The 264,182-nt window shown below is 41.6% G+C and overlaps 5 protein-coding genes across 5 annotated transcripts; 2 read left to right on the top strand and 3 right to left on the bottom strand.

Annotated features, from left to right (window-relative positions):
• Positions 1-15,360: 15,360 nt before the first annotated feature.
• tmem276a (transmembrane protein 276a) lies at positions 15,361-22,435 on the top strand (the record flags this gene model as incomplete). The annotated part of the gene is made up of 4 exons (XM_081355482.1): positions 15,361-15,706; positions 16,396-16,509; positions 20,287-20,424; positions 22,185-22,435. 4 exons carry the CDS (start codon positions 15,361-15,363, stop codon positions 22,433-22,435), a joined length of 849 nt encoding a protein of 282 aa, XP_081211608.1.
• Positions 22,436-36,982: 14,547 nt separating this feature from the next.
• fibina (fin bud initiation factor a) lies at positions 36,983-41,001 on the bottom strand. Its single transcript, XM_081355606.1, has one exon. It carries the CDS (start codon positions 40,996-40,998, stop codon positions 40,327-40,329), a length of 672 nt encoding a protein of 223 aa, XP_081211732.1. The 5' UTR covers positions 40,999-41,001; the 3' UTR covers positions 36,983-40,326.
• A 1,256-nt stretch (positions 41,002-42,257) lies between these two features.
• Positions 42,258-69,279, top strand: slc5a12 (solute carrier family 5 member 12; the record flags this gene model as incomplete). Its single annotated transcript, XM_081355886.1, has 15 exons — positions 42,258-42,611; positions 45,127-45,192; positions 45,297-45,348; positions 52,223-52,290; positions 53,927-54,081; positions 54,292-54,432; positions 56,108-56,237; positions 56,426-56,514; positions 56,951-57,063; positions 64,726-64,793; positions 64,886-64,972; positions 66,725-66,912; positions 67,790-67,893; positions 68,688-68,785; positions 68,858-69,279. The coding sequence occupies 15 exons, from the start codon at positions 42,258-42,260 to the stop codon at positions 69,017-69,019; spliced, it is 1,875 nt and encodes a 624-aa protein (XP_081212012.1). The 3' UTR covers positions 69,020-69,279.
• A 12,141-nt stretch (positions 69,280-81,420) lies between these two features.
• On the bottom strand, positions 81,421-187,744 carry ano3 (anoctamin 3). Its single transcript, XM_081356111.1, has 23 exons — positions 187,613-187,744; positions 181,199-181,299; positions 181,069-181,113; positions 180,565-180,699; positions 177,583-177,689; positions 166,265-166,320; positions 166,035-166,156; positions 159,567-159,701; positions 158,575-158,671; positions 142,941-143,001; positions 128,129-128,211; positions 124,032-124,172; positions 121,748-121,912; positions 121,270-121,306; positions 121,010-121,121; positions 108,850-108,907; positions 108,336-108,433; positions 90,001-90,146; positions 89,361-89,513; positions 88,933-89,080; positions 83,053-83,139; positions 82,839-82,944; positions 81,421-82,096 (listed from the first exon to the last, which is right to left on the bottom strand). The coding sequence occupies exons 1-23, from the start codon at positions 187,736-187,738 to the stop codon at positions 81,914-81,916; spliced, it is 2,502 nt and encodes an 833-aa protein (XP_081212237.1). The 5' UTR covers positions 187,739-187,744; the 3' UTR covers positions 81,421-81,913.
• Positions 187,745-188,167: 423 nt separating this feature from the next.
• Positions 188,168-226,514, bottom strand: LOC308684620 (anoctamin-3-like; the record flags this gene model as incomplete). Its single annotated transcript, XM_081355885.1, has 3 exons — positions 188,168-188,322; positions 193,012-193,209; positions 226,463-226,514. The coding sequence occupies 3 exons, from the start codon at positions 226,512-226,514 to the stop codon at positions 188,168-188,170; spliced, it is 405 nt and encodes a 134-aa protein (XP_081212011.1).
• Positions 226,515-264,182: the final 37,668 nt, after the last annotated feature.

Genomic DNA, 264,182 nt, shown 5'->3' with positions numbered 1-264,182 from the left:
ACACACAGAGAGAGAGAAATTGGGGAAGTTTGGAGCTTTCACATTCACTTCCCTAAATGTAAATGTGACAGCCTTAAATGGACACTTGTGTAATGTCATCTCTTTTCTGGAGTTGAGTACTCTGCAAGTATTTTATTTTTGTATTTAAAAAAGAAAACTGACCTTAATTGAGATTCAAATGTTCTTTTTACACAATAAACAATTTAATAAATGAGCTTTAGATTGTGATTTTGTTCTGAGTGATATGAAATGGTATTTTGATTTGGCTAGTGTTGAACTATCTGACCCGAACACAGTGACTCCTGAGTGGGAACCCAAAGGTTTTGTCTGTGTGCTCTCATGTTTTCCCAATAGTGCATTGCAGGGTATTTTCAGGCACCACAGGAAGTCCGTTACATCTACACACACACGCACACACTCTCACACACAGTCACTGTCTCTATTGCACAACAGCCCGAAGTGCTGTATAACTGTCTCACTCTCGAACAGAGGACAATAGCCACAACATCACAACATTAAGCTTGATAAGATTTACATCTATAAGAATACTGGATATTGTTATATTATTAACAGTAATCACTCACAAAAGACTTTCCTTACAATAAAGAAAAGAAAAAGCAATGAAAATGTTGTATGTAAAATGGTCAAATTAAATATGAAAACTTTGGGAGTTTTTTTGTCATAAGACCTATTAGATATGCAGGTCACACTTTATATTAGGTGTCTTTAACTACTGTGCACTTGCAATAAAGAAAATATGTACAGTGTTTATTGTGTTGTTGTTGTATTGCAAAACACTTTTGCTGATACTGAGGTGGATACGGGTAAGGTTCGGGACAGGTTTGGTGGTTTAAGGGTGGGTTAAGGTGCAAGGGAAGGTCAGCATTATAGATGGAATTAAAGAAATTTTAAATTAGAAATTATAAATTTTATTTTACAGGTTTTCTCAGTCGCTTTGGTGCATTTCTCACATCACTATTTACATTTGCACAACAGTTAGTTCAACCTCCACAACATTTAGTCATTTGTGCACATCATAGTAGCAGTTTCTCATTCCTTCCAACAAATTGCAAAGGCTTTTGGACGTGCATCAATTGCTTTCATACAACTCTCTGCTGTTTTATAACATTATCATTTGCTTAAGTCATGTCAGTCAAAATTAACTATACTTGTGAATGCTGAATAGTCATTCCATATAAAACTAATAGTCCTCATTTCATTGCTTGAGTCATTACATACAAAAATGTTGAACTAGTTGTCAAAATCTGTCAAGCAAATTTTACACATTTTTTTAAATCGTTTTTTTTTTTTTCTGAAAATGTCTCCTAAACTGAACAATTTCTCTCAGGTGAATCTCAGCTTTCACTGATGAGGAACGTCTGGATGTGTATGAATGATTACAGTACTATGTATGTTGTATGTTCACTTCCAATATGTTCTGCAATATTGTGTACAGTTGTGCACAGCTCTACCCAAAGGGAGTTTATGTTTGTTGTGAATAAGGGTGTATTTGTTCTTTTGCACAATGCTGTGAACAAATTACTGTAGAATTGCAAAGAGCATATGCAGTAAAAATGTGAAACATACATATTCATGTCTTGTACTCAGTTACCTCACTAAATACAGTAATGTGTAACTTTACTGTGTTTTTCAAATGGCTGTGCAAATAGTATATAGTGCTGTCTTGAACATTTTCAGGTAGTGTCACCAAGATCTGACTTTTTTGCATTGGAAAACGTTTAGAGTAAACTGTCATGAAAACATACAAAGCCATTTGACTATCTTGTTCATAAACAATGGTGTCAGGACTTTTCAACTTGATGACACTGACACTTTCATTGACATGAATCCTTGCTTTTGAGGAATGAGCTATCCATTTTGAGCAAGTGACACGCTTTTGAAGGTTATCAACTAGGTTTTGCAGTTTGTACTAATTGTTTTGAGAACTGCATTAACTGTTGTGCAAATGTAAATAGTGATGTGAGAAATGGACCAAAGCGACTGAGAAAAACTGTAAATACAATGTAAAAACATGTATGTACACAATAAGTGCATTGTATCACACGATTCCAATTTTTAATTGCTTACAATTTATATTGTAACTATGGCTCCTTTTCTCTAAACTCTACACACAAAACCACAAAACATACACATACACAACATGCCAAACATCACGCATCTCTTGCAAAAGCAAACACTTTATACAAAACTATTTCAACTCTAATTAAAACATTTTTTTTGTATAGTAACTCTACACACAAACCATCAAACCATGCAACCATGTGCATATGTATGCACAACAGATGAAGTTTACACAGTTATTGAACTGAACTGAATAAACCCTGAACTGACTTGAACTGAGCAATGACACTATTGGCTTGTTAGAGCTGCTTTACAGCAGAATTTAAATTTGTTGTTATTGTGAAGCTGCTTTGAAACAATCTGTATTGTATAAAGCGATATAGAAATAAAGCCGACAACTTATACTGTATGTATATTCAGTATATATCTGTCCCCACTTAAAACAGTGATTTTGGTCTGTGCCACATCAGAGGTCTTGACTTTCTTGACTGTATCTGATAAATAAAATTCAAATTGTAGGTTTAACAATTTTTTTTTTATTATTATTAATTCAGACGTCCCAAATTTTGGTAATAGGGCTTTAAAAATTGCAAACCTAATTCATAACATGAAAAAAAAAAAGAGAACTCATGTAATCTTTGATGTAACCTCCTGAGGTTGACAATCAATATTCTTTGTTCATAAGTTACCATTACTAACCATTTGTTGAAAAGGGTAACAAATATCTTTATTTGTTATAATAATTACAGGCCTTATTTTGCACCTTATTTGTGGAAAGTGCCTTAGTTGCCACAAATATAAAAGCACAACTCTCTATAATGAAGATACCATACATCAAAAACACACATATCACAGGCATGGGCATGATGAGTGTGTCATACGGGATGACTGTAACAAAGGCAATGAGATGAATGACAGCTGGTTGTCTTGGTCTTTATCTCTGTGAACAAACTTCCTGTAGGTTACAGCCACTACAGCCATGATAACCACACTGCACTCTGACTAGCCACACGTTTAAGCAGGTTTTCTCGCTTTCCCTCATTTTCAGGTCTTTCGCAAAGACACAAGAACACTGTTCATATACTGGAAATCATGTACGATTCTTAGTAATCGTACAGTAGTGCCGGAAACACCTGTAAAAAATTCAACACTTACAATAAAATAAATGTTTAATGTGGATTTTCTTTTTCAGCAAAATGTCATAGGAGAACATTGTTAAGTTACACATTGAACTTTTCATTTCCCAGTTCTTAAGAAAATGATCTACATGGCTGCTTGAAAGTTTGTGAACCCCTTGCAGAATCTGTGTAAATGTGAATAATTTTAACAAAATAAGAAGGATCATTCAAAATGCATGTTATTTTTTATTTAGTACTGCCCTGAATAAGATATTTTACATAAAATATGTTTACATATAGTCCACAAGAGTCTGCTCCTGTCTGCCTCGTCGCAGCTGCTGCTGTTGCGTTGGTTTGCGTCTGTAAGCTTCGTATATCTTTTTGTTTTGAATCATTATTTACTATAATTTCTTGTTGTTTATACTGCTAAATATAACTTACTCAACACAACACGCTAATAATTCGCTAGCCTGTTAGCGTGCCATCCGTGAGCTCTTTATTTATCTCGCTCGCACCTTTTACGAATTCATCAAACAACTTAGGTGAGTAGGATCAGTCAACAAACACGGTGAGTCATGTCATCTTCTCCTTTTATTGTTACTTTCACTTCATGTAACATGTATAGCATAGCCTTCTCTGTCAGCACAGGATTTACATGTGATAAATGCAGGGAGACAGTCAGGCTGACGAAGAAGATTTCAGAACTAGAGATGCGCATCCAAACTTTAATCGAGGTTAATTGTAAGAGTGCAAGGGCTTTAGATACTGCTTTGGATGCGACTAGCTTAGTGAACTCTGTACATGGTTCGGCTGTAGGCCGTGCAGCAGGGCAACTGGGTGACGGTGAGGCGCTGTAGTCGCGGGTCAAAACACTGCTCTTCTGTTCCAATTACAACATCCAACAGGTTCTCCCCACTCAGTGAAACACCCACTGTGAATCCTGTTGAATGTGCCCTATTTATTGGCGATTCTATTACACGGAACTTGACACCAGCCACCATAGTCACATGTTTGCTGGAAGCCAGAGTGCCTGACATCAAAGCAAATTTAAAAGTGCTGGCTAATGCTAATCGTAAATTCTCTAAGATTATTATTCACGTCGGCACTAATGATGTTCGACTCCGCCAGTCGGAGATCACTAAAATTAACATTAAAGAGGTGTGTGAACTCGCAAGTACGATGTCAGGCACTGTAATTTGCTCTGGCCCCCTTCCTGTTCGCAGGAGTGATGAGATAGTCAGTAGATTGTCTTCTTTATTTTACTAACTCAAAATGGCGCTGCCCGGCCGGCGACATGGAGGAGGGCTCCTGCTGCAAATTGTTTGTTTACTCGTACTACTCGTTATGTCTCCGTTTATGTTCCTGTTTTACGTCGGTGTCCAGTGGGCACACTGTGCAAGACATCTGCTGACAGTGACTCGTGCTCTAAACTGTTTACTTTATATATGCGACGTGAGACAGAGGGGAATGGAGCGGATAGCATTGGCGTGGCTAATCCTGTCTGGCCAGTTCATCCAGTGTTTTGCGGATGGGATCATCAACCAGCTAACGTACAGCGGAACCAAGCTGCTGGCACTGCGAGACGGCGGAGTTCTACCATCGGCAGGACTACTCAACGACGTGCCCAGGGAGCTATATCGGCATCACGGCGCAGGTCATCGTCGCGATGGGAAGGCGAGGAAGAGGGGCAAGAGAGGCGGCGTGAGACAGCACACTCGGAGGGCTAGTAAGTTACCGCTGCCTCAGATGCTGCTTTGTAACTCCCGCTCCCTGAGAAATAAGCTGGATGAACTGCGTTTACTGGCCAGGGGTTGCTATGAGTACCGTGAGTCAGGCCTAATGATTTTCACTGAGACTTGGTTTAGTAAAGATGTACCAGACAATTTCGTACAGGTAGACGGGTTTTCTCATGTACGCCTGGACAGAGACGCAAACTCGGGCAAAGTAGGGGGAGGAGGAGTATGTATTTATATCAAAGACAGTTGGTGCTCAAACTTTGCAATAAGAGACACTATATGCAACCCGGACTTGGAGCTACTGTGTGTTACTTTACGTCCACACTACCTGCCAAGAGAATTTAGCAACATTTTTGTGTGCGCCGTCTATGTCCCACCAAGTGTGAATGCCAACAGAGCAGCAAACCAAATTGCTGACTGTGTTCATCGTCACCTACAGAATAAACCTGACGCCCCAATACTGATACTAGGGGATTTTAACCACAGCAGCCTGAACAAGAGTCTACCTGGTTTCTATCAATATGTGAAATGCAACACCAGGAAAAATAACATTCTCGACAAGTGCTATGGTAATGTCAGGGATGCTTATACAGCCAGAGCCAAACCTCCCCTTGCCAACTCTGACCACAAAGCAATTCATCTGCTACCTACATATCGGTCAGTCTTTAAGTCCAGCAAACCAGAAATCCGAACTGTAAAGGTGTGGTTGGATGATAAAATTGAGGAACTGAAAGGATGTTTCCTCTCGACAGACTGGGACGTCTTTCTCAAGGAGGCGGACATTGACAGGGCAACGGAATCCACAACTGCCTATATCTCCTTTTGTGTTGACTCCATCATTCCACAGAAAACTGTTAAGATATATCCGAACAATAAACCTTACATAGCAAAAGATATTAAGGAGTGTATTAAGTGGAAAAATCTGCCTTTAAACTTAACGATACAGATGGAGTCAAAACAGCTCAAAGAGAGCTAAATAAACATATGAGAGCAGCTAGGCTGCAGCACAAGGAGCGGGCAGAACAGAACTTGTCCATGTTCAACTCCAAGAAACTGTGGGACTCAATTAGAGGAATGACAAACATGGAGGCTAAAAGGAAGCCCCTGTGTGCTCAGGATGAGAGTTTAAAAGCAAATGCACTGAACCAATTTTATATGCGTTTTGAATCTGATAACAATAGGGACTGCTGTGATGTTTTAGATAATGTAAACTGTAATGTGAAAGATTTTTATAGATCCACATCCGGTAACTAAGGTTTTTAAATCAATGTACCTGAAAAAAGCGACGGGGCCAGATAATATGTCCACTTTTCTTTTAAAGACATTTGCAGAGGAATTGACTCCGGTATGGCACCAGCTGTTCCAACTTTCTATTGATAAACATGTTGTACCTGAGATCTGGAAAAAGTCCACTATAATTGCAGTTCCAAAAAAGGCATGTCCTCAGGAGGACAACGATTATAGACCTGTTGCATTAACTTCCAATGTCTTCAAGGGTCTGGAACGACTTATGTTAAATGTACTTCGCTCAGAGGTGGAGCCAGTATTAGACAAATATCAGTTTGCACATACAAAGAAACGAAGTACAAGTGATGCCATATCAACTATAATGCACCTTACATTGAAGCACCTTGAAACCCCAGGTGCATATGCTAGACTGCTCCTTATTGATTTTAGCTCTGCTTTTAATACAATTCAGCCACATATTCTCCTAAGAAAATTAGCCCTTCTGAATGTAAATCCATTTTTAATTAGGTGGTACCACTCATTCCTTACTAAGAGGCCACAGCAGGTGAAGTTTAACTCCTCCTTATCAAATACAGAAATATGTAGTACTGGTGCCCCTCAGGGATGTGTCAGTTCACCATTTTTGTTTATTCTGTATACAAATGACTGTGTTAGTTCTGAGCCTAATCAATATGTGGTGAAGTTTTCGGATGATACAGCTGTTCTTAGTCTGCTCACTAAGAACTCTGACTCATCCATTCACAGAGATGCTGTGGACAGGTTTGTGGACTGGTGCGACAATCATTAACTACAGATTAACACCTGTAAGACTGTAGAAATGCTCTTTGATCCCAAATCAATTGGTGACCGAAACCCTGTGACCATACATGGCAATAACATTAATCAACAAAATTCATGCAAGTACCTAGGCATTCACATTGACAGTGACCTGAGCTGGCAGACACATGTAGCCACTGTCTGCGCCAGAATCCATCAGCGCCTCCACTTTTTACGCAGACTGCGGTTGTTTGGTGTCAGTAAAAACATAATGTTAATCTTTTATAGGGCAGCAATAGAGTCTATCTTACGGTATGGTATCACCAGTTGGTTTGGTAATCTGAGTGTCAAACTTAAATCACAGATTCTCAACCTGGTCAGAGTAGCGGGCAGGTTTATGGGTCTAAATGTGTATTAGCAATGTACTTCAAGTATTGAAGCTTTGATCCTCTTGCACTTTGGTCCCTATCTGGTTGCCAGTTATGTACCCTCTCCTTTGTTTGGATGTTTTATGTTTTATGCTGTCTATATGTTTATGTCTGCCTATGCAGCAGTACCCTGTCTCTAAACCAAATTTCTCCCAAGGGAGACGAATAAATGAACTTGACTTGACTTGACTTGACTTCACTCAATGGCTGGCTGTCTAAGTGGTGTCCAAAAAATAATATAGATCTGCTTATTTTTCAACCTTATTAGAATAAAATGAACAAAACCCTAGGTATTTATTTGAAACAGTGACTAAACTAATGAAAAATAAGGCTTCAAGCCAAGAAGTTTCCAAGCAGCACAGCAGTAATGACTTTATGAACTTCTTCACTTATAAGATTGATAATATCAGGGAGAAAAATTATAACTAGGCAACCGTCTACAGTATCGCATCAGAAAGTGCATTGTAGTCTCCCTAAGGGAAAAAATTATTCATTCATTACTATAGGAGAGGAAGAATTTTCTAAACTCATTAAATCATCTAAATCAACAACATGTATGTATGCATGTATCAACGGTCATAGATCCTCTTCTTAATATCATTAATTTATCTTTGTCATTAGGATACATACCAAAAACTTTTAAGCTGGCTATGATTAAACCGCTTGTTAAAAAAACACAACTTGACCCTACAGAATTAGTCAATTACAGGCCGATCTCGAATCTACCTTTTCTGTAAAAGAAAAGGCGGTATCCTCACAACTATGTTCCTTTTTAGAAAGAAATTATAGATGCGAGGATTTTCAGTCAGGATTTAGACCGTACCATAGTACTGAGACTGCTCTCATTAGAGTCACCAATGATTTGCTCTTATCATCCGATCGTGTTTGTATCTCTCTATTAGTGTTACTCGATCTTAGTGCTGCATCTGACACTATCGACCACAACATTCTTTTAAATAGACTCGATAATGATGTTGGCATTAGTGGAATTGCATTAGCTTGGTTTAAATCATACTTATCTGACCGTTATCAGTTTGTAGCAGTAAATGAAGAGATGTCTCATCGATCACAATTTCAGTATGGCGTACCACAAGGCTCAGTAGTAGGACCGCTGCTGTTCACTCTGTACATGCTATTATTGGACAAAAAACTTCCTCACGTAATAATCTAGAATACTGTCTAACACTCGATGGCTGCTCTGTTAAGTTTTCGTCGTCGTTTAGGAACCTGGGTGTGCTCTTTGATACCAATCTTTCATTTGAAAGTCACGTGTCTAGTATCTGTAAAACCGCATTCTTCCATCTTAAAAATATATATAAATTACGTCATATGCTCTCACTGAAAAATGCAGAACAATTAGTTAATGCATTCATGACATCAAGGCTAGATTATTTTAATGCTCTTATGGCTGGTTGCACTGCACGCTTAATAAACAAACTGGTCCAAACTACAACTGGTCCCAAATTCAGCAGCTCGAGTTTTTACCAGAACCAGGAAGTATGACCATATGAGCCTGGTTCTTTAAACTCTTCATTGCGTCCCAATTAAACACTGTATAAATTGTAAAATATTGCTGATCACTTACAAAGCACTAAATGGTTTAGCTCCCCAGTACTTGAGCAAGCTCTTAACGCATTATAGTCCTTCACGTCTATTACGATCTCAAAATTCCGGCCAGTTGATAATTCCTAGAATATCAAAATCGACTGCTGGCGGTAGATCCTTTTCCTATTTAGGACCAAAACTTTGGAACAATCTTCCTAACATTGTCCGGGGAGCAGACACACTCTGTCAGTTCAAAGCTAGATTAAAGACACATCTCTTTGGCCTAGCATACACAACACATTATAGACTTCTATAATTCAATGTTAGGCTGCATAGATTAGGTCAGCCGGAACCGGGAACACTTCCCATGAATCCTGATGTACTTGTTACATCATAAGAAGGATGGCGTCTACGCTAATATTAGTCTCTCTGTTTATCCGAGGTTTACCGCAGTCCGCCGGATCCAGGCCGTATCCAGATCTGATGAAGGACCTGCTGAATAACTATTTTTTTTTGTCTGGTAGACTATATGTAAACATATTTTATGTAAAATATCATATTCAGTTCTAAATGAAAAATAACATGAATTTTGTATGATCCCTCTTATTTTGTTAAAATTATTCACATTTTCACAGATTCTGGAAGGGGTTCATAAACTTTCAAGCAGCACTATATGCACTGGTCCACTATATCATCTTATTTGTGGAAATGAGCTGTCTGACTTTACAAAGGTATGGTGTGCCACAAGGCTCAGTCTTGGGTCCTTTCTTGTTTTCTATGTATATGCTCCCTTTTGGTGATATTATTAGGCAGCATGGCCTTAATTTTCATAGTAAACACACAGCTTTATATGTCCTCCAGATAAAATTGCAGATTTCATTAAGGAGTTTGTAAATTTGAGGACCAAACAATTAAATTATAATCACAATTATAATAATATTTGTCTAGATGACTTTTTGTAATTTGACAGATACATCTCTATTGGCTCTAGAACAACAGTTTCCACCGCAGAAATGTTGTTTAGTTACTGCTTAGACCTAGTTCATGGTCTCATGTTAACGTTACGTTGGTTTTTGTGTTTATTAAAAGACTATTTCTCATTCATTCTGCGTCATACATCTGTTTGGTGGATTTAATACAAGCAACCCCTGACAAAACAGAAGACCAAAAGACAAGATTTATATAGCAAATTAAACAATGGATATCCCGCCTGTACATCTTCTCAGGCTGGAGCAGGGGGATCGCTCCCTCAAGGATCACACAAGGGATTTTCTTGACCAGTCGCACATAACCCATTATCCAGACTCTCGCTGTGTGTTTTCAACCACACCGGGCTTAGCAAGCGGCCGAAAACACGTCTGACCGTGGATGTCCTCAGTGGATCTTCGCCTAATATGTGGAGTGGGTGCTGGTTCAGTATGGATGTCCGTTCACTGTCTGCCCTGTTGAGAAGGACAACACCAGCCAGTGAACTGAAGTCCAGTGAACAGTGAAGTCCAGTTCCAAGTTGTCTCATTCTTTGCTGGATTGGTCCAGTTCCAAATCATCTCGGTCATCACTGGTTAAGCCCAGTTACAAGTCGTCTAATTTATTGCTGGTTAAGCCCAGCTCCAAGTTGCCAAAGTCGTCGCTGGTTAGGCCCAGCTCCAAGTCGTCTTCGTCGTCCAGCACTAAGTCTCCATCATCCAGCATCAAGTCTTCTTCGTCGCCATTGCCTAGCCCAGCCTTCCTCTCCCTCCTCTTCTGCCAAAGCCATCCAGTTCTTCATTCTCGTATCTGTTGTCTCCCTTCACCCCCTTGGCTCCTCCAGTTGTTCTGCCCTGTATGGATCTGCCTTTTCCAGTCATCAGCTCCGCTGATCCCGGTCGCTCCCCGGGGTTAGGTGCCAATATTTAATGAGTTAAATGCAGAGGACAAATTCTGAGTATGGGTTACCATACTTGGACTTCTCATTCATTCTACGACATCACACAACTCTTTGGTGGATTTAATACATGCAACCCCTGACAGTTACAGGAAATTTTCTTATTATTATTATACTGAAAAAGTAGTCCATCTATTCATAATTAGACCTGATTATTACAACGTACTTTTGGGTGCATTCCAATCATCTTCCACTGTTTACTGGTACACTTTCTTAGCATTTTTTCTTGCATGTAAATCCTGTAATGATCTAGCCAATCAATATCTAAGACAACTTTTCTACCTATGACGCCTCCCCCCTGCCCCAGAGGATGAAAAGAGGGAAAAGAGTTTATCTTGTTGAAATCTTTCTTTCTGTCATCTTTGGCACATTTTAAGATATTAGGCACTATTCTTTATAAAGCTGTTTTGAAATTATTTTTATTATGACTAAAAATATATGTAAAAAATAAACTAATTAAATTCCTTCAAAGATCTCATGAACCAATTTACTCTGAAGAATCTATAATTTAACATTAAGACATTTCTCCAAATAACCTATAGACACTAGGAACCCCAAACTGTTCTTGGTGACTTTTACATTTTTTGAATAAAGATGCAAAAAATCACATTTGACAACCCATTATTTTAAGTGCTGTAGTACTCAATGACAGCATTCAGACGTTCTTAAAGTCATACCTAAAACATAAAGGGATCACTACTCAACTGTGGTGATCCAATATGCAGTTTGCAAGTGCTAAACATGGCAAGCAGAGCAGGACTGATGCTCTACCTCCATCATCTGGCAGTGAAGAGTTTCTTGTTTATGTCCACATCTGCTGGTGATGAAGACTCATTTACACCTGGCTAAAAAACAGCTTAGATCAGTATAGACAGGCTTGAATTCCAAGACGGCCTTATCTGTTTTTAGATGAGCAATGCTATCCTGTGATGATGATGATAATAATAATAATAATAACATTAATAATATCGCTTTAAAAACAACATTCTTATGTCAAGAGTTTTTATTTTTTTATTTTTTAGATCTATTCAGTGAGAGTCATACTGCATAAAGTTGCACTAATGGGGGAATTACAGAACAATCCATCCAGGTCGTATAATAATAATAATAATAATAATAATGTGTTTTATTTATAACACACTTTTCATCAGAGATCTCAAAGTGCTACAGGTTAAAAACAAAAAAGATAAGCAGTTCTTTAAAAAAAACATCTAAAGGGGACCAAAAGCTTTGCTAAAAAGAAATGTCTTAAGGCCTTTTTTAAAACAGTCAGTGAATGTATGAAGGAGACCGAGGATTTTTGTGCTATATCTCTCAAAATTTGATACATGGTGGCTACATTTGTCAGCTACAAATATAACTCACTTAGACATGTACAACACAAACACAAATTATGTGAGTTAATGTTAAACACAAAGAGTTCCGTTGTTACAACCTATTCCCCACTTCTGGGGTGAGTTGTAACACAGGCAGGGGATAGATGTGACAATGAGACAATGACAATTTAAAGTAACAAAAAACATTGTAGTGTATTTCTTTAAGAATTTTACATTTAGCACGAAAACAATTGCTGCATGTGTGTGTGTACTATATTCCTATCACATAACAGTTCACTCACTAGCTATTTATCACTCACTCACTAAAACGCTGGATGGAAACGCAGAGATGTGCATGGGTTTGAAGTTAGCATGAATGCAAAGCATCAAACTGAACTAGAAATAGTAGCTACTTTAGACTATGCAATTCAAATAACTGCATCTACAATTCAATGATTGCTATAGGCAAAAACAATCTTGATACAATTTTCTACTTTCCTTCCAGAATGTTTTTTTTTTTTTTTCATAAAATGTACAATGTTGCTCACAGTAACATGCCACTTCTCTCGTGTGCTCAAAAGTAATGCGAGTGTATGATATTGATGGCATCGCCTTTTCTGACTTGTCAAACTGACAGTGTTACAACACTCCCTGGTCTCTGTATATAGGCCTGTGTTTTTATGTATGTATTTGTCTGTTTTATTAAGGAATAAAAACTAAATCTGTTTTATTTTATGTTTAAAAATACATGTTTTTTTTTTTTATATTATTTTAAAATTATTTTTTAATATATATATTTTGGGCCATTCCACCAAATGGGTGACATTTGCTTGTTGTAACTCTTCAAAATTAAACTTTATTTTTTATCTTTTTTTCTGAACACTGAATCTAATACTACACATATTTAACTATTCAAAATATGTATTGGTCAATCTCAGGCAACTTTATTTCATTTTTTACAAGGTTTCTAAGCAGGAGATGGACGCATGTTTTCTCAGTCCTGTTACTGAACCTCATGTGCCGTTTAAAAAGCATGTTTAAAAGCACGTCAATTAATTCCTTTGATTTCCCCACAAGAAAGTGTTTATTTTAAAGAAATTGTTATATGTTCAAAAAATGTATATTTGTAACAAAAAAAAAATCACTATATATTAAGGCAAAGTGTATTTTAATAAAAAACACAAGGCCATTTTTTCATTTTAAAGACCGAAGCCTCAAGTTTATCAATTTTTTTTTTATAATTTAATTTATTAAACAATTGTATAAATCATGTACCAAACAAAACTGATAAAAACAGTGGTTTAACTTAATTTTTTTTTAGAAATGAACACTTGGTAACAGGAATGAACTATTTCATAACAGGAATGAGGAACAGGAAACAGGAATGAGTGTGTGCATGTGTGTGTATGAGAGAGAGTGTACATGACTGTGTGTGCATGAGATTTCTGTGTTGAAGTGATGTAGGCCTACTATGTGCTAGTTGTACTTCACAGCGAAGGAGGTGGAAAGAAAAAGAAGGAGAGAGAGAAGAGAGAGAGAGGGAGAAAGAGGGAAGTTAAGACAAAAAAGGGAGAAAAGAGAGGATTGCGGGTGTCTCTCGTTCCTTCCATTGCAATATACCATTGGTGGGTGTTTCTCCACCTGCATAGTATGAGTTCTCTCCATCTTCTACAAAATATAAGGAAGACAAAGAAAAAACGTTTAAGTCACTTTGTGATGGACTGGTTCCCTGGAAGTTTGGTGTTCACATTGAAAAACTAATGTTTTTGCTTAACTGTAAAACAGAGGACTCGACTCACTCCTGTTACTTTTCATGTAAGTAACAGGACTGAAAGTAACAGGATTGAATTTTTTAGCAAAAAGTTATCAAATACATGACATATGGCCACATAGCATACATGCTAATAGCATGAGGACACTGAGCAAATTCTAGTGACTTAACAAAAGTTCATATTTTTAAAATAAACAAATAAAATCTAAGAAATAATTTAGATAACTGGACAGTATGTTGAGATTGACCTTCTCAGTCATAATTACAATTTTATCAAATATACAGACATTAAAATGAGAGGACTTGCTTATGGTCTTCCCATTGCCTTCAGAAGATCCAGATGATGCAACTTCCTGTTGAAAATGTGTCTTGTGGAGGGGGATGTGTTAGGGCAACAGGACTGAGTGAAAACCCGGGGACACGACTAAAATGTGTGTTTTATCTAAAATATTAGATAAAAGAAAAAAAAATCTGATGAAAAAATAAATAAAATAAATAAAGCATAGACTGGATATAAAGTAACACAACAATCCCCAAAAATTAAGATTTCTAAAGGATTTTAATGATTACATTTCATGGTAAAGTTTAGTGATAGAGAGTGGCGACATGCAAAAAATGCTATGTAGTTTTTATTAATGTTTTTAATTATACATTTTAAATTTGTAGTTAGCTTAATGTGCAGGACATTTTGCTTAATAATAAAATGTATTAGAGTTAATTTTCATGCAATTTTATACATATAATGTCCTGGGGACAGATGTCACCCATTCGGTGGAATGGCTCTTTTATCAAAGATCGATTGAATTTTAATTGGCATATAGGCTACTACTATACTACTACTACTACTACTACTACTACTACTACTACTACTATTACTAATAATAAAATAATTATAATAAAACCTAGGTTTTTAAAAGCAACAAACCAGAGAAGAAAAGCGCGTATTCTTATAGTGACTAAGACAGTAGTCCGGGTGTTTTACAGTATTTATCTTCTGTTTTTCTTTTTGCATTAGGCTACAATATGAGAATTGCTGAGGACAAACTGATTTTCTTTTTTACACAAAAAAAAAACCTTTTAATGTCAAAAATATCCTGCATTTTTATCCATTAAAATTAATTTTCCTTTTGATTTATTTATTTATTTATTTATTTATTTATTTTCGTTTTTTGACGTAACGACAGGCTTTTATAAGATTCGCCCGAATATCCTTTATGGAGACAGCGGCACCACAGCTGTTGTCTGACGAATCCGGAGCGCTTTCATCAGCAGTCTCCAGTGTCGGCATTGGTTCTCCTTCATCCAGACTCCAAACGAGCAGCAGCAGAGGACAGACATGTCTATCTAGAGCTCCAACACCATATGTATCGTCTTGTTATGTCGGGTTTAGGATGATATGGGTTCGGTGCAAAATGTGACAGTTGTCCGCGGGCATCATGAGGATATTAACAGCATCCGGGCTCTTCCTGGCCTTCTGTTCCATCTGGCTCTTGACCATGGCCATCAGCACAGACTACTGGTACGAAACAGATGCTCGGAAACACCGGGACCGATGCAGAAAATACGCCAGCAAGAGAAATGACCCAGGATACATATATATTTCCAACCAAAACCTCCCTCTCCGGATGCGACCGCAAGCGGCTCCTCTGCGGGAATCCCTGCACCCTGCGCCCGCCATGGAGTCACGCTGCAGCCGCCGCTACAACTCGACCACAACCGGGCTGTGGAGGAAATGCCACCGAGAGGGGTTCGATCTGGAGAACGAGGATCTGATTTTTAAAGGTGATGATGCTGATCAGGCCCTGTGTGAGCAGTAACCAGATTCCGAGTTGATTTTGAACAGCTGTAGTGTGTTTGTGTGTTTGTTGAGCATATGTGAATGAGTGTGGAAGAATGTGTGGCGCTATCCAGGGTGCTGATCTCTCACATCAACACTAGACACACGCTCATGTTCACACATTCATCACATTATTACTAAAAAACAGAAACAGATGGAGTCTGTCAGGGCAGTGCATGGGATCCATTTGACAAACACGTGTTATTTTTTAGGTCTCAGAGACCCCAAGCCATTTTAATAAAGGAAAACACTCTTGTTACGTTTGTTTCCCTTTTGAGTTTCCTTTTGATAGCCCCAACAACAAAAGCAGTATTCCAATTCAACTTAATCTAAAAAGAATGTCTTCTTTCATGCATTGATGATAATGATCAAAATGCAAATGATAGTCTTCCAGGGCAGTGAGATGCAGGTTTAGATGTAGACGCCTTAGCAGGACATGAGAGTAAATTGACTTGGTTGACTGATGTTGTTATAAAGGAAATAAAGGATTTGGCACTCAAGTTAACGGCCTGCAAATGTGTGTAGACGTTTTCACTGGCTACTTGTGACTGTTCCAACGTTCAAACACACATGCACTCATCTGTATTAAAGTGATCCTCACTATTATTACTGAAGTTTCTGTGAATTTCTGCAGGTTTGCTTCAACGCTGCACGCCGGTGAAGTATTACTATTCCTCAGCGAATATCCCACGAAATCTGCCAGTGAACATCACCAAGACTATCAGACAAGACGAATGGCACGCTCTCCGTAAGTCAGATCATATCATATTTACTGCAAGGTCTGAGTCTGATATCATCATAATATCATCATAATATCATATATATCTATATATATATCTATATATATATATATATATATATATATATATATATATATGATATAATGAGAATACAAAACCTATAACCTGACTGACATAATATGTGACAGATTGTTCATGTGTTCATGATGTATGTATTTAATATATATATATATAGATGATGTATTTAAACAATAATCTATATATACCACAATAAATACACTAAACTAGTTTTTTACAGTAACACAGACTAGATTACAACTTTGATGTAGCCTGGTCAGAAAGTTGAAATCAGTTTGAAAAGTTTGAAGTCTGAAGGTATAAGTAGGTACTAGTGTTTTAAAGCCATGTAGTCAATCATTTATTTATAAGGCACTTTATACAAAAGCTTTAGCTGCATCACAGTAATAAACCGCCAGATGTTCAAATGTGTAAAAAGTATTTGAACCACTTATATTTTTTAATGGAACCTCTTAGTTATTCTTATATAATACTCAAAAAATAAAAGACAAGGCCTTAAAATTTAAGCATTCAGCAAAATTCTTCTCTGCATATACAGCCCCGAATACAGAAAAGTTGGGACATTTTGTAAAATGCAATAAAATCAAGAATCTGTGATTTGTTAATTCTCTTGAACCTTTATTTACCTGACAAAAATACAAATAAAAGATTTTCACTGACCCACTTAAGTGTATTTTGCAAATATAAACACATTTTGATGGCTGCAAAACAGAGGCAAAATAAAAGTGAAAAGCTTATAAAATATTTGTACGATTTTGTAATAAAATGTCAAAAAATCACTTGCACAGTGTGATATATTTCCTGCAGTTGTATACTTACAATATCCCAAAAGTTCCCAAAGATTTTTAATTTCAGAGAAATTATATATCAGCGTTGCATTTTCGAGATGCCGAGAGCTTTGCGTCCGTGACAAACTTGGACTTGACAGAGACGCCGCTCTTGCCTGTACTTTATTAGAAAGGTGAGCAAATGTACATAAAACGAATCATTGTTACATAGCTCAACATGATGATGTTAGAATATGATCAGTATGTTATTCTAATGTTGATCTAGCTTACTGCTAGTCTCATACAGATAAATAACATTATAACTTTCAACACACTCAAATGCAGTTTAGTATGATAGTGTAGACCATGTGAAACAGCGCTGCGTTACCTCACAAGTTTCATTCGTCTAATAAACTGACCTGTGTGAGTATTATTCAGCACTTGGTAGTTCGGTAGAATCATTCCTTTATATATCAGCGGGACTCGCGTGTGTTGCTGATATCTGTCTCTCATTAGCACTCGCGCCCTGCTTCATACCACAGTCATGTTAAAAAACATCAATGTATTCACTCATCCATAAACATTATTAGATCCTTCGGCATGACGACAAGTTCCATAATTCCGCTTATGCGTCATCAACCTACGCCTTTGTTATTGTAAGAGGTTAGCGACCCCTAGCGGTGAAAAAAATTACATATTGCAGCTTTAAGTTAAACTGTTTTGAAACAGTCCACAATACGTTGGTGAATCAGTAATAAGTGAGGGTATCGTGATTGAGTGTAAAAAGAGCATCTTTAGAGCAGCTTTTCACTTTTGTTTAGCTACTGTCACAACTTTTTTTTTGCAGTGTGTTGCAGCCAACAAAAGAGCATCTGTCTTTACAAGCAGAGATGGGTCATGACTCACCACTTTATGCCAAAAATCATTGAGAGAGAATTGTCAAACAGTTCAAAAATAACATTTCTAAATGCTACTGTGTTAAATATAGCCACATGTGCTCAGGAGTACTTTGGAAAACCGTTGTCACTGAAGATAGCCTGCCCCTGCATCAAGAGATGCCACTTGAATCTCTGTTACATAAGGAGAAGGTTAGGGCGAGTTCTCTGGGCCCGAGCTCATCTCACTGAAAATATGTACCAGGGTCAAAAGAGTCCACATTTCTGCTTGTTTTTGGGAAAAACAGACATATAGTTCTCAGTCCCAAAGACAAAATGTCCCTTCCAGGCTTTCATCAGCGACCGATGTAAATGCAAACATCTGTCCTGGTATGGGGTTCATCATGGGTGACTTGCTTATGTGTGAAGGCGTATAGAGTCAGAGACATAAACTGCCATCAAGATCTTTCCTGGGAAGCAAGAGAGTGCCAGGCCTCATTCTGCACATGCTAAAACAGAGTGGTTTCACTCTGCACCATAGAAGGGATGTGCCTCATCCTTAGTCCATATCTGTCTCTTATTGGAAATGTATGATGGCCCATCATGAAGAGGAGAATCAGACAGTGATGACCACAGACTGTTGAGCAGCGATCTTGTATCAGGAAAAAATGTGAAACTTGTGAAACTGCAACAATTAGTATCCTCAATTCCCAAATGATTAAAACGTGTAATTAAAAGGAAAGGTGAAGTGACACAGTGTTGGAGCCATCAAAATCAAAACTTGTTAAAATACAATTAGGTCGTTCTGTGAAAACTTTAAAAATATTTTCTTTGTAAGAGAATTAACAAATCACAGATTCTTGATTTTATTGCATTTTACAAAATGTCCCAACTTTTATGGATTTGTGGATGTATATGCTTGTTGTATTGTCATCATGTTACAGTCTGCTGAATGTATCCCTTGTGAAAAAGAACACTTTAGTATTTATTTATTTGTATAAAGACTACGTATCATGCACTTTAAAAGAATATACATAAGTGGGAACTGAATGTTTTCAGACACTTAATTGCATGTTAATTGTAATTAAATAAAAATGTATTATAGTTTAAATTAATATTAAATACATTTTTGACCCACTTAAATAGGACTTAAGTACATCTTTATTGGTCATTTCATTATTGCGTATGTTGTCTTTGAAATATGGTTAAACTATACTGTTGAATGTACTGACAAGCAGTTATGTTAAACTAAAATACACTTCTATTAAAACATCATGTATTTAAATATATTTGTAATTACATATTTGCAATGATGAAGTTGGGTTATACTTTATGGTAACACTTTATTTTACAGTGTACTTATACATGTTACATGTAGTTTCTATAGTAATTACTGTACATTGTGCATAATTACATGCAACTAACACTAAACCAAACCTATTCCTATTCCTAACCCATAGTAAGTACATGTTGTTAATTATCACTAATCAGTGCTTAAATGGACAATTACACTGTAACAAGGACAACTTAAAATAAAGTTTAACCCACTTTACTTTAAGTTTCCTTGTTACAGTGTAATTATACATTGATACATCACTGATTAGTGATAATTAACAACATGTACTTACTATAGGGTTAGGGTTAGGAAAAGGGTCTTTAAAATAAAGTGTTTCCTGAAGTTATAATTTAGTACATTTAAATATACAGTGTATTAACTTTCAACACACTACAGATTATAATATTGCACTTTACATGTAAGCCAACACATCAAAATAAGTGTACAACAAACGATTAAATGTATATATATATATATATATTTAATATATATTTAATAATATGACATTATTACAAACTGCACTTAAAGTGTCCTTACGTTTTAAAAGAAATGCAATGAAAGTGGTCTTAAGTGGCCTTTTATTTGATAAATATTATATTATCTGTGAGTGAAAATATACGTATACAATATACAAGATTTGAAGTAGCCTACTGTAAGCGTTTACATTCAATACAATTAAGCATACTTCTTTTTCACTATGAATCCTCAATCTCTCTGTTTTCCCTGCAGATTTGCAGCGGATGACTGCAGGTTTTATCGGTATGGCTGTATCCATCATTTTGTTTGGCTGGATGGTTGGATTGCTGGGCTGCTGGAAGCACAACGAGCTGATGCAGTATGTAGCGGGACTGCTCTTCCTCATGGGAGGTGAGACTCACTCAGGTCTTGTGTAACACTACAGACAACCACTAGGTGGCAGCTTATTACTGAGAGAAGAAGAAATGGCACGTTTGCAATGGCATATTACTCCTAGTAGAAGTGTAGTATGTGCACTGTGTACAGTATGCAGTGTTTCTGTATGCACAGACTATCGTATTCCACAATGCAAAGTGCTCAACTTGACTTTTTCATTTCCATTGTGTTGAATTAACTCTTTACCCACCAGCGTTTTATTTTTAAGTTGCCAGCCAGCAATATTTTTGATTATATTCACAAATCTTTCATGGCCTCCAGAGTATTCTGTTGTAAGAATATGCAAACAGTGAATGTATCAGAAGAAAGAGCAGAGCATCTGCATTTAAACAAACAAATTAACAAAAATAATTTTTTCTATCTTTTATTTCAAAAGGTATTTTATTAACAAAGTTTGGTATGAACAAATGATCTATCCATTCAGCACGAGAGTAGGCCTGTATATACGTAGCCGACTCACCTATGCTTCTGGACAGTGTTTCAGAGACACCCCGTCTCTGTCACAGTTGTGTTCAGCTTGTCTTAGTTATCATGGACTTTTAGTTTGTTTTCATTCACATCATGCGTTCCTTTGTTGGATTTTCCCGCCACTCCTTTGTTTCTATGGTTACTGTTATTAGTTTATTCTGTTCAGGTGCATGTCATTCATTATCATGTTTGAATCACTAAGGTTACGTTTACACGACAACAATATGCTTAAAATGGAGAAGTTTTTTCTTTGAGTTTTCCGCGTACAGACTTTGTCAAAACGATCCCCATTCACACGGAACGACTAAAAACGCTGTATTCTGCTGCCAGGCCAGTAGATGGCGATGAAACACGGTAGACTGAACATGTAATATGCATGTGCATGACGTCATCGTCTTCAGAGATTCACGTTTTTATTGTTAACACGGAGACGGTGTCATGTAAGCTCTTCCCTCATAGTCCTTCAGTGTTCGGTCTACATTACATTTATCCTCATTAAACTTCGTATTTGAACTTTATTCTTCATCTTCGTCTGCCATCCTGCAACCACCCGCTTCTTCTGGGCTGCGTTTAACTCCACTTTTCGACATACACTTATGAACTTCCTAGGCACTTCCCCCCTGGGAAATCTTCGCCGCCATTTTCAAGTGCGTTCTTCATCAAATTAACGAGGGAAGGGCATAAAAAAATCAAACACAGTCCTGGGCTGAGTCCGAAATCGCCCCCTATACCCTCGAATAGGGCGTTATTTAAGGGACAGCCATCTGTAGTGGTGTCCGAAACCATAGTAGATGTTATTGAGTGCACTTATTCAATCCCACAATGCACTGCAATAATGATTGTACAACCGATGTACGCTCAACGACTGTCCGATTTCACTCACTCGTTTTCATTCACTCCTTCAAGTATTAGTGGACAAACATAGGGAATAGTGAATGAGGGTTAAGGGGGCGATTTCGGATTCAGCCCTGGTTTACTCAGATTTTCTTCTTCTCTTGTTTTTCAACCCTGAATTTCTGTACTATTTCAGAAGATTCGTAACAGCGCCCCCACAGTGAAATTACTTGGAATAACTTGTCAATGGCGGGGAAGTGTTTTATCATAAATGCTGAAAAATCTCGTTATTGGCGGGGAAAGAGTAAACTGAAAATAATACGCACAATTTTGCGAGCGTAAACAATCTTTTTGTCAGTTTCATGTTGTTGTTATAAACTCACGGTGTTGTTTTGTGTGATTGTGCATCACAGGCACCTGCTGCATCATTTCCTTGTGCACATGTGTGGCTGGTATTAATTTCGAGCTCTCGCGGTACCCGCGCTACCTGTACGGCCTGCCGGAGGACATCAGTCATGGGTACGGCTGGTCCATGTTCAGCGCGTGGGGCGGTCTGGGTCTGACGCTGCTGGCTGGCTTTCTGTGCACACTAGCGCCCTCTCTGCACACTCCCCAGACCACCACCACCACACACAAACCACGACAGGAGAACGGCATGGTGTGACGCTCGCACACTCCCACCATACACGCAGATACGTTAGCAAACACACATCATACTGATGCAGACAAGTGTCTCTACATATCAGAGAAAAATGGCAAATAAACAGTCACATACACAGCTGATATTGTGCAGAGACACTGCAAAACTTCTATAACAGGAAGGGGAAATAAACAATGATCGAGAATGCAGCTGAGTTAAACTTGCTGGCGTTTGAAGGAAAAAACTGCACTGAAAAAAAAAGAAATCTTTATCAGTATTATCATCTTATTTTCCAGGAAAAAAGAAAAACTATACCTTTCTAAGATATCCCTTGTTAAAAAGAAGTGCACTTAATTGTATTGAATGTGCACTTGTAGTGTACTTCAAATCTTAAAAGTATATTTTTACAATCTGTACTTGCAGGCATAATAATATTAATAAAATAAAAGGCCACTCAAGTGTACTAAAAAAGCACTTTCATGACTGACTGAGTTTCTTTACACACTTTTTTTTAAAAGTGAACTTTGTAGTAATGTCAAAACCATTTGACTTTAAAGTACATTTTAAATCATTATGTCAATAATCTTTTATCATGTTTTAAAGAAGTACACTTATTTTGATGTTGACTAACATACAAAGCACACGCAACGTACATAATTATAATTTTAACTGTTGTGTGCGATTTGATATTACATTTTAAGTTAATATAATGGAAATGTACTAAAGTGCACCTTCATCATTACAAATGTGTAATTACAAATATATTTAAATACATGACATACTAGTTTCAGTATAAATTACATCAAAATGTATTTTAATTTACTATAACTGCTTGTCGATGCATTTGGCAGTGCACTTTAACCAATAGAATTATGAAATTAGATGTAAAGATGTAGGCTACAGAAGATGGTCAAACTAACTGCACTGAATTTACATTTAAACTATAATGCATTTTCATTTAATTATCAATAACATGCAATTAAGTGTCCAAAAAAAAAACATTACATTCTGTTCACACCTAAGTATATTCTTTTGAATATTGAATATTATTTCCATAATAAGTACCCCTATTTAATAGTTTGCTAAAGTGAACTTCTATTTCACAAGGGATAACCCAGGTGTCAAGCACATTTATATTGTTTTTAAGGATATTAGATGTTTTTTCTGGAAAACAAAGCAAAAATACTGATTAGACTAAACACAGACAGACAGACATCTAGCTGATATTTTACTGAAGATTTGCGTCTCCAATGGTGCTCTCTTTCTGTCTTTATCTTTTGCCTGTAATTATGTTCATATCTTTTTTCTGTCTATCTCTATCTGTCTTAATGACTGCGTCTTTTGTTTTTCCCATCTGTTTCTCTCCTCCTTTCCTCCTGTTTATGTCTCTCAATGGATTTAAAAGAGTGGAAATGTCTCAGAGAATGACAGATTAATATTTTCATTTAATAAACTGTTCAGTGTTTTGGCTTTGCCTGCTATGTAGTAAAGAAAACAACCGATCAAGGCACAAATAATAAATACTTTTGTCCTCGGTGTCTTCCTATAAATGTTTTTTTGTTTTTTTTTTTAACTGAAAATGTCGAATAGCACAAGCAAAGTGAATTTTGGAGTCCATATGTGTAAATGAATCCTCTCTTTGTGCACAACCTCATTATCGAGGAGTCTTTTGAAAAGCAGTGTTAAGAGAAATTAGACTGAACATAGTTTGTTTTTAAAATTATGATATGATTTATGATTTTTTTTTCTAATAAAATGATCCTGATTCATCATTCATTGGTTATTATGTGATTCACTTTGTTGTTTTGAATTTATGAAACAATGTTCAGTCATAATGCCCGTGAGTTTTGAACATTGTGTGGGTGGGAATTTTTATTCCAGTATATTTTCTGGCTGGGCACATAAAACACAGTTAATGAGACCACAAATTAAATGATTTCTTTCTGTGGTTGTAATGTTCTGCAGCCTTTGAACTTTTAATGACTGCTTGTAATGGCATTTCATATTTCCATTAATGTTCTTAAACCAGGTGAACATTTTCAAAAGGGCTAAACATAAACATTTAATAAAGAGCAGGACACATTAGAGAATTCTAGGATGAAAATGTACAATAATAAAAAACAAAAAACAAAAAAAAAACAACAGGTACAGTATAGTTGGCAAAACTTTATCACACATTTCATGTTTACAGGATGGCATTTTAGTGACTATTTACAGTTCTTATCTGCATATATCACTAAATGATTATATGTTAAAGTCCCCCTGTGGTGAAAATCCAGTTTTTAATGTTGTTTAAGTGTCTATGTGGTGTTTTTAATGTGCTTTAAGACAAACCATGCACAAATTCATAAGTCGACAGCATTGCTGAGTATTTTCTCCTTAAAACTGCAGTGAACCAAAAACAGTCTCAAAAACACGCTTTGAAATCGCTGGTGTTTCTGACGTCACAAACTACCTTGTAACCAATCAGATCAACGTGTGATCGTCAACCAGTGGATTTCTGAGTGAGTGAGTGAGTGGAGGCGGGGCTCATTTGCATATTTATAAAACCGCCTAAATGAGGCAAGGGTGTAGAGTTACATTCAAGATATTTTAAGGAATGAAGAAAAAAAAAACATTTTCAAAATCATTTAGAAGTCAAATAATCATGAAGTTTGGCGATCTATATCGAACACGAATGGATCTCTACCTGTCGCGATAATATAAAACTCTCTTGATATTAGAGTAACAATTACAGAAGAATATAGTAAAGCATATTTTGTTACCCTTTGGAGCTTGGAAGGGTTCAGTTTGAGCAGATGTTTTATACCATCATCACTGTCCTCATCAGAGCTCATCAGAGCTCATTTCCCAGTGCATTCAGCATCTGGATCATATTTGTGATCTCAAACGTACTCTCAAAACTATCATTCACTAGATCCACCATCAAGTAACAGTGACATTAATATTTGATTGCATTCAGTACTTGCTCTGCAGTAAATCACTGAGCCATCTCAAGTTTTGCTGATGATACTTCCTATCATTTTTGTTTTCTGCCTGTAGTAACTATGAGTGAAACGTCACTTAATCATTGTGTATCAGACATTGCCACCTTGTGGAATAAAGGTGAATTGAATCTATTCAGTCATCAAAGATTCAATTATTGTTGTGGAGAAAATGCATATACTTACAGTTACAAGCCTCGGGTTGTTAGCGAGCTAGTGTTTTGATTGATTGAGGAATACTAAGAATGTTTATGTCTAACTTAAAAAAATGAATGAGGAGGAGTGTAGTGAATGCTGTCCCAGGTCCCTAATGACCCGAGGTGTGTGTTTAAGGGTTAAATGTTCTGATTTGATTGAAATGTCAAGGTGGAGCCAGGGTGCCGGAGGACTGAGGCAGAGCCGGAGGAAAGATGGAGCCTGACAAAGCCAAAGCGGTGGAGGAACCTGGCTCAGTCAAAGTCCCGGAAGTTCATGGCATAGGCGGAGCAACGACTAAAAACCAAATCAGAGCCGGAGGGACGAGGGAGCCTGGTGGAGCCGTAAGGACGAAGGTCCCAGGTGGAGCCGAGGGGGCGAGGGCTCCATTCCATGCCTTAAAACTCCACAAGGATACCGTCCTTGACGTTGATGCCAGCTCATGCACTCAGCTCATGTCAGACTCTCTATTGGGCTCAGGTTAGTTAGTTAGAAATAGGTTAGTTGATCAGGGAAGAAGGAGGCATGAACCGGTGAACGTTTAAACATTTTAATTATAAAAAAACAAACACAAAACGAAAGAGAAGTGGCAGCCCCTCACGGACAACTAGTGCACACACATAAAAACAACATAACATAAATGTCCCAGGCCTGGTCCGTTCACGTCTCGTCACTCCTCCTTTTATTCATCCGGATCTCCTTCCGTGAGACTGGAGGCCGGTGCAGCGCAGGTGACACTCATTAGAAATCTCGCCGTTCCCATGGCTCTCAGCCTCATCCTGCTCACCACATTCAACCACGTAAAAAACAAAGACAACAAATAAAAAAAAAAAACGGTGAGAACTGAGGACTATAAGGGACTTTTTACACGACAACGTTTTCAACTAAAAAAAAAAAAAATAAATTGTGTGTTTTGGCTTTTCATTTACACGACAATGCGTTTTGGTGACCTGAAAACACAAAAATGCATGCAGGCAGACATGGAAAACCAAAACTAAAACACAAACAAACTGAACATAATCCTGACACTTACATTTTGCTGTTGATTTTTTTTTTTTTTTTAACATTCAAATCCCCTTTTTTTTATAGTGTTTTCTTTTTGCAATATTTTAAGGATGTTTTAATGGGACTATTACAATAGTTATCACAGATGGGCTGAGGATGAAGACGAAGTGAGGAAAAGCAGATCTAAAATGCAGCATAGTCTTTATTAAACATAACAAAAGATGATAATCCAACAAGGAGTAATCCAAACAAGAGAAAGGAAATGCAGAGTGTGCACAACACACAAACACAGACAATGTACTAAACAGACGGCAATATATGCTCAGAGGACTAATTATCCCTTATTAATACTGATTTAAAAATAATTAGTAAAGCCCTGGCCACACGTTTTGAATCAGTAATTTCATCTCTCATCCATCCAGATCAAACAGGTTTCATCAAACAACACCAGATGATTTTTCAACATTATGAACCTATGTAAACAAACAAGCAAAAAAAAAGCAAAAAAAAAAAAAAGACAATAATAGTATATCATTGGACACAGAAAAGTCTTTTGATAAAGTTAATTGGATTGGTACTTTATACAACACTTAAAAATGCTGATTTGGGAAACTCATTTATTCACTTGATTAAAATATTATATAATACCTCACTAGTGTCACAGGTGGTAAGCGCACAAAGACGAGTGATTCACAGAAACAATCTTTAATCCACAAAACTCACAGGAAAACAGACAAAATACATCTTCTTAACATTGACGGAGACAGGACAAGGAACTGATCAGAACACAGGGCTTAAATACAAAGGGACTAATGAGTTCATTAAGGAGACGACTGGTGAACGGAATAACTATTCAGACACACTGGGAAACTGGGTCAAGAGACAAGGGAAAACAGAACCGAAACACAGCATACATGTTACAACTATCAATCCGTCATAGCGAATGGCATCATATCATCCCCATTCCAGCTTCAGCGAGGGACGAGTCAAGGATGGCCATTACTCTTCGCTCTATTTATAGAGCCTCGAACTGCTGCAGGAAGACAGAATGATAACACCAATCATAAAATTTCTCTAGATGCTGATGACTTATTACTCTTCATACAAAATCCCAAAACATCACTAACAGAAATAATTCTGCCATATAAGACTACGCCTTAAACTGGACCAAATCAACAATCTTACCATTGAATATGAAGTCATATGACACTAGCATGGACACACTATTCACAATAAATAATATTGCAATATTGCATTAAATATATCCCAGAATCTCTCCAACTTATTTAACCTCAATTTTATTCAACTATTAAAAACAATAGAAGATGATCTAACTCAAAGCAAATTTGATAAGTTTCTAAAATAAGTTTACAAACACGTCAAATCAATCAATCAATCAATCAATCAATCAATCAATCAATCAATCAATCAATCAGTCAATCAATCAATCAATCAATCAATCAATAAAGATCAAGGTGGTCTAGCAGCACCGTAATCCTGGTCTTAGATGACGGTGTGTAGAACTACTCTTATCTTAAGTACAAACACAAATCCCTGAAATGTCAGAAGAGATTGTGTCAACTCTCCCCTGTGAAGGCCTCATCGACACGACAGCCATCGGCACTGATCCTCAACAAACTCGTCTCCATACCCGTGTGACTCCGATCTCCAACCTGATGGAACTGGATAATATTCTGAATGTTCCTAACCAATCTGACTTCTGACCTGTAATGCTGCCTGGATCATAATCATACACTGTTCGCTCGTTGGCCAGAGGAGAACTGGCCCCCGACTGAGCCTGGGTTCTCCCAAGGTGTTTTTTCTCCATTCTGTCTCCTGGTGGAGTTTTGGTTCCTTGCCACTGTCGCCTTGGCTTGTGGCTTTCGTCTTGTTTAGTTGGGGACATTTAATATTCAACAATATTATTGATCTGCCTGCATTGACACCATAGAATGAGAACTGAACTGAGCTGGACGATGACATCACGGTTTTCTCCAGAGCGGCACTATATATATATAAATGAACTAAATTAATAACTTATTTTACAACAAAAATAAGCCATCACTGAACTTACTTAAGCTGGATGGACTATGACACTATTTTCTTTCTAGATCTGCTGGACAGCAGAAACAAACTTTGTTGCATTATTTTCCTGTTATCTCTGTAAAGCTGTTGTTAAAAGCGTTATCTAAATAAAGGTGACTTGACTTGACTTGACAAATATCCAGTTAATTCTGTATAAAATTGTACATCGAACACATCACACAGCACAAGATGCTTAAAATGGTTTTAGTAACTTCTGACAGATGTACTAACTGCAATCTTAATACTCTTACTCTCATGCACTCCAGTAATGCTTATTTTTAGGATTTCTAAAGTTTCTATTTCAGTGCCTGAGGAAACATTAGTCATGAACTTTAGTTTGGGTTCCTGAGATCTTCACTCCTCCAAACCACACTCACCATGACCTCGGGCAGAATATTTGCCTTATCCAAGCTAAGCATTCTTTGGATTCAAACTAAACTAAAAACAGTTCATTCAAAAAATATTGCTTGACTAAGAATAATTTAAATGTGCAGCGGTTTAGCAAAATTGAGCTCTTCTCATCTCACAAAGTTCTTATTGAATCTTTTTTTCTGATTGGCCTATTGAAGGCACATAATTCCAGTGTTCAAATCTTCTTCTTTTTTTTGTTGTCTGTGGGTAAAATGTGGAACATTTTGTTTTAGAAAATCATTTATCAGGTCTTTTATGAGTATGAGTCACTGTTCACGTCTAGAAAGGGTAGATCTGTCTTTTTTACTGTGGTAAAAACATTTGCGTCAGAAACTTAGAAAAAAATTACTGTATTGTTTAGGAAAATTGGAATATCAGGAAAAATAAGGAGATTCATGCTGTGAATGCTTCAGTGTTTTTTCAGGCCAGGATGTGAATATTTGTTTCAGTAAAACTCTTTGGAAGAAGGATTTGCTAACACAGCATCTCGCTGTGTTTGCACAGATGTCTGACATCTCACTTTGTACAAATTGCATGAAACTCTTAGTTCAGTAGATTTCTGGAGCCTTCAACAAATAGGGCACAAAATAAAACCTGAAGTATTTTATTATTTGTCGTTTTTACCAAATGGTGAGTAAAAGGTTGTTGACAGTGACCAATGTGTCAATCTAAATAGTATTTGATTTTTTTTTTTTCTGTTCCTTTTTCACAGAGTTATTACTAAAACAGGTTGTGTGCTCGCTGTGTGCTGTATTTGTCCAATCAGTGTTATTAACTTCATAAATATGCAAACATGAAATTACAAAGATAAGAAAATTAAGAGGGTTTACAAATGTACAGAGTAAATTCACAAAAGCTGACTATTAATTACCATTCCAGGATAATATATGAAATATGGTGTTTGTGTCTTAAATATGGAACAACATGACCCAGGATAATGTTTGCCCAGGGTTAAGAATGACAATTTCAAGTGTGAAGTCAATTTGGATCCCAAAATGAGTCCTCTGATACTAAAAACTCTGAATAAGTCTGAAAGCATGAGTGATTTCTCATTAAAGTGTTTGTTTATTCATTGCCTCCTGTTTCTGATTTGTTCTTTTTTTCACTTTGAAAGTCCAAATACTCATCTAGACTAAACATTGTGTGAATAAAATGTGAGTGGTGCTTGCACTGTGCAAAAGTCACTGCCATGACACTAAGTTATAACATTAACTAAGTTAATGTTATAATAGTATTTGATAGATCATTAAAGGGTTAGTTCACCCAAAAATGAAAATTCTGTCAGTAATTACTCACCCTCATGTTGTTCCAACCGCGTAAGACCTTTGTTCATCTTCGGAACATAAATTAAGATATTTTTGATTAAATCTGAGAGTTGTCTCACTCCTCCATGGGCTTTCAGAGGGACCGAAACTTGCTGGCCCAGAAAAGTTATTAAAGAGATCGTTAATATAGTCCAAGTGACTACAGTGGCTTAATCCTAAGTATATCAAGCGGCGATAATACTTTTTGTGCGCAAAAACAAACAAAAATAACGACTTTATTGCATTATTCATTTCCTTCTCTCTGGGCCTCGTAGTGTTTTTGCGCTGCACGTCTGTGTTGCACGTCATCACGCATCACACACATGACCCGCTTCGGGCAATTGTGAGCCTACGTTGTGACGTGTAACACAGACGCGCTGCGCAAAAACACTACGTGAACCAACTAGAGGCCCAGAGAGAAGGAAATGAATAGTGGAATAAAGTCGTTATTTTTGTTTGTTTTTGCGCACAAAAAGTATTCTCGTTGCTTGATATACTTAAGATTGAGCCACTGGAGTCACTTGGACTATATTAACGATCTCTTTAATAACTTTTCTGGGCCAGCAAGTTTCGGTCCCTCTGAAAGCCTATGGAGGAGTGAGACAACTCTCAGATTTAATCAAAAATATCTTAATTTATGTTCCGAAGATGAACGAAGGTCTTACGCGGTTGGAACAACATGAGGGTGAGTAATTACTGACAGAATTTTCATTTTTGGGTGAACTAACCCTTTAACATAGTGTATGTCATGATCACCAGCTGGAGTGCCCTGGTTGTTCACTAGAGGGCACTCCACCCCGGACTATTGTTATTCCCTCATAGACTACATTTCCCATAACCCATTGCCCTCACTCATTATCGCTGATTACTTCCACCTGTGTGTCATTACCTTGTTTTGCTCACCCTTTATAAGGTCAATTCAGTCATTCTTCGCTGAGTCTTGTTTGTGTCACTGCAATTCTAAACCATAGTGTCCTGGTTCTTTTGTTTTTCTGGCTGTTCCTTGGATTTCCCCGTCTGCTTCTGCCCTGTACTCAGTTAATATCTGGATTGTGTGTTTGTGTATGACCTTTGCCTGTTCTGACTTAAATTGTGGATTACCCTTATAATAAACTATTTTAGCATTTGGATCCTCAGCGTTCGTGTCTCTGTGCAGTACATGGCAGAGTAAAAGTACATTATGTGCACTTTATTTATTATATATATATTATTAATACATAATGATTTAAAATGTTCTTCAAAGTTAAACTTTTAATTTGGCATCATCACAAAGCATCATTTTTTTTTAAATCGCCTTTTAAAGTGTGTTGAAAAACATAGACAGTATACACTCACACTAAAGTGGCCGTTTATTTCATTAATATTACATTATTTTGAATATTTATCTTAATTTTTACTTTTTACTTCTTAAAATATGCTTTTGAAAATTTGAAGTACACTAAAAGAGTACTAGATATTTCTCGGCTTACAGCTTCAAAATATTATTGCATGTACTCTCCAACTGTTTTATTGTCTTCCAGGCAAAACTCATTAGTCAGATCACCTAAAAATAACAGCACACCTCTCCTCAACAAGATACACACTTTGAAGTATCACTCAAGCCCATAGTATATGTTCATGCAGGCGCCACACACTGAAGAATTTCACACAAACTCTCTCCAGTGAGCAGTGCTGCTCATAAAAATGCATTTAACTTCATATAAAATGTTTCATTATCCGTAACCTGGATAATAAAGCTATAGTGGTTGTGGTTTGGAGCTGGTGTGCAGAGCGCCTGGAGGCTGGATCAGGCAGGGCTGGATGGGGAAGGCTTGTGTTTGGATTGGGGTCCCACTTGGGGAAAAGGGACTCAGAGGTGAGACACACAAAGGAAGAAGGCGACCAGGATTAACTCTGTCTCAGCATGCCAAACTTAAGACCACCCTATATTTTTCAGCCCTTCACTAAATACTTCCTCATAGGAAAGTATTATCACTTATCAGATTTCTTTCAAATGTATTTTTATTTTACAGTGTCCTTCTTATACATTACATGTAGTTACTATAGGAATTACTATTGTGCATAATTACACGCAACTGACACTAAAGTTGTTAGTTTTTACAGTGTTAGTTTTTACTATTTTAAAGTGTCCTTGTTACATGTTACATGTACTTACCGTAGTAATAACAGTAAATTATGCATAATTACATGCAACTAACCCTCAACCAAACCCTAATCCTACCCTAACCCTATAGTAAGTACATGTAGTTGCTTAATATTACTCAGTACTTAAATATATAATTACACTGTAACAATGACACCTTAAAATAAAGTGTAACCCCAAACCCTAATCCTAACTAAGTACATGTAGTTAATTGTTATTACTCAGTGTATAATTACACTGTAACAAGCTTTTTTACGTGTTTCTACACCAGACAGTGGGTGTACATGAAAAAAAGTGTTTTATCCCTATCAAAACACACTTTTGCGTTCAGCCCAAAACACTACTCAGATATGTTGTTTATATGACAATGACTGATGGAGTAACTGAAAGAATATAAAACACACTTAACAGTTCAGCTTAGAAATGTTGACATAGTCTATGTTGAGATAGTTTGTGTCAGAGTTGTAAGTCTGTGTGTGTGTGTGTGTGTGTGTGTGTGTGTGTGTGTGTGTGTGTGTGTGTGTCTGTGTGTGTGTGTCTGTGTGTGATAGTAGGTGCGGGGGTGCAGGGGTGCTATGATGAGTACCAGCTGCTGTTTGTTTACCAAGGGCAGATTCCAGGAAGACACACTCACACATATGCCTTAGGAGCTAATGACAGTTACTGCACTCCCCCTAAACCTAACCCGTAGAAAAAACATGATGACATCATTAAATTTATAGTCATACATGATTTGGCTGACTTGTTAGCATTTCAAATATTGAGAACCACATCAAATCACATGGTTTTTCAACATGATTCACCATATTTTTGAGGACATTTTCATTTATTTAGTCTCACAAGTATAGCCAAAACTACACACACACACACACACACACACACACACACACGCACGCACACGCACGCACACACACGTTATTAATTACACACACAAAAGGAGTGAGATAAGGCAAACAAAGGGTGTTGTTAGGGCAACTGATATGTGATAAATTGTAATCCAAGTGCAGATTTATTGTGTGACAAAGTAACAAACTACACCACCAAGAACACAAAATGGCTTTACTGAAAGCTTGACTTGAACATGATTTGACAAAACCTTTCATGAACTTACTAAACTTGTTATAGTAAATATTCAATGCTCGACAACAGACAAGATAAATACGAGGGAATTTATTTATACAAAGACAAATGACTTAAATTAGGAACACTTGGGCTGAATTTAAAATGTATGTGCTGAATTCAATGAAAACTTACTTTTCAAGTGCTTTTTATTGGTATCTCTGTGTTATATAAATAACTTCACGGACATACTACAGCTATAATTTTGGCATCATTCTTTGAATATGTGTTTTTCAATGAAAGGACCCTTTTCACATTTCTGGGGCTCTCAGAAGTGTAAGTCTTCATAGGGAAAACTTCTATAGTGGTGAACAGGAGACGACAGCTAATATACTTTCTGCATTCCCATTTGCTCCAATAGCAAAAGAAAAAAAAATCCATGATAGCATTTCCATGACTTTGTAAAAGAGGAAAAAATATAGAAAGATTAATTACAGCAGTCAGAAGAGAGAATGATGTCAAAGTTGCCATAATTTTCTCAACTGCTGTCCTAGAAACACCCTTGCAGCAGTTAATTTGTCTTCTCTAATTTACTGGCAAAGTAATAACACAAAGTAAAGCAGTTTAAATGTACATTTACATTTTTTTTTAAATTATATGAAAACCTTTCCAAGATTTGCAATGTTGAGAACTGTGTTAACCCGTCATCATAGTCTTTGAAAAGGGTCCACAATATATAGTAGCAACATGGAATGAGAAGCTGTGACATGGTACAGGAACTGGCTGTGGCTGTGCCTAAGTCTGTGCCATCAATGACATGCACTGGATCCATGACATACAATGGTATGGGCTAGACCAGAGGTGGGCAACTCTGACCTTTGAGGTGCCCTAACACTCATTAGCACTCGCACCAGTGGCCTCGCTCCATTCCCACGGCTCTCTGCCCCGACCTGCTTGCCACACTTGAAGACCTTGATTAGCTTGTTCACATGTGTTTGATTAGGGTTGGAGCTAAACTCTGCAGGAAAGTGGATCTCAAGTTGCCATAGAGTGATAGGGAAGGATAAGACTGACAGAGGGTGTGAAAAGGCTCACAAATAGAAACTAAGAAACTAGATAACCATGAAAACTGAAGTTCTTGCAGAGGGCTTGATGACAGTCATTGGGTCTGCAGATTTAGCCTAGAAATGCTTACTGTGAAACAAGAAAGTAACTTTTTCTCTTTCAGAGGTGCAGAAGAGACTAAAAAATAAGGCTCCAGTACAAGTATATTCATAAAACAGTGGACCTGGTGTTGTTCCTGATTGGTGATGGGCACTGGTGGATGGGGCTCACTGCTTGTGGCCCCGTGGAGCACGTGCCTCACATGCCTTGTCGGCAATCCTGTCCTGCCTCTGTGACATGACTGGGGACATGAGAAGTGTCTGTGACCAGGCTCAACCAAGTCAGGAAACCTGGGGCCGGCCGAGAGTTGGTCAGAAACTGGGGCAACTGTGACTTGGTCAATGGGACAAGAACCCTCCTCCCACATGTGCACGGAAAGAGCAGCCGAGATTCCCCAGGATTATCGGCTGTATTGATGTCAGTGAGTGTATACAAGTTACTTTCTTGACCATAGCATCCTCTTAGAGAGATTGAGACACTGGGTGGGGATATTGGACACTGCTTTAGACTGGTTTTTATCTTATTTGTCAGATAGGAGGTTCTACGTGTCCCTGAATAATTGCACATCTTCTTATTCTATCCTGTGAAGTATGGTGTGCCACAGGGGTCGGTCTTGGGACCAATTTTATTTTCATTATATATGCTTCCTTTAGGGCACATTATTCGAAGACATGTTGTCTCTTTCCATTTTTATGCAAATGATACAGAGTTGTACCTGCCCATTAAAGGTGACATATTATGCCCCTTTTCATATCTATGGTGTCCCCAGAATGTGTCTGTAAAATTTCATCTCAAAATACCACCCAGATCATTTTTAACATCTTTTAGACACACCTGGACGTTTCTGAATGGTTAGTGGATACACGGATGTAGTTACATTGATTAATCTCATCGACTTGCATGTCCTTGTCATGTTTAACTTTTACGCAAGTTGACAGTTCCCTGAGGTCTTTATAAGACAGCAATGACATTTTTTGGGTAAAATAGTGTTCTGTGCTCGTCTGTGCAGCAACGACAAAACAGTTTGCATGCTTTGCTCGAACTCTTGCCATTGCATTAAGAACTGGTTACACTGTTGTTGCGTGCGTAAACCAAATAACGGCGCCGCGGGTGGAAACGTGCAGATTAAGAGCCGGTAATATTATAATAATAACCCCTTCCAACGTCAGAAGGGGAGCGAAATTAGATCGGCTTCATTTTTGACATGCCTGCAGAGAAAGGCTCACCAAAACAAAGTTACTGGGTTGCATTTTTCACGTTTTTTTTTAGGGTTGGTAGATGCACAGGGGACCCAATTATAGCACTTAAACATGGAAAAAGTCAGATTTTCATGATATGCCCCCTTTATATCCACTGACCCTGCAATGTTAACTTCATTGAAGGACTGTCTAAACTGGATCCCTAACAATTTTCTTCAATTGAACTCAGACAAAACTGAGATCCTAGTCATTGGCCTCCAGCACATTCTGCCCTTTACTAGTTCCTTTGGCCTGTCAGATCTCAATAAGCCAGTGGCAAATAATCTTGGTGTCTGGTTTGACAGTGATTTATGTTTTGCACAGCACACTACTTGTGCAATCATGTTTTTATCATCTTAGAAACATTTAAAAAACCGGACCCTTTTTAACTTTTAAAGATACTGAGACCATTTTACACGTTTTTATTTCATCACGTTTGGACTAATGCAACAGTCTTTTTACCTGCCTGAATCAAAAATCTATTGATTGGCTCCAGTCTGTTCAGAACTCAGCTGCAAGGCTTTTAACCAGAACCAAGAAACGTGATCATATCACTCCTGTCTCCTGCATTACACTGGCTCCCAGTATGTTTTAGAATTGATTTTAAGATGTTACTGATTACATTTAAGGCTTTACATGGTCTTGCCCCCTGCTATATCACAGACCTACTAGTATCTTACACGCCAGCTCTTACCCTGAGATCCTCAGGCAAAGGGCTTTTGTCTGTTCCAGAGGCTCTGGAACAATCTACCAGAGGAAATCAGAGGAAAGGAGAACTACCAGTCGGCTGAATCAGAGAACTTTTTTAAATCCCTTCTTAAAACATACTTGTATCGTGTGTTGTTTTACCTCTCTTTATGTCTTCACATCCCCGTTTTTATAGCATCAAATAAATAAACAAAACCAAACTTATTTAAAGAACACTTGAACTAACATCAACGTAAGGAAAACTGCCTAAAATAACAGAAACCATCTTTAGAAAAAAATTACTTGAAGTGTAATTTGATTGTTTAGTTTGTCTCACGTTCATAAGAAAGAGTGTACTATACAGGGAATTACAGTGGCCCGCAGTCATTACATGGCACAGCATTGGGAATAGGAAGCACATTCTTACAGAGCTCTGGAGACAAGCTCAGTGTCCGCATAAGCGTAATATATACTTGACGAAAAGCAGTCGGCTATGTCAAATGAGCAGTACATCCAAATAGGCAGTATTCATAAAAGTGTGCAAACATATTCATATACTTTTTTATCACAATTCATAAGTGGCCATCCATTGGACACTTTACCACGGGACTGCGAGAGGAGTCATCATATTTGGAAATGGCAGGGAACAGTAATGTGGCTGACATTTGTAGGTCACATTAAATCATACACACCCATGCTGACTTTGTGGAATGTTCATGATTGAATGACAGTGACATCACACTGACAGTATGCAATACCTAATACAGTTTCTACATCTGGGGAACAATCGATCAACAAAGACAAGAGAAGATGATGAGAACTTTCAATAAAACAAGAGAAAAACTAACATTTCAAATTAAAAGACGGTTAACATGACAAATGAAAACAAGGAAAGACCAACTAAACCACTAAGCCAGGAAAATTATGAACCAATAAAACAAAACATATGTAAAAAATCTATATTTCATTGAAATCTTTCAGCATCTTACTTAAAATAAACATCTTGTTGTTGTTTTTTTGTTTTTGTTTTTTTTTTACAACAAAACCACTGAAACTAGATCCATATGAAATGATACTGAACAGGCACAGATCTGGTAATACTAAAGGCATTCTTTCCTCCAGCAAGAATAAAACCCTGAATATGAGGAAGAAAAAGAAAACAGTCGCAGCCCAGGGGACTGTGGGTAGAAAACATCTATAAGTACTTCATTGTTCTGATTAGAAATTAAAATTCAGCAGCAACACAGTGCTTTTGGTTCAATATTTTGGTTTATACTGCTGTGGTTTGGGTATGTTTTATGCTTCAGCATGGTATTTTGTCATGAGTCATGACTTATGTTCATGGATGGACTACAGTTAAAGGTTCAAACTGTTCACCAGCAAATATCCCTGCATTCTTGTGGAGTTGGAAGTAGAAAAGGTAGATTGTGTTTCTTTGTATATTGCTACAGACTTTGATTATTCTTCCACATGGCAGAAAGAGAAAGAGACTTTCTGTTCTAATGACACAGGAAATACCAAATCTCAACCAGCTTGTTTAACCACCAACCCTCTAACTTCCTCAATCATCCAAAATTGAATGTCAGCCCTCAGCAGTACAGACAGCTGAGAAAGACCAGACTACTGGTCTTTAGAGTACCTAAAAAATGAAACTGCAGTTGTTATCATAAGTCGGATCTGATGTGAAAAAAAAAAGACTTTTGTACAATCAGGTTAATTAAATCTTGTTAAACAATATTTTTGATTTGAATAAAACCAGTTAACGTAGATGTTACACCTCATGAAGCGCATTTTAGGTGTGTGATGACTGATTGGTATCTAACAGTTTAATCATTTATGCAACTAATCAAAAAAAGGCACACACATTTAAAGGTGCTGTATGTAACTTTTCACTCTACTAAAGTATAAAATAATATCATAATAGGTTTGCAGATATTTAGGAAACATGCTGAGTTCACATACTCGTTTCTCTGAAAAACACTTCTACAGCCAGTTATTTTACTTTGAAATGTGCGTTCGGTGTTGGAATGTCTGTTTTTGTTTTGGTCTGTGTGACTCCGCCCACTGCCAGTTCACCCAATAGTATTTCGACACCATGGGATGCCAGTTGGCAGGAAACACAGCGTATTGCAAACAAACTGGGTCAGAGATGGCAGATTCTACCCAACCTACAAAAGCCTCGGTATCCATCTACGAAATCTCTATGAACGAGAGCATATTGAAATGCAGATAAATCAACTCACCAACTTACAATGTGTAAGTCTCCTCGGCTTTCACTATCCACGCTTCCATTACCCTTTAAATAGCACAAATTGAAATTGCGAATTGAAAATACGCCCAATGGAAACACGTCAATTTCGCAAAAACTCCCATTTATCGCAAAAAAAGTTTTTGCGCTCGCATGAGGTGGTTTTCAGTCAATTCGAAAAAGGACTACTTTGCAAAACTGCAATGGAAACAGTTTTTGCGCATATACAGGTCACCTGACGCAGATGACGCGGTATGTTTTGGACAGAAGACGAGACAGAGTTCTTTATGAAATTCATAAAAGACAAACAAATTGCAGGAATACTGGATTGTAAAACTCAAAGAAATACCTCAACCAAGAGCTTGAAGCAGATATGAGGGAGAAACACCACATATGTGCCATTCACAAGTATAAGGGGCTTTCCTTACCATTAATGCTTAACACGCTTACGTCCCCTCCCATTAAAAATAATGACTAGTGCGGTGGCTGGGATATATATAAACCATATAAACCTTCCAACATCCGTTGCCATGATTGGAATGACTGATCGCGAGAGGAAAAAATGACTTTTTAGTTGCATAACATCGGTTAATGGAAACACCGTCATTTCGCAATATTTTTTCATCGACATTTAGAAAAAATCGCAAAAGTTTTGCGCAAATCTGTAATGGAAACATGCCTACTGTCAATTGCGCTCATTCTTGTTGGGTGTCCACAAACTGGCAACCCGCGTCAGCGTCAAGTCTGAGGAGGAGGGGGCGGGATAAACAACAGTCTCCGATATTTTGAATTTGGACTGCAGTTCCTATTTCGACCACTAGCTGTCATCTTACAGACTGCACCTTTAATCTTGTTTGCTTGCATGCCCAGAGACAAAAATTGCAAAATGGAAATATTCAGAAAATATTTTCAGAATTAAGACTTCTATATTTTACATTTACAGACACATCAAACATTTTGGGGAGTTATTGAGGTTGTTGCAAATTCAGAAAATACCTGTTAATACATCTGAATTGCCATTACTTTTTTAAAAAAAGGTTCTAATCAGAACCAAACATAATGTTGTAGAAGTTATAAAAAACCCTTTTTAAGCAGGCTATGACACTGAACTTTTGTATACGTGTTTTAAATCCAGGAATAAAAAGAATGATGAACCCATAATGAAGCATCAATTATATATATATATATATATATTTTTAATATTTAAAGAAACTCTAATCCAAAACGGTTCTCCACTATTGAATTTTACTTTATTTTTAAGAGTGAAGGAACCTTCATTACTTAAAACCACAAAAAGAGTTTCATGCATGGGAAATCTAAGATTTCCAGCATTTAACAGAAATGCAATAACAACCCAGCTTGGACTGTAGTCTGTCCAGAATATCTGTGAGTCTAAACATTCAGGTAGTCATTTTTCAGTCGGCTTAACCTCGATCCATGACTCCGAATGATCAGAGAGATGAGTTCATGTTTATCCTTGAGTCCGGAGGAGATGTCCAGAGTTTCCTGCAGGGTGTCTCTCACATTATACATGGGGTTGATAAAGTTATTGGTGAACTCATTCTCCTCTCTTTGCTCCGTCTCCTGGCTTTGCTTGAATTTTGTCTCCAACTCCAGAAGAGATTTCTCCACGTTTGTAAATGCATCACTGATTTGCACAATCTCCCTCTTCAGGTATTTCCCATAACTGTCCTCGCCGTCCAGGTCGTAGGAAATGCTCTTCCCAAGGCTCTCCAGAACGCGCGCTGCGTCTTCAATCTGTTGTTTAATGATGATAAAATCCTCTCGAATGAGCGAGTCCTGGTCTTCCTCCAGTGGACATGGTCTGCGGTCGATCCATTTGAAAAGCATCTGGCATTTCTCCAGGTCTTCGGTCTCCTCGTAATCACCGTCTGGGACGAAGAAGTGGTGAAAAGTCCCGTTGGACATTTCAGGGAGCAAAGGTCCCGTGTAGACCATGCCGTAGAGCGGCAATAAAAACAGACCAAGTGTAAAGGCTAACATGATAGATAGCTTCTGTCCACTCCGTAGGTCTGACTGACCTGACAGAGACGATGTCCACATCTGGAATTCTTCATATGAGTATGCGCACTAGAGGAGACGCTCATGGCTGTAATCTGAGTCCAACGCGCTTTTACGCGCTCTCAAATTACCTCACTGAGCAAATAAGCACAGTGAAAAAAAAGAGAGAGAGAAAAAAAAGAGAGAGCTTTTAAACTTACTTTTTTACATATATATGTTTATCACTGTAATAACTATAATTGGTTATATTATAATTGATAATTGATTGGTCATAAACAACATTGTAATTTACAGCATAATGATACAGAGTGAAGAGAGAAACTAATAAAAATCAGCATTAATTTATTTGATCCTATGTGGGATAATTAATGGTCAGAAAGTGTCCCACTTTACCTGTTTTCACACACTATTATATTATATTATATTATATTATATTATATTATATTATATTATATTATATTATATTATATTATATTATATTATATTATATTATATTATATTATATGACATGACATGACATGACATGACATTACATTATATATTGGTCTCATTATACTTTTGAATGGATATTGTGTGATGTCCCTCAGTGCAAATGGATGTGAATCTGTTTGAAACTGTTTAACATTATCACATCTGTCAAAATTGGCAGCATTCAGCATTCTTTCTGCTTATGTAAATGCTTTGTCAGCTGTGTGCCAGGATAAAATACACATCAGACCGTTTCACGGATGATAAAGCATTACAAACATCACTCAAGCACATAAGTTAATAAAGAAGTGAGATAATAATGAACCAAATGCTAAGCCAAGTAAAATATAACACATTTTTGACAGTCACCATTACTGTCCTTCATAAACAACTTGATTCATTTGATTAAATAAAACATGACGATAGATAGATGGATGGATGGATGGATGGATGGATGGATGGATGGATGGATGGATGGATGGATGGATGGATGGATGGATGGATGGATGGATGGATGGATGGATAGATAGATAGATAGATAGATAGATAGATAGATAGATAGATAGATAGATAGATAGATAGATAGATAGATAGATAGATAGATAGATAGATAGATAGATAGATAGATAGATAGACACCTGTGGGGAAATTCATGAAGACAAATGTGAGTAATATAATGACTAATAGACCCCTCGACCCATGTCTTCACTCATAAGCATTTTTTAACCTGTTAAAACTCAATGATTAACATGATTAACATGTGAGGTGTCTGAACTAGATATACTGGAGCCTAACTACCAGTTCGATCAGATTCTGTCTCAAACTAAAGAAACATGGAGCACAAAAGTCACTCTGTGGGAACCTTCCAGGTTGGGGACTATGTGGTGTTTGCCCTTCTGTTTGTGGTCTCCTCAAGTATTGGCGTCTTCTTCGCCATCAAAGAGAGGAAAAAACCTTCATCTAAAGATTTTCTGGTTGGGGGCCGTCAGATGACCTGCGGGCCGGTGGCCCTTTCTCTCACCGCCAGCTTCATGTCTGCAGTGACAGTGATTGGGGCCCCATCAGATGTGTACAGATACGGGGCCTCTTATGTCATCTTTGGGGTCGCCTACACATTTGTGGTGTTTTTAACCGCGGAGCTTTTCCTGCCTGTGTTCTACAGATCAGGCATCACCAGTACATACGAGGTATGAATGTGCACTTTAAATTTGCATTTGTCATCAAAGATTACATGTTTCATATCGAGAAAACTCTTACTCTTGAAACGAATAATAATAATAATACACATACACTTAAAAATATTTAGGGCTAAATTTAAGATTTATGTTTTTGAACTGAACATACAATTTCCATCTGCATTACAGTTTTAATATACAAAGTAATAAACTCAACATGATATATTTGTAAATAATAAGTAATAAACTCAACATGATATATTTGTAAATAATAACTGAATATTGTTTGTTACAAAGCTAGTTATATTTTAGCCATGTTCTTACATTTTTGACAGATTTATACTGATTCTAAGCAATTTGAATAAATGCATTCATTAAAAAAAAAAAAAAATTTAAAACAATAAAATCAAATTGATGCAAATAGTTAATAAAATCAAATATGCCATGGTTTTTGACTGCAGAAATCGTACCTTTTTCATTTATGTATGACTGACAAATATGCATCACATTAGGAAGAAACATTTTTGTTCACACCAAAAAAGAAAATTTCTGTCATTATTTACTCACCCTCATGTTGTTCCAAACCCGTAAGACTTTTGTTCATCTTCTGAACACAAATGAAGATCTTTTTGATGAAATCTGAGAGCTTTCTGTCCCTCCATTGACAGCTATGCAACTACCACTTTGACAATTCAAAAAGTTTATAAAGAGATCGTAAAAATAATCCATATGAATTGAGCGGATTAGTCAAATTTTTCTGAAGAGACATGATCGCTTTATATGATGAACAGATTTAATTTAGGCTTTTATTTACACATAAACATTGATCAGCAAACATAAACAGCAGCTCAACCAAACCTCCTTGACACGCAAGAATAACCTCTTGCTGAAGCTCAAACGTGATGCGTAACACGAGAATGAACCTCATTGGTTCTTGCTGAAGCTCAAAAGTGATGCGTAACACGAGAATGAACCTCATTGGTTCTTGCTGATTCCAGTTCATATGCATACGTGGAAGCGAAAACAAATTCTGTATTATGAATTTTTAAGGCCAGACAAGAAATTTGTTGAGGTCAATTTGTAAAGAAAGACACGCCTGCGCACATATATATATTCAAACGCGCACACCTATAGACTAAACACGTAATACGCATCTGCACACCGTCAGCGTTTTCACAGATTCACTATTTTTTTAAGTTTACGTGGAAATTATAAAGTTTTCACAGATTTTCAACGCTTGCACCTTGGAACCTATTTCAAGGTTTGTGTTCTCCAGCCACCAAACACTGTTGTTGTGCGAATGAGCGGCCGGAGAGCGCTAAAGGTTTTCTGTTAGAACGGTGTCGTGTTAGCGCCCCCTAAGTTAATAACTAATGATCTTTGCAATGGAAGTTAATCAATCAAAGCTAACTTTAGCTGGACAATAACTTTATTCTAGAGCTTCTGTAAAGCCAAAACAATCTCTGTTACTTTAATTTCATATTATCACTGTAAAGCTGCTTTGAAACATTCCATAATGAAACATGCTGCATAACACGAGAATTGACCTTATAGGTTTATATGTGATTAAAAGCCTAAATGCAATCTGTTCATCATATAAATAGATTGAGGGCCCTATTTTAACGATCTAAATGCATGGTCTAAAGTTCACTTAGGGCGTGTCTGAATCCACTTTTGCTAGTTTAACGACAGGGAAAAATGGTCGGCGCAGGCGGCGCAAGGACTAAAAAGGTTGTCCCAATTCTCATAATGAGTAATGGGTGTGTTTTGACCCACCTATAGGCACACATTACTAATGCTAACATTAAGGATGTGAAAATGATAATTGCGTCGGACTGAAACTAGCAAAAAACACTTGCGTCCCGCTTGGCGCTGCATTGCTCCGGGTGTAAGATAGGGCCCTGTGTCTTATAAAAGCTTACGTGATTGGAACAACATGAGGCTTTTTGGGTGATCTAACCCTTTAAGTTTATTAATTTATGTTAAAACTGTAATCCAAATGAATAGAAATGTATGCAATTCAACTACATAAATCTTAAATTTAGACCTTTATACTTTTTTGTGTAGTGTGCCTTTTTATCCTACACTGTAATAATATTTTGTCAATAATCTCAAAATGTAAAAAATTTACTATGTTTTGTCAAATTTGTCAAATATTATATTAGTTTTGTCAATCAAACTGATATTGGCTTACACAAATGAAAAATAAATATTTTTTATGGTAACTTTTATGGTACATTTTTACTCTTTATAATACATTAATATTTCATGATCACATTATTGCATAATATATTAATATTACCATATTCAAATTCAGAAATATAGCAAATGTCTACTACAGGACAGAAATTAAGTACTGAGTTGGGATGATCCCTGTCAGGTGTGATGTTGGCCAGATGTTGCTAGGCTTTTGGAGGTCATGACTTTTAGTAATAAATCACAGTCAGCTGTAGTTATGCAAGTTAGGGCCCACCGGCCCAGCATGATACTTATTTGTTCTGATTTGTAATTTGTGTTTTTCTCACAGTATTTGGAATTGCGTTTTGGTAAACTTGTTCGTGTTTCAGCCACTCTAATTTATATAATTCAAACGGTGAGTGTGATTCAATGTTCATACACTTAAAATGCATGTTATGTAGTTTGTTGTTTGGTTTTTGACACATTTTTATGCTGATTGTTCTATTGTTAACTCCTCAGATTCTGTACACTGGTGTGGTAGTTTATGCCCCTGCTTTAGCTCTGAATCAAGGTTAGTCTGCATTCATCACAGATAAATAAAATACCTTGACATGAACCTGACATGAACCTGAGCGGGTTGTTTAAAATGTTTTTTGAGACGCTTTAGAAGAATGGTTTTGTGAATGGATTTCCCATGTGAAAAAGAAGTGTACTTAAGTGTATTGAATGTGCACTTGTAGTGTACTTTAAATCTTATACTTAATCTTATGTATATTTAAATATAATAAAAAATATATATATTAATGAAATACAATTCCACTGAAGTGTACTTAATGAGAGTCAACTTTCATGACAATGTTTCTGAACGCTTTTAAAAAGTTTACTTTGTAACAATGTCAAATTAAAGGTTTTATATTACAGTTTTTCTCAATCGCTTTGGCCCATTTTTCAAAACAGTCTTTTCTTTTCATTCTCTAAACTGTAAGTTCATTTGTCAACTGTTTGCTTGAACATCAGAACTCTATTGCATGTTTGCAAAATGTAGCAACTCACCCAAAACATTTAATTCATGCTTCAAAACCTAGTTAATGTGTCAGTAAATTGCCCAATGCCACCAAAATAAAAAGTGTTTTTGTCATAGTGTGAGCACAGCATTAAGGTTATTACATGTTTTGTTATTACATGAAATGTTATTACATGTTATCACATTTTATAAATGCAAATACAATGTTAAAACACAATCAGTGCATTATATAAAATCTTTAATTCAAATGTTAGTACATAGTAGTTAAGGACACCTAATATCAAGTGGGACCTACTATTTTTTATTTATACAGCACATTCATTTTTGTAGAAATGTGTTACATGTAAACTGGACATTCACAGTTGCTTTTTAATTTGTACATATTATATTCTTCCCCTAACACCACACATTCTTACATATCTTCATATTGCACTTCCATGACAAGAAACTGTGAATTTTCAGTTTACATGCAACACATTTCTACAAAAATAAACTGCTGTCACTGTTTAGGGATTTAGACGTTCCTCCATTTTCAAAAATGGTAGTGATTGTGCTGGGCAAACTCTATATAGCCTACTGTATGCTTCCAAACAGGCTTGTGCAAAATTCAGAATTTCAGAATTGGCCTCCATTCAATTCATGAATTGGAATTTGAATTGAATTTACTCCGCCCCACAGGACGTTGAATTGAATTTGAATTGGAATGACAGGAAGTGGAATTAAATTCATGGCAATTCAAAGAAATTCCACACAGTCACACAACAGAAAGAATGTGTTGAGTCTCGCATGCATTCAGTGTTAGGAAGGTTACTTTGGAAATGTTATTGCTTACTGTTATTAGTTACCCATTATAAATGTGGTTTGGATTACTTTATTTGGATAACTTTATCAATGCAAAGCAATTTCGTTTTAAATTGATTAGTAACATTTTACCTCAGTAATACAACTAAATAGAATTACAATAAATCAGACTTAATTATTTGCTCTGTGACTAGAGCTTTTAACATTCATTGCTGGGGGAAAACATATCCTTTTAATGTAATCTGTACAAGTAGTTCAAACTAATATTTTTTGAAGAGTTCAGATGCAAAAGCCTCTAAGTGCCATCTGATTTTTTTTTTCTAAAATGATCAATTTTATCAAGCTCGTATATTTAAGTTCAGTAATTTCACTTAAATGGCAATGCAAATTACCTATTACTTGTCATTTAAGTGAAATTACTGAATTTAAATATACAAGCTTGATAAAAATGATCATTCTAGAAGAAAATTTCAGATGGCACTTAGGCTTTTGCATCTGAACTCTTCATTTATAATGCAATCATAACTGACATATACTGTAAAGCTTCATTGTTAAACACTTCACTTAAAATATGTATATGTATTTCTTTGAATTTTTATTGAATTGCAATTCTGCTTCCTTTAATTCAAATTCGAATTGTAATTCTAGATCCTGTTTTTGACATCAATTCAAATTCAATTCAAATTCAAGAATTGAATTGGAATTAAGGAGTCATTCTCAATTCAATTCTGAATTGTGCACAAGCCTGCTTCCAAACTTGACTGGTTGATTGGTAAGATTGGGATTCCTATTTCATTACAATGGCAGACCTTTTGCCAGTCCATTTATGGAATATACATGCATGCCCAAGATATTTAGAAAATTCAATTAATCATTTTGCATGTGATGGTTTTTATGATGAAAGAATGTTTAGAAGTTGTGAAGAGTGAAAATGTTTGCTCAGTTTTGATCAACAAGCCATGTGCATTTAGATTGCTTTCATTTAGTCACTAACACCATTGTGTTGAAATACAGACACTAGGGGTCACCCTTGAGAGCCCCAAACACCTCTGAAATATTCAGAAAAGGCCAATGGAATGTCCAGGCCACGTCCACAGACATGCGGGTATATGAGGCGGCCGGCATGCACACACATTTCAGCTTAGTTTTTCGGAGACTAAGCCAGCGTCTCTTTACTCTGCAAGAGAAGCAAATCCATTCCCCTCTGGAATAGAGCATTTGCTGCTGGGTTATCAGCATAAAACAGTGGATAAGTGCAGAGAGCTCCTCTAGGTGCATCAGCAGCGTTCTAAAAGAGGCAATTTCCTTTTCAAAAGAGTGAATTCCTCTAAAAGAGCAGCACGGCAGATCACGTCTTTTTAAAGTTTTCTCTCTCCCTCGGAAGGGTACGATTGCTGTCTGCACTGTTTAGGCCACACCCATACAGAAACAGCTTTCGTGGATGGTTCATGCTTTCCCTGCAAGAGCACGCCCATTGGGACGTTGCGGTTGCGACTCTCGTACTTCTTCAAGAGGCCGAGATTGTCCTCACCAGATTCAGATTCTCACAGATTCTCAAACACTGAGGGCAATCTGGGGGATACAATGAGAGAGATGCCGCCTGGTCACTCCCTGCACGCCTCTCATTACTCATCACACTCCTTCCCCTGTTTGAATTTGGCACCTCACCCTTGAACTAGCTTAATTTCTCATTCAAGGCATGTGAGGAAGGTGGGGTTATGTCTTCTGACGTAGATGACTCTTCTGTGCTGCTACCTTCAGGTGTGACAGTGCAGTCTGAGGCTGAAGTGGAATTGGCAGCCATACTTTCCCGGGCAGGACGATTGGTTCCTGGGGTCGGAGCGTGAAGCAGTAGAGGCAGTGAATGTGGTTTAACCTGCCTCCATGGTTCCAGTGAGGGACAGGCTTGGGAGGCGTGAGGAAGCAGCGCATCCTTGAAACGCAAACTCTTGGCCTGCAGCAAGAGAAGGGGGGCTAGGAGTGAGAAAGCAGAGCGTCGCTCACTGCTAAACCGTGCCCGGTATGGCCCAGAGACTAAGGAAACTGCTCTTTTATGCGGAACAGAAATAAACTCTTTGAAACAAAACTGAAGATTCTCCTCCCGGCCCTCCTCCAGGGGAAGGAGTGGTGTGATCACCACCTCCTGGTTCAGAGCAGCTCCTTCCATCTCTGGGCCACCCACATCATGGCCACTTAGATGGACATTTAGAGGGTTTAGTGGCAACCTGATGGATGGGCTGCGTCACCTTCCTGTGGGGGGCACGACGGGGCGGCCGGGGTGACGTCTCAGTTTACGCAGGGGGATGCCCTCTGTGACGAGCAGACTGGTGGCCAGCCCGCAGCGCCCTGGTGGTGGTGATGATATCACACCAGGGCAGGATAATCTTGATGGCCTCCATCTGCTTTTGGACTGCCGAGACCTGCTGGGCAAAGTCCTTGAAGAGGCCACCTTGCGAAATGGGGGCATCAAGAAAGCGGACTTTGTCGGCATCCTTCATCTCTGGAGGGTTTAGCCAGGGATGGCGTTCCTGGGCCACCAAGGTGGACATTGTCTGGTCGAGGGCCTGTGCCATGACTTGCGCAGTTCCTGCATCAACCCTGGCTCAGAACTACTCTCTTGTAGTTATTTGAGTGCTGGCAATCGCATGCTTTTGAAAGTCCTGTAAGCTGCCAGCAACACTGTGAGACTTAGCAGCTAGGGCTGCCATCGTCTTACAGGCCTTGGACAGGAGACGTGGCCGGTTTCACCGCAATTGCACGCTCCACTTGGGGAATCTCTATGTAACCCCTGGCGGCCACATCATTGAAGCTAGTGAGAGTGGAGGAGGTTGTGAAGCAGAAGAAAAGTGAAGAAAGGCACTGGGGCACAACGTGGCTGTGAACCACTTACCCAGGAACAACTTATCCAACCGCAAGCACTCAGGACAAGGTGGAGGGTTCAGTAAAGGGGACTCTTCCCTTCACGAAGACGGAGAGTCACAACTGTAAAGCTGACATGGTTATGCTCTCGCAGTGACAACATGAACCATCCATGAATGCCATCTCAGCATGCTCGCGGACCAGACATGTGAGACAGCAATCATGGCCGTCAGATGAGGACAGGAAATGACCACAAGGACGAAAAAGCATTTTTGAAAAGACGCTCACCGCCCGTGCTTGCTCTTTTAGTGCCACCATCTTATATACCAGTGGTTTGGCCTGCAATGCATTTTTATAAAACTTAGAGGTGACTGGTACTCCAGAGTGAGACCCCATTTGTCTGTTGACATAATGTCGTAGTGACTTACAGAAATGGAATGCGACATTTATGAGCCAATTACTATTTTTTTTTTTGTAGGCTGGTCATTTTTGACCGGGAACACCACAAGTGTAACTTTGTTCCAGTTTGTACAAAATAAAAGCATTTCAAAACGAACTTCCTGGTTAAACATTAAAGCACTCTAGTGGGATAAACAGTGCAACTTTTTTCCAAATTTTGTTGAATATTGACAAAATCATCCACAATTATTATTTTTTTTCACTCAAAAACTGAGGTGAATAAGCTTAGATCAATGAGGCCTACGATCAAGAAATTCAAAACCTATCCTAATTAAAAGAAAACAAGTTGACAAAAAGCTTGAATCCAATATGTGGTGATATAGCATAACAAGCAGTTTACAAGCAATATTTAAAAGGCTGGTCATTTTTGGCTGCCAACATTAAAGGTTACAGGGTTTTCAGAGTTACAAGAAGAAAAGCACCTCAAATTCTTTCAATTTTTTGTCAATTTCTTTTTAATGTGGAACATGAGAAATTTTGGGAAAAAATCTCTATAAGAACAAGCTTCATAAAGAACACAAAACAGACAAAAAATTCTCTTGAGGTTATTCCCAATAAAGCATAGTTCACTAGGTGCTTAAAGGTCCCATGACATGAAATTTTCACTTTCTGAGGTTTTTTAACATTAATACGAGTTCCCCTAGCCTGTATATGGTCCCCAAGTTTCTAGAAATTTCAATCGGTGTAAATCGAGCTGTTGCTATCTTTCTCTGCCTTTGAGAAAATGGAAGCTCAATCGCGCTGATCTTGAATCTCCTCCTTGTGACGTTATAAGGAGGAATGTTACCTCCCCTGTCTCTGCTTTGCCCGCCCAGGCGCCCAGAGAATATTTTCCGCCCATGAGAAAATGAGCTAGGAAGTAGGAACGCGCGCGCGCAATTTTAGTTTGTCCACGAGAGATATCATGGCTTTTGAGCGAGCGAAGCATAACAATTGCTCAATAATTGGATGCAACGTTACAAATGAACACCGAAGGGTTAATACAGAGCTGGGCTTGCTGAACGTCTGAAACTAAGGTCTGGATCACTCTCTTTGGCTCAGCTACACACCTCGGAACAGTAAGTCAACTAATGATATATAAGTGTGTTGCTTTACTGTTTATGGTTGCCTAGACTGTTACACGTAGAATGTGGCTGTCACATTAGCTATGCAGCTATGCAGTTTATGTGTGTGAATACACACACTCACTGTAACGCGAGTGTTGTACACTTCTTTGTTATTTGGATAACCGTTTTCCTGTTGGTTATACGGCGCGCGCGATATCCGCATTTCAAGATCGCAGAGCTTGATGATGTAATTGTAATAAGATAAATTACAGATGTTAGTTACAGATCTCTCATGAAAAGGCAACAGTAGGTTAGCGTTAGCTACATGATAATAACTGTAAACCATCCGAATAAAGTACCGTATCCAGACATAATATTTTAAACTAACCATTCGGAAATGTCCTGCTGGAGCCGCTGAGTTGTTGCTCTCCATCCGGATCAGATTCTGGGTCAAACTGAAATGCTTGAACGACTGCGTGTCTTCGTGCCATTGCTATATCCAACGTTAACATGCACGGACCGGTACCGTTGCGCAAGATGGTCAAGGCCACACCCACCCTCCACCTTGCGCCGCCTTTCTCCTCCTCATTAACATTTAAAGCTACAGACACCGAAACGGCCTGTTGGAAGGAAGCTCATTCTGGGACTGGCTTGTAGTGGCTATAATTCTGCACTGAGACTGAATTTTTGAAAAGAGATTTCAGATACAGTACTAGGGACCACTAAGGCCTATATTAAAGCCTACAAAAAGTAGCATGTCATGGGACCTTTAATATAAAAGTACTTATGCAGTTCTGGACAGACTTTGCCATTTTGACCAGTAGGTACAGTGGATGCAGTTTAATATCTTTACTGTATGTTTATTGTTACTTTTTATTTTAGTGGTTCTCAACTTTTTTTATTCCAAGCACCCCACCCTCTACCCCCTTGTTCAAAGCCTATCTAAGCTGATATATACCCCTAGTACTTCTGATAGTACTTTACAAACATATTTCAGTTTAATATTGAATATCTCAATTTTATTTGTTTATTTGCTTGTTTATTTGTTTATTTATTTTGCATTTTAATGAAGATCATGTTAACTGAATTGAAATAATCTCAGACTAATTTGGTCATCCCCGGAGGTTTGCTGCTGCCCCCTCGTGGGCCCCTGCCTCCTGGTTGATGATTTATATTAAAGTCAGCTCTATATTTAGGAGTCATTCATGCAGAATATCATATATATAAATATATCATTTTTATTCTTTACCCATCAGTGACAGGATTTGATCTTTGGGGATCCATATTTGCCACTGGCATTGTCTGCACTTTTTACTGCACATTGGTGAGTGTTGAATTAAGATTTGAATTGACTTGACTTGATTATGATTGTAATTATGATTATTATCTTCAATTATAATTGTGATGGTGATGTGATTATGACTGTAATCAATAGCGATTGTGATAACGATTGAGTGTGATTGATATTATATTGGTTATCATTATGATTACTATAATATTTATAGTCTTACAGGACTATGAACAGGACTAAGGACACTTATTATGTTAAGTGAACTATGCTATCTTTGTATGTGAAGCAGCAATCATCATACAAAGCAACAATATCCAGGAGATATTGTCTCAGTCACATATGTAACCCTCATTCCCTGAAGGAGGGAATGAAGACGTTAGATGCTTTTCACTTTAAAATAATGGTCCAGGTCACTAGTTCCTGCAGAGTAACTAGGGAACACTTGAGTAATTATTGATGCATTTTATGACTATATTTAGAGTAAAAATTAAATCTGATTACATCTCAGACACAAGATAATGTTAACTATAGTTATAGTTATTAACGAGGATAATCTCATTAAGTAATGATTTATTACCTAATAAGGAACTATCTCCTTAATTTGAAATTGCTTACTGATTAGTTAAGCTTGTTTCTATATTAGTTTGTTGTAGCTGAAGTGTTAATGTACTACTCAGTAGTCCTGAATTACTTCCTGCATAGTTACTTATTAATGACGGACCATCATTCTAAAGTGTTACCAAAAAATCTGCTATCATGTGTCATTATATTTATTGAGTTGGTTTATGCGTTTTATGTGTCGCGCTTCAGAAATGGTGAAAATGATGTCATTTCTGGTAATCGAGTAATGAACAGTGTGCATCGATGTTCCCTGGTTTTTGTGGTGCATTGTGGGATTTTTCAGGGAATAAATGTTATAGTACACTTGAAGGATTTTGGGATTGAAACAGCCTTAAAAATGGCCGACTACCTGATCAGTGCCCTGACTCCTGAACTAGGGAGCTGCTTGAGACAGAGCTCCAGGAACAGGAATGGGCACCCCTGCTATAGGCTATAGTAACTGCAGAGTTGTTTCACGCTGCAATGCATGTTGGCAACTCACGAACACTTAATATTTCAGCACTATTGTCCAATATTAATTTCTTTGTTCACACAACAGTGTTTGACTTGTTGGGACATTTGTTGGAATCCTGTTGGTCTAACATGGGTTTTTATATATTTTGAAGTAGTTCATATTTCTTAATATTTGTGACTTAAGGTTTTTAAACTGGAAAAAAACGTTTTTTACAGTGTTGTTTTGTCAATGAAAATAAAGTAAAGCGATCACTTTAAATTGTGTGTTTGTTTGGTAGTGGTGAGGACAATAAATCAAGGACAATTGTGTCTTCCGACATGACTATATTGTCTATATAAAATTAAATGTTTAGACAATAAAAATGAAAAGTATCAATTCCTACACTCTGTTAATATATCAGCATCATACCTATAAAGTATAATCTGTTTCATGAGAAAACACGATCTGTTTGAACTAACTTGTGAAATGTTTGACTGTTGAAATATTACTGTATATTTCAACCTTGGAGAAATGTTTAAAGTCTTGTGAATGGGGCATTCAGATGGACTCAAGACAAAAACAGGAGAAACAGTGCCAGTGTGTGTGTGTGTTTAGGGTGGATTGAAGGCTGTGGTCTGGACAGATGCCTTCCAGATGGTGGTGATGGTGGTCGGGTTCCTCACTGTTCTGATCCAGGGAGCGAATAGAGCGGGGGGGATTGAGACTGTTTGGAGCACAGCTCAAACCGGAGGCAGACTGGATGTCTTTGAGTATGTATGTGTTCAGACACTCAATATACTGGTTATACTTAATAAATAAGAACACACTTTATTTAATTTTAGATGTATTATTATTACATGTCATTATTGGAGTAATTATTTATTTATGATTTATACACTGTTTACCAGCATCAGTGAGTACATTTGAATAGTGACACTTTGTAACAAGTTAAAATACGTTTGTGCACATTTTATTCCCAGCTTTGATGTAAATCCTCTAAGGCGACACACGTTCTGGACCCTCACTGTAGGGGGCACCTTCACGTGGTTGGGAATCTATGGGGTAAATCAATCTACGATCCAGAGATGCATCTCTTGCAAAACAGAAAGACACGCACGCTGGTGAGCTCCCATTACATGTAAAAATTTAAAAAAAATTAAAGCTGCAAGCAGCATTTATCGGGGTTCAAGCTATTAAGGCCTTTAAGTTTTATTTAGCAAGCATCTAACCACTGACATAATAGATGGAAAACACCATTTACAGTCAATACAGGCAATTTACCAGGAAATATATGGTTTTAAATCTTTTTAACAGTTATAGCGCCACCTATGACTCCATAAATCCCGATAAAACTCGGCATGCTTCTTCACCATGTTATGACACATATGCTCATCAATTTTGGTGAAGTTCTGAGTTTTCATTTTGGATTTATAGGCTTTTTAGTGTATTTTGCCACACCCCTTTTCTAAATGACCCTGTTACAGCCACCCAAATGCAAAAGTTAAACTTTTTTTGATAATTATTGATCTAGAGAGTCCAGAGAATTGTCCTAGACTGGTCTGGTTTCGATCGGGCAAAAAACCAGGGACTAGTTCGCAAAAGTAAGTTTTGGACAAAATGCGACATAGCAGAAAAATGTTCCTGCCTAAATCGAATTTGACCATTTTGTCCGCCTTGAGCCAGGGATCACAGTGGTGTAAGACACTTGAGTACTATGACAAACTATGACAAACAGCCTAAGAATTATGAGCGATTTTGTACTTTTGGTTGCTGTAGTGACACCTATGGGCCAATCGGGGTCATACTCTGATAGGTTGTCCCCAAATTGAGGCCTACCATCTGGCCAGGTTTCAAGTCTCTAGGCCTTACGGTTTGGTCTGCACAATGCGTTTTACGAATCCTTACAATTACAAGCATTTCATGCTTGAACCCCTAACAAAACGTAATTGACTGAACAGCACCAGAGGGTTAATCAAACTTGTACTTCTACCCAATTACATTTCCAAGGAAAACATTAAAAAAAAAATTCCTTTTTCTTCAGGCATTTTTTTTTTTTTTTTTTTTACAGTCAATTAATTTGTAGTCAACAGGTTTCAGAATATTGGCTTCAGCCTGTCATCTTAAACAGCATCTTACATAACAAGGACATTGAGAACACTGTAAATTAAACAGGATTCTTTCAAAAGTTTGTGCATCAAATATACTTTAACCAGTTAACTTACAATACTTTCATACAATTAAAGTCAACATGAAATGAAAATTCACTGATCAATGTTATAGATCTTATCGTGAACAATTCATCTGCGCACACGTTATGCATACAGATGCAGGACTTCTCCAATCATTTAGTATGCTTAAACCCCGCCCCTGCAAGCTCAGGTTCTTCTGCCTCAAGTTTTGAGAGCCACACCCACATCTCAACATCCAATCAAGAGGCATAGATCCAAGTCCCGATCCAGCAGTTTTTCTTTTTTCCTTGATAATCCGATACACTTAGATGTACATAACAACATGTAAATATCTGTTTCTCCTTTCATTTCATCACGACTTTAAATGTAAAAACTTTTTTTCACTCATGTATGTTTTTGATAGATATTTGGACTTTTAAATGAAGTTTTTTTTTTACCCATTCTTTACCATAAGTGAAATTTCCTTTTTTACTTCTACTTTTTGCATTTCTGATTTTAAAAATATAGACGGCAAGAACAATAAAATTAAATTCAAGATTTCAAGCACCAGCTTTTCATTTATATTTCGAGTTCAGTTAATAAACAAATGGTCTTTCTTTTGTCTTAGGGCTCTGTATCTGAATCTGCTTGGTTTGTGGATCATTTTGTTCTGTGCTGTGATATCTGGTCTAATGATGTACGCTTTCTACTCCCACTGTGACCCCTGGTCAAGTGGATTGGTCTCTGCACCAGACCAGGTGATGATCTCTAAACATTTATTTGAAATAAACTTCGAAAATATAATCACCTGAATTAAACATTAGAACATCCACATGTCAATGGTTTAATATAATTTGTTTAGCAGTATTATTAGTGGCACTCACTAAAGTATTGCTATATTACTATTGCTCATATCGTTAACGTTAGCGTATCCATTTCTTCTCAGCTCATGCCATATTTTGTGATGGAAATTCTCGGGGCTTTTCCAGGACTGCCTGGGTTATTTGTCGCATGTGCGTTCAGTGGAACTCTGAGGTAAAGCTGAGTCATTTTGTCCCTCAATGAGTTTCAGACAATTTAGATGTAAAAGTTCCCAGTAACATGTGCGTTAATGTAGTAATAGCTTAGATTTTAATCAAAAATATTTTTGCTTAAGACCCTGAATACAATGTTTAATTATAAAGATGTTTCTTAGATTTAGAAATACGGTACCACTGATATAGAGACATATGTGAGTGTGCATCATTTTATACACATTTGTTTTAAAGATTGGTTGTATTGTACAGATTTGTTGTATTTTTCATTTCTCGATTTCAAAGACATTTCCATGAATGTTAGTGAGTAAATAATGTCAGAGTATTCATTTTTGTGTGAACTCTGCCGTTAAATGGTTTTAAACATATTTTTCATATAGCTGAGCAATACTTCTGACCTATAAAAGGAGACATCATGTTCTGTTTCTCTTTTTCAGCACAGTAGCTGCCAGTATCAATGCTTTAGCCACGGTTATGTATGAGGACTTTGTGAGCCAGTGTTTTGGAGATCTTTCCAACCGAGCAGCCAACTGGATCAGTAAAGCACTGTGTAAATACACCCAATGTGTTCAATCTTTTTAAGGACTTTAATAGAGGATTCTCATAATGAGAATATTAATTGTGTCTTATGGCATAAGAGCAGATTTATCACTGAAAAGACTTGTCTCAGTGGATCAGTACACCATCATGAGTCACAGCGGAAAAAAACAAAACAAAAAAACAGCCTGAGCTGAAAACGTACTCGGTTACTAACGTAACCTCGGTTCTCTCTAGAAGAGGGAACGAGTACTGCGTTTTATCAAAACGCTACGGGAAAAGTCTCTTTTCACGAAACACTGAAGCAAAAAATTATCCTTTAATTTTCATATATGTAAAACGCGTTGCGGCAGCAGCAGTCAGCTATGGCGAGACGGCTTGCTCGCTCATTGGCTGCTCTGCGGCAACTGCTTAAGCCTATCGAGCGAGGCCTGAGATGACGTCAGGCCAATGAGGGCGCTTCGCGCCCTCCTCGCCACTTCCCGCCGAAACGGGCGTGGCTTACCTCTATAAAAGGAGCTCGAGAAGGCTGATTCACTTGATTTTGATCGCCGAAGCGAACCAGAGTGAACCGTACGCACGGCAGAGAACGCAGTACTCGTTCCCTCTTCTAGAGAGAACCGAGGTTACGTTAGTAACCGAGTACGTTCTCTTACGAGAGTTCTCTCGTACTGCGTTTTATCAAAACGCTACGGGAACCCCTTGCAAAACGCCGTGCGTGCTGGGATAAAAACACTGATCACCGGAAGCTATTTCAGGCACACAGTGCATAATCACCAGATTGACTCACACAGAGTCAGGGAATAAGGGTGGGAGCCTTAATTCCCTATACTGTAGCGTCGTAGAATAGACATGTCCACAGACGCAAGTATAACATCACATAGACAGGGTAGGGAACCTGAACTAATGTGGGAAATGTGGGTCTTACACAGTTCTGCCCAAGATAGTCGGTAGCGCATTGCGCATGGGTTTCAGTGGTCTGACTAGACGGCTGAACAGATTACACCGACAAAAGCTTAGCCTGTAAGGCGGGAACCTCTAGGTTATAAAACCTGATAAATGTAGACGGAGAGGCCCAGCCTGCCGCCGTACATATATCCTGTAGGGAAATCCCGCTGGACCAAGCCCACGAAGAAGCAACGCTTCTCGTAGAGTGCGCTCTAACTCCCTACGGGCATGGAATGCCCTTGGCAGTATAAGCCAGCGCTATGGCGTCAACTATCCATCTGGATAGACTTTGTTTCGAAACAGCCATTCCTTTGGAACGTCCACTGAACGAGACAAAGAGCTGCTCTGTCTGTCTGAAGACAGCAGAGCGGGACATATAAGCTCTTAAAACCCTAACAGGGCAAAGAAAACTCGAGTCCCCTTCCTCACTCGATGCCGGCAGGGCAGCCAGGGAAATAACCTGAGCCCGAAAAGGCGTGTTGAGGGCTTTCGGCACATAGCCGTGCTTAGGTTTGAGTATGACTTTAGAGTCATTAGGACCAAACTCCAAGCACGCCGGGCTCACAGAGAGCGCGTGCAGATCGCCTATGCGCTTCACTGAAGCGAGAGCCATCAAAAACACTGTTTTGAAAGACAAATGTTTGAGGCTAATAGACTGGATAGGCTCAAAAGGGGCACCTTTCATGGCCGCCAGGACCGTAGAAAGGTCCCACATAGGGACTGAAGGAGGTCTGGGTGGATTCAGTCTCCTAGCTCCCCTGAGGAAGCGGATGACTAAATCATTCCTTCCCAGTGACTGACCCAGCGTTGAACCGGAGAACGCTGAAATAGCCGCCACATACACTTTGAGCGTGGAAGGGGATCTGCCCTTATCCAACAGCTCTTGTAGGAAGGAGAGAACCTCCGTTACCTCACATTCGAGGGGTGAAAGGCTCCGAGCTGTACACCAGCCGGAGAAAACCGACCACTTTGAAGCATAGAGTCGCCTGGTCGACGGCGCTCTAGCCTCCGTGATGGTATTCATGACTCCCTCTGCGAGACCAACGGGTATCCGTTGAGCGCCCACACATGAAGGGACCATAGTTCCAGGTGTGGGTGCCAGATCGAGCCCCTGGCCTGCGAGAGGAGATCTCTCCTCAACGGCACTGGCCATGGAGCGATGTCTGCTAACTGCATCAGAACTGGGAACCATGCCTGGTTCTTCCAGAACGGTGCTACAAGCAGCACTGGGCATTTCGTTTTCCTGACCCGTTCCAACACCTGAGGCAGGAGGAAGATGGGGGGAAAAGCGTATAGCAGGCAGCGCGGCCACTTTTGGGACAGCGCGCTGTCAGTCTTTGAAAAGAGTGCGGGGCAGTGAGCATTTTCGCGGGACGCGAATAGGTCCACCTCCGCTTTGCCGAATCTCTCCCACAACAGCCGGACTGTTTGTGGGTGTAGAGACCATTCGCCCGTAGGAACGTTGTTCCTGGACAGTCTGTCCGGGCCCACATTCAGCAGCCCGGGCACATGTACTGCTCTCAGCGAGCGCAGGTTGTGCTGAGCCCATAGCAGGAGGCGTTTCGCCAGCCTGTACAGGGGTATGGAATTCAGACCGCCCTGGCGATTTATGTAGGACACCACTGCCATGTTGTCCGAACGGACTATGACGTGTTGGTCCTTGATGTGGGGACAAAAACGCGTCAGCGCGTTGTGCACTGCCAGCATTTCTAGGCAGTTTATGTGTTGGAGCTTTTCCCGTTCCGACCATAGGCCGAAGGACGGTCTGCCCTCGAGCAGCGCTCCCCATCCCGAGGTGGATGCGTCCGTAGACACCATCCTCACCCTCGAGGAAGTCCCCAGGCTTACACCTGATTGGTACCAGTCGTTCGCCATCCAAGGCACCAGGGCTGTGACACAGTCCTGATCGACCTTGAGGTGTAAATGACCGGACACCCACGCTCTGCGCGGAACCCGCGCTTTCAACCAGAACTGCAGCGGGCGCATGCGGAGCAAGCCCAGCCGGAGAACTGACGATGCTGAGGCCATGAGACCCAGCATCCTTTGAAATTTTCTGAGCGGGGTGAAAGCGCCGCGGCGGAAAGACATCGCCGCGCGCTGAATGTTCAGCACGCGCTGTGGCGACAGCCGCGCTGTCGTAGACTGTGAGTCCAGAACTATACCCAGAAACGGAATCGTTTGGCTGGGGTTCAGTGAACTCTTCGCCCAAATGACCGTGATACCAAGATTCTCGAGGTGATCGAGTAAAATGGCTCTGTGCTCTATGAGCTGAGATCGTGATTGGGCTAGGATCAACCAGTCGTCCAAATAGTTCAGCACTCGCATGCCTCTGAGTCTGAGAGGAGCGAGCGCTGCGTCCATGCATTTCGTAAATGTACGAGGTGCCAGGGACAAGCCGAAAGGCAGGACTGTATACTGGTATGTCTGACCCTCGAAGGCGAATCTCAAGAATCGCCTGTGATGTGACGCTATCTGTATTTGAAAATACGCGTCCTTCAGATCTATCGACATGAACCAGTCTTCTCGGCGAACATGCGCGAGAATTTTGCTGGTTGCGAGCATTTTGAAACGGCGTTTCACTAATACTCTGTTCAGTCGTCTGAGATCCAGAATGGGTCTGATACCGCCGTCCTTTTTGGGGACTAGAAAGTATCTGCTGTATATCCCCTGTTCGCTTTGAACTCGGGGAACAAGCTCTATCGCCCCTTTGCTTATCAGTTTTGATATTTCGGCGGCGAAGTAGGTGTGCTACATTCAGCGGAACCGAAGTTTCGACGCGCGCTGTGAAGCGCGGAGGGCGTCGACAAAACTGTAGCGAGAAGCCTCTCTTTATAATGCCTAAGACCCAGTCCGAAACCCCTGGAAGCGCTGCCCATGCATCTGCATGGTTGGCTAAGGGCCGGATACAGAGCGCGCTCTGTTCGCCGTGCGACAGAGGTGCTATGGGGCTCACAAACATAGGCGTTATGCCTGCGGCATTTGAGGCGGGGGGCGCGCTTAATACAGCGGGCGGAGCGCTCGCCCTTGACCTTACAACAGTGTTTGGCTGAGTGAGGGGGGGCTGCGCGAGTCCCATGGGACTCATGTGTGCGAGTAGATGTGGGCTGTGAGCGGGCACATTTACTGCTTGGGGCGCGCTGCTTGTGTAAGCAGCGCGCGCGCTCACAGGTCTCGTTTTTACAGAGAGCCTGTGATCTGATAGACATAGTGTTCGTGGGCACTGAGTAGTGGGCACTTTTACTATGTGGGGAGCGCAATCAACCTGAGTCGATTTTATTTGCGCGAGCCCTAAGTGCAGGGCTGTGCTTGTGTGTAGGGATGGGCACTGAGAAGTGGGCATCGACACTACATTTATAGCACCATCGGCCGTGGCCGGGACACCAGAAGTACCGTGAGTAAGTGTGGGCGCGGGAGAGCGGGCACAGTTACTGCAATGAGTGCACTGTCTGTCTGAGCAGAGTGAATGCACACAGGTTTCGTCTTTACAGAAACCACAAGGCATGCAGAACATAGTGTTTGTGGGCACTAGGCAGTGGGCACGTTCACTATGTTGTGTGCGTGATCGACCCGAGTCGAATATATGAGCGCGGGCCCTGTGTGAAGGGCTGTGCTAGTGTGTAGGGATGGGCACTAGCAGTGGGCATCTTCTCTACACATATAGCATCATCGGCCGTGCTCGTGGGCAGCAAAAACACGTCTGTAGTTGCCTCTCGGGGAACAAACAGAGTGATTTGCATTCGGCGGCATAAATATTTTCTGCCGGCCGGCCTGGGATTCGAACCTCCGATCCCCCGCGCGCAAGTCTAAGAATCTACCACTGGACCACAGTGAAGATACATTGACAAAGTCAGCGCGAGTATTATCCGCACTGGCGTTTGCTTGTCAGGCATGTACCACGTGCTTGTGGGCAGCAAAAAACACGTCTGCAGTTGCCACTCGGGGAACAAACAGAGTGATTTGCATTCGGCGGCATAAATATTTTCTGCCGGCCGGCCTGGGGTTCGAACCTCCGATCGCCCGCGCGCAAGTCTAAGAATCTACCACTGGACCACAGTGAAGATACATAGACAAAGTCAGCGCGAGTATTATGCACACTGGCGTTTGCTTGCAGGCATATATACCACGTGCTCGTGGCCAGCAAAAAACACGTCTGCAGTTGCCTCTCGGGGAACAAACAGAGTGATTTGCATTCGGCGGCATAAATATTTTCTGCCGGCCAGCCTGGGGTTCGAACCTCCGATCGGCCGCGCGCAAGTCTAAGAATCTACCACTGGACCACAGTGAAGATACATAGACAAAGTCAGCGCGAGTATTATCCACACTGGCGTTTGCTTGCAGGCCTGTACCACGTGCTCGTGGGCAGCAAAAAACACGTCTGCAGTTGCCTCTCGGGGAACAGACAGAGTGATTTGCATTTTCAGAACGCCTGCAAAATGCCAGAATGTGAGAAGAGTGGAAATCGCCCAGATTCAGCGGGGCTGAAAACACTCCATTCTCTTTCGCCAGTGACGCGCGGGAACCGTAGAAACGGTGTTCGGTTGCAGGCAAGCGGGTACTACGCGCTCGCTGGCTGCAAAATGCATCTCTGCAGTCGCCTTCAGGGGACTTACAGAGCAAAGCATTGGCGGCATAAATATATATGCCACCAGACCGGGATCCGAACCCCGGTCTCCCGCGAGGAGAACCTATAATTCCACCACTGAGCCACAGGGGGATACAGGCTTTGAAAGCGGCGTCAACATGTATTCTTCGGCGTTTGCTGGCAGGCAAGCATGTAACAGACTCACTTGCTGCAATAATATTTCCAGTCGCCGAACAGGGAACTGAGAAATGTGAGAGAAAAGAGGTCAGACCGACCAACGGTGGGACTAAGAACACTCTTTTCTCCTTCGCCGGTGAATGACGCGTGCAGAGGCAGGGTAGCTTTTCTTGTAACGTAAAGAAAAACTAATCCCGCCGTCCGCTTCCAGGAAGGGCAGCCTCGGAAAGGATGCCTGGCGAGTCCTCAGAGTCACCGTAGGCAATTGGCTCGGAGCGAGCGCGAGCGCTGCATGAGAAGGCGTCTTGAAAAAGACGCAGCTCTTTTAGGGGTGAGTGTTGCAGCGAACACACACACACACACACACAGAAAACAGAGCAATATAGCAATAAAGGATATAGGCGTCGGAAAGCGCAGCAGGTACGGCTGTAGAAGGCGGCGTTGGCCAGCGGCTTCGAGGGCTCGTCCCGCTGAAGTGCTTGCTTCGAACGACGCTTGCTTCCGTGATCCAGCGATGCGTGCGCTTCGCTGAAGAGATTAAAATCAAGTGAATCAGCCTTCTCGAGCTCCTTTTATAGAGGTAAGCCACGCCCGTTTCGGCGGGAAGTGGCGAGGAGGGCGCGAAGCGCCCTCATTGGCCTGACGTCATCTCAGGCCTCGCTCGATAGGCTTAAGCAGTTGCCGCAGAGCAGCCAATGAGCGAGCAAGCCGTCTCGCCATAGCTGACTGCTGCTGCCGCAACGCGTTTTACATATATGAAAATTAAAGGATAATTTTTTGCTTCAGTGTTTCGTGAAAAGAGACTTTTCCCGTAGCGTTTTGATAAAACGCAGTACGAGAGAACTCTCGTAAGAGAACAGCTCGTTCTGCCACTTTATATGGGCAGAAATGGAAACGCAACAGATCATTGGATCTCCAGATTTGACCAAGAAACGTCTGACGTTTTAACTGGCAGAAGTAGGTCAAACAAAAGGCAGAGTGAACCAAAGCAAAACCCGAGCAGCTGAACACTCGTATGAGCACAACTTTATAAAGTTGGTCTAGAAATCATTGAAGAAGTTAAACACTCAGCACTTGGAACATCAAAGAATGATCATTTCACCATAAATGAGTGATATTTACAGATTTGAATTATCTTGGGGAACATTGTGCTTTAGAATACTTTTAAAAAGAGAACTTTTAATGTAAACTCAATTTGCAATGATGAAGTTGTAATTTAGTACATTTTAAATACATTTTGCAATTCTGCAAGTACTTTAAATGTGCTTTAGTATGTTAGTCAACGCATCAAAATAAGTGTACTACTTTAAAGCACGACAAAAGATTATTAAACATAATGATTTAAAATGTACTTTTTAATTTGACATATTACAATGTTCACTTTTGAGGAGTGTTAGAGTACATGTGTTAAGAAACAGTTATGAAAGTGCACTCTTTTTAAGTACTTAAGTGGCTTTTGTTTAATTAATTTTATATTATATGCAAGTACAGTTTTTTTAAATATACTTTTAAGATTACTGTACACATTTAGTACACATTTACTGTACATTGTAAGTACACATTTAATACAGTTCAGTACACTTCTTTTTCACAAAGGGAAGTTGATGAACCATTTCACATCAAGATCTACTGTAATAAATTGACAAACAGATTAGAAATGCCTAGTGTTCCATTTGATTGTTCAAAACTCGTTGCCATTGATGCATATTCTGTTCTTTAGATATTGCTTCTAATGTATCTTTTTTATTATTCATAAGGTGAAAACTTTTAAAATAACTCTTCTCTGAGTAAATTTCATAAATTATTCATATCCATTGCACAAATGGTGTGCGATGTGCCAAATTTTCATACTTAGGGGTTTGTTCAAATTACTAACCCTAAATATAAGAATTGTAATAGTGATGCTTGACTAAGCAAGAACTACTTAATTTCATTAACTACACTGACTAATTGTCTGCTGATACTCAGGTGTGGTGTTTGGTGTGGCCTGCACTACTATGGCCGTGGGTGCTTCATATATGGGAGGAATTGTGCAGGTATGTGGCTCATGGGATTCTCATTTGGGTTCAGATTATCTATTCCTGCTTAATTTCCTGTCATTGAGTATCTTTTTCCTCTCGTGCCTCAGGCAGCCCTCAGTATCCATGGCATGTGCGGAGGCCCAATGCTGGGCCTGTTTTCTCTTGGAATCCTGTTTCCTGTCACTAACCTTAAGGTTAATCTAAACTTTCATACCAGACTTGTGAAGGAGGGTACGGAAATGTATAATGGTTTGATTTAACTTTTTGTTTTCTCTCAATTTTGGAGTACTAGAGACATCTGAAACAACAGCAAACAAAATGTATAAACGTTTAATTTTTACATTTTTACATTTCATTTACCAATGACATTGAATTTTAAAAGAATGCTTTATTTGTCAACTTTGAACTGTCATTTTAAGTGACATGTTGCTCATACATCAAATGCAATATTTAATGTTTCATAATGGTAAAATCTCCTAATTTTACTTAGTAAAATTTTAAATATCATAGCTGGTAATTGGAGGTTTTAAAAATAAATAAAAAAATACTTCATGTGTATTTATGCAGTATTTTATATTAAAGCTAGGGCTAGAAAATGTTTTTCTATGAAGTCTATATCATTTTTCTATATACAGGGTGGGCCATTTATATGGATACACCGTGGTTGGTGATATTAAAGTCCTGTTTGTGACACATTAGTATATGTGAGGGGGCAAACTCCTCAAGATGGGTGGTGACCATGGTGGCCATTTAGAAGTCGGCCATCTTGGATACAACTTTTGTTTTTTTTCAATAGGAAGAGGGCCATGTGACACATCAAACTTATTGGTAATGTCACAAGAAAAACAATGGTGTGCTTGGTTTCAACGTAACTTTATTCATTCATGAGTTATTTACAAGTTTCTGACCACTTATAAAATGTGTTCAATGTGCTGCCCATTGTGTTGGATTGTCAATGCAACCCTGTTCTCCCATTCTTCACACACTGATAGCAACACCGCAGGAGAAATGCCAGCACAGGCATCCAGTATCCGTAGTTTCAGGTGCTGCACATCTCGTATCTTCACACCATAGACAATTGCCTTCAGATGACCCCAAAGATAAAAGTCTAAGGGGGTCAGATCGGGAGACCTTGGGGGCCATTCAGTGTGTGAAGAGTGGGAGAACAGGGTTGCATTGACAATCCAACACAATGGGCAGCACATTGAACACATTTTATAAGTGGTCAGAAACTTGTAAATAACTCATGAACGAATAAAGTTACGTTGAAACCATGCACACCATTGTTTTTCTTGTGACATTACCAATAAGTTTGATGTGTCACATGGCCCTCTTCCTATTGAAAAAACAAAAGTTGTATCCAAGATGGCCGACTTCTAAATGGCCACCATGGTCACCACCCATCTTGAGGAGTTTGCCCCCTCACATATACTAATGTGCCACAAACAGGACTTTAATATCACCAACCATTCCCATGTTATTACGGTGTATCCATATAAATGGCCCACCCTGTAGAATAATATATAAATCAATACGACAGAAATCTTGTTTTTTTAATTTTCATAAGCTTGAGATAAAATTTGAAAAAAAAAAAAAATTCCCCTATTTATCTGCAGAACCTCCATTTAAATAGAAATTATGAATGAGTATAACAAATGTTACAGAGCCCCTAAAGGGACCTGATGGGAAAAATATATGAGATGGGAGTAAAAGCAAATGTTTTTGCGAAGGAACGCAAAGATTTTCCGAGCAAACTCAAAGTTTCTAAGGGAACGCACAACTTTTGCCAGAGAATGCAAAAGCATTGAAATAATTTTTCGTGTACTTTCATGTAATTTTTACATGCACATTTTCATGCAAAATAAAGCATGAATTACTTTTTAATTTGTGCTTCAGTAAAGTTCATATTGTTCACATCCTTTGTGATTTGTGGTCTTTATCTTTAGGGGGCATTTGGTGGATTGATTGTGGGCATCAGTCTCTCATTCTGGGTTGGTGTGGGGGCTTTCATTTATCCAGCACCCAGCAATAACACACATCCTCTTGAACTCAGCACTGCAGGCTGCAACTTCAGCATCACAGCTGATGGATCCAACCAAACATCACTCACCACGAGCGCTCTCTCCTCTGACAGGTGCAATGTGCTTTTATCATTCTTCTGAAGTTAAAATACCGAAGACCCCACTTTTGTGGAAAGAAATTTGTGTTTGTCAATTTATGCAACAGCAGCATATCTTACATGCTCACAGAAGTGTGTCTGCGTATCTATTTACAGTAAAGGTCCTTGCACACTGAGTCCGAAATTCTCGTCCGAAATTTCCACACGTTAAAAAATAAATACGACCTCACGTTGTCAATCACGCTTACACACTGCTTCCGAAACTTTCGTCCATCAAAAAAATTCGGATCAGGTTTTATTTTCTGCGTTTTTTGCATCCGTAGCAAGCATTTTAATAGGTGTTTTGACAATTCAGAGACACAACACGAATGACGAATACGAAAAAACGCATTCGAAAATTTCGGACTTAGTGTGCAAGGACCTTTAGTCAGTACTTGCTCTGCAGCAGCAGTGTAGCAGATGTAGTCCAGCAAGATCAAATACTTAAACTTTGCCATTTTGAATAAGATGCTAAAACTATTTCAAGAGTTGTCATGATTGAAATGAAGTTCTTATAATATAATATAAAAATCAATTGACAGTCCTATTTTTTTACAGTACAAATGTAAACATGCTGCACTTTCATTATAATATCATATAATCATTTGTTAACAAGTATTCATTACTTCAATGAGCTCATTGTTTCTTCCTTAAATTATCACATTGTGATTTTGACTGATTTTGTAGATGTAAATTTCTGAAATACATTACTTAGACAGTTACCTCTGATGACAGATCACTCTAAACTGTAATGTGGACTGAAACGATGTGCATTGTGAAAAGCACTATACAAATTGTGAATGTGAATTGAATAGAATTAATATGATGTAAATGATCTCTGTCTTGTGTTCAGGTATTGGCTGGCTGATTCATGGTACTCCATGTCCTATCTGTACTATAGTGCAGTGGGCTTTATTGGCACTATAGCAGCAGGCCTACTTATCACACTGCTGACGGGTGAGAGCAACATTTCATTATAGGCGGCTGCATATTATGGGAAAAAAACACCTAACCCTAAAAAAATTCTAACAAAAGGTTTCTCAGCTTTTTTGTAGTATTAGGTGTCCTTAATAACATACTAAAAGTTTACCAAAGTTTGACCACTAGAAAGGTGTAATTTTCAAGATGGCGTCTAAGATGGGGAGGAAGCCTTTAAAATATCCTAACTCCTTCATTATTTGACCTAGCCAAGTAATCTTGGTGTCCAACCCCATGTTTTCTGGGTCTATGAATCCATTGGACTTGACTAAATTGCACTGACATGATTACATACTTATGGAATCCAGGTTTTGTGATATTACTGTAAGGTTTTGTCTTTGTTTGGGGTGAACCGGAGATGTAAACGATTAAGCCTATATCATGTAACTCTTTGGACACATACCTTTTTTTTTTTTTTTGCTAAAACACAGACTTGACATTCAATGTAAAAGTTATTGCACCCAAAAGTAACTTAAATTGGAGTTGTATAACTTTGATCAAAATGCATATTATTTAGGACGCATATTGTGTGAATTAGGACACAGACATAATATTTGTCTTTCTTCCTCCATATTATTTAACTGTGATAAGCCAAGCTGTCCAACAATGTGAGCAATCTTAATTCACCCTGACATTACAACCAGTATGCTTTCTGTATGTATGTACCAGTTTTCTGCACAATAAATGGTCTGGGTGAACTAAGCAAGGGGTTTTATTTTGAGAAATATGATAAATTGTTGTACAGTATATAACTGCAATTCTGGTGTCTTTAGGACCAATGGACCCCAAAAAGTTGAAGCCAGGTATGACTCGATCAATGAAGGACGTGATCTGCTTCTGCTCTGAGAGATTCATACACACAGACAAAGAGGTACAGAGCGTCTTTTAGAATGTGCCTTTGAGTTGTCTGAATGCACACTGAACCTTTCTTTGCTTCTATTAGGATTTGGGAGACTTTGGCAAGGCATGGGAGAAACATCCAGAACAGGAAGGTGTCATAAAAATGGAGACGGTCAAGAGCAGTAGTGATGACCTGCAGGAAAATGCTTATACTAATGCTGCCTTTGACCAAAATGAAACTAGTCAAGTTCAAGTAAAGCTGTAACTTTTTGAGTTCAGTATCATAAATGTAAATACATGGTCAATGAAGTCAAAGAATACATCAGCTATTTAATTTAAAAGATACAATCAAAATTTTATTACAGAAAAGTGTGATCCAAATCTATGTTACATACATGTTTTGTACAATTCTTGTATGCATACTGTTATTTGCGGTACACGTAAACCAGGACATCATAAACAAAGGATCTCATAAACAGCCTTTATATCATAACTATAAAAAAATAAAATAATGTGGTGTCATTCAGAGTTGCATTGAACATTATTCAAGGTGACTGTTAATTTGCCAGTTAGAATGTGGTCCTGGATCAACATCTTAAAACCTGGGGTGCTCATTCCTGTTCCTGGAATCTATCTTCCTGCAAAATTTCCCTCCAATCCTATTCAATTACACCTGAAACAACTAATTATGATCTTCAGGAACACTTGATAATCACAAACAGGTGTGTTGGAGCAAGGTTGGAACTCTATAGAAAGGTCGATCTTCAGGAACAGGAATTGAAAACTCAACTTTAATTTCTCCCTCTAATCCCTACTTCTAACCCTTAACCATACATCTGACCGCCAACCATGATCCTAACCCATGGCCCTACCTCCTATTCTTAAGTAACCATAACCTGTCACATTAATTTTAAACTCTTAACTCAAATCTCTATTTCTAAACTTGACTCTAAACTAACCCTAACCCAAATTTCTGGATTCTAACCTTCGGCCCTAACCACTATTTGAACCTTTCAATCCCAATCCTTACCCCTAACGATTCTCAATCTCCAACTGTAATGCCTGGTACACACTGTATGATGCTGGGCTGTCCCAGACAAAAGATGACCAATCGTGGCGATTTCGTGACTCTGAAATGGTGGTCCTATGTCGTACAGTGAGAGAGGTTCAAAGACGGCCTTTGTCACTGTCTTACGAGGAAAGATAGCCTGCGATGATTTTCTGACAGTGTCAGAATGTCAGTGTCATCTCAAAATGTTTTTGCTACTAGCCAATAAAAATGCAACATAAAGTGGAGTATTGACCAACACGACAAAAACTTAAACTACTTACCACAAGCTCCATTTAGAAAATTGGCTTGCCAAGTTGGCCTCTTTTTCCTAGCCATGTGCATATTCTCCTCTTTTGCTTCCTCCTCTTTTTTTTCAGCGCGCATAAAAAACACATTTGCCAAAGTGCGATTAATCTTGCTCTATTTGTTTAGCACTAGCGCATGCTGATGATGTTTTATTCTTCTATACTATATTGTGTCGTAGCCTACGATTCAATAAGTGTCATCATCGTACAGTATACATACATGTCGTACCCAAGTTTATTAGATCCATGTCGTACAGTGTGATTTGTAATGATCTTACAGGATTGCCGAAATTGCACATTCTGTAGCAGGCATTACATATACTGCCAGTGCTCAAATTAAAGGTGCAGTAAGCGATTTCCGAGAAATGCGGTCGAACAATTTAATCAAAACATTTTTGTGAATATTTGCTAGATGTCTGTTCTGTGTGTGTGCTGGGGAAAAAAAGTGTTTCTATTGGGTAGTGGTCTGCTTTTTTGGGTGTCAATATCAAATATCAATAGTGGTTCTCAGAAATTGCTCACTGCACCTTAAATCTGTTAAATTTCTAAAAACCTAACCAAAACTAACCCTAATATCAGAGAAAAATATTTTTGTCAAGACCCAACCTCAGCTCAACCCCATTCATGCAAGCTCATTCAAAATTAACATAATCCTCACCCATGAATCACATGTGCGCTGTGGAATCTTGTAAACTCCCTTCTCAGACTTTGACATATTGCATAAATCCAAAAGAATCTAATTGTCGATATGCCAAAATATGAACACATTCATGAATCTGTAAATTTGAGTCAGAATGGCTTTGCGAACAATTTACTCAAAAAATTATTTTGCTCATGCTTCATAATGAGGCCCATTGGCTCTACACAGAGCCTAGTCTCTCTGCCATTTGAATATCATACATATGCATTATGTAAATTGAACAGAACTCTGAAATGGAATTTTGAATTTAAATGTAAGCAGTGAAATTTTACAGCAAAATAGCATCCATCTTTTTAATAGTCACAATTGCATTGCTTTGAATTAGACTAATGATTGATGTTGCAGGAAGTCATTCTTAGAATTGAAAGCAGTGAGTATGTGTAAGATCTGTTAAGCACTGACTATGATGTTATAATACATGCTGTTACTCATTACTTCTAAACATTTTTATTGTTTCATGTGCTTTTGACAGGCATTTTCAATGACGACATGTTATACACTACCAAGCGTGTTAGATAAACCCTGAATAACATTTGCTGCCCAATAGCCTGTAAAAATGTTAATGAGAACGCCACAAACCCATTAACAGCTGATCATTCATGATGATGAACCACTACAACATGTACAGATCTTAGATCAGTCTTCTCTGGTGTAAGCAGATATAGGCCATGCACACTTCACAGTAAAAAGTGCACAAAAAATACACAAAGGTTTGTCAAGAGCCCTAGATAGGCTGGGCTCATAAATCAGGTCATGCATAGATTACAGTACACCAAGAGAATGGTGTGTTACATTAAAGACTACTACCTGTTTAAGATCAGCCTCACATTTTCATTTTACTGAGAACTGCTGGTCCTGCTTAGCATCCATAACAAAGCATCAAATCAAAATTTAGTTTTCTAATACAGTGGTTCTCAACTGGTCTTGATTTGACCTAAATGGTGACCCAACACCATGCTAAAATTGGGCTGTCCACATGACTACCAAAGGAGACCAGGGACTATAGTTTTTGGGTTGTGACCCACCAGTTGAGAACAACTGTTCTAATAAACTACACAGTGATCAGTTTTAACATAGATTTTTATTTCAACTGTGATTCCTATTTAGGGTTAACAGGAAATAAATTACACTCCTAAAGTGTTTTCATGAAATTAAACTTTAATTGGACTTTTTCCAGTGTAGTTATGTATCTAAGGCAAAAACACAATTTAAGCTTATTTTCTGAGTTTTTTTAGTGTATACTATCTATACCCATATGGGGACTGTACCCATGCAAATAGAAAGTGCAAAAATATATACCTAAAAAAGCGATACTTGATTCAAGCTAGGAAAATATGATACAGAGTTCTCATCTGCAAACACTCAAAGGGCCTGAGGAGGACATGCAATGACTGTGTTCGAAATGGAATACTAGTGTACTTCTTGAGTACGTACTGCATACTGCATGTGTCTAATATATATTTTTAAGTATGTTAAAAAGAACACATTATGAAATGAGAAATGTTTTGAACAGTAGTATGCTACATAGTGGTCACATGGCCTCATTACATTGCATGTGTAATTTAATTGAACTATGTGACATCTAGTTATTTCTAAAATTGAAATGTTTATTTTGCACTGTTGATCAGAACGTGAGAAAGGATAATCATGGTTCATATCACTTCCAGTGGATTTGTCAAACTAAAATGTAAGGTCAAGTTGAGCGCATTGCATTTTGGGATACAGTATCTCACACACTGCTCTATACTGCACATTTTATCACATGAAGTAAGTCATAATCCATGCATACACAAAATGAACATACTTCACACAGTATACAATACATACTGAAGAAACAGTATGAGTTGTAGGATAGTATGCTATTTCGAACATAGCCATTGCGGTGGGTTTTTAAAAACTGTGAGAATGAGATGCATGCTGGGAGCACTCACTTCATCAGCTTTACAAAACACTCTCTTTCACACACACACACACACACACACACACACACACACACACACACACACACACACACACACACACACACACACACACACACACATAAACACACAATTATAAATGCACATTTAAACGTGCACACACCCAAAGAAAATGAAACAGAAAATAAAACACTTAAATTTACAAAGAAATAAAACAAAAAAGCAAAATGTCAAATAAGAAAAACGTCTCGGTTACGTATGTAACCCTCGTTCCCTGAGTAGGGAACGGAGACGTTACGTCGGATGACGACGAATGGGGTTTCGCTTAGAAATCCTATCATCTTCGAGTATTCAAACACGAGCCAATGGCAAAGAAAATGCCATGGGTCTGCGGAATTTGCATAGCGTAACTCCGCCCCACCCTGGGGGTATATAAGGAAGTCGCTGGCAACATGCAGATATGTCTTCGCTGAGGAGCCGAGACTGAACTCAGGCGTTCCAGCGGTACAGCGGAAGTGGCAGGGAGACGTAACGTCTCCGTTCCCTACTCAGGGAACGAGGGTTACATACGTAACCGAGACGTTCCCTTTCGTTGTCACTCCGAGTTACGTCGGATGACGACGAATGGGGTTCCCGTATAATCACGCCACCTCTCGACTGTCTACCAGTGCCCTGCGTAAGTCTGAGCTCCCTGTCGTGAAACTAGCACGGACGAAGGAGTCCTACTTAACACAGGAATACCAAGGTACACTGGGAAGCATATCCGGTGGAAATATGCAATCATGCCCAACCCGAAGGGGGGGACTTGGAATACACATATGACCCCGAAGGGCTGCATACGGAGTAACACTGGGGTGTCCAGCCGCAGGTGGAATATTTCAACCCCAGGGGTGGCAAGGTGGCTTGCCAAGGGAAAGACACATGCTCAAGGAGGCTTACAGTGGAAATACACATGTGGGGGTCACCGAAGGGAACCATGCACATGGAGGCACCTAGCCAAGCGCGAAAGCTGCTCGTGGCATAACTCTGGCGCTGACGTCGTCAGTGCTGGAGGAGACTCAGGGCTTATGAAGCTCACCTGAGGAGAATATCGCACGTATCCCGTCCGTGGAGAGGAATGGCGAGCAAGCGAAGACACCTGAGCAGAATCTAGTACCGGCTAGTTGAAGCGAGTACATGAGAAGAAACTGGCTCTACTCGGAGATTGTAAAATCTCGCAAACGTGTTAGGTGTCGCCCAGCCTGCAGCTCTGCAGATGTCTGTTAGCGAGGCGCCATGCGCTAGAGCCCAAGAGGAGGCCACACTCCGAGTGGAGTGGGCCGTCACACCAAGGGGGCACGGTCGACCTTGCTGCTGGTATGCCAAAGCAATGGCGTCCACTATCCAGTGAGACAACCTTTGTTTGGAGAGAGCCTTTCCCTTCAGCTTCCCACCATAACAGACAAAGAGCTGGTCTGAGGTCCTGAAACACTGCGTTCTGTCTACGTAAGCACGAAGGGCGCGTACTGGACAGAGCAGTGCCAAGGCTGGGTCTGCCTCCTCCAAGGGCAGCGCTTGCAGGTTCACTACCTGATCTCGAAAGGGTGTGGTAGGAACCTTGGGCACATATCCAAGCCGGGGTCTCAGGATCACGTGAGAGTTAGCCGGCCCGAATTCCAGGCACGCTTCGTCAACCGAAAATGCCTGCAGGTCCCCTACCCTCTTGATGGAGGCCAAAGCAACCAGGAGCGCTGTCTTCATAGACAGGAACTTAAGCTCCACGGATTGCAAAGGCTCAAATGGAGCGCTCTGCAGGGCAGTTAGCACCACTGAGAGGTCCCAAGAGGGTACGAGGGGAGGACGAGAAGGATTTAGTCTCCTCGCTCCCCTCAGGAACCTGATGATCAGGTCATGCTTCCCCAGAGACTTACCTTCAACTGCATCGTGATGTGCGGCAATGGCGGCAACATACACTTTCAGGGTGGAGGGAGACAGCCTTCGCTCCAGCCCTTCTTGCAGGAAGGAAAGCACGACACTGATCGGGCATTTCGTGGGTTCTTGCTGTTTGGAAGAACACCAGTTGACGAAGAGGTTCCACTTCAACGCATAGGCATGTCTCGTGGACGATGCTCTAGCGGAAGTGATGGTAGCCACCACCGCTGGTGGTAGGGTACTCAAACCTACCTCGTCCCGCCCAGAAGCCACACGTGGAGGTTCCAAAGACCGGGACGAGGGTGCCAAAGGGTGCCCCGTCCCTGAGAAAGGAGGTCCTTCCTCAGAGGAATTGGCCAGGGAGGTGCTGTCGCAAGGAGTACGAGTTCTGAGAACCAGGTGTGGCTGGGCCAGAATGGGGCAACCAATATAACCTGCTCCTTGTCCTCCCTGATCTTGCGCAGGGTCCGCGCAAGAAGGCTCACTGGGGGAAACGCATACTTGCGTAGGCCCCTCGGCCAGCTGTGCGCCAGTGCATCCGTGCCGAGCGTGCCCTCGGTCAGGGAATAAAACAGGTCGCAATGGGACGAGTCGTGGGAGGCAAACAGGTCTACCTGTGCGTCGCCGAACTGATCCCAAATCAGCTGAACCGACCGGGGATGGAGTCGCCATTCTCCAGCGAGAGGCTGAACTCGAGACAGCTCGTCGGCCGCCTGGTTCAGGTGTCCCGGGATATAAATGGCTCGAAGCGACCTCAGATGCTTCTGACTCCATATAAGGAGGTGGCGGGCGAGTTGCGACATACGGCGGGAGCGTAGACCACCTTGATGGTTGATGTACGCTACTGTTGCGGTATTGTCTGATCGGACTAGTACGTGCTGACCCCTGAGCAACGCATGGAAACGGTGCAGGGCGAGACGTACAGCCAGCAACTCGAGGCAATTGACATGCCAAAGGCGCTGGGGTCCTGTCCAGGAGCCTGCGGCAGCATGACCATTGCACATGGCGCCCCAGCCCGTGGTGGAGGCATCTGTTGTGACAACAACATGCCGGGAAACTCGTTCTAAGGGCACTCCGGCCCGTAGAAAGCTGAGGTTCGACCACGGGGTGAAGGACTGACGGCAGGCCGGAGTCACTGGGACCCGGAGCTTGCCGTGTTGCCATGCCCACCTCGGGACTCGATCGCGAAGCCACAGCTGAAGCGGTCTCATATGAAGCAATCCGAGCGGCGTTACTGCGGCTGCGGATGCCATATGCCCCAGGAGCCTCTGAAAAAGTTTCAGTGGGACCGCACTCTTGCCCTCGAACTGGCGAAGACAAGTCAGCAGTGACTGCGCGCGCTCGCTCGTAAGCTGCGCGCACATGGCGACCGAGTCGATTTCCATACCGAGAAAAGAGATCCTCTGCACTGGGCAGAGTTTGCTCTTCTCCCAGTTGACCCGAAGGCCCAGACGAGCTAGGTGCCGGAGCACAAGATCCCTGTGTTCGCAAACCTGGTCTCGAGAGTGAGCTAGGATCAGCCAGTCGTCGAGATAGTTCAGGATGCGAACCCCGTGTTCCCGGAGGGGAACAAGGGCTGCCTCGACGACCTTCGTAAAGACGCGAGGAGACAGGGCTAGCCCGAAAGGGAGAACCGCGTACTGGTATGCCCGCCCCTCGAAAGCAAACCGTAGAAACGGTCTGTGTCGAGGTAAAATGGAGACATGGAAGTAGGCGTCCTTCAGGTCGATCGCTGCAAACCAATCCTGTGGCCGCACACACTCGAAAATGCGTTTGGCCGTGAGCATCTTGAACGGCAGCCTGTGAAGGGAGCGGTTCAGGACGCGCAGGTCCAGGATCGGTCGTAACCCACCCGATTTCTTCGGAACAATGAAGTAAGGGCTGTAGAAGCCGGACCTCATTTCGGCTGGAGGGACAATCTCGATCGCACCCTTCGCCAGTAGGGTGGCGACCTCCGCTCTCATGACAGGGGCATTGCCACCGACCATAGTGAAGCGGACTCCTCTGTAGCGGGGAGGAGATCGCGCGAACTGAATCGCGTAGCCGAGCCTGATGGTTCTCGCGACCCAGCGGGACAGTCTGGGAAGCTCTAGCCAGGCTTCCAGAAAGTGCACCAGCGGGGTCATACGAACCACAGACGTTCCGTCGGGGGTGCAGCGAAGCGGAATGACCGGCCCAGACGTGGGTGGCATAGCGGCCCGGTGCGGGGGCACGGTCATTATCCGCGTCCTGCCAGAGGAGGCCAGGGGAGGACCAGCGTCCCACGGGGGCGTGCTCTGGCAGGGGTCTGGCGACAGAGGGGGATGAGAGGAGCGTGGCCCGTGGGCGGCGCGTGCTCTCATCCGCACACTCCGTGTGCTCAGAGATGGGGTAGTGAGTTCTTTCTTTAACCATTTTAGGGTGCTGCCCGTCGTGGGACGAGCAGCAGGAATGGGAAAACCAAGGATTCTCCCCCGGCCCTCCACCGGGGGAAGGAGCGGCCCTGCAACCGGCTCCTGAACAGAACTCAACACCATCTCTGAGCAGCCCATCTCAGGAGCGCCGTTTAGCCTGGCGTTTAGCGGGGCACGGGGCGGGAGAGGGCTGTGGCGCCTTCCTACGGCCTCCTCGCCGACGCGACCCGGAAGCAGCGGACTGCTGGGGCCGATCGGGAGGGAGGGGAACCGCAGGAGGGCGCCCTCGGCGGCGAGCGGGCTGAGGCACCTGTGCCGACGACTGCGCTGCCGGAGCAGCGGGCCGCCGGGGCAGGACGTGTTTTAAAGCCTCAGTCTGCTTCTGGGCAGTCGAGAACTGCTGGGCAAAGTCCTCGACTGCGCCGCCGAACAGGCCAGCCTGGGATATGGGGGTGTCGAGGAACCGGGTTCGCTCGGCCTCCCGCATATCAGCCAGGTTTAGCCATAAGTGTCTCTCCTGGACCACCGAAGTGGCCATCACCTGACCCAGCGAGCGTGCGGTCACCTTCGTCGCTCGGAGAGCAAGGTCGGTGGCGGCACGCAACTCATCAAAGAGTGCTGGGTCAGACCTCCCCTCGTGCATGTCACGCAACATCTGGGCCTGGTAGACCTGGAGTGTCGCCATGGCATGCAGTGAGGAGGCTGCCAGCCCCGCAGCTCTGTAGGCCTTCGCCACAAGGGTGGAGGAGAACCTACAGGCCTTGGAGGGGTGCTTTGGGTCGCCGCGGGAAGAAGCACTCTGAGGACACAACTGCATCGCAACAGAGCGTTCAACCTGGGGAACCCCAGTGTACCCTTTGGCAGCCGCCTGATCAAGGGGAGGCAAGGCGGAGGCGGTCGCCGAACGATCACGGGAAGACAATGGTGCCTTCCAGGACCTCGTGACCTCCTCATGCACATCCGGGAAAAAAGGCATTGGGGTTGGCTGCCGACGCGGATCAGCAGCCGCACCCAAAAACCAATCGTCCAGCCGCGAACGAACTGGCCCAGGTGGCGGGGACCACTCAAGACCGATCGCCGCGGCTGCCCGGGAAAGCATGGCCGTCATCTCGGGATCAGACTCGGGCAATGCTGGGACACCCGAGGGTGGCAGCACAGCCGAATCCTCACTTCCCGAGGACTCCTGCCCACCTTGTGATGCAGCGATCGACATCGAGTCCTCCTCTGGAGCGCCGAATGAAACTCGCGGCAAGTCAGAGGACTGTACAGCGGTTTCCACGCGGACACTCGCGGGTTGCACGGGAACAGAGGGCAGTGTGGAGCGTGGAATAGTCGGCGCTTTGTTCCACACTGTAACCCTCAGATCACCCTGGCCGCCAGCCGAAGTACCAGCCCTCTCGGGACCAGTAGATCGGGGTGCGGATGAGGGGACTCTCACATTAAGATCATTGAGTCTCGATCTCAACCGTGCGATGGGCATGTTCCCGCAATGGGAACATGACTCATCCACAAACGCTGCCTTAGCGTGCTCAACACCCAGACACACAAGACAGCGATTGTGCCCATCAGAGTCAGACACAAATAGACCGCAACCAGAAGTGCACGGGCGAGGCATCTTTAAAAAGACGTGCCGCGTGCAATGCTCTTTTGTGAAAGGAGATTTCTCCGCAGAGTGTTGAAGCGACCAGGGAGAGAACACACAAACTCTGGCAAATCACTGCACAGATCAGCAGGGAATGTGCACTCGCTGGAACTCGCTGTCACACCAACACCTGGAGAGAGGCTCGTCTCGAAGAGATAAGGAGATGAACTCAGGATTTGGCTGTGGAGTGAAGTAAATCAACTTGGCTCCGAAGCGAAAACATATCTGCATGTTGCCAGCGACTTCGTTATATACCCCCAGGGTGGGGCGGAGTTACGCTATGCAAATTCCGCAGACCCATGGCATTTTCTTTGCCATTGGCTCGTGTTTGAATACTCGAAGATGATAGGATTTCTAAGCGAAACCCCATTCGTCGTCATCCGACGTAACTCGGAGTGACAACGAAAGGGAACTGTCTTACGTGTCTATTGTCCCAGTGTTAAATCATCACATCTGCTTTATGCTCTAACTTTATGAATAATGGATTGATTGATATGAGCTAATGCGGTTAGATTTTGACAGTAGTTGGCTATGTTTGGAGTGGAATATTAGCTTACTGCTTATTTCATGCTACACAGTTTGTGTATATTGCATACTATTTTTTAATAGTATGGGAAACAGTATCCATTATGCAATGATAAATGTTTCAAACAGTAGGCCTAGTATGCTACATAGTTGCTACATAACTCAAGTAATGTCTAGTAACCGAGTAATATTTTGGAAATAATATGCATTTTAATCCATTTTTGGTATTCGAATCAAATAATGAATCAAAAATGATTTAATAATAATCATATTACTTCTAGTTCATTAATCAAACTGGAAAATTAGTGCTGCAGGATGACATAGTTTTGTAGGTCAAAACCTGGAAATGAGTTAGCATTTTAGCACTTCCGATTCCATCATTCTGAAGTCATTGGGGTTTTTGAATGGGTTTTTTGGTTAAATGCCTGAAATAAGGTATTTGGTTGAGATCAAGATATTTTTATTTTATTTTATCACAGAAAATACAACAGTTTTACCCCACTTTTGATTTGAAAGATTTTACTTCAAAAGGCAGTTGCTCTAGTCCACTTTCACAGCGTTGTTGTGTTTATAATCGGATTCTAGCAAACTTTTAACTTAATAGAGACATTTTTTTATTTTATTTTATAAAGACTGAAAGAGTTTAAGAAGCTTAATGGTTGTGACACTGAAGACAAGACATGCAACCATGGAGTGGCTCGTTTATAGCCTACATTTAGCTTTTTACTTCTGGCGATTGTATTAAGACATTAAAATGAATAAAAGCTGTTAATTTGAAAAGATTATCATGATGAACAAAACATGTAAGAATCATAAACTTTTATTGGTCACGTAACTTGTTTTCTGCACTAATTCAAAAGAAAAGAGAAAAAATCCTATTAGCTTTTTGTTGAACCAGGGTGATGCTAACTTCTGGGTTGGCCTACAAAAATAAATCATCACTGTAGCACTCTATGGTACTGTAGGTTATGTCGGAAGCATTGCATTATTGGATACCGCATTTCACTCAACACACTCTGGTTGTATGCTGAACACTTTTGCAATTGTAGTGGGTCATCTATGCATACGGAAAATTCACAGTACATACATGCAGTACTATACTGTAGAGATGCACTTCCGTGAGCTTAGGTCGGTGGGCACATGGGCTGATGGAGCCATAAACACACAAAATACATCACAGCTGAGCCACAAACGCAGGCATCGGAACACAGATACACTCACACATCGAATTCGGCTCACACACGCTACAAAACCTGACATATGGACAAGGACATAGTCTTTTATAAAATAATAAAAAACAAAGAAACAACATGCAATTAAAAAAATAACATGCATGTTATTTATATCACCATTTTGCCAAAGTTGGCCATTTATTTTGCCTAGACAAAATGACATTGTATTGAAAGACAGATCTGCATATCTTTTCAAGGCGATGTACTACATACAAACTGTTCAATTGCATAAACAGACTGATTTTTATTTGGTATTTTTCTTTTTTTTTTTTTACCAGAAACCACTTTTGTAACAAGAATCACAATGTGAGATGCTGGCAAGCAAAGAGAGAGGGCGTTTTCGGTAAATATGTTCGTAAGTAAACGTTGTCACATTGCCTGGCTCCAGGTAGAGATCTGCTTCACAGCGGGATGATAGCTGCCACACACAGAGATGCAGACAAGTAGACAAGCAGAGGACAGGAACTCCAAAAGCCCTTCATCTGCATAGTAAACAATCCAACCGCACGAGTGCTCCATTCAGAACTATGATAGGACACAGATGAAAGAGCAGCGTCTCTGCAGGCCATGCTGGGAAGGATGCGTGTTCAATGAATATTTCCAAAGTTGTTTCCCACCTACACACTTGAGTTTACTGTGTATCAGAGAACGCTGTAATCCATTGATTTAAAAGTTGATGATCCGGCACATGGAGATAGCGAGGGTTTGCAAAAGTGAAACTTCTTCATATGACCTTCACCTTGAAATCTTTCAGCAGTGTACTCTGGAACAGACTTTTTTTTTACCATTGAGAAGGCAGACGGGTCCAGTTGTGCTTTCGGAAATCCAATTTTTTGCATTTCCGCTTGCTCTCAAATGAATCCGACTCTTTCCACACTCTCAAAATGGATCTTACGCAATTATATCCATGAAACATCATCAGAGCTTTCTCCAGTGCCGTGGTTCTCAAACTTTTAAATGTGGCAAACCACCATTTTTTTTTTCTTTTGCCAGGTTGCTGTTTTGCTACTTTTAGCCAATTAACTTAAACTAGCCAACTGTTTGTAAAGTAGCCAATCAGTACAGTTTGAGAACTACTGCTCTAGTGAGTAAACACAATCAGCAGGATGGAAAAACAGGATAATTGAGGTCTCAGGCAGGGGTCATGTGACTGAGAAGAACCTCTTTGGTGCGGAGTACAGCTGCCAACTCCTGGTCCTAAAGGCCCAACCGGAGATCAGGTTTTGATCTCAAACAAACACTGAATCCGCTCCCTGGTTTATCATAGCAATGAAAATCTGAAGTGGGCAGTCCATGCATGGAATCAATAAAGCCAGCCATCCAAGGCAGCAGAACAGTCGTACATGAATGCCTGTGTTCACATTTGTGCTGCAGTTGCGCAAAGACGTTTGTTTACCACTTTCAAGCATTTATGTGCTTTTGTGGGAAGGGTATGTGATTCTCCAGTGGGCATTTATCTGTGTATTTATGGGCAGGCACGGCTAAGGCCACTCATGGTGATAACGTTTGCCATTCTTTTTCCGCTCTTTCTGCAGGTGCTCCAGTTCCGCCTCATACACCATCTCTTGCATTAGATATTTCTCCCTGCGCATGCGATCACACAGGTCTTTGGGCATGTCTGGAATCATGTGGGCTATGAAGGTCTTAATGCCAAACACAAGGTGCTATGGAGAATACAACAGACAATAAAAAATGCATACATATTAAATATATATTTTTGCAGTATTGAGTAGCTAACGACAACTAAATCAGCCTTTCATGTAGGTAATTTGGAGTTTTTTTTGCCTTCTGTTTTATGAATAGTGTATATTTGAACATACTACGCATTTGACTTTTTTTTTCCAACATGAAAACATTTTGGTGGAAAACAGACAAAAGTCTGGCTCTGTGAGATTAGATACTTTTGTAACTAGCTCCTCTTGGCCTACTCTGAGCAGGGCTTAAATTGAGGTGTGCTAATGACCACAACGTGAGGTTTATATGCACAGCTATCATGTACCAGTTGGCCTACATTTACAGTGACCATCCTAAACTTCATTCCCACCCGGGTCACGGCACCACTTTAACTTGTTCCTTGCAGGGCACTCCAAGAACCAGTGATAGTCAGGATGAGAGTTGGGCACGTTAACAAGAATGCTAAAGACCTCAGCCTCTAGTGTTAGTCACCTCCTGAGTCAGGGTTTACCTGCATAGCTCTCTTGTACCAGATGGCTTCCTTTACACTAGTCACTAATGACTATTGCCTTGAATCGTATTGTAACTTTATCAAAGGGCCACTTTAACTTTAAATTAACTACTTAAAATTATGAATATATTGTAGATTTGCAAGCTAAAGTTTCGAAGTAGCTTCCCCAAAACTACATTGCGAATGCTATAAAACTGTGAAAAATGTGAAGTAGCACTGACCTCAAAGACGATGATGAAGGCTAGTCTGGCAGCCAAAACATGCCAGAACTGCAAGGTGAAATCGTAGGGTTCAGGACTCCACGGAGGTGCTCTGTAATCCCGATATCTGTAGAGGGGAATAACAGAACTTGATCTCCATGAAAGTGACAAAAAAAAAATAAAAAAATAAATAATAGCATTTAACAAGGTAAAACTAGCAAGAGTGTTGCAGTACCTGCAGTACTGATTTTGGAAACTTCCGTTTTTAAATTCACCCATGTCAAAAACAGACAAGCTGTTGTTCAAGTATCCTCTTAGACATCTGTGTAGACAGAGAAAACACAAATATATAGCATTAGCAATGCAAAGCTTCATATAAAGATTTTGAATGCAACCTCTTATCTTTAATAATTAAGTTAAATGATATATATGTAATTCCATATATATATATATATATATATATATATATATATATAAATATATATATATATATATATATATATATATATATATATATGGACTTTTGGTTTGCTCACTTTCAGTTTCCTGTTTGATTTGTCTTAGTTCCCTTTCAAAAGCTATACTCAATGCTGCGCGATTTTTTAAGTACTATGGGCAACGCTTTTGTGTGTGACCAGCTGTGAATATATGTGTGCAACACGTCAATGGAATTGACTTTGAACTTAGACTCGGACAGTGCACGTCATTGGAATGCGCACGTATCAGAGGCTATAATTAGATGTGCCACAGGTGTATCGACAAGGTCTTTAGTCATCAGACCATACAGTGATGTGTGTGTGCATCTCAAGCTCTCAAAAACTCTGATAGGAGTTAGTTTTTGCAAGGCAGTGCACAGAAAAATCTTTCTGTTTTTCCTCTAAACTGATGAAAAATAAACAAAAGAAAATGAGCGATTTACAAAACAAATGGTATGTGCCTCAGTGTTCACGTCCTATGGCTGAATCGGACACCCACCAATACTGTTTTGTTCATTTGGGGAGAGAGCATGCTGCCCTTGCCTTTGAGCATTGTGATTGCAAGCATTGTGGAATGTTCACAGTTAAAGTGCTTCATGTTCGCTTTGCTTATTTCAAAGGGGTAGCACCCACCAGGGACGTCACTAGGATTGGAAGACAGGGGGGGCTTAGCCCCCAGGCCAGGGTATTTGAAACTTGCGTTTGCAAAATCTTTGCACTCACATCTTGCCTATTATAGAGATATTATATTTATATTATTGGCAAAGAATAAAGAGTTGTGATTAGCTTGCTAAGTTAACCATTTCTTGTATTTTGCTTGTTCACTCTAGATAGACTACAGTTTTCCATAGCAAACCAAAATATCCCCTTTCCTTTACCTCAAGAAAACGTAGCTAAAGGTAAGCAGGTAATTAAAAACAGCTTACAATTTCACTCTGTATCACGACACTTACCAATCTTCCTTTCACCATTAGCGTGAGTATCGGTGTGTGTGGGCGGGAGGGTGCATAGCGAGTTAAACTTTAGACCAAACTAGAGTAATGCCGAGACGAGATGAATCCTCCAGTTACTTGCAGCGCTCCGGTCTGCAACGCTCTCAAAGCTGCCACAGTTCACACCAATGCAACGAGACGGTGCGGTGCATCATCTTGATAGCACAAAGACTCTTTGTACTTCTGACCAACTTCCGACTTTTCGGCTATTTTTTTGTAGCTGGATATATATCATTTGTTGCGTCTAAATATGAATGAGGATACGGTTATTGATATTGATCGAATTGTTATTGTTGTTCTTATTATCATTTAGGAGGGCTTAGGAACATTTTGGGGTAGCTTCAGCCCCCCTAAAATAGGCCTAACGACGTCCCTGGCACCCACAATGCCATGGTTGGGCTCACGTGTTGATCTGTCTGAGGAGCGAGAGACGGGTCCCTATCGCTCGCTCTCTCTCTAGATCGGGATGTCCTTTATGCCTGACTACCGAAGTGTGTGATGCGGCGCTTCTTCGGCTTGGGCAGAGAACACTGAATCTCGTGAGTTTGCCGCCTCCAAGCGTTCCTCCCGTGATGATAAAAAAGGGGAACTGCTCGGGGTGGACGCTCGTGCAGTGGCCAGATTTCACTAGTCACAGAAAAAAGAGACCCGTAAAACATTTAAAGTTAGCCTCCTTGACGAGTTGACTTGTAAATAAATATATAAACTATATATATATATATATATATACATCTCATATATTTGTGCCCTCGACATCAACACATTCGACTATCGCGGCTGCGAAGGCACGCTGTTAAGCAAGGTTTATACTCGCCACGTCCGCACGAGCGCGAAGGTGCGCGCGTCAAAAATGACGTCATTGCGGTGTGGGCGGTCGTGCGTGTTGGGTGCGCAAGACCCCATTTCGCTTGGCAGTGTGCACGGCTTTTTTTGTAACAGCGTGTGCAGCTCCGCATCCGAAGATGCACGACTTCGAGCCGAATCTGGCCGAGCATGTATGTCTCACCGCACCGGCACCCAGTTTGTGCGGCTTAAATTTGTTGCTTACGTTTACAAAATGAGCTTATAGCAGACAAAAGCCATTTTAATAAAAACAAAGGTCCATGTTTTATAAAATGTCCACAAAACTTAATGAAATGTTTAGTGAAATTAGAAAATATTTAAGAGATCGTTAATTTAGTTGTATAGCCTACATACGTGTTTTTATATCAACATATTTTGTTCTAATGTCACAAGTAGGCTAATAATCTCAGGGTTTAATGGATTTTACACGATGATTCTTTTTGTAGTGTGGTATTGGTGGTGATGTACTAAAATAAACATTGTCACATGTGGAACATTCTTCTTCTGACCGTTGATTCCTGATGGTTAAGAGGACAAGTACTTGAGTCGCCCCCTGTCATTTCACAGAATAGTACAACGGCGAGCGTGTCGAGTATAAACGCCTCGTCCGTTTGGGGAGACTCGCGCTGCGGAGCTAGGCGAAAGTAGCCTATAAACAAGGCTGTATACGATGCTACCTCAGATCGGAGAGACGCTCGCGGGCTATCTCTCCTCTGGAAGCGCATCATCAGAGGCATTTTCAGTAGGTCAGGCATATCAGGCTGATCTTATTAAAGATTTAAACAGCCATTTCATTTTCATCCAGACCGTGTTGGCTTGTCTGATTGATATTTGGGTGTATTTATTGCTGAGGAATTAAATGATAATCATGACTCATCTAATTTGAGAGGTTAGATGCTTGGATTAATACATTGTCTGGCTGTTCTTTGGCTATATTTAATTGTGAGGAATTAAATAGTGAAATAGCCATAAAAAAAAAAAAAAAAGAAAAACAAGATGGACTTTGAGAGCGCCGCCTCCGAGCGCTCCTCCTGTTATGATAAAGTGTGTGAGAGGTTACTCGAGGTGGTGACTCGTACCAGGCTGACCTGCTACAAGAAAGGCTCAAAAGCAGAGTTTGGCGAGTTGCGCTCAGCAGCCTCATAATAGACATGAGACAAAAGTCCTGAGGTTTTTTTTGTTCCCAGGTCTGTGGGGTGTGCCCCTTCGGGATGGGGCATGTTAAACACATAAATTAGCTCCTAACCGACACCCTCATGAAACCACTGTAACATCCCTGCCACGTCTGGTGATAAGGGGGGCAGCGGTTTCCAGCCAAATGTTGGATGTCCTGTTGTTTCCTGTTATCACCCAGGACACAGAACATTTAACATCCCCCAACAGGAAGTATTAAAATTGGTACCCCTTTAAAGAGACTTTGTCAGCGTGAAAGCTACTGCCAGGTATCTCTCTTTGGGTCCTAAAGACAGAAAAAAGGAATTCACTGCCCTCCTCGTTTTAATGGAATGGTTCACTATCGTGAAACAGCACGGCTTTCTGAAGCGGTTGAGGCTTTCATCAAATTGTGCCAAAAAAACGGTTAATTACTCTAAGATTTTAAAACAATGCGCATTAGCGACATCTGGCGGTCAGAGTTGTTTTCTCCGCCATATCTAACAAATCATCACGGAGCAGAGGATATACGGTTTGAAAAAGCAATTGACAAAACAAAGCTTCTGAAGCCCGTGATGTACAAGAGTGGAATCAATCTGGGATCAGTACAGTTCTATCTAATCTGATCTAATGTCATCTAAATTAATTTGTGCTAATGAGACCACAACTCATGTCATGTGTAGCCTGGTCAACGGATTCACATATTGATCAATAATATAAAATATAAAAGTATAATAAATATTTGATGTGAGTTGTTGAAAAAATATTTTGGGTGAGCTGTTTAACCCTTAAGTTCGGTTAGGGGTATTTGAGACCCCAGCTATAATACATGATTAAATGCAATAGAGGTGTGACGTGCATTCAGTTTCTGTTTGGTGTTGAGGTTACAGTTGACTCAGAACTATTCTACTGAATCCCAAATAAGTGTACATACACACACACACACACACACACACACACACACACACACACACACACACACACACACACACACACACACACACACACACACACTCGTTTGCATGTCTGACAGCCCTCAAAGTAACGGGATAATCATTTCCCTTTTATGCATCGGGGGAAGAGACAATTTTTTCAAACCAGCTGACCCGCCTTCCGATACTGCATTTAAAACTATGTTTGAAGCTTCAAACATCATCAATCACATGGTATTGCCATTTCGATACAAGCATCGGTACAGTGTCAGTGTGGGATACAATAGTGCTTTGAAAACTGCATCAGAGTATCAGAGCCCCAGTATTAACTGTCCTATCACTACCCTTCATCATCATCTGGACCTTAACGTTAAATAATACCGGACCTAGAAGTAAGAAAATGGAATATGCTGCAGCTTTTACTGCCCTAGCCAGGGAAGGATTTTCGTTTTTGGATTATTCCATCCATTTTTGCTGACTTGCGCAACGATCTGCCTTTGATGATGGTACCCTGAAATTTTTATTTTGTAAATCGTCATCTAGCCCAGAGCTCATCCTTTCATCACCCTGCACCACGGAAACTACACCAGAGCCCCCCACAGACAGGTCGCTTCCGCCCGCCACAACAAAGGAGCCTGTGAGGTGCAGCGCCAACAGCGCCAACGATAGCCCCAGAGTGGAAGCCCAATCTCCTGGCTCTGCCACCGGCCGCTGACCCCTTCTCCCCACCTCGACCTGCAGTCTTCACCTTGGCTCTTCCCACCCTCGGCTCCACCAGAGACCCTCTGCCTTGTGGCACCACTGGGTTCCCCTTAACCCTCTGGCTCCACCATGGTCAGTTGTCACTCTGTCTGTGCTACAGACTTGCGAGCCTTCCGCTGCGCTCCATCTCTCCACTCCTACGACTTCAGCAGACTCCTTATTTCCCCTGGCTCCGCCTTGGTTCTCCGGTGCTCTGGTTCCTCCTCGGACGTTTGTTGCAGCGGCTCCGCCTAGGTCTTCAGTGCCAGTGGTGTAGCTTGGTCCTATCGGCTCTCCGTCTGCGCCTTAGGCTCCCCTAACTATGGCTCCTCCCGTCGTCAACTCCGCCGTGGGCTAACATCCTGGATGCTTGGTTTAACACTACCTGGCTACTTTTCCCATAATCTCCACCATGGTGCTACCTCCATCTACTCCTCCCTGGTCTCTGCTGCCTGCCCGTCTACCTTCTCCCAGGCCTTCGCCACAAGGCCACCATAAGGGTTAGTTAGCTGAATTAATGAATTTCTAATTTTCAAAATAGTTTCCCAGAAACAAGTTGATGGTGAAGCTGAATAAGCTGAAAAAAAGAATTAAAAATCTAAATTAAGCTTAAAACAAGCAAAATTATCTGCCACTGAGGTTAATTCAAATGGAAACAAGATTATTTTTCTTACCCCATTAGCAGATGCTTTACCTTGTTTTAAGCAAAAAAAACTGTTTTTCGGAAAACAAGCCATAAAATCTTATGACATTTTACTTGTAGTATTTACATATAGTAAATGATTCTTGATCCAAGAATTTTTAGATATTTGGACTGGAAATGAGCCAAAAAAAAAAAGAAGCCTTTTTAAAAAAAGCAATGCACCCATCTTAGTGGCTAACAAAATAAATCTGCTCAGCTTTGCAATACGCATGCCACTGTGTGTTTGTTTTTTTAGCCCTGTAATTGCTGCTTGCAGCTATTTGGAAATTTTCGTACTTCTCGTGCCGGTAACCCTTGTCCACACAGGGCCCATATTTGAATGCATAGACGAAGCGAGGGATGTAATCTGAAGTGATGGCAATGACGAAGGCATTTGTTATGACAGCCACAACTCCAATTCCCTCCAGGATTCCATGCCAGATACCTAATTAAACAAACAAATTAAACAAACAAACAAACGAACAAAATTACCAATCTTTCAAAACACATGTATTGAAATATACCAGGACAGATATATCTGTAAAATTATCTGCTATTAATGTATCAGCTATTAAGCATTAATTTATTCTGTATAATGTAAATACTGGTGCTAACAATCAAAATTGACAACATACTAAATGTAATTATAACAAATGACTCTTGGGTTTCTTGTTTTTAGATTGGAATAAACAGACAACAGGCTAATTGAGGTGAAAAGGACTGACCGATGTCAGTAGCACGGGCGGGCATCGGTCTCCTCCACTGCGTGACAAACTTGTAGGCGTCTAATCGGATCTCAATGATGTTGTTGAGCAGAGCCAGCAGAGGAGCCAGAGGAAACGCCGCCACAAAGATTGTAGTGAAACCAAACTGCAGAACTGTACAGAAAACAGATGAAATAAAGATCCCATCTACGCAACAAGCAAATGATTTGCCGAATTAGAACACTCATTATAATCAAGCATTTACCCTTTTGAGGTTAAGCCAGTCTAAAAATGGCTTCCTTAGGGTAGAAATATACTTTATAAAAATGTGTAAAAAACGACACAATTGCTTGACAAATGCATTGCAGGAATGCGGTCCTGTTGAAAATACTTGGCATTCTAGGTTCTAGTGTGTCCTGTTATCGTAACAAACCTCAGTCCTCAAATGGACAATAGAGTCAACCACCTGTGCCATTAAACCAAATTATTAATTTTACCTAACTTCCTTGGTGTGGCAAGCAGGACGTGGCCGAGAGCAGTGAGCTTCGTTCCCACAGCTCTCGGCATCGTCCTGCTTGCCAAACTTGGCATTATTCTATTTTGCCATTTGAAAATGACACGCGCTAAATCTCACTATAGGTGTTCGTCGAGCAGAACTCACCCATTTCCAGGTACTCGTCCACCAGGCCATGTGCGTTCATTGGCTGCAAGTTCCAGTCTCTATCCCATTGCGGAAGCCCTTCTTTACTATTATTCTGCTCACCTGCTCGTTTCATCTTACGCCGAGACCACCAGTTCTGCAACAGTCTGGTGGATGAAAAAAAAAATATATATATATATACGAAGAATATGAAAAGTGATGAGTAGTTAGGGCCATAGCTAATGGGATTCCAGTAGAAGACAGTGTAATTAATTGTATTTTACATCATAAAAACAATGAATCTACCAATCAATGCGAGTAGAATAAAGCTGAAATGTATTGAATATTGAAATGATCCTGTGTTCCACAAAAAAGACAATATGGGTTTAGAATGAAATAATGAGAATAAATGAGTGAAAAATAACAGAGTTGTGTTTTTTCTGTGAACAGTATTGGTAATCTAAACTAATGTCCCCTCATCATGTTTTCCTGATAGTCTGTTAGAAGTTCACTCTGTTGCCATGGCTCTTTCTGATGAAGCATACATTTTACTCTGTACTGCAGGGTTGGCAAAATCAATCAGCCGTGAACACAGTGGACTTCAACTAAGGACAAACTGTCCAGTGAAGCAAACATTTCCTATTTGGGATAATAATTGAGTAACACAGACCTGTGTTCGTACATTCAATAACAATGCCAGATCTTATGAAATAATGTATGTGTAATGTAAAGAATGATAAATAAAAGCATGAACTTATTATGAAGGAACCTATACTACTGTTTTAGGTTTAGGGGATTAGGGGTTAGAAAAGAATCAATAAAATTAAACTAAATGTCATCTATGCTCCATCAAAGAGGAAACGGGGTTCATCAAGAATTTATTTGCCAAGTAAGACTCCAATTGCAAGCAATTTGACATAAGTACCTTCCAACATCTAGGTGAAATATGTAATCTGTGATGTACACAATATACGATACTGTCTGATTTATTATGTGATAGGTGAGATGCCGGATAGCATTCCGTTGGTCAAATCGACAATACAACATTTAGGTTGTTAGCAAAGTCTTTCATAGTCCCGAGTTGTGTCCCAAATGATGCACTATACGCACCTACAGTATACTTACAATATACTTATGCACAATGTACTTGTCCGAGTAGTGTGTGAATTTCATAAGATTAATTTGTCATTCAACATCGGAGTCTGATAGCCCCTCCTCCTCTGCTACGTACGACAGTTGAATGCATGAAGTGTCCAACATTCCATCCTTAGTTTTTTTCGTTAATTTAGTGCATCATCCGGGTATTTAAAGAGCACTTTTTCTTTTTGGAATTTTCAGTTTGAACACACTACTCACACTATTTATGCTTAAAAACGTCATTGAATAGTGCATAAGTATGTGAATTGGGACCAACCTTCAGCCTCCAACAAGACATTTCAATTGGCTGGCATCTATGCAATTTGTGGGAGCACACATGATATTATAGTACATGATGTACCAGTGGCAATTTTTTGGCGAGCTCTTAAAAGCATGACCTGCTAGAGCACTAACCACATCCATGTACATATCAAATAAATTATTACATCCATAAAATCAAACATTATAAACAATAAATTGCTTCAAAACACATTAAAATACCAGACTCTATTCTTAAGTCATACATTATGTATACTAAGTACACTCTCCTCCAGGCCTGAACAGTTTAGTAGCTTAATGGCCACAGTCACAAATGAATTTCTAGTTCTTTTTGTCCTGCTTGCAGGCACTCTAAAATGACGTCATGATGGCAACGCTTAAAACTCAGTTCGTAGTGGATGGTCAAAAGTACAAAGAATATTGACTCGGTTAATTGCGCAACCTCGGTTCCCTGAGATAATGGGAATGAGTATTGCATCGCTAGACGCTTATGGGGAATTCAAAAACGCAGTGCCACTGCACAGCCATAATAGAGCGGCGATCTGATCGCGCTCATTGGCTGCTCAGTGGGAACTGCACCTATGGCGAAGCAGCTTGTCTGCACGAGCCAATCGCTGCGCGTCCCGCCGGGTGAGCGCAGAGCCTGCCGAAAGGGGCAGGGCGTCTGCCTAAAAAAGCAGCTCATTTCGCCATAGGAATCAGGTTTAATTCGACTGAAGCGACGAACGCCAGTCATCCAGCAATATTCGTCTACGCAATATTCGTTCCCGTTATCTCAGGAAACTGAGGTTACATAAGTAACCAAGTCGTTCCCTTTCGAAACGTTTACTCGTATTGCTCTCTAGACCCTTATGGGGAACCAATCTAACCATGCTGTGCTTTGTGAGCAGAACGACATGTTCTGTGGCCCTAGCCTGGAATGCTCAGGTGAGGGTCACTGTACGGTAGGACTAAGGATGATTGTAAAACCTAGCAAAGGTGGACGGCGAGGGCCAACCAGCCGCCGCACAGATTTCACCAATAGACACACCACTGGACCATGCCCAGGAAGAGGTCACGCCTCTAGTGGAGTGAGATCTGACGCCGATGGGGCATTGAAGGCCCAACTAAGTATAAGCCAACGCGATAGTATCTACTATCCAACGGGATAGTCTCTGCTTCGTGACCGGAAGCCCTTTAGTCCAGCCACCAAAGCATACAAAGAGCTCATCTGACTGTCTCAGTCGGCAGAGCACTGCATGTATACCCTTAAGGCATGAACAGGGCATAGTAAGTGGAGTTGATGCTCGTCTTCTGTATAAAGAAGAGCAGACAGCCTGATCACCTGCGCTCTGAACAGAGTAGAGAGCACTTTGGGCACGTAGCCATGCCTCGGTTTGAGGACGACTTTGGAGTCGTTAGGCCCAAACTCAAGGCAGGAAGCGCTGACAGAGAGCGCTTGCAGGTCACCCACTCGCTTGACCGATGCTAATGCTAGCAGTAATGCGGTCTTAATCGAAAGTGGTCAGAGTTTGGACGACTGCAGCGGTTGATCCAGTCCGCCGATCGCTGTTGGCACTCGTTCTGCTGCTTGGCTTGTTTGACGGCAAAAAGGCTTCTTCCATACATCAACGCAGTGTGTTCATGGATGAAGGAAAATACATCTGATTCCTATGGCGAAATAAGCTGCTTTTATAGGCAATATTTTACTTTCCTCAGAAAGTACAACCTTTGTTGAAACCTTTTACAAATTATGTTTTATTAACAAAGTTCGGGAGGAGCACGTTCAGGTAAATTAAACCTAATTAAACACATGTGGAGCGCATTCAGATAATTAAAGCTAAATAAACACGAGTGGAGCACATTTAGTTAATCTACACAATCAACGATTGTATATATACAGCAGACTTACCTCCGTTCATCAACAGTTTAACAGCATCCCTCCACCAACCCATCTCCTCACTTCTAGTCCTAACTACTCTAACAACAACCAGGGGGAGTACTCTGGGTTCGGGCAAAAAATTCAATGCTCGAAGCCCTCCCCCCCGGAAAGCATACCAAATATGCATAATCTTTACTCCGCTTAATTTGATGTAAGTGTAAACTCGTGAAACAGCAAAAACATTGGGTTGGAAGCTCAACCTATTGTCAATAACCACCCCCAAGTATTTGTGAGTGTCAACAATTTCAATGTCCAAACGTTTGAATGTTGTCATCAGAGGACTGTGTGGGGACTTCCTTTAAATCAATCACCATGTCCTTTTTTTTTATTAACATTGAGCTGAAGAGAAAATCGATCACACCATGACGCAAAGTCCTCCACGACAGGGTCATGCCTCAGATCCTGTTTGTGGAGAAGAGTCATTTGCATACTTTATAATATAACTGTTCTCATACCTACCCCGACAATCACTAGTGTACATGATAAACAAAAGAGGTGAAAGACAACAGCCTTGAGGTGAAGCAGTCGAACACTGAAAGTCAGAATGAACACCAATGACTGTACTAATAGAAAATCCAAAATCCACCCAAAAATATTGAGATCCAAGTTAAAAGGAGAAATAAGTTTCTCTACCAACAAATGGGGCCGTATTGTATTAAATGCCAAAGAAAAAAACAATAAATAGTAGTCTATCATCTATGGCATTTCCAATGTCTGAACAAACAATTTAACAAAGTAAGGTTAGCATCCTCGACATCCCTGCCCTGTCTAAATGCAAACTACAAAGCATCAGGACTATCTTTAGACTGTTGTAAAATTTCTCCCTTAACTACTTTCTCAAAACACTTCATAAATATTGAAGTAAGAGCTATCGGCCTAAAACCACTGAGTTCCCTTGGACCAATAGTCTTAGCTACATGAACTATAATAGATTTAGCTACATGAACTATAATATATATTTTTCCAAATTTCAGGGACTCTTTGTAACTTGAGGGATTGAGAAAGAAAATATGAAGAATATAAAAAAGATATGAAATATCTCACACAACTGTTCAGCACACGTCCATAACACCCTTCCTCCAATATTACCTGGACCGGGACTGTTTATTAGAGTTAACACACTAGAAAATACCTTTAACCCTTTGCACGACATTAAACTGACATTAAAAGCTTGACTGCTTGCAGTCCTTTGTTTTAAAACTTTTATATAGGATTTAAAATCATTATCATCAAACCTTAAATAAAATCAGCAACCTTTTTCGCTGAACTAAACCCAATCAGTTTAATATCCATATCCTCTCTATCTTCTTTACAGCCTGCCATTTCCTTTATACCTTGCCAGGCCGATCTTAAATTATCACCACTTAATTGTTTCTCATTTTTATCCTTATATTTTATTTTGTCCTTATTCAATTTAACTCACTGCTTTTTTTAATTACCTAACTGCATTCAGATTACCCTGTTTAAATGCTGCACGTTTTCTGTGCAGAAGGTAAAAATCACAGTCTTCTTAAAACTGCAATTATTAAAATCCCAGAGAAAAAAAGTTTGGAGCATCTTAGAGAGATCAATCTCAAATTTGATAAAACTTTACAAACAGTGGCAGTTATGCTGTTTGCTTTCAGTTGAATATAAAGAACTGTTATACAAATCTGAAATTCCCTCGGTAGGTAAAAGGGTCTCAACGACACAGACAACAGTTCAATATCTGGGGAGCATATTCTTTCTCTTACTGTGTTGTTTTTGCACTACCTTCGGTTGATGTACAGACAGACTCCCCCACCCTGATTTTCCCTCATTATGTCACTGTCCCAATCTAGGCAAAGTGGCAAACCAAACCCTTGTAACGGCAGTGAGGAATCCAAATCTTGAGGAGTGAGCCATTTCTAAGCCAATGCAAGCATTCTTGTACTCTCGAAGATGGCAAATATTTGCCTGTAGTTCATCGACCTTATTCCTCAGTAATTGGACTTCTGTCAGGACCACTACCGTCAAATTCGATTGACAATTAGCATACTGTTTGGATTGGCAATATGGTTCCGTTCTGGGAGAGAACTCCCTGCGCATCCATGCAGCCTAGCATGGATAAGAGCAGGGAGAGCAGCAATTACCGGGGTAAAGAGAACAGAACCAACATGAATGTTTGCAAATATATTTAATTCAAGATTTTAAAGTACAACATAATTCGAGAATTTATTCTGATTCAAGGAGAATCAGAATGCCAAATCCTGACTGGGCGAGAGGAGGAGCTGGGGATGGAGGAGGGTAATTAGCTCCTGAAAAACGCGATAGCTGCTGATAATACTGAAGGAACTTATATATGTATACGGTGATAGGCGTCGTATTCCTATAGTTAGACGTGGATCAGCTGAGAGTCAGCTGATGCGAGCTTGACTAACGTGACCTGCCAGAACTAACGCTACGCTTGATGTTTGCCAGTAATATAGTTGGAAAAGGGATATGATTTCTTTTAAGTAGATTCTTCACCCACACACATACTCCTCCTTTCCTTCCCTGTGTCACGATTCATGACTGTGTTCAACTGTCTCATCCTATGTTTAGCAGTTCCCTGTTATGTTTACTAGTCTTCCCAGGTGTTTCTTATTTACCACGCCCCCTTGTTATCTTGTTTAGCTTGTTTGCCTTTGTATTTAAACCTCTGTGCTTCAGTTGTTGTTTGTCAGTCGTTGTTTCATGTAGCTGTTTCCTGTTCCTGTTTCCTGTTCCTGTCCTGAGTTTTGTTGTTCTGTTATTTGCCCGGGATTACCTGTTTGTTTTATTAAAGTAAGTGTTGCATGTGGATTCTCTCTCTGCCTTGTTCCTACCTCATCGTAACAGAATGACCGACCAACCATGAATCCAGCAGCACGGATTATGTGTCTCCGTCAAGGAGATCGACCCATCGAGGATAACGTAAGAGACTTTATCGATCTGGCAAATGTAACTTCTATGGAATCTCTGTGCCTCATGATTTTTTTTAGAAGGGGACTATCAGAGCCACTCGGGTCAGCCATGCCACTGCACAATCCCCATTGGACTTAAGGATTTTATATTTACTTGGTGTGGTGATTAGGAAGAGTGTGCAGGTGATGACCTGGGAGGATTATGGGAAATGTATAGTGAGTAGAGGAAACAGGCATGGTGACTGGTGAATGATGATCCTGACAGAAACAAAATATGCTTTATTTTATTCTTCTGTAATTGTTCCTCTAATATCAGTTTTATATTATCGCGACAGGTAGAGATCCATCTGTGTTAGATATAGATCCGAGTTTAGATTCATGCATTTAAGGTTTAACCCTTTCACACCTAAGTTTAAAATATTCTGGCTGACCCCCCAGCGTGAGTTTTTCAAGGTGACCGTTGGGAGCCGCCATGTTAGTTTGCGCCACAGTTCAGAGAATCGTATCTGTTGGATTTACAACACGTGAATACATCCACTTCTCCCGAAATACATGAAAGCAATGGCTCGTTTGCACTGAGCGGTACGGTACGGTACGGTACGGTACGGTACGGTACAGTACGGTACGGTTCGGGACGGTAAACCCTGATCTGGCTTGCGTTTCCACTGCCAACAATACCCTTACTTGATAGGCGTGGTGTAGCCTCTGCCGGAAAGAAGCGATCGACTTCAATTTCGGGCGAAGAAGAAAGTGACATAGTAAACAACAATGGATGACATACAGCAGAACTTGTTTCTTGCTTCTTGACATGTGGCTGTTTGTCACAAGAAGACAAGCACCTACATTAGGCATTTCTCAATAGCAAGTACGCAAAGTTCGGACTTGCCACTCAGGAGAATGACTCATCTCATGATCATCTTCAATGTAATAAAATAAAAAATGACAAAAATCAACCCAGTCTCTTTTTGTTAAATTTCAGTTTTGTCAATATTAGCCATTATAAAAGTATAAGTAAAAGGTACAAGAAGCTAAACAATCAGAAATAAAGCAAACAATTCAGTCAAACATACAAAGTCAGCGCTCTAGTCTAACCTTACAATGGTAAAGTTAAATAGCTTAAATATATAAAGTTATGAAACTTCACTTAGCCCTCAGCCAAAACGATTGGCCAGGGAACAAATGATAGATTCACGAGACCAAATATCGCCTGTTAGATATACACAAGACGAATTATATCTCATGTTTAAGCACTACTGAGACGTCAGAGTCAGCACCAAACGTCAGAACGACTAGCCGAGGAAAGGCTGTTCCAGGCGGGGTACATGAGTGCCGAGCGTCCGGTGATCGCCTGAATCTCACAACCTGGATCAAATTTTCTTAAATCTTTATAAATAAACCACAGATTTGAGCTTTAAACAACTACATTCTCCCCTGACAAACTCTTTAAACTACATTTTGTGACACAATAACAATAGTATTATATTTCAACTGTATATTAAAAAATGGCGCTTCTTATGTTGTCATTCACTTGACTCTGTCAACGTTCTGCAGTGAGTCTAGCTCCACCCTTTAGTACCGTACGGTTCAGCATTTTGGTACCATTCACAACTTTTGACAGTGGAAACGGAAATAATTGTGTACCGTATCATACTGTACCATACCGTACCGCTCAGTGGAAACGAGCCATAAGGGGCCGGTGAACTGGGAGAAGAATAGAGTAAACTTTAAAGTTACTTAGACAATGTGTACCTGATAAGAATAAAACTTGGCTAATTATAATGGAAAGGATTATTGCCGCTTCCATAGACATCAGTGTGTATTTTACAAACTCTAAATGTATTGTTTTATTAGTACTTATGTGCATTTATATGTCTGAAACCTAAAATAAACATTATGTGGTTGAAAGCGCCAGCCAACGCGCGAAAGCACATTTGAATTTAGCAGTTGAACACGTGATGCACTGACCATTCTAATCACACCAGTGATTATACACTGGTGTATAGTTGACTATACACCTTTGTATAGTTATTATGTTGGAATAATTGTAAAAGATTATAGGAAATTTGATGAGAAATACACTTCATTTTAATAAATAGGACAACAATTACACTATTAATGTAAAAATACAAAATAGAATTGTTTTGGTTGTTGTTTTGGTTGCTGACTTTTATGGGAGTTAGCACTGGCTGCAAGTCAATAAAGTCCTAATTATTGGTGATATTAATATACATGTAGATAATACATTGAAAGATGCATTGGGATTGACATTTAAAGACATCCTTAACTCTATTGGAGTTAGACAACACGTGTTAGGACCTACTCACTGTCGTAATCATACTCTAAATCTAATATTATCACATGGAATCAATGTTGATACCATTGAAATTCTGCAGCAGAGTGATGACATCTCAGAACATTATCTAGTGTCGTGTAAACTTAATTTAGCCAAGGCTGCAAAGTCGATTCCGTGTTACAAATATGTTAGATCTATCACTTCTGCCACTAAAGATTGCTTTTTTAATAATCTTCCTGATAATTTTCATCATCTCAGCATCCCAGATAGCTTAGAAGAACTCGATATTGCGACAGAAACTTTCAACTTTAGACACAGTTGCTCTGTTTCGCTTAAAGAAGATTAAAGAAAATAGTCCAACGCCGTGGTACAACGAGCACACTAGGCCCAGGGCTGGACTGGCCATCAGGCATACCTGGCATTTTCCCGGTGGGCCGACGTGCTTTTTGGGCCGATACATCTCATACTCATACATAATTTGTATTATTATTATATATATATATTTTTTTTTTAACGGCCCATAAAATTTGTACATCGACAGCCCATTCGTTTTGTTTTGCTTAATTGGCGGTGCTGGGTTTGTGCCGGTGTAATGCATTGGTCAAAAAAAGTCAGTGTTAGTTTTTTTTTTCTGACAGACCAGCCCATGAAACGTCCCGGGTTACGTATGTAACCCTAGTTCCCCGAAGGGAAGGACGCTGCGTGTAATCGCATTGGGAACGCCTCCAGTGTAGTGCGTCTGAAGCATGAATGAAATCAGTCAATGGAGAGAATGAGTGTCACGGCGAGTGACGTCATCGACCAGGAAACTATAAAGCACCCCAGAATCATAAGCACGCCAGCTTCTGATGTTACTGAAGCAAGCGAACCAAGGGGGTGCCGGGAGTATGGCAGGACACGCAGCGTCCGTCCCTTCGGAGAACTAGGGTTACATACGTAACCCAGGACGTTCCCCTTCAGGGACTACCGCTGCGTGTAATCGCAGTGGGAACGCAATACCCACGTCACCATACGAACAAGTCCCCGTCATGTGTGATTTAGGAGACACAAGCCGACGAGAGAACCTGAGCCCCAGGAGTGGAGCTAAAATCAAGAGAATAAAATCTGACAAAAGTGTGCGGTGAGGACCAGCCTGCCGCATCACAAACGTCTTGAAGAGAAGCCCCTGAAAGAAGAGCTTTAGAGGCAGCCATGCTCCTAGTAGAATGGGCCCGTACAGCCAACGGCGAAGGCTGACCGGCCGAAACGTAAGCAAGTGAGATGGCCTCGACCACCCACTTGCTCATCCTTTGCTTAGATGCCGGGCACCGCTTGTTGGGCGGCCCAAAACAAACGAACAGCTGTTCAGATTTCCTCCACAGGGCAGCTCTGTGGACATAAGCATCTAAGGGCCTAACGGGGCACAGCAAATTAAGTTTCTCCTGGTCTGACGTCAAAAAAGGTGGAGGACAGAAAGCCTGCAGTCCTATAGGACTAACAGAAGTAGTTGGTACCTTAGGAACATAACCTGGTCTCAGATGGAGAAAGGCCTTAGCCATACCAGGAGCAAATTCCATGCACGAGGGAGCCACCGAAAGTGCTTGAATATCTCCTATTCTTTTTAGAGATGAGATAGCGAGAAGAAGGATAGTCTTAAGAGTAAGAAACTTTTCCGAAACTTCCTCAATGGGCTCGAAAGGAGCTAGGGAGAGACCTTCTAGAACAATGGCCAGGTCCCAGGATGGTACCCTCGTGCGTACTGCTGGCCTCAGCCTCAAGGTGCCACAAAGGAAGCGAGATATAAGTGGGTGTCTCCCAAGAGAAACTCCACTCAAAGGAGCGTGGTAAGCAGCCAGGGCCGCCACGTACACCTTCAGTGTGGAGTGGGATAACCTCGTGGAGAGACGGTCCTGCAGGAACTCCAGCACTGTACCAACCGGGCAGTTAACTGGGTCCTGTTGGCGCTCTCCACACCAAGAGGTGAAAAGTTTCCACCTCGCGGCATTTAACTTCCTTGTAGCGGGAGCTCTGGATTGGAGAATGGTCAACGACCTCAGTCGAGAGACCGGATTCTATGAGCTGAACCCCCTCAGAGGCCAAGCCCATAGTCTCCATAGCTCTGGGCGGGGGTGAAGGATCGACCCACTCGCCTGAGAGAGTAGGTCCCTCCTGATCGGAATCTCCAGGGGAGAGCCGTCGAGGAGGGACACTAGGTCCGCAAACCATACTCGGGCCGGCCAGAACGGGGCTATTAGCAGAAGACTGAGCCCGTCCCGGCGAACCCTCTCCAGAACTCCCGGGAGCAGAGCGATCGGGGGAAATGCGTACAGACATGACCTCGGCCACGGCTGTACCATAGCATCCAACCCCAGTGGGGCTGGATGGCTAAGAGAGAACCACAGTGGACAGTGTGATGTCTCTCGGAAAGTAAAAAGGTCGACCTCGGCACGACCGAAATGTTCCCAGAGGAGCTACACCACCTCGGGGTGAAGTCTCCATTCCCCGGGCCTCGGCCCCTGCCTCGACAGGATGTCTGCCCCCTGATTTAAATACCCCGGGAGATAAATAGCTCTCAGCGAAATAATTTTCCCTTGGGACCATAGAAGGATCTGACGTGCCAGTTTGTAAAGCGTTTTTACACGCTTTATGAGTTTTGAACGCAGACCCCCCTGATGGTTGATATAAGAGACCACTGATGTGTTGTCTGTTCGGACAAGAACATGGTGGCCCCTTAGGTCTGGGAGGAAGTGTTTCAGAGCCAGAAACACTGCCAACATCTCTAGACAATTTATGTGCCATAGACGATGAGGGTCCTGCCACAGACCCTGAGCTGGGCGACCACTCATAATCGCCCCCCAACCCGTGAGAGAGGCATCCGTCGTTAGCATTACGCGACGACAAGGAGCTCCCAACACAGGACCTTGGGACAGAAACCAAGGATCTTTCCACATGATCAGGGCGCGATGACACCGTCGCGAACTCATGATCGTGCGGAATGGATTTCCCCTCGGGGAGAATCCCTTGGTTCTGAGCCACCACTGTAGCGGTCTCATGTGCAAGAGGCCAAAAGGTATCACGTTGGACGCAGCTGCCATGAGACGTAACAGTTTCTGGAACTGTTTCACAGTGAATGACTGGCCTAGCTTAACCTGATCTACTGCGGCGAGAATCGAAGCAATACGAGCAGGTGACAATTGTGCCTGCATCGTCGTCGAATCCCTCACTACACCGAGAAAAGTGGTCCTCTGTAATCGAGAAAGCACACTCTTCTTGGCGTTGAGCCTCAACCCCAATCTCTTGATGTGAGCAAGAACGACATCTCGATGCCGAACTGCCTGTTGTTCCGAATGAGCTAGAATTAACCAATCGTCGATATAATTCAGAATGCGGATGCCCTGCAGCCTTAGAGGAGCTATAGCTGCATCCATACACTTCGTGAACGTTCGGGGTGACAGTGCTAGGCCGAACGGAAGAACCCGATATTGGTACGCTTCGCCCCCGAAAGCGAACCTCAGGAACTTCCTGTGTTGAGGGAGGATAGATACATGGAAGTAAGCGTCTTTTAGATCTATCGTGACAAACCAGTCCTCGGATCTGATTTGTGACACGATCTGTTTGAGAGTGAGCATCTTGAATTTGAGCTTCCCTACAGTGCGATTTAAGAGACGCAGATCTAAAATGGGACGCAACCCCCCGTCTTTCTTTGGAACGATGAAGTACCGGCTGTAATATCCTAACTCCCTGCTGGGGGGAGGAACCCGCTCTATAGCTCCTTTTAGCAGCAGAGTTTTTACCTCCTGTTCCAATACCAGAGCCTGCTCGGGGCCCACCACTGTGGGTAGAACCCCTCTGAACCGAGGTGGACGCGTTCTGAACTGAATAGCGTACCCGTTTTCTATTGTACGCAGGACCCACTGAGATATATTGGGAAGAATTTTCCATTCCCCCAGAAACTCTACTAAGGGCACCAGCCTCTCGAGGCTGGCCTCTGGTTGAATATCCCGAGTGACAGACACAGCGCCCTGTAACAGCGCACCGGCAAGGGACAGCTGGTCTGAACACTCCACAGCCCTCATCGGAGGAGGCGAGCGTGAGCGAGCGAGACGCAACACTCTGTTTTTGTTGCACTCTCCTAAAAGAACTACTCGGCGGCTGAGGCTGCCCTCGCCCAGCAGCCCCAGGAATTTTTACTTTGAGGGAATAAATTTCTGAAATGCTGCTGATTGTCTTTTTTCTTCCTGGAACCTTTCAGTAACAGAATGTAAAGCATCACCAAATAAACCCACAGGGGATACAGGGGCATCTAACAGAACAGATTTCTCTTTTTCTTGCATTTTGCTTTGATTTAACCACAAATGCCTCTCTGTGGCCACCAGGGCTGCCATTGAGCGACCGATTGATCTGGCCGTCTGCCTGGTGGCTCGAAGAGCGAAATCAGATGTCTGTCTGCTTTCTTTCTTCTTTTTCATTCGTATGCAAGCATGCAGCTGCCTGCCCCGCCGCCGAATAAGCCTTCCCCACCAACGCTGATGTATTTTTCAAAGGTCTGGTGGGGAGAGCCGGTGCTTTCAGCGATGATGCCGATTCGGGAGAGAGATAGCTCGCGAGTGTCTCTTCCGCCCTCGGCATCGTCACATAACCATTAGATTTAGCTCCCATAATATTTGCCACCTGTGTGTAAATTCTCGCTGACATTGGTTTAACCCAGGTCTTCATCACCTCGGTGTGAAGATCAGGGAAAAAAGGCAAACACCGGCGAGAGGGCTGAGTGCGCGAGAGATGGCCACTCAATGCTGAGCTTCTCAACAGCACGGGAAAGCACATTAACAAAGCTCATCATCGGGCGGAGACTGGAATGACGAGTCTCCAGCCTCCCCTGATCCGAAGCTTTCAACATCCAGCTCCTCAGAACTGGATAGCTGAAGCTCCGGAACAATATGTGCCTCAACCCGGGGAGAAGTAGCGGCGGACCGCGCTTCCACAGCCGGGATAGAGGCACTGGATCTCTCCGGTGAAGGCTGAGATAGGGCGGGTCCTGTCTCACACCCCCCGGTGAGATCCATTTGCGATCCCCACGGGCGCCTCCGCTCTGCCTCAACAGAAGCGGGACCCGAGCCGCGGGGAGCGCGCAGCGAACCGCCCTCCTCGAAGAGCGATCTGCGAGAGCGCAAGGTCCTCATAGGAAGACGCTCACAATGCTCACAATCAGCCCCCTCGAGAGCTGACTGGGCATGCTGCACTCCCAAACAAGCCACACATAGTTGATGCGAATCCCCGCCTGTGATGTATCTAGTACAGGGGGGAACGCATCTCCTATAATGAGGCTCGCTCGTCACTTTGTTTTGGCTCATTTTTGTTTTTTTATTATATAGATATATATATATATATATATATATATATATATATATATATATATATATATATATATATATATATATAGTGAAAACTCCTGCCAGGGACAGACAAACACTAAATAGACAGTTCAAACACACACAGAGCGCTGCTGAAGTAACAGAAGCTGGCATGCTTATGATTCTGGGGTGCTTTATAGTTTCCTGGTCGATGACGTCACTCGCCGTGACGCTCATTCTCTCCATTGACTGATTTCATTCATGCTTCAGACACACTACGTTGGAGGCGTTCCCACTGCGATTACACGCAGCGGTAGTCCCTGAAGGGGAACACATAGATCAGCGGCCCATTGGTTCTTTTCTTGATTGACACTGGGCTGGCCCAATCACAACTTTAAACTAGTGAGCGAGCGTGCAGCAGTGTCAGTGTGTATCTGTCAAAATAGTCAGCGAGATGGAGAAGAAATGCAAGGAATGTGCAAAGAAATAGCGTGAAAAAATAGAACCAGGCCCTTAAAGCAGACGCTTTATGTGTCAAAATATATGTTTTCTGACCTTCATCAGCTCCAGCGGCAGATGATGATAGTGAGGAGGATTAGGAGAGAGATGAGAAATTGTAGAGCCTGCGGTAAGCAGAACTACTTTCAAAACACTTAGGCTATGTCATAAGTGTATATATGAACCCATTACCCAGTTACGCATTATTTTCACATCTGCATAGTTTACGATTACCGCAATTCACTAGAAATTTAATGAGACGCGTTTGTAAACCATGTTTTCCGCCAAAACAAAAGCTCGATGCAGTTTGCGTCAAAATAAAAGATAATGTGCTTATCTCTTTCAAGTATAGAAATTGGTACAAAACTAATTATGAAAGTTTCCTTTATTTTTTAGTGCATTTGTTTTACAAAATATGGCTATTACTGTCATTGGATTAATATTATAACTATTATTATGTAGTAGGTGTAATGTAAATAGACACTGTAACTAAAAGAGGTTTGAATTTTTCTTTGTTTAATTTGCACACTGAATATGGGTTGGAGCTTTTAATTTTGAACTCTCAAAGTACACCAGATTGATGACCCCAACCCCCCCTAGAAGGACCGAGGTCCACCCACCACAGTTTTACCAAAAATCCTGTAAGAAACACTTAAAATCCTGTAAGATGGGTGGTGTTTATGATCATTTAGTGGGCCGGTCTGGGCCAAAATGCCCGGGCCGATTTTTTGTCCCAGTCCAGCCCTGCTCGGGCCCTTAAGACAGCAGCCAGAAAATGGAGCGCAACTGGAAGAAAACAAAACTAGAGGTATTTCGCATTTCATGGAAAGAGAGCTTGATTGTATACAGAGAGGCCTTAAAAGCTGCTAGATCTGCTTATTTTTCAACCCTATTAGAAGAAAATAAACTAAACCCTAGGTACTTATTTGAAACAGTGGCTAAAACGAAAAATAAAGCTTCAAGCCCAGAAGTTTCCAAGCAGCACAGCAGTAATGACTTTATGAACTTCTTAACTTATAAGATTGATAATATCAGGGAGAAAATTATAACTATGCAACCGTCTACTACAGTATCACATCAGGGAGTGCATTGTAGTCCCCATAAGGAAAAATTCAATTCATTCATTGCTATAGGGCAGGAAAAATTTTCTAAATTCGTTAAATCATCTAAATCGACAACATGTATGTTAGACCCTATACTGACTAAGCTACTGAAAGAGATGCTCCCAGAGGTCATAGATCCTCTTCTTAATATCATTCATTCATCTTTGTCATTAGGATACGTACCAAAAACTTTTAAGCTGGCTATGATTAAACCGCTAGTTAAAAAAAATCGCATCTTGATCCTACAGAATTAGTCAATTACAGACTGATCTCGAATCTACCTTTTCTGTCAAAGATACTAGAAAAGGCAATATCTTCACAACTATGTTCCTTCTTAGAAAGAAAGCATATAATTTCAATCAGGATTTAGACCGTACCATAGTACCGAGACAGCTCTCATTAGAGTCACAAATGATTTGCTCTTATCATCTGATCGTGGTTGTATCTCTCTATTAGTGTTACTTGATCTTATTGCTGCATTTGACACTTATCGACCACAACATTCTTTTAAATAGACTCGAAAATTATGTTGGCATTAGTGGAATTGCATTAGCATGGTTTAAATCATACTTATCTGACCATTATCAGTTTGTAGCAGTAAATGAATGTCTTGTCGATCACAAGTTCAGTATGGAGTACCAGGCTCAGTACTAGGACCGTTGCTGTTCACTTTGTACATGCTACCCTTGGGAGATATCATTAGGAAGCATGGCATTAGTTTTCACTGTTATGCTGATGATACGCAGCTCTATATTTCTTCACACCCTGACGAAACTTACCAATTCACAAAATTAACGGAATGCATAGCTGATATTAAAGACTGGATGACTAGCAATTTCCTACTACTTAATTCTGAAAAAACAGAGATTCTAATTATTGGACAAAAAACTTCCTCACGTAATAACCTAGAATACTGTCTAACACTTGATGGCTGCTCTGTCAAGTCTTCGTTGTCGGTTAGGAACCTGGGTGTGCTCTTTGATACCAATCTTTCATTTGAAAGTCATTTGAAAAATATATCTAAATTACGTCATATGTGACCCTGGATCACAAAACCAGTCACAAGTCCCACGGGTATATTTGTGGCAATAGCCAACAATTTTAAAGGCGATTTTCTCAATGTTTTGACTTTTTTGCACCCTCAGATTCCAGATTTTCAAATAGTTGTATATCAGCCAAATATTGTCCTATCCTAACAAACCATGCATCAATGGGAAGCTTATTTATTCAGCTTTCAGATGATGTGTAAATCTCAATTTCAAAAAATTGACCCATGTGTCATGGTTTTGTGGTCCAGGGTCACATATGCTTTCAATGAAAAATGCAGAACAATTAGTTCACGCGTTCATGACATCAAGGCTAGATTATTGTAATGCTATTATGGGTGGTTGCACTGCATGCTTAATAAACAAACTCCAGCTGGTCCAAAACGCAGCAGCTCGAGTTCTTACCAGAACCAGGAAGTATGACCATATTAGCCCGGTTCTGTCAACACTGCATTGGCTCCCTATTAAACATTGTATAAATTTTAAAATATTGCTGATCACTTACAAAGCACTAAATGGTTTATCTCCCCAGTACTTGAGCAAGCTCTTAATGCATTATAGTCCTTCACGTCTATTGCGATCTCAAAATTCCGGCCAGTTGATAATCCCTAGAATATCAAAATCGACTGCTGGTGGTAGATCCTTTTCCTATTTAGCACCAAAACTTTGGAACAATCTTCCTAACTTTGTCCGGGAAGCAGACACACTCTGTCAGTTCAAATCTAGACTAAAAACACATCTCTTTGGCCTAGCATACACATAACGCATTATAGACTTCTATAATTCAATGTTAGGCTGCATAGATTAGGTCAGCCGGAACCGGGAACACTTCCCATGAATCCTGATGGTCTTGTTACATCATAAGAAGAATGGCGTCTACGCTAATATTAGTCTCTCTGTTTATCTGAGGTTTACTGCAGTCCGCCGGATCCAGGCTGTATCCAGATCTGATGAAGGACCTGTGCCTGGACACGATGACAACGCAGTCCTGAAGTGTCAACCAGTCCCGATCCCCTGTGAAGGCCTCCTTCCCTTCCCTTTATCTTAAGTACAGATAAAATGTTGTCGGGATAATTCAGGTTAGCGTGGCTACGCAGACGTGACAAAAAAAATTCTGTATTATACATTTTTAAGGCCAGACAAGTAGTTTATTGAGGGTTGATTTGTAAAGAAGGACTACAAGCCTGCACTAATATATATTGAAACGCGCATACTTTTGGACTGAACACATAATGCGCATGTGCGCGACATCTGCGTTTTCGCGGGTTTGCGTTTTTGAGGTTTGCGCAGAGATAGCGGATAATCGCTTGCACCTTCAAACCTATTTCAGGGAGTGCGTTCTCGAGACACCAGGCACTGTTTTGTGCGGATGGGCGGCCGGAGCGCGTTAAGGATTTTCCTTTTAGAACGGTGTTCTGTTAGCGGTCCCTTAGTTCAATTGAATCAATCAATCAAAACTAACTTTAGCTGGACAATAACTTTATCCTAGAGTTGTTGTAAAGCCTAAACAATCTGTTACGGTAATTTCCTATTATCTATTAGCTGCTTTGAAACAATCCATATTGTTAAAAGCGCTATATAAATGAAGGTGACTTGACTTTGAGATGAGCAAGTTATTTTTCTAGGTTAGGTTTTTTAGAATCTACAAAATAAGCCACTGTAGATACTGTCAAATGCATATAAATAAGCGGCAGCATGAAATTTAGAACACAGAAATATGGAAGGAATTTTTTTTCCCAGTTATTGAAACCATTTAACAATCGTGCCAGGTTTTTTTAATATATTTTTGTTCATGGCCTCCCCATGTGTACCCCACTGTTGCCACTGTGTGTCTGCTTATACTCACGGGTAGCCCAGCTCCATGAAGTTGTTCCAGATCTGTTTCAACACCATGATCACTCCCATTTGTAGGCACAAGTCGATCAAACAACCACTGGGATGACACTAAGGGGGAAAAAGCATAAACATTTTGATCACTCTTGTGAATAATAAGCACATTTTAGCATACTTTTAAAAAATAGTACTGATTACGGGAATAATAAACTTTAAAAGAATAAAAGAAATTTGACAAGAGCACTTTTTAAAACTATACTTAAGTCTGTTCAAGCACACTTCTTTTTCACAAGGGTGGTTTTGATTATACTACATGATTTACACAGACAGTACACTTGTGTTACGAGCAAACACAGTTGTTTTGTTGAGGCAATTATGAGAAATCTGCACTGAATAATAACCATTTTTATTTAAATCTCATGGGAGTTTCATAACTGAGGCAGATATTTGATAGGGGAATGTTGATCATGCTGAAGGGCACTAATAACCAAGTGCGAGAGGACTCATTACAGCCTCATCTCACCCACCTCCTCCATCCTCCACCGGTTAAACAGCTTATTATAATCCCCCGGCCTGCCAGCAAACCTGTGTAATACACACAAACACAATACACGCACATCACAATAACACAAATATAAAATTAGCTTTGAAATTCAATTAGCAACTCTATCGTGGGGGAGGTTTTTGTGTTTGCATGTGTGCCATCGCAAACAGGTAAAACTATCGGACCCACTTTATATTAGGTGTCTGTAATTAGTATGTTCTTACACTAAAAAAAACAGGTTTAGTGGTATGGGTTGTTTTTGTGTGTGTGTGTGTGTGTGTGTGTGTGTGTGAGACATTGTAAAGCACATTGGTCAACTTGTGTTGTTTTAATTGTGCTATATAAATAAAGTTTCTATTGCTATAAGGGTGGGTTAAGGTGTAATGGAAGGGTCAACTGTATTACTGATGCAATTACATTTTAAAATGTAAGTACAACGTAAAAACCTGCATCTATACTGTAAAAAAACATATTTTTTCGAAGAATACTAGTCTTTCTACTTCAAGTTGTCAAGTTATATTCAATATGTCACTTACAGGTTCTTTTTAATTATTTGTAAAATGTACTAGCAATTTCTGAGTAATTTTTTTTCAAAGTAAACCCTACACCATTTTTTTTTCCAGTGTACACAATAAGTGCATTGAATTAAATTATTAATTTAAATGCTAGTACATAGGTAGGTATTTTCCCCGCCATTAGTGCAAATTTCCGGCAATCCATGTTCCCCTTCGTAAGGGAACTCCCGCTGCATCGATACTCGATGCTTTGGGGAAATGCCTTCGGCATGAAGCGTCTGAAGTCAACTATGGAATTATTCAAATCTCGATTGGTGTAGCGTCATTGCGTCACTCGTGACGTCGCATGTGACGGTGATCCTGAAGCTATAAAGGGTCACAGGAACCAGGAAATGTTAGCTTCTGGCTCAGGAACTCAGGAAATCGATGTTGCTTCCCGCCGTCAAGTGCGCCTCGGGACGCATCGACTTCCAGTGAATGTATTACACACAGTGTTCCTATAAAATCTATGACTCTGACACATTCGCTACCTCTCATGAGCCCTGTAGAAAAAATTATTCAGTTAGTTCCTGCCAGAAAATTGCTTCAGGTCACCGAAGAAATAAATACAACACCTGAGGTCAGCCCTGAGAGACTGATCCCCCTATTAGATTATTTTGAAGGGTCTTCAAAACATATCTCAGTGAACCTGAATACAGTTGAGAAAGGATATAGAATCCAGTTCCAGTATAGACCACCTAGATTTAGTGGTGTTACTCACACGCTGGTATCTCCTGACCAGGATCAGGTGATGAAAGATGAAGTCCAGACCCTCTTAGCTAAGGGGGCCATAGAATATGTGCCCCCCCACCAGCGGGAGTCCGGATTCTACAGCCGATACTTCATAGTTCCAAAAAAGGATGGTGGGCTGCGTCCCATTATAGATCTTAGGGTATTGAACAAATCTTTGAGGAGATTCAAGTTCAAAATGCTAACTATACCTATGATCGTTCAACAAATCAGATCCAAGGACTGGTTTGTAAAGATAGATCTTAACCCTCTGGGGTCTGAGGGGTTTTCTGGCCCTGGAGGTGTTCTGACATGCTCTGACATTTGTGCTTATTTCTGTTACTTGTGACATTTTCATGGCTAAAGTCTGATTACACTGTATTTAGCACAAACTCTGCTACAATAATATGTCAGCAGCATGTATGTAAAAGTTTGCAGTTTTGAGATAATGACATTTATGCGTGGTTTGTGAAAATACAAAAAAAAAATTGTCACTGAAATAAGGCCATGAAACCCATACTGATTATTTCTTCACAAGACTTTTGAAAATTGTATCACGTAGCATAGAATATTTGCTTCAAAACTATGTGAAAATCATCCTGACTGCTCATTCAGATAAGACAATATATTGATTTAAAATTTGTAAGATGTGTTTTGTGTAAGAAAGCTTTATGCGAGGAAGCGTGATCACATCATTAATATGTATGGTTTTCACACCTGAGAAAGACAAAGACCCTCCCTAATGGCGCTATTAGGAGCTATCAGGCCCTGTCATTCTGAGCAACCTTGCACAAAGAATGAGGAGATTTAAAAAAGAATGGCTTTTAGATTGTTTGGATTTATTTACAACACAACATAATCCAAAGATACACAACAAATGACAAAAAACACATTATTAAAAACAATGATCCAAAGACAGAGACCTTTGTGCCATTCCTAAAAACATTGTACATACCTTTCATTTCCAAGGTGTTTGATTTCACTTTACCATGTTCATATACAGAGACTCATGTGAATGTTGAAGTCAGCAGGACTCAGTGGCATCTGGTCCCTGAAAAAAAAAAAAAAAGAGTGAACATACTCAAGAGAAAAGAGAGAAAAATATATTGATTATCATATGTTACTTCAAATGTTTTCAGTCGTTATGATGATATGAAATTAGATAATAGTAAAAACATAAAGCCTAATGTTTGGTGCGTTTTGCTTTTCAAACGCGATCGCGCACCAAAATATGATACATTCAAACGCACAGCATGCTCCAAAATATGAAACATTATGGTTACCATATTATACATATCTACGTTTGAGCAGATATCTACAAACACAGTAACAGTAAACACGGGTCTAAATATTATAATATTCACCATATATCTAGCAACAGTTCAACTGCAATGTGAAGTTTATGCAACAATAACTAACTAATAATTAAGAATTTCTTACCTTACATCTTTCTTGTCTTCAAATCACGTTCTTCTTCTTCTGAGGTAAATCCAATGTAAGCTCACGGCGCGTCTTCCAAACTCGACGAAAAGCAGAGACTTGTGAAGTTTTTTCATGCTTTGTTTTTGAGGTAATGAGCGCGTTCACGTTCCATGTGGAGATTTGCAAGTGAATATCTTTAGCGCGCGTGGGCGTGGTCAAATTAAAAATAATGAGCAAGCGTTTGAGATACTGGACATCTTGTTGGTTTTATACAAATTACTTAAACAGAGAATATTTGTTTTTTAGTTTGAATCCGATCATTTAAAAGTACACACTTAAATGTTTATAAAGGTATATAGCTCATAAATGTGTGACAAGTATTCGCTGAGTTTTGTTTTAGTTTCTAGGCGTGCTCAAGAAAAAAAAGTTCACCGTGACGGAGAGGCAGAAAGCACACCCTGTTTATTTTCTTTATTTTACAAAAGCACAATGTTTTGATTTGATTGTAAGTGGACACATACAAAAGTAGAAATATCACAGATTATTTTTTCATATTTCTTTTTTCTGTATGACCATAAATGACAGAGTAATTTAAGTTTATTGTCCTACTATGTGAAGAAAATCCAGCAAAACGCGCCGGCGTGTTTGCCGACCCCAGAGGGTTAAACACAATGAAGAGTATTAGGTTAGGCCAGGCCATCACTGTCAAACACTTTCAAAGAGTTTTGGGCCTTATGGCTGCAGCTTCCACCGTAGTGCCTTTTGGTCTGCTCCATATGAGGGCCTTGCAGTGGTGGCTCAGGACCAAGGGGTTTTCTCCTCTGGGAAACCCCTTTCGCATGATCAGAGTTACGCGCAGATGCCTTCGTTCTCTTGAAATGTGGAAGAAACAATGGTTCCTATCTCAAGGCCCGGTTCTGGGAGCACCATGTCAGAGAAAGACTTTGACTACGGATGCGTCCTGCACGGGCTGGGGTGCGGCTATGGAGGGCCGTTACACCCGAGGTACTTGGAAGGACCATCATCTCTCATGGCATATTAATCGCCTGGAGATGTTGGCTGTATTTTTTGCCCTGAGGCACTTCCTTGTAGACCTCAGAGGCCATCATGTTCTTATTAGGACAGACAATATGTCAGTGGTCTCTTATATCAACTGCCAAGGAGGCTTGAGATCACGCCCTCTTTCTAGACTGGGGCATCAGATTCTTCTTTGGTCCCAGGATAAATTTCTCTCTGTTAGATCCATTTATATTCCTGGGGTTGATAATGTGGGAGCAGACATCCTGTCGAGGCAGGGGCTGAGGCCCGGGGAATGGCGGCTCCACCCTGAAGTGGTTGAGCTCATATATTTGGCCGGGCGGAGGTTGACCTGTTCGCTTCTCATGAGAACTCTCATTGCCCGCTCTGGTACTCTCTCTCACATCCAGCTCCTTTGGGCCTGGATGCCATGGTACAGATGTGGCCGAGGTCATGTCTGTACGCCTTTCCCCCGATCGCTCTGCTCCCTGGGGTTCTAGAAAGGGTCAGGAGGTACGGTGTGAGATTACTCCTTGTAGCTCTGTACTGGCCGGCCCGAATTTGGTTCTCGGACCTTATTAGTCTCTTGGAGATTCCTCCCTGGCAAGTACCTATTAGGAGCGATCTTCTTTCTCAGGCCGGTGGTACAATATTTCATCCACGGCCGGAGTTATGGAGACTATGGGTCTGGCCCCTGAGGGGGACCAACCCATAAATAGGTTGCCCTTTCCACTGAGGTGGTCAGGTCATCCATTCTAGAACCCCACTCTACTAGGAACTAACTATTTAAAGTTAGGGATGGCATTGAACCCAGTTAAAGGAATAGTTCACTTTAAAACCTGTTAAGCTTCACCAGTGCGTCGGCGCACTGAAGCGTTTTTTTTTTATTTAGTTCAAATTTACTATCAGATTTAATGTTATACATTGACAAACTATACATCATTAAAAAGATATAAGACTCAAGTTTCAGTATTTGACCACTATTGTATTCTGAAAAACTTATAGTGACAGTTATGTCTTAATTTGTGTCAGGAGTTATGAAATGAAAAAATGAGTCGATACCTTTAATATGAATTATGACCGTCAGCCGCTTTCATTCATAAAAAACTCCCGTGCTGTCGTCATGACAGCGATACACAAAACAACGTCCCTCAGGGCTTTAGCTCAAAAATGTGCAGATTTGGAGAAATATTGATATATTTTCATAAGTTTTCATCAGATTTCTATAGACAGGAATAATATTTATTGAATTTATGCCCAAATGCGTCGATGTAATCATTATGAGCGCTGGACACTGTGATGTATTGTGTTTTCAATCCATACCAACAGCCTGAGGGCGCTACATTCACAATAATAGTCCATTTATGTAACATGAAGAAGAACCATGATCATGTGACAATCCAGGAAGTCTCGAACACACACAAAGCTATCAGAGATCGTTGTTACATGCAGAAAAAAAGACTTTTTGAAGACAATAAACATTGAAAATGATATTTGGTTTACCTGTGTTCTTCAAATAATGTCAGGTATTTCCATAATAATAGATTATATTTATAATGTATTGCTAATCGATATAGACTTTATCATTGTGCAGAATAATAAAAAATATATATTTTCTGTCTGATTTTTTAATCTGAAGCGAAATTATATCACAGAAGATTATTTAAAACACTCTACTTGCGTTATAAATTAAGTTTGAAGCACAAAAATGGTTTTAATCTCATAAATTGTCGTGTATTGATGGTGTGCTAAGCTAACATGCTAGCTAGCTCTAGGTGCACCTGCCACATATTGCAGTTATCCTTTTATAATTTTTTTCTAAATATGCTTACTAAAATGTTTCATTATTCAAGCAGGGCATTTGATCCAGTTTTTAAATGTTAAGTAAGAACTTTGATAAAAGAAATTAGGGATTGAAACCCTATGAATAGCCAGTCGTTAGTAACTATAATGCAGACAAAAGAAATGCATATTTACAGCCATAACCAGGCTGGAGAGGTGTTAATGTGTGCAGGGGGAGACTGAGACTGAGACTGAATGGGGCTCGTTTGCACCACAAAACAATAGAGACAATATACTGGATAGATGGTTAGAAGATGGCAATAAACATCAGAAGCATCTTTAACGTCAAATCAAAATAAAGTCAACTGACATGGTCTTGAAAAACATGTAACTAAATACAGAGTTTTGGACTTATTATCTTCAGATTTTAAACATAAAATGTTTAGACATGTGGCTTTAGCTGTAGTGCATTTCTAGATTGCTCCAGTGCCAACTTCAATTTTATTTTCATGAGGATGTTTCATAAAAAATAATTTCTAATAACTTTACAAAACTTTGAAGCTATTTATAACAATTTTTTTTCATTATGACAATAATTAATTCTACATTTACAATAAACTGCCAGGTGTCAGCTTTCAAATGAGATCATACTTGTGCTTTTAGTGCAAAGGGTTCATGAACTGTATCTGTTTAAGTTTGGGTATGTCATTTCTGGGGATTTTTCAAAAGTGGCGTTGCAGCTTAACAGGTTAAAATGAAAATTCTGTCATCATATACCCACCCTCATGTTGTTTCAAACCTGTATGAATTTCTTTCTTCTGCTGAACACAAAGGAAGATATTTAGAAGAATTTCAGTAACCAGACAGGGTCCCATTGACTTACATAGTATATTTTTTTCCTTCAGAAACTGCCTGGTTACTGACATTCTTCTAAATATCTTCCTTTCTGTTCAGCAGAAGAAAGAAATTCATACAGGTTTGAAACAACATGAGGGTGAGTATATGATGACAGAATTTTCATTTTAAAGAGAACTATTCCTTTAATTACTGCCTACTAGCTTCGGTACTGGCGTTCCATCCTGTTCTCTAACAGGATCTCCCGTTCATGCTTAGGGCCTCTGTGGTGGCCCTCTGCAAGCCTCTAAGGGTGTGCACGTAGGGACATTCCCACTATAACTCCATGTTCCTGTAGATTGGAGGATGAATCTTGTCATTCAGCCTATTGGCATCAGGCTGATGGGTTATCCCTGGCACCCATCATGTCTGTGGATGAGATATATGAGAATCTATTGAGTCCGCTTCCTGCTCGCCTTACTCCCTGGAAGAGTGGTGGTGCTGCCCCCTCTTACTTGCTAGTGTGGGAGCCACTCTACATTATTTTTGCCCCGGTACTGAGGTGCCTATAGGCAATATCATGATTCTTCAGGTATTCCTCCATCGCATGTGTCGGATGGTCAAGGTCATAGCCTTGGGTTCCTATGTTAGGCCTCAGGCTGGGAGGTGTCAATCCATCTAGTTATGTATCAAGGGTTAGGAGCTATTCCCCTTTATCAATTAGACAGTTGGTTATCTGCAAAAACCTCTCATATCTGAAGTACGAGGTGCGCTTTTGCCTTCACCTCTCATCTAATACTTTCTACTGTCTGGGGTTCTCATCCATGGGGGTCAGCTGAGCCTCCGGCTCCAGACCTCCCCTTCTTACACCAAATCTTATGACAAGATAGGTTGGATCTGCCCTCTACTCATTCCTATCATCCTTGAGTGTGCCAGATGCTTCACACCAGGGCGTATTTCTCTCAGTGTGGCGGCGTGGGCATTCGTTCCCCAAAGCGTTGAGTATCGATGCAGCGGGAGTTCCCTTACGAAAGGGAACGTCTCGGGTTACTATTGTAACCCTCGTTCCCCACTCAGACGCTGCATCCCTCGGCCACACTTTTCGCGCTTCTGAGAACAATTTGCTTTGACCAATCAGAAGCTAACATTTCCTGGTTCCTGTGACCCTTTATAGCTTTTGGATCACCGTCACATGCGATGTCACGAGTGACGCAATGACGCTACACCAATCGAGATTGGAATAATTCCATAGTTGACTTCAGACTCTTCATGCCGAAGGCATTTCCACAAAGCGTTGAGTATCGATGCAACGTCCCTGAGTAGGGAACGAGGGTTACAATAGTAACCCGAGACGTTTTCACTGTTATACAGTAGGGGAAACGCATAATCTTACATAATCTTACGATCAAAATACAGGCGAAAAAGCAGCAAAAGCATGCAATAAAAGTGTTGCTTATGCACATGTAAGCTAATGTCATCATTAAACATTCAACAGCATATAAATCAAAATTGCCTAAAGTTAATGAAAAGTCGACCCAGGTGAGGTACATGACTGTGAAGCTTTGGGGTTGTTGATGGAAGCGATCTACTCCAACTTTGTTTTGATCATCATACTGAATCCGATTAGGACGTAGTCTTTAATATAAAAACAATTTTCTCAGCATTTTGTTCAAAACCATTCTTTTTTTTATAAAACATACCCACATTCAAGTGTTGATACAATTAGAATGCATGAAGATATACTTTTTATGTATTGCATGTTCAGATATAAAATATTCTGGGGGCCATGAATTTTTTGTGAAAATGATCAAAAATGCTGGCGGTGGCAGGCAATTTATTTTATTTTTTTAATGCTGCAGGCGAACTAGTTAAAGACACTTAAATGTGAAGTATGTAATATTGACAGCTAGCGATTGAAATGGGTAATGCAACTGAGACTGCCCTGCTCTCGATAATTGAAGCTCTGAGACTGGAAAGAGCAGCGTCCAAATCCTCAGTTCTCATCCTGCTGGATCTGTCTGCTGCCTTTGACACCGTTAACCACCAGATCCTCCTGTCAATCCTAAAAATGAAGGGCATCTCGGGAACCGCACTACAATGGTTCAAGTGTTACCTCTTAAGCCTCTGTTATACTTTCCACGAGCGCGAGGGCACGAGGGTCCGCGAGGGTGTGCGCGCGGAGGCTCCTTGCGGACAGCCGCGTGCCTCCCATTTTTTCTGACCGCGCGGTCAAAAGGGCGCGCGTTCATTAGGTTAAAACCGCGAAAGAGATGGAAATAACATGGACGCCGAATTTGAAAAAAACGGAAAACGCGTGCATGCTAGAAATAGAACCAATGCTTATTTTTCACGCAAGCGTGTTGGAAGCGTTTCCAGGCAAAATAGAATAGGAAAAGATGTTTATATGTCATTTTGACATGAATACATATTAATAAATGTCATTTTGATGTTTGAAAGTGTCTAGGTTTTGACATAAATGCAAATATAAACTATAAATATAAAAAATATTATCGATTATACTGTCCCGAACGATCTACTGCGCATGCGTTGAACGCGTTCACAGAGCGGACCTCAGCAGAAAGTATAAATACAAGTAGTCCGCGTCCGAGCTGTGCGTAGCTGCCGTGTACGCGTCCAAACTGGAGTATAACAGAGGCTTTAGGTACAGTGAGGAAAATAAGTATTTGAACACCCTGCTATTTTGCAAGTTCTCCCACTTAGAAATCATGGAGGGGTCTGAAATTGTCATCGTAGGTGCATGTCCACTGTGAGAGACATAATCTAAAAAAAAAAATCCAGAAATCACAATGTATGATTTTTTAACTATTTATTTGTATGATACAGCTGCAAATAAGTATTTGAACACCTGAGAAAATTAATGTTAATATTTGGTACAGTAGCCTTTGTTTGCAATTACAGAGGTCAAACATTTCCTGTAGTTTTTCACCAGGTTTGCACACACTGCAGGAGGGATTTTGGCCCACTCCTCCACACAGATCTTCTCTAGATCAGTCAGGTTTCTGGGCTGTCGCTGAGAAACACGGAGTTTGAGCTCCCTCCAAAGATTCTCTATTGGGTTTAGGTCTGGAGACTGGCTAGGCCACGCCAGAACCTTGATATGCTTCTTACAGAGCCACTCCTTGGTTATCCTGGCTGTGTGCTTCGGTCATTGTCGTGTTGGAAGACCCAGCCTCGACCCATCTTCAATGCTCTAACTGAGAGAAGGAGGTTGTTCCACAAAATCTCGCAATACATGGCCCCGGTCATCCTCTCCTTAATACAGTGTCGTCGCCCTGTCCCATGTGCAGAAAAACACCCCCAAAGCATGATGCTACCACCCCCATGCTTCACAGTAGGGATGGTGTTCTTGGGATGGTACTCATCATTCTTCTTCCTCCAAACACGTTTAGTGGAATTATGACCAAAAAGTTCTATTTTGGTCTCATCTGACCACATGACTTTCTCCCATGACTCCTCTGGATCATCCAAATGGTCATTGGCAAACTTAAGACGGGCCATGACATGTGCTGGTTTAAGCAGGGGAACCTTCCGTGCCATGCATGATTTCAAACCATGACGTCTTAGTGTATTACTGACAGTAACCTTGGAAACGGTGGTCCCAGCTCTTTTCAGGTCATTGACCAGCTCCTCTTGTGTAGTTCTGGGCTGATTTCTCACCTTTCTTAGGATCATTGAGACCCCACGAGGTGAGATCTTGCATGGAGCCCCAGTCCGAGGGAGATTGACAGTCATGTTTAGCTTCTTCCATTTTCTAATGATTGCTCCATCAGTGGACCTTTTTTCACCAAGCTGCTTGGCAATTTCCCCGTAGCCCTTTCCAGCCTTGTGGAGGTGTACAATTTTGTCTCTAGTGTCTTTGGACAGCTCTTTGGTCTTAGCCATGTTAGTAGTTGGATTCTTACTGATTGTATGGGGTGGACAGGTGTCTTTATGCAGCTAACGACCTCAAACAGGTGCATCTAATTTAGGATAATAAATGGAGTGGAGGTGGACATTTTAAAGGCAGACTAACAGGTCTTTGAGGGTCAGAATTCTAGCTGATATACAGGTGTTCAAATACTTATTTGCAGCTGTATCATACAAATAAATAGTTAAAAAAATCATATATTGTGATTTCTGGATTTTTTTTTAAGATTATGTCTCTCACAGTGGACATGCACCTACGATGGCAATTTCAGACCCCTCCATGATTTCCAAGTGGGAGAACTTGCAAAATAGCAGGGTGTTCAAATACTTATTTTCCTCACTGTAGGTCCTTCAGGGTGTCGTGGAGGGGTGAGGTGTCTAAGACCCAACATCTAGATACTGGGGTGCCTCAGGGCTCAGTGCTTAGACCACTTCTCTTCTCCATCTACATGACATCACTAGGATCTGTGATTCAGAAACATGGCTTTTCCTATCACTGCTACGCTGATGACACACAACTCTACCTCTCATTCCAGCCAGATGATCCGATGCTGCTCGCATCTCAGCCTGCCTGACAGACATTTCTGGCTGGATGAAGGACCACCACCTTCAACTAAACCTTGTGAAGACAGAGTTGCTTGTGGTCCCGGCCAACCCAGCACTACACCACAACTTCTCCATTCAGCTAGGTTCGTTATCCATAACTCAATCAAGGTCAGCCAGGAACCTTGGAGTTGTGATTGATGATCAATTGAACTTTACAGACCACATTGCTAGAACTGCCCGGTCCTGCAGATGTGCCTTATACAACATTAGGAGGATCAGGCCCTTCCTATCAGAGCATGCTACACAACTCCTTGGCCAAGCACTTGTTCTATCCAGACTGGACTAATGTAATGCTCTCCTGGCAGGTCTTCCAGCTTGCACTGTCAAACCTCTGCAACTGATCTAATATGCTGCAGCTAGAGTGGTATTTAACGAACCGAAGAGAGCACACGTCACTCCTCTCCTCACAAAATTGCACTGGTTGCCATCTCAAAGAGGCACATAATCTCTTTCTCTGACCTTTTTCTGGTCTGTTCCATGCTGGTGGAATGACCTGCCCAACCAGAGCTGTTGAGTCCGTGGCCATTTTCAAGAAATAGCTGAAGACGCATCTTTTTTGGCAACACTTGATCCATTAACACTAACACTTTATCTTCTATTCTATATCTATTATCTTAAAAAAAAAAAAAGTACACGTACTGCGTTAAAATGGGAAGGGTCATAGCACTTGCATATTGTTATTTTAACTGCTTCTATTGTTCTCATTCGTAAGTTGCTTTGGACAAAAGCGTCTGGTAAATGAATAAATGTAAATGTAAATTATAATAAGTTGATTTAAGCTCATTTTAATATGCCCCCTTTCATATAAATTTTTAGATGGATGTCGAGGCTTTTTAGGTTGGGTAGAATCTGCGATCTCTGACCCAGTTTGTGTGGTGGCTTCCATGGTTGCAAAAAGCGGTGTTTTCTGCCAACTGGTAACTTGGGGTGTTGAAATACTTTTGGGTATTTGGCAGTGGGTGAGATCACACAGACCAAAACAAAAACAGATATTCCGACACGGAACACACATTTCAAAGTAGAATAACTGGCTGTAACATTGCTTTTCAGAGGAAAATAAAGAATGTGAACTTAGCATGTTTCCTAAATATCTGCAAACATATTATGGTACATTTATACTTTACTACAGACAAAATAATAAATCCGGCACCTTTAAAATAAAATGGTACAAAAATAACAGATCTCAAGTGATAAAGTCAGGGCAAATGGAGGCAGCAACATCAGGTAAACCAAGAACTGAATAATATGTGAACTAGTTCAAGAGTTGCTTACCTCCCTAAAAAGAAAGCTATGTAGAAGGTGGAGCTGTTGAGATTGACAAACTGGAAGAGAAACATCTTGAGGGCAAAGCTGTTTTCCCATTCCGACTCTGTCCGTGGGTGTTCTATATCACAAGTGAAAGCCATGCGAGAATCATTCGGGAAGTTCTGCACTGCATGTTATAGCCATGAGGAAAGTTTCTCACATGCAGTGTGACGACTGCATGAATTTCACCCTCAATCAATAGTAACCTTGACTGAATCAACACTTACCCAGGTTTGTAAGTAGGTAGGCCACTTTCTCATAGACCTGTTGGGTGAAAGAAGATGGAAACAGTAACATTAGAGACAAGGCTGAAAATATTAACTGAATAAAGTAGCATTTCCATTCCATGTGTTCAGGAGAATAAAATTGTCACATTGGTGCCACATAGAAATGGAAATTAAGTTGTATCCACTCCAACACATTCAGTAACTTTGCAACTTATTCTAACCCTAACCCTACCAGCCCTACCAGTATACTAATATTCTACTAACAATCTAATGAGAGTTAGAAGACATGTAGGTGCAACAATACTTATAGTCAATAGAATGTGTTAAAGTGACCATCAAAATAAAGTGAAACCAAATACTTTTTCCTCATTTTGTGTGGAGCTTTTGCATAAACGGTTAGACAATTTTAGTTTAGGGGGACTTTATTGTTTCTCTCTTGGTGGGAAGAGGCCTTCGGGACAAGAGAAAAAACACTAACCACATTCAGAGACATTATGATCATAAAGTTGATGCAGACTCCAGTGCCTGAGGTGGCGAATTGCCAGTTCTTCTTCACAAACTCCCACTGGAAGGAAGCAAACTTCTCCATGGCAATGAGCCGGAACACCACCACAGCAAACACGGCTGTCAGAACCAGAGAGATCTGGAAGAAAAATGATGAACAAGGTGTCAAACTGAAATATTATAAATAGATGGAAATATATTTGGATAAGTCTAAGAATTGTTTTATAAACTTAGGCATGGTTTTGATATGCATTGTCTTTTAATTCAAGACCACCAGAGGGAGACAGTTATTTATGTGAGCTAACTTTAGCTACATTATTTAAATTTGAAATATTCTTTAGGGCTACAAATAGGGTTGGGAACTGAAAATACTGGAATCAAAATGTTCATGACATTAATTTGCCTGTATAGATGGAGCATCAGCATAAAATATGTAACATATGCATCAGACTACATCCAACTGGCTCCTATAAGAGTCTTTAATCTACAATTACCTTTTAAGTGTAATTATTTTCCCATGATTCCCACTGATGTGGTGGACATTACTTGGCTTTTATGTAATTTTATGTAACAGTTCAACAACAGTTACAGTGTTACAAGTACTAAATAATATAAATAAACTACATGTACTTACTAAATGGTTAAGGTTAGGGTTTGGTTTAGGATAAGTTGCTTGTAATAATGCATAATTTACTGTCATTACTATAGTAAGTACATGTATCGTGTAACTATGTCTTGTTAAAGTGTTATTTTAATAAATTGATATATTTTTCTATAATTATATAATATAATTTATTATTAATTAAATTATTGTATTACATAAGAGGCTGCTGGAAGCATTACATTTAATAAGAACTGTTTTCTAAATGTTGTCCATTCCTTCTTCCTCAAAATTGCTAAAAAGTTGGGTTACTCTTTTTTAGTGCCTACATGTTACAAATATTTACTATAGACATAACAGAAAATTATGCACAATTACAAAGAACTTGCCACAAAACATCTCAGGTTACGTATGTAACCCTAGTTCCCTGAGTAGGAAACGAGACGATGCGTCGATGACGCTTTGGGAACGCCTCTGCGTGATTGCGTCTGAAGCATGTATGTCAACTAGTACAATGACGAAAGTGAGCGTCATGGGCGGATGACGTCACGACGAGGAAAGGATAAAAGCACATCCTGTCTGACCGGCATTAGCTTCGAAGTAGCGGAAGCAAGTCGATCACAGGGATGCAGGAAGTATGGCAGGGCGACGCATCGTCTCGTTCCCTACTCAGGGAACTAGTGTTACATGCGTAACCTGAGACGTTGATTTTCTCCCCTGGGCAGCTCTGTGGGATGTATACATCTCTTAGGGATGTATCCCTGTTTGGGATATAAGAAAGCCTTGACCATCCCGGGTGCAAACTCAAGGCAGGTGGGAGAAACCGGAAGGACCTGAAGGTCTCTGACTCTCTTGAAGGACGAAATAGCAAGAAGAAAAACGGTCTTAAAGGTCAGAAATCTTTCTGAGACCGAATCTAGGGGTTAGAATGGAGCCCCTGACAGCCCTTCCAAAACTATAGCAAGGTCCTAAGCCAGAACCCTAGTGCGAGTTGCAGGCCTCGGCCTCAAGGTGCCACGAAGAAAACGTATGATCAGGGGGTCTCGACCCCATGATGTACTACCTACTGGGGCGTGGAAAGCCGCAATGGCCGCCACGTAGACATTTAAGGTGGAATGACATAAACCTGATGCAAAGCGATCTTGCAGAAACTCGAGTACTGTACTGACTGAACAGTTAACTGTATTCCACTGATGCTGGTGACACCAATAAGTGAAAACTCTCCACTTAAGTGCATATAATTTCCTCGTAGCTGGAGCTCTGGAGCTAAGGATGGTCTCAACAACTTCGGTTGAGAGACCACTCTCTATGAGTTGGGCCCCCTCAGAGGCCAAACCCATAGATTCCAAACCTCTGGCCGGGGCTGAAATATTGTGCCCCCTGCCTGAGACAGAAGGTCTCTCCAGATCAGGATCTCCAAGGGAGGGCCGTCGAGGAGATGAATTAGGCCCGCAAACCAAATTCGACTCGGCCAGCTTGGTGCTACTAGCAGTAGACTTACTCCGTCCAGGTGGACTCTCTCCAGAACTCCTGGGAGCAGAGCCACAGGGGGAAAGGCGTACAGACGTAGCCTCGGCCACGTCTGCACCGTAGCGTCCAGCCCCAGGGGGATATTTCCCCGAGGATATTTAGGGATATTTTGAACACAGAATCTTACCATGAAGAAGATTCCCGAAACAGACACCATGAGTCGGCTGAGTTTGTCTGTGAAGGGCTGGAAGGGCTCTGGTTTCCCTGAGATAGGGTTTACTCTCTCCTTCCGGGAGTATTTGGCTTCAAACTGGGGCCGTAGTTCCTCCTTTTTAACAAACACATCATATTACTCATAAAACATTTGTTTGAAGATCTTTGTACAGCTTTCATGAATGAATCTCATCACACACAGATGTTCAGCATCATCATCTGCTTTGGCTTGGCATGATGGCCAGTGATGATGTCATCCAGAAGTTGTTCACATGAGCTGAATGAGTTAACATGAGTCACTTCAGTGCCTGAACATGAGATACATTTATTAGTACATTCTGCTGTATGGAAGTTAAATATATAAGGGACTGTATACATCAGCAGTTCTCAAACTTTTCAGGCCAATCATCCCGTCTGATCGAATCACACCATCCAAGTATCACCTAGACACCCCCTTACTTTTCAGTGTAATAATGTTGATGTAAGAACATATATATTAAAAACAAAGATATACAGTAATAGGATTAGTTCACTCTATGAAATGAAAATTCTGTCATTATTTACTCTGCCTCGTGTCTTTCCAAACCCATATTGCTTTCTTTCTTACTTGAAACACAAAAGATTATGTTTTGAAAACGGTTCATGTTGCTCTTCAAAAAATGAAATCATATAGTGATCTAGGACAGTTAAGCTCCAAAATAGACAAAAAGCACTATAAAAGTATCACAAAAGTAGTCAAATGAGATTAATGTGCTACATTTAAGTCAAGCCTCCTGAAGTCATTCGATAACTTTATGTGAAGATCAGACCAAAATGTCAAAAAAAAAAAAGAAAAAAAAAAAGCCTTTCAGTTGTAGCTCTTAAATTTTAATTTTGAGTTCTGTGGAAGAACAAAAGTCATACAATTTAGAATGACATGAGAGTGAGAAGGTAAATGACATAAAACATAGGAAATACATTTAAAATGTATTTAAATAAAAGTTGTGTGGCACACACCTGCTGCCCCTTTTCCACCAGCATTGGTTCTGGTGCTAGTTCCCATTCCATTTCCACCGGGTTCCGGACCGGAAAAGTTGGTTCCACACCAGCTCTAAAATCTTAATCTGGTGTGGAACCATGGAACCAATTATCAATTAAAACTAAGATTAAGTTTTTCTAACAACAACAGTTACTGGCTAGCTAGCTGCTGTATTACAGTTTTTTACAATCATTTTGTTACTATTTTCAGAACCTTGATGTCATTTTTCACAACTCTAGACACAAAACTCACAACCAATGATCAAAATGCACATTTTTCAAAACTCTAACCCTTTTCTCAATTGCTTGGATACAATACACATAAAACTTAGATCATTTGTTCATTCAACAAAACTCACCTGTTCAATATGACACAACTTAACATCAAAGTACTGCTATTTCAAAAGGCAATTCACACATTACATTTCAAATGAGTGTCTATTCATTTCCTTACAATGATCTAACTATCAACTGATACAACTGCTCAAAATGATAAGTTACTGTTGCATTACTCTGAATGCATAGCTGTATGGAAACAGACAAACAATCTTCCATGTTTACTGTAAATCATGAAAGTTTCAAGATAACGAGATTCATTGTCATCAATTAGCGTGGAGCATGAACCAATTAGACTACAATATCCATGGATGTAGCCTAATATTTGATCATAATGCTTCATCAGACACTGTGTCTATGGTCCCAAATACTGTACCACCTTTTCAGACTATTTACAGTATTGACAGCACTGTACTGTATAGATCATCACTCCTGTTCTGTTTCTTACAGTACAAGCAAGCAATTTGAGGAACACTGCATTTGATGTTTTACAGTCTTTTCTATTTCATAGCTAATTACAGTATTTTTGCTTTGATTCAAATAACCCTATGTTGTGATTGTACTGTAGTGTTTTGCATCAATATATTACAAACTTTGTTCAATGATTCCACTGTGTCTGTAGTATTCTCTCTACTACTGCAGTACTTTTACAGAGATGTGTTTACTGTACATGTAGTGCCATAATGAAACCTGTATCACCTATTTTGTTCTACAATATTTAATGATTGTATGAACAATGACACAGTGAAACTATCGGTTGCTTGTGTGTGTGTGATCTATAGTTATGTTTTAATGGTATTTCACAGTAAATTTGTTTTTTGAACCAATGATTGTGCAAGTGCAATATTTCTTTAAAGATGTGAATACACAATGCAATGTTTTGAACATTAGACAGCCTGTGTTACAAGTGATAACCGTTTTGAGTTTTGTGTCTAGAGTTTTGAAAAATGACATCAAGGTTCTGAAAATAGTAGCAAAGTGATTGTAAAAAACTGTAACGTCTGCAGTAAAAAGTAGTTATCAAAAGCATAAAAAACAACAACATAAAATTGAAAACAGAAAGCTCAAAAATGAAATAAGTCTAAGGAGAAGAAAAAAAAAAGCTACCACAGCTTCATAACCGGTATCACTTCGGTTCTTAAAATTGCAAGGCTTAGCACCATCTCTGGCACAAGAATCAGCACCATCTTGGTGGAAAAGAGGTTTGTAAAATGCTTCAGGTGCACGAACCAGTTTGAGAACCACCGTTATACAGAAATTAGCAACAACAGAATTCTAGAGGGCAACGAATGCAAACACCACAGCAAGTATCAACCACATCTGATCACTTTGATCTCTGGATTGTTTTGAGGTGTTCCCTCAAACACATTACACGTTCACGCATCACTCAAATTAATTTGCAAAAACAATGCTCAATAAATGAATTCACTGTCACTCTGCACATGCTGATGTGTGATATGTGATTCAAGAAGGGCTGTTCACACTGAGATTTTATCACGGGAAGTGAATATACTTTAACTGTACTACTGGCTATAGTGGGTTTTTGCTGACAGTAAAACAACATAGGCTCATTGGAAAAATGTGCCTTTACCTACATTTTGGCTAAACTCCAAAAACTTATATATAACTATACATATAATTCACTACAGTTTTCATCTGAAATGACATGAGTAGCATCAACAACATTTATTCCTTTTCACACAAATTATGATTTTGGGGCAGATTATTGATCTATTGATTTTGACGTGGTTCCTAAACAAGACTATATTTGTATATTTACATTATAACCACATCCAATATACATGTTTTTTTTTTGTTTTTTTTTTTTGATGTAGTAAGACCACCTGGAGCACTACGAATCCCATGAAATGCTAGTCACAACACTCAATAAAAGAGCTTGAACACTAAAGAAGCAAGCTACAATTGCATGGTTGTTTCAGCAAAAGTGTTTTCTCATGTTTTTTGTTTAACACTATCAGTTTGGTCGTAAGGGTAAGCAGAAGTGTAGAGTTTAGTGTAGGTACTATGTTATTATCAAATGCGATAGAGTATTTACCTTTTAGAGCCACTCACCAGCCATTTCATTTCCAAACTGCTGTGATATGTATAACAACCAGCATAATAAAACATTCCCAGATTCACATTTATCTGTTTCAGATAAAACTGAACACACTTTTAGCGTCACTCACTGGACATTTCACTCTTACACATTTTCACAATGTGCAAGAAGCAACGTAATATCATTTTGAAGAAATGTCGCTATAGGCACATCTTTCCAAATAGCCTAAGTTGCAGCAAAAATAACTTCTCTTCCATCTTGCTGACACTTGACTACAGTATGTCAAAGAAGACGTACACTCCCGTCAGTAGACGCTGAATCACGCCACAGCTCATTTGCATGTTAAAGTTATACCAAACGTTTTGTCAGTACTAATCAGTGTGAACACCCTTAAGACGAAATCCCATTGGGAGCTAAGCATGCACAACAAAACATTATACAGTAGGAGGCACACTCACAGAACACACCATGACAGGGATTTTACACTATAGGAAATACAACAAACAGCACATAGATTGGCCACACACCAGTTATAATTGTTAATGAGCTTAATGGTCATTTTAACAGGTCTCAAATGATTATGATATTTCTAAAGAAATAATAACATAAAGCATCACAATTTCAGCTGTAAGTCTATTTAAACAGGAAGGCAGGCTCACCTCCTCCTCCTCCCAGTCAATTAAATCCCAGTCGTAGGTTAACTCCGCTCTTCTCCTCTTCCAGAACTCAAGGAATACTGTGGCTGTGATGGTACAGGAGGAAGCAATAAGATATGAACATAAAGAGCTTTAGAATACAGGACAGTTCTACTCAAAGACAATAGTCACAGTGTTCAAAGTAAGGTGACTATAGGGCAGGTCCTCTTAGGCCTAAACATACTCAATGTACGTACATGAATATAAGTGCTTCAACTATGCATTTGATGCTTTCATTTCTCCACTCCACAATTGCTGCTGGTTTTGTGTTCATAAAGTATGTCTTTTCCACACACCTTGTTGGTTTCGTTAAGTTGCAACAGAATAACCCCACAACGTGTTATCAGAGATGTATTTATCAGCATTTCACGCCAGCTTTGAATGCTCGTCGAATCAGAATTTTGGGTTAGATCTATTAATTTTTTTTTTTCATCTCACTGGTAGACATTCAAATTCAATCTTGCTTACAGAATGTAATCAGCTAGCTTATTCAGAATCATGAATTTTTCACAGGATCCTAGGAACTGATTTATGCACTAAAAAAGAATTCTAAATAAAACATTAAGTAAAAATAAGATAAGTTCTGTAAGGTTTTCTTGTCAAATGTAAAAAGAGAACAAAACTACTGTTTCTGTGCTCTGAGTTCACGTCGCACATTTCTACCAAAGGACTGTATGACCCAGTCTGGAAGGGAAGAGAAAGACAGAGAGAGACCAAGAAGAGAGTTAATTTTTAAAGTCCAGTCATCATCCTGAAAGCTGTCTTCACATGAACTTTCAGGAATTCGACTTGCAGATCCCTCTGGGTCTCTCTATCAGGAACAATATGGTCCCCATTTTTTAATAATACAATAATAAGACTTTCGTTAGCACTCGCCAATGTAGTAGACTATGTGAAGCGAAGCACCAAATTCAACTTTTTGGTTGCTACCCGTCACATAAAATATAGTGTCACCCTGTATTTACAGATGATGCGTCGCGTATTGCATCACTGTGGGGCACAATTTGTCTCGTATTTCTCATAATTATTGTTTAATAAGGTCTATACAGTGGGAAGAATAACATAGTATCTAATAAAAGCAAATAAATAGCACAAGTAGAAAATCAGAAAATCAATTGCCATCCATTAGCCAAGCAACATCCAGTGAGATAAATGGAAACATTCTAAGCTTTCTTCAGGTATTATCACCCTCCTTGAACTGTTCCTATGCATATATGGATTGCCTTTAATATTTTCATAATTTACAGCATACACTTTTTTTTCTATCTGGTAACTGTGCAAATTTCATGTCCTTCCTTAACGTTATCTGTGGTGATTTATGTGGAGGTCAAAGCATTACATGGTTATGTTAAGAGGTGCGTTGAAGTCCTGACCTCAGAGTCATGATGTCTTTGTTCTCTCAGTTATGTTGTACACTGAAAAAAGTGAAAAGACTGTGTCAGTTATTTAAAGTGCATTTTATATTGGTCTAATTGAAAATAATGGTTTCCAGGTTTAAACCAATTTCATTCAGTTTGTCTAAAAGCAAAAAATAAACATTTTTGTTTAAAGAGTATTTTCGTTTGATGTCAAGGCATATGTGGTGACGAGACAGACCTTGCACACCATGGAATCCGCCTAGCAGTGAAAAAGACGGAGGGTGGTGTATGGTGCTTACACACTGCATATGAAGGCATAGCTGTGTGAAATAAAATAAAGATGGAGCACAATTTTGTCTTTATCAGTTTCCTGCATAATTATTTGTAGCTGTGAGTTGATGCAACCCCTTCACCTTCGGTTTGCCCTCCTTCTGGTTTGACCAGAGGTGTAGAAGTGAACTGCTGGACTTCCGGTATGGCGGAATCTGAGGATTGGTTTGTCACTATAGATCTAAGGAACGCATACTTCCACATATCCATCCTTCCATCTCACAGGAAGTTCCTGAGGTTCGCTTTTGGGGGCGAAGCGTTCCAATATTGGGTTCTTCCATTCAGCCTAGCTCTCTCCCCTTGCACGTTTACCAAATGCATGGATGAAGCTCTAGCTCCGCTGAGGCTTCAGAGGATCAGGGTGCTAAATTATATGGACAACGGGCTTATTATGGCCCAGTCAAAAGGGCTGGCAGTTCGGCATCGAGATTCTTGCCGTTCTTGCCCACATCCAGAGCCTGGGGTTGAGACTCAACACGGAAAAAAGCATGTTGGCACCAGCCCAGAGAACCACGTTCCTGGGAGTGGTGTGGGACTCGGTCACGATGCAGGCACAATTGTCTCCTGCACGGATTGAGTCCACTCTGGCCACGGTGACCAGGATAAAGCTAGGCCAAGCCATCACTGTAAAACATTTTCATAGAGTTTTAGTGTAACGGTCACCAGCTGGAGTGCCCTTGAGAGCCACCAGAGGGCACTCCACATAAGACTATTATCACTCAAAAACTACATTTCCCATAACTCTCTGCCCGGACTCATCATCACTTATCACTGATCACATTCACCTGTACCTCATTCACTGATTGCATTCACCTGTGTCTCATCATCCTGTTAGTCTCCGTCTATTTATACCATGTTCATTCATTCACTCACAGCGAAGTCTTGTTTAAGTGTTACACTGCATTTCTGAGCATTCTCCTGGTTTTCTTGTCTCTTGGTTTTGGATATCTTGCCCTGTTCCCTGGATTACTCTCTTGCCTCTGGTCCCTGCCTGTTTTGTTTGTTTGTTTGTTTCTTTGTTTTGACTGCCCGACTGTGTATGACTCTTGCCTGTACTTTGGATTACGCCTCTGGATTGCCCCATACAATAAAGCTGCGTTTGGATCTAAACCTCTGTGTCTCGGAGCAGATCGTGACAGAAGACTTCGCCACACCCAGATCCAGCATGATCTTCCCAGCATGAGCCGGGAGTTCGCTGGACAGATTGCGGCCTTGGCCCTGGATAGCCTCGATCTGTTCCAGTACACCTGGGGGTTTGTTCCTCTCGCTGCCTCTTGCTCTCAGGGTGACGAGGCAATTAAGTTGTGTTACCGGCTGGGGGCTAAGGAGGTCGACCTGAGGAAGCTCCCCGATCTCTCCGGTCTGGATTGGAGAGAGGCACTCTCCAGATGTCTGGAGAGCTTCCTTCCGTGGCACGCCATGTCACCGTCTGCACTTCACGCCAGTTCAGCCGAGCCTGCACTTCACGCCAGTCCAGCCGAGCCTGCACTTCACGCCAGTCCAGCCGAGCCTGCAATTCACGCCAGTCCAGCCGAGCCCGCACTTCACGCCAAATCTGCCGAAGCCAAGGTAGTATGCGCCCCTGAGACTGAGAGCGTCATGCCTCTTCATCGCTGGTCCTGTCCAGCTCAAAGCCCTCTTCATCGCTGGTCCTAACCAGCTCAGAGTCCTCTTCGCCGCTGGTCCTACCCAGCTCAAAGCCCTCGCCGCCGCTGGTCCCGTCAAGCTCAGAGACGCTTCACTTCCTGCCTGCCGATCCAGAGACTGTTCACGTCAGGTCTGCCGAGCCAGAGACTGTTCACGTCAGGTCTGCCGAGCCAGAGCCAGAGCTTCACGTCAGTCCTGCCGAGCCAGAGCTTCACGTCACGTCAGCCGATCCAGAGACTGAGCTTCATGCCACGTCTGCCCGTCAAGAGTCTCGTCCCGCCGTTCCGCCACAGTTAGGGCTCATGGCAGCAGCGTCCAACATCATTCCATTCAGCCTGCTGCACATGAGGGCCCAGCAGTGGTGGTTGAAAACCAAGGGGTTTTCCCCGTAGGGGAACCCATTCCGCATGATCAGGGTTACGCGCAGATGCCTTCGTTCCCTATCTATGTGGAAAAAAGCTTGGTTTCTGTCCCAAGGCCCCGTGCTGGGAGCGTCATGTCACCAGAAAGCCGTTTCGACAGACGCCTCCCTCACTGGCTAGGGCGCAGTCATGGATGCCTCCATCCAGATTGGCGCATCAGATCCCCCTGTGGTCCCAGGGGAAACTGTTATCTCTCAGAGCAATGCACATCCCAGGGGACCAGAATCAGAGAGTAGACATCCTGTCGAGGCAGGGGCTGAGGCCCGGGGAATGGAGACTTCACACCAAGGTGGTGAAGACGATATGCGAGAGGTTCGGGCTAGTGGAAGTGGATTTGTTCGCGTCTCAAGGAACGTCCCACTTTCCACTGTGGTTTTTTCTCACCCATTCAGCCCCATTGGGTTTGGATGCCATGGTACAGACGTGGCCGAGGCTATGCCTGTACGCTTTTCCCCCGATGGCTCTGCTCCCGGGAGTTCTGGAGAGGGTCCGTCAAGATGGGATCAGCCTACTTCTAGTTGCCCTGTACTGGCCGGCCCGGGTATGGTTTTCAGACATCATAGAACTACTGCAGGCCAGCCTTGGCAGATCCCTTTGAGGAGGGACCTGCTTCCACAGGCTGGCGGCTCAATATTCAACCTCGACCAGACCTGTGGAAACTTTGGGCCTGGCCCCTGAGGGGGCTTAGTACCTAGAGGCTGGCCTGTCGGCTGGAGTGGTTGAGACCATACTCAGTTCCAGAGCTCCTTTCACGAGGAAATTGTACGCCCTTAAGTGGAATGTGTTTCAAACACAGAGCGTGAGGTGGACCCAGTTAACTGCCCGGTTGGCTTCAGTACTGGAACTCCTCCAAGATCGCTTCTTGGCTGGTCTTACCCCATTTACATTCAAGGTGTACGTGGCTGCCATTGCAGCTTTCCACGCTCCTCTGGGTGATGGGCCTCTGGGGAGACATCTGTAGGTTTCCTCTGCGGGGCTCGGAGGATGAGACCTGCGGCTCATACCAGAGTTCCCACATGGGATCTGGCAGTGGTTCTCGAAGGGCCCATCACCCATCAGTGGTCCCCCTTCGCACCTCTGAAGTTGAATGAGGCCAATATACTTTCCCTCAAGGTAGATTTTTATTAGCCAATACTTCTCTGAGGAGAGTAGGAGACCTTCAGGTGCTCTCTATATCTCATGGGTGTCTGGAGTTTGCTCCAGGCGACATTAAGGCTATCTTGCATATCAGGCCGGGCTATGTGCCTAAAGTGCCATCTAATGTTTCTAACATCAATTCCAAGGACTGAGACTAATTGCTGCTGCAACTCTTTTCAGATATTGTCTGCTGTTTTGGTCTCGTTTGGGAAGCTTGTTGTGGTGAGTACCCTGCTCTTCATGTCATATTGTGGTGTGAGATAGTGACATGTGACTGACATATAGCTTATCTAACGGTGATCATCCTTCCACATATCAGTTGTCATGCCCACATTTGTCAACGACATGACCCCTTTGATTTCTTCAACCATGTCCCCTCTCTTAGCATTCACCATTTCTTTGCAATTTCGGGAGATTGTGGTGGGGTCAGGGAGTAAACATGTTGCTGACAGACGGCCAACATTTATTAGCATTTATTAGCTCTTGCACTACCGTTTAAAATGGCCGAATGTCCATACAACAAAAATTCATGCATTTAGCTGTGATTTGTGATTTCAACGTAGAGGGAGTTGGTTTGGCGAGGAAATCACTCACACTCATTTGTTTGCTGCTGCTGGTTGGTTCGCTAACGCTACATCCACCATGCTCAAAATGTCTTCTTAATACTTAATACTAGCTTAGCACAGCCTTGCAAATTGTACATTGTGCATAACCAGTTGGCTCGTCATTTAAGGTTGTCACTATTTGAAAAACAGCCCAGAAGTTTGCCTTTCCTTTGGTGTTTTTCTCACTTTTAAGTTCGCCATCGGCGTTTTTTCTCTTAATGTTCTCCATTGCACATGAGGTGAATCAGGGGTCCCGCTGCCGGGAAACCTTCTGTGTGCGTGTGCGTGAGACTGTCATGTGTCAGTCACATGTCAGTGTGAAAGGTTATAAAATGTCTTTCTATGTATGTTTTTCCATCGTCAACTTCTCATATTTTCTTTTAATTAATGTCTAAAATATAAAAAGAAGGATAAGCCTAAAACAGGCCCGAGGCCCGGCCCGCATGTGAACTATGACGTGAAAATTGACCAAAGCCCGGCCCTAGGGGCGTACATAAGTCAGGGCCTGTCGGGCTCGTGCTGAAATGCAAGGCTCTAACAGGCATAGAATTAAGTGAGTGCTGGATAAAATTTTATTTAAGATTCTGAGTTTTATGTTTGTATGTTGTTTATGTGAAACTTATTGTGCTGCCATTTTGGCCAGGACTCCCTGGAAGAAGAGATTTTATATATCAATGGGACTATCCTGGTAAAATAAAGGATAAATGAATACAAATTTTAATTACAGGTTGTGATATAGGAATTAGAGATCTTTCAGATCATGCAGGAATTTATTTGAGGACTCCATTTAGATGTTCAATCCAAGAACACCGTCTGGAGATTGAACACTAGTCTCTTAAATGACCCCCAATGTATCCAATGTATAGAATATATTAAAAAAGAAATGAAAGAGTACATTGAATTTAATAATAATGAGGAAATGTCATCAAGTGTTCTATGGGACTCCGCTAAGGCAGTGTTAAGAGGAAAGCTGTTAAAATGGTCCTCAAGGAAAAAAAAAAAGATTTATCAAACACACTAAAAACACTGGAACAAAAACATATTGGGCCCTATCTTGCACCCAGCGCAATTGACTTTGTACACCGACGCATGTATCATTCCTATTTTGCACCCGCGCACAGCGGACTTTTCCCTCCACAGACGCACGTCGGTAAACTAGGAAATACACATACGCATGATATTCATATGCTATTTTAAGGGCGCATGCTTGGCCTTAATCAATGTAGCGTGTGCACAACGCGCATACACTTTGATTCTCTCATCTACACAGAAGCAGCAGTTTTCATTTTTGCAAATCATACATTATTACAATAGATAGATAGATAGATCATTATAAAAGCATACATCTAGCTTACACATTTACCCAAATTATCATACGCCTGTTTAACCGAAGTTAATTTGGGTGGGTTTCTCCCATCCCCAATGTCACTTCTCTGTTTTACGGCCCTGATGAGAACGTCGGTCTCCTCGGCTGTGAAGCACTCCTGGCGCGCGCCTGGCAAATCCGACGTTATGATAGCCGCCATAGAACAAGCATGCCTGCTCTTAAAGGGAATGTGAGATGTCACTCTGTTTGGTTTATTTCACGTTACACCCAAACCACACCTATGAGTAATGAAGCTACTTCAGACCAACCCATTTTAGATTTGCAGAGTACTCTGGGTATTCAGCAGAGTGGTACAAAAAAGGTAGGGGATTATTAAAACCTATGCTCTTAAAATGTTTTAACCATGTTCTTAGGGGTGGAGAGACCCCAATATCCTGGAAACAAGCTATCATATCAGTAATACCAAAAGTTGGAAAAGGTTTTGAATATAGATTTTAGATTATACGCTTCAATAATTGCAAAAAGATTAGAAAATATAATTCATGAATTAATTGATACCGACCAAACAGGATTTGTGAAAAACAGGCAGACACAAGATAATTTGAGATGGGCATTATTTTTGATTGATAGCATAAGAAAAAGTAATTCTAAATCTCTGGCAATTAGCCACGATGCCGAAGAGGCTTTTGACTCTGTACGATGGGAGTTTTTGTACCTGGTACTGCTACATTTTGGCTTTAATGAAAAGGTTATAGGATGTCTTAAACCACTATATAATTTACTGACGGCCAAGATTAAAATAAATGGTAATATTTCTAGTTCAATTACTCTGGAATGGGGATGTCACCAAGGATGCCCTTTAAGTCCCACTTTTTTCACACTATTTATAGAGCCACTTGCTCAAGCAATTAGAGAAGATGTAGAAATACCAGGATTCCAATTTAAAGGAAATGAACACAAAATATGTCTATATGCGGATGATATTCTTATGACAATATCCGACCCAGACTCCAGTTTACCTAAACTTATGTCATGCCTTAAACGGTTTGGTTGGTACTCAGCAGTGTTGGGTAAGTTACTTTAAAAAAGTAATTAGTTATAGTTACTAGTTACTTCTCACAAAAAGTAACTGAGTTACATCATTACAAAAGTACTAATTACCAGGGAAAGTAACTATTTGTCACGATCCACACATACAGGAAAGGGAGAGAAACAGGTGGATCCAAAAACAGCAATTTTATTAGTAGGGCAATCCAATTCGTCGTCATCCATGCAGGGATCAAAATCCATATTAGCAGTCCAAAGATACAAAATAAACAAACAAGGAACAGAACAAGAACAGACGAGGAACAGACTTGCGAAGTGTCAGTGACATATAACAAGGACTCCGTAACACATACTAAAACAGACAGGGTATAAATACACAGGTAAATGACAATACTAATGGGGAATAGGCTGAGTGTAATAATGAGTGACAAGGGACAGCTGAGTGCAATGAAGAGACAAGGATCGTGGGGAATGTAGTTCAATTGTGACATACACCGTGGGGAAGGAGGACATCTAGTGGTGACCCAGGGAACACAACCCAGACACTGTGACATAACCCCCCTCTACGGAGCGGCTACCAGACGCTTCAAGGACTGGTGGAGGATCAGGGGAAGGGATGGGGGGCCAGGTCCATGGAGGGAAACGGGGACAGGGAGTGACAGTCCATCTGGCAGCCAGGGCGGAGACGACAGTTCATCGGCCGGCCAGGGCGGAGACTCTCCCTCAGGCGGCCAGGGCGGAGCAGCCAGTTCATCGGCCGGCCAGGGCGGAGACTCTCCCTCGGGCGACCAGGGCAGAGCGAACAGTCCATCTGGCGGCCAGGGCGGAGACTTTCCCTCAGGCTGCCAGGGCGGAGCGGCCAGTTCATCGGGCGGCCAGGGCGGAGACTTTCCCTCGGGCGACCAGGGCAGAGCGAACAGTCCATCTGGCGGCCAGGGCGGAGACTTTCCCTCAGGCTGCCAGGGCGGAGCGGCCAGTTCATCGGGCGGCCAGGTTGGAGACTTTCCCTCGGGCGACCAGGGCAGAGCGAACAGTCCATCTGGCGGCCAGGGCGGAGACTTTCCCTCGGGCGGCCAGGGCGGAGACTTTCCCTCGGGCTGCCAGGGTGGAGACTTTCCCTCGGGCGGCCAGGGCGGAGACTTTCCCTCGGGCGGCCAGGGCAGAGCAAACAGTCCATCGGGTGGCCAGGGCGGAGACGACCCCTCGGGCGGCCAGCGCGGAGCAAACAGTCCATCGGGCGGCCAGCGCGGAGACGACCCCTCGGGAGGCCAGGGCGGAGACGACCCCTCGGGTGGCCACGGCACTGGAACAGACACCAGCTCAGGAACTGGAACAGACACCACCGGCTCAGGAACTGGAACCGACACCACCGGCTCCGGAAAAGACACCACCGGCTCCGGAACAGACACCACCGGCTCCGGAACAGACACCACCGGCTCAGGAACAGACACCACCGGCTCGGCGGCGGCCATCTTGTCCGAAGACACATGCTCGGCAGACGTGACGTGAACAGTCTCTGTGGCGGCCATCTTGTCCGAAGACACAGGCTCGGCAGACATGACGTGAACAGTCTCTGGCTGGGCAGACGTGACGTGAACCGTCTCGGGCTGGGCCATCTTGTCCGAAGACACAGGCTCGGCAGGCGTGACGTGAACAGGCTCGGCAGGTGTGACGTGAACAGGCTCGGCGGCGGCCATCTTGTCCGAAGACACAGGCTCGGCGGCGGCCATCTTGTCCAAAGACACAGGCTCGGCAGACGTGACATGAACAGTCTCTGTGGCATCCATCTTGTCCGCAGACACTGGATCGGCAGACGTGCTGTGTCTCCTCCACACATGCAGTACCGCCACTGCATAGAAGAGGAACACGGCCCTCCTGGCCATGGCAGGACTGATGATGGGGAGTTCTGAGACCACCGGACTCAGGACCACCGGAACTGGGACCACCGGAACTGGGACCACCGGAACAGTTACGGAGGGAGCCTTTCTCCTCCTCCAGTGTTTTGGAGCCACCGGACTCTGGACCACCGGCACTGGGACCACTGGACTCGGAACCACCGGACTCGGGACCACCGGAACAGTCATGGAGGAGGTCTTCCTTCTCCTCCTCTGTTTCCGATGGCAATGTGCAGGTTCTGAGCTGGGCGGAATCAGTGGCGAAGGGTGCTTAGGGGAATTCAGCGCCATGGCCTCTTCAGTCTGGCAGGCCCATAAAGCCAGGCCCTGAAAAATGTTCATGCTGCTGGATCAATTGTGTGACGGAGTCCTTCTGTCACGATCCACACATACAGGAAAGGGAGAGGAAACAGGTGGATCCAAAAACAGCAATTTTATTAGTAGGGCAATCCAATTCGTCGTCATCCATGCAGGGGTCAAAATCCATGTTAGCAGTCCAAAGATACAAAATAAACAAACAAGGAACAGAACAAGAACAGACGAGGAACAGACTTGCGAAGTGTCAGTGACATATAACAAGGACTCTGTAACACATACTAAAACAGACAGGGTATAAATACACAGGTAAATGACAATACTAATGGGGAATAGGCTGAGTGTAATAATGAGTGACAAGGGACAGTGAAATAACTTGGATACCCCCAATATTAAACGCTAAATGAATGAAATTGACACTAAATAGAACACATTATTATTATAAAACATTGTAGACTATTCTACACTATTTTAGTGTTGCTGTGGGACAATGTGAGAGACACCTATTAACCTTAATATTAAAATATTATCATTACTATAGTGGAACAACTAAACACAATAGATGGTTTAGATGGCTCTAAGACATGACTGGTCTTTCTCACGCACTGTCGAGTGCACTCTTGGACATGCTCGGTCTCTCTCGCACACTGTCGAGCACGCTTGCGGCGTTCGCTTCGCTTTTGTCCAGTCCGGCGCCTAATAAACACACACATTTTTTCACAAAAGAGAGTAACACGAGTAATGAACTCATTTAAATTTCAGCAATTGTAATTGCATTACTTGATTAAAAAAAAAAAAAATTAGTTACATGCCCGTTACCGCTAAAAGTAGTGGAATTACAGTAACACGTTACTTTGTAGCGCGTTACTCCCAACACCGGTACTCAGGATACAGATAAAATTTAGACAAAACTCAAACCCTGTCTTTTAAAGGGGTGGTATAATGCCCTTTTCAAAAGATGTAAAATAAGTCTTTGATGTCCCCAGAGTGTGTATGTGAAGGTTTAGCTCAAAATACCCCACAGATATTTTAGCACCTTGCTTGCTTCCAGTGATAAGCTGCTCAAGTACCCCTTAGGAGTGAGCAGGATGAATGGAACTATGCTGGGCAACTCATAAACTCCCTCTGTTTCATTTACATTCCTCCCCAACTATTGTTGAGTTTTGAGATATGGCCCTGGTTCGACAGTACTAATAAGTAGAGGAAGATCGCCAATGGGTGTCCAATGTGTTATCTGTCACATGATATCGTAAAAAAGTGATAGCTTTAATGGGTTTAGGTGGAGTGCCTTTTTTTCAAGGCAGGGTTCAACTGTTCTTCTCCAGTCATTTTGAAGTCTTAAAGTAGAACCTAAGATCCCCTGTGGTTTCCTGGGGGTTTAGAGGGGAGTTTAGGGGGATAAGAGTGGTATGCACACTGCTTTATGCCCTGCTCTCATTCTCCCTCCTTTCCTGAGTAGGAGTAAGGATTAGGCTCACCCTTGGAGTGGTACAGTAGCAATAGTGAATGTTGTACCCCGAAGAGCTATTTTTGGCACTTTGTAAGCTCACTTGAAGTAGGGCCTTATGCTCCCTATGGCTGGGTATCGTACAAAGTCTCTAGTTGATCCATGCTTGGAGAAGTAGAGGCAGTTTGCCTTGTGGCCTCCCATCTTGCAGCATTCTATAGTCAGATGAGTGCATGAAGTCTCCTTGTGGTGCCCGTAGAAGAACAAGTAGAGTTGAGCGTGCTCCCCAATGACTCTAGGTTAATTAAGTAGAGCCTAAGTTCCCCTGTAGTTTCCCTAGGGGTTGAATTGCAATGGCAAGAGTTTTTGGCTTTATTCTGTGCCACACTTGTATTTGCATCCCTTCTGATGAAGTGAAGGTTATATTCTCCCCCTTGGAAGAAGTGGTAGATCGAAGGTCTTTGTTGAATTACTCCCTTTGATAGGCTACTCCCTAAGGGCTTTATCAAAGTATTGACATAGCTAGCTCTATATTAGAGCTTTTGCTCTTGGGGCCTTTAAGGCTTTTTGCCTGCCCTTGGGCTTAGAGATTGCCTCCAATAAGCAGTCTATTAGTCGCAATCTGCGCCCTGGGAGTTGAATCGCTCTGACTCCAACTAAGTGATCTATAGAGACAATCTATGTTATGCCCTCTATGTTTGTGCATATCCACTGAAGAGTGATGTAGGTAACCCCTCAGCAAGGCCTATTGGTTTAGGTTACACATGTAAAAATGGTTTCCTGAGAAGGGGAACACGATTTTGCGTCGTTGCCATGCATCAGGTTTGCCTGAACGTCTTCTTCAGACAAAAGAGTTTATGACTTGTCTTGCAGATACCCTCTTATACTCACAGGCGCTCCACTTTGGACACCGTGAACTACCATTGGCCAAAAAATTGGCATGTTTATTACATGTATTCAGATACCGGTTACGCTGAGGGCGTTCCCCAAAGCGTCAACTCCATGACGCAACATCTAATTTTCCTTCTCAGGGAACCAGGGTTAAACACGTAATCTAGATGTTTTGAGGCAAAAAGAAAGTGCCAATGAGATATTCTAGCATGAGTTTGTATGGAAAGAAAGAGACCATTGAGTGATTTGATAGACATGAATGTAGCACTATTGTGTTGCCATTGACAATGATCAAATATAGCCAACAGTTTGGCCATCAGTATGTGAAAATATTCATTGCAGTGTTTGACCAATTAAAAAGAGCCATAGAATGATAACTTAGGCCATACGTTCCTGCAAACAAATGCGACAGAACCTCTGTGTCCATGGTCTAAATTTCTTTTGTATTTAAGGATAGCACTTTTTTTTTTTTTTTTTTATTAATTTTTTTAACTCAAGCTTCTAGAACACTAATGTGGCATTTCCAAAGTGTTAATGAATAGTCACCCTTGTAAAACTTTTGTGTGAACTCTCATTTGACTCTGAAATGTCTAAAGGTGCCTTCACAATAGCACTTTTGGTTCTTTAGAACATTCGCAGTACATTTGCGACAGATAGATGCAAGTGCTGTTTTGTGCCGTTTGCAGCCTTCTCCTGTGTCATCGTTATAATATAATGTGAGCACATTCCGGTGGGGGCAGAGGGAGGGGGAGCATTCGAACCATGTGAGAAAGCACCATAGGAGAGAAATTTATCCTGAATTCTCTTGACAATGGAATAGTGGTTTTGTCGTTTTAGAACAACCCTTCTTCATCCCCACTAAAGCCATTATATTTATGAATTCCATGTATTAGTTTTAAAAGCAATTTAGAAATTTGAGTATCAGATTCCCCATTTACATGTTTTTGTTTACTGTTTACAATTTGTTTTTGTTGAATTAAGGAGTATATTGTAATTAGTAGCCTATAATTTCATGTTAAACTATACAGTTTTATTGCAGCTACCCTAACTGTGATAGCGTTAGTGGCATTTGTGTCATGTATTGTTTTTATAGTCCTTTTCCAGCAGATAAAAATATGGCTGTGACTAATATGTTGCTTTGTTTAGATACCACAAGTCACCTACAGTTCTGCACCTGCAAAACCTTGCACAGATTAATAAACACACACACACACACACACACACACACACACACACACACACACACACACACACACACACACACACACACACACACAAAAAATACATGAATGCAAACACATGTACTGTAGCTATGCTACTTCAATTTCACGCCTTCTGGAATATGTCATAAAGCACAATTATAAGGATTGCCACAAGGGAAATTAGTGTACAGTAATAAGCACTGACACAAGGGGACATTAGTGTAAACTTTTATAGTTTGTTTTCCCTTTCAGGTCAACTACAATTATGGTGCAGCAACAGTTTGAAAATATTTTTTTAGACCTATAAATTTAGTTAAACTGCCATTTGTTTAATGTCACATTTAAAGGAAAACATCCACAGCAGTAAATCCACCATGTCTGTTCACATCTACTTTCATCTACTTTCATTTCACTCCTGGGAAGTGTTTCATTCGCTGTAGTCAGTCAATTAGACTTAATAATGAGGCCACAATTATCAAACACAAACTCACCTGTGATTGCCACCGGGGATCCTTCAACACATCTATTTATCACTGCTCTTGTTCAGAGGAGTAAACTAAAGTCTAAGCAGTTTTGAAATATTTAAATGTTTGTGCTGTGAGTGCGGTCTACTGTGACCTGATTGTATCATTTGTTGTAATGTGGGACAAAGCGGTGATTGATTACAGCTGCTTCTCATGAGCTTTTTAGTCATTCCTTTTATAGCAGACCAAATGCTGCTATAGATACTAATTCTGCCCACCTCTTTTATAATTACTTAATTTGTACTTCAAACCAAATGCTGACCTGTCGAGCCCGATCTCACGGGAAAAAGTACAAATTCTACGAGGTGGCTTATTCGTACGAATTCATACGACCTGGCTCGTACGAATTAGTACGATTTTTGCAAAATCGTACATATTTTACGAATTGGCCAATTCGTGTGAATTCATACGAATGACCTACCCCTGACCCCGCCCCTAAACCTACCCATCACGTGGGTTTAGACAAATCGTACAAATTCGTACGAGCTAGGTCGTACGAATTAGTACGAATTAGCCAACTTTTTATCATTCGTACGAATTCGTACGAATTGGTCGTGAGATAGCGTTGACCTGTCTGTCTTTCTGCTGGTGGAAAGAGTAATGATTAGATTAAAAAGATCTAGACTCACCCCATATTGCCATGAAGATAGCAAAGAAGACTGTGCCTCCATTATCAAAAAGATGGGTCACCTGGTAAGCACAAAAAAGGCAGTGTATTTTAGAATGTATAATTTGGAAATAACAGCAAGCTAAAGCATACAGTATATCAAGAAAATTATGTAATAGAAAAGCATAGGAACAAATAATGATTCTTTAAATAAGATTCACATGTCCATTTAATCTATGAGTTTATTTTATTTATTTTTTTACGATTTCATTAGTATGTTTTCGTACAACTAGCTAATGCCCTACAGATGGTTAAGTTTAGGAGTGCAGGTTCATGTTTTTTTTTTTTTTTTTGTTTTTTTTTTGACATACTTTTTCCTACAAATCACATTGTACAAATTAGTAAAAAAAAAAAAAACTTTGTAAAATATTTACACTATCTCCTGAGATCGAGTTGGATTTTTAATACTGAGAAGAATGAACATGTTTTCACCATTTACGTCAGCATCAGTCACTAGCGCACGCTGCACATCTTTTTGAGTCCAGGACAGTGAGGTTTGCCTTCACAGCTATCTCATATCAGCTAGCCTGTATTACACTCCCCCCTTGAAACCTCAATCATATCTGGGTCAAAGCACCATTGTTACCAGTTCCTCTCGGCTCCCTCTGAGCTGGGCTTGAACTGGTGATAGCTGGCATGGGAGCAGGGAGCTAACAAAGACGTTAAAGGCCACAGCCTTTTAAGAATTTCAGCAAGAAAAATAAGGAGTTTGGCATAAAGTGCCAGAATTGTTCATTCTGACAGCAATTTGCAGCAGTGAAGCGGCCAAGCGAATGTTATTCAGTGAGAGTTGCCATTTTGCAGGAATAAGAGCAACAGAAAGACCCACTCATATAATTCTTGAGCCAAAAGACATTTCAATTTTGCCTGCTACATAATTTGGAAAAGCCCAAACAGATATGTGCACAAGACTTCACATAAACTGTATATGCCTGAAAACAACATGCAATTACACAGTGACATAGTAGGTGAGCAAGCAATATGTAGTCACTGTATATCAGGTGTAAACTGTCTTAGATGACCATTTGTAATCAGACATGAGGTGGAAGTGTTATATGTAGGTGTAAATATTTGTATTAATATTGGTGCTAGGAATTTGTGATTGGTTTTTCACAAGTTATAAATAAGGTTATAATTGTGGGCCTAAAGGTGGAGATGGGAAGAGATTCTAAAGAAATGTCATGGGAAAGAAGTAAACTAAGCTACTGCATATGTATTTGTGTGCATACCTACACTAGATGTGTCCAATTCTGCTCCTGGATTGCCACTGTCCAGCAGAGTTCAGCTCCAACTCCAATTAAACACACCTGAAACAGCTAACTACTACAGGTGTATTGAGGGCAAGTCGGAGCCAAACTCTTCAGGACAATGGTCCTCCAGGAGCAGGTTTGGACACCTCTGTTCTATACCCTTGAAACAGAATATGGCAGCATTAGGCTAATATATTCCTTCCAAAATTATGTTATTAACTTCGTTAAAGAGTGTGAGACAGAAGAAAGAGCTGATGGTCAGTAAAAACTCCAGCAGTATGATGCAGAGAACTTGATTGGCATGTGCCAAATAACTCTCCATTGATATGATTCTAGAGTACAAAGTAAGGCTGTTCTGTTGCTCTGACTCCCCAATGGGAGCTTTGTTTGTTGAGGAGGTGGAGATTTTGGCAGAAGAGATTTGATCTATAAGTCGTGTGTCACAGTGTCTGGTTGGTGTTCCCTGGTTTTCCCCTAGAGGTCTCTCTTCCCTATTCTGTCATCCTTGCGTCATGAACTACATATCCCATAATGCCTACCTGGACTCATTTGATTATTGCACTCAGCTGTTCCCCATTACCTTGTTTGTATCTGTCTATTTATACCCTGTCTGTTTCAGTGTTTGTCATGGAGTCCTTGTTTTATGTCACAGCACTTCTGACGTTTGCATCTGCCCTGTTCTTGTTTGTTTCTTGTGTTTTGGATTGCCTTACTGGATATTTGACCCTTGCCTGGACTAGTTGTGAGTACGGATTACCCAATAAATACTGCTCTTGGAACTTGCCTATTTCCCTGTGTGTGTGTATCGTGACAGAAGGACTCCATCCAAATGTCAAGATCCAGCAGTACGGGTTTCCGTATCCTTCCCCCTACTGGGAGGAGAGGAACCCAGCATGGTGGAGTTTCTCGAGCCGGAGAGACGGAACCGCGTTTGAACATTTTTCAGTGTTTCGCGCTTTGGGCCAGTCAGACTGAGGAGGCCATGACAGTCAATTCCCCCGAGTCCCCTTCCATCAGACACGGACAATCATTTGAGGGAACTCGTCTGGCCAGGTTTTCTGGGACCCGTGGAGGTCGTGGGAGGGGAGGTGCTAGATGTGAGCCCCGGCACCACTCTCCACTTCAGTCTCTCTTCGACCCTGGGCTGATGATGCCCAACCCAGAGCTCCCTTCACCACAGGTTCTGTTCAGCCCAGAGCCTGCTATTCGCCATCAAAGAAGGCGGAGGAGAAGGAGGACTTCCTGCCTCCCCAATGTACCAGAAGCCGTTCCCGAACAGCACGCTGTCATCCTGGAGGCCGTGCCCGAACAGCCCGCCGAGCCTGTTCACCTCACGCCTGCTGAGCCTGTGTCTTCGGACAAGATGGCCGCCACCGAGCCTGTTCACGTCACCCCTGCCGAGCCTTTGTCTTCGGACAAGATGGCCGCCGCCGAGCCTGTTCACGTCACGCCTGCCGAGCCTGTGTCTTCGGACAAGATGGCCGCCGCCGAACCTGTTCACGTCACGCCTGCCGAGCCTGTGTCTTCGGACAAGAAGGCCGCCGCCGAGCCTGTTCACGTCACGTCTGCCGAGCCTGTGTCCCCTGACAAGATGGCCGCCGTCGAGCCAGTGTCTGTTCCTGAGCCGGAGCCGGAGCCGGTGTCTGTTCCTGAGCCGGAGCCGGTGTCTGTTCCTGAGCCGGAGCCGGTGTCTGTTCCTGAGCCGGAGCCGGTGTCTGTTCCTGAGCCGGAGCCGGAGCCTGTTCCTGTGTCTGTGTCTGTTCCAGTTGGAGCCTGTGTCTGTGTCTGTTCCAGTTCCGGAGCCAGTGTCTGTTCCTGAGTCTGTGCCTGTGCTTGTGTCTGTTTCTGTGTCTGTTTCTGAGTCGGTGGTGTCTGTTCCTGAGCCCTCAGTGACCGCGACACTGGCCATTATGACCACAGCCATGTGGTGTGTGTGGGCTATGCACACACTTGAACCGGTGGTGTCTGTTCCTGAACCGGTGGTGCCAGTTCCAGTTCCCGAGCCGGTGGTGCCAGTTCCAGTTCCAGTGCCAGTTCCGGTGGTGCCAGTTCCAGTGCCTGAGTCGGTGGTGCCAGTTCCAGTGCCTGAGTCGGTGGTGCCAGTTCCAGTGCCAGTTCCGGTGGTGCCAGTTCCAGTGCCAGTTCCGGTGGTGCCAGTTCCAGTGCCAGTTCCGGTGGTGCCAGTTCCAGTGCCTGAGCCGGTGGTGCCAGTTCCAGTGCCTGAGCCGTTGGTGCCTGAGCCGGTGGTGCCAGTTCCAGTGCCAGTTCCAGTTCCAGTGCTAGTTCCGGTGGTGCCAGTTCCAGTGCCTGAGCCGGTGGTGCCAGTTCCTGTGGTGCCAGTTCCAGTGCCTGAGCCGGTGGTGCCAGTTCCAGTGCCTAAGCTGGTGGTGCCAGTTCCAGTGCCTGAGCCGGTGGTGCCAGTTCCAGTGCCTGAGCCGTTGGTGCCAGTTCCAGTTTCTGAACTGGTGGTGTCTGTTCCAGTTCCTGAGCCTTGGCCACCCGAGGGGTCTTCTCCGCCGTGGCCGCCCGAGGGAAAGTCTTCGCCCTGGCCGCCCGAGGGAAAGTCTCCGCCCTGGCCGCCCGAGGGAGAGTCTCCGCCCTGGCCGCCCGAGGGAGAGTCTCCGCCCTGGCCGCCCGAGGGAGAGTCTCCGCCCTGGCCGCCCGAGGGAGAGTCTCCGCCCTGGCCGCCCGAGGGAGAGTCTCCGCCCTGGCCGCCCGAGGGAGAGTCTCCGCCCTGGCCGCCCGAGGGAGAGTCTCCGCCCTGGCCGCCCGAGGGAGAGTCTCCGCCCTGGCCGCCCGAGGGAGAGTCTTCGCCCTGGCCACCTGAGGAAAAGTCTCTGCCCTGGCCGCCCGATGGACTGACGTTTCTGCCCTGGCCGTCTGCACAGCTTGCTTCGCCCTGGCCACCTGAGGAAAAGTCTCTGCCCTGGCCACCCGATGGACTGATGTTTCTGGCCGGGCCATCTGCACAGCCTGTTTCGTTTTGGCCGCCCGACGGTTCGTCTCCGCCATGGCTGTCCGAGGGGTCGTCTGCTTCGCCCTGGCTGCCGGCTAAGCCATCACCCTCTTTTCCTGTTCCCCTCCATGGACCTGGCCCCCCGTCCCTCCCCCTGATCCTTCGTTGTTTCACCTCCCTCCTGAACTCTTTGTTTTGTTTTTGTTTTTTTTCGGGTCTTGGTGCGTCTGGTAGCCGCTCCGTAGAGGGGGGGTTATGTCACAGTGTCTGGTTGGTGTTCCCTGGTTTTCCCCTAGAGGTCTCTCTTCCCTATTCTGTCATCCTTGCGTCATGAACTACATATCCCATAATGCCTACCTGGACTCATTTGATTATTGCACTCAGCTGTTCCCCATTACCTTGTTTGTATCTGTCTATTTATACCCTGTCTGTTTCAGTGTTTGTCATGGAGTCCTTGTTTTATGTCACAGCACTTCTGATGTTTGCATCTGCCCTGTTCTTGTTTGTTTCTTGTGTTTTGGATTGCCTTACTGGATATTTGACCCTTGCCTGGACTAGTTGTGAGTACGGATTACCCAATAAATACTGCTCTTGGAACTTGCCTATTTCCCTGTGTGTGTGTATTGTGACATCGTGAGAAGCCTCTGTGGGCTTGGCAGGAGGTTTTATGTACAGCTCATATAATTGTTCATTTAACCTGTGTGGAAAGAGCACACTGATATTTAATCCTTTTGGATATGGGAGGAATGGCAGAATCTAAATTGGGATTTTTATAACAACACCCGCTAAGTGAATTTTGAAGCCAGTTTGAAGAACTGCTGTTTTTGAAAGCAGAGGAGTTGCAGGCAGGTATTAAATCCTCTCTATGCTGAGAAATCAATGGTGGGTTGGGAAAATCATCTTCAGAATTTAAGATTTTGCCAACATGTGACAAAATAGTTTCAATGGTGTGGGATGGACCAATGGTAAAAAAAAAATTGCTGAGCAGTGTAAGGACAGTAGCTCATTTCCATGCCGTTGTTACTGCTGGCCCAAATCCAGCCCCATAACAGTAGTGGGTGGCCAAGAAAGAACCGTGTCAACATTGTTTTAACATTGTCTCCTGAGCTATGAAAGTGCAAACTTTAAGCAATAAAACATTCTTCAGGGCAGGAACCAATTTTAATGTGTATTTTATTCAAATATTAGCCTCTCCCAGGCCAAACCACTACCATGTTCCCATGTCACAAAATCAACTTTTGGTCCTTAGCACTGGTTGCACAGCTTGAAGAATCTGTGTTTGATTTGCATGTTGAAAATTCAGGACCAAACACTAATTCAAAACATATGATTATTTTTGACGTCAGACAAAACAGGCTTTCCTGATGAGGCTACAACAAAAAGTTTGGAAACAGACATTCTAAAAACAAAGTTGTTATGGTTATAAACCGTTATAAACTACATATGTGCACTAAAAGAGTACATCTTTTCTGCAAAACAATATGTATTTGCATAAAGATATCTACAGGAAATATACAGTATACATTAATATCACCACAAAGCCAAGATGTGATTACTTGACTTTCATGTTGTTTGTCTTGGTTTTCTTGACTTTTCGTGTTACCACAGTACACAGCACCATGAATTTATTATATCGGGCCCCTTAAGAGAGCAGCCAGAAAAATGGAGAGCAACTGGAAGAAAACAAAACTAGACTTTTTTTTTTCAAATTCTCTTCAAAGAAAACAAACACAACCCTAGTTATTTATTTGACACAGTGGCTAAATTAACCAGAAATAAAGCTTATTCTTCTGAAGTTCCAAAGAGCATAGCAGTAATGACTTTATGAACTTCTTTACTTACAAGATTGATAATATTAGTGAGAAAATTACATTAATTCGTTGCAATAGGAGAGGAAGAATTGTCTAAACTCGTTAAATCATCTAAATCAACAACATGTATGGTAAGACCCTATTCCGACTAAGCTACTGAAAGAGATGCTTCCAAAGGTCATATATCCTCTCCTTAATTTCATTAATTCATCTTTGTCACTAGGATATGTACCGGAAACTTTTAAGCTGGCTATTATAAAACCTCTTATTTAAAAAACACAACTTGATCATACAGTATTAGTCAATTACAGGCTGATCTCAAATAGACCCTTTTCTGTCAAAGGTACTAGAAAAGGCATCCTCACAACTATGTTCCTTTTTTAGAAAGAAATGGAATCTGGGAGGATTTCCAGTCAGGATTTAGGCCGTATCATAGTACTGAGACAGCTTTCATTAGATGTACAAATGATTTGCTCCAATAATCCGATCGTGGTTTTATCTCTCTCTATTAGTGTTACTCGATCTTAGTGCTGCATTTGATACCATTGACCACAACATTCTTTTAAATAGACTCAAAAATTATGTTGGCCTTAGTTGAATTGCATTAGCATGGTTTAAATCAGGGGTCGGCAAATAACTTTGGCCGCGGGCCAATATTTTTTTTAGCCAGTAGATGGCGGGCCAGCTACACGGAGTAGTCCGCAAAATTTAGATCTCATTTCCAGAATCTCACATTCAAATGTCTCTAACGGAAAGAGAGATATTAAGTAGCCTATAACAATTATAAATGCTATACAAAAATTGTGTTCGTGTCAATATAAATATTATTTTAACATTGTACTGTCAGCAGAGAAAAAATGTCACAGAAAAAAAATAATGAAATATAACAAATAAATATCAAATCTCTCAAGCGACATGAAACCCATATTGCCCTACTGAAAAATGAAGTAGGCTATTTTCTGGCAAACTATTTCAAACATCCTTGCAAAAAAAAAAAAAAAGAATGTTGTTGAATGACAACGGTTTCAGTACCAAACAGCTCCTCAGAGCTATAGGTGTAGGCTACCGTTGGTCAGAATGAAGTGCGGATGCGCTGTCAAAACAAGTCGGGAGTGGGCTATTGTCAGTCAGACCGCCCGCTCTGTCCAAACCTACACCAGAGTTCTGACCGCTACCGTCTTTATACTTTAAAATAGAGTCCTGCACGGGTTCGGGTAGCCGACGGGTCACCCGCAAATTTTGCTCAAACGGGGGAAAAATATCCAACTGTGTCGGATACGGATGCGGGTCGGGTCTGACACGGGGGAAACACGGGTTTAAAACAATCACATTTAAACGTAAAAATATATGCATATTTTTAGGAACACATCTACAAAAAAATATGCCTGTATTTCAAGTTTATAAAATAATTAAAAAAACACATCAGTTTATTTGTGCCCACGCACCACGCCCTCGATCTATAACGTTACCTATAGATTACTTTCACTTTTAAAAATTCATCATGACTGCGCGCGCGATCTGCTTACAGTCGTCGAGATGGATGCTGAGGAGTTGAAGAAAAGAATAGCCAGTGGAGATTGTAAAGTTGTCGACAATAGTCATCAAAAATCAAGTCCAGTGTGTGGGAGAAATTTGGAGTTTTCTGAAGAAAATATTGTAAGGCTTTGCTGCATTTTCGTGTTGGATAGCCGCAAATGTGGAACTTCATCGCCGAGGAAGCACGCAGATAACTGTGGTAACAAAGCAGTTCTATCGAACAGTATTTTTCAAATTTAACACTGTTAAGTAGCCTACGTGTGGTGTGCATTAAAATGTCTGTAGCTGTTACCACAATACTTGATCTGTTTAAAACGATTTAATTGGTATGTCTGCTACGTGTTAAATTAAAATTCAACATTCAAATTCGTCTAAACCTGATTTTTTTCTATTTTTGATCTGAGCGCACAATCAGAAAATTGGAAAACGAGTCGTTATTCATTATTATTATTATTTTTTTTTTTTTTCATTTTAGTTCAGGAAAAAAAATAATGGAAAAACAAGTCGTTTTTCATTTTTTTATTTTTGGTTTTAATAATAAAAAAAAAAAAACACGATTGAACGAATGATACGCGGGGTCTATTTATAAACCGTTATTGTAAAATAAAAATAGGCTGATAAAAAAAAAAAAAAAAAAAATGGACTTCCAAAATAATCCGGCGGGCCAAAAAATATCGCCTATTGCCGACCCCTGGTTTAAATCATTCTTATCTGACCGTTATCAGTTTGTAGCAGTAAATGAAGAGATGTATTATCGATCACAAGTTCAGTATGGAGTACCACAAGGCTCAGTAGTAGGACCATTGCTGTTCACTCTGTACATGCTACCCTTGGGAAATATCATTAGGAAGCATGGCATTAGTTTTCACTGTTATGCCTATGATACTCAGCTCTATATCTCTTAGCGCCCTGATGAAACTTGGCAATTAAAGAAATGAACGGAATGCTTAGTTTATATAAAAAATTGGATGATTAGTAATTTCCTACTAAAATACTATAATTCTACTTAATTCTGAATTTCTTAATTCTGAAAGTTTCTAATGATTGGACCAAAAACCTCTGCACGTACTAACCTGGAAAACTGTCTAACAATTGATAGCTGCTCTGTCAAGTTTTCGTCGTCGGTTAGGAACCTAGGTGTGCTCTTTGATATCAATCTTTGAAAGCCATCTAAATTACGACATATTCTTTCAATGAAAAATGCAGAACAGTTAATCGTTCATCGTTCAGTCATGCATTCATGACCTCAAGGCTAGATTATTGTAATGCTCTTATGGGTGGTTGCCCTGCATGCATAATAAACAAATTACAGCTGGTCCAAAACACAGCAGCTCGAGTTCATACTAGAACCAGGAAGTATGGCCATATTAGCCCGGTTCTGTCAACACTGCATTGGCTCCCTATTAAACATCGTATACATTTTACTTACAAAGCACTAAATGGTTTAGCTCCCCAGTACTTGAGCGAGCTCTTAACACATTATAGTCTAACATCTATTGCAATCTCAAAATTCTGGACAGTTGATAATACATAGAATATCAAAATCGACTGCTGGCGGTAGATCCTTTTCTTATTTAGCACCTAAACTTTGGAACAGTCTTCCTAAAATTGTCTGGGAAGCAGACACACTCTGTCAGTTTCTCACTCTGTACATTTCTATTATTCAAATCAGTTAAATGATTATTAGGCTGCATAAATTAGGTCAGCCGGAACCGGGAACACTTCCTATAACACCCGAGGTTCTCGTTACATCATAAGAAGAATGGCATCTACTCTAATGTTAATCTTTCTGCTGATTCCGAGGTTTACTGTAATCAGCCGGATCAAGGCCGTATCCAGATCAGATGGAGGACCTGCGCCTAGACATGACCACAGTTCATCCCTGAAGTGTCAGCAGAGGTTGTGTCAGCTAGACTCTCCCCTGTGAAGGGGACACGACAGCCATTAGCACTGATCCTCAACAAACCCGTCTCCATACCCGTGTGACTCCGATCTTCAACCAGATGGAACTGGAAAAATATTCTGATTGTTCCAATCCAATCTGACTTCTGACCTATAATGCTGCCTGAATCATAATCCTACACTGTTCGTTCATTGGCCAGAGGAGAACTGGCCCCCAACTGAGCATGGTTTCTCCCAAGGTTTTTTTTCTCCATTCAGTCCTGATGGAGTTTTGGTTACTTGCCACTGACGCCTTTTTCGCCTTTGTTGCCTTTTTTCACCTTTGTTGCCATTGGCTTTTGGGTTGCTTAGTTGAGGACATTTAATTTAATATTCAACAATATTATTGATATGCTTGCATTATATGAGAACTGAACTGAGCTGGATGATGACATCATGGTTTTCTCCAGAGCGACTTATGATTCATGTCTGTGTTCCCCTGTCTTGTCCCTTGTTTAGCAGTTCCCCGTTATGTTGATTAGTTTCCTCAGGTGTTTCTGATTAGCCACGCCCCATTGTTATCTTGTTTAGCTTGTTTGCCTCTGTATTTAAACCCTGTGTCTTGTGTCAGTGTTTGTGGGTTCTTGTGTTTGTGGGTTCTTGACTTTGTAATGTTCCTGAGTCCTGTTCCTGAGTCCTGTTCCTGAGTCCTGTTCCTGAGTCCTGTTCCTGAGTCCTGTTCCTGAGTCCTGTTCCTGTGTTCCTGAGTCCTGTTCCTGAGTCCAAGTCTCTCTGTCTAGTTTTGAGTTTATTTAATAAAGCTGTGGCATGTGGATCCTGCTTCCTCCTTTGATTCAGCCTGCAACATTACAGTAGAACCCACCACCACAAATGGATCTAGCAGCAGCTTTGGGGAGTCTCCAGCCAAGAAGGCGGCCACGCCTAATTCTGGTTCCCAGGATGGCCACCGCCACGTCACCTGAGAGTCTCCAGCCAAGAAGGCGGCCACGTCTAATTCTGGTCCCCAGGATGGCCGCCTTCACGCTTCCTGAGCTTCTTTCTGTTCCTGAGATCGCGTCTGTTCCGGAGTCTGAGCCTGTTCCTGAGCCTACGCTCCACGTCAGTCATGCCGAGCCCGAGCTTCACATCACGTCTGCCGAGCCAGAGACTGTTCAGGTCACGTCTGCCGAGCCAGAGACTGTTCACGTCACGTCTGCCGAGCCAGAGACTGTTCACGTCACGTCTGCCGAGCCAGAGACTGTTCACGTCACGTCTGCCGAGCCAGAGGCTGTTCACGTCACGTCTGCCGAGCCAGAGACTGTTCACGTCACGTCTGCCGATCCAGAGTCTGTTCACGTCATGTCTGCCGAGCCAGAGACTGTTCACGTCACGTCCGTCGAACCTGTGTCTCCGGACAAAATGGCCGCCGCCGTGCCAGTGTCTCCGGACAAGATGGCCGCCGCCGAGCCAGAAGGTGTTTCTCAATGTCAAGGATACTTCCTTGGCAGGACTGGTCCTTCCAAGTCACTTCCTTCAGAGGCTAGGTGAGGCTCCTCTTTAGCATTCGGAGAACACGTTTATCAACGGCTCTGGAACAGGCTAGCAAGTGCACGTCATTGCGTCATTACGTCAGTGAAAATGAAAAACAGAGCGTTGCTATGGACGCAGTTCTGTTCACTCAGGCAATATAATCGTTTTTAAATCAATAAACTCCTTTTTAATCATATTGATTCTTTGACTGTCAAGTGTGTTTAACCCTCTGAGGTCGACAAACGCGCCGGCGCGTTTTGCTGGATTTTCTCCACATTGTAGCACTATAAACTTAAATTTCTCCGTCATTTATGGTCATACAGAAAAAATAAATATAAAAAAAGAATCTGTGATATTTCTACTTTTGTATGTGTCCACTTACAATCAAATCAAAACATTGTGCTTTTGTAAAATAAAGAAAATAAACAGTGTGTGCGTTCTGCCTCTCCGTCGCGGTGAACTTTTTTTTCTTGAGCACGTCTATAAACTGAAACAAAACTCAGTGAATACTTGTCACACATTTATGAGCCATACACCTTTATAAACATTTAAGTGTGTACTTTTAAATGATCGGATTCAAAACGAAAACAAATATTCTCTGTTTAAGTAATTTGTATAAAACCAACAAGATTTCCAGCTTCTCAAACGCTTCCTAATTATTTTTAATTCGGCCACGCCCACTCGCGCAAAAGAGATTCACATGCAAATCTCCACATGGAACGCGATCGCCCTCATTACCTGAACAACAAAACACTTCACTTCACTTTTCGTCGAGTTTGAAAGACGTGCCTGAGCTTACATTGGATTTACATCAGAAGAAGAACGATATTTGAAGACAAGAAAGATAAGGTAAGTAATTCTTACATATTAGTTTCCTATTGTTGCATAAATTTCACATTGCAGTTGAACTGTTGCTAGATATATGGTGAATATAATATTTAGACCCGTGTTTACTGTTACTGTGTTTGTGGATATCTGCTCAAACGTAGATAGGCTATGTATATGGTAGGCCTAACCATAATGTTTTATATTTGATCGCAATCGCGTTTTAATGTATCATATTTTTGATCGCGATCGCGTTTTAATGTATCATATTTTTGATCGCGATCGCGTTTGAATGTATCATATTTTGGAAAAGCAAAACGCTCCAAACGGCTTCATGTTTTTACTATTATCTCATTTCATATCATCATAACGAATGGAAACATTTGAAGTAACATGATAATCAATATATTTTTCTCTAGCTTAGTTGTTACTGAAATCTTTTTGAAAATATATATAGGCTGCTATATTGTTATTATTTTATGCAGCACTGCGCATAGCCTATACCTACAAGGCACAACAAACCTGGTGTTCATTATATATTGTTGGAAACATTTGTGTGAGTGTGTGTGTGTATTCTGTGAATTTTAAAAAGCAATTTTAACAAGAAAAATCTAAAATGTATTCCCAAAATCGTGCAGGCCTTTCTCTTGATATCAGTATGTTCACTTTTTTTTTTTTTCAGGGCCCAGATGCCACTGAGTCCTGCTGACTTCAACATTCACAGTACATGTCTCTGTACATGAACATGGTAAAGTGAAAATCAAACACCTTAGAAAATGAAAGGTATGTACAATGTTTTTAGGAATGGCACAAAGGTCTCTTTCTTCAATAAGTGCTTTTTTGTTGTGTATCTTTGGATTATGTTGTGTTGTAAATAAATCCAAACAATTTTAAAAGCCATTCTTTTTTAAATCTCCTCATTCTTTGTGCAAGGTTGGTCAGAATGATGGGCCCTGATAAGCTCCTAATAGGGCCATTAGGGAGGTTCTTTGTCTTTCTCAGGTGTGGAAAGCTTTCATATTAATGAGGTGATCCGCCCCTTCGCATATTGCTTTCTAACACAAAACACGTCGTAAAATTTTTAAATCAATATATTGTCTTCTCTGAATGAGCAGTCAGGGTGATTCTCACATAGTTTTAGAGCAAATATTCTAGGCTACGTGATACAATTTTCAAAAGTCTTGTGAAGAAATAATCAGTATGGGTTTCATGACCTTATTTCAGTGAGAATTTATTTTTGTATTTTCACAAACCATGCATAAATGTCATTATCTCAAAACTACAAACTTTTACATACATGCTGCTGATATATTATTGTAGCAGAGTTTGTGCTGAATACAGTGTAATTAGACTTTAGCCATGAAAATGTCACAAGTAACAGAAATAACCACAAATGTCAGAGCATGTCAGAACACCTCCAGGGCCCAGAAAACAGCTCAGACCTCAGAGGGTTAAACAGTGCGGGTCAATTTGACCCATAACATAATGGATGTAATTATTTTTTAAAACAAATGTTTGGTAACGTAATTATACTTACATTTGAAAGCATATTGCCCCGTTAACGCTCCGAATCCGTTAACGTCCGACATTTTGAATTTTTTTAACAAGATAGCAAAGCTGTGCGCATAGGATTGTGGGTGATTTGAGAGCGCGAAGAGCGCAAAGGCTACACATATGCATCCTTTCCTGTATATGGGATATTTTTTGAACGAAGGACTCAGTCCTTGGTGGAAATTCTGAGGATCCTCGACATTGGAACAGTCCTTCGACGGATGTCGATGACGTAGCATCCTCGAAATTCTGTCTTCCGAGGATCCTTCCTTGACATTGAGAAACGGCTAGTGTCTCCGGACAAGATGGCCGCCACCATGCCTGAACCTGAGCCCTCAGCAAAGATGGCCGCCGCCACGCTGTCTGTTCCTGTTCCTGAGCCGGTGTCTGTTCCTGAGCCGGTGTCTGTTCCAGCCCATATCCAGGTCCCCTGATAGGATCATGGAGGCCGCACCGCCATGGTCTCCTGAACTGTCTGGTCCGCCCTGTATCCCTGAACTGCCATGTCCGCCTGGTCCCCCTGAACCGTCTGCTCCGCCCTGGCCATCTGAAGGGTCGTCTCCTCCCTGGACGCCTGAAGGGTAGTCTCCGCCCTGGCCGCCTGAAGGGTCGTCTCGAAAGGTCGTCTCCGTCCTGGCGGCCCGAAGTGTCGTCTCCGTCCTGGGTGCCTGAAGGGTCGTCTCCGCCCTGGCCGCCTGCAGGGTTGTCTGCACAGCCTGCACTGCCTCTCCGCCTTGGTCGTCTGCACTGGCTTCATCGCCCTGGTCGCCTGCACTGGCTGCTTCGCCCTGGTCGCCTGCACTGCCTGATCCGCCCTGGCCTCCTGCCGCTCCATGGGCCTGGCCCTCCATCCCACCCCCGGGTCCGCCTCCGCTCCACCACCCTCCTGAACTATTGTTTTTTTGTTGTTATTTTATGATTCATGGTTGTTATGGGGGTTGTTATGTTATGATTCATGTCTGTGTTCCCCTGTCTTGTCCCTTGTTTAGCAGTTCCCCGTTATGTTGATTAGTTTCCTCAGGTGTTTCTGATTAGCCACGCCCCCTTGTTATCTTGTTTAGCTTGTTTGCCTCTGTATTTAAACCCTGTGTCTTGTGTCAGTGTTTGGGGGTTCTTGACTTTGTAATGTTGTTTGTCCTGTTCCTGAGTCCTGTTCCCGAGTCATGTTCCCTAGTATAAGTCTCTCTGTCTAGTTTTGAGTTTATTTAATAAAGCTGTTGCATGTGGATCCTGCTTCCTCCTTTGATTCAGCCTGCAATATTACAGCGACTATATATACAAAAATAACTAAATTAATAACTTTTTTTACAACAAAAATGAAACATCACTGAACTTACTTAAGCTGGACTGTGACACTATATTCTTCTGGAAACAAACTTTGTTGCATTATTTTCCTGTTATCTCTGTAAAGTTGCTTTGAAAAATCTGTATTGTAAAAAGTGCTATATAAATAAATGTGACTTGACAATTACAAGGATACACGCCAAGATGCAAATTGGCTCAAGCAAATTGAATCAAAGACATACAAGTCATCTACTGAAGAAAATTCAAGATATATGAATTTCCATTAACTTCTATTTCACTTGAATTTACTATCAGCCGTTGTAAAATGTATTTTATTGTATTAAGAGAAAACTATGGCAACATTTTCATGGTATTAGTTTAACAAGTGAATTTATCAGGACCAATATCAATACCAATATCTGGGACAATGGCCAATGACTGGCTTTTATTTTACCCAAAACTGAAAAATCTATTAAATTTTCTGCCAGGACATTATCTTATGTTTACCGGGTCACCGTTTATAGAAACTCTTTCCCTGCCAGCATTTTATATTAAAAAAGGGGGTTGACAGCCACTGCCAGCATTTTTTATAATTTTCACAAAAAATATTATGGCCCCCAAAATATTTTTGTTGTATGAATATCTGAACATGTAATTTATCAAAAGAAAGATTAGTGCCTCTGTAAATACATAGTAGTTAAAGACACAATATAAAGTGTGTGAGTTTATGGAGATTCCTTTAACACTAAAACACAAAATATGGGTAAAACACAAGTTAAGAAATTGATACAGAATATTCCTTCATATTAACAGCACAATTGGCCCTATATTTACAGATTTTTTTTACAAGCATCATTAAATCTTACCATGATTTGCCATTAAAAGTATCTATCAAAATGGCATTTGTTTTAACCATATACAATGCAAGCAAAGAACTGTGGTTTATGCCAGTAGAAGGTGGATGTATGGTACCTTTGCATAGACACAGCTGTCACTAAGCGTCCAAGAGCTACAGTTGCCTTCACACATGGGGCACATGATGGTGGTGTTGGCCTCACAGATCTCTTTACTGAAACAAAACAGGAAAAAAAACTCTCACGAATCTGTGCTTTATTGAGAAGAATATGTAGGAAAACATTGAAAGTGGTGAATAAAAATGTGATGTAATATTAATGTTTTGACATATAGGGCCCTATCATACAGTACACCCGGCGCAATGCAGCGTCAGGTTTTTTGCTAGTTTCAGACCGACGCAGATCTCATTTTCACTTCCTCCTTGCGTTGTTTAAATAGCAAATGCATTTGTGCCTACTTGTGCGCCCATGTGCATGCTGGTCTAAAAACGAGGTGTGTTCAGATGCATTGTTGGCGTGTTGCTGGTTGTTGGTGTGTTCAGATGCATTGTTGGCGCTTATAGGCGGGTCCACAACGCGATTATTACACACACAGGGACGTGCAGCACTCAAACATGCCAAATATTAAATATAAAAGGATTACATTGTAAAAGATTAATATTGTGTACATAAAGATATGGTGGAATCCGGCTTGTTCCATAGATGGTCTGCTTGTGGGCTTTAACTTCGCGCACAAGCAGATCCGTTTGCGCTCTGGAGGCGCGTTCAGTTTCTCCGCTTGCAAATTCCGTCATGTAAATAGCGAGTCGCACCTGGCTTTTAAGGGGAATGGGAGATGAGGCTCTGGTTGGTTTATTTCACATTAAAACACACCCATTACTCATTAAGAGAATAGAGACAACTTTTTTAGACCATGCGCCTGGCGCACCGACAATTTTCCCCGTCGTCAATCTAGCAAAAGTGGATTCGGACACGTCCTAAGAGCACTTGCGCCTTGCACTTTAGACCATGCGCTTAGATCGTTAAAATAGGGCCCTTAGACTGATGGGATCAGGTTCAGGCATACTGGGGGAAATTTTGAAATAGCTGAAAACCCCAGCAAGGACTAACCTTACTTGGCTGGAGTCCATGGTGAAAAGCCCATAGAGGAAGACAAAGAGGCCGACTAGAGCAGCAGGGATCAGCATACCTGTATACCAGCCCAACCAGGCAAAATACAGCCCGATCTTCTCTCCGAAGTACCGCCTATGAGACAGACAGGCCAATAAATGAAGAAATATCAGTAAGAAACATTCATTATAGGGCTCAGTACATTTTCACAACATTTATTAATCTTGATTAACATTAAATAAAAAATGTACTGCTGTTCAGTGTTAGTTCGTAATGCATTTGACTGATGTTATTCAGCTTGTTCAAAATATATTAGTATTGTCACAGGTTGTCTGTGTAATCCAGAGAATGATGTGCGACGCAGAATGGACAAAGATAATATATTTTAATTAACACTAAGAGCAAGACTACAACACACTAACCACAAACGTTAACAAGTGATCATGGACTGAAGGAACAGAGGGCTTAAATACATGAGGAACTGGGAACAGGTGAGGACTAATTAGAGACTAACAAATGAAAGACAAGAACTAAGACAATGAAAACTAAGACTAAAACCAAACAAGACCGTGAAGACTAAACATGACTGTGACTGTCACAGTTTGTTGCTGGGAAGCAGATGACAATGAAGATAAAGTTCAAACAAATGCAGATACATCCAAACACAACACACATTGACAATACCGGACAACTGAACACTGAAAACAGAGGAACTTAAGTACTAATGCAAACAAGGTAATTAACGACACTCAGCTGAACTGAATAACTACTCATATCTGTAACCATAGATTTAACCCTCTGGAGTCTGAGGTATTTTCTGGGCACTGGAGGTGTTCTGACATGCTCTGACATTTGTGCTTTTTTCAGTTATTTATAAACATGTTAATGGCAAAGGTGTAAATTCACTCTATATAGCACAAACAGGGCTACCAAAATATGTGATCACCATGCATGTATATTTTTTTATTTTTAAGAGAATAATGCTTATGCGTGGTTATTGAAAAAATTAAAAATGAAAGTTGCTGAAAGAAGACCTCAAAACTCATAATAAATATGCATGAATAAGACTTTTGAGAAATGGATGTTCTTCCTTCGAGTTCTGGCTTCAAAATTATGTGAAAATAGTCTTGCTTTATCGTTCAGATAAAACAATACATTGATTTAAATTGATGTAAAACAGGTTTTGCTTGGAAAGCCATTATGCGAGTGGGCGTGAACGAGGAGTGGTTTACACCTTGGAATACAAAATGTCCCACCCATTATGCATAATGACTCTGCATAATTAGCCATTCATTCAGGTGTGACTCTGACTGACTGAGCCACAATGCAAGGACAAAAAATTAGAAGACTTATATTGACCATTTAAGATTTTGCTTACATCTATCTTGTAAATATGTTTTGCTATTTTATTAAAAAGGTTACAATTACAACAATAATTAAAATTTCAACAATATTTCAAGTGTACTCTTTCTTTGTAAAAAAAAAAAGATTATAGGCCTACATTTTAGGCCTATCTATGTATTCATTAGTTTGAATATAGCCAAAATTGGAACAGCTAACATCTTAGTTGATGACTTTATTTTATATATATATATAAAAATTGCTAAACAAAAGCTTATTTGATATATATATTCAGTATATTCTACAGTAAAAACTGTACTCAAATCTAGTCAACAAAATGTTGTCTTTCATATTTCGCCTGACTGTAACGTTGTTTTTATGAAATATTAGGGCATATAAATGTTAATTTGCAGTTTAATACGTATTGCTTATACAAATAGCCTACATTTTATTTCAACATATTTCAGTCAATTTTTACTCATCTCAGTATAGTAATACAGTTTGCTAAAACATCATCATTCATTCACACACGCGATTTAAATTTAAACTGTCTTTTTGCGAGCTGTGGTAAACAGCGCGCATCTCTGCCGTTCATTCATCAAAAACAGAAACCCGATTCACGTGAGAAGAAAAAAAAACTTACAGTATTCCCAGCTCGCTCCTCGATATACCCGCACTTCTGAGGTAGGCTACTTTTTTCATCAAAAGCTTATGTGGCAGTATATTCTACAGTAAAAACTGTACTCAAATCTAGTCAACAAAATGTTGTCTTTCATATTTCGCCTGACTGTAACGTTGTTTTTATGAAATATTAGGGCATATAAAATTGCAGTTTAATACGTATTGCTACGTACAAATACGTACAAATAGCCTACATTTTATTTCAACATATTTCAGTCGATTTTTACTCATAGTAATACAGTTTGCTAAAACATCCTCATTCATTCACACACGCGATTTAAATTTAAACTGTCTTTTTGCGAGCTGTGGTAAACAGCGCTCATCTCTGCCGTTCATTCATTAAAAACAGAAACCCGATTCACGTGAGAAGAAAAAAAAACTTACAGTTTTCCTCAGCTCGCTCCTCGATATACCCGCACTTCTGAGGTACTTTTTTCATTATTGTTATTGCTCACAGCGCTGCTGAGACGGTGTTAAAGTAATGATCTGAATAAACTGATATGGGGGCGTTCACAGGTTTGCTTGGATTGCCTCATTCATTTGCGTTTGAATAGTGCGCGCTCTCCGTAGGCGGAGTCACATTACATTTGAATTAGCTCTAATGAGGTCGACTGGAATCGCTCTCTTTTAATACAGATTTCACAACATGAGAATATTTGTTTTTTATATAAATTACTTCATTTAAGAGAAGAGAATTCAAGCTTCATGCCTGTATGTCTGTTTGCCTGTTTGACTGAGTATTCGCTGAGTTATTGTTCATTTTCGGACGCGTTTCAGAATGGACGACACTGGCAGATAGAAGGCAGAACTCGCATCACGTTTATTTTTCTTTATTTGGCAAAAAGCATAACACTTTGTTTTTATTGTGAGTATACACAAAAATAATACACATTTAACAGAATCGATTGATGTATGAAACTTGTTTTGTAAAATCAAAGTCAAAAGAGTATTTTGGGTCTCAATTCAACTCATAAGGAAAAAAGCGAGCAGATCACGCCGGCGTGATCTCCGACCTCTGAGGGTTAAACTAAGAAAACCAAAGAAACTGATGAATACAAAATAAAAGTCCAAAACACAACAGAACGTCTCGGTTACGTATGTAACCCTAATTACCTGAAGAGGGAACGAGACGCTGCGTCGTAACACTGTAGGAACGCCTCTGCGTGATTGCGTCATGAAGCACGTATGAAACCAGTCCAATGGCGTGACGGAATTTCATGTGACATCATCGACCAGGAAACTATAAAGCACACCTGAACCAAACAACGTCAGCTTCTGATCGCCTGAAACAAGTTGATCATGGGCATGCTGGGAGTATGGCAGGGTGACGCAGCGTCTCGTTCCCTCGTCAGGGAACTAGGGTTACATACATAACCGAGATGTTCCCTTTCAAGGGATCTCGAGCTGCGTCGAAACACTGTGGGAGCGCTAATACCCACGCCGCCATAAGAGCAAGTGTCCGTCTGTGTGAAATCAATGCGCATATCTAGGCGAAAGCACCTGCGCCCCTGGATTGGAGCCGAGGTCCAGCAAGTGAAGCCTCAGGAATGTATGTGGTGAGGACTAGCCTGCCGCATCACGAACATCTTGGAGGGAAACTCCTGACAGTAATGCTTTGGAAGCAGCCATACTCCTAGTGGAGTGGGCCCATACAGCCAAAGGTGAAGGCTGACTGGCCAACTAATAAGCAAGTGAGATGGCCTCGACCACCCACTTGCTCATCCTCTGCTTAGATGCCGGGCACCCCTTTGTGGGTACCCCAAAGTAAACGAACAGTGTTCAGACTTTCTCCACAGTTCTGTGGACGTAAGCATCTAAGGCCCTAATTGGGCAGGGCAGATGAGGTTTCTCTAGGTCTGACATCCAGAGGAGGACAGAAGGACTGCAGTACTCTAGGTACTAACAATATTAGTAGGAACCTTAGAAACGTAACCTGGTCTTAGGGTGAAGAAAACCCTTTACCATACCAGGCACGAGGGAGATACCAAAAGTGCTTGAATGTTTCCAATTCTCTTGAGAGGCGAAATAGCGAGGAGAAAGACAGTCTTTAGAGATATTCTCAGAAACTTCCTCAGTGGGCTTGAATGGAGCTAGGGAGAGGCCTTCTAGTACAACAGCCAAGTCCCATGTCGGCACCCTTGTGCGGACTGCTGGCCTCAAAGTGCCACAAAGGAAACGAGTTATTAGTGGGTGTCTCCCCAAAGATACTCCACTCGAAGGGACGTGGCAAGCAGCACATCGTTCTCAACTGTCTCACAATAATGCTCATATTCAGCCCCCTTGAGGGCTGACTGAACATGCTGCACTCCCAAACGAACAACACACAATACACATGTATCCCCACCCATGATGTAGATTTGGTAGGGATGAACACACTATTGAAATGTTGTCCGCTCACCATTATAAAGTTTATATATATATATATATATATATATATATATATATATATATATATATATATATATATATATATATATATATATATATATATATATATATGGTAAATGGACTGCATTTATATAGCGCTTTCACAGACCTATGGCCACCAAAGCGCTTTACATATAGCCACGCAGAGGCGTTCCCACAGTGTTTCGACACAACTCAAGTTCCCTTGAAAGGGAACCATGACAGTGAATTGATATGAATTGCATTTTGTTTTTAAATAGTTTAATAGATTAAAAGACAAAAAAACATTATTGACCCAGATGCACAGGCTAGATACATAGATTAATAGGCAGAAAGGTGACTTAAAAACAGGGACATGTAATTCACTTAAAATATACCGGGTCAGGGCAGTTACATAATTCCACAAATGGAGTGTGACCTTACTCACTAACTGATGAGAAGCTACCAGCAGAGAGTTGCTGTGTCTGCACATCACCATCGCAATTATTTTTCTCTCTCCACTTTAAAAGGAGAGGGCTCTAATCCAGCGTCAATATACGATTTTTATGAACCTGAGATTGCATTTTCTCTCACGTTTGACTACAGCTGTGATTTACACAAGGAAGCTGCGGTCAGCCACACCAACACAGTCCTGCACATATGAATGAGTTAGTGAGATTAAGGGCCCTATCTTGCACCCAGCGCAATTGATTTTGTACACCAACGCATGTATCATTCCTATTTTGCACCCGAAGCACAGCGGACTTTTCCCTCCACAGACGCACGTCAGTAAATTAGGGAATGAATCTGCGCTCCCGGGGACAGTTCAGCGTGAGGAGGCGTGTTCCGGCGCAAACATTCCCTGATGCTATTTTGCAGTTCCAGAAAACAATTCTGCCACAGACCAGGAAAAACCTAGTCTAAAGTCAGTGGCGCGTTGCGCATGTTATTCAGGTGATATTTTAAGGGCGCATGCTTGGCCATAATGTTGCGTGTGCACACCGCGCATACACTTTGCTTATCTCATCTACACAGACGCAGTAGTTGCCAACCATACATAATTACAAGAAAAATATTCCACACGAGTGAAAAAATAGGCATTAATCTAGCTTACACATTTACCCAAATTATTATACGCCTGTTTAACCGAAACTTATTTGGGTGGGTTTCTCCCATCCCCATACAATGTCACTTCTCTGTCTTTTACGGCCCTGACGAGAACGTCGGTCTCCTCGGATGTGAACCGCTCCTGGCGTGCGCCTGGCAAATCCGCCGTTAAAATGGCAATCCGCAATGGAACAAACGCGCCTGCTCTTAAAGGGAATGTGAGATGACGCTCTGATTGGTTTATTTCACGTTACACCCAAACCACACCAATGAATAATGAAGCTACTTCAGACCAACCCATTTTAGATTTGCGTCGGGCGCAAGAGTAATTTATCCCGCATGTATAATAGCAACAGCACCCGAGATCCGCCCACAAAGTTACTTGCGTTTTGCGTTTGATACTTGCGTTTCAGATCGTTAAAATAGGGCCCTAAAGCTGTTTTCACACTGCAAATATTTTCGTTCAGGATTTCACTGCCATTCTGAGTCATCAAGAACCTTTCAGAAACTTTCAGACTTTTTTGAAAAAGCCCCAAACAAACAAACTGGAAGCTGTTGTGAAGACTCAAAAACTTTGCCAGTATATTCTGGACTGGCTATATTCACAGTGCACTTCAATTCAACTGATTAAAATAAATTTTGTACAGACATCATAGTAAATATCCGGTTTATTTACATCAGTGCTTGATTTGTGCATATAAATATATATATATATATATATATATATTCAGTGTCCAAATGTGTCCTTATTCATTTATTTTTCTAAATATATTTTATTTATAATATATTTTATTTATTCATTTATTTATTTAGTAAAAATTTATTCAGACAAAAAAAAAAAAGGTATTTGGATATGCCAAAAAAAAAGAAAAAGTTTCCCAAATTCCTTAAAAATAAAAAGTCATCCATTTGTTAAGACAGCATATTAAATGTGCCCAAAAGTGCCTTTCTTACCGTATGAGGTCTAAAGGCTGGTATTTGTACCAGATTCCCCAGCGTGCCCATCTTTCGTACAAAAGGTGTCTGTGGTTTTGAGCCCCATGGGTTTTAATCGGATGTCTGCTTTTGTAACTTCCCTAAAATGTAAATAGCATAGTTTTCAAAATCACCTAAGAAAACTTCAACAGTAAGAAAATAGAGGTAAAAACTACATTGTGACAGGTAATAAATTTAACTCATTTTACCTCATGTGGAGGAAACGCTGCCTCATATGTGCTGTTGCCAAGTAACCGATTAATGCCTAAAAAATAGATGGAAACAGAAAAACTAGCATGAATTTATTTTTCTTCAATATTGGCTTCAATTTTGCATCTTAGTGCCCAGAATGACAGTTCTGATGTCTTACTGTCTGATGCTTCTATATTGCAAGAATGCAATTCAAGGATTTGCAGAAATAAAATAGCGATGTAAAAAGTCTAGCAACCTTCAAACACACAATGTATAATTTCATATAAAATATTCAGTTGCACCACATTCACCACAAATGAGATGTTTCGACTTCTAAAATGTAACACACATCCTAATGCAACGGTGAGGTTGGGAAATTAACTTTTTCACCCACCAGCCACAGCGACTAGTGAATGCCAGTTCCCTTTTTGAGGGAACTCGCACTACGCTGACAATCGACACATTGGGGAACGCCTTCAGCGTGACACATCTGAAGTCTGTATGGAACTAGTTAAATCTCGATTGGTGTTGCGTCATTACGTCATTCTTAACGGTGATGTGGAAGCTATAATATATATATATAATATATATATATATATATATATATACACTCACCTAAAGGATTATTAGGAACACCATACTAATACTGTGTTTGACCCCCTTTCGCCTTCAGAACTGCCTTAATTCTACGTGGCATTGATTCAACAAGGTGCTGAAAGCATTCTTTAAAAATGTTTGCCCATATTGATAGGATAGCATCTTGCAGTTGATGGAGATATGTGGGATGCACATCCAGGGCACGAAGCTCCCGTTCCACCACATCCCAAAGATGCTCTATTGAGTTGAGATCTGGTGACTGTGGGGGCCATTTTAGTACAGTGAACTCATTGTCATGTTCAAGAAACCAATTTGAAATGATTCGAGCTTTGTGACATGGTGCATTATAATGCTGGAAGTAGCCATCAGAGGATGGGTACATGGTGGTCATAAAGGGATGGACATGGTCAGAAACAATGTTTAGGTAGGCCGTGGCATTTAAACGATTCCCAGTCAAAGTTGCTCTTCTATCAGCTTGTATCAGTCGGCCCATTCTCCTCTGACCTCTAGCATCAACAAGGCATTTTCGCCCACAGGACTGCCACATACTGGATGTTTTTCCCTTTTCACACCATTCTTTGTAAACCCTAGAAATGGTTGTGCGTGAAAATCCCAGTAACTGAGCAGATTGTGAAATACTCTGGCATCAACAACCATGCCACGCTCAAAATTGCTTAAATCACCTTTCTTTCCCATTCTGACATTCAGTTTGGAGTTCAGGAGATTGTCTTGACCAGGACCACACCCCTAAATGCATTGAAGCAACTGCCATGTGATTGGTTGATTAGATAATTGCATTAATGAGAAATTGAACAGGTGTTCCTAATAATCCTTTAGGTGAGTGTGCATATATATATATATATATATATATATATATATATATATATATATAAAGAATATGGCGAGTAAAGAGAAGCAATTTAAGCAGTGTGCGTCCCCTTGCCTGCGTTATTTGAGCGAGGGTGACACATACTCACTCTGTGTTGTTTGTCTGGGAGTGGAACATGCACCGGCAGCGCTCAAGGGTGCTGTCTGTGCAAACTGTGATTTGCTGCCTCTCGGGATGCTCCGCTCCTGCCAGGCCCTGTTATATGAATCAGGCCAGGCTCGCATTCCCCATGGATTGGGACTCGCGTCTGCTGAGGCGGCGCAGCGTCTTCACACATGGGGTTTGCAAATGGAGCTGGTGGATGATGTTGAGACGGCTTTGGCCCTTTCTCAACAATCAGCAGCCAGGTCCATCAGTCACGTTCACCCGCTCTGCGGCTTCTTCCACCCAGGACAAGGACCTGATGCTCAAACTATCTGGCTCCGAGGAGTTAGATATTTTGGGCATCGAGGCAGGAGAGGACTCATCACCTCATTCTCCTGCCTTCGAGGAGCTGCTGGAGGTTGTGACCAGGGCAGTGGCCAAATGAAATATCGAATGGCCATCAGAAAATCAGGAAGCGGCCAAAAAAAAAGCAAGCTAGATGAACGCTTCCTGAAAAACCCTGTCACAGCCTTCATGCCGGAGCCTCCTATTCTTCACTGATCTCCACACCGAGGTGTCGAGATCGTGGAGTAAGTCATTCTTGTCCTGTTTATCGAGCCCCAATGTACATGTATATTTTTATCTATTGTGGGCTCAAAAGAGAACGATATTACTGAACTTCATCGAGCGGCTGACTTGTCTCTCCGTGCTACTAAGGAGATGGTCCATGGCAGCATTAGTAGCTATGGAGAGACACCTGTGGCTGAACCTGTCAGGCATTGGGAAGAAGGACAGGGCTTTCCTCCTCGATGCCCCGCTTTCACCTTCTGGCCTCTTCGGCGAAGCAGTCAATACTGTTGTCGAGAGGTTTCAGGAGGTGAAGCAACAGTCAGCTACATTCAAACAGCTCATTTGACTGCCGTCGTTCCAGTTCTCGTGGGTCTGTTACCAGGGAGCAGTCCCATGAGGCAGCCGCCAGCTCCTCGCACCTGCAACAGCAGAAGGAGAATGTTGCCTCTCATGCCCCCCTACAAAAGGCCTGGGGCCAGAGGTATCCAGCAAACGCAAATGTTATGTATAATAGATCTCAGGGTTTTGAATCAGTCTCTGAGAAGGTTCAGATTCAAGATGCTAACTATACCTATTTTTGTGACAAACCAGTCCTCGGACCTGATCTGACTCATGATAATAGGTATAGTTGGCATCTAGATCTTAAAGACGCGTACTTCCACATATCCATCCTTCCCCATCACAGAAAGTTTCTGAGGTTCACTTTTGGGGGAAAGGTGTACCAATATCAGGTTCTTCCATTCAGCCTAGTATTGTCACCTCACACCTTCACGAAATGCATGGATGCTGCTCTAGCTCCACTGAGAGCTCAGGGCATTTGTATTCTGAATTACATCAACGACTGACACATTCTGGTATAGTCACAGGTGATGGCGATTCAACATTAAGATGTTGTTCTGCACCATCTGAAATTCCTGGGGTTGAGACTCAATGTCAAGAAAAGTTCACTAATTCCTCTACAGAGAATGACATTCCTGGGGGTAGTGTGGGACTCAGTTATGATGCGGGCACAGTTGTCTCCTGCTTGTATAAACACCATCATGACTACAGTCACCAGTATCAAGCTATGCCAGGCCATCAGTGTCAAACATTTTCAAAGGGTTCTGGGTCTTCTGGCAGCAGCATCCAACGTGATACCTTTTGGCCTGCTGTACATGAGGGCCCTGCAGTGGTGGCTCAGGACCAGAGGGTTTTCCCCAAGGGGGAACCCATTTCGCACGATCAAAGTAACGCGCAGGTGCCTTCGTTCTTTGGTCATGTGGAAGAAACCATGGTTCCTGTCCCAAGGCCCTGTGTTGGGAGCACCGTGTCAAAGAAAAATAGTGACCATGGATGCATCCCTCACAGGCTGGGGAGCGGTCATGGAGGGCCGCTACACAAGGGGTCAATGGAAGGACCACCATCTCTCGTGGCACATCAATTTCCTGGAGATGTTGGCAGTATTTCTGGCTCTCAGACATTTCCTTCAGGACCTCAGAGGCCATCATGTTCTAGTGTGAACAGACAATACGTCCCAGGGCAAACTATTCTCAATCAGAGCAATGTTTATTCCTGCGGACAAAAATGTGGTGGCAGACATCCTGTCGAGGCAGGGGCTGAGGCCCGAGGAATGGAGACTCTATCCAGAGACGGTAGAGTTGATATGGAGGAAGTTCGGTCAGGCGGAAGTGGATGTGTTCGCCTCTCACGAGAACACGCACTGTCCGCTCTGGTTTTCCCTCATGCATCCAGCTTCCTTGGGACTGGACACCATGGTGCAGGAGTGGCAGAGGCCCACAATTACTCTGTTCCCAGGGGTTCTAGAGAGGATCCAGCAGCACGGGTCAGTTTGCTCCTAGTAGCCCCGTACTGACCAGCCCAAGTATGGTTTTATGGTTTTCAGACATCATAGCTCTTCTAGCAGGCCCTCTGTGGCAAATTCCGATCAGGAGGGACCTTCTTTCTCAGGCCGGGGTCACAATATATCACCCTCATCCAGAGCTGTGGCAGCTTTGGGTCTGGCCCCTGAGGGGGACTAACTCATAAATGCTGGTCTCTCAACTGAGGTTGTTGTGACCATCCTAAACTCTAGAGCCCTCTCCACAAGGAAACTGTATGCATTAAAATGGAATGTATTCACTTTATGGTGCAGAGAACATCAGTTGGACCCAGTTAACTGCCCAGTGGCTTCAGTGCTGGAGTTCCTCCAGAATTGCTTCTCTGACAGGCTCTCCCAGTCCACGCTTAAGGTCTATCTGGCGGCCATAGCTGCCTTCCACACGCTTCTAGGGGTGGGCACTATGGGGAGACACCCACTTATAGTATGTTTCCTTCGTGGAGCTAGGAGGATGAGGCCTGTCGTCCAGACCAGGGTCCCCACGTGGGACCTAGCTGTGGTTCTTGAAGGGCTATCCCTGGCACCCTTCGAACCCTTGGATGAGGTGTCTGAGAAATTTGTAAACCTGAAGGTAGCCGTTCTGCTAGCTATTACGTCCCTAAAGAGAATGGGGGACCTGCGGGCGCTATCTGTTACTCCCTCTTGCCTCAAGTTCACTCCTGGCAGAGTGAGAGCCATTCTCCACCCTAGACCTGGCTGTGACTAAGGTGCCTTCAAATGTGGCACGGTCTGTGATCATGCAGGCATTTCATACTTCACCGCACGTGTCAGCTGACCAAGCTAAGCTACATCTATTATGCCCGTTCCGAGCTCTGGAGGCCTATGTACACAGGTCCTCGAGCTGGAGGAAGTCAGACCAGTTGCTTATGTGTTTTGGGTCACCTAAGAAGGGTTTGCCTTGCCTCTAAACAAACTATTAGCAGATGAATAGTAGAGGCTACTTCTTCAGCATACGAGATGCACGGTTTGCCTTTGCCTCTCCTGATAATAGCCCACTCATCTAGAGGAGTGGCATCCTCTTAAGCCCTGCTAGCAGGGGTCTCCCTCCAAGAGGTCTGTGATGCCCCTGGCTGGGCCTCCCCACACATCTTCATAAAACATTATAAACTGGTTCTGCCCTCTACACCAGATTCACAAGGTCTCTCGTCTTGAGTGTGCCAGATTGCTTCACACCAGGGCGGATACTAATCAGTGTGGCGCAGTGGGCATTTCGTTCCCCAATGTGTTGATTCTCTACGCAGCGCGAGTTCTCTCGAAAGGGAACGTCTCGTGTAGACTGTAACCCTTGTTCCTTAGACGCTGCATCCCTTGGCCACACTTCCTGCGCTCCTGAGAACGACTTGCTTCGACCTATCAGAGGTGAGTCAGAAGAGTCACGCTGAAGCCGTTTCCCAATGTGTCGATTCTCGATTCTTCTCAGGGAACGTTTTATGTATTTATTTACTTATTATGAAGCTCAGATATACACTGTAGTAAGATAGGGTAATATTTCCCTTAATAACACATGCATCTTCATCATCCAGCACATAGTAAACTTGTACATAAAAATGTTACAATTTATTCTGTGTGGTTACTAAGGTGTTTGGAGTGACTTGTCGCATCCTCCAGTGTATGTTTTTATGTGTTTTGGTTTTTATGTGCTAAGAAATAAAATCACATTGTTTTTCAATAAATTGTGTATCAGTATGCATCTGACTGGATTTATTTTGTGATTTTACTACTTGATTAGCTTGACCTGCTGCTAACGTAACATCAATCCCACTTCCTGTTTATAGCAGGAAACTCATTTACAGATAGATAACAGCAGAAATGGGAGCTTGCTTTCAATATGCTGCTGCAAGTGAGAGCCTGGTAAGCTGTGAGCTTCAGCAATGTGATTAAGCTTACATCAAATAGCTGCAAGCAGAAATGGATGGAAAATGGCCCAAAATTGTCACAATAAATTAATTTAGCTAAAGCTATTTTAATGAGAAATATCCACAATACTAAGTTGCTAACAAGTGGATACTAATTTAATAATAAAAAAGTAGAAATAACACTGCAGAGTTTCTGTAACAACAGTGGCGAATATGGAATCAATATGGGATTCTTAAAATTTTGACTTTAGTCATGGAATTAAAAAATAAAATATTTTTACCAAGTCCACTAACAGATATTCACAATAAATAAAATGTCCATTATGCAATTACCTTACTAAAAGTTGTAAGTTTATTTGATTTCAACAGTTACAGTGCATATGAAAAGCATTTTCTTTATAAATATAAGCAATTCTATAAGTCTTTTGTAGTTTGAATGCTTTAAGATTCATACAGTAGAGGTTTACAGTATACAGCATGTGTGTTTCAATCAAGCGCTACTGAACATTTAAACAAACAACCATTCAGTAATGCTTGTGAGATATAATACATTTTTTACAACAAGAACCTGCAATAGTTTCTTGTCAAAGGCCAATTTTTCTTATATGAAATGGAAATATAGGAAATATATGTCCATAGTGACTGGCAGATAAGGCAAAATAACCCATTTGGGAGGTTGCAGTGTTAATTTCCCACCTTGGTTATGGTGCAAAAACACATGTATGAAAACAGAAAAAAAGCTAAATCTTGCTTTAATATCAATTTAATATTGAGCATTTGTCTAATTAAATTGCCTAGTTCTGTCTCTATACTGTAAGTCTGTCTAAAACACATCGGATGCGGACAAAAGATTTACTAAACAGGTCAATTTATTAGCGTGAGACCGCAATTCCATAAAAGTGCAGATGGAGTTTAAAGTTCCGCCGGTGATCTGACCATGTTCAAATTAAAGAATATACCAAGAGCTGCACAAATTAGCATAGAGCAAACCAAAAAGCAGAGTCGATGATAATCAGTTGCAGGGGGTAATCTATTAACAACAAACGATATGTTCGGAAAATGTCTTTCTCTGGCATTCCAAATAAATGAGTCCTATCAAGCTGTTCTATCTGTTCTCTGAGGTGCCTCCTCCTAGCTGAAACTATCGCAGCATGTCAAGCGCAACAACTTGTTGAGACATGCTTTTTTTAGCGTTAAATAATGGCGCAAATTCAACTAAATTGACTACCGCAATCCTTAGTAAATCAGATTGCATGATTTATTTAGATACTCTCCATAAAATTACCTTTGCATCGCTGCGTGTCTTTAGTAAGTCTTGACAATTTTTTAAACGTCAAAAGGGGGTTTACGTTGGACCAAGCTCTAGGCCCCATAACTCACTAAATGGATGAATCTCGAAAACAGTTTAGAACATGTCCAGGTCATATTCAGATATCCAAAAAATAAATTAATAAAAAACAAATAAATAAAAGGTAATTTTCCCAGTCGCTAAACTGCATAAAAACCTTTCTTTCTATATATTAAAATAATTGCAACTCAAATCAAAATATTAAATATTTATGCCAGAAATGCACAAAAAGAAAAATCACATTCTCAAGAAAAAAAAAAAAAAAAAATCAAAATATTGTATATTCCACTGGTAGCATGTCATAAAATGTTTTTGTTTTTTTTTGTTTTTTGCACAGTGGTGAAATCTGACCTGGACATTTCAAATTTGTGAGATTCTACCCAAAACGGCATTAAAAATCACTCATTGTCACTTTTTCTCTCAATCTCTTTGTCTTGCTGATGTTACTTTTAGAGATGTGATGATATTTGGGCATCCCTGTGTGCCCATACAACAGAGAATGTACAGTACTGTACGCACCTTCCCATGAACTCCCTGACTGGCCCATGAAGAGCCGCTCGTGATGGCCATAATAATTAAGCAGATACAGACAACACAACGGAGGAGCTGCAGAGAGACGGAGACCGTGTAACCAGCAGAGACATGCAAATACACGCTCACACATAGGACCATGGGGGACACTGACTGACGGGGACAGTTTCAGTATCTGTGATGTTTATATAATGTGATTAGTGCTGATCATAATGAATGGAGTTTTAAGGCTTGATGAGTATGTGGTGAAGGACTGGAATACTAAAAAGAAAAATGGATTTATACAAATGGGTGGATGAAGAAATGGCCATTTCTTTATAGACAAAATGGTATAAAATGCTCAGGAGCCATCCTTCACCGATGACTCAATTGTCGTCTCACAAGTTATGTGGGAAAAGTTATACTAGGAATGACTAGGAATAGTTGAAAAAAAAGAAGAAAAAAAAGAAACTTTTACCATTGTTTACCTGTGTTTTTCAAAATATTACTTTGGTTATCTTATACAGACAGTGATGTAATTTTATACGTATGCCTACTGTGTAAAAATTGTAAAAATGTGTTTTATTTAAAACAAAGTGTTTTATGCATCGCTTTTAGAGTAAGATCATTCTTAATTTAATCAATGAAACTGGTTTATAATAGCATGATAGGGCCATAATGAGTCAAATGAACCACACTTTTGAAACTGTCATTTTGTTTTTTTGTCTTTAAACATGAAATATTAAGTCCTCGTTCTTTGTAAGTGAATGGAAAAGAGCAAACTGGTTTGGAATGACTTCTGAGCGAGAAAATGATGACAGAAGGCTCATCTTTGGTTGAAATTTTCATAAGCATCTTCAGAAGCCTGAAATAAATGTGGTGAATGTGAAGTTCACCAAAAAATGTAAGTTCTGTCATCATTTACTCACCCAAATGTCATTCCAAACCTGTATTTTCTCTTTTTATCCTGTAGAACATAAAAGAAGATATGAAATTGTAGTGTTGTAGAATACAAGACCGGTCTTAAGAAAAGGAAAAGGTAAAAACCTTTTTTGCTAGATGCCCTAATATCGCCATCTGGCCTGTTTGGCAAGGCGATACCTTGGCAAAGGTTTAAGGCGGCTAAGAAAAAAAATGACAGCATTTCAGCAGTTTATCCCTCACCATGTCCAAGGGCCGGAGGCCTCAATCAGACAGCCTCGGCCTGGCCCTAGCTAAGGCCAGTGTGGCTGCCCATATTCCCCCCCACAAGGACTGGGGGCCTGGGCACCACACACAGTCTCAGCCATTTAGGGCGAAGACAGGTCTGAGAAACCATCGTTGCCTTTCGGGAACCTGGGGAAATAGAAGTCCCGACACCTCGGCTGTTGGGGGCATCGTTTGGGGCATTTTAAGGCTATTCTATCTTTACCCTTGACCCGAGATTTGGAACCTGCGGGCTGGCCCCTGAGAGTGAACAGCTCATAGATTCGGGTCTCTCAAGCAGGATTATTGAGAACATTTGTAACCCTAGATCTCCCTCTACAAGGAGTCATATCCCCTGAAGTGGCATCTCTTTGCATTGTGGTTCGATCAGCGCCATTTGGACCCAGTCCACTGCCCGGTTGGTTCAATGCTAGAGTTCCTGCAGGAGCGTCTTTCATCAGGGCTGTTACCTGTGGGTGTTTCGGCTTGCCACGTTCACCTCCCACGTCTTCTGTAGGAGCTTCTGTGTCTTCTTCGACCTTTCATCTTTTCATCATTCTCCCTTTACCATTTGAACTCACCGGAGCAGGAGAGGCTTTACCATTTGTATCCAGTCAGGGCCCTTAAAGGTGATGATACACAGGAACTTTTAGAGCAATGTTGCTGGGCAATGGGCACTTTCCCATTAAGAATGGGCAACAAATTTATATCTGAATAATTTAGATCGGTCGTGGGCCCTGTGTCTCACCTGGTTCCCCGTTGACGGCAACATTGCTCAAAAAGTTGCCAAGTGTATCATCACCTTTAGGAATTATGTTGACCACCCGGGCTTGTAGTGTAAATCTAATAAACTGTTGGTCTGTTTGGAAGGCGCAGCAAAGGTTTTGCTGCCACCAAGCAGTGTTTGTCACACAGTATTACTGATGCGATTTCTTTTGCCAATGAGGCATGCGGTCTGGCTTTTGCATCAGAGCTCACTATACTCGGAGTATGGCTTTTTCTAAGGTGCTATCCAAGGGTGCATATTTGCAGGATGTTTGTGCTGTGGCAGGGCAGCCTCTCCACACACATTCATAGGGTTTTACAGCAGGGATATGGATTAAATCCTAGACTTCCAGGTCCTGTTGGGTTAATCTATTTTGCTTGCCCACAGGATCTGTGCTTGTACATACTTTTAACAATCTTTTTAGGCAGGCATTTTTCAGTATGGTGGCGAGGGTATTAATGTTCCCATAGCATCAGCAACCATGGCACAGCATTGAGTTGTCTCAGGTTACGCATGATGGGAACGCTCCCTGAGGATGGAACGAGACACTGCGTTGCTGTGCCATACTTTATGCATGCCTGCGCAGCTTCTTCAAGTAAACAGAATCTGGGAATTCCATGACGTAGGTGCACTCTTATGGTCTTGATGACGCTTCTACGCTCAATCACCTGACCACTGCCAGCCAATAGAATTGCCATGATTTTCCATGTGCTTCAGACACTGGCACACACTGAAGGCGTTCCCATAGGGTCAACAACCATGATGCAGCAGCGTCTTGTTCCCTTCTCAGGGAACCAAGTTACATACGTAACCTGAGAAGTTTTTATTAAATGTTTGTATTGTGAGCCTCATATTGAGTACAAAACATGCATTACTGACCAAGCATATTATATGGAGACAGATTTCTTTTAACAAAGAGCTGGTTGGCTATTACCTTGCTTCATTTGATTAAAACTCTCAGGTTTAATAAAGCCAGATTTGTTAACAATGTCTCATTTGCTGCCGATGTTTTGAGTTCACTAGGACATTAAACTGAGCTGCAGTCGCATGATTGAGCAGGATTTATGGGGGATTTAGAGTTCTATCTATCTATATTTATATCTATAGATTTATATCTATCTATCTATCTATCTATCTATCTATCTATCTATCTATCTATCTATCTATCTATCTATCTATCTATCTATCTATCTATCTATCTATCTATCTATCTATCTATCTATCTATCTATCTATCTATCTATCTATCTATCTATCTATCTATCTATCTATCTATCTATCTATCTATCATTTGACCACCTTGTGACATCATTTTCTTGGGAATTAAGTGATGGAATTAAGTGATTATTTTTATTTTTATTATTATTATTATGTCATGACGAAAATGATGTCACAATGCAATATGATCTGAAGCTGTTTGTATGAGCCAAACGGGGAAAAAAAACTTAACATAAATTATTTGCAATTTAACCAATTTTGTAAATGACTATTGTCTTTTTAATACAAATTACTGAATAAAAAGATGATGTGTGAGAGGACATGGTATATCATTGTGTATATGATATAGATGGATAATAGAGACTGGAGCGAGGAAAAATATGTGCATGACATGTTAGATGAAGATGGTTTCAGGGGTGATTAAGCTGACCTCTTACCCATCTTAGACTTCCCGTCCTCATACTTTGTGCGCTGTAGTACATGATGTACTATTCTGCTTCTGGTTGAGTTTGAGAAAAATGTCTCTCTGTTGTTGATGGTAAAGCTAAAAGAAAATAAAGTACATTGTTTTAATACACAAATGTGTAGTAGGTTGCATGCATTCATCTACTTGACTGAATAGAGTAAAGATTACTACGCTACAGCAGCCTAGAGATCACAACTCAGATATTTAGTATGTCAGTGTAAATATCAAATTAGAGAGGATTGCAGCTGAGCTGACCCAACACATAAAGCTCAGAGCAGATTGTGTGGATTACTTCCAGCTGTCTCAGTATACAGACAAAAAATTATACATTAAAGAATGGCTTCTTTTCCTTGGTGAATCTCATAGAACCTACTGTATCAAGAACATGTTCAGGTCATGTTGCACCTCAAAATCAAAAGTAAGGAATCAGAATCAGAATGAGTTGCACTTTATTTTATGGTACGTGCACTTACATGTACTTATGGTGTACTTACCTAAGAAAATACTCGGTTATATAAGGTAACTACATGGGTTATGGTTGGATTTAGTGGTAGGATCAGGGTTTAGTACCTAGTTATTACCTAGTTATTGCAATTACTATATTAAGTACATACTATGTACATGGGGAACAGGACTGTAAAATAAAGTGCTAGCAAATTTTGCTTTAAGAACACAAAGCCTATTTTATGACCATTAAGTATAATTTTAGCAAATTAAGATACATTTATTTGCAAATTAAGATATATTCATTTACAAATTAACGGCAGATCTACAAGAAATACAATGATATAGAAATGGCTGGCGAGATAGAATTTGCAAGATAACGTATTTATAGCAATAATAAATAGTATGTGTATTTTCTTAGTTTCTCTTTTACAGACAGCAGAACCGATAACGTCTGAGCTTATCGATACAGCGGTCTTTCGTAATTCATCCCTGGGGCCCATTTAACACCGGGTTGCAGTACCCATCCCTAGTCAAGAGGCCCCAAGCCCATTTGCCCAGCCAGGCCGAGTCAAGAGATCCCAAAACCATTGATCCAGGAGGGCCCGAATCAGGAGCCCCCAAGTCCAATGGTCCCAGAAAGCCCCATTCTGATGGTCCCAAGTTAAGTGGTCTTGGAGGACCCAAGTCAGGAGGGCTCAAATCCATTGGTCTAGCAGATTTAGAAGCTCCTGAAACTGGAGGACCCATCTCTGATGGTCCCAAGTCCAGCAGTCCCTGGTGGTCAAAGTTCTAGTGGTCTTGCCAATTGCTGACGCTGCCCACACTGCTGAGAGCGACCGTTAGATAAAAATGTGCTGTAGACAGTCCTCTCAGTAACAAAATAAACACACAATAAAATTGAGAAAACCGCAAGCATAAAAAAAAAAGCATAAGAAAAGCATATGATCATAGCAATGTGGATATGTTTGCACAAGCTCTGTAATTCGGCACACTAGTAAATTCACGTCACGTTTATATAGCACTTTATACAATAGATTGCTTAAAACCAAGCAGCTTTACCGTATTAAACATGAAAAACAGTGTCAGTGTCTCGTTTCATCAGAAGTGAAGAAGAACTTAATTTTCTACTATAAAGCAGCTCCTCCAGTGTGTTCATGTTTTCACTTACAGACGGCTTATCACAACGGACTGATGAGGAAAAATGAACTAGAAAAGATTTCCACGTGAAAGAAGGCGGAGCCTCCGTGCACAAGCGAACTTTTTCGGAAATTTGAAATCCAACTTTTGGAAACTGTTCTTCGTATCAAATTAATGAAAGTTTAAACGTGCTACGTTCTGTAGTTTTATGTTTGTTCTGAGAATAGAATTGACTTTCTTTTCCTCACTGGAATTCCTCCACAACTTGTAACATTCTAAAACAACATTCGGAAGCAATAAATACTACATTAAGGCAATACTAAGATAGCATTCTATGCATGCCAGTCAATCATCATTAGAGTGCCACCCTCAGGCTGAATAACTCAAGGACGTTAGACCTCTGCCAAAAGTGTGTCTGCATGTGTTAGAATAGAAAGCTTTTAGAAGCTTTAGAAATAATTAGAAAGCTATTAGAATATAAAGCTTACAAAATGTTTAATCATACACTAGCGCTAAGATCCAGAATCTGCCCTACCTAAATTTATGGTCAGAAAAAAAAAAAAAAAGTAACACTAAGTTAAAGCTAAATAGAACCATAACCCTAATCCTAAAAATGACAACAGTTCAAAACTACTTGAACTTAACTTAAAATGAAAATGAAAAATAAAACTATAAAAATTCAAAAATACAATTGTAAATAAAATCTATGTTAATAAATTCTATAAATAATACTGTTTTCTATAATGCAAAAATATATATATTCCTTGAAACCTTCATGAGATTCTCCCTTTTGCTGCTGTCAAAACTCCTGTATAATGATATTCTGCAGAAAGTTTATTTTAGATATTTTTATGATCTATTATTTGTTTAAAGTTTTGAAAAGAAAGATTAAACCCTGCTTGCCCAATTCCAACATTTCTGTGCACACAAAACCTCTATCCAACCTCAAATAAACCCTTACTAATAGCACCTCCTTAACAAAACACTAGTTTACCCGAGGAAACAGTCAGTTATGAGGTCATGCATTTAAAATGATCTCTGATCTGTAAAGAGGATGTCAGCAAGCAGTGACTTCAGTGCATTCACAAATAGTCATCAAGTTCAAGTACATCAAGTACATGATCTAAAGTGCTTCCATCATGAAAGGGTCAGCTGAGGCTGAATTCCATTCATTGGTTGATGAAGGTTGCAGAATTGTGGTTTCAGCTATCTAATTACCGTATCATATTTCCAGAAAGCAAAAGGTGTCATGTAATTGCATCTGTTCTATTAATAAAGTAGGCCTGTTCTGTCATAAAGTAGGCCTATATGAGATTATTCGAGAAAACATGAGATTTGATTATAACAAGGTCATGAAAGAGGAACATACTGGTGCACTCTGGCCCTGCTGAAGGGGGCGGTGTAGCAATCAGTTTCCTCCAGATCTGGTAATGCCTCCTTATCCAGTTTCATAGGGTTCTTGGGTAGCCAGCTTTTCAACTGACGAAATCTCAGCTGAAATTGACTATAGAGATACATGTGCATTTGTCAAAAAAAGTGTTATTGTCTCCAATATTAAAAAAACAGCAGGTAGTTTAATAGTAGTTTCTCCATTTCAAACTTAAAGTCCCTTCTAGAGTTTTCTTTTCTTATGCAAATTAAAACAAGCCTGATTTAGTCCCTGAGACACACAACAAATATCAAGCTAATTAACTTAATAAAATCTTTATTCCCCACAGCTACAGTTTGACTCAAATTAAAATTCACGTAAATGAACAAAATAGAAGTACTGAATGAGTTTTTGACTATAACGCAAATAAAATGAAATAATTAACTCCCAACCATATTTGTGGAAAGTAACACAGAACAGTAAGAACTACCAGCATTATCTTACCTTCCCATATTTTTTTTCTTCCAGTCTGTGAAGTAACACTTTTTCCTGTAAAATACATATATATAATATAATCACATTGAATTTACTTACAGTATGAAGTTTAGCACAGTACAATGACAATGAGCTCTACCTGAAGGGCATTCTAATGTTCATTTGCTCTGCATATTTACACAGCGTGTCCCATGGTGCATGGATCTTCACAAACAGGATATCACTGTTGGTTAATGAGGGCTGTCAAAGTGAAAGACAAATCATTATCAGCATATTATAAACATAGGCATATAATTAAGATGTATTGGTTTTATAATATTTATTGGATTATTTAGTTAGTTAGATGGTTAGTAGCAGACTCTGCTCAAAAAGAGGGTACCAAATATTGTCTGAAAGTTTTTTGTTTTGTTTTTTTTGTAAAAGAGGCATTTAACCTTCAGAAAATGCTGATTGTCAAATATGAATTTATAAAATTGGTTTTATTTTCTATTAAACTTATATGAGATGTTAATTTAATTTTTGCATCTGAATACATTTTAAAACTCTGATTTGTGTAATTAAGTAAACACCTACATTCAATAGATAAAATTTATGAAATTCAATATAAATATTAATAATTAAAAAGGGTTGTAAGTTACTGGTGTCAGGGTTATATTTAGTTCTGTTTAGATTCATTGTGTTTTGTTTTTGTTTTCGCTGTTCCCATTTTGCCTGTGTTTCTGGTATAGTTTCCATAGTTACTAATTAGTTCCTCACCTGTTCTTAGTTCTGCTGATTACTCTGTCTGTGTATGACATAATCGCACGACGAAGAATTAACTAGAATGACCTTTAATCAGGAATACATTGGAAACGCAACCACAATAACCGACAAAAGAATTTAACTGAACAGAGAGTATATATGCACAGGATGATCATGAACTAAATAAGATACAGCTTGATAGATGATAATTAATCACAGAAACAAACAGGGACATAATCAGAGACCAAGAAAACCAAAACTAAACAGCAGGGAGACAGGAACTAAAACAAAAAAGAAAGGAAATATCAGAATAAGAATCTATAACCGTAACTGTACTCCCCACTCCCGGAAGGCACGTCCTCTCGCCGTAATTGATAGCTCGAGTGTGGAGGGAGGGGGCTTTGGAGGAGGGCATGGAGCTGGTGATGGACAGAAAGGAGGAGGAGTCATGGAGAGAGACACCACTGTGGAGCTAACGGTGGGAGGAGCCAGGGTGGGGCTTTGGCTGAATGCCCTGGCTGAACCCGGAGACCGACTGACAGAGGCGGAACCAGGGTGGGTAGAGGCCCAAGGTGGAGCTGCTGGCTCGTGGGACCGAGGCAGAGATGGGGGCTCGGCAGACCAGGCAAAGATGGAGGGAGTGAGTACAACTGGGAAGCCAGAGGGAAGGAGAAGCCCAATGGAGCAGAAGGGGTGGAGGGTTGAGGTGGATCCGGAGACCCGGAAGTCTGTGGCGGACACAGAGGAACAACTAACTGAGGCTAAGCTGGAGGGACGAGGGGGCTTATTTATTAAAGACTGTCTCTGTTACTGTATATTTTCCTATCATCGTGCGTTCATTACAACCACCAAACGTGACAACCGGGTACCAGATTCCCATGGCATTTGGATCTCATATTATTTAGAACGAGAACTTTTGCATTTGTGATTAACATTGAAAAGTAGCTAGTTTTAAACACATCTAATGTCTGTACAACCACTTAAAATTCTTTCATTAGATTCTCTCCCCTCGTTGCGTGTATCTCAAAAATGTAAATGTATTTATAAGAAATATAATTTGATAAATACAAATAAACATTTGGTTCCAAACTAGCAAGCCCTTAATCAACAACCAACTCACTTGTTACCTAAAGGTACACTATGTAACTTTTTTTGTTCAAAATTAACAAAATTTATATAATGAGTCAATATATCATTAATCCTTCCAATATGTGTTTTTGTCTTTCACTGATTCACTATGATAAGTGTTTATATTTTAGACCTAGCAGGATGGTTTTCATGGGAAATTGCATACAGTACGTGCGTCACGTGCCTCGTCATATCCATAAATAGAGAAAAGATGCTCTGGCAATTTTGACACATGGTGTGGGAGTGCCATAGTTTAGTTGTCACAATGAGTGAGAAAGGTTATGCCATGGAGCACGCTAAATCTAAAACAGATTATTGAACAGATAATGCCCCTAGAGGGCCAAAAATCACATAGTGTACCTTTAAGTGTAACTATAGTGGTAACATGGTTCTGAGCCTTTTTTTTTATCAGAACAAATACAAATAATAAAAAAGAAAAAAATAATTACTTTGACATCCGGGGGTCAACATTTCCTGAAGGTTAAGCCCCTCATTTCACTATTACCCTGTTGTCAAAACATATTTAGACTCCATATGTGAAAACTGGCAGAACTAGGAAAAGCTAATATTGTTAGCAAGTTTGGAAAAAGTTATGTTCTGACATTACAAGCACACCTACAGAAGAGATGTAGAGGTAAAAAAAAAAAATAGTGCCAGAGTTATGATCAGTATAAAAATAGTATGACAGATCTGGGAGAAAAAAAGTAGGTTTGATAAAGTAAAGTTCAGGTGTTCAGCTACTAATATAGAACACTGGTTACCAAAGAAACCACACAAGACACACAAACTTGTAATAATGAACACAGTCCGATGACGTCAAATGGAGCGCCTGAGCTTACAAAAGGGCGTCTGGATTACACGTCATCAGTTCTTTAGAGCGATGAGAATCAAGCGTTTGCACAGAGTGCATTCGGATCTTGAGGGAGCTGAATGCATTCATTGTGATAAGTTCGCTGTGGGAAACTCCACCCTTGCTTGACTCTCTCTTAAGGGATGAGAGTCAAGCTTCTACACCTCGTGGTTCCGAGGCGGCAGGGTGGGATTGATCATGGGGAACTTGGGCTTCTCCTGCTAGCTCTGTTGCTCTCATGTTGGTTCATAAAACCGCTCTGTGGCTGTTTCTGACCTGGTTGAGAGCAAATGTTACTAAAACGCCTCCTCCGCTGCCCCACATATAAGTCTGTGAGCCTTTTATCCCTCCCAGATAGTATCAAGAACATGGAGGAATCTGTATTCAGCTCCTATATTGTCTCCCATGTAGTCGAACCATTTGCATGTGGAGGGGCTGTGTGAGCAGCAATATGTGAGGGTGCCCCAGTTGAAGAGTTGCTTGCGAGCTCTCTAGCCTAGTGCTGCAACCTCTATGAATGCTCCCGTCTTGGTAGAGCGAGCATGTTTGGTTCTGGAGAGAGCTGAATGCACTCACTGTCACAGTGAGGGAGCTCCCCTCCCGCTTGACTCTTTTCTTGTGGGGTGAGAGTCAAGTGTTTGTACCTCGTGGATCACGTCTTGTGAAGCAGCACATTGGCTTCTCTCGTGGGGTTGCAGGTGGGAAGATTTGAGGCAGATGTTATCGAATGAGTCGCCTACTCTGCTTTACCACCTTGAGGCTCATGGCAAGGCATAAGCGGCGAGGAGGGTGTTGGGACACAGATGCTGCGGGGATACCAGGCCTACCCATTGAGTGGTAATATCTACTGAGGCAGCCCTAAAAAAAGCTGTGTAAGCCACACATATAGCCATCTGTGCCACAAAGCACACGGATGGTGCATGGGGTCAATGGCTACTAGGCATCTGTGATAAGGAGAAAGAGAAACCTTTCTCTTTTATGCTCTGACCTGTGATGTGGTCGTAGAGAAGATACAGAAGCGAGGTCTCAGCATTCAGGAAATATATCCCTCTCTGGCGGTCCGTGAGGGTTGAAGGAGTAGGGTTTAGCAGAGAGGGAGGAAACATATTTATTTCTCCCCTGTGATGTAAGGTGTGCTAAAGGCCACTGAAGGTTTTGGGGCCTATCGGGGCCCTCCACATAACATGGCCTATCGGGACCCTCCACATAACATGGCCTATCGTGGTCAACAGGTAAGACTGACTATTATTGTTTATTGTACACCGGCCTATCGCTGCCCTTCTCAAAATTGACCTACTGTGGCTTTTCAAGTTACACCATAGTCTTTGTGTGTTAATCTGCCTAACGTGGAAACTCATGCCCATAGCTTATACACTCATTTGTTAATAAATATGTATTATTATTCCTTAATTTGTCATATGATTAATCTATTTTAGGAATTCCAATTAAGAGAAGCCTCAGCTGGTGGGTATCAATTCGAATTTAATTTGGGGGGTAGGCTCTGTCCCTGCCTTCATCTTCAGGCAAGACCTGCCGAATCTGCATCAATCTGTAATCTGCACAATTTGAACTAAGAACTATGACAAAGAGATTTTCTATACAACTAGACATGAATCATTGTAGCATACTACCATCTGTTAATACTTTATGGAATAAATACCATGTAAACTTTCACCTGTCCTCTGAGTCTTTCTGGTAGAAATTATAGGTTTAGTACAGTATAAGTTCTACCAGGAAGACTCTAATGCCACATCATTCATTCATTCATGATTATTTGGTCTGGCCAATCACTGTTTGAACATTGGAGTATATAAGTACTGAATTCTCTCTTTTACGTTCGCAGTTGATGGCGCTGACATTCCCCTCCATCCTCCCCACAACCACTAGGTTGTTCCCTGTCCATCCGTCAGGGTTAGGCTTCGCCCCTGCCTTTTTGTCTCTTGACTGATAGCCATTAGTTTTGTTCTAAAACCTAGTAAGCACCATGTAGGCACCAATGCAAAATTGCTACATGAAGGCTATTCCAAAATGTAGTTAGCAACAATATGTATTTATTAGGTTTGTTAGAATATTGCAGTTACCGTAGCAACATGCTAACATCAGACTCTATTAGAATCAATTATGAGTCAGGTTTCCTGTCTTCACATCACATTAGGAGAGACAGAGCGGCTGTCTGTGAAGAGTTTTACTTCTGAGGTTCCATTTCAGACAGGAAGCATTAAAAGTCAACATCCTGCAGACAGCAGACAGTAAGACTTTGGAGAATTTTCTACTGGAATTCAAAACTGATCAAAAGAAATGGGAGCTCTAGCGCAAGTTCTACTCCAATCACCACTCGACAACTTTACAGTTTTTCTCAGTCGCTTTGGTGCATTTCTCACATCACTATTTACATTTGCACAACAGTTAGTTCAACCTCCACAACATTTAGTCATTTGTGCACATCATAGTAGCAGTTTCTCATTCCTTCCAACAAATTGCAAATGCTTTTGGACAAGCATCAAATGCTTTCATACAACTCTCTGCTGTTTTATAACATTATCATTTGCTTATGTCATGTCAGTCAAAATTAACTATACTTGTGAATGCTGAATAGTCATTCCATATAAAACTAATAGTCCTTATTTCATTGCTTGAGTCATTACATACAAAAATGTTGAACTAGTTGTCAAAATCTGTCATAAAAAAAAAATAAAAAAATAAAAAAAAATCCTGAAAAAGTCTCCTAAATTGAACAATTTGCAATTGAGCAAGAGATTATATTCGCTGTGATGTAGATTAAATTATGTGACCAGACAGAGAGGAACGTCTGGATGTGCATGAATGATTACAGTCCTATGTATGTTGTATGTTCAGTTCCAATACAGTATATAGGCCTACTGCAATATTGTTTACAGTTGTGCACAGCTTTACCCAAAGGGAGTTTATGTTTGTTGTAAATAATGGTGTATTTTTTCTTTTGCACAATGCTGTGAACAAATTAGAATTGCAAAGAGCATATGCAGTAAAAATGTGAAACATACATATATTCAGTGTCTTGTACTCAGTTACCTCATAAATACAGTAATGTGTAACTTTACTGTATTTTTTCAAATGGCTGTGCAAATAGTATTTAGTGCTGTATTGAGCATTTTCAGGTAGTGTCACCAAGATCTGACTTTTATCATTGGAAAACATTTACAGAGTAAACTGTCATAATGAAAACATGACTAAGCCATTTGACTATCTTGTCCATAAACGATGGTGTCAGGACTTTTTATTTTGATGACACTGACACTTTCATTGACATAAATACTTGCTTTTGAGGAATGAGCTATCCATTTTGAGCAAGTGACACGCTTTTGCAGGTTATCAACTAGGTTTTGCAGTTTGTACTAATTGTTTTGAGAACTGCATTAACTGTTGTGCAAATGTAAATAGTGTTATGAGAAATGCACCAAAGCGACCGAGAAAAACTGTAAGCCCGGTTAACATCCATTACTACGTTCGCAGAAACTGACGCCGGTGTTCACCCCCATCCTCCCTAGCACCACCAGGTTCGTCCCTGTCCATCCATCTGGGGTAGGCTCCGCCCCTGCCTTCATCTTCAGGCAGGAACTGCAAGTGTCTTCTACCCTCCGGATTTGGATTATGGACGGGGCCTACGCCAAAGAACTTTAACATTTCATTTTGCATACAAACTGTTAAATAAATTGTATTCATACGTTCTCTTGCCTCCCGAGTCTTTCTGGTAGAACTGATGGTTCTATGTTCTTTCCTTAAAGACGATAAGAGTCAATCCAAACAAATGATGTTAAAATACAACAGTCATCTAGTTAAAATATTGTTCTATACCTCCTTCTCCAGCATTAGACCTTCCGCCCGCAGGTTCCTCTCAAACGTGCACCTCTTCTCCACCTGAAGGCTGGATTTCTTATATACCAAGATATAGTCGATACGCTTCTTCCCATCTCTAAACATCAATCCTGAGGGGTTTTCTAAATTGTTCCCCTGAAAACAATCAGAACATGTCTTTATTTCATTAGATTTTATAAGAAAATATGAATCAATAGAACTGTTCAGATTTAATCTTTAAACCCTCAGAAATGTCAAAAATCACTTTTGAGGTAGAACTGTCATTTATGTTGCAGAAAATAAAAACGTGAAAGGCTTATTACGACACATATTTTGTACTCCTAGATCAAAAACCAATTTTTTTTTAACCCCACTAGAATTTCCAGAGGAATTCAGATTTTTAGCTGTTGCCCTACAAACTGACGTCTATATTCATCATTTAACTAATGACTATGATGACATGCTTTTTACATTTTCAGAAAATTCTATACTCAAGATTTAATTCATAATCAAGCATGGATTTGGAAGAATAGGTTGGTAGCATCTTAGTAGTTGCTACCAAGAAGGGAGATGTTGTACCCGTATGGATTCTGTGCGGGCCTCTAGCTTTCCTCTGGACACCGGCTTCTGCTGGACGTGGTGCGTTTCATCTGTTTTAGGAGCAAAATCCCCCGCCTCCCTCTCTTCCATATAGACATCCTGACCTGTGTCTGTTAAAGAGTGAAACACTGGGTTCTGTGAGAATAACTAAATGAAATGGAGATGAATACAGATGTGCATCTGGTGCATAAAAAAAAAAAACATTTAGAAATGTTTTATTTATTGTTTTGTGCATTTTAATGAATATTAATATTAAAGCTGCAGTCTGCAGTTTTTCCTCTCTGTCGCCATCTCTGTTCGGAATCTGCAATTGCAGTTATTCGCGGAATTATCAACTTTTCGCGGGTTGTGGTTCGGCACAGCACAGCACGGATGAATCCAATGTTTTGAGGAGAATGTGCGGCTGTCAGTCGCCGCTCCGGTGTGGATACTGGCATTCGGAATCAAAGATTCTACTTTTGGAAGTATGACCAACATAAGAATTTTCACTTACATCCATTTCAGTAACATCCACTTTTGTTCTGACCACCTAAGGGGAAAAAAGCATTGCAGTAAACCGTGCTGATTAAATCTAATGATCGCTTATCATATCACCTCAAATGAAATTTTTTTTTTGAAAATTGTTAATGTTAAAGGGTTAGTTCGCCCAAAAATGAAAATTCTGTCAGTAATTACTCACCCTCATGTTGTTCCAACCCCGTAAGACCTTCGTTCATCTTCGGAACACAAATTAAGATATTTTTGATTAAATCTGAGAGCTGTCTCACTCCTCCACAGGCTTCTAAGGGACTGAAACTTGCTGGCCCAGAAAATGTATTAAAGACATCGTTAATATAGTCCAAGTGACTCCAGTGGCTCAATCTTAAGTTTATAAAGTGACGAGAATACTTTTTGTGCGCAAAAACAAACAAAAATAATGACTTTAATCCACTTTTCATTTCCTTCTCTCTGGGCCTCGAGTCTTTTCACGTAGTGTTTAAGCGTAGCGCTTCTGTGTTGCACGTCACCACGTATCACACATGACCAGCGTCGGCCAATAGTGAGCCTACGTGGTGACGTGCAACACAGAAGCGCTACGCTTAAACACTACGTGAAAAGACTCGAGGCCCAGAGAGAAGGAAATGAAAAGTGGATTAAAGTCGTTATTTTTGTTTATTTTTGCACACAAAAAGTATTATCGTCGCTTTATAAACTTAAGATTGAGCCACTGGAGTCACTTGGACCTTATTAACGATGTCTTTAATACATTTTCTGGGCCAGCAAGTTTCAGTCCCTTAGAAGCCTATGGAGGAGTGAGACAACTCTCAGATTTAATCAAAAATATATTTTTTTCGGAATTTGTGTTCCGAAGATGAACGAAGGTCTTACGGGGTTGGAACAACATGAGGGTGAGTAATTACTGACAGAATTTTCATTTTTGGGTGAACTAACCCTTTAACAACATCAGCATTGCGTAACTACATTTAATGCCCTTCCGATATTTATCCTTGTATTCGCATGGGCCGGTTGCAGTCTCTTTTTTTCTGTAGCCACTATGAAGTCCGAAGTCTTTTGCATTTTACAACGGGTGAATCTCCAGTTGTCACTGGTGATTGTCGTTTGTGCCTTTCTGGATCCGCCATCAAATTGATGTTTATATCAAGTGCTGTGAGAAAAGGCTATAAATCTCCACCTCCAATATCCTCACAGTCATACCCTACTAGCCCTTCTTTATGTGGACAGATGTGACGTAATGACGCAAAGGCATGCTCGAATTTCCCGCGGAAATCCACCAGTACCACTGGAATTAAAAACATTATTACAAGTTTACAGTTTTGAATCGAGCTAAAGCAAGCAGATAGTTTTGATGTACCTGCTCAAAATTTTATTTTGCATAATTTTTAACCCAAAAAAGTTACAGACTGCAGCTTTAATAGAACTGAATGTAAATAATTCTAAGACTTCTAGGCTGTTCTACAAGGCATTTAGCTAAAAAACGTGTTGGCTGAGCAAGCAAGTAGCACATATCTGGTGCCAGACCTGATGAATGACGTAAACATGAATTTTCACTCCAAATCTACAGACTGCTCAAACTATACAGAACATACTTAATATAAATACTTAATGTAGGATTTTCATAGTAAAGACAAAGAAATTAATTAAAGTAAGGCAAGAATTTTGACACTTTTGTTTTAACATTTTCATAATTGTCATATTTACTCACAGCAAAACTTCTTTAGTGCTCCTTTTATTAAAATAAAAACATCAAGCTATTACTGTCACATGATCCTTATAAATACTTTTAATATGCGTCACAGTCTTGATATATTTTGTATATTCCTGAATGCTACCGATCCCGATCTGATCTCTGACGTGTGATGCAGCCTCTCTCTCTCTCTCTCTCTCTCTCTCTCTCTCTCTCTCTCTCTCTCTCTCTCTCTCTCTCTCTCTCATATATATTTTTTTATTGTTATATTTTTTCAAAATATTACTGTTTTAATATATATTTTTGATCAAATAAATGCAGCCTTAGTGAGAATAAGACATCATTATCTGTAGTCACCCAGCTAATGTTCCAGTTCTACCGTTGTCCTCAGTACTGTCATTACAAAAGACAGACTTGAAGATTCTCTGTATGAGAATGTGGACTAAAGCCACAGAATAAGTAAAATCAGCTGGCTTAGAACAACCATCTCATTATCCATTATTCATTCTGTTGTGTTGAGCTCATCAAGTCATGTGCTTCTGCTAAAAGATCTTCTGGCAGCAGTGTTGTATCCAAATGATGGCCATTAGTGGGTGGTAGTAAACTCAAGGGAGAATGTAATGCGGTTCTTTAGAGGATTCCGGCAGTGTCAGCACATGGAAATGATTCCAGCACCTTCATTTAGAACTTTTGAGCAGCACTTGGAATAATATCTTGTCTACACGTCTGTAGAGCTAATAAGGGTTAATGACTGCAGCAGCAATCTCAGAGAAGAGAAGATGAAGTGGACAAATATTGGTGATGAAATCAATAACTTTGTGTTAGCAGTTTTTTTTTTTTTTAAATGCTCATTGCTTAAATTCAAGGCCCTTTGTCAAACAAAAACCAACCTTCCAAATTCAGTTAGGTCTATAACACCTAAAGAAAACCATTTACAATCTCCCTGAGATTTCCAAACTGTTTGACAAGCGTAGTACACCTCTGGAAGTACATGACCTGCATAATGCCATCTTTGCATCAAAGTTCTGATGACACCATATGGCCTTTCACCAGTGACTAGCCTTAGCCGTGAGGAAAATGTATGCAACTATCATCCTTTAAGAGAAATATGGTTAACACTTTAGAATACTGTAATTAATTAATAACTACAAAGGAATAAATGAGTAACACAATATTAACATTATAATAACTACAATTAACTAATAAGAAACTGATTAATTAGTTTGTAATACTAATTGAATGTCTCAGTTGAATGTGGTGGCTAAGTAGGGCCTCAGCTCCCCATGTGGTGGTTAAGTAGGGCCTCAGCTCCCCATGGATTGATTGGGGAATAGAGCCTGATGGATGAGAATTATTGGACAAACTGCATTATATCTTTCATGCCCATTAAGACCTTTATGTCCATTAAGTAGTCGTTCACTCCTATATTAGGTCTGTTTTACTGTTTTTAGAACCTTGCATGCTCCCTTTGGTAAGCCGCTCCCTAGGAACCTTCTCAGAAATATAGCTGAGATGCTAGTGAGGCATACTGAGTCTATGTTGTGTATCCCCCCATTATAGGCCTCCTCTTGGGCTTCTGGCTGAGGCCTGTCCCGCAGGAGTAAGGTGTAATTGCAGAGACTTCCCTTGCTATGGAGCATAGAAGCTTGGGTTTTTTTCACTAACACCTGAAAATTCAGTCTTAGGAGTAGGGCTACTATATTACTTTTGCAGGTCACATAGGATGCGCTCTGGGATTGATGCACTTTTGACTCTGACTAAGCTCTGTAGAATCATTGAGTGCTATGTCGTTCGTGCATGTTCACAGCTTAGTGAGGCAGGCACCCCTTCAGCATGGCATAGTGGGAATTGCTTCCCCATAGAATCAACTCCAAGACGCAGCGCTGGAGTTCCAATTCAAAAGGGATGTATTTAACCCCGGTTCCCTGAGCAACAGTATTAATGTCAAACTTGTTCAAATGAATGAAATGATGATGTATTTTTTTTTTTTCATTTACAATAAAACTATCAAAAACTCGCATACCCTACTGTACGTTACCATAGTACTGGACAATTACAAAAGAATATATAATGATTAAATTTATACCACCTTCATAAATTCAATAAAACCATAAAAAAGCAAACAAATCTGATGCTCATTCTTTGTTATTTATTTTGTAGATGTTGAGGTAAAAATAAATAAAAATCTTGTTAAATTTTATGCCATCTTGCAAGTTATTTGAATGCACCATGATGGCATAATTACGACTACCCAGTTTGTAAATACGAACTTCCAAGGAGGACTTGAGTCACCATGAGTGCATCTACTTGGATAAATGATATAAGATAAATATGAAATAAAGTAAGCCTAAAGGTCCAACCATAACCCTACCCCTAAACATAACCATCATACGAAAACCTATGAATGAAATTTCATATTGAGATTTTAATTTCATACAAATTACCAATTCACCAAAAGGTAAAATAGTTATGAATTGAGATTGTGAGTTTGAAACACTGAAGGATTTGTTGTGTTTATTACATTAGTTAGGGCATGCTATCTTATCATGCTAACATGTTAGCTTGCTAATCATAAGCTAACTAAAAAGACTAAGAAAAGCTCTGCTATGCTCACCTGTGGGAGGTATGATGTGTGTGCAGGAGGCACTGACGCTGTGACTGTATGTTTTGGGTTCAGGACTCAAAGGCACAGACAGGAAGTGGTTGAGGTTCTCAGGATGTGTCTGACTCTGAGCCAGACATGGCAAACTGCGGCGGGACGACTTTAGCGTTTTCTCTTTCAAAATCTCACTGATGCTGGTGTGCATACCTGCTGAGAGAGAAACATGAAAGAAAAATACACAACTGAGACCTGGGGTAAAAAAAAAAAAAAAACATTTCCACTTTGGAAATGTATATCTATTTATTTGCAAATATAAAGGCACATACATCTCCAATCCAAAACTCCAAACAAATATTATTAATAATATATATATATATATGTATATATATATATATATATATATATATATATATATATATATATATATATATATATATTGTTCTTTTGTCCCGTGTCTTAAGAATCAGTGTAATCTGAATCTGATCCTAAAACCTTGTAATGCAATACACCAGTAAAACTCACTTACGCTATCAAACGCAAAGGTATAGTGATCACATAAAGGACAACCAGTGTATTACTTACGTAATTAAATAACTCCTGGAAGAAGCGTCAGTCTTTATTGACTCACAAGGTCATCTAAAGATAAAGGATTTACTAACTACATTTCAGTACCACAGAAGGCAGTAACAGAAGATGCTGTTTCGGTAACATAATCATTTCCATTATATGGCCCATAAAAAAGTTGATATGGAACATTTGATAATAGGTTTAATTTGTAACATTAGTTAATGTATTAGTTATCATGAAGTAACAGTGAACAGCATTTTAGTAATCAATGCAGGTTCACGTTAATTTCTACATGTACTAATATTTACTAACCTTTCAAGTTGTAGAAATAAGCATTAATCTATGAATGAATATGAATTAACAATGATCAATAGTATGTTTAATAATTTACACTAACAGTGCTGTAAATATGCTTTTTTATTGTTAGATCAAACTGTTTATTTATACTTAATGCATTAACATTAGCAAATATAACCTTATTTAAAAAAAAATCATATTTTAATCATCTTGAAACCCCAAAATACATTTTTAAATGCATAACAACATAGCATTTTAAAAATCTCTCATTTTAATATGAATATGGTAATGTATTTGGAGCATTCCCCAGCTGAGTCCTGCATTTTATCAGCTAATATGTATGAAAGTAATGATATCTGAATGTGGCGTAACAGGATTAAAGTAACACTAAAGGTTATTTAAAAATACTTTACATTTGTTCATTGTATGTAGACCTGCTTGCAAAAGAATGACAAAGAAAAATAAGTATACATTGAACCTAACTCTGGTAAATATACAGTATTAAATGTTTGAAACATAATTACTTTCCCATATCACTTTGAAAATGTGGGTGGAACAACTGCAGGCTAAAATGATCAAATATTTAAGGAATTTACCTCAAAGTGAACTTCTGCATCAAGGAAGTGATGTCAAAGGTTGATGGCTAGGTTAATGTTTCAGAGCTGCAATTATTCTAACAGTGTGGACAGCGATCCTGTGGCAGGACACATAATCCTGGGAGCAATTTCAATTCATGTTTTGAATTTAATATGAGATGATTATCCTCAGCACACACAGAGAATTATGGCTCCTTTAATAAGCCTTTAATCCAAATTTAGGTTAATGCATAACAGATTAAAAGAGAGAAAAATTATTGTACATTTATATGCATCAAAGTTTCATTGCAGTGTAAATGACCATGATCTGAAGAATTATATGATGCGTAATGTTTGTAAATGTTATTAATAAAAGTTAATAAGTTAATACACAGTGTTTATCTTTAAGATGACAAATTGACTGAAATACCAATGCCAAAGCAAACCATAAAAACAAACATGTCAAGTACCAGAATGCCAGCAGAAGCATCATCACATCTGGATAAATGATTCTGCGTAACCATTTAATAAAATTAATTAATTAATTAATTAATAAAAAAAAAACATTTCACAGTCAGTATGACCGTCTCATTCAAGGTGACACTAACACACATCCAGTGAAAAGCTCATTTGCAAGAGAGATCACCAGCTGTGAAATGCCTGGTCTTCCCCACATGACTGCACATAATAGAAAGAGCTGATGTGGAATTCCTCTCTGAGTGACCTTGCCCATGACGGCTGCATCAATCTAACCCTTTCTTAACCCACGGCTAACCCTTTAATACTAAATAGAGCTAACATGAGAGAGAGAGAGAGAGAGAGAGAGAGAGAGAGAGAGAGAGAGAGAGAGAGAGAGAGAGAGAGAGAGAGAGAGAGAGAGAGAGAGAGAGAGAGAGAGAGAGAGAGAGAGAGAGAGAGAGAGAGAGAGAGAGAGATGCAGCAAGTTCAAAGAACAACAAACACATGCAGAGCTGAATTAATTAAGAATTTCTCACATTTTGGATGCATCTTAAGTACTCGAAATTCAGTACAAGTCTCTTGAAACCCAAATGCTCAGCCCTAAAATATCCCCTTCGCATAGCATCTTGGGATCCAGATACAAGACACATATACTTTGGAAAATCTCTGCCTGTAACCCATTTTACTACATTAAAAAGCAGACATACTTGCATTTGACGATGTTTGACTGTGCACAGCTCTCCACCACCTACATGGGGTGTTGTGGGTGGTTGCCAGGCTGTTGCTATGGTGTTTTAAGTGTTTTTAACATTGTTAAAATGAGTGTTTCCCAAACAACAATGCAACTCACTGATCAACCACCATTGAGCAATGCATAGTCAGAGAAATTAACTAGCTAGTCACTGCTACAGTTTCCCAAAACCGTCACACATCCGTCGTTTTAACCATGTAGCTTCAACAATATACAATATTGTTAATTATGCCATGCACATATGGTGGAGTAATAACTTTTGCAGATTAATCAATTAGATCTTTAATTCAAGATCTGATCATTTTTGAATCACGTTTACATCCATTATGGTGTAACTGGCATGTTTTACTCCTATATACATGCGGTTCATTCAGTCAGCTGCTTTCTCCACAATGCAATTTCTTTGAGATGCTGTTGTAACAAACATGGCATCACTATTTTTTATCCCAGTCGTTTTGCTTTATTTGATGTTTCACTCATTGCGGGTTTCCTCTTACATCATACAATCATACTCTTCAAAAACAGCGCAGATTGTTGACGCTAAAATATTGAAATGGAATTAAATATATAGATTGTACTGCATGTTAGCCTGCTTATTTTGCTCATGAGCATGACTATTTAAGACCACTTGTCATACGAACAAATAACCATGCTTCTTACCACAGTTCACACTTGCATATAATCAGATATACTAACAAATATGTGTTATTGGTGTGCTGTTTGAGGACAGTAAGGACCCAACCCATAGCACTCCAATAACTTGTGACCATAGTTGGCTAACAATGCTTTTGGGAAAGGCATCCCTTGGTGGTTTCTAGTTGCTAACTGGCCCAGCTTACCATCTATATCAGGGGTTCTCAATACTGACCCTTGAGGTCCAGTCTCCTTCAGAGTTTAGCTCCAACCCTAACTAAACACTCCTTCACAAACTAATCAAGGTCTTCAGGATTACTAGAAAGCTACAGGCAGAGGAGTTTGGTCAAGGTTGAAGTTACACTCTGCAGGAAAGTGGACCTCAAGGGCCAGAGTTGAGGAACCCTGACCTGCTGCATATGATATTCTGATCTATAAATATTGCTCAGGCCCCTCCTTCAATGTAAATCTATGTATTTCTTTGCCCATTTTACTGTCCAAAAGTCCTGAGATTAGACAGGTAATAACATTAATATTATTCATAAGTAGTATTACGAAGTACCAAGAAAATACATATACATGTTAATGAACAACATAGTACAACTAATGACTCATTTCAAGAAATATCTGAGTCATCTTTCTCATAAAAGAGCTTGTTGGATTTTCTAATATAGCTCAATTGAAAGGACAAATAAATTAAAACTATCATCACACTGTCCTTTTTCCAAGCGGAAATTTTCCGGTCTCTCTTGAATCCAACACGGAAGTGACTTAAACTGCAATTCATCGACTGAAAAAAATGTGTTAACAGCCTGGTACAAAAAGTGGTTTAGGTCTATATAGCTAATTTTGCCCTTCATGACAGCTGTGAGGGTGGTGAATTGTTTTTATAACTCATCCATTTAAATCATATTAAGCCTTAAAGTTCTGCATAATTAAGGGCGTGGCCACTTGAGTGACAGGTGGATTGCCTCTGCTGTCATTACTAGCCGTTTGTTTGTTAGCCATCACATCACCTCAGCTAATCCCGCCTCTTTGCCCATTTTCAGTTATCCGGGAGTGAGGTGCTGCCAAGATGGCGACGGCTGGCTCCGCCCACTTTGGGATTCAAAAATGTTCTTCAGAAACCTAGAAAAAGCTCTTCACTGACACTACGTCCCTTGTTTTATACAGTCTATGGTTTTTCCATAGAAAACCATTATATAGAAAACGCTAAACCATTTAGAATGTTGCGTTCATATTCTGGGCTCATCTACTCGCCTGTTTACTAGTATGCATCATCAATAAGGTGTATGCTGAATTTAGGTAAGGTACCTGTAAGGTAGCAATGTAAGGTAGGTTCATCTTCATTTATAACGTTCAGTTCCCAGGGAAAGGAAGAACTGATAAGAACGTAAATGTGTACCTTGAAAGGCAATGTAAGTCGCTTTGGATAAAAGCGTCTGCCAAATGAGTAAATGTAAGGTAGGCAATGTTTTTCATTAACCATTTTTGTTATACTGGTTGAAACTCTCTTTACATCCTGATAGCAATCAATAATAGAAGTATATATATTACAGCATGTTTTTTTTTTTTTTTTTTTTTTTTTTTTTTTTTTAATTGAGAGGCTTCTGTGTTGCAGTTCAATACATATTTTGCCCTCCAGGTCTCTGCGTCAGTCTCGTGACTGAAAACTATTCATTAATGAGTGCCAGGTTCAGAGTTTTCCCACTGAACATAAACTGAACACAGCATGAAAGTTTCTGAGACTGAATAAAACACATGACATGAATATTTAATGAGGTAAGCAGTGAAGCAATTATGATTGATTGTCTGGTCTGTTGCTAAACAACTCACTGTAACATTCTATCACAGCATTGTTTCACACCGTAAACTCAGCGCTAACAGTCTAGCGCTAACCCTGCTCTGTACCAGGGTTTCATGACCCAATGGTTAAAAAAGAAGTGCTAGAATAAAATTAGTGTGTGAAACTCTGCTTAACTTAGGGTTAGAACTTACAAAAGCAGCATTAATGGTTTCTAAAAATTACTTTTTAATGCAGAACAGCATGCATTCATTTGGCAAGCAAAGAATTCATTGAAAGTAACACTAATAAATTCAATTTGGCGGATTTTATTGTATCTATAAATAATATATTTCAGTCAGTGGAATTAAAAATGTATTATTTTACCCAATATTTGTATGTTTATGCATAGAGTATTGTGGCATTAGTTTAGCAGCATGCTAAAGACAAACTCAGTTATTAATGTGAAGCACTATGTGTGCACCTCTGTAAAGCAAATTGGTAGTAGGCTAACTTGATGTTGCATGATGGTTAAAGGAGACATATCATGCTTTTAAATCGTTCCTTTTAACATATAAATCATACATTTGTAGTCTATATAAAGCGGAACTGCAATGCTTGGGTCTGAATTCCTCATTATTATAGCTCCACAGGCCCCCTTTTTACCCCTTTTCTGGTGTGCGTCTGACAGCAACTCGTTTTGGTGCGGTCTCTTTAAATACAATTGAGACACATCATAACCCGCCCCCTCTCCAGTTTGCAGAGGTGACACTCCACCCCGTTCGGCCATTTTTGTAGTTTAATAGCAGAGATACGATTATAGCGGCACAGAAACTTTTTATTCACACGTTATTAACAAAATGTCAACAACGGAAGACTTACATGTTCGAGCCAGAGTCCGGAGCCGGAGCGAGATGAAAATGAAGACGACGAACCTGCAGAAGAACGTCTTCATATGGATGTATCGCAATGGTGTGTTACTTACTGTATTTACACATGAAACTTTTGGCCTTTTACCACCGTGTCGATTTATTTTGATTAATATGTGCGAGGGAGAGAGAGCAAGACAGCGTCTAGTATGGAGAAGGTTTACACTTTCGCCAGGGTCTGAAGAGAGAGTGAACGCGCGCGCGACCGGGTCTCACTCTCTCTCTGCTCGTTCTTTCAGTTAAACATGCGCACTGTCATAAGCGCGGCAGTTCATCTACATTAGACGGTGTAATGAAGCGTATGGGTTACTACATCCAACAACCGAACATTTTAACTTACCCTCTCGTAACTTCTGCATCTTTTAGCTTGGACTACAAAATTGCAGCGAGAAATAAAAAATGGCGGATTGCTCGAAGTGTTGGGCTGGAAGTCTAGTCCTTATTTGGCAGTTCAGCTGCAAATACTGTGACGTGATTGTTCACAAAACGTCATAGATAACAGAAAAATCTGAACAGGTTGAAAAATATGACCAAAACAGAATATAAAGATATCAACGAAGCACCTGAAGAGAATAATTTCAACTTTTCTGTACTTCTAAACACTCCAAATATACAACACAATGCATTTAAGGGCTAAAAAAGTGGATTTAGCATGATATGTCCCCTTTAAGATAGGCAGTAAGCAGCTTTACACCCCTTAAATACATTAAGAAATCATTATTAGTGTCTACCAGATTTTATTAGTGTCTGCCAAACTGTACAAATACAAACATACTGTAGATGTCAAATTTGAAGCACACAAGATTTTTTTTTAATACATATTCACAACACATTAAATCAGACAGGCTTGTAAACACCGTGTCCTAACTACACGCGATGCAACGCGCGATAAAAGGCATCTTTTCCATGTTAATCAGTGTTCGTCCTAACCAGCGGCGACACGCGACGATTCTATTTTAGAAACGTTTCTATTTTTCTGTGACATCGCGCTGGAACAACAAACACAAAGTGTGACAATGATAATCTCAGGTACTGTTTATGTGCTTTATTTTAATGTTAAAAGCGTGTAATGTGACTTTGAATATCATTTAGTACTCCAGCTTTGGAGCTGTAAAAACAACAATGGATAATTCACCTCAGATCTTGAAATTAAACAAATGGAAACAAGAACGTTCAAACTGTGAACAAACAAGTGTATTCTTTGACAAAGATTGTTTTAGTAACTCAGTAGCCTATGTATTTTACAGTTTTTTTCAATCGCTAACAAGCGCTTACCCATACTTAAGATACTTTTTCTAAACTCTTAACACAGACTCACACCTACAAAACACAATTGGCCAAATGGTTAATTGTCTTCTCAAAAACACATTTTGTTAAATATATACTAACTCTTCATTTCAAAACAGAAAACATGTTTCTCTGCGCACACACTAACTTTACCAAAACACTGGAAATCTGACTCAAAATAAGATTATTCTGTCAAAGAATAACACTTGTTTTCACTTCACAAGGTACATGCACTCAATCAAAGTACACCAGGTTTCAAAATCCTGGCTATTGTTGACATTACTAAAACTGCATAGACTTTTATGTTTCAGTTTTACAGGTATTTGCATGCAAAACGTGCAATCCACCATTTTACACTAAATTCTTGGTTGGGAACTGTCCACATGTACAGTACTGTTCACATTCATAATCATTCCAGTAAAAAGCAAATCAGTTTTTATACCTTTACTGTTTACTACAGGAGGTACAGTAGAAACACGGTTTGATAGAACAGAAAAAGTTTTACAGTATTGCTTACAGTGAACAAAATTTCCATGAAACACACAAGAGCATTCTGAACAAAAAAACAACAGCAAAAAAAACCATAAAATTACTGTATCTAATCTCTGCGATCTTCAGGGTTAGGCCACATGTTTTCATCAAGATCACATCTGATATCATCCAAGGTGATGCACCTGGGATAAAACTGCTTGGTATGTCGGATCCACCCTTGGAGCCAGCATCCATGGCTTCAAGGAGGGACATCTGGTCATGTGGCTGATGGTCATAAACCTTCCACCTTCACATTACATTTTGTCCAGGTTGACGCCTTTTGGCCAGATTGAATCCTGCCTCATCTATGTATATGAATTCATGAGGGGCCTGTTGGCCTCCAATTCCATAACTCTCAAAACAAAGTTTATGTAAATCATGTCATTTACTGTATACCATACTGTACTGTAACCTATTGCTGTGTAGGTTACCTACTTGCAAAGTGCAAAGCTTATAGAACTGGACATTGAATTGAATATACACTATACCTGGACATATTGTTGTAGCTCCTTGACTCTCTCACTGATATATTGTTTTTGAACTGATATCATTGCAGAAGCAGAGGTTTTTATAAACTTTCATATTGTGAAATATTACAGTAGTACAATTTGAAATAACTGATTTCTGTTTAAAAATATGTATGTCATGTAATAAATTGTGTAAAATTTATTCATGTGATGAAAAGCTGAATTTTCAGCATCATTACTCCAGGAAGAAAAGCTTGTTTCTTCATGACATTGTTCAAAAGCAACACATTTTGCTAGCAATCAAAATCACATTTTGCTAAAATCATGAAATTTACAAAAATGGTAAAAGTTTCATGTAAATGGTAAATAAATAAATGCAGTCCATACTGTATCTAAGGTTTGGAATATTGTTTTTGCTATTGTGGGATGTTGTGTGTTAACATTTGTAAATACTACAAAAACAATCCATCATTTTGTTGGGAGGTATAGCTTGTCTGTTAAGAAAATGTAAGCATTGTGGAAATGTGTTCACTGACTGCATATTGTGTGAAAACGACAAGAAATGTGTGAATGGTATGGCCACAAAAGGCAGATGCTGTGCTAATTGTGTTTAGAGTTTTGAAAATGTGACAACTGATTGGACAAACGCTTGTTAGCGACTGAAAAAAACTGTAATAATGTTTAAATGGTGTAATATTTGTGAATTTGATTATGTAGCTACTTGTCCATTTTCTTGCGATTGCCGTCAAGATGACTTAAATGCATTTTTTTGCATGGTCAAATTTTGATTTCTCGGTTACACACACATTCTGCTAAAATGGTTAAGATGGTGTGTGTGTGTGTGTGTGTGTCCTCACACATCAGTGTAATACCGCCATATTGTCTGTAGAGATGTATCACCACTGCCCAGATTAATTAGGCTCCACAATAACACCAGCTCCCCACAGGCAGAGGAAATATGACATACCATTTTCTAAACGCAGACTAATGGGTCCTCCTTCTAGAAGGAGATCTTCGCTTTATCTCGGTTTGGAGATTTCTGTGCAGGAGAAGAGCAGATGGTGCTATGGGCGCCAGTGTGCCACAGTGAGAATATTTAACACTCATTTAGACATTAGTACTCTTTCCATGATTGTCTTATTCTTATCGTTAAAGCATAGATCATTTCCTGATATTGAACTTGAGGGAATAAATATTTGGCAGGTATATTTAAGTCAGCATAAAGTGGCATTCTTAACCCTTGTTAAAAAAAAAAAATTGTGTTTAATTGTATTGAATGTTGACTAACATTCTAAAGCACATGTAAAGTATTTGATTATTATTTTAACTGTATTGTGTTACATTTGAAGGTAATACATTTTAAGTATTAAATTGCAACTTTATCTTAAATTTGTAATTAGAAATATATTTAAATACATGATATCAAAGATTTAACAGAAATAACAAAGTGAATTTTAGTTAGTATAAAGGCTATCATATCAGTAAATTTGCAGTGCATTTCAAAGACTTTAATTATGAAATCACATATAAAGATGTAATTAAGTCCTACTTAAGTGGGTCAAAATCTAAAGTTTAGCTATGGCATTTAAACTATAATACATTTCCATTGAATTGCAATTAACAAGCAATTAAGTGTCTAAACACATTCAGTTTGCACTTAATTACATTCTTTTTAACTATATTGTTTTTCATAATAAGAACTCTTTTTGAATGTATGCGAAAGTGTAATGATTTCTAAAAAAGTAACTGATTTTACTTTCATAATGTAACATATTACATTAATTGATTAAGGGAAATGCAGGATGCGGCTTGTTGTCATTGATTTTATTGATGATCTAGAATCTATTGCATGGATGCGACTAAAAGTGTCCGTCACTCAGAAAGGAAAGTTGTTTGACAAGTTATTACAATTGAATGAAAGAAGAAAAAGATGTCTTAGATAGCATGCACTGATTAACTGTGCACAAAAAAAAAATAGATTTCAATGTTGGCATAAAACTGAGATAGACATCCTACACGTCTGCTCATGCTGTTGATGGAGCAGGTGGTTCTCGTGAACTCATTGTGTAGGTTTATATAAATATATAAAAGCTTATTGTGATTTTAATCTTGCTCTGTCTGAGCTACTGTATAGCTAAGAGTGGTTTGTCAGGAAAAGAAATGTTAATCCTACGGCTATGCTTTATGGAGGTGTATGAGGGTTGAAGGGAAGAATTAAATTGAAAAGAAACAACAACTTCAGTGTGCAACTATACCAAAACATTACAGAAAATCAGCAATGTAGAGGATAGGAGAAAGAGAAATGCATATATTGGTTGCATTCAGTCCAGTCTTATCAAGTCTTATCAAGAAAAATCTCCAGCACTAATTTAAAATGTAAGAAATGGTTCCATAGAAAACAAACACTGTTTGTGCAGTGCCATGTTTGCTGTGCCAGGGCCGAAAAATCTGCAATCCTGGATTTAGCCAGGGAGGCAAAGCCAATAGGGCTCTGTGATTGAGTGAGATTATCTCTGTGTGTGTCAGTGTGTGTGTGTGTGTGTGTGTGTGTGTGTGTGTGTGTGTCTGTCTGTCTGTCTGTCTGTCTGTCTGTCTGTCTGTGTGTGTGTGTGTGTGTGTGTGTGTGTGTGTGTGTGTGTGTGTGTGTGTGTGTGTGTCTGTGTCTGTGTCTTGCTGTGTGTGTGTGTGTGTGTGTCTGTGTCTGTCTGTGTGTGTGTGTGTGTGTGTGTGTGTGTGTGTGTGTGTGTGTGTGTGTGTGTGTGTGTGTGTGTGTCTGTGTCTGTGTCTTGCTGTGTGTGTGTGTGTGTGTGTGTGTGTGTGTGTGTGTGTGTGTGTGTGTGTGTGTGTGTCTGTCTGTGTGTGTGTGTGTGTGTGTGTGTGTGTGTGTGTGTGTGTGTGTGTGTGTGTCTGTGTGTGTGTGTGTGTGTGTGTGTGTGTGTGTGTGTGTGTCTGTCTGTGTGTGTGTGTGTGTGTGTGTGTGTGTGTGTGTGTGTGTGTGTGTGTGTGTGTGTGTGTGTGTGTGTGTGTGTCTGCTGTTTGTACACGTGTCCAACCAGGACAGTCCGACCCTCAACCTCAAACCTGCATTTTACTAAAATAATAAAGATAGAGAGGTTCTCTAAACAGATCGAGATTCTTGTTTCATGTAATCCCAGTACTGTGCGCTGTTCTCATATCGATTCAGATCCAAAAGGACATTTATCCATTTTTATACAACACATTGTAACGATACAGTGTATTCCTGCAGATATATATGTCTTTATATAGATGAGATGATAATGACAATAACTAAATTAAGAACTTAAATGCATTTATTTTTTTTGTTTTTGGTTTAGGCTTAAAGTGTCACACACCATTTCAATTTAGTTTCTACCCAGGCAAATCATGACACTAGATAATAGTAATGTATATTAAAATCTCAAAATGACTAACAGTTTAACTTAATTTGCCAAAATGTGCAAATACCTCAGTGAATACTGCTTGCAATACTAAACACTACAAGTTATTTTATTTTTAGAGTTATTTTAAATTATCATAATAGTTCACAATATTATTGGTTTTACTGTATTTTTGCTCGAATAAATAATGCAGTCTTTGTGAGCATGAAACATAAAAAAAACTTAAAAAAAAAACAATTATTTTAATGACATTTGAGCCCATTCTCAAATTCTTAAACATTTGTATTTAAATCAGCACATATTAAAGGAAATACAACAAGTACTACTATTATTTATTAAAACTGCAAAATTTAAACAATATTATTATTGGTTTATTACATTACATTAATGACAGTATGGTTCAAGTAAAAAGTATTAAAGCACAATGCAATCTAACTGACCACGTTATTGACAGGCTTCATGAAATACACACAGATGTCATGTTAGGACAGCTATTGAGTAAATTGAACAAATATAGCTGGATTAGTGTTGATATAATGCATGTATAGAGCCAGAGTTAAGATCCAGAACATCACCACGATTAAGGGGATTTTTATTCCATTCTACTGTAACCAAATAATAAAATGCACTGCTGTCTGAAGAGCAGCACAGAATAAAATAAGCGTTTAGGAAAAAGCAAAAAGAGCTTTCCTTGCTTGAGGAGAACGAGAGAGAGAAAAGATTGAAGTAAATGAGGTCAGTGGGTTTGCCCGTCTTCCCCATCTAAAAACCTTGCATAATTCATCACTGGTTCCCAACAGCTCTCAGCTCGCAGGAGTTTTACATGGCCCTGCCCCACTAACTGATGCTTTTTATAGAGCAGAGGCAGAGTGGGTTGGGTAACTCTACACCCCTCTCAGAGACAGTCTTTACGGGATGTTCAGGGGCTGACGATCAGATGGGGCTGAATTTAGAGACGCACATTAGAGTTCGGAGCTTGATTGAGGCTTTTCTTTCTGATTCTATGATATTGTTATTCAGCCTAAATCAATTACAATTGAATTAAATATCTTTGTAACTTTGGAGTAAAGACAATTCTCTAGCTTAAAATATGAAAGGACGCATGAGCAAATTTATATCATGATATTGGTAAATTAGCAGAGCCCCGCTGTGTTAAATTGCCAAAACATGATCTTTACTGTAACATTATATTAGTATTAGTAAGATTGCATATGATTGTTTCTATCATCTCCAGAACTGAAATCCCTCTGTTTGTCAATCACACTAGGCCTTAACCGAATGAGTTAGTGTGCAGTTAGTAGCAGATGGCATGTTTCCAGAGCTTAACTGAATTTACCACAGAATTGCACGAGCCAGTCAATGATGTGCTGAAACATAAAGACAGAAGATTACAGATTCACTCACTGTCCTCTATTCCTGTCCAGCCCGGTCAAACAATGTCATCTCCTGTGCACAGGCCTAAACATTCAAATTACAATACGCTTGTGTATTCTCTTTCCATTATAAGGGAAATCTTGTACTGTCTTGCTAAATCCCAGACAAGGTCAATAATGAAAATATTATTTTCACCTGGAATAACACTTTAAACCTTTCAAATGCTGTCACTTGTTGTCAGATGTTACTTCTCTGTAACTGTCAGCGAAGAGTGAAGAAAAGATGGAAATAAAAGTACTGGATCTATTGGTAAGCAGTTTTTAACAAAGACAAAACTTAAACTGACACAGGCCCATAAACACACAAGCGCACACTATAGGCGGAGGGTGAACCAACTCCAGGTCAGGCTGAGGAGATGCGCTTCCTCTTTAAAAACACATTTAAATACAATGTCATGAAATAGTTTGAAGTTACGTATCGCCTAGCAACAAACTACACATCCCTGCATAAACGCTCCCGATAAATTATTTGTAATTAAAGCAGCTACGTTTACAAACTACTATAATTTGAACAGAAAAGCAAGCATACTGTATGCGAGATTTGGCATGGCAGCCAAATCGAATAATAAATAACCACTGTTATTGTTTACCTAACTATAATAATCAATGAAGCTGACTGCACTGTGAATCTCTTTAGCCTACATAATGTCTACACTTTCTTTGTTATACTCGGCACTGGACAAAAACTCAGGCGTTTTGCGACGTGAGCAGATTCTAAAACACATCTGATTGGCCATTGCGTTCATGTAATCAGATATGTTTTTGATTGTCTGCATTTGCACAACACTGCAAAAACACATTGTAAATAGAAACCTTTGACGCTCTCAAGATCGCAAACACCAAATTTGTTTCTTCAGTATGTTATTATTACGGAGAAATCTGATCCTAGACCAGCGGTTATGGGCAGCTTTTACCTCTAAAAGCAATCAGAGGCAGCAGCAGGCAGTGGTTTGAGTGAGAATATTCCAGGATAGTCTCATGTCCGTGGCCAGGGGGAGGTAAGCCTTGCCCAGCCTTGGACACACTAAACAAGATAATTAACAAGACACAGGTGTAACACATGAGGGCCAATCAAAAACCATGGCAACTGATGAACAAAGACAAAGGAAACTGACCTGGGAACAGTGTAAAACTAACAAGACAACAACCCAAACCCAGAACTGACGTAACAGAACAAATGTTATTTTTAATGTAACAATTTACACAGTTTTTTATCACAAAAAAAATACATGCTAAACTAGGTCAGATTATAAATTATTAATCCCCCATATATAACATGGATTCATCATGTGGCTTTCTCTTTATCACCTGTGATTTTAAAGTGGTTTAACAGTATATTATAATGTAAAAAACTGATTTTAGTAATTTGCTATTTTAACATTATGTCGGGTAATGAAAAATATATGTTTAATTCAAGGTAAATCTGTAACACTTAAAATGTTTCTATCATAAAGTTCTGGCAACCTCAATTGAAACTTTTTTTTACAATGTAATATACATATATTCACTGTAGAAATTTCAACGGTTTCTCCATAATTTTTCCATTTTAAATATTTACATACATTTTTAAGCCAGTTTTGTGTTTTCCATATCCATATAAACTAATTAGGGTATGTACATATATATGTATGTATGTCTGTATGTATGTATGTATGAATTTAATTTTCATACCTGCCAGTTGAACACATTTTTGATTTGACAATCACAGATCACAGGTTCTTGCTTTAAATAATCAATGTATTGGTCTGTCTGGTGTCCGTGATCCACGGCCGTACTCATCCCCATCTGTGCGTTACGTAACATGACAGGTGGCAAGTCTGTGGTTCATGGGATGTTGTGCGATACACACACACCCTTGCTATGACACAGAAAAACACAAATTCACAGCTCCCCTGTGGAGGAAGCCATCTCTCCCTGAAAGTGGGCCCTCTCTTTTTTTAGTGACCTAGTATAGCTATAGTTTAAAAGCTCACCTGTCCTGTTAGTTAGATCTTGCATATAGTTTCATAGTTTGAGAGTGTATACAATCACGAGAACCAGAACTGAATATGGTACAAAGCACAAAGATGTTGATGCCATCAGCCTCCTACTAACTCGCGATTGCTGGAGAGTTGCCCATGTCGCAGGAAGTGCTTGTGTCTGGCCAATCTGTTTGTGCTACACTGCAAAAGATCAGAACCACCACCGCACAGCCAGAAACCCATGTTAGTTTCTAATTTATGGACAAAAATCAGTTTGTTCACTTATCCTGCTATTCTAAGTAGCCATATGGTGTGGTTTCTGTAAAGGCCCACTGACGTGATATGTTTTGTGGTCTGCGTCGACTCGATCATGAGTTGAGTTGAACTTTATTGTCCATTCTGTTTGTCACAGAGCAGAAATTTGTCTTTGACACTGGTGACATAGATACATTCACATTGTTGTTGTTTTTTTAAACACATCACACATTAACAACACAAACACAGAATTAATTAAATTATAGTTTCCATCATAAAAAAAATAAAATAAAATAAAAAAAACGGGGGGAAAAAACACTATAATTCCAGCCATTACTTTAGAAAATTGAACGATTTAAGACAATCACTTCCATTGGGACGAAAAAAAAAATTCCTACACGTTTCTTCTGGCCAGAGGAATTTTGAGTCTACTCCCAGATGGGAGCAAATCAAAAGCAGAATGAAGGGGGTGAGTATGATCTTTAAAAATGGCAAATGCCGTTTTTTTCCATAACACAATCAAACCATCCCTGAAGTGGTTGTTTGTGTCCAGTAATCTTATTATCACATGATCCGCTCTGTGCTATCGCTCATGTCTCTGGGCCAGAGCAGACTGTGTGCGCTGCGGCAGTTCACGTGACACTAACGTGAACCCAGACTTCATTCGCCACAATATAAAGCATGTTTACACTGTCTGAATTGTTCCCTATCCCCTATGTAGTGCACTATGTGCCATTCACCATGTAGAAAATAGTAAATGTTTGAACAAATGACTGATTTTAGCGTCAGCGTCTATTTATAGCATAGGGGGCGGGACACTTCCAATTCTAGAGAGCATTTGATTGGACAAAATCTGATGAGAAGCTGAAGTGCAGACTGATGTCATCAAAATCACTGATCCATATTGGTAGAAGTGAGAGACTTTAAGTTTTAAATGCTTTTATCTTCTAAATGTGAATTTTGTCATTGTTTTGGAGCACACAGTTAGGCTAACCTATTCATACTAAAAGCCAAAATACTTCCATTTTGAGAAGAGTGGTCTTTAAGAGTGAGGTCTTTATTATGGCTTCCAGTCTTTGTTTCCAAGAAGGACTCTGATGGCTTGTTGCTCGTATGTCGAAGTGTGGCGTATAAAGTTTCACCGCCGCCGAGGCATACATCAGTTTATTGCTTTCTGTTATTGTGCTGGTTGGAATTGATTTTGGTGTTCCACTGAGTCTTCAATGGCTTGAAGATGTCAGCAGCACAGTAGCTATTATACTGCTCATAGCAGCTGAGAAATGGTGGTTATTTGGCACTGGCTGGTCTTCGATCTTTATTCTTGTCATATTCCTCATGTGTCTGCCACATGTGGTTCCTCTTGAATGAAAGGGTGCTGGTCTAGTTCTGGCTGTGATAGTTGTTTGTCTGTTTGGTTGTCAGATCTCTTCTGTTCAAGTTTCAATAGTCCAGATTTCATTAGATTGTGCTTAATGTAACCCAGAGATGGCACATCCACAGATTGTGATTTACTGTCTAAAATGTATGTCCAGTACCTAAAGAATAGTAAAAGTTGAGTGGTTGATTGCTGTGCAACTTCCTGTTGTCAGGATACACCTTTCTATCAGTCCATTGGGGAGCTAGGGGTGTTTTCAGAGCTGTAAGAGATTGTTTGCTTTGTTCAGAAACAGGTAGTTAAACTGTTACAATGTTGGATTTTCTTCTTGGTTCGGTTTTCTGTCACAAGGCAACATTTCAACATTCTGGGATTCTGCTCATGGCATCATCCATCAAGCTGTCGTTACACACACACCACACACTTATACGAATGTACTGTATGTAAGCCTTTATTCTCGCTTTAACTGATAAATTATATATATACAAATCTTGGAGAAGAGGAATTATACAACTGTTTAAGATGAAGAGGCAATTTTTGGTTTCAACTGTTATAACTAATGTGCTCATCCAGAGACAGAGACTGATGTTTATTCCATTAAACCTTTCCAATTATGAATTATAATAAAGCTTGGTTCATTGGTCTGTTGGATCAGATTGCTTTCTCACCACAAGTGAACCGACCCAGAGACTGATTTCAATCAGGCTGAGACCACCTTGTTCAGGCGATTTCCAGCCGATTGTTTTGGTGTGGATCCGAGCACAATTGCTGTTTTCATATATGCCTAAATGAATAAATTAAGGGAGAAAATGTGCCAGGTTCCAAAACAAATGCTCTAAACAAGCCAGGTGTGAGAGCGCCTGCAATATCTGAAAGATATCCAACAGTCCAAAAATAGATTTGTTCAAGCGTCAGCACTGGTATCGCACTATAGTATATTTACGGTATTCTTTGGATTTATCCGCCCCTAAACGTCATGTAAAAATGTCATGTGTCAGTCAAATAGTTCCTGTCAAAATGTGAGGTTCATGGGTAGAATAAGCTGCCATGTGAACCAGACACTTGTTCTAATAGTCAGTATTCTGGCTACACAACATTTGTCTAGCTGATTCAATGCTGTTTGACTGAGAAGCAGCAATCTAACTAAAATTAGACATATTGTTTTGTTCTTTTTGTAAACCTAAAATCTGTGTTAATGTCTAATTTTAGGTAGATTATTACAGCTAAAGTTGTCCAGCAATGAGTAGTGGGTAGTTTCCCCCTTTTCTGGTTTAGCTAATGGCATTAAATTACATGTGTGTCCATATGTTTAAACCCAATAATAGTTAATAAAGTAGCACAAAGTTCATTCTGAGCTATATTAGCTCCAAAAAACGTACTCGGTTACTAACGTAACCTCGGTTCTCTCTAGAAGAGGGAACGAGTACTGCGTTTTATCAAAACGCTACGGGAAAAGTCTCTTTTCACGAAACACTGAAGCAAAAATTATCCTTTAATTTTCATATATGTAAAACGCGTTGCGGCAGCAGCAGACAGCTATGGCGAGACGGCTTGTTCGCTCATTGGCTGCTCTGCGGCAACTGCTTAAGCCTATCGAGCGAGGCCTGAGATGACATCAGGCCAATGAGGGCGCTTCGCGCCCTCCTCGCCACTTCCCGCCGAAACGGGCGTGGCTTACCTCTATAAAAGGAGCTCGAGAAGGCTGACTCACTTGATTTTGATCGCCGAAGCGAACCAGAGTGAACCGTACGCACGGCAGAGAACGCAGTACTCGTTCCCTCTTCTAGAGAGAACCGAGGTTACGTTAGTAACCGAGTACGTTCTCTTACGAGAGTCCTCTCGTACTGCGTTTTATCAAAACGCTACGGGAACCCCTTGCAAAACGCCGTGCGTGCTGGGATAAAAACACTGATCACCGGAAGCTATTTCAGGCATACAGTGCATAATCACCAGATTGACTCACACAGAGTCAGGGAATAAGGGTGGGAGCCTTGATTCCCTAAATTGTAGCGTCGTAGAATAGACATATCCACAGACGCAAGTATAACATCACATAGACAGGGTAGGGAGCCTGAACTAATGTGGAAATGTGGGTCTTACACAGTTCTGCCCAAGATAGTCGGTAGCGCATAGCGCGTGAGTTTCAGCGGTCTGACTGGACGGCTGAACGGATTACACCGACAAAAGCTTAGCCTGCAAGGCGGGAACCTCTAGGTTATAAAACCTCATAAATGTAGACGGCGAGGCCCAGCCCGCCGCCGTACATATATCCTGTAGGGAAATCCCGCTGGACCAAGCCCACGAAGAAGCCACGCTTCTCGTGGAGTGCGCTCTGACTCCCAACGGGCATGGAATGCCTTTGGCAGTATAAGCCAGCGCTATGGCGTCAACTATCCATCTGGATAGACTTTGTTTCGAAACAGCCATTCCTTTGGAACGTCCACTGAACGAGACAAAGAGCTGCTCTGTCTGTCTGAAGACAGCAGAGCGGGACATATAAGCTCTTAAAGCCCTAACAGGGCAAAGAAAACTCGAGTCCCCTTCCTCACTTGATGCCGGCAGGGCAGCCAGGGAAATGACCTGAGCCCGAAAAGGCGTGTTGAGGGATTTCGGCACATAGCCGTGCTTAGGTTTGAGTATGACTTTAGAGTCATTAGGGCCAAACTCCAAGCACGCCGGGCTCACAGAGAGCGCGTGCAGGTCGCCTATGCGCTTCACTGAAGCGAGAGCCATCAAAAACACTGCTTTGAAAGACAAGTGTTTGAGGCTAATAGACTGGATAGGCTCGAAAGGGGCATCTTTCATGGCCGCTAGGACCGTAGAAAGGTCCCACAAAGGAACTGAAGGAGGTCTAGGTGGATTCAGTCTCCTAGCTCCCCTGAGGAAGCGGATGACTAAATCATTCCTTCCCAGCGACTGACCCAGCGTTGAACCAGAGAACGCTGAAATAGCCGCCACATACACTTTGAGCGTGGAAGGGGATCTGCCCTTATCCAACAGCTCTTGTAGGAAGGAGAGAACCTCCGTTACCTCACACTCGAGGGGTGAAATGCTCCGAGCTGTACACCAGCCGGAGAAAACCGACCACTTCGAAGCATAAAGCCGCCGTGTCGACGGCGCTCTAGCCTGAGTGATGGTATTCACGACTCCCTCTGTGAGACCAACGGGTATCCGTTGAGCACCCACACATGAAGGGACCATAGTTCCGGGTGTGGGTGCCAAATCGAGCCTCCGGCCTGCGAGAGGAGATCTCTCCTCAGCGGCAGTGGCCATGGATCGATATCTGTCAACTGCATAAGCACTGGGAACCATATCTGGTTCTCCCAGAACGGAGCTACAAGCAGGACTGGGCATTTCGTTTCCCTGACCCGTTCCAGCACCTGTGGCAGGAGGGAGACGGGGGGAAAAGCGTATAACGGACAGCGCGGCCACCTTCGGGACAGCGCGCTGTCGGTTTTTGAAAAGAATGCGGGGCAGTGCGCGTTTTCGCGGGACGCGAAGAGGTCCACCTCCGCTCTGCCGAATCTCTCCCACAACAGCCGGACTGTTTGTGGGTGTAGAGACCATTCGCCCGGGGGAACATTGTTCCTGGACAGTCTGTCTGGGCCCACATTCTGAAGCCCAGGTACATGCACTGCTCTCAGCGAGCGTAAGTTGTGCTGAGCCCATAATAGGAGGCGTTTCGCCAGCCTGTACAGGGATAAGGATTTCAGACCGCCCTGGCGATTTATGTAGGACACCACAGCCATGTTGTCCGAGCGGACTATGACGTGTTCGTCCTTGATGCGGGGACAAAAACGCGTCATCGCGTTGTGCACTGCCAGCATTTCTAGGCAGTTTATGTGTTGGAGCTTTTCTCGTTCCGACCACAGGCCGAAGAACGGTCTGCCCTCGAGCAGAGCTCCCCATCCCGAGGTGGATGCGTCTGTAGACACCATCCTCACTCTCGAGGAAGTCCCCAGGCTTACACCTGATTGGTACCAGTCGTCCGCCGTCCAAGGCGTCAGGGCTGAAACACAGCTGTGATCGACCTTGAGGCGTAATCGACCGGTCGCCCACGCTCTGCGCGGTACCCGCGCTTTCAACCAGAACTGCAGCGGGCGCATGCGGAGCAAGCCCAGCCGGAGAACTGACGATGCTGAGGCCATGAGACCCAGCATCCTTTGAAACTTCCTGAGCGGGGTGACAGCGCCGCGGCGAAAAGCCCTCGCCGCGCGCTGAATGGCCAGCGCGCGCTGTGGTGACAGCCGCGCTGTCATAGACTGTGAGTCCAGAACGACACCCAGAAACGAAATCGTTTGACTGGGGTTCAATGAACTTTTCGTCCAGTTGACTGTGATACCAAGATTCTCGAGGTGATCGAGTAAAATGGTTCTGTGCTCCACGAGCTGTGATCGTGATTGAGCTAGGATCAGCCAGTCGTCCAAATAGTTCAGCACTCGCATGCCTCTGAGTCTGAGAGGAGCGAGCGCTGCGTCCATGCATTTCGTAAATGTACGAGGTGCTAGGGACAAGCCGAATGGCAGGACTGTATACTGGTATGTCTGACCCTCGAAGGCGAATCTCAAGTATCGCCTGTGGTGTGACGCTATCTGTATTTGAAAATACGCGTCCTTCAGATCTATCGACATGAACCAGTCTTCTCGGCGAACGTGCGCGAGAATTTTGCTGGTTGTGAGCATTTTGAAACTGCGTTTCACTAATACTCTGTTCAGCCGTCTTAGATCCAGTATGGGTCTGATACCGCCGTCCTTTTTGGGGACTAGAAAGTATCTGCTGTATAGTCCCCCTTCGCTTAGAGCTGGGGAAACGCGCTCTATCGCCCCTTTGCTTATCAGTTTTGATATTTCGGCTCGAAGTAAGTGAGCTACTTCCAACGAAACCGTAGTCTCGACGCGCGCTGTGAAGCGGGGAGGGCGTCGGCAAAACTGTAGCGAGAAGCCTCTCTTTATAATGCCTAGCACCCAGTCCGAAACCCCTGGGAGCGCTGCCCATGCATCTGCATGGCTGGCTAGGGGCTGGATACGGAGCGCGCTCTGATCGCCGTGCGACAGAGGCGCTTCGGGGGATACAAACATAGGCGTTATGCCTGTGGCATTTGAGGCGGGGCGCGCGCTTAATACAGCGGGCGAGACGCTCATCCTCGACCTCGCTACAGTGCTTAGCTGAGTGAGGGAGGACTGAGAAAGTCTCATAGGACCCATGTGAGCGAGTAGATGTGGGCTGGGAGCGGGCACATTTACTGCTTTGGGCGCGGCGTCTGCCTGAGCAGAGCGCGCGCTCACAGTTCTCGTTTTTACAGAGAGCCTGTGATGTGTTAGACATAGTGTTCGTGGGCACTGGGAAGTGGGCACTCTCACTATGCTGGAAGCGCAATCGACCTGAGTCGATTTTATGTGCGCGGGCCCTAAGTGTAGGGCTGTGCTTATGTGTAGTGATGGGCACTGAGGAGTGGGCATCGAGACTACATTTATAGCACCATCGGCCGTGGCCGGGACACCAGAAAATACACTCTTTCTGAGATTTATCTGGGTAGCCGTGAAAACGGCTTTTGTGTGCAGGCAAGCGGGCAGCAGTGCGGGCTTGCTCTCTGCAGAAAACACTGGAACAGTCGCAAATCTTGGGACTGAAACAGTGGGGCGCTTGGGTGGGAGGCCGGCCGCAACGGGACTCACACACCTGCGCTTTCCTAGGCTTGCTAGGACTTCTTCGGCACTTCAGGCTTTACCACGACCTTCGATCGCGGCCCGCGCGAGGAGGGGCGCCGGGCGCTGGACCGAGAGCGGGGCCTCGAGCTGCGCTGCTGTGGCTGCTGCGATGAGGCGGCCGAAGGCGGGGGCTGAGGCTGAGAGCTCCGCGGGGTCCGTTTGTCACGACCCGCTGCAGAACCGGAGCGCTTCGGCAGGAAGTGCTTGAAGGCTTGAGACGCTTTTTGGGCCTCGGTAAATCTCTCCACGAACTCGGAGAGAGAAGAACCAAAAAGGCCGGTGGAAGACAGCGGGGCATCGAGAAACGCAGTGCGCTCGGAATCGGCCATCTCCGTGAGCGTCAGCCATAAGTGTCTCTCAGCGACAGTGGCGGAAGCCATACAGCGTCCCATGGCTTGTGCGGCGGCCTTAGTAGCTCGGAGCGTGAGATCTGAAGCGCTCCTTAAATCCGCGATGCAGATAGCGTCAGGTCCCATCTCGTCCAGTTTACGGAGGAGATCACCCTGGTAGATCTGCAGCGTAGCCATGGTGTGTAGCGATGACGCGGCCTGCCCAGCGGCGGAGAAGATTCGCGCGAGCAGCGTCGACGTCATGCGGCAGGCTTTAGAAGGCAACACCGGTTTAGCCCGCCGTCCAGCAGAGGGCGGGCAAAGGTGGGTCGCTATCGCCTGTTCCACCGGCGGAAGAGAGAGGTAGCCTCGGTCTCCGGCCTTATCCAGGGAGGAAAAAGCGGGTGAGACAGATGAGCGCGTCCGCGCAGAGAAGGGCGCGTTCCAAGCCTTCGCAACTTCTTCATGTAACTCAGGAAGAAAAGGAGCGGGCTTAGATTCCGGAGAAGTGCGCTCACCAGGGAGGAAGCTACCATCCAGCCGGGTTCGAGAGGGGGGCTCCGGTGCAGACCACTCGAGGCCGAGGCTCGCCGCGGCCAGCGCGAGTACTCGCATGAGCTCCTTCTCAATGTTGGCTCTCGTTGAGGGCTTGCGGGCAGGAGGCGCGAGGTCCTCAAAGCTCGCCCAATCCTCGCTGCCTGAAGCTACCAGAGAGCAGGAATCCTTTTCCCCCGACGCGGCCTCTGAACCGACTTCCTCTGATGAAGCGGCGGCAGACTGCGGGCGCTGAGCATCAGGAAGTGATTCGAGAGAGGCCGGTGAAGCTGGCGGGCGAACCGGCGAGCTTGGTCGGGCTGGAGCGGGTTCCGGGACCCGCTGCGAGCGGCGCTTTTTACGGCGCGGCATCGCGGCGGTGAATGCAGGCTTGGAAAAGGATGCCAGGCGAGTCCTCAGAGTCACCATCGGCAAAAGCTCGCAGTGAGGGCATCCGCCGTCAGCGAGCGCGAGCGCTGCATGGTCCTCACCCAGGCAGGAAACACAGATGACGTGCTTGTCTCCCTCGGTGAGTGGGGCTCGGCACGAGCCGCAAGAAGGCATCTTAAAAAAGACGCAGCTCTTTTAGGGGTGAGTGATGCAGGAAACACACACACACACACACAAAGGCAATGAAAGGATATAGGCGCCGGAAAGCGCAGCAGGTACGGCTGTAGAAGGCGGCGTTGGCCAGCAGCTTCGAGGGCTCGTCCCGCTGATGTGCTTGCTTCAACGACGCTGCTTCCGTGATCCAGCGATGCGTGCGCTTCGCTGAAGAGATTAAAATCAAGTGAGTCAGCCTTCTCGAGCTCCTTTTATAGAGGTAAGCCACGCCCGTTTCGGCGGGAAGTGGCGAGGAGGGCGCGAAGCGCCCTCATTGGCCTGATGTCATCTCAGGCCTCGCTCGATAGGCTTAAGCAGTTGCCGCAGAGCAGCCAATGAGCGAACAAGCCGTCTCGCCATAGCTGTCTGCTGCTGCCGCAACGCGTTTTACATATATGAAAATTAAAGGATAATTTTTGCTTCAGTGTTTCGTGAAAAGAGACTTTTCCCGTAGCGTTTTGATAAAACGCAGTACGAGAGGACTCTCGTAAGAGAACTATGTGTTGTACACTAAGTTTTAACACACACACACACACACATATATATATATATGGTCCACAATGATTAAAGTCCACATTAATGCGGATACATCTGAAAATGGTCTTTTTGTTTCACACTGCTCTTGGTCCACAATCTCATTTTCAAGTGTTTTCCAAAAGTTGCTTGTCCACACTGAAAATCTTAAGGGCCAATCTCATTTCTCTGTTTTACCCCTTCCCCTTCCCCTACCCCTTTGTCTGCGTCTTCCCCTTGCCCCTCGATACCGAGTGAAGGGGGGTAGGGGGAAGAACGTTTCTCTAAAAAATGAGACACCACTCGATTACCGTTTGCGTCATCTTCCCTTTCCGCTAGCTGGCTGCTGCTATGTCAACAGAGGCGATACGCGTTGACATAAACAAACGAAGATGCCGTCGTCTTGGGTTGTGATATCGATTGCCTGGTCTCCCTTTATCTTTGCACGCTTGTGTGCCATCAGTCAAAGACATTTTTTCATTGTATTCAACGGCGGCGCCGGCGACACCATAGCTAAGCAAAACATTAGCAAACGGCAAATAGCGCATAGCTGCTAGCTAGCGGTTAACTGGCGATTCAAAACAAAAACATTACAATTAAAACCGCTTGAACATTTTATTAAAAGTATCATAAAACACGAGTGTCATTAAACTGCTGAAAATACATACATTTGTGCGACTCACTTCTGGGAAATTCCTACCCCTCTCTTTCAAGTGTGGTCCTCCGCAAACTTCATTTCAAGGGCTATGTAGCCCTACGCCTTGGCCCTAGCCCTTAATCAAAATGAGAATTGGGACACCACTTCCCCTCACATGAATGCGTAAAACCGAGGGGAAGGGGTAAGAGTAAGGGGTAAGACAGAGAAATGAGACGCAGCCTAAATAATGCTTAAATAATCTTACTGTGTATGCATAAAACGTTATAAAAGCTCACTGAAATGATACAGAGTGATCAGACATAATAAAGTTGACATTTTTCTAGCACAATCATTTTATTAGCAAAATAATACAAATGTCCAGGTCACAAAATTACCATTGATTATATGTTGGAACATCGCATGCAATGAAACTGCCCTCATTTTTGATGCAGGATCATGTTTGACAGCAACTGTGAGTACATTTTCTGTCAGGAATGTAATATGAAGATAACACAAAATAAAATTTTTTCTTTAAAAACACTATAAAAGTGTATACAGCCACAACAAAGCTAGTACAACATGGGCCGCCATCTTGATTGTTTTGGGTTGAATAGATCACATGACTGCATCACATGACTAAACATGTACCATAATTTTCAAATGTATCCCCTGGGATTGGTTTCCAAAAAGCTCAGTTTTCACTGATTTTCTTAAACTTATCTCTTGCTTTTAAATGGCTAAGAAATCAAATACTCTGCTGAACAATAACCTGTAATTTATATTCTAAAATATTTTTTACCCCTATATTTCCCTAATGAAAATTTTATGGTTGGTTTATGTACAATAAACACTTAAGTCATCATGGATTTTATATAATGTAAAAAATAATTATACAGAATAAGGCAGCAAAATATATTTTTTTAATATATTTTTATTTTAGTTTCTATATGAGCAATATCCAACGCTATCTCACGACCAATTTGACAAATTCGTACGATTTGTCTAAACCCCAGTGATGGGTAAGTTTAGGGGCGGGGTCAGGGTTAGGTCATTCATACAAATTAATACGAATTGGGCAACTCGTAAAATATGTACGATTTAGCAAAAATCTTACGAATTCGGTCGTATGAATTCGTACGAATTAGCCACCTCGTAAAAATCGTATGAAATGCTGTGAGATCGGGCTGGCAATATCAAACTCGTAGCAGTGCGATATGGCTGTTTATCAGCACGCCTGTGATTCGGCCTAGTCAATCACAGCATGCCGATATACAACCATATCTCACGACGTTTATACAACATCGGCATAGGTGAGTAAATAAATAAGAAATAACAATGGAGCGTCTTTAAAAACCCTCTTATGTGCAGAACTACTTCCGCCATTTGGATTCACATCCCAAGTTGACAGTTTAACAGTTACTAAATTAATAGTAACAGCCTCTGTTACAAATTCTAAAACGTCACTTCAGAACTAGTAACGAAGGAATGTTGAGTCGCTTCATTGAGGATTATTGTATTATGAGAGAGAGATCGACTAAACAAGTGTTTTACCAGTATCTGCAGTAAATTTCCAAATATGTTTGTTTCGTAAGGGCCATGTTCTACCACATACCCCACAGCCGTCTGTCACACTTCCTACAATTATTATTAGCTCAGAATTCATCTCATGCTTTCACCATTAAATGCTAAACTGCAGATTTTCCATTAATTATGGAATTGTATTAGGAGAGCATTAATTAGTGTAATATCCATTATCAACACTCAAATGAATGATTTGCATTTTAATCAAAATGGCATATTTCTGCAAAGATGCGATAAGATATGCCAGTGAAGGAGTCTGTGGCCAAACATGCTTTGATGTGGACATACTGTCACTGAATATAAAATCCACTCTTCTGGTACAGGAATAAACATCAAAGAGTCTCTTTCTCTCCATTCCCATCATATCTCCTTCACAGACTGGGATGTTTCTTTCTCTTGCCGCAACTGTCTTCCTTTGTAATGTCCACACATCACTCTTATATCAATGGAATGCACTGTTTGGGCAAAATCTTTCATTTAACTGGACAGATGTGTCAAAATAAAAAAAAAATTTTACAGAAAGCCCCCGAAACAAACAAGAACTCAACAAGAAAGTGAGAGAGAAAGGAAAAGGTAGAATGCCAGTTTCCTGCTGTATATTTATTTTGTCATTCAGCACTTAGAGACAGGCGAGGTTCTAGGGTCAGTGGATACTTGGGGCTTTACTCAGACTTCTGTGAGCTTCAGGGGCCGTTCTTTAATGCAGAACTGCAATCCTTGCTGACAGCAAACCAGCCAAAACAGGTTTGCTGGTATCTCAGCTTGGTCAGTCTGGGAGACCAGCTTAAGACCTATTTGTTGTTGTTTGTCCAAAAACTGAATTTGTTTTAAATGAAAATTTACCATTAACTCTTTCCCCGCCAGTATTTTTTATAATTTTCACAAAAGTTTCATTGCCCCCAGAATAATTTGTTGTATAAATATCTGAATAGTGAATATCTGATAGTTCAGTTATATGTAACGATGAGTTTGCCCTATGCAGATAATTCAGTGAGATTTGACTGTGTTGCCGCTATATGTCCTGAAATTGCATATGAATAAAGCTGAAATACAGTGCATTCTTTCCTTTATGTCAACAGGTCAACTTCTGAACTGGAGTCATTTCACAATCACATACTTAAACCAAGCGCTTCTGATTCTCCCCTCACCAGGGCCGTTTGAAGGAATTTGGGGGCCCCAAGCAAAATGGATATGGAGGCCCCCAAACCCCACTTTCTGTTTATAGATGGGTTACAAAGTATTTATTAAGTAAAAAACAGTTAAATGACAATTAATTAAAGATTAAATAACTAACAATTTACCATCTATTAATGATGGTTATTATAAAGTGTTACCGAAAAGATATGTTAGCATTTCCATATTTTGCTATTAGAAGGGAAGGGATGCAGCTGCTTTCACAACTACCAATGCTTAAAAACATCCCAAGCTAATTTTTGATGCACAGAATTTATTGTGTGGTTTTCCTAACCCCCATTTGGTAAATAGATTATCACGGTGGAATAGTTAGTATAGCATGCTATGCCACTTTCATCAAAACCTATTACAAAGCTATAGCAATGTCACGTCATTAAATACGATAAACAGTGATTCTGGAACAGATCTGCGTCTTCCTTATCCCGTTAAAAAACATATTACAGTATGTAACCATATTTCGTCTGTTCGAAAAAAAAAGTTGCACTAACTGTTCGTTACAAGCATTTGCCGTCAGGCAGTCAACGTAGCTAACATAAACATATTTTTGCTAGCCTACCTGCTGCAAAATTACACCATTTGTACAAGACACGTAGAGCTATTTTATCCAGTGTAATTTATCACTTACCACTATCTTTTGTTTTTTCTTATCCTCCTTTTCCTTTCTTTTCTTTCTTTTCTGACTTCCTGAAGCATAATTCCGCTTCATGATGACTGCCGAGGAGGTTTTGTATTTTGCCGGCAGCAGAGATCATGTGGTTGGCTGGCTGCTGTCAGCGACTACTTAGAGGGGGCCCCCTTGAGGGGGATCCCGATAACAGTGTCATTGCACTTTACTGCATTGACTATCAAAGGGGCGCTCACACTGTTTGTCGTTGCATTTTATTCTTAACCAGTCGTTGTCTTGGGGCCCCAGGCCAGCTCGGGGCCCCAAGCAATTGCTTGGTTTGCTTGCCTTGTCGCGACCGGCCTGCCCCTCACTGTACTGTAAAGTTTTCTCATCGGTGAATGACATATGATGTTATCAAAGAACTTTGTCTCTGGGTTGAATTGTATGCTTTCAATGCTAGCAGGCTAAAGTTAGCAATTCCCAGATCACCTCTTGCACCTTTAACAAAGTTCGGGAGGAACACGTTCAAATGATCTACCCAATCAGCACGCTAGGAGGCCTATATCAAGCATAGCGTCAGTTCTGGCAGGTCACGTCAAAACGGGGAACAAAATAGAGAAGTAGTCCTGATGCCATGTTTGTTATTTACCAGTGGCGGCTGGTGGGTTTTAAAATAGAGGAGGCACACAATGTTTTAGGGGTCGGATCCCCTCCCAATGATTTTTAAAAATGCTTTAAAATGGCTTTTTTGCTCACTTTTAGAAAGAAAATTTACAGAAAACCACACACATACAGCAAGACAACATAAATATAATTTCACTCACCTAACCTATCACTTGAAGCAAAAATCCACCCTTCTGTCCTTTAAATGTCCATTTTAAAAGAGCACGTTTGGCCGTTTAGTGAAGCTGACTGCTGTAGCCTATAGCTAAGCTTACCTTATAGGTGTGGGGTCTTTCATTTTTAATTTAGCTATTGTTCAAATGGTAGTTTGCTAAATTTGTTTGCGATCAAATATTCAATATCTCTACTCTCCATACGTAGTTAGTACATCAGCGGTAGCAGTTCAGCCACTTTTCTCAACACTCCTAATCGCTGAAAGCTAAACACTCAATGGTGATTGTCTTTTTTTTTTTTTCAACAGAGGCACAAGTCTCTGGCTATGGATTTGCCTCCCTCTCCTTTTCTCTATCCCCTCAGACTCGCGTTTCGCAGATTTGGTGGTTACACTTACAGAGGTGAAATTACAAACAATATTCTGAGACATGAAATGAATAACTGGGAATTTTATTAACATTAAATCATCCTTCTCCCATTTTCAACTCAAAATTTGGGGTAGGCTGTTTTGTTGCCTCCCCTTATGAGCCACCACTGTTATTTACAGCAATAATCAGACATTAATTCAATCTTGAACAAATTAATTAGAAGAAGCTATTATTACTCCAGCCCTTAATGACATCAATAACAACAGTTCCAAGTTTAACCAACACGGTTTGAATATCGTGACTAGCTAGTTAATTTACACAACGATGCATTGAACGATAGTAGTTAAGCAGCTAGTCATGATCAAACCCCAGATCAATCAATTTGCACAGTGTTACACAGTGTCATTTGTGATACTATATCAAAAATCGGATTTCTGTAGTAAAACTTGAAGTGTGAGTGTGCAGCCTGGTCCATTTATGGTCCTAATAAACTCTTATGGTATCCATATTATCACTCTACAATCTTATAATATTCGTATAAGTCTGTAAAGTGGTCGTAAAGGCTGTTGGTGCGGCGCCCTACAGAGGGTCAGCCATAAGCTGGGACCATAATCACCCTCAGATTGCTCATTCCTACCCCTGCACTGCACATGGTCACTGTTGCACTATTCTGACACCAGTTTAGTTTTGTGGAGACCTTCTTGGATTGCAAGCCTTTGCTCCATGGGGAATGCCAATGTAATAAGTGTACTGGAAGTCGCTTTGGATAAAGCATAATGACTGCTTACTGTAATTAAAAGAAATTGCACATGGATGTGTTTTTCTCGAATACCTGAAGAAAGAGCTGTCAATAGCTTTACCTCTGTCCTGGCATGCTGCACGAGTCCCAAATAATTAACTGTGAGTCATTAAAAAGCTTTAATGCTTGCGATAATCTGTATATTCGCTCTTAGATTGATAGCTAATGACCGTGACGGAGTCACGTCTAGCTAGTTCGGATGTGAAGTGGCTCTATAAATACATGCCACTGTCATTATGTTTCAAGGGGAAATGTGTTATTACAGTGGCACAGAAGGAAATTGCTTAAAATAATGAGAGAAAATTTTCCTTTCTGCATTTATTGGCCTTGCTTTAAACTTGTGACATTGGTTGAGCCAATTTTGCTGTATTGGGATGTACAAGAAATGCCGTCACACTGTGGCCAATCATTCAGAGATAAAATGAGGAAGCACTTATAAAGAAGATGCGGTGTGGAACTGACCCTCCTCTATAGTCCTGCCCGTCTCAGTTACTATTATAGCCCTATAAAGCTTTCCAGCACATTTCTGCCGTCAGCAAACCTGTAGAAAATTAATCAGGATGAGTGAATTACCTCGGGAATTATTGCATAATATCTGGATTAACTGTGATTTTAGATCTAGTAATTATATTAAGTGGTCCCAAAAAAATCCAGAACGGTAATAATAGTAACTTTTCCATTATTATTTATTTAGATAAATACTTTTCCTGGTAGTATAAAGAAAAAAGTAAATTCTTCAAATGTGTGATATGGTCACATACATTAGATGTTGTAAACTTTCCTTCTACTTCTAATTCCTCTTGTTGTTATTAGTAGTAATATAATTGTTATCATTATTATTATGTTTAATTGTTTATGAATTACATTTCCATTAAAAGGTGAATATGACCAAAATATTTGAGAAGGTTGAGATATTCATTGTTAATTGTCTCGTCCACTGCTAACAGGGTAATGGGACAGAAAAAAAAGGTAATATTCTGGGTAACACTTTACAATAAGGTTCATTAGTTAATATTAGTTAACTACATTAGTTAGCATGGACTAATAATGAACTGCACTTATACAGCATTTATTATTAATCTTTGTTAATGTTAATTTCAACATTTACAAATACTTTATTAAAATCCTGCTAACATTAGTTAATGCAATATGAACTAATGTGAACTAACATGAACAAACAATGAACAGCTGTATTTTTATTAACAAAGATTAACAAATACAGTAACAAATGTAATCCTCATGTTTAGTTCATGTTAGTTAAAGGGGTGGTTGATTATGATTTCACTTTTTTAACTTTAGCAAGTGTGTAATATTGCTGTTTGGTAAAACAACATCTGCAAAGTTACAATGTTCAAAGTTCAAAGCAAAGGAAGATATTTGCTTTTAAAGAAAGTGCTTTTAAGGACTACAACAAACGGCTGGTAGGGACTACATGAGCTTCCTGACATCACTAACCCTAGAATTTACATAAACCCCGCCCCCGGGAACGAGATTTATAGATTATCATGACAGAATATGCTAATCAATGACTAGAAGATAACTACACATAAGCTACCTAAATTCATCAACTAACCATTCCGAAATGTTCTGTTGCTTCTACATGTTGTCACTTCTTCTTGAGTCTCTCTCCATCATTAAACATAAACATTGACAGTTCTAGAGCATGTGTGTGTGAGGTAAAAGGACACCAGCTCTTGAAGCTCCGCCCCCTATCCTGAGAGCAGCAGCTCATTTGCATTTAAAGGGACACACACAAAAACAGTGCGTTTTTGCTAACCCTCAAAAAGTGACAACTTTAACATGCTATATACAAATATCTGTGGGGTATTTTAAGCTAAAACTTCACACACACACTCTGGGGACATCAGAGACTTATTTTACACCTTGTGAAAAGGGCATTATACCACCCCTTTAATACATTAGCTAATGTTTACTACTCTCTAAGCTAAAATGCTGCAAAAAAATTATGCAAAAAGAACAATCTGAAAAATGTATACTCAAATACACAGACTACTAAGTGACAATGCAGTTCTGTCTTACAGTCTTTTGACCCTTTCAATCTCTCATTTCAGTCTCTGTAATAACATCTTGTAAGATTAGTCATGAAATGTTTTTGTTTACACTGACCTCATTCTGAGAACTGTAATCATATCTGTTCGTGTTACTGTATCTAATATCTTCTATACAAGAATCAAATGCACTTTATCAAAACAGAGTGCAATGTATGCCTCTAATATCACAACATGCTCTAAAGTTGTTTTCCTTTTCGTCCCATGGAGAGCTACTAAAACCTGCAAATGTGGCTCTTTTTTGTCTATCTCACTGTAATCACACCAAATTAGTCAGAATCATCCTGAGAGCAGCAGGTTTTTTAACGCAGTGTGATTTAATAGGCAGATGACCACTTAGTGTGTGTGGCAACCCCATTAAACAAGATCAGGGGAAATCAATGGAAAGTGTTTTCTCTAAACCCAGTCAAAATGTACCAGTGACTGTGTTTTTTTTATTTATTTTTTATTAATATTCTGCTTCATGTTACTGATCACCAAAACTGCAGCTATGAGATCACTAGTGGACCAACATCCATTCAAATGCAAACAAAACTCAAATGCCAAAAATAAATTAGTTACATTAGAGCTTGTTGTTGTTGAACATATGAGTATCAAAACAGAGAGATATCCCTGATCTATTATACTAATAAAATGTATATCCTTACAATTATGGGATCAAACAAGGACAATCAAAATACTATAATAGCCTATATGACATATTAAATATACAGTATATGTATATGAAAACTTATATGCCATAAACATTCAAATCCTTGAGATCTTAATGCGAAAAAGCAAAATAATTGTTTCACTCGTGATCGAGCCTATTCTATTCGATATTGCAGTGGCATCCAGTATATGCGCCAAACACTTAATCGTGAAGTTGATCATATCACGAAAGCATCTCCAAAACGGGACATGGAGTGCAGAAGCCCACCGCCGCACTTTCCCCCAAAACACGATATCACACACACACAAAACCCCGCAAAAACAGCGCTCACACTGACCCTTCTGCTGTTTGAAGGACTGTATGGATCCAGAATGATGCACCATGGTGATTCCCGATAGAGATCCTCGCGGACAGAAGATGAAGGCAGGATACATGTGAAAGTATGGAGCGATCGCGTAGGTGTCTCTCCTCTGCGCAACCCAACACCTCTAGCCTCGCGCGCCACCATCCGGGGCTGTTGTCATGGTTACGGACTGTAAGAGGATGGATGGATGGATGGATGGACACCCTTCAGCGGCTCGATAGAAGAATGGCCCGTGTTCTGGAGGGCGTTCTCACGGGACGTGTTGTTGCGCTGTTTTTAATTGGTCGACACATGCACATATGCGTCAGACTGACGGTCGGCTGTTAAGTCGCGTCCTTCTCTTTATTCGACATAGCGTTGCGATTGTAAAGACGCGCTGTCAACTGTGTCAAGTTTAAAACAGTTCAACTTTTAAAAACACATCTCCCATGCGTTCTGTTCAAGAACGCGTGGGTATTAGGAGAAGAGACTGACTCGATTCGTGACGAAACTCAAGCGGGGTCGTGACAATGACATTAACCAGGGAATGCAGAATGATCATTTCCAACAATTTGCCCCATGTTGTAAGAGAATTTCGCCCATCAATTAAAATTTGTTTGGGCATAGTTTTCACCAGTGTTTTTTATTTTTTTTATTTTTTCATCATTTTTTTTATGCCAAAATACCACAGTTGCAGCGGTTATGCTGTGAAATCATAATAATTATTGTACAGCTGAAACTCGAAAAATTAGAATATCTTGCAAAAGTTTGTGTATTTCAGTAATTCAAATAAGAAAAATAAAATTAAAATGAAGTAATTTTAATTTTCTGAGATTTTGAATTTGGGGTTTTCATAAGCTGTAAGCCATAATCATCAAAATTATAACTTTACACAATATTCTAATTTTTCGAGTTTCATCTGTTATATGACCTCTTTCAAGTGTAAGTGTCCACTCTTGACGCAGAATTGTGCTAAAAAAGCAACATAAACAAAGTACCAGTCTCACTGAACAGAGCAACCAGATGTTCTCAAAATATATTGTTGGTTATTAACTAATTATGACCGCCGCTAGCGTAGCTAGCGAAAGCGGTCATATAGGGATTGTCAAAGTTTTTTTTTTTTTTTTTTTTTTCGTCATCTTAGTGAATTTTCCGTCAACGATACCAGGGACAGCAAAACACCGGGGAACATGAAATTTGGTGGGCATGTAGCCCCACTAGACTTTTATGGAAAATTTTCGTTTGGTCCCCAGGGGCCACTCCCCCCCCGCGCTGGGCCCCCCCAAACCCAAAAAATGCAGTTCCCTTTCGTTGTCACTCCGAGTTACGTCGGATGACGACGAATGGGGTTTCGCTTAGAAATCCTATCATCTTCGAGTATTAAAACACGAGCCAATGGCAATGAAATGCCATGGGTCTGCGGAATTTGCATAGCGTAACTCCGCCCCATGCAGGGGGTATATAAGGAAGTGCGCGAGCAACATGCAGACTATGTTTTCGCTTCGGAGCCAAGTTCAGTACTTCACTCCACAAGCCTTTTGAGTGTCATCTCAAATCTCTTCGAGACGAGCGGCTCTTCAGTGTGTTGGTGTGACGGCGCTTCCAGCGAGATCGCATTTCCTGCTGCTGATTTGTGCAGTAATCTGCCGACAGTGAGTGTGTTTCTCCCTGGGTGCTTCAGCACTCTGCTGAGCTTTTCCACTCTCTAAAAGAGCTGCACGCGGCACGTCTTTTTCAAGACGGTTCGCCCGTGTATTTTCTGGATGTGTGTGCGTCAGTCATCTGCCTAACGGTCGCGAGCGCTGTTTTGCGTGTTGGGCTTAATCACGCTTGGCAGCGCTCGTTGATGAGTCATGTTTTCATTGCGGGAACATGACATCGCGATGTTTATAGATCAAGACTCAATGATCTCCATGTGAGTAGAGTCCCCTCTGCCACACCCCAATTTATCTCTTCCTCGAGAAGGGATACTTTGGCTGGTGGCCAGGGTGATCTGAGGGTTTGGTGTGGCACAACAACCGACGAGTCAATTCCTCGGGCCACACCCCCCTCCACATCGCAGACCATGCACTCACAGCATCACAAGGCGGGCTTGATTCCTCTGGAAATGAAGTTTCGACTGCGTTGCCTCCCACGGGAGTGCCATCGTTGCCGGGACCGATCCAGAGCTGTCAGCCATGCTTTCCCGGGCAGCTGAAAGCATCGGCTGGAGTGGCCCCGCCCTCCCCCCGAGCGCTGTAAGCTTCTCCCGGACGTGCATCAGGACACCTGCGCTGCGCGAAACTCCACGTGACTTTCGCGGCCCGCGGGTGTCCTCCGCCTTCGCTGCTTTCGATCGCACGGCGATCATGGTCTGTATGTTCCCTGTCACTATAGTGGCACGGTCATGCAGTGCTGTGTGTCGCCTGCGCCTTCGATGCAGTGCTGTCCCGGGAGTTCTGTCGAACCGGCCGCAGTGGAACGCTAGTCCTTCCCTGGCCAACCCTGGCAGAACGCGGAAATTCTAACCACGCCCCTATGCTGGGACGCTATGCCTCCCATGCCCGGCCTGGTTGTTCCGCCACGCACACTACTGACCTCGCTCTCGGGCGACATCGGTACCTGCGTGATCCTGGGTCAGGTGATGTCCACTATGTGGTCCAGACATGGGCTTAGCCAGGTTGATGTGGCAGGGTCTGAGAATTCATTTTCTCAGCTCCCCCATGTCCCAGGCTGAGCTCTTTGGCGGTGTGGCTTCGACCACCTGAAGCAGACTCGGGTCCGGCACCGATGGTCATCCATCCGTGCGGCCTCCTCAGTCTGCTTCCCGCCAAGCCCCCATCCATGCGGCTGCTCCCCTCTGGCCTGCAAACGGACCTGAGCAGGAGGAAGCCGCAGGAGGGCGGCACTGCCCGTCTCCGCCCCTTAGACTGCCACGCCAGCCTAAGCAGCACCTTGAGGCGGGCTGCCTGGTCGGCGGGGTGGTTGAGGACTGCGCCCAACAGTCTTCGATCAATCCACAAGCAGACTGAGGCTTCTGCACTGACGGTCATCTGTCGGTGTGGTCTGCTTAGTCTGCTTCCCGCCGACGCCGCCTCCTTGCGGCTCCTCCCCTCGAGCCTTCACTGGCCTGAGCACAAGGGGGTCGCTGGAGGCTGGCACCGCCTGTCTCTGCCCCTTAGCCGGCTAACACCTGGCTGAGCAGCACAAAACCTGAGACAGGCAGCTTGGAGTTAGGGCTCAGTTCTTCAGGAGCTGGTAGCAGGATCACTCCTTCCCCCGCTTGAGGGCTGGGTGAAGATCTCTACAAAAGAACTAATGCTCTTTCTCTGAGCCCCAAGAGGCTGTGGATGACAGCACGCGCCGCCCACGGGCCATGCTCCTCTCATCCCCCTCTGTCGCCAGACCCCTGCCAGAGCACGCCCCCGTGGGACGCTGGTCCTCCCCTGGCCTCCTCTGGCAGGACGCGGTTTATGGCCGTGCCCCCGCACCGGGCCGCTATGCCACCCACGCCTGGGCCGGTCATTCCGCCTCGCTGCACCCCCGACGGTACGTCTGTGGTTCGAATAACCCCGCTGGCGCAGTTTCTGGAGGCCTGGCTAGAGCTTTCCGGACTGTCCCGCCGGGTCGGAGAACCATCAGGCTCGGCTACGTGATTCAGTTCGCGTGGTCTCCTCCCCGCCTCAGGGGAATCCACTCACTATGGCCGGTAGCAATGCCCCTGTCATGAGAGCGGAGGTCGCTACCCTACTGGCGAAGGGTGCGATCGAGACTGTCCCTCCAGCCGAAATGAAGTCTGGGTTTTACAGCCCCTACTTTATTGTACCGAAGAATCCGGTGGGTTACGACCAATCCTGGACCTGCGCGTCTTGAACCGCTCCCTTCAAAAAAGAGGACGCCGTTCAAGTTGCTCACGGCCAAACGCATTTTCGAATGCGTGCGGCCGCAGGATTGGTTTGCAGCGATCGACCTGAAGGACGCCTACTCCCATGTCTCCATTTTTCCTCGACACAGACCGTTTCTACGGTTTGCTTTCGAGGGACAGGCATACAGTACGCGGTTCTCCCTTTCGGGCTAGCCCTGTCTCCTCGCGTCTTCACGAAGGTCGTCGAGGCAGCCCTTGTTCCCCTACGCGAACACGGGGTTCGCATCCTGAGCTATCTCGACGACTGGCTGATCCTAGCTCACTCTCGAGACCAGGTTTGCGAACACAGGGACCTTGTGCTCCGGCACCTAGCTCGTCTGGGCCTTCGGGTCAACTGGGAGAAGAGCAAACTCTGCCAGTGCAGAGGATCTCTTTTCTCGGTATGGAAATCGACTCGGTCGCCATGTGCGCGCAGCTTACGAGCGAGCGCGCGCAGTCACTGCTGACTTGTCTTCGTCAGTTCGAGGGCAAGAGTGCGGTCCCACTGAAACTTTTTCAGAGGCTCCTGGGGCATATGGCATCCACAGCCGCAGTAACGCCGCTCGGTTTGCTTCATATGAGACCGCTTCAGCTTTGGCTTCGCGATCGAGTCCCGAGGTGGGCATGGCAACACGGCAGGCTCCGAGTCCCAGTGACTCCGACCTGCCATCAGACCTTCTCCCCGTGGTCGAACCTCAATTTTCTACGGGCCAGAGTTCCCTTAGAACGAGCTTCCAGGCATGTTGTTGTATCAACAGATGCCTCCGCCACGGGTTGGGGTGCCATGTGCAATGGACATGCTGCCGCGGGCTCCTGGACAGGACCCCAGCGCCTTTGGCATGTCAATTGCCTCGAGTTGCTGGCTGTACGCCTTGCCCTGCACCGCTTTCGGGCGTTGCTCAGGGGTCAACACGTACTAGTCCGATCAGACAATACCGCCACAGTAGCGTACATCAACCATCAAGGTGGTCTACGCTCCCGCTGTATGTCGCAACTCGCCCGCCACCTCCTCATATGGAGTCAGAAGCCTCTGAGGTCGCTTCGAGCCATTTATATCCCGGGAGACCTGAACCAGGCAGCCGACGAGCTGTCTCGGCTTCGGCCTCTCGCTGGAAAATGGCGACTCCATCCCCAGACGGTTCAGCTGTTTTGGGATCAGTTCGGGGACGCACAGGTAGACCTGTTTGCCTCCCACGACTCGTCCCACTGCGACCTGTTTTATTCCCTGACCGAGGGCACGCTCGGCACGGATGCACTGGTGCACAGCTGGCCGCGGGGCCTCCGCAAGTATGCGTTTCCCCCAGTGAGCCTTCTTGCGCAGACCTTGCGCAAGATCAGGGAGGACGAGGAGCAGGTAATTTTGGTTGCCCCATACTGGCACAACCGCACCTGGTTCCCAGAACTAGTACTCCTCGCGACAGCACCTCCCTGGCCTATTCCCCTGAGGAAGGACCTGCTTTCTCAGGGACGGGGCACCTTATGGCACCCTCGTCCCGATCTGTGGAACCTCCACGTGTGGCTCCTGGACGGGACGAGGTAGGTTTGAGTACCCTACCACCAGCGGTGGTGGCTACCATCACTTCCGCTAGAGCATCGCGAGACATGTCTATGCGTTGAAGTGGAACCTCTTCGTCAACTGGTGTTCTTCTAAAAATCTTGAACCCACGAAATGCCCCATCAGTGTCGTGCTTTCCTTCCTGCGCGAAGGCTGTCTCCCCCCACCCTGAAAGTGTATGTTGCCGCCATTGCCGCTCATCACGACGCAGTTGATGGTAAGTCCTTGAGGAAGCACGACCTGGTCGTCAGGTTCCTGAGGGGAGAGAGGAGATTGAATCCTCCTCGTCCTCCCCTCGTACCCTCTTGGGACCTCTCAGTGGTTTTAACTGCCCTGCAGAGTGCTCCCTTTGAGCCTCTGCAATCAGTGGAGCTTAAGTTCCTGTCAATGAAGAGACAGCGCTCCTGGTTGCATTGGCCTCCATCAAGAGGGTAGGGGACCTGCAGGCATTTTCGGTTGACGAAGCGTGCCTGGAATTCGGGCCGGCTAACTCTCACGTGATCCTGAGACCCCGGCCTGGATGGGTGCCCAAGGTTCCCACCACACCTTTTCGAGATCAGGTGGTGAACCTGCAAGCGCTGCCTTTGGAGGAGGCAGACCCAGCCTTGGCACTGCTCTGTCCAGTACGCGCCCTCTGTGCTTACGTAGACAGAACGCAGTGTTTCAGGACCTCAGACCAGCTCTTTGTCTGTTATGGTGGGAAGCTGAAGGGAAAGGCTCTCTCCAAGCAAAGGTTGTCTCACTGGATAGTGGACGCCATTGCTTGGCTTACCAGCAGCAAGGTCGACCATGCCCCCTTGGTGTGACGGCCCACTCCACCCGGAGTGTGGCATCCTCTTGGGCTCTAGCGCATGGCGCCTCGCTAACAGACATCTGCAGAGCTGCAGGCTGGGCGACACCTAACACATTCGCGAGATTCTACAATCTCCGAGTGGAGCCAGTTTCTTCTCATGTACTCGCCTCAACTAGCCGGTTGATTCTAGATTCTGCTCAGGTGTCTTCGCTTGCTCGCCATTCCTCTCCACGGACGGGATACGTGCGATATTTCCTCAGGTGAGCCTAATAAGCCCTGAGTCTCCTCCAGCACTGACGACGTCAACGCCAGAGTTGCCACCGGCAGCTTTCGCGTTGGCTAGGTGCCTCCATGTGCATGGTTCCCCTCCGGGCGACCCCCACATGTGTATTCCACTGTAAGCCTCCTTGAGCATGTGTCTTTCCCTTGGCAAGCCACCTTGCCACCCCTGGGGTTGAAATATTCCACCTGCGGCTGGACACCCCAGTGATTCTCCTTATGCAGTTCCTTCGGGTCATATGTGTATTCTTAAGTCCCCCCCTTCGGGCTGGGCATGATTGCATATTTCTACTGGATATGCTTCCCAGTGTACCTTGGTATTCCTGTGTTAAGTAGGAGTCCTTCGTCCGTGCTAGTCTCACGACAGGGAGCTCAGACTTACGCAGGGCACTGGAAGACAGTCGAGAGGTGGCGTGATTACACTGGGAACCCCATTCGTCGTCATCCGACGTAACTCGGAGTGACAACGAAAGGGAACGTCTCGGTTACGTATGTAACCCTCGTTCCCTGAGTAGGGAACGGAGACGTTACGTCTCCCTGCCACTTCCGCTGTACCGCTGGAACGCCTGAGTTCAGTCTCGGCTCCTCAGCGAAGACATAGTCTGCATGTTGCTCGCGCACTTCCTTATATACCCCCTGCATGGGGCGGAGTTACGCTATGCAAATTCCGCAGACCCATGGCATTTCATTGCCATTGGCTCGTGTTTTAATACTCGAAGATGATAGGATTTCTAAGCGAAACCCCATTCGTCGTCATCCGACGTAACGTCTCCGTTCCCTACTCAGGGAACGAGGGTTACATACGTAACCGAGACGTTTTTCCTAAATAACTACCTGAACCGTGGCACCGAAGATGAAGAAAATTTGATGGTATGTTGGTCTTAAGGGCCCACATCAACCTAGCCCATAATCACTCATTTGTGATTTGCGCCCCTCCCATAAAAAATGATAATGCAATATTATTCTGCTTTAATCGCCCCTATCTTCAGTTGAGATGTTCAGAACTGCACCATATTTCATGTGTATGATTAACTTGACATCCTCTGGGGGTATGCTATGTTTCGTAGAATTTCATCCATGGGGTGGTATAAAATAAATTAATTTATGTGCACATTTAGTGACTGTACACTCATCGGCCTGTAGATGGTGGTGTTGAGCGAAGGGTTCCTGGTTTAGGATGATACTTACTGTCACACACACACATGCAGGAATACAAACAAACGCAAGCATGCACACACACTGACATCCACACGCACAGACACACACCCATACACACACATACAAATCCACATGCACAGACACACACACACAAACACACACGCGCACACACATGTACGCACGCATACATACACGCACAGACACACACACACACACACACACACACACACACAGACACACACATACACAAACACACACACATACACACACACACACAGACATGCACATACTACTACTTTTTTTTAGGTATATACATAAACACGCAATACAGCCAAATTGCTCCACGTCATTTATTTTTGTGGAAAGCCAGTGCAGGCCTGAGCGGCGGTCATATTTTGTACCGCCATGCGGTACATCTAGTTAATTTGTTTTATTGTAATAAATGATGTAAGGTTATGTCCCCTATCATTCAAGGAAGTGTAGGCGATTTGTTCTAGAAATATTTTTTTTTATGGTTTTGTAAGTCTCTTCACATCCTGATAGCAATCACTAGTTGTTTAAATGTATTATTATATTGTCTGTGGAAGGCATAGGACCATAAAATGTTCATCCAATCATTGCATTTGGAAGTCCTAATTGCCTGTCAACACATGTATTTTCATCCCTCCACACCTGCTCGTGCAGACATCTCATGTCAGTGTTTCATGCTATGAGGAGTTAGACAGACAGTCACTGAGCACCGCAATCGAAACAGCAGCCGCCTTTTACAGTTCCTCCTGAACCAAAACAACAAGCATACGGTGTTCACGCCGGATCTGGAAGAGATGGAAACCTGTGACGTTATACTCAGTGCGGTTCATGACTCGAATTTATGCGTTTCAATGGCAACTCTATCAACGCTGAAATTAATCGTCATGTGGTACAGCTTATTGTAATGTTGTGTGCTTTGAGATATGAGGTAATTTAACGTTGTCTCTCTGCTGTGTGTCCGTGTGTTTTGAAGGAGGCGTGACTTTTGAAATGCTCTGAAAGGAGGGTGAGATCTCATGCTTTCAAAGCTAGCTCACTGTTGCTAGCCTCTCTGAAAATTACCTACCCAGTTACACTTTAGAATAATGGACCATCATTAATAAGTAACTATGCAGGACTAATGAGTAGTTCTACATTAGCACATCAGCTACTACTATTATCTAATATGGAAACAAGCTTAAACGTACAGTATGGCATTTTTCGCCACTAGGGGTCGCTAACCTATTTACAATAACAAAGGCATAGATTGATGACGCAACATTTGCTAAGAATTATGGATCTTGTCGTCAACGTCAAGCCGACCGATCTAATAATGTTTATGGATGACTGAATACATTGATGCTTTTATCATGACTGTGATATGAAGCAGTTTGTGATTGCTAAGAGACAGCTATCAGCTCCAAACTCTAGCACCCAGTCCCGCGGATATAAAAGGAATACGGACATTTCATTCTACCGAACTACACGCAGAATTACTAGTCACAGGTCAGTTTATTAGACAAATTAAACTTGTGAGGTAACGCAGCGCTGTTTCACTTGGTCTAACATTACACTAGCACACTAAACTGCATTTGAATGTGTTGAAATGTATGTGTTAGTCTGTCTGTATGAGACTAGCAGTAAACTAGATCAACATTAGAATAACATACAGATCATATTCTGACATTTTATCATTGTTGAACTATAAAAATTGATTAGTTTTATGTAAATGTGCTCACCTGTTTAATAAAGTACATGTAGGAGCGGTCGAAGTCTCGGACGTGGAGCTCTCGTTTATATACTGTCTATGGGAGCTCTCGGCATCTCGAAAACACCGCGCTGACATTGATTCTCGTTTTAGTTCATCTTTTTTTATCCAAAGTCTGCTTGCCATGGTCCATAATGTTTGAACGAAACAACAACAGCTTGCAAATAAACATTGCGAACTACAAAGTTGTCCGCGTCAGTCGCTTTGGTTACTATCAGACGGCTCTGGTTCATAGCTCTGGTTGCCATGGCAGCACGAGCGGAAACCAGGGACAACGCGGATATGACGCCATTGGTGGCGACAAAACGGAAATAAAGAAACGGGACGTTTCTCGAATTATATTACAAATTTCTCCTGGTTTGAAAGTTGTTGGAAATAGTCGGGATAATGTAAGTACACAACTAAAAAATATATATAACATAGATATAGTGATTTTTGCTATTTTTAAAGCAAAAAAGTTACATATTGTGCCTTTAACTAATAATCAGTAAGTAATATCAAATTTAGAACTAAGATAGTTTTACTAGGTAATCAATATTTACTTAATGAGATTGACATCATTAAGAACTAGGTAATTATGAAAAAATTATAAAGAATTACTAATTAATTACTAATCACGACATTAATGTGTCTGAGACGATACGTGGTCATAAAATGCATCACTAATTACTCAAGTGTGACCTAATCAATCTTCATGGACTACTAGTGATCTGGACCATTATTTTAAAGTGTAAAATGTGTTTTTCACTTTGAAATAATGGCCCAGGTCACTCATAGTTCCTGTATAATGACTAGGTAACACTAAGTAATTAGTAATTTTAGTAATTAGTGATGCATTTTATGACTATTCTGAGTAAAAATTATGAATGATTACGTCTCAGACACACAATAATGTTCTTTGTAATTTGTCAGTCAGTTAATAGTTATTAATGAGGCTAATCTCATAGTTAATCTCTTAAGTAATGATTACCTAATAAGGAACTATCTTAGTCATAAATTTGATATTACTTACTGATTAGTTAAGCTTGTTTCCATATTAGTTAATCAGTTAGTAGCTGAAGTGTTAATGTACTACTCATTAGTCATGCATTCTTCCTGCATTGTTACTTATTAATGACGGACCATTATTCTAAAGTGTTACCACATACCCTATTGTTAAGAACCCAATAACTGAAACCATGGCTATATGTTCACACTATCAGTCCAAATCCAACTTTTGTAAATCAAATTGGAATCTGCTCTTAAAGGAATAGTTCCTTTAAAAATGAAAATTCTGTCATCATTTACTCACCCTCAAGTTGTTTCAAACCGGTATGAATCTCTTTTTTTCTCTGCTGAACACAAAGAAATATATTTTGAAGAATGTCGGTAACAAACAGTTGATGGACCCCATTGACCACCATAGCAGGAAGGGAAAAAAAATATGGAAGTCAATGGGTCATCAACTGTTTGATTACCAACATCCTTCAAAATATCTTCTTTTGTGTTCAGCAGAAGAAAGAAACTCAAAACTCAACTCAAAAGAAACAATTTGAGGGTTGTAACGACTGAGACAATCAGACACATTAATATTTGTTACATTTAACAAATAATCTTCAAATCCCACTCTTAGGAATGAAACATCCCCCCAAAAGAGTCAAGAGAGCAGGAAAGGTTTCAGTCACCAGGGCAATGATCAGATAAGATGTCTTTATTGCTGTGAAAAATGTGGTCATGAGGTCAGGACCTAGGCCATAGGAAAGACCTACAGACCTTGAAACACTTTCCTACATTCATCGCGTCCTTCAGTCTCACAAAGTCTCAGACATCGCGAGAAGCAGGATCAGTTTACGGCAAGCATCCCCAGCACAGAGGCAGGCTAGCGAAACCCGGCTAGTGATTGTTGCAAACGTGTGCATAATGGCAGAGCCGGGGAAGAAGCAGCAAAAACCCTTGACGGAAGATGCAAAGAAAAGGAAAAGAGCTTCAGACTGAGCGAGGGCTCGCACAAAAAAACAAAACACTAAAGCAGTAGTTCACCTCGTTCATATCATTCGTTCCCGGTAAAAATACTAGTATGCATGACAACACAATAAAAAAATAAAAAGAATCGCCATCAGTTGGAAAGAAAATATTATTTTACTTACCTCGGTAGACATAACTGGTTTTGAAATAGCCAGTTCCTCTGATCAGCTGGGTTGCTCGTGGCGAGGGGGGAGGGACAACAGTTCGCTTTTACGACAGTGTGTTTGAAAGCATTTACTACCAGACACTAGGGGGAGCTAGGGGGAGCTTCGTAGAGAAAAAACACTCAGGCTTGCCTGGTGTCCCTTTAATTTACATTACATTTTGCTAACTTTGTGACACATTACTATTGTAAGAATCTTGAAGATTCTTTTTCTTGAACACTCAATGAAATTGCATATTCGAATGCCCTGCTAGAGCACAAAGGGTCATAAAATATCCCTCCAAAGGGAAAACTTCTTATTGGCTCACACACCTCCTTCACACTTTAAAAATCACTGAACACAAGATCAGCTCTCTTAGCCTCTTAGCCTCCCTCTCTCTTAGTCCTTTTATGGAATCCTGATGTGAAGATGATGTTGAAGTTTTCTAAGCACGCCCAAGCTTGTGACAGGCTGCGGCCTTGTTTTTCCATTCACCAAAGATCCTCTGACTCCCACTGGTGCTCTCTCATCAAGATCACATCAGCAAAGATCAACTGGAGCCTCAACAAATTGCATCAGGACAGTTTAATTCAAATGGACCAGACATGCAAGTATCAAACTTAGTCTCATTATTTGATACATTAAGTATCCTTACCCCTTTTAAAGAAGGGCGTGTTAGAACTAAACTGATGGTTTGCTCAAGGCTGTTGATCTGCTGAATTACAAACAATGCTATAACTTCTTGCTCTCCTATATTCTGCTTCAGCTCTCTTTCCCTTGGTAAACTGTATGCATGTATGTATCCATGTGTTAGACTAGTTTAAGTTTTTAGTCTAGTTAATAAAGTCTTGTTCATGTCACACGTAAAGTTGTCCTTGTCTCAAGCTCATATCTGGAGTCTCTAATCATAGATCTTGACTACTTGCTCTTAGTAGTACTGTAAAGTAAGAAAGACATTTCCCATGCCCCGGAAATGTACATTTCTTAGAATAAATAAACAGGGGACAAACAGGTTAATTGATTGTAATATTAATTTACAACATTAAGTTAATTATATTAACTGATCAAAATATTCATATAACCAATTATAACCAGTTATTATTGATTATTAACATTTCATAGAGCTAATCTGCTACAAGGTGAATAAATGATGAGAGAATCTGAATGTTAAAGAGAACTATTCCTTTAATGTTTGACTGTCCACACTGTATCACAAAAGTTCAGTTCTCTTACGAGAGGTTCTCTCGTATTGCGTAAGTAGCTTACGCATCGGGAAAGTCTTCTTTCTTCGAGATCTGAAGCCAAAAAATTATCCTTAATTTTGTATTCATTGTCAACGCAGTGCAGCAGCCGACAGACCTAGGCAGGCTGTATAAGCGTGCTCATTGGCTGCTCGGCTGCAACTGCTTAAGCCTATCGGTGAGCGCTCTGAACGCGGCAACCAATGAGGGCGCTTCGCGCCCTCCACACCCTTCTAACCGTCAGAATGGGCGTGGCCAGCGTGTATATATTCAGCGCTCACAGGCTAAAATTCTGATTTTCTTGTCTTCAGCGAAGCTCTTCGCATCGCTGGATCTGGAGAAGCCGCCGCCGTTGAAACCAGCGACCAGCAAGCCTAGGACAGCGCCTGAAGAAGCCGGCCGCCTTCGCCGCCTTCAGCCTTCCATGCCTGCTACGCTATCCGGCGTCATATCCTTTTTCACTGCTGTGTGTTCGCCTACTGCAACACACCCTCTTCTCTAAAAGAGCACGGGGCGTTTTTCTAAAAATGCCCCGTTTTTCTTGCGGCTCGTGCCACGCCCCGCTCAGCGACGGAGACCGCCATCTCATCTGCGCTCTCTGCCTGGGCCGCGATCACGCCGCCACCGCACTCTCCACGGGCGGCTGCCCCGAGTGCGAGGAACTTTCAATGTCGACCCTGCGGGCTCGGCTTGAAGTTTTCGACCAACATGTCTCCCCGCCCGTCCCTGCTGGGCCGCGCAAGAAGAAGCGCCGCTCACAGCGACCGCCGGAGACCAACCAGGCGCACAGAAGCTCGCCGGAGTCTCTCCCTCGAGCTTCTCCTTCGCCTTCCCCGCCCCCCCTCACGGCCGCGCAGCCGCCGGCTCTCGCCCGCGCCTCCGCCGCTTCAGGGGATGAGGCGGATGAGTTTGGTGAACGCGCCGCGGACAGCTGTTCTCTCCTGGCCTCTGACAGCGAGGAATGGTCCACTGCCTCCTCGTCAGTCCAGGATTCAGGCCGATCTCGAGCGGGCGAGGACGCGGAACTTTTACGCCTCCTCACGCTAGCTGTCGAACAGCTGGGCCTTGACTGGTCTTCCCCGGAAGAGCCAGCCCCGAACAGACTCGACGGCTGCTTCCTTCACCAACGCCGCCGACAGCCGGCGTCCAGAAAAGCACCTTTCCTGCCTGAGCTTCACAGCGAGCTCTCGAAATCGTGGAATGCTCCATTCTCCGCGAGAGTGTCTTCACATGCCTCATCGACGCTCTCACAGGTTGACGGCGCCGCTGAGAAGGGGTATAATTCCATCCCCCCTGTGGAGGAGGCGGTCGCAGCGCACCTTTGCCCGCCCTCTCGTTGGCGCTCAAAGGCTGCCCTCCCGTCCAAAGCATGCAGGACCACTTCAGCCCTCGTCGGCCGCGCTTTCGCCGCCGCGGGGCAGGCCGCATCAGCACTCCACTCTATGGCAGTACTGCAGATCCTCCAGGCTAACCTCCTCCGTGATCTGGACGAGAAGCGCTCGGAGCCTGCTTCCCTTACGGATTTGAGGAGCGCGACGGACCTTTCCCTTCGCGCCACGAAATCCGCTGCCCAGGCCATTGGAAGGTGCATGGCCTCTCTGTCAGTTACAGAGAGGCATCTCTGGCTCACGCTCGCGGACATGAGGGAGTCTGAGCGCGCGGTGTTTCTCAACGCCCCCCTCTCCCCCACCGGCCTGTTCGGCCCAGCGGTTAGCGGGATCGTCGACCGTTTTTCGGAGGTGAAAAAGACTTCTGAGGCAATGAATTTGTTTCTGCCTCGACGCTCCAGACCCGCTGCACGCCGTCCTTCGGACCAGCCTGCACAAAGCTCTGCCCAGCGTCCAGCTCGACCTCCGTCCTCGCAGCGACGACAGGGCGGCCGCCCTCGCTCTCGCTCGACCAGCCGCGCTAGACCGCCGCCTCCCCGGGGACCCCGGCAGAGGATCGCGGTGAAGCCTGAGCCTCCAAAATCCTCCTAGCCCGAGGAGAGAAGCGACGATTGGGTCCCGCCGCGGCCGGACCGTCGTCAAAGCTTCAAGCTCTGTCAGTCCCCGTTGCCACGGTTACTGCAGACACTCATTTCGCAGCCAACAAGCCGGTGAACTCACCCTCTCGCCTGCACACAACCGCCGTTTTCACGGCGACCCAGAGATATCTCAAAGAGAGTATTATGCCTGGTCGCGTGCCTCGCGCTGTAAGTGTTTCAAATGCAGTAAATGTGCCCACTTATCTGTGTTCACCCCTGCACACAAGCACTGTAAACCCCGTGTCTCTCACAGAGCCCACTCGCATAAAGCTGGCACAAGCCGCTCGAGTGTTAAAAGTAGGTCATGTGTCCACCCCGCTGTGCCCACACCTACCCACTGCCCGCTCTGTTACACAACCCCTCTGTACCGGTCAGGTTATAAACACGGATGCTGTGCCCGCTTCCACGCGCTCACACATCCGCTCTCTTACTTCGCCCCCGACGCCGCCTTCGAGCGTCGTGCTTCACACTGTATGTTCCCCGTCAAAAGCCACCGGGACGCTGTGTGTAAAACGGCCGGTCACCGCTGTGAGCGACCCGCCGTATCTAAGCACCAAGAGCGCGCGCGTCACGCCCGCCCCTCCGTTTCGAGCTCTCGAGCCCGCGATCAGCGGCGATCTGAGCCCGGAGGCTATTCTGCCCCTGGCCGCACACGCGAAAGCGTGGGAAGCTATTCCAGGCGCGTCAGAATGGGTGCTGAGCACAGTAAAACGAGGCTATACTCTGCAGTTCGCTCGCCGCCCTCCGCGCTTTCAAGCGCGTGTCGAGACCAGAGTGAATGGGGAAGTAGCACATCTACTTCGAGCAGATATAGCTACACTTCTGTGCAAAAGGGCAATAGAACCGGTTTCCCCTTCCATGAGCGAGTCGGGCTTTTACAGCCGTTATTTCCTCGTTCCCAAGAAGGACGGAGCTCTCAGACCAATTCTAGATCTGAGACGTTTGAACAAGGCTCTTATGAAAAGACCGTTCAAAATGCTCACAACCAGACAAATCCTCGCGCAAATTCGCCCGAGGGACTGGTTTATATCTCTCGATCTAAAAGACGCATACTTTCAGATCCAGATAATACCCCGTCACAGGCCATTCTTGAGATTCGCCTTCGACGGTCAGGTATATCAGTACACCGTCCTGCCGTTCGGCCTGTCTTTGGCACCCCGTACATTCACGAAGTGCATGGACACGGCTCTCGCTCCCCTGAGGGGTCGGGGAATGCGAATTTTGAACTACCTGGACGATTGGCTGATCCTAGCACAGTCAGAGGCCGAACTCATCGCCCACAGAACAGTGCTTTTAAGCCATCTGGACAGCCTGGGGCTTACGGTCAACTGGACCAAGAGCTCGCTCGTGCCCAGTCAATCAACCTCTTTTCTGGGTTTGGATCTGGACACTGTAGCGATGACGGCCCGCCTGTCGACACAGCGCGCGCGCTGCATTCGACGCCTGGCCGCGTCCCTCCGGCCGGGCAGCACCGTACCTCTCAAAACATTTCAGAGGCTACTGGGTTGTATGGCCTCAGCCGCAGCAGTGCTTCGGCTGGGTCTTTTACGAATGCGCCCACTACAATGCTGGCTGAATGCCCGAGTGCCTCACAGAGCATGGGCTTCCGGCGGTATTCGCATCAGAGTGACTCAGAGCTGCGTTTCAGCTCTGAAGCCCTGGTTAGCGGCCGACTGGTACCAGCGGGGAGTGACAATGGGAGCCATCTCACACCGCAAAGTTATCTCGACGGACGCTTCCACCTCAGGCTGGGGCGCTCTGTTCGAGGGCAAACCGGCTTTTGGCCTATGGTCAGACCGGGAAAAATGCCTCCACATAAACTGTTTGGAGATGATAGCGGTCGAGAACGCGCTCAGGCGCTTCCTCCCATTCATACGGGATCACCATGTGCTAGTCCGCTCGGACAACATGTCCGTGGTATCCTATGTGAACCGACAGGGCGGTGTCAGATCCAGGAACCTGTGCAGGCTGACAGAACGCCTCCTCGTGTGGGCTTACCGCTCGCTGCGCTCGCTGAGAGCCGCGCACGTGCCGGGCCACCTGAATGTCGGTCCAGACAGACTGTCCAGGGACAACATTCCCCCGGGAGAATGGTCTCTGCACCCCCAGACAGTCCAGTTTCTCTGGCGCCTATTCGGCAGAGCGGAAATCGACCTCTTTGCGTCGAAAGACAATGCTCAATGCCCGAAGTTTTATTCGAAGAGCGAGGACGCGCTGTCCCAGACATGGCCCAGCCTCCCGCTGTATGCTTTTCCTCCGATCTCCCTGTTGCCACAGGTCATTTCGAGGATCAGAGAAACGCACCACTCAGTGCTGCTTATAGCCCCGCGATGGGAAAACCAAACTTGGTACCCAGAGCTAGTGAGGCTGTCGCACTCACCCCCATGGCCGATCCCGGTGAGAAAGGATCTCCTCTCCCAAGCCGCTGGATCGATCTGGCATCCCCATCCAGAGCGCTGGTCGCTGCATGCATGGGTGATCAACGGATACCCGTTGACCTGTCAGAAGGGGTCGTGAACACGATCACGCAGTCTAGAGCCCCCTCCACGAGACGGCTCTACGCGTCTAAATGGTCGGTGTTTTCTAAATGGTGCGCTACTCAAAACCTGGATCCGCGCGCATGCGGGGTCCCGCGGGTGCTCTCCTTCCTGCAAGAGCTGTTGGAAAAGGGCAGATCCCCTTCCACGCTCAAAGTATATGTGGCCGCTATTACAGCGTTCGCTGAGACGACGCTCGGCCGGGCAATGGGAAGGAATGAGCTCATTATCCGCTTCCTCAGAGGAGCTAGACGGATGAACCCCCCGCGGCCCCCCTCGGTTCCCTCGTGGGATCTGTCCTTGGTCCTGGCGGCCCTAAAGGCTTTTCCCTTTGAACCGCTTGAATCCGCGGATCTAAAGTATCTGTCGCTTAAAACCGTTTTTCTGATAGCTCTGTCTTCAGTCAAACGAGTGGGTGATTTGCACGCGCTATCTGTTAGCCCTGCATGTCTCGAGTTCGGGCCGAATGACTCGAAAGTCATTCTCAGACCGAGGCACGGTTACATCCCCAAAGCGATTGGAACCCCGTTTAGGGCACAAGTTATTTCCCTCTCGGCTCTGCCAGCATCCGATAGTGGGGACAGTGATAACCTCCTATGCCCTGTCCGGGCGCTGAGAGTTTACATCACGCGCTCCGCCGCTTTCAGGCGTTCAGAGCAGCTCTTTGTTTCCTTCGGCGGACGCACCAAAGGTCTTGCCGCCTCGAAGCAGAGCTTGTCCAGGTGGATAGTGGACGCGATAGCAGCAGCTTATGCCTCCAAACACCTGCAGTGCCCTCTGGGCATCAGAGCCCATTCCACTAGAGGCATGGCCTCGTCGTGGGCCTGGTCCAGCGGAATTTCTATCCACAACATTTGTATGGCGGCGGGCTGGGCCTCCCCATCAACATTCGTGAGGTTTTATAACCTGGAAGTTCCTGCCCTACAGGCAAAAATATTGTCGGTATAAGTGACATGTATGCTCTGCCCAGCTCCCGTGTGCAGACTACGTTCATATGCTGGCGCTATTCTGGTAACTACTCAGGGTGAAGTGTTTGACTCAGACCGGCTGTTCCGTTCTGTTTCCTATTTCCCGTTACGCGCTGTTATCGGTGCTGGCCCGCGCTGCTGGCCGCCCGCATTTATTTCTGCCGCACGGGAATTTTTCTCTTCATGTGAGACCGACTATGTCGTTTTCTCCTACCCTTATGAGTGCTTATGTACTGTATGGGCTCGCTCCGCCGGCCCTACTGTTTGTACTGCTATGTTTATAGACCGGCCGCGCCGCTCTATTTCATATGCTGCATGAAGTGCATGTACTACGCTAGCCCGTCTCTCCGACCGGCCACATTCCCCAGCACAGTGTTTTCCCCGGTTCCCCTGGGATTCATGGGCTGGATGCTCGGCGCACACGGCGTTGACAAAGGGTTCCCGATGCGTAAGCTACTTACGCAATACGAGAGAACCTCTCGTAAGAGAACGTACTCGGTTACTAACGTAACCTCGGTTCTCTCTAGAAGAGGGAACGAGTATTGCGTAACCTGCCGTGTCGCGCCACGAGCTTTTGCGCTTCAGACTGCGAAAACCAGAATTTTAGCCTGTGAGCGCTGAATATATACACGCTGGCCACGCCCATTCTGACGGTTAGAAGGGTGTGGAGGGCGCGAAGCGCCCTCATTGGTTGCCGCGTTCAGAGCGCTCACCGATAGGCTTAAGCAGTTGCAGCCGAGCAGCCAATGAGCACGCTTATACAGCCTGCCTAGGTCTGTCGGCTGCTGCACTGCGTTGACAATGAATACAAAATTAAGGATAATTTTTTGGCTTCAGATCTCGAAGAAAGAAGACTTTCCCGATGCGTAAGCTACTTACGCAATACTCGTTCCCTCTTCTAGAGAGAACCGAGGTTACGTTAGTAACCGAGTACGTTTTCTGGAAAATCTGCTTCGGTTTGGCATTACATTGGTATGCCTACGCCAAACAACAACAACAGCAGAGTTTGCAATACAGACTCTATCACATTACAATGTGTAGCCACAGCACTGGACTACTACATCTAAAAATGGTATAAATGTGCATGGCTTTATTCCTATATGCTCTCAAAATTCAAAGACCATGTAGAGAAACAGTAGGACTATTTTGTATTTTTCTGCCCGATCTGCACGTCGCAACAACACAAACTTGTTTCTGCAATGAATTTCAGTCATGTTTCCTACAAAAACGTCTAACATGTTTACGTTTTACATGCCATAAGAATATTACGTACTGTAGAAAACAAAATCTGATCAGAGCGATCAGACATAAACGGATATCTAGAAATGTGATTTGAATAGGATTTCAAGCCACATATGAATGTAACTGATTTATAAAAATGGTATTTCACGAGTTCACCCTTACATCAATTAAACAGAGTAAAGATTATGCGTATTTGGCAGAGGGCTCCAAACTCGGAAATTTTGCCCGAACCCAGAGTACTCCCCCGTTGTTGTAAGAGTATTTAGGACTAGAAGTGAGGAGATGGGGTGGTGGAGGGATGCTGTTAAACTGTCAACGAATGGATGTAAGTTTGCAGTATATACACCTCTTACCTCGTTGACTGGGTTGATTAACAGAGTGTGATCCACTCGTGTCTAATTAGGTTTGATTGTCTGAATGTGCTCCACATGTGTTTAATTAGGTTTAATTATCTGAACGTGCTCCTCCCGAACTTTGTTAATAAAACATAATTTCATGTAATTTTTTTGCTGTTCACATTTGCTAAATATGATCAGATTCCAATCTGATACACACACAAAAAAAAATCGTATTTGGACTGACAGTCTGAACGGGGCTTATATGTGATCAAGCTAATAGCTGCTGCAACATTGGTTTTCACTGTCAACAATTAAAATAGGACGGATGATAATACAGGTGTGTAACAACTACTCACCTATGGCACCCGGGTGGGCAGGGCTATAAATCGCTGGTGGGCGATGAATGGTGGTGAGGCGAGAGAGGCAGAGTCCGGGGAATGGGAAGCAAGCCAGGCAGAGGTGGAAGGCGAAAGCAGTCTGGACGGCAAAGAGAGAGAAAAAAAAGCTAAAAGAAACAAAAACTGTCAATGGACTCAAAACCGGACACAAAGCACAATCCTAACTTGACAAGACAAGACGATTAGGATGACCAGATCGCTGGGTAAGCGTACACAACAATCTGGCACAAAACAGCGAACACGAGAGAAATAAATAGGGGGATGAGGAAATCTAATCAGTGACAGGTGAGAGCGGTGAGTGATAATGCTGATGGGATAACAAGGGGATGGAGAAAACACCACAATAACAGCGGAGCACATGGCGAGCTGTCAAAACACCATGCACCTCAAAACAACGAGACACACAGACAAAGACACGAGAGACAACAGAACAGGGCAGATCAGACCGAAGACATGACAGTACAGACAATAAAGTGTATTTCATTTCATTCATTCAGACGGGACCGCAGCGCCGGGTTCTTATGAAGGAAAAAGAGGGGGTTGGTAACCAATAAAACACAGAAATGGGGACATACCCATAGACGCTACCAGCAGGGAGTTATGGGCGTATTCAACCCACGACAACTGTTGACTCCAGGAACTAGGATTCTGGGAGATCAGGCAGCGGAGAGCAGGTGTGACCAAGGACGAGAAGGAATGGGCAAGGGCTGGAGCAGACAAACTGACTTTCTGACAAAATTCAGCTGGTTAGAATTCTTATCAACTTGAGCAAGCCAAAACAAACTGTCTGACGTCCGGGCCATGGAGGGCCATCAAAATCGCTAGCGGATGGCAGCCAGCGATCTCTGAATTCCTTGGTGACAGATCAACCTGGACTCGTGTCCCCACCGGAGGACTTCATGGCGCAACGCAACCAGCACAAACAAATGTCTTCTTGAACGCTGTCTTCCACTCATCCCCCTCGCAAATCCGCACCAGGTGGTAAGCGTTGTGGAGGTCTAACTTGGTGAAGACCTAGGTTCCCTGCAATAATTCATAAGCAGACGACATGAGAGGTAGGGGGTACCTGTTATTGACAGTGATGTCATTTAATCCCCTGTAATCAATGCAGGGGCGCAGGGAGCCATCCTTCTTCCCAACGAAGAAGAACCCTGCCCCGGCGGGTGAAGAAGAGGGACGGATGAGGCCGGCATTAAGAGATTCTTGAATATACCTGTCCAAGGGAATATAACCAACCCTTGGGCGGAGAAGTGCCTGGGAGGAGGTCAATAGCACAGTCATACAGCCGATGAGGTGGTAAGGACATGGCTCGGGACTTGCTGAAGACACGAAAAAGGTTGCGGTACTCCGTCGGGACTTCGATCAGATCTGCTGCTTCTACCTGCAAAACAGGACACACAGAGCCAGGAGAAGAAGCAGAACCCAAACAAGAAGCTCGACAAAACTGACTCCAGGCTAAGACAGAGTTCACTGACCAATCCACATGAGGGTTGTGCTGCACCAGCCACAGATGACCCAGGATGACAGGGCTACCCGGGGAATTCAGCAGGTACAGCTTTATACCCTCCTGGTGATTGCCTGAGACAACTAAACTTACATGAAGGGTGACGTGGGTTATAGTGGAGATAAGCTGACCAGCTAATGACCACACAGAGATAGGCAAGGAGAGAGGAATGGCAGGAATGTCCCACTGCTTAGCGACAGAACTGTCCAGAAAGTTGCCCTCGGCCCTGGAGTCCACTAGGGCCTGGCAGTGGTTGGAGGAGCCCTCATGCTGGATGGAGACAGGTAGCAGGGTGCGAGAACAGAGGGAATTTACACAAGAAGAGGCGCCCACCAGGATTCCCCGGTTCACTGGTGGGCTTTGGCTTTTAAAGGGCACTTTATGGCAAGGTGCCCAGGATTCTCACAGTACAGACAAAGTCCTTGAACCAGGCAATCTTGCTTCTCCTGAGACGTGAGGCAGAGATGCCCCAACTGCATGGGCTCGGGGTCTGTGGGAGTAGGTGATGATTGGACAGAGGTGGCTTCAGGGAAGGGGCTCTCCCCCCACCTCCAAGATGGGTGACCAGGTCGATGCTGGCGCCGACGAAGGATCCGCCCTTCTATAAGAAGAGCCAGTTCTACCAAGGAATCCAGGTCACGAGGCAGCTCATGGGTGGCAATTTCATCCTGGATGTTGTCATCCAGCCCCTCAAGAAACCTGGAGCGCAGGGCCCCCTCATTCCAGTCGCAGGAGGCCGCCAAGGTTTAGAACTGGATAGCGTAATCTGTGACAGAGCGACATTCCTGCGAGAGCCTCACCAGCCTGGAGGCCGCCTCATCTCCCCTTGCTGATTGGTCAAACAGTTTGATCATCTCCTCACGGAAATCTTCAAAATAGCGACAAAAGGGTGCTTGTGCATCCCAGACAGCAATGCCCCACTCTCGAGCCTTACCGGTGAGTAGAGTTAGGACGTAAGCCATCCTGGAATCCTCTGTGGCATAATGGCGGGTGGGCAAGGCTATACATCCGGCGGAGAGATCGCTGGTGAGCGAAGAATGGTGGTGAGTCAAGAGAGGCCGAGTCCAGGGAACGGGAAGCAAGCCAGGCAGGAAGGCGAAAGCAGTCTGGACGGCAAGGAGAGAGAGAGAGAGAGAGAAAACAACCTAAAAGAAACAAAAACTGGCAATGGAGCCAAAAACGGACACAAAGCACAATCCTAACTTGACAAGATAGGACGATTACGATGACTGGAGCACTGGGTAAGCGTACACAACAATCTGGCACAAAACAGCGAACACGAGAGGAATAAATAGGGGATAATGAGGAAATCATAGGGGATAATGAGGAATAAATAGGGGATAATGAGGAAATCTAATCAGTGACAGGTGAGAGCGGTGAGCGGTGAGTGATAATAATGATGGGATTTATGATTCGATTGCGATCGATTGCTCCTGTCTGATCGATTGCTCCTGTCTGCCTCGCTGCCTGCTGTGAGTGTGTTTGTTTGATTCGGTGCGATAAGCTCCGTCTTAGCCATATATTTCTTTGTTTTGAACCATCATTTTACTACCATTTCTAGTTGTTTATACTACTACATTTTACCCAACATCTCAGATTAACCTGACATCGCTAGCTTTTGTTATTAGTACTACTAGCACAAAACGCTAGTAATTCGCTAGCCTGTTAACGCGCCACCCGTGCGCTCAGCTATTTTATTTATTTATTTTTCTCTCGCGCGTCCGCGCCTTTGAGTTCATAAAAAGCTCAGGTGAGTAAGAATCACTCAACAAACACGGTGAGTAATGTCTTGTCCTGTTATTGTCACTTGCACTTCATGTCACATGTTTAGTATAGGCTTCTCTGTCAACAATATAGGATTTATATGTGATAAATGTAAGGAGACAGTTAGGTTGACAGAGAAGATTTCAGAATTAGAAACACGCATCCAAACTTTAATTGAGGATAGTAAGAGTGCTAGTGCTTTAGATGTTTTGGATGCGCATAGAATAGTGCACACTTTACATGAGTCGGTTCTGGCTGAAGTAGAGCCTGTGCAGCCGGGCAAATGGGTGACAGTGAGGGATCGCTCTAGTCGCGGATCTAAAAACCACTCTTCCGTTCCGATTACCATAACAAATCGATTTGCCCCGCTCAGTGAAACACCCACTGAGAATGATTGTGCCCTAGTTATTGGCGATTCTATTACACGGAACGTGAAAATAGAGACACCAACCACCATAGTCACATGTTTGCCGGGAGCCAGAGCGCCTGACATCAAAGCAAATTTAAAAGTGCTGGCTAATGCTAATCGTAAATTCTCTAAGATCATTATTCATGTCGGCACTAATGATGTTCGACTCCGCCAGTCGGAGATCACCAAAATTAATATTAAAGAGGTGTGTGAACTTGCAAGTACGATGTCAAGGACTGTAATTTGCTCTGGCCCCCTTCCTGTTCGCAGGAGTGATGAGATAGTTAGTAGATTGTGTTCGCTTAACGGTTGGCTGTCTAAGTGGTGTCCGCTTAATAATATAGAATTCATAGACAATTGGAAAAGTTTTTGGGGCAAACCTGACCTGTTGAAAAGAGATGGTATTCATCCCTCCTGGGATGGTGCTGCTCTTCTCTCTAGTAATATGGCTCATAGTCTTAGAGCTCAAACATGACAATCTGGGGCTCAGGTCAGGAAGCAGACAGACTGGCTAAACCGACTGTCTGCTAGCGGCCTCTCGTCACCAAGGTCAGATAAATCCCATCACATAGAGCCTCTTTCACCTAGCTATCATCATATAGAGACTGTGTCTGTTCCCCGAATTTGGAAATCCAAAAAACGTTTAAACCCAACTAAGGTTAAAAATTTAATTGATGTTCAACAAATAAAAAACAGCTATAATACAGATGAGCAAATGCTAAAGCTTGGGTTGCTGAATATTCGATCGCTTACTTCAAAAGCACTCATTGTTAATGATATGATTTCAGATAATAACCTAGATGTGCTGTGTTTGACAGAAACCTGGCTAAAACCAAACGATTACATTACTTTAAATGAATCAACCCCGCAAGATTACTGTTATAAACATGAGCCTCGTCTGAAACGCAAAGGGGGTGGTGTTGCTGTAATCTATAGTAATAGTTTCAAAACCACTAAGAAATCAAGTTTTAAATATAATTCTTTTGAAGCATTGGTGCTTAATGTAAAAATATATAGTGTAAACGATAAATCACGTTTGAGATTTGTGCTGGCTACTGTATACAGGCCACCAGGGCACCATACAGACTTTATCAAAGAATTTGCGGACTTTCTATCAGAATTAATATTGACTGCAGATAAAGTACTAATTGTTGGTGATTTTAATATACACATCGATAATGAAAAAGATGCATTGGGATTGGCATTTAAAGACATTGTAAATTCAATTGGAGTTAGACAACACGTGTCAGGACCTACTCATCGTCGTAATCATACTCTAGATCTAATATTATCACGCGGAATAGATGTGGATGCCGTTGAAATTCTGCAGCAGAGCGATGACATCTCAGATCATTATCTAGTCTCGTGTAATTTGCATTTAGCCAAGGCTGCAAAGCCGACTCCGTGTTTCAAATATGTGAGACCTATCACTTCTGCTACTAAAGATTGCTTTATTAATAATCTTCCTAATCAGTTTCATCATCTCAGCATCTCAGATAGCTTAGAAGAACTAGATATTACAACAGAAACGTTTAACTCTCTCTTTTCCAGCACTTTAGACACAATTGCTCAGTTGCGCTTAAAGAAGATTAAAGAAAATAGTCCAACGCCGTGGTACAACGAGCACACTCGGGCCCTTAAGAGAGCAGCCAGAAAAATGGAGCGCAACTGGAAGAAAACAAAACTAGAGGTATTTCGCATTTCATGGAAAGAGAGCTCAATTACTTACAGAGAGGCTTTAAAAGCTGCTAGATCTGCTTATTTTTCAACCCTATTAGAAGAAAATAAACATAATCCTAGGTATTTATTTGAAACGGTGGCTAAACTAACGAAAAATAAAGCTTCAAGCACCGAAGTTTCCAAGCAACACAGCAGTAATGACTTTATGAACTTCTTCACTTATAAGATTGATAATATCAGGGACAAAATTATAACTATGCAACCGTCTACTACAGTATCGCATCAGGCAGTGCATTGTAGTCTCCCTGAGGAAAAATTTGATTCATTCGTTGCTATAGGAGAGGAAGAATTTACTAAACTCATTAAATCATCTAAATCTACAACATGTATGTTAGACCCTATACCGACTAAGCTACTGAAAGAAATACTTCCAGAGGTCATAGATCCTCTTCTTAATATCATTAATTCGTCTTTGTCTCTAGGATACGTACCAAAAAACTTTAAGCTGGCTTTGATTAAACCGCTTGTTAAAAAAACGCAACTTGATCCTTCAGAATTAGTCAATTACAGGCCGATCTCGAATCTACCTTTTCTGTCAAAGATATTAGAAAAGGCAGTATCCTCACAACTGTGTTCCTTTCTTGAAAGAAATGATATCTGCGAGGATTTCCAGTCCGGATTTAGACCGTACCATAGTACCGAAACAGCTCTCGTTAGAGTCACAAATGATTTGCTCTTATCATCCGATCGTGGTTGTATCTCTCTATTAGTGTTACTCGATCTTAGCGCTGCATTTGACACCATCGACCACAACGTTCTTTTAAATAGATTAGAACATTATGTTGGCATTACAGGAAATGCACTAGCATGGTTTAAATCATACTTATCTGACCGTTATCAGTTTGTAGCAGTAAATGATGAGATGTCTCATCGATCACAGGTTAAGTATGGCGTACCACAAGGCTCAGTATTAGGACCGCTGCTGTTCACTCTGTACATGCTACCATTAGGAGATATCATTAGGAAACATGGAATTAGCTTTCACTGTTATGCTGACGATACTCAGCTCTATATTTCTTCAAAACCTAACGAAACTTATCAATTCACAAAATTAACGGAATGCATAGCGGATATAAAAAATTGGATGACTTGTAATTTCCTACTTCTAAATTCTGAAAAAACAGAGTTTCTAATTATTGGACAAAAAACTTCCTCACGTAATAATCTAGAATACTGTCTAACACTTGATGGCTGCTCTGTTAAGTCTTCGTCGTTGGTTAGGAACCTGGGTGTGCTCTTTGATACCAATCTTTCATTTGAAAGTCACGTGTCTAGTATCTGTAAAACTGCATTTTTCCATCTTAAAAATATATCTAAATTACGTCATATGCTCTCATTGACAAATGCGGAACAATTAGTTCATGCGTTCATGACCTCAAGGCTAGATTATTGTAATGCTCTACTGGGTGGTTGCCCTGCACGCTTAATAAACAAACTACAGCTGGTCCAAAACGCAGCAGCTCGAGTTCTTACCAGAACCAGGAAGTATGACCATATTAGCCCAGTTCTGTCAAAACTGCACTGGCTCCCTATTAAACATCGCATAAATTTTAAAATATTGCTGATTACTTACAAAGCACTGAATGGTTTAGCTCCGCAGTACTTGAGCGAGCTCTTAACGCATTATAGTCCGTCACGTCTATTACGATCTCAAAATTCCGGCCAGTTGATTATACCTAGAATATCAAAATCCACTGCTGGCGGTAGATCCTTTTCCTATTTAGCACCAAAACTCTGGAACAGTCTTCCTACCATTGTCCGGGAAGCAGACACACTCTGTCAGTTCAAAGCCAGATTAAAGACACATCTCTTTGACCTAGCTTTCACATAATACATTATAGACTTCTATAATTTAATGTTATGCTGCATAGATTAGGTCAGCCGGAACCGGGAACACTTCCCAAAAATCCTGATGTACTCGTTACATCATGAGAAGAATGGCATCTACGCTAATTTTAGTGTCTGTGTTTATCCCAAGGTTTTTCCTGCAGCCTGCCGGATCCAGGCCGTATCCAGATCTGACGAAGGACCTTCACCTGGACCGATGACAACGCAGTGCTGAAGTGCCAACTAGTCTCTCCCTAAGGAGGATCCCACTACCACTCTACAGATAAGGCGTTGTCGGGAAAATTCGTCTTGCGGTCCTACCCCAAAGCAACAAATAAAATAAAATTCCTTATCAAAATTTATAAGGAAAGACAAGTATTCTGTTTAGGCTTGGCTTGTAGGGAATTCCAAACCTGCGTATATTCTAACGCACATAACTATAGAACCCATTCTAAATGCGCATGTGACCGCCATCAGCGTTTCTCACAGGTTCGCGTTTAAAGTCTGTGTAGAGAGAATGGTGTCGTCTTAGCGGCCCCTAATTTAATAACAAATGATCATTGCGACGGAACCAAATCAATTGAAACTAACTTTAGATGGAAATAACTTAACTCTGCTGTAAAGCCGAAACAATCTCTGTTACCTTAAATTATACGCTTATCTCTGTAAAGCTGCTTTGAGACAATCTACATTGTTAAAAGCGCTATATAAATGAAGATGACTTGACTTGACTTGATAACAAGGGGGTGGGGAAAACGCCGCAATGACACCTTGCACCTCAGATAATGAGACACACAGACAAAGACACGAGAGACAATAGAACAGGGCAGATCAGACCGAAGACATGACACATTTGTATCAGTTCATCCAATCTTTTTTATTTCATAGGATCTGTTTAATCCTCACTGATGGTTAGCTTTAGGGGTTAGAGGTGGACCAACGCAATCTCATTGCAATATGTAATTATTGGCGGCAAATTCGTATCTCATTCGTCTTCATACTGGTGGACCTGCATGCTTTACACTTTTTTTGCATTTTCATAAAACCTAATAAATTCATTTAAAATCTCCACTTCCCATTTCAGAATCTACTTCAATCGTGCCATTTCCTATGTGCATTAAAATGTGAATTAAGGTCTATTAGACTGCAATGTTTAGACACTAATATTTTTATGCTTCCTACACAGCAAAGCAGAGCTCCAGTATGATGGTCAGTCCAGCTGGACAAATTACAGTTGGTCTCAGTAAAAGTCATTAATTCATGCTGCTGCTTTCTCACACCTCATGATCACTGTGAGCAATAAAGCTGTTTGAAATATTATGGGGTCATGTGATTCCGGGTCCAGTCAGTCAAACTGACACGCTTTTTCACACCTTAGTTTGAGATCTTTGAGACACTGGCGGGACAGATGTGTTTCAGTGCAGTCTATTCAGTCCTGACTGAAATGTCACATATCCTATGCAGGTTCTTACACTGAAAAGAAGCCTGACAGAGCTGGGGAAAAAGAGTATAAGAAATCAATATCCATTTAGGTTAGTGCTGACACCTCAAACGTGAGTGACAAATGACAGAGACATCTGCTGAAACCAGCAAAAAAGAATTAATCATACAATAATTCGCACGCGCGCGCGCGCACACACACACACACACACACACACACACACAAACATTTAGACTGTGGTAGAATGAATATAAAGGATATCTGCGACACTGAACTGATGCATATAGAAAGATACATTAATTAGCTCATTATTACTATTCTGCTCATATATAGGGCTAGACCTAGAACACCCCTGCATTTCAATAGCAATATGTTAACAACCCTAGAAGACTTTGCAAAAACATAGGAACACATATGTACACACATATTAATCATGCACCAATGCACTTACAACCCCTCAAAACAACTTTGTCTTTGAATGAATTGCATCAGCACCCTACCACCTATGAACACACTAGCAACACATAATAATGCTCTTACAAGACCTTTGTAACTGCATACTAGTGCCCGAGTGACCAGCCACAATACCCTAGGCACTATTTGCTGACAACTAGTCAAAATACTGTACCTGACTAACTACACCACGCCCTAGCCATCACCCAGAGCATCCTAGCAAACGGTTAATATCACATTAACACCAAGCAACACATAGCTAATAATACACAGTGTACTTGTTTGAGCACAAATCAGCGAAAATAGTTGAGCACAAACCCCGCCTCCAACCCTCACCTTATACTATAGTGTTATAGTTAGGACATCCTGATAAATGGCAACCAGATCAATCACATAGCAATACACTAAAGGGCAGTCAAATTAACAAAATTGTGCTATGAAAATTGTCAAAAGTGTAATGATGTATGCAGCACAACTCACATGGTCACTAATAAACCAAATATCTTCCTGTTGGCCAAAATCAGGTCTTTGCCCTCATGCAAAAAAATTATATCACATGGTTTCGAATTAAAATGAATGTACTGTTGTATAAAATGACTGTGAAAATTCGTCAAACAATAGTAAATCCGATCACAACTTAACAAGCATGTAGAGAAAATTTAAAGATCTAGTATGGTAGATAGTTGTAGGTTTGTCCTCGATGGCCAAAGGATACACCACAGAATCAATGCAAGAATGCAACAGCAATGATAAATGCAGTAACTCTACCTTTAAAGTGCTTAGTATGGCATTAAAGGCGGGGTAAAATGCGCTTTTGACTTTATTCTCTTTCAAACCAATAGATGGCACAAAAATTCAGCTCAGCACTTTTCTTAACCGCTTCTGATGATGCACGTGGAAATTTGTCTTGTACTAAATTTAACAAGTATTAACTTAGACATTATTAAAAACATATCATTTAAGCTAACGTATTTGTATCAATACTGTGTCTTTTACCTCATGCTGGTTTAACCCCGTGTGTCTGTGGAGTAAAAGGCCCACCTTCCCATCTCATACATTTAGACGATTTTTAAACCAAATAAACAACTTTTATGATTTACTTTCACAATAATAATAATAATAATAATATGTTTATTTTATATAGCGCCTTTCAAGAACCCAAGGTCGCTTCACAATGCAATACAAATAGCAGACAAACAGCAAGCAAACAGATACAAAGGCCATCTGCTTATTACAGACAAACAGATGGAAACAAGCATGAAACTAATTGACAAGAATCAAAGAAAATAACATTGTACTATTTACCCAAAGTATACAATTACGACAGAGTATGTAGCAAATAGAACTAAGAAAGTGGAGAACAAAAGAAAACGGTGTTGAGGATACTTATTTATTGGGCAAGCTTGAAAAAATGAGTTTTGAGTAGTTTTTTGAAGGTCCGGATGTTGTCGGTCGCACGAAGATTCAGGGGCAGCTTATTCCAAAGCTTAGGGCCAACAACACTAAAAGCCCTACCGCCCACCGTAGAGAGTCTGACCCGGGGTACCACAAGTAGGTTTTCAGTGCTGGACCTAAGGGCCCGAGTTGGAACGTATGGCTGTACCAAATCAACAAGGTATTTGGGTGCCGGGCCATGTAAGGCTTTATACACTAGGATTATACACAAAATCTGTTGCTCCATCAATGCTCAATACAAACATATATTAATTTTCTGCAAAAATAACATTTTTTAAGGAATGCCTTTAGCCCCGTTGTACCCTACATAATGAGTTTTCTAAAACTTTTAGATGCATTTATCTTTCTTTTCTGTATACTTAAATAAATCTATAGTCCTTAGGTTTTATCTTCGTGCTTTGCCAGAATAATCAGAGTTTTAGAAAGATGGTAAGAAAACTCATTAGTGAAACAATCTAAACATGCTATTGGTTTACCTGAATATCTGTATACGTTCTGTATACCGTTGCAAAACAGTCACTGAGAGCAGAAACTTATGAAGCATAAAACAAAGCTGAATGCTGATACAAGTGGACAAGACAAGCAAATGACAGAAAGGACAACACTAATAAAACAAATGCTAAAACAGGTGACTCATTGTCATTGACAATTTTTTGGCACAAATGAAACACCATACTTTAGGTGCTAAAGGCTTAAATTTCATCAGTCTCTCAGCCTCTTTAAATGATTATTCATGCCTCTCTAAATCTGAGAGCTATTGTGAAATACACTGGAATCAAAATGAGCTCTCCTTTTTTATTGCTTCCTTGACAACTGCAATAAATTACAATAAATTAAACAATGAGCATCTCTTCTGATCCTCGATAGCCTATTCATCTCTCTGATGTTTATGTTTTCAGTGCCCGATGTTTGGCTGGTCTGATGAGAGGGCCCTGCATCACGGGCGTCCAAACACTTTAATGTCGGAGTCGTGGTAAACAACACATAAACACAGATGCATTTCAGAACATGATTGTGAGAAACTCAGAATTCGTGAGACAGTTTCCATGTATTATTGAGGTTCAATCCTCATTTTCATTCCCTCATTCTGTTTTTGTGTTTTCCACTTCTGCAACCGCATGTAGCATCTGCCTCCCCTGAAAACTGTCCCCACACAGTCTCTGTTCTGTCCTATTGGGTCACATGATTGTGATCTCAACAACACACCAACTTCAAAAGCCTCCCACAGAGGATTGAATCTCGGTGCATTAGCATGGTCTTGTTTTGATATCCTGGTCAAACGACTTTGCTGCAGTGTGTGCCGCATGTCATTTCCTGAGATGTGATGCTGCCACCTACTGGAGAAATGAAAAAAAAAAAAAAACTATTAATGTGCCCAAGGGAACTGCACCCCTGTCCTTCTGTACAAGGAGTCATTTGGCTTGCCAATTAAAGTGTCAACTTATATTAGTCTGTCATATCACAGCATGATATGTAATTTCATAGAAGACATGACAGTGGTTATGAAGCTATTTATCAAACTAAAACTAAAGCTCTTTCATAAACCATAATGTATAAGATTATTGCATAGATGTAATTTTGAAAAACACTGATTATATATCTTAGAGCTTCTACTAAAACTAAAAAACACTATTGAATACTTTTTTTTTTGTAAATTAATCAATTAAATAAATGCAATCTTTTTAAATACAGCAAAAAACAGTAATATTGTTACATTTTATTTCAGTATAAAATACAAATTTTAACATATTATCTTAGATAATGTTCAGATAACATAGGAATACATTACATTTTATTTTCAACATATGTATTTTACCTTGTAATAATATTTCACAGTATTACTGTTTTAACTACTAAGTGATGGTTTTTGAAAATGTAAAAATGCAGAAAATTTTGGGTGATGGGTACTGTAGGTTTAGGGGTCGGGTTAATGTAAGGGGAGAGAATATACAGTTTGTACAGTATAAAAATCATTGTGTCTATATGGAAAGTCCATGAAACATGAAAACACAACGTGTTTCGGGTCTCATCGATTGCTCCTGTCTGCCTTGCTGCTGCTGCTGCTGTTGAGTTGGTTTGCGTCTGTAAGCTCCGTATATCTTTCTGTTTTAAATCATTATTTACTATCATTCCTTGTTGTTTATACTGCTAAATATTACTTACTCAACATCACACATTAACCTGACATCGCTAGCTTCAGTCTAAATTATTCACCGTTATTGCTAGCAAAACACGCTAGTAATTCGCTAGCCTGTTAGCGTGCCATCCGTGCACTCTTTATTTATTTTTTATTTTTTGTCGCGCCTTTTACGTGTTCATCAAACAAACTGTGGTGAGTAGGATCAGTCAACAACACGGTGAGTCATGTCATCTTCTCCTCTTATTGTCACATGCACTTCATGTAACATGTATAGCATAGCCTTCTCTGTCAGCACAGGATTTACATGTGATAAATGCAGGGAGATAGTCAGGCTGACGGAGAAGATTTCAGAACTAGAGACACGATTCCAAACTTTAATCAAGGTTAATTGTAAGAGTGCAAGGGCTTTAGTGCAATGAACTCTGTACATTGTTCGGCTGTAGGCCGTGCAGCAGGGCAATTGGGTAATGGTGAGATGCTGTAGTCGCGGGACAAAACACTGCTCTTCCGTTCCAATTACAACATCCAACAGGTTCTCCCCACTCAGTGAAACACCCACTGTGAATCCTGTTGAATGTGCCCTATTTATTGGCGATTCTATTACATGGAACTTTCTATTACAAAAAGGTTTGCCGGGAGCCAGAGCGCCTGACATAAAAGCAAATTTAAAAGTGCTGGCTAATGCTAATTGTAAATTCTCTGAGATTATTATTCACGTCGGCACTAATGATGTTCGACTCCACCAGTCGGAGATCACTAAAATTAACGTTAAAATTAACGGTTTGTGAACTCGATGTCAGGTGCTGTAATTTGCTCTGGCCCCCTTCCTGTTCGCAGGATTGATGAGATACTTAGTAGATTGTCCTCACACAATGGCTGGCTGTCTAAGTGGTGTCTGCAAAATAATATAGAATTCATAGACAATTGGAAAAGTTTTGGGGGGAAACCTGACCTGTTGAAAAGAGATGGTATTCATCCCTCCTGGGATGGTGCTGATCTTCTAGTAATATGGCATATAGTCTTAGAGCTCAAACATGAATTGGGGCTCAGGTCAGGAAGCAGACAGACTGGCTAAACCGACCGTCTGCTGTCTCACGTCACTGAGGTCAGAAAAATCCCATCAAATAGAGACTCTTTCACCAAGATATCTTCATATATAGACTGTGCCTGTTCCCCGAATTAGGAAATACAAAAAACTTCCAAACCCATCTAAGGGTAAAAATTTAATTGATGTTTAACAAATAAAAAACAAATATAATACAAATGAGCACATGATAAAGCTTGGGCTGCTGAATATTCGATCCCTTACTTCAGAAGCACTTGTTAATGATATGATTACAGACTATAACCTAGATGTGCTGTGTTTGACAGAAACCTGGCTAAAACCAAACGATTACATTACTTTAAATGAGTCCACCCCGCAAGATTACTGTTATAAACATGAACCTCGTCTGAAAGGCAAATGGGGAGGTGTTGCTGTAATTTATATTAATATTTTCAGAATTACTAAGAAGTCTAGTTTCAAATTTAATTCTTATGAACTGTTGGTGCTCAATGTAACAATATTAAGTACGTTTGAGATTTGTGCTGGCTACTGTATACAGGCCACCAGGGCACCATACAGATATATCAAAGAATTTGCTGACTTTCTATCAGAGTTAGTACTGGCTGCAGATAAATTCCTAATTGCTGGTGATTTTAATATACATGTGGACAGTGACAAAGGGCTTGGCAATGGGATTGGCATTTAAAGACATTCTTAACTCTATTGGAGTTAGACAACACGTGTCAGGACCAACTCATTGTCGTAATCATACTCTAGATCTAAAATTATCACATGGAATCAATGGTGATGCCACCTGCAGTCGGCAAGTCTGGCAGATTGAGGGAACTTAGCCAAAATTCTGAATGTTTACAACTCTCATGCCCCTCCCCCACTGCCACCGAGCACCCTCCCATCGAGTTTGTGCTCATCAGTGCGTGTGCACCAGATTTTCTGTGATCGCGGCCGTCTCTTCAGCATTGAAGCATAATTTTCTTTTCCTTGGTTGTTTTGGACCTCCTAGCTCTGGTTGTTAACCGAGGAATTCGAAGCTTGTTAGTAGATTTTCTCTCCGCCATCACGCTTCGTACAATCCAACACACCTGCAAACTTCAGGCGTGTGCATGTGATATTGTAACATGCGCGAGGAGGGGGGATCTGTGGCGTGTGTACGAACTGTGATTGACAGTCAGATCTCACACAGCCCTGCGCTGATTCGATCAGAAGAACCGGGAGTAGGGTGGTCCTTATCAAGTCCAATTTTTTTTTTTTTTTTTGCAAAATGTTAGTGTCTTAACCTTTTAAACTGTTCCTTTTAACTTCAAAATTAGAAATATGCAAAAATTTTGACAAAAAATTTATATTTAGAGGTAGTTCAGTCATGTGGAAGATTGCCTATGTTAAGCTGTGAGGCATTATTGTGATATGCAAGTAATATTAAAAGTTGCTGCAAATGAACTTTTATTTACATTTTACATTTCAATGACATTTTATTGAAATCAGAGCAACACTGAGCAACACAACACAATGACAACAATCTCAAAAAAGCACAAAGTTTTCAACAATCCCTCATTTCTGATGCTCAGCAGCCAGTGTTGACTTTTTGCAGTCTGGATAGATCCCTCAGTGATCTTCCACCACATGAAGGAGAAAATGCAATTGTTCTTCAGAGTGTGTGAGATAGCCACTGTATTCTTGAATCAGAGCCACTCCTCTCTCGACGTGATCATTGACTACTTTCATTGCATGGTTGCCTGTGCCTCCTGATAATCTGCTTGATTCGGCCAAAGTTCCGGGTCAATTTCAAGGAACGTAATGTAATTTTTTAAACCAAAAAATGTGCTCTAAACCCAAACAATAACCAAGGTGATCATCAATAGAAATATGTATTGATTCCACCAGGAAAGGTAAATCTGCTAAACCGGGTCATGGATGGATTAATTTGGATTTAGTTTCAACAATAAGTAAACTGAGATATGTATCTAAAATACATATTTAGGAATATATGGTGTATTAGATGCTTTTATGGAGATTTTTTTGGAATTTTACTAGCCAGGTACAATACCAAATCAAATTATCTGTTTTTACAAAAATCATCAAAATCTCAGAAAGTTTAAAGCTATTGAGCTACCAGTAATTATTATGTTACTGCCATAAAAATTGGCATGCTGTATTTTCTTATATAAAGGAACAATTTGAAGGGTTAAGAGCATGACAATTGGATTCTTTAAAAATAAGGACCACCCTAACCGGGAGCGATGGAGTTTTGCAAAACAAATAACACGCTCTAGGTGGAGGTAGAAGCGCGTTTTTTTTCCCTAAAACCGGCTATTTTTTCCTAAAATTTATGTTGTTCTGTCGGAGCATAGTGTCGGTTTCAGTGAATATGATCAATCAAATCTTGCCGACTGCAGCTTTAATTTAGCCAAGGTTGCAAAACCGACTCCATGTTACAAATATGTTAGACCTATCACTTCTGTCACTAAAGATTGCTCTATTAATAATCTTCCTGATCAGTTTCATCATCTCAGCATCCCAGATAGCTTAGAAGAACTCAATATTGCGACAGAAACTTTTAACTCTCTCTTTTCCAGCACTTTAGACACAGTTGCTCCTTTGCGCTATAAGAAGATTAAAGAAAATAGTCCAACACCGTGGTACAACCATGCTACACTTAAGAGAACAGCCAGAAAAAGGGAGCACAACTGGAAGAAAACAAAACTAGAGGTATTTTGCATTTCATGGAAAGAGAGCACGATTGCATACAGAGAGGCCTTAAAAGCTGCTTGATCTGCTTATTTTCTAATCCTATTAGAAGAAAACAAACAAAACCCTTGGTATTTATTTGAAACAGTGGCTAAACTAACGAAGAAAATAAAGCTTCAAGCCCAAACGTTTCCAAGCAGCACAGCAGTAATGACTTTATGAACTTCTTCACTTATAAGATTGATAATATCAGGGAGAAAATTATAACTATGCAACCGACTACTACAGTATCGCATCAGGCAGTGCATTGTAGTCTCCCTAAGGAAAAATTCATTACATTCATTACTATAGGAGAGGAAGAATTTTCTCGTTAACTCGTTAAATCATCTAAATCGACAACAAGTATGTTAGACCCTATACTGACTAAGCTACTGAAAGAGATGCTTCCAGAGGTCATAGATCCTCTTCTTAATATCATTAATTCATCTTTGTCATTAGGATATGTACCAAAAACTTTTAAGCTGGCTATGATTAAACCACTTGTTAAAAAAGTGCAACTTGATCCTACAGAATTAGTCAATTACAGGCCGATCTCGAATCGACCTTTTCTGTCAAAGATACTAGAAGGCAGTATCTTCACAACTATGTTCCTTTTTAGAAAGAAATGATATCTGTGAGGATTTCCAGTTAGGATTTAGACCATCCCATAGTACTGAGACAGCTCTCAGAGTTACAAATGATTTGCTCTTAGCAGATCTTAGACCGTGGTTGTATCTCTCTATTGGTGTTTCTAGATCTTAGTGCTGAATTTGATACCATCAACCACAACATTCTTTTGAATAGACTCAAAACTTATGCTGGCATTAGTGGAATTGCACTAGCATG

The sequence above is a fragment of the Scardinius erythrophthalmus genome, assembly GCF_964197995.2.
Source record: "Scardinius erythrophthalmus genome assembly, chromosome: 24".
NCBI classification, from domain to species: domain Eukaryota; kingdom Metazoa; phylum Chordata; class Actinopteri; order Cypriniformes; family Leuciscidae; genus Scardinius; species Scardinius erythrophthalmus.
This window is presented reverse-complemented; position numbering and strand designations above follow the sequence as displayed.

What these genes read in the sequence shown, in the direction of transcription:
- fibina (XM_081355606.1), bottom strand. Translation starts at nt 40,998, where the DNA reads ATGTGGACATCGTCTCTGTCAGGTCAGTCAGACCTACGGAGTGGACAG.
- ano3 (XM_081356111.1), bottom strand. Translation starts at nt 187,738, where the DNA reads ATGTTTAGAGATGGGAAGAAGCGTATCGACTATATCTTGGTATATAAG. An exon ending in AAGAAAAAAAATATGGGAAG is followed by an intron (nt 180,700 to 181,068) that starts GTAAGATAATGC and finishes GTATCTCTATAG; the next exon opens with TCAATTTCAGCTGAGATTTC. An exon ending in TATCTTCATGGCAATATGGG is followed by an intron (nt 128,212 to 142,940) that starts GTGAGTCTAGAT and finishes GTACCATCACAG; the next exon opens with CCACAGTATTCCTTGAGTTC.